The 242681-nt window shown below is 49.6% G+C and overlaps 15 protein-coding genes, 3 long non-coding RNA genes and 2 other non-coding genes across 43 annotated transcripts; 9 read left to right on the top strand and 11 right to left on the bottom strand.

The window, feature by feature from the left end:
• Nucleotides 1-6045: 6045 nt before the first annotated feature.
• On the bottom strand, nt 6046-10527 carry LOC101923715 (granzyme E-like). The gene is made up of 5 exons (XM_005240819.4): nt 9426-10527; nt 9164-9311; nt 7736-7877; nt 7378-7614; nt 6046-6855 (listed from the first exon to the last, which is right to left on the bottom strand). The coding sequence occupies exons 1-5, from the start codon at nt 9607-9609 to the stop codon at nt 6718-6720; spliced, it is 849 nt and encodes a 282-aa protein (XP_005240876.2). The 5' UTR covers nt 9610-10527; the 3' UTR covers nt 6046-6717.
• Nucleotides 10528-12493: 1966 nt separating this feature from the next.
• LOC101923544 (mast cell protease 1A-like) lies at nt 12494-14545 on the bottom strand. Its single transcript, XM_005240818.4, has 5 exons — nt 14432-14545; nt 14197-14341; nt 13891-14026; nt 13314-13565; nt 12494-12972 (listed from the first exon to the last, which is right to left on the bottom strand). Exons 1-5 carry the CDS (start codon nt 14514-14516, stop codon nt 12838-12840), a joined length of 753 nt encoding a protein of 250 aa, XP_005240875.2. The 5' UTR covers nt 14517-14545; the 3' UTR covers nt 12494-12837.
• Nucleotides 14546-18793: 4248 nt separating this feature from the next.
• Nucleotides 18794-20869, bottom strand: LOC129784506 (uncharacterized). Its single transcript, XR_008747334.1, has 2 exons — nt 20775-20869; nt 18794-19988 (listed from the first exon to the last, which is right to left on the bottom strand). It is a non-coding gene; the product is annotated as an uncharacterized LOC129784506 (long non-coding RNA).
• Nucleotides 20870-21288: 419 nt separating this feature from the next.
• On the top strand, nt 21289-26540 carry S1PR4 (sphingosine-1-phosphate receptor 4). The gene is made up of 3 exons (XM_005240871.4): nt 21289-21472; nt 21582-21717; nt 22822-26540. Exon 3 carries the CDS (start codon nt 22979-22981, stop codon nt 24197-24199), a length of 1221 nt encoding a protein of 406 aa, XP_005240928.1. The 5' UTR covers nt 21289-21472; nt 21582-21717; nt 22822-22978; the 3' UTR covers nt 24200-26540.
• A 465-nt stretch (nt 26541-27005) lies between these two features.
• On the top strand, nt 27006-41262 carry NCLN (nicalin). Of its 4 annotated transcripts, none has more exons than XM_055804745.1 (16): nt 27007-27258; nt 30143-30333; nt 30543-30687; nt 31266-31360; nt 31630-31710; nt 31913-32016; nt 32455-32543; nt 32718-32857; nt 33287-33465; nt 33678-33765; nt 33866-33904; nt 34021-34184; nt 34846-34899; nt 34990-35068; nt 36445-36544; nt 41091-41262. In XM_055804745.1, the coding sequence occupies exons 1-15, from the start codon at nt 27078-27080 to the stop codon at nt 36502-36504; spliced, it is 1689 nt and encodes a 562-aa protein (XP_055660720.1). In that variant the 5' UTR covers nt 27007-27077; the 3' UTR covers nt 36505-36544; nt 41091-41262. The 4 variants fall into 4 exon arrangements, with proteins under 4 accessions (XP_055660721.1, XP_055660720.1, XP_055660719.1 ...); XM_055804744.1 differs by lacking the exon at nt 41091-41262 and adding an exon at nt 38544-40861; XM_055804746.1 differs by lacking the exon at nt 41091-41262 and having other exon boundaries at nt 27006-27258; nt 34024-34184; nt 36445-40861.
• Nucleotides 41263-42135: 873 nt separating this feature from the next.
• On the top strand, nt 42136-45503 carry LOC101918409 (activated RNA polymerase II transcriptional coactivator p15-like). The gene is made up of 5 exons (XM_055806235.1): nt 42136-42183; nt 42271-42337; nt 42513-42629; nt 42881-42989; nt 44838-45503. The coding sequence occupies exons 2-5, from the start codon at nt 42272-42274 to the stop codon at nt 44915-44917; spliced, it is 372 nt and encodes a 123-aa protein (XP_055662210.1). The 5' UTR covers nt 42136-42183; nt 42271; the 3' UTR covers nt 44918-45503.
• Nucleotides 45504-50581: 5078 nt separating this feature from the next.
• Nucleotides 50582-93398, top strand: CELF5 (CUGBP Elav-like family member 5). 6 transcript variants are annotated; one of them, XR_008747497.1, is made up of 14 exons: nt 50582-50929; nt 59114-59196; nt 72665-72716; nt 80224-80352; nt 80946-81025; nt 82007-82153; nt 87389-87533; nt 88186-88332; nt 88547-88609; nt 88699-88782; nt 89849-89992; nt 90105-90269; nt 91296-91622; nt 91748-93398. XR_008747497.1 is itself a non-coding variant. In XM_055806232.1 (13 exons), the coding sequence occupies exons 1-12, from the start codon at nt 50662-50664 to the stop codon at nt 90230-90232; spliced, it is 1467 nt and encodes a 488-aa protein (XP_055662207.1). In that variant the 5' UTR covers nt 50582-50661; the 3' UTR covers nt 90233-90269; nt 91296-93398. The 6 variants fall into 6 exon arrangements, 5 of the variants coding, with proteins under 5 accessions (XP_055662207.1, XP_055662206.1, XP_055662205.1 ...); XM_055806232.1 differs by having other exon boundaries at nt 72665-72713; nt 91296-93398; XM_055806231.1 differs by having other exon boundaries at nt 91478-93398.
• Nucleotides 93399-95058: 1660 nt separating this feature from the next.
• On the bottom strand, nt 95059-106704 carry HSD11B1L (hydroxysteroid 11-beta dehydrogenase 1 like). 2 transcript variants are annotated; one of them, XM_005240814.3, is made up of 9 exons: nt 106089-106704; nt 104677-104724; nt 103844-104020; nt 102478-102608; nt 100988-101099; nt 98712-98803; nt 97568-97661; nt 96552-96717; nt 95059-96251 (listed from the first exon to the last, which is right to left on the bottom strand). In XM_005240814.3, the coding sequence occupies exons 3-9, from the start codon at nt 103926-103928 to the stop codon at nt 96071-96073; spliced, it is 861 nt and encodes a 286-aa protein (XP_005240871.1). In that variant the 5' UTR covers nt 103929-104020; nt 104677-104724; nt 106089-106704; the 3' UTR covers nt 95059-96070. The 2 variants fall into 2 exon arrangements, with proteins under 2 accessions (XP_005240871.1, XP_027647385.1); XM_027791584.2 differs by lacking the exon at nt 106089-106704 and adding an exon at nt 105223-105399.
• On the top strand, nt 105434-128257 carry MICOS13 (mitochondrial contact site and cristae organizing system subunit 13). 4 transcript variants are annotated; one of them, XM_055805702.1, is made up of 5 exons: nt 105434-105580; nt 106711-106867; nt 115520-115583; nt 119392-119467; nt 127921-128257. In XM_055805702.1, exons 1-5 carry the CDS (start codon nt 105552-105554, stop codon nt 127979-127981), a joined length of 387 nt encoding a protein of 128 aa, XP_055661677.1. In that variant the 5' UTR covers nt 105434-105551; the 3' UTR covers nt 127982-128257. The 4 variants fall into 4 exon arrangements, with proteins under 4 accessions (XP_055661677.1, XP_055661680.1, XP_055661681.1 ...); XM_055805705.1 differs by lacking the exons at nt 119392-119467; nt 127921-128257 and adding an exon at nt 118842-118970; XM_055805706.1 differs by lacking the exons at nt 119392-119467; nt 127921-128257 and adding an exon at nt 107657-107708 and having other exon boundaries at nt 115520-115903.
• LOC101922733 (scaffold attachment factor B1) lies at nt 118066-138431 on the bottom strand. The gene is made up of 21 exons (XM_055805700.1): nt 137732-138431; nt 136186-136273; nt 134933-134997; nt 134637-134843; nt 133256-133318; nt 132688-132715; nt 131288-131786; nt 130808-130857; nt 127703-127803; nt 125783-125932; nt 125611-125687; nt 124538-124677; nt 124131-124222; nt 123637-123743; nt 122167-122460; nt 121749-121886; nt 121211-121253; nt 119715-119836; nt 118875-118987; nt 118699-118750; nt 118066-118439 (listed from the first exon to the last, which is right to left on the bottom strand). The coding sequence occupies exons 1-21, from the start codon at nt 138404-138406 to the stop codon at nt 118310-118312; spliced, it is 3234 nt and encodes a 1077-aa protein (XP_055661675.1). The 5' UTR covers nt 138407-138431; the 3' UTR covers nt 118066-118309.
• Nucleotides 138319-156779, top strand: SAFB (scaffold attachment factor B). 6 transcript variants are annotated; one of them, XM_027791511.2, is made up of 22 exons: nt 138539-138677; nt 138954-139059; nt 139565-139652; nt 141389-141453; nt 141542-141820; nt 142979-143041; nt 143854-143881; nt 144889-145387; nt 145818-145867; nt 146646-146746; nt 148199-148348; nt 148447-148547; nt 149500-149645; nt 150438-150526; nt 151066-151202; nt 151705-151998; nt 152526-152663; nt 153447-153486; nt 154902-155014; nt 155791-155903; nt 156109-156175; nt 156393-156779. In XM_027791511.2, exons 2-22 carry the CDS (start codon nt 139009-139011, stop codon nt 156517-156519), a joined length of 2739 nt encoding a protein of 912 aa, XP_027647312.2. In that variant the 5' UTR covers nt 138539-138677; nt 138954-139008; the 3' UTR covers nt 156520-156779. The 6 variants fall into 6 exon arrangements, 5 of the variants coding, with proteins under 5 accessions (XP_027647311.2, XP_005240870.3, XP_027647314.2 ...); XM_055805701.1 differs by having other exon boundaries at nt 138954-139158; XM_027791510.2 differs by lacking the exon at nt 138954-139059 and having other exon boundaries at nt 138319-138677; nt 153450-153486.
• Nucleotides 156762-161208, bottom strand: LOC129784554 (uncharacterized). The gene is made up of 2 exons (XR_008747421.1): nt 161073-161208; nt 156762-160539 (listed from the first exon to the last, which is right to left on the bottom strand). It is a non-coding gene; the product is annotated as an uncharacterized LOC129784554 (long non-coding RNA).
• A 3580-nt stretch (nt 161209-164788) lies between these two features.
• On the bottom strand, nt 164789-191497 carry DAZAP1 (DAZ associated protein 1). 4 transcript variants are annotated; one of them, XM_055805984.1, is made up of 12 exons: nt 191365-191497; nt 185222-185262; nt 184590-184756; nt 184217-184282; nt 183476-183586; nt 181328-181376; nt 176655-176737; nt 173157-173310; nt 171668-171697; nt 171101-171241; nt 170036-170218; nt 164789-165799 (listed from the first exon to the last, which is right to left on the bottom strand). In XM_055805984.1, exons 1-12 carry the CDS (start codon nt 191394-191396, stop codon nt 165627-165629), a joined length of 1230 nt encoding a protein of 409 aa, XP_055661959.1. In that variant the 5' UTR covers nt 191397-191497; the 3' UTR covers nt 164789-165626. The 4 variants fall into 4 exon arrangements, with proteins under 4 accessions (XP_055661959.1, XP_055661960.1, XP_027647438.1 ...); XM_055805985.1 differs by having other exon boundaries at nt 183476-183583; XM_027791637.2 differs by lacking the exons at nt 176655-176737; nt 184217-184282; nt 184590-184756; nt 185222-185262; nt 191365-191497 and having other exon boundaries at nt 183476-183589.
• On the top strand, nt 191352-196461 carry GAMT (guanidinoacetate N-methyltransferase). The gene is made up of 7 exons (XM_055805987.1): nt 191352-191468; nt 193224-193420; nt 194014-194159; nt 194240-194303; nt 194701-194768; nt 195201-195311; nt 195656-196461. The coding sequence occupies exons 1-7, from the start codon at nt 191395-191397 to the stop codon at nt 195794-195796; spliced, it is 801 nt and encodes a 266-aa protein (XP_055661962.1). The 5' UTR covers nt 191352-191394; the 3' UTR covers nt 195797-196461.
• Nucleotides 196462-196922: 461 nt separating this feature from the next.
• On the bottom strand, nt 196923-201249 carry NDUFS7 (NADH:ubiquinone oxidoreductase core subunit S7). The gene is made up of 8 exons (XM_055805988.1): nt 201148-201249; nt 200588-200624; nt 200193-200261; nt 199681-199798; nt 198777-198956; nt 198646-198692; nt 197724-197812; nt 196923-197223 (listed from the first exon to the last, which is right to left on the bottom strand). The coding sequence occupies exons 1-8, from the start codon at nt 201161-201163 to the stop codon at nt 197126-197128; spliced, it is 654 nt and encodes a 217-aa protein (XP_055661963.1). The 5' UTR covers nt 201164-201249; the 3' UTR covers nt 196923-197125.
• Nucleotides 201250-201396: 147 nt separating this feature from the next.
• TRNAN-GUU (transfer RNA asparagine (anticodon GUU)) lies at nt 201397-201470 on the bottom strand. Its single transcript has one exon. It is a non-coding gene; the product is annotated as a tRNA-Asn (tRNA).
• A 197-nt stretch (nt 201471-201667) lies between these two features.
• On the top strand, nt 201668-201740 carry TRNAF-GAA (transfer RNA phenylalanine (anticodon GAA)). Its single transcript has one exon. It is a non-coding gene; the product is annotated as a tRNA-Phe (tRNA).
• A 42-nt stretch (nt 201741-201782) lies between these two features.
• PWWP3A (PWWP domain containing 3A, DNA repair factor) lies at nt 201783-212108 on the bottom strand. 4 transcript variants are annotated; one of them, XM_013301925.3, is made up of 15 exons: nt 212041-212108; nt 211575-211623; nt 211003-211098; nt 210650-210738; nt 210197-210267; nt 208787-209785; nt 208112-208231; nt 207595-207665; nt 207031-207107; nt 206470-206530; nt 205843-205918; nt 205665-205715; nt 204825-205255; nt 203846-203934; nt 201783-203600 (listed from the first exon to the last, which is right to left on the bottom strand). In XM_013301925.3, exons 3-15 carry the CDS (start codon nt 211057-211059, stop codon nt 203522-203524), a joined length of 2271 nt encoding a protein of 756 aa, XP_013157379.2. In that variant the 5' UTR covers nt 211060-211098; nt 211575-211623; nt 212041-212108; the 3' UTR covers nt 201783-203521. The 4 variants fall into 4 exon arrangements, with proteins under 4 accessions (XP_013157379.2, XP_027647432.2, XP_027647430.2 ...); XM_027791631.2 differs by having other exon boundaries at nt 208871-209785; XM_027791629.2 differs by having other exon boundaries at nt 212052-212092.
• A 114-nt stretch (nt 212109-212222) lies between these two features.
• LOC114013066 (uncharacterized) lies at nt 212223-213925 on the top strand. Its single transcript, XR_003555909.2, has 2 exons — nt 212223-212645; nt 213192-213925. It is a non-coding gene; the product is annotated as an uncharacterized LOC114013066 (long non-coding RNA).
• Nucleotides 213926-214073: 148 nt separating this feature from the next.
• LOC101917352 (calcium/calmodulin-dependent protein kinase type IV-like) lies at nt 214074-226050 on the bottom strand. The gene is made up of 12 exons (XM_005240865.3): nt 225235-226050; nt 224610-224737; nt 220871-220949; nt 220470-220532; nt 217968-218050; nt 217712-217784; nt 216890-216980; nt 216715-216789; nt 216428-216503; nt 216146-216272; nt 215877-216029; nt 214074-215492 (listed from the first exon to the last, which is right to left on the bottom strand). The coding sequence occupies exons 1-12, from the start codon at nt 225235-225237 to the stop codon at nt 215268-215270; spliced, it is 1176 nt and encodes a 391-aa protein (XP_005240922.2). The 5' UTR covers nt 225238-226050; the 3' UTR covers nt 214074-215267.
• Between the last annotated feature and the right edge of the window lie 16631 nt (nt 226051-242681).

Here is a 242681-nt window from a genome sequence, read left to right as displayed (position 1 = left end):
CTGGCAGTGTTTGTGTCATTGCTGGTTTCTAATCAGGGGGGAACGTGCGTTGCTTTTCTCGGCAGCTCTGTGTTCTCGCCAGCTGCAAAGCATGAAATAATAGCTGAAAGAGGGGTGTGTTGAGGTTGTTTCCTCCGTGTGGGTCATGTGTTGTGCTGTTCTTTGCAAGGAGGGTATAATATGTTTAAATAAAGCAAAAGTGACAGATTCAGACTCCAAGGAAGACAGTGAAGTCTTCAAACCAGTGCCCCACGTTCCCAGCTGACTGCAAGGGCTTTGTGTTCCTTGTGTCCCGGACTCCAGCAGCTTCTGCCGTGGTACGTGTGCAGGTTGCCCGGGTTGCCCAGCTTGCCACGGGCACGCGGTGCCGGTGCTGTCAGAAGCACCGCAGCTTATTCGGGCGCTCGAGTCCCTGCCTGCCTTGGAGCAGCCCAGGGAAAGAGGCAGCTGGGAGCAGCAGCCGATCTAGTGATCCACTCAGCTTGCTCGCAGTTGCCGTCTTTCCCAAGGGCTCCTCAAACACAAACGGAGTCGGAGTCGACTGTTCCCACCAAGGCGGTGTGCTCCGCTTGGCAGCTGGGGCTGAGTCCTCATCCCGTGCCGGAGGCACCCCATCCCCCAGGAGAAGGCTTGGAACGCCGGAGGGACGGTGGCGTGGAGCAGCCTTGTTGCTGCCTGGACAATCCAGTCCCTTCCACCTGCAGCCGGCTCCCGAGGGAGCCGTGGGGAAGGAGGGCAGTCCCAGCTGGGCTGTGGGCTGGGGTTTCCCAGTTGGATGTGCTGGCACAGGGACTGGGATTCTCTTAGTGCCGCAAGTCACTTCCAGCCTGGCCGTTGAGACGTCACTGCCAGCACAGAACAGGTCCTTGGGATTGTGCACGTAGCTGGACCCAGACGTTAAGGAAATACATTTCCATCTTTTTCATATTAAAAAATCCCATGCAGGCTAAGAGGGTAAAGAAGAATTTGGGATTTGCCTTGTCCTTGGACAGCCGTTGTCCTCATAGCAGGAGAAAGCTCTTCTCTTTGAGCATCACGCTTGTTCCCTTGGGAAAGCTAGGGAAGCACCTGCCTAGCGTGAGAAGGATAAAATGTTGTATGAAACTTGTAAAGCAGGAATAGAACGCCTCCCTCCTTTTACTTCAGCGTTTTGTCCCACGTCTAACCTGACCCCAGGTTTCGCAGGACCCTCCAGGTGGGTCGCAGGCACGGCACCAGCTTGGCCATGGGAATGGCAGCCCTCGGTGCAACGTCACTGTCACCAGGAGTGACTGCCTGCACCCCAGGCTTGGCAAGGGGCATCCATCTAGCGCTTGGGGCTTCTAATTTCTATTTTTGTTTCCCTGTGCAGCACATCTGTCCTCTGAAGGCTGCCGGGTCCTGCCTGCCGTCCCATCGCCTCCTCTCACTGCACCGAGCGGTCGCTGCCGTAAGCGCCGGAGAGCTCAAGGGTGGAACATGGGAATTGTGGGTCCCTCCATTGCAGAAGCCACTTTCTTCTGGCATGAAGGCACCTGAAAAAATGCTGTGATTCCCAGTTTTTGAAGGTAGCGCTGTGGAATGCAGGCAGTGAGGAAGATTTATTTATTTATTTTTAATAATACAGCATGTCCGTGTCCCTGCCAAACAAAAGCAATAAGAAGTGATGGGAAATAATCAGGATGGAAATGAAGGTTTCCAGAAACTACCTTGGACAAAATCTTCTTTCATCTTTCTCTCTGGTTTATTTAACCAGATTATTTATTTATTTAATGGTTTATTTATTTATTTGAAAATAAATTGTACATGTGGACTCCTGTCCGTGATATCTCGGTAGCTTCCCAGTGAGCTGTCGGCTGCGTACTCTTCCCAGGTATAGTTGTCTTTGAGCCGTTTTATCTTCTGGGATGCAGTCTGACCAGGAATTCAAACCTCTCCAAGCAATTTTTGTAACATCTGGATCACCTTGGGTTGAGAACTCGCGGCTTCTGAAGAGGCTTTGTGGTTCCCATGCTGGACCGTGTGACGAGGCTCAGCGCTGGGGCTGTGCAGACGTGCTGGGATGCGGCTCCGCAGGGGCTGCAGCTGCAGCCTTGGGGGGGGCTGTTCTGCGTGCCCCATCGGGTGCTATGACCTGTTGTCACCTGCCGCTCCTCTGCGTGCTCCCAGTATTGCTCCTGGCATCATCTCAGGTGTGGATCCGTAGCTCCTGGCCATGGAAATAGGTGGTGGTTGGTGTGAAGCATCCAAAAAGTCTCCCCCGCTGTGCTGGTTGGCATGCAGGGCTCGGTTTCTAATACTGCAAACAGCTGACAGCTTCGGTGAGGCTCTTTGCAAAGTAGGGGTGAGGTGGGATGAGAACATCCTTGGAATTATTCTGGAAAGTACTCAGCAAGGCTGACACTTTGCAACTTCGGAGCAGATTAAATGTTGCAAAGAACCCTAGGGGAAGGAGGTGCCTTTCTCAGCTTAGCCACGAATTTACTGCCGAATTGCAACCTTACACTCTGTCAAAAAAGGGGTTTTTTAGAGGTAAGTTTTCGGGATGAATTTGGAAGTTGTTCAGACAAAACCTTGAAGAACGGGTGCTGTTGCTAACCCAAAGAGGGCACTGTGTGCATGTAAAACCCACAGCACAAATGCACGCTCTGTGCAACATCATTATCCGCAGCAAAAATCACCAATAACTTTGTTCAGTTAGAGCTTTTCTTCGTCACGTGAATGACCTGGGGGGCTTTTGTGGAAAAAAACCCACTTCACTCTTGTTTTCCAGTATAACCAGGCACAAAAATCTCTTGCATCTTTGAGTACGGTTTCTTTCTGGACACACTGATCTTGGGGTTGAGTCTGTGGGGTTTGTGCCTCAATGACACGGTGGTTGGATGTTCTCACAAGCTACGGGGTCCTGTGGGAAGAGATGGCGTGGTTAAAGCATGGGGACAGGGGTAGCATCCCAGTTCTGTTTCCTTTATTGCTACTTTGACTTCACCCTTTTACGGACCGGCAGAGATCTGAGATAAAACGGCGTGTAGCAGTGGTGCCTTCCAGCCTGGCCACGGTCTGGGCTGTTGTCACCTTTCTTTCTTACAGCGAGGGTCAGTGTTCTGGCTGCCCACATGGTCTGTGGCTTGGACCAGGGCCAAAGCCTTTGCTTCTAAGCCAGTTGGTGCAGCTGACTTGTGTCCGAGCTCCTGGTGGATATCGCCTTCTGGAACGGACTGGTTGCATCCACGTGCACACCAACGGCTCTAGATCTCTTTGGCACCCCATGTCACCCGCGGTCAGAAAACACACAGGGCTTTGACTTCAGCAATATTTTTTTCTTCTTCTGTTGAAATCTGCAAGGAAGAAGGAAACGTGGTGTCGTAGCCCTTAGTTACACTGTGACATCCAGTGTATGCCTGCTTTGGGAGGTGGTGTAAAGATGCACGCGAAGGGGGGCAGCTTAATGCACGAATAATAAATAACATTTATTTTTAAAATAATAAATTTATTTTAAATAATTTTAAAATAATTTATATAATTTACATTATATAAATATAAGAAATATATTCTATAAATACAGTAATAAAAATGAATATAATAATAAAAATAAAATTTAAAAAGTATTTATTTTTAAAAAATAGAAAATAAATAGAAAATAAAAGCATGATGCTTGCCAGACAGCTCCAACACTGGCTACAGGCAGAGAAAGTCAAGTTTGGCGCTACCTTCCTCCACGCTGTCCATCCGGGAATGCACTTGCCTCGCTGGAGGAACCTGGCTGGCTGACTCAGCAGAGAACTGAAGATGAGCTAGCATGCGTGCTGTGGAGGATGAGTGGAACGTGGCTTGAGAAGGAGCCAAACACGATGCAGACACGTGGCACAGCCCTGCGGGCAAAGGGACAGGCTGCTGCTTTGCACCGGGGCTCCCCGAGGTTTTCGGTCCGATCCAGAGTTGGCAGCTGAGGGCTCTTACATTGCCAGTGCTCAGGATGTGCTGCAGAGCCCGATGCCTACAGGTGACAAGGAACACCGCTTCTCAGTGCCGAATGGGGCAGTGGGGTGAAGCTCCCATAAAGCTTTGAGCCCTTGGAGCACGGCAAGCGCGTGGGATTCCCCTTCTCCCAAACAAACAACCGTCCCGCACCCCGCACCCTGCCTCTCCCTTCCGCACCGAGCCCTTGGGGGCTCTTGGCTGCCCCTTGGAAATAGGGCAGCACCCACCATAGCATCCTCTGCTTCTGCTTGGGCTGGGAGCTGCTGCGGTTATCAGAAGCAGGCCCTTTGCCCTCTGTGCCTTCTGTGACTCGAGTGCTGCCTGCATCTTGAATTTCAGGTAGCTGAGCTCCAGCTGGCTCTGGTATTCCCTCTTCTTGTGCGCTGCCCCAGGGCCGGCTTCTGCTCCTGTGCTCTTGGCAGGTGGGGTGCATTCGAGATGGCGTTTAGTAGTTCGCTTGCTAGCTGGTAACCTGTTGAGATGTGGCAGCACAGCCCTGGGGGGCTCTGCATCCACGATCCCTGCCTGAGCCGTGGTCCCAGGCACTGCCTGCCCGAAGGGACGGACACCACGTCCCTGCCTCTGGCCGACCCTCCGTCCCAGCAGCATCACGGACATGGGTGGGCATCGGTCGGAGCAGAGCAAATAGATCTGCTGCTCTGAGAGCGTGATTGCTCTCATCTCTCTGCCCCCCGCAGTGGCCGTGACCGCTGCCTGGAAGCCAACAGTGAGGAGGTCCCAGCCTGTGCCAGGAGGTGCTGGTGAAGGGGCTCGTCTGCCGGTTGGGGCAGGTGGGTGAGTGCCAGCGAGGAGCGCGGGCCATGCCTGCCATCAGCGCTCTGCCGCAGGGCTGGGAGCCTGGCAGAGCACTCTCGGAGGATGGAGAGCTGGGTGGCTGCCCGGGGGGGACAGCAGCCTCTGCATGTGCCCTGCTCTGGCTCTGGAGGACTTCAGGGACCCCCTTTCTGAGCAAACCAAACCTCCTGGAGGACACGATCGCTGCCTGAGACACAGCCCAGCGCTTCTCCTGTGGTAACGCTCTCCTCCGGGCAGCAGCGGGGCCGGAGCAGCCAAAGGTCTGAGCCATCGGCACGAGGTGCTGCTCCCCGGGGTGCCTGGCAGCCCGAGCCAGATGGGCACAGCCTGGTGACAACCTTGTGGCACACACAGCCTGGTGGCACAGCCTGGTGAAAGCCTGCTGACAGCCTGGTGGCACAGCCTGGTGAAAGCCTGCTGACAGCCTGGTGGCACAGCCTGGTGGCACACACAGCCTGGTGGCACAGCCTGGTGACAGCCTGGTGGCACAACCTGGTGAAAGCCTGGTCACAGCCTGGTGACAAAACCTGGTGACAGCCTGATGGTACAGCCTAGTGGCACAGCCTGGTGACACACACAGCCTGGTGGCACAGCCTAGTGGCGGTCTGGTGGCACAGCCTGGTGACACAGCCTGGTGAAAGCCTGCTGACAGCCTGGTGGCACAGCCTGGTGACAGCCTGGTGGCAGCCTGGTGATACATACAGCCTGGTGATGCACACAGCCTGGTGGCAGCCTGGTGACACACACAGCCTGGTGGCACAGCCTGGTGACACACACAGCCTGGTGGCACAGCCTGTCTCCTGGAGCACTCGGGCATCACTGGTCTGTGCCACACCAGCATGTGCCCTGCTTCACCGCGCGCTGTGGCCAGGCTGCCCCTCGGTGGGGTGGCTCATTCTGCCCCGTGCAACACCAGCGGGCACACCTAGCCCTGGGGACCTCTGTGCTCAGTGCCCCCTCCCCTCTGTACTTTTATTTTCCTGCCTGATGACACTGCGGCGTGCCGGGGGGAGATGATTTCCTACCAGACAACTGAAGACCACCATCTGCAGTTCCACCTGAGCATTCCACGCTGGGGAGAGGAGGCCAGGAGGCTTCCCCTGCCCTGAGAACCAGGCTTGGCACCTCTTCTGGGGGTTGAGGTGGGACCTACCACTGCTTGGGGTAGAAACTTCCAGGCTGGGATTCGGCTGTTTGAGCAGTGACTTTCTTCTGAGCGGTTCAGGACTGCGACCGAGAGAAATCCAAATCGCAGAAGGAAAAAGGCTGTCCAGTGCGGATGCGATTTATTGGGTTTAGGTATTCGTACAACACCGGAGCTACAGCAAGAGGAAAGGAGGCAGCAGGTTTCAGAGGTAGGGGACAGCAGCAGCAGTAGTGAAGCAGGAGCTGAAAGGATCCTCCTTGGAGCTGGGGCAACCCTCTAACCCTGGGGCTTGGGCAAAGGACAGCAGGCATCTGACGCCACAAACCCAAGGGGCAAGGAGAAGCTGCTCTTTGGTTGCCCCCACCTGATCGTGTTGCCTTCCCCAGCGGGCAGCACACATCCCAACAGCTACCGTCACCTCCCGCAGGGCTGTCCTGCTGCTCCTCTCTGCAGCTGTAGCCACAAGCAGCTTGACGAAGGGGGTAAAATCAGAGCAGCAAAGTCTGGCGGCACGCACAGTGCAAAAGGCACACACGGTGCAAACGGCACACACGGTGCGAACGGCACGCACTGTGCAAACGGCACTCCGCGGCTGGCCTAGGGAGCAAACGCAGTCAAGATGCGACCTCTGCGCTGAGCCCCGCGCCGCTGTTTGGCTTTGCCACAGAGAAGTCCTTGCCATGTCCGTGAGCATCAGTGGAAGACGTTTCCCAGGGAGAAAGGAAGAAAAAGCAAGTGGGCAGGGGGCCCTGAAGCATGAGCTTTGCAGGGCAGCAGCTGCGGGGAGGGGCGGGTCACGCTGACTTCATGACGCTGTTGACCCAGGGAAGGAAAGGAGCGATGTGCGTGTAGAAACCCGGCCAATTGTCATGCCTATAGGAGAAGATGCCGTAGGCTTTGTTGTTGCAGACGAGTGGATCCCCAGCATCGCCCTGTAAAATGGAGGAGGAGAATGGGTCAGTGCTGGTTTCTCTGGTGTCCCCAGGAAAAAGGTGTGTTTGCAAAGAGCAGGGAGGCTGCAAAAATCAGCCCGGGGGCTGCCCTGGGAGAAGTTTGGCCTCGCAGTGGATGGGGATGGCTCTGGCTCCAAAATGGGCAGTTTTGCCTGGGATAGCACAAGGTCCAGCACAACTACATCGGGAAAAATGCTGAAGCTGAAGGTACCGCTTCATTTCTGCCCTTCTGCTGGCTGCAGGGCACTGCAAAGTGCACCCAGACCAGCTACCAGATTTAGGGCAACCCCCTCTGGCCAAGCTGTTCAAGCAAGAGGGAGGGATGCTGGTGAGGAAGCGTGGACTGGGGGTGGGGTAGGGGGGAAGAGAGGAGAGTGAGGGGACAACAAGAAGCAATTTTAGTCCCTTTTCAGCAAAGTTTTTTAGCCCAGATCAGGTTTGTGCCCAGCACCTGTCTGCAACCTCCCCCACTGCCTTCTAATCCCAAAGTCGGAGACTGACCTTCTCAGGTGCCCCAGCAGATCCACTGCTGTGGCCACAAATCAAGTTTTCAGCAAGCCCAGGGTAGCGGTTGAGGCAGTCCCTTTGTTTGATGATGGTGACAGTGGCTTCGCGTAACGTGGCAGCGGGCGTTTTGTAGCCCCAGCCGGCTATGCTGCACGCAGTCCCACCGCGGACTCTGGATTTTTCAAAGGGAATGGTCCTGACGTAGCTGTTGCTGGTGGCATTACCTTTCAGCTGGGCAAGGGGACAGAAAACACAAAAAGTGATGCTTGGTCTGTAAATGCTCTGTGACGAAGGGTGTCCCCTCCCGCTCCAGGGCTGCAGCCCAGCAGGACCACGTAGATGCTCTGGTTACCTTCAGGAGGAGGATGTCGTTTCCTTTCTTCGGGCTCATGAAGTCGGGGTGACAGTGATACTCTTGGACTTCGAATGTTTGCCAGCTTTCTTCTCGCTTCTGGATGGTGTGGGCTCCAAGGATCACAGTCAGGGGTTTGTGTCTGGTAAAATGAAGCACAGCGAGTGTCATCAGCTTTCTCCTATCTTCTCTGGGGCACATCTCCCGGAGGCACGGCTGGGATTTAAAGAGGAACGGTGGGAGCAAGGAGCTCCACCGGTGAATCTACCCAGTAGAGCAAATTCCCATCTGGCAGACCAGAGTGCTGCAAGGGTTACGTTACCTCTGGATCCCAAGCCCAGCAGATTCAGGCTGCTGCTGCTGTGTACCATGGTATGTGGACTGGTCTGGGCTTCACAGACACATGGAGATCCATGGCACCAGGGAGGGGGTCCTACAACAAGACCCTGCTCCAGGCCAATGTACCTTTACTGGCCTCTGCATCATCTGCAGAAGGGGCTGCCTTAGGGAAACTGGGAGGGACCCTGGCTGTGGGTGGGAGTCCCTCTCCATCTAGCAGGTGGGACCTGGGCATCCAGGCTCCTGGGTGCTGCTGACCCTCCTTTCTGCTGCTCCGGTGTGGGGCTGGCCCTTAGCCGGGGTTACTGGCACCAGGGCAGAGCCACCAGCCCCAAGGAGTGGAGTAGCTACACCCAGTTGTATGTATCTAAAACGCCCTCTTGCCTGTCCATGCCCCAGTTTCTCCAGCTGCAGGGGTGGAAGAGACCTGGGCAAGAAGAGATCATCAATTCTGATAACAGTCTTAGAGGTCTTTAGTGGTGGCAGAAAGGGCAAAAACTGACACCAACGGTCCCTGCTATGCCAGCAGGTCAGTGACAGCAAGGGAAGAAGCCGGTCTGATTTCTTGGTGTTGACATCCAGGAAGAATAAAAAGAGGCATGGAGGGGGAATAAAAAAATAAAGAGAAGTATCTGAACATGGGCTGGGGCGGAGATGGGGAAGGATGGCTCACGGGAGCCATCAGACGCAGCCTGGCTCCTCCAGTGCTGTCCCCACAGCCCTGCCCTGTCCCAGCCTGCGCTCCCTGCTAGGGAAAGACTTTGGCCACAGCCATGAAGGAGTTGACTCAAACCTGTCAGTCCTCCCATCTAGAAGATGTCACCTGGATCCTCCCATCTAGGAGATGTTACCGGGATCCTCCCATCTAGGAGATGTCACCTGGATCCTCATCCCATCTAGGAGACGTTACCCGGATCCTCACATCTAGGAGATGTTGCCCAGATCCTCCTCCCATCTAGGAGATGTCACATGGATCCTCCCATCTAGGAGATGTTACCCGGATCCTCCCATCTAGGAGATGTCACCTCGATCACAGCAGTGTGACAATCTTGTTGCGCCAGGTGCTGTACAAACATAGCGAAAACTTACTCGAAGCACTGAGCCGCTGTCATCACCCAGTTTGGGGCCACTAGGAAGCCTCCACAGAAACGGTTGTTGGTTCCTTGCAGATAGGCCATGTAGGGGGTGGAGTGAGCCTTGGCTTCACCTCCTCCCTCCATCCGATTCCAGGAATTACCTGCAATGGATGGGATTGAGGATGAGGGGATCAGAGGACACGGGGCACAGGACGTGCTGGCTGGGATTTCTTCCTTCCCCAGCCCTATCTGCGCCTCCCGGCAGCTCGACTTACTGGTTTTAGCTGGGGGACACGCCATCAGCAGGAGGGAGAGCAGGAGTTTCTGCTGGTGCTTCATCGTGTTCTCTGCCTCAGTGGATCCCTTAGAGGTGAGGCTGCAGCTGGGGTCTCTTCCTGCTCCCAGCAAGGTTTTATAGCCCGAGACTGAACTCCAGGAAACCGCAGCAGCCAGACTCATCTGATTATCTATTTGCAAATTGCACGCCTCAGCGATCTGAGAGGGGAATTCAGTCAGCCTGAGCCTCCAGCATCAACCCACCTTCAGTTTGGGCCTGATCTGGGGTATCTGATGTCATTCGAGACCCAGAGGCAATTTTAACCCCTCGCCTTCCAGCCGGGAGCTGCAGGGAGCGAAGTGACCCACCTTCACCGCTTTGCCCTCGGAGCTCGGATTTGTTGTGCACTTGCAGGCTCTCTCGCTTTTTATCCCCAGCCCTGCAAGACCCCCCTTTCTCACTCAATATACAAGTTCCCAAGACCATGTGGTGGCAGCTGAGGACCTTCCTCTCCTCCTCAGGAGGGGTGGTGCTGGCTAATAGAGCAAAATCGGTGTGATTTATCACGTCACACCGGTCACGGCTGTGAGAGGGCAAGAAGGCGGCAGGGCACTAAGCCTGCGGCCACAGGGTCTCTGTTCTGCACCAGCTGCTGCCTCGGGGCTCTGCTTTGTACAGCAAACTGTATTTTAAATGTTTCTTTCCAGATGTCATCGCTCGCTGGTAAATTGTGGAGTTCGCTGTTCCCTCGCCAGCCGGTGTGAGGGGGGACAGGAGGATGCTCCCCTGGCCCTGGGCTGGGGGCTCGTGTTCCCTCTGGTGTGTTGAGGGTGGATGGACACGGGGATGCAAGCGTGGGTCTCTGCCCCTCCACTGGCGAGAGCTAACCCGATGAGACGTCTCCCTGCAGCTGGTCTTGTTCCTCCGGGACGGGTCCCATCCCAGCGTGTCCCAGCCAGCCGCCCCCCTGGCCAGCAGGGATTTTTCTGCAGCGGACGGCTGGCGGGGATCTGTCTTCCTTGGACCAAGCCCTGTGGCAGCTGCACCTCCTTCTCCTCCAGCCCACGGTGAGAGGGACTGCGCTGGAGGAAAGGCTGGTGGCAAACCAGTGAACCCGCTCCCCCCACCCCCAGGATGTCCCCTTGGCCCCCCCAGTGGCACCAGTGCACAGGCTCCAGCAAAAGGTGGGAGACGGGCAGGTCCGCGCGCTCGGCCCAGCAGCAGTTCCTTCCTTTGGCTGCGATGAAATGGGGTCGACGCGTCCTCGCTGCCCCCACCGACTGCCTGCCCGTAAACCTGCTTTCCTGCCTGCCCCCAGTTTTGCTGGGCAAACCCCATGATGAAGTGAGAAGCCGCCATTCTCGTGCAAAGCCTGCAGCAGCTGGAGCTTCAAGGAAAACCCTGACGTGACAAAGATTTGTGCGACGCCGATAAGCAGCTGCAGCCTTCCCGCTTGCAGATCTCCTCGCTGATAGCAGCTGTGAGCAGAAGCCCAAACCATGGAGCCTTCTCAGTTTCCCCAGGGTGGCGTGGGGGGTGTAGGCAAAAGTGGCAGAGTTTCCTATTCCTTCTTCATCCCGAGGAAGAACACGGAGTGAGGGCAGACACCCAGGGCCAGACTGGAGGCTGCCTCCTCCCTCTGATGGTGGTGGGAGCCTTGGTAAGACCATGAGAACATGGAGAACATCCCTTTCCCTTAAATTGCACATGGTTTCTGAATGTTTAAAATTCCCCCCTGGGTTTCCCCCATTACAAAGCTTTCTGGTTTCTTGAACTTGCACAGTTGTCTGCCAGCCTGCCCCAGGGAGTTCTGCAGCTCGGTTATTTACTGATGCACCATCTCTTCCCCTTGTCATTGCCTCCAGGAAGGTGCCTAGTGGCTCTCCTGTCTGTATACCATCAGAAACGAGCTGGAACAAGGGAGACCAGGGCTCAGAGTGTTAGGCAAGTCGCTTTACACCCAGTGTAGGTTGTGGAAGGAGGGGCTGGTGCAATTTACTCAGAGTCTAGTGCAGGGGCTGTCTGAAAATGGTGCTAGAGCATCCTTCGTGGGGAGGAGAAGCTCACCTCTGAGCATCACCCGGCTGCGGGAAGCATCACAAGCTCTTTTGGTTTTGTGCTACTGCCAGAACAGTGTGCTGGTGATGCACCGCTGGGGCTGGGCTTGCCTTCCGGAGAGGGACAGAGACGTGCCACCAAGCTCCAAGGCAGAGAGCCCCCAGCTACAGCTCTCCCTTGCCTTCTCCAGGGGAAGAGTTGGGCTCTCCCGCGACGGCTGGCATGGGAGGAAAGGAGGAGGTGGCATGGGGCCAGGCGCTTTTGGGGCCCCAGGTCCCTTGTCAAGCCTTTCAGTACAGCCCTTTCAGAGACTGCACCAATGTCTCTACCCAGGACACCACGTGGCTGTTCGGGAGATGGAGGATTGTAGCTGCTGGGGGATGGCAGAGGCAAAGACACAGAGCACCGGTGTGGAACAGCTTTGAGTATGTCTCCTCTCTGGGATCCCAAAGCCCTGCCCCTGGCATCTCAGCTGCCACCCAACCTGTGCCCAAGGCGGGACAGAAACAGCACGGTCCACCAAAAGTCCAGCTCCCTTCACCTGCTGGAGACTCTTACAGATGGAAAGATTAGCCTTGGTTCCCCCCGTGACCCAGCCTGTTGTCTTGGCTGCCAGATGTCCTAGGGTGCAACATCACCCAGGCACGAGGTCCCTGCAGAGGGGACAGTCACTGCTTTACAGGGGATGGCAGCTTTTGACCCTGGTACCTGCTGACACACGCATCCCAGCTGACAGCTGTTCCCAGGCGGATGGTGACATCGCTGAATGCCGTGTGTGAGCATCACTTTTCCCAGCCCGTTTCTAGCTGGGCTGTTTCCCTCCCTGCCGCACACTCACCCCCCCTGACCCCCCCAAGGGTGACTGTAGCTCTCGTCTTTCAAGTCTGCCAGCAACGCAGTGGCCGCAGAGCTACGACCGTGTCCCAACAGGCTGGGCACCCACTTCCACCAGCCCGACCCTCCCTCCCTTCTCCCCGGGGGCAAGGCAGGAGGAAGGAGACAAGCTGGGAAATGCAGCTCTGGGTTTACTGTGGGTGGGGGAACGTGCAGCAAGGTTCAAGCAGGGACAGGGCTGTTTCTGAAGGCAGCAGGGTCTGTTGTAGCACAGGCTCTTTCTGGGGCCGGCTGGGATGATCTCTGCTTCTGCCAGAGAGATTGGACATGGCCCTGACCTGCTGCCTGCAGCAGGCAGGGAATGGGACAGCCGGCAGCCTTGGAACGGAAAGAACGGGACCCCTGTGCCCCCGATCGGGACCCTCGGGTTCCCAAGGAGAGAGAAGGGGGTCAGGCCTTCAGTAGGGGCAGGAAGGAAACCAGCGCAGTCTCCAGTGCTGGAGCGAGTGCTGCTGCTGCTACTTCTTCAGGGTTCTTCTGATCCAGGGCAGGTAGCTGGAGATGTGGGTGTAGACCCCAGGCGGGCTGTTGTACCCGAAGGAAACGATGCCTTGTGCCATGTTCTTGCACACCAGGGGCCCCCCAGAATCTCCCTGAGGACAGGGGAGAGGTTGGGTTTAGAGACCTCTTCCCTGCGGGAACAGGTTTCACCTTGGTCCCCCCCTGCCCAGGCACTGCTAGCAGGGCTGTGGTTCTGCCCCTGCCCCACGGCTCTGCCCCTGCCCCCCGCCCAGCTGGAGGAGCCATCCAGAGCAGGTGAGCTGGGGCTCTGCCCCCAGGACTGTGCATGGACCGTGGTGTCAGGGCATCCAGAAGAGCTAGTCCACATGGGAGCTACAAATCGAACACTTGTCACCTCTCCTGGGGACCAGCCGAGCCTGTGCCAGCAGCAGCCCCTGCCACCAGAGACCCCCAGGCTGCCAGCAGCCCCTACCTGGCTGGAATCGCTGAGCTGGTGGAAGCTGCCGGCACAGACCATGCCTCTGTTGAGATGTGGATAGAAGCGGATGCATTTCCTGCGGCTGTAGATGGAGACTTTGGTTTCAAAGAGCTTGTTGGTCACCTGGTCATCATCGATCAGCCCCCAGCCAGCTATGCTGCACTTGGTGCCCGTGGGGAGGTCGCTGCTGGTCTTGGGCAGTGGAATGGTCTTGACGTAGTCATTGAGAGTGGCCTTCGCTGTCAGCTGGGAGAAGGCAAGGGGTTTGGAGAAGGCTGGGAGTGGAGTAGCCAAAGGACACCGTGCGCAGAGGTAGGGGAGGTCTAGCAGGACATAACAGCACCGCAAGCTCTGGTGAGCTGATGTGAATGGGGCATGTGGCTCCAAGCTCTGCTCACGGTTCCCTCCCGAGTGCTTCCCGTTCCTGCCTGCCTCCGGCACTCCTGGGCAGAACCAGCTGACAGTTCGCAGAAGGAGCCAACAGCAAAAAGCCACCGTGCCCAGGACTTGCTAGACCCACAGCCCCACGCTACCCTCTGCCCCCCCACCCGCAGCTGCAGGACTGCCTTGCCTTGAGCAGCATGATGTCGTTAGACACGGTCTTAGGGTCATATTCTGGGTGCCGGTGGTATCTGAGAACTCCCCGGGTCTGCTGGGTCCTTTCGGGTTCGTGGATGTTGTGAGCCCCCAGGATGACCGTGGCGTTTCTGGCCATGGCAAGAGAGGGGAGAAGAGGGAAAAACAGGTTGGGTCTGACCCATGTCCCTCCCCAGCTGCTCAGCACAGGAGGAAGAACCTACTCCAAAACCGCTCCAGGGATGGACCTCGCAGGTTAGGGGAGGAAGAAGGGGATAAAGCCCCTGGGTGAGGTACTCACCCCTTGCAGTGCGCGGCCGTCATCACCCAGTCGGGGGCCACCAGGAAGCCTCCGCAGGCTGACATCCCTAGCTTCAGGTATGCCATGTAAGGGTGGGAGTGGGGCTGAGCCTCGTGGCCCCCCACGATCTCACCCCGTAGAGCACCTAAAAGACACCCCACCGCAAGATGAGCCGCTGGCTGCTGAGGTCAGAGCCCACACCAGCCGCCTTGCTCACGGCATCCTCCCAGCTTACTGGTGTTGGCCCACGGGCAGGAAAGCAGGAGCAGCAGGGCCAGCAGTGCCAGCAGTGCCAGGGGTTGGGGCTGGAGCTGGCACATCTCTTCCCACAGCTGGACACTCCTTCCAAGACGTGTGGGAGTCTGTCTCCTAGTGCCCAAGGGCTGGTTTTATACCCTGGGACCAGCTGTACCCAGCAGCCAGGAAACCATGTGTGATGGCCTGATTGTGCTAATCTGGGCCAGCGCAGCATCCCTGCAAATCTATCTGCATCTCTGCTGCCCAGGCCTGCTCACACACCCCACGTGCCCTGAGGCTGTGATTGAGGAATGATAGAGGGGGACAGAAGGGCCAGGGCAGAGGGACTGTGCCGCTGATGATGGCTGCTTCAAAGTGTGGTGTCTTCAAGGTCCAGCAATCAGGCTGCCTCATGCCGTACCTTCAGGAGCTCGTGCCGCTTGCTCCTGGGGGCAGTCGGGTCACTTCACACTTTCTTGGCAAGCATGATGACTGCAGATGCTCCTTTCCCTCGAGGGTTTGCCCTCTGCAGCTGGTCTGGCCACTGATACATCTGTTCAAACGACACCAGGGGAAGTCTTCTGGCTTCCCTGAGCCTACCCATCACCGAGCCTACCCATCACCGAGCCTACCCATCACTGAGGGTACCCATCACCGAGCCTACCCATCACCGAGCCTACCCATCACCGAGCCTACCCATCACTGAACGTACCCATCACCGAGCCTACCCTGCTCTGGATTCTCTGCTCTCTCTCCCTTCCCTGACCTGAAACTGCCTGCAAACCACCCCACAATTGCTGTCTTCACCTTGCCCCTAGCAAAGTGGGATTTGCTTAAATGCTAAACTGAGCACCCATCCTGCTGCATTTGTCCCTTCCTGGCCTTGTGGTGACCCTGTTTCAAAGAGATGACCAAATCTTTGTGGCAAGGGCATGCACCTGGGGCTTAGGACCCTATTCCTGGCTCTCACGCTGCCTTAGCTGGTGGCTGTCCCCACTTCCCTTCCAGCTTTGGGTCTCCGATTGCCTCGGTAGGTCCTGCACCGGCAGCCGAGACCGTCCTTGGTGTGAAAAGCCACCCGACTCTCAGGCTGCAAGCTCAGAGGGAGCTGTGCCGTACAGCCCTGTGTTGTTCAAAGTTGTTTTTCCTGCTTGCACTTCCCAGCCCTTACCCACCTTCCTTTTCCCCACTGCCAGGCTGTCCCAGTTTGCTCCCTGGGGCTTGTCTGGGCAGTTGGGCGCCCACAGCAAAGCATCCATCTGTCAGGGTTAATGCTGTGCCAAGTGGCTCTGCTCTGCTCAGAAGGGCTTGCACGCTGCAGACGGGAAGGACATCTTTTCCACACTCACGGGCTTTCAACAGCTTTTAACTCTGCTCCAGCGCAAGAGCACCCCAGGGGCTGGGGACAGCAGAGAGGGGACACAGGTGAGGTGGCAGGGTGCCATGCCGGAGCCATGAGCCTCTCTGCTGCCCAAAGGACAAAAGCTGCCACGCCAGCACAGCCGGGTTCTGCGCTCCTCCTGCACCCAGCCTCATCCTTCCTTCTGTGAGCGTTGGTCAGGATGAAACCTTCCCTCAGATGCTTTCCAGAAGTTTCCTCTGAGCCTCAAGTCCAGCCCTTTCCCTTGCTTTGCCACATCAGCACCAAAGTCTGGCCGAGGGGCAAACCAGCAGCACTGCCTGGCCACAGCCACTGCTCATCCCCAGAGGTTGTGCTTGTGTGACAAGAGGGACAGAGCCCGAAAGCCTGGAAGCGCCACTGGCTTGTGCGAGCAGCAGGTCCCTGGCCAGCATGCCAGTTGCTAAAGCTGGGGCAGTCAGCAGAGCTCTCCTCTCCTCTCCTGCCCCATGAAGCTGTGGGCAAAGCAGCTACCCCAAACCATCTTCCTTTACTGTGAACAATTTGCTGGTGAAAGGATGGGGAGAGGTGGGGAGGGAAGGGTTGATGCCGCCTTTTAAGCCCTGCAGTACTTTGAGTCTGGTTCCCCTGGGCAGGAATCCTCCCAGAAGCTCCGGCTGAGGTCACTGCAGCTTCTCTGCAGGCATTTTGTTTAAATAAGCTAACTGGGGCTTGTAACTGTGGCCAGGATGGTGAGAAAAAACCGCAGACAAAAGCAATAGAGCAATTAGTACTCTGAGGCTTCAACGCTGTTCCCTTCCTCACCCGCTCCCCTCAAATCCCTGAATCCTTGGTCCTGCTTTGGGAGATTTTTCGAACCAAAGACCCTGTCTGCGTGCCCGTTCCCTGGGACACTTTTCTGCCAAAACTCTTTGGGGGCCTGCACAGCACTTGAAGAAAATGAAGCTTGCTTTAATCCGAAATCGCCGCCTCTGGAGCAGTCTTTGCTTCCCAGCCCTGGTGCAGCTCTGTGGGAAGTTTACACTCAGTGTAAAAAGGGGATCAGGAGGAAAACCTGTCCTAAACCACCCTTTGGTACCAGTGATGGTCCTGCTTGGTGGCAGATGTGCTCTGCTGCCGCTGCCTCTGCCCGCAGTGTGCCCGGCAAGCTGGTCCTGGGTTGATTTTGCCATCTCGGGGAAGTCACCCACTGGCACCCTGCTCACAGGTCAGGGTGGCACCTTCCTCCCCTGTTTGCTGGGGGCAGCTCTCGTTGTTTCCAGCCAGGGCTTGAAGCTAGGAAAGTCTGGGCAAGCTGGGGGCACATGGGCAAGTAGCCCAGGAGGGCACTGGGGAGACAGCGGGGCTGATCTGCCAGTCAGCTGGGAGGAGGGTGTTTGAGGGCGAGCTGTAGTATGAGAATGGAAAAGCCCCAGAACAGTTCCTGGAAATAAAATCAGAGTATGTGTGTAGGTAAAAACAAACAAACAGATAAATATCATTCTCTCGCTGCCCAGAGCGGTCTCCAGCGCATCAGCAGAGCCACTGGGCTGCACTAAATCAGGCAGGGAGGTCTGGGACCATGGGCTGTCCTGCATCCTAGTCCTTGGGCATCAGGGCTTTTGTTTGATTAAAAACTTACTCAAATACAGGGTTGCCACTGTGCTCTGATCCCTGGTTTCTCTCTGTGAGCAGCAGCTCTCTCCGTGAGTCTGTACCCTGCAGTAACCTGGTGCAAAGGTGTTGCTTTCTCCTTGATCCTGGGTGGTGCTGAGCTGAAGCCCCGAGCTCGGATGCCCAGGGTTTTTGGGTTTTTGGGTTTACCTGCTGCTCCGTGACGTGGCTCAGCAGTACCAGGGGTGGGTCGGGTCGTGCTGCTGACAATAGAAACCAGACAGCAGTTCTCTGCCCCAAACTGCTTCGTATTCTTATGTATAAGGGGAAAACAAACCCAGCAGGTGGAGGAGGTGATGCACAGGATGGTAAGCAGCCCAGTTTGAGATAAATTTATGCTCTCCAGACACGATGGTAGCACTAGTCCTGCTGCCAGTAAACACATCGCCCCTACCCCAGCCAGGCAGCACTAACCACAGGAGGATGCTCGTCGTTCCTCTGCAGGGCTCAGGCTGGGTTTCAAACCAGCCCGATTTCCTCTGTGTGGTGCTGGCACCACCACACCCCTGCCAGCTCCCCCGTCTGCCTGCACCCCCCGCCGCCGCGTCTGCTGAGCCCTCCCTGGCCCGTGCCCTGGAGGAGGACTGGTTCCCCCCTGCCATCCCCACCAGAACTTGGGAAGAAAGAGCTCTCAGCTGTGAGGCTGTGGGGACGAGTCTGGCATGGAGCTGGGTCCAGCCCCAGATGGTGCAAAGCCGCATCAATGAGCTCACATAGGGGGTGTTATGGGTCCTGCACAGGGGACCCCAGGCCAGAGGCTCCAGCCAGCTCTCTGGAGCAGCATCACGGCCCTGGTGATGCCACGCTGACCATGGCTGCCCATGCCATGCTGAGTGGGGGTGGCAGGGGTATCGTGCAGCTCCTTCCCTGCTGGGGACAGGTCTGCTCACCAGAGACATGGTCCCAAGGCAGAAGATGCTAGGGGAAAGCTGAGCTTGTCCCAGGCACCAGTGCTGGGCATGGCGTGTGGAGACCAGGGACTGAACTGGTCCAGCTTTACCAGCCCCGCGGAGCTACCCAGGCCAAACTCCAGACAGAGGGAAGGAGGGATCCTTCCTTGGCAATTGCCGGTGGCTCTTAGGAGCCGCACAAAACGCCACGCTCGAAAGACGAAGCAAGACTCAAGAGTTTGCATTTGTGGCGTGCTCACTCCGGAGGGGTGCTGAGGGAGGAACGCCTCCAGAGCTCCTGTCCTACAGGTGCTGAGCGCGGGCAGTGCCCGGTGCCTTTCGCTGCACATCAGCCTAAAGGTCAAAATCTCAAACTTGTCGCAAAGGAGGGAAAGGTGTGACACCATGGGAGACAGGGTCTGGGCTGGCCCACTGGTGATGTGTTTGATATTATCTGTGGGGCTTTTTTGGGGGGGACACAAGGCATTTTATAAAGCTGTTTGCTTTCTGTTTAATGTTTTTGCATTGAGGAAATGCGAGTTTCCAAAGAAAAGCCACTTGAAGAAAAAAAAATAACAAAACATTGCCATTTAAGGTCATTAATGTGGTCTAAAGGAGACGATAGTGAGACTCTCTTCTTGTTTTTCTTCAAATCCAGAGATGCACTGCCAACTTCCTAGAGACCCACCACCACCACCGCTCCATTTCAATGAACTGACTACCCAGGCACACCAACTGTGCCTGGGACAATCCTCTGAGCACTGCGAAAGGCCAGGTCCCCAGGCTCTGGTGTCAGCCAGCGGGGTTTTGCTGGCTCTTCCCAGCTCCTCTGGCGCCAGAAGCATCCTACCACGCTGGGGATCAGGATGTCCCACTGGACAGATGCCTGCTTGCTGCTCCGCAGTGGGAGAGACCAAAGCTAGCAAATGCAACCAAGGAACGACCAGGAGCGATCAGTCATTTTTAAACCAGCACAACTCCACCCTTCCTGGAGCAGAAAAACACCTGTGGGCGAAAGGATGCTTTGGCTGATGCTGGGGCCACACAGCTGGGGCAGGATGGGTGGGTGCAGGGGTGGGGAAGGAGTCTTGCGGGGCAGAGATGGGGATGCCAGCTGCCCAGGAGCCAGCCTGCGGGTTGCCTGGCCAGGCTCACCAGAGCTCTCCACAGAGCTTCACCCAGGGACTTTTTTTTAATCAGAATGTCTGAAAATATAAGTATTAATCAGGACTGTGCAGCAGCACAGCAGGAAAACCTCAACAGAAAGCATTGATATTTTATCTCGCATTTGTAGCTTGCTGTCTTTCCCCTGCAGCTGCTTGTGGCCCCCCACCGTCTGGAGCTGGGTGCTCCGCCAGGAGCGGGTAGTCCCGAGGCAGGAGTGACTGGCCGTGCCAGCGGCTGCCTCTGCCCTGCTCCTCTCTGGGCACCCCCTGCTGCAGCCGAACCCTTCCCCCTGGGGCCAAGGTGCTTTTGCCTTCCTGGAGGAGGGTTCCAGGGCTTCTGCTGCTAAGGCGCCTCATCCCAGCACCTGAGGACACCTGCGATGGGCACAGCTCTGGCAGAGGGTTCAGGGGGTGCAGCTCCCCTGGTCCACCCAAGCCCAGCAGCCATCAGTGATGATGCAGCTTCAAGCAGATTGTGGTCTTGATCTGAAGGAAAGAGATGAGAAACGTTGCAGGATGGGGTGTCCCTCCCCTACCCCCCTTCATTTCAAAGAAAGTACATCTGAACTGAAATGACAGCAAAGGAGAAGTACCAAGATAAAGCTCAGCCTGAGTTTGAGCAGATAGCAATGGGGAGCTGCTGCAGAACAACAGGAACTTCTCGTGTGGGCTGAGGGGGAGCCCTGCTTGCCCCCCGCCACCGAGCTGGGGACCCCCTGCCTGGGCTCTGGGGTGACACGGGGCTGCCAGCCAGAGTCCCCCTGGCTGCGGGCACAGCCGTGAGATGGGAGCAGGGTTTGAGGTGTACGGTTGCCACGTGGCGGGGAGCTCAGCAGGGTGCTGGGGGCAGAGGGGAGAGGGTGCTGGAAGGGCAGCAGCATGGCTTGGGACACAGACACAGCTCAGGCAGCTTCCCAGAGCCGAGCCCCCCCCTGCAATGTCCTGCAGCGGGCCTCAGAGGTACCCCCCAAGTCCTCTCCGCTATGGAAAGGCCAAACACGCAGGGTGCTAGGACAGAGCAAGGAACAAGGTTTTGTCTCACTGGAGCAGCTCTTGGTGAAATAATCAGGCCTGCCTTTCAGGTAGCACCTGATGTGCTTGTGGAACGGGCTTTAGGAAGAGCCTCTGATATTTTACTGGTCCCCCATGGGTGAGCGTGTTGAGCTGGCCCAGTTGCTCATCGGCCTCAAGCCCTCCTGCCGCGCAGCCTCTGCAGATCTCCCTGACAAAGAGCTCGTCCCTCTCACCTCTGTCTTTCCTGACACTACTCACATGCTGCCAGCTATTGGAGAAATCACTTAGGGCCCCTGACAAGGCAAGTTTCTTCAACCTCTGATCTTTTCGGGACACCCCACCAGCTCTGAGTAGACACATCAGCTGGAGGCTCATCCCAAAGCAAGGATAACACAGGGGTGATGTGCAAGAATCGCGTTGACTTTTGATTCCAGTGCTCTGCCAGGAGCATCTGCCCAGCCCACTTGGGTGTGCGCTCTCTGTGCTGAATGTGCAGCCTTGCACTCATCTCCAGGCTGAGCTGCACTCACGGCCCAGCCTTCCTGCTGATTTCTACTCCTTCAGTCTTGGGGTCATCTGCTGACTTTATCAGCATGAGCGTCTTTCCACTCTGCTGATAGAAAAGCTCAAACCGCCACCCGAAAAGGGGTGAATGGGGAGGATGGAGCCCTCAGCTTGTGATGAGAACCACTCTGGCTTGCACGTGGCTTCCTGCAGCTGGAACTTCCTTGGCATTTTTCACTTGCCTGTGCTGCCATCCAGCCTGGGATCTCTCCACTCATCAAGCAGGGGATGGACTCCCAGCACAGCTCCCTGCTTGCCGCGCTGATAGAAGGAATCACAGCTCTTTGCTCTCAACCTGGTGACTTCTCCATGCCTTTGTGCCAGCCTGGAGCGAGCACACAGGTGAAAGCAGAAAGCAGGGCACAGCTTCTGCTCTGATCCTGAGTTAAAAGGTGCTCTGTCTTTCTTCTCTCTGGGCCTCTTTGCAAGCTGTTTTGGGTGGGGTCCATCCTGCATAGAAATGTGGTTGATGTTGTAACTTCCCTTTTTCCACGTTGGTAGGTAGAAGTCTCACTTGTTTTGCACAAGGAGCCCTCCCCACTACCTACTGTGTGCTTGGCCACAGACGAGCAGTGGGAGAGCACTGGTGGCTGCCAAACGCCCTCCAGCAGCAGGAGCCTCGGACCACTCGTGACAGGTGAGTCAGAAACCAAATTCCACAGTGGTGGGTGGGAATGGCACCTTGCAAGACTTTCTCCCCAGTCGTTTTGCAGACACAGGGTATTCCCCTGTCAATGACAGATGTGAACATTGCAATTGCATTAGGATTCCCAGTGTCTGGCCCCGGTGCAGCCCCTTGCGCTTTCTGCAATGCCAGGCAAGAGGCAGAAGCTTCGTTCCTCTGTTTCCCTGTCTGTGACCTAGACGCTGGGAAGGTCCTGAGCGGTCCCTGGCAGGGGCGGGGAGAGCTGTAGGTGGAGGGGCACGTGCAGGGCTCTGACCAGCTGGTTTCCTTCAAACTGGGTAGAGCTGAGCCCCAGATTCCAGTGCTTGCTGCCTTCACCTGTGCGCTCGCTCCAGGCTGGCACAAAGGCATGGAGAGGTTGCCAGGTTGAGAGCAAAGAGCTGTGATTTCTTCTGTCAGCGCGGCAAGCAGGGAGCTGTGCTGGGAGTCCATCCCCTGCATGATGAGTGGAGAGATCCCAGGCTGGATGGCAGCACAGGCAAGTGAAAAATGCCAAGGAAGATCCAGCCCCCAGGGTGCCTGGACGTGCTGCATGGACAGGGCAGGGCTTGAATGGATGTGTCCTGAAAGCCTGGCAGGAGCTGGGCCCAGAGGGGTGACAGCATGGAATTTCCTCCTGGAGAAGGATGTATTTGGGCACAGGTAGTGCGCAGGGCAGCTGATGAAGAGGCAGTTGCTCTCTGCCAGGCCCAGGGGTGAATTTCACGCCACAAAAGGCCAAGCACTTCAGTGGCTCAGGCTGTCTGGGTGCTCCTGACTAGCGCTTGGCTTTGTCCAGCCCAACAAACCCTACCCATCAAGGTGGGAGATGTTACCCCATTCGACTCAGGCTGCCCTGACTCAAAGGGGGGCCTGACATTATTTCATTCATGTCCCACCTTCACAACCACAAGAAAGTTGAGAATAGCCAAGCCCCTTACTGAGAAATGCTGACAGCTGCTAGAAACGATGTCAATGCTCTAGCTCACAACAGGAAACTTTAGTAAACAACAGGAAGCCCATGCTCATATGTGGACTTACAAAACGCCTCACCCTCCTCTACCCTTGCTCTTTCAGTGCCGTAGGGCTGGCAGACACGGCTCTAACTCTCATCTCCACACTGGGTGGAGCTGCTCCAGTGGAGCACACACACAGCTGCTCCAGCCCTCAAACAGAGGGTCTGCTCTGCTCCAACCCCCACCTCAACCCTTGGCTGCTGACCTAGGCTCAGAAGATGGATGGTCCAGACCTGAGCTGGCTGGTGAATCGCTCCCTTCCACTGGGCTCTGCTCAATACCCTGAGCTCAGACTCGACCTGCTCGACAGGAAACTTTCCTGCCTGCAGCTGGCTGCCATGAGGAATACGAACATCATCCTGCAGCACTACAACTTCACAGGCAAGCTGACCAACCGGCAGTCTGGGGATGAAGGCATGGGTCTTATCCGCACAACCTTTGCCATCATCAGCTGCGTCATCATCCTGGAGAACCTGCTTGTGCTGCTGGCCATCTTGCGGTGTCTGCGAGCCCGCCGCTGGGTCTACTCCTGCATTGCCAGCATCACTGTGAGCGACCTGCTCGCAGGAATTGCCTACCTTTCTAATCTCTGCCTCTCGGGCAAGAAGACCTTCCAGCTTTCACCTCAGCTCTGGTTCCTGCGGGAAGGCATCCTCTTTATTGCACTGGCTGCCTCCACCTTCAGCTTGCTTGTGACTGCCATCGAGCGCTACAGTGCCATGGTAAGGCCGATTGCTGAGAATGAAGCCAGCAAGACGCTGCGCTTGCGCAGCTTGATCGTCTCCTGTTGGCTGCTGGCCTTCGTCATTGGACTGCTTCCACTGCTGGGCTGGAACTGCTTGTGTGACTTCAATGCCTGCTCTGTCCTCCTTCCTCTCTACTCCAAGAACTACATCCTCTTCTCTGTAGTCATGTTCAGCATCATCCTCCTGGGGATCATCGGCCTCTACATCTCCATCTTCCAGCTGGTCCAGGCCAGTTCTAAGCAAACCACATCTCGGCACAGCCGCAAACGGTCCCTGCGCTTGCTCAAGACTGTGTTGATGATCCTGGGTGCCTTCATCATCTGCTGGAGCCCCCTCTTTGTCCTGTTGCTCTTTGATGTCTTCTGTGAGACTCAGACCTGCAAGCACCTCCACAGCTTGGACTGGACCTTGGCTCTGGCCATGGTTAACTCAGGTGTTAACCCCATCATTTACTCCCTCCGGAGCGTGGAGGTGCGCCGTGCCGTGGGAAGCCTGCTGTGCTGCTGCTGTGTCAGGGTCGGGCTTTGCAAGCCTGGGAACTGCTTGGTCATCACAGACATCAACTCCGGCTCATCCACCGAGAGCTCACTGCACTACCGGGAGAGCTTCCGCAGCTCTGCAGTGCTGAACAGCCGGCCCAGAGCACCACTCTCCAGCAACTCCAGCATGATGAGCAATCTCCCCAGCTTCTGAGAGGCCATGGGGAGAGCAAGAGATGCCAGACAGACCACCAGGACCTCATGCTGCTGGTCCTGGCCTGGCAAAACTGTAGCCCACATGCAGCTCAAGCTGACCAGGCGCAGTCCCACCCTAGTTGTCAACCGTGGCCAGGCTCTCCAGTCCCTTCAGACTGGGATGTTGCTTCAGCACAGGGACAGACATTGCTCCTAGGGTGGGAGTGAAGGATACGAGCACACGATGGGACTGATGCTCTGCTGAGACAACTGCTGTGCCTGGGTTATATGTGGTCCCTGCTCTGTGTGTGCATGTATATAGATGCTGTACCTGCCTAGATGAGGGTATTGTGTCCCAGGGCACAGTGACAAACAGGGTAGGTATCCCCAGCCAGACCGCCCCTCAAACCCTTGGAATCAGGCTGGGCTGGCAGTGCTGCCACTGCATGTCATGCAGGGCTAGAGGCTGTCCTTGAGTCTTCTCCTGCAGCTGCAGCCTTCTGGAACTGCTGCGATGGGCACAGCTGGTGGGAAAAGATGCAGGCTTGATGTCTTGCCAGGGAGTCAAGAACAACTGGGTTTGCAAGTACAAGTGTGTGCAGCTGTGGGGCAGCTCAGAGGCCCCTGGCCAGGAACTGAGTGCCCCCCTTAGTGCAGCACAAACCAGCCGCAGGAAGGCAGAAGGCTGCAGCAATAGCCCAACCCCTCACTGGAGCACAGAAGCTGGGCACCGTGCCTGGGCAAATGCTGTGACAGTGCTTACAGCCTGGCAGCAAGAAGTAAGAGCACTGCTGTGCTTCAGGGCATGGGGCTGCACCTGCAGTGACAGCCCTAGCACCACCACGGGCAGAAGGAGGGACCCACAGTGACCGCAGAGGCTGGTGCCACCCTGCACGGCAGAGCTACCTGCTCCCATCTGGCTGAACCCCGCAGGTAACGTGCCTGTACAGCAGAGGGTTCACAGCGCTGGGGCCTGTCAGAGAGGTGGGTCACGCTCCAGCAAATCTGCCCTGTTCTAAGGTCCCCACACAGGGGGTGACACCCAATGTGGTGGGCACTGAAAGGCTGAGCAGCAGCCTGTAGATGGCTTTGCATTCTATTGTCTCTGGTGGGGTTTGGCTCACACCTGAACAGATGCAGCAGAAATTTTTTGTTTCCTCTTCCTCTTTGGGACAAAAAGGGTGAATCCTTCCAGAAACCTTCCCCAAAACACTGTTTGCAACAGAACAGATTTGCAAGAATCACTTAAATGGTCTGGAACAGTCAGCACCTGGAGGCAGGAGCAGGGTGGAGCCTGCCCCAAGCCCTTCTGAAGTTCAGCACAGCTGAGGAACAGGAGCAGAATGGAGGTCTGATCCTAAGGTCTGAAAGAAAGGTCTGGTCCTAGCATATGCTCTAAGTGCTACCACATCTGAAGAAGAGGGTTGCCCGTGCTCAGCCAGGGAAATGTTCTGAGGGTCTCCACCTCCCTGTGAGCTGCACAGCATCAACAGCCCAGAAGGTACCCGAGGACCCCCGGAGCCCTGGGCTCACAGCACTCATACAGATTCTCTCTGCTGCCCCAGGGCTGAGCACTGCTGCCCTGACCTCTCCAAATGCCATCATGCCTTCTTTCCCCTGAGCTTGCAGGCCAGTAACTGCCTGGCTGCAGCCTCTGGCCCTGTTAGTTTGCTGTCTGTTTTCTGTGAAGTAGTGGAGAGATCCCAAGTTGCTGCAACTTCACAGGCAGGAAGCTTAAGAGGCTGCCAAGTTGTGCTTGGATGCAGCTGGCAGCAGAAATGGATGTTTCTATGGGCAGGCAGATAGATGTGCTGCCTGAGGTTGGTGGGGGGACCCCCCCCGGGGCAAGGCTGGCTGGGGACAGTGAGGGCTTTTGCAGGGCTTGGAGACCTTTGCACCAGGGCCGGGGCCATGACAGAGGCCAGGCTGCACCAGCAGCTCCCAAGGACCCAACAGAAAATGCAGGATGCCTGCTGGCACAGGGAAGGGGAGGCGGGGGGCACGGTGACACCCACATGCCAGGCCTGCAGGCTGCAGAAGCTCATCAGGGCCAGGCTTCAGCCCTGCTACCGAGAGGACTGTTCTGTCCTCACCACAGCCCCATTGCTGCCTGGCTCTGAGACCCAGTGGGGCTCACGGGGCACGGCCAGCTCGGGCCTCAGAGTCCTGCTCTTCCATTGCCCAACCACGGGAAAAATCGCAGCAGCACCCGAGTGCCTCCTCTCACCACCCAAGGAGGCCAAAGCCACCGTGGCAGCGGGGAGAAGCTCCCACTGACAGAACCTGCTGGTGCGGCCGCTCCGCCGGAGGCGCTGAGCTCCTGGCCCATTTGTTTTGCAATAAACCCAGGCGATACGGGAGCCGCCGGCTCATGTGGTACGATTTGATCTTCTTGGCTGGTGGGTCCCACGCTCTGCTGCCACCCAGGGACAGGCCGCCCGGGTCCTGGCCACTGCCTGCCCCCTACCCGGGTGGCCTGCACACACTCCCTGCAAGCCCAGGGCAGCGGGAGCCCCACGCTCCGCCTCGGCCCGGGGAGGTGCTGTGCTCTGCCTTGCACACGCACCGGCACCAGGCATCTCCGCCGCCTGGGCCACATGTGTGAGGTGGCTCCGCCGGGCCCCATCCGCAGTGCCCGGGCACAGGAAGGCCGCCGGCTCGACGGGTGCGGCACAGGCCCGGCCCGGCAGCAGCAGCCGGGCGGCGCAGCGCCCCCAGCAGGCCAGGCCGCGACTACAGCTCCCAGCGCCCCTTGCGGCGGCGTCCGCACTACAGCTCCCAGCGCCCCTTGCGGCGGCGTCCGCACTACAGCTCCCGGCGGCCCGCGGGCGGTGCGCGCCGCGCGTGCCGTGCGTGCCGGTGGAGCAGGCCGCAGCGGCGGGGCCGGGGCCGCGGCGATGCTGGAGGAGGCGGGCGAGGTGTTGGAGTCGGTGCTGAAGGCCTCATGCCTGCCGCTCAGCTTCCTGCTCTTCGTGCCCGCCGTGCTGCTGCTCCTGGGCCCGCCGCCCGCCGCCGAGGCCGCTCACGAGTTCACGGTCTACCGCATGCAGCAGTACGAGCTGGGCGGGCAGCCCTACGGTGAGAGACTGCGCGGCCCGGCCGGGCTCGGCTCGGCCACCGGCCTGCACCAGGCCTCGGCCCTCCGGGAGGGCGAACCCCTTCGGAGGGGTGGTGGGGGCCTGGGGAGAGCCCCGGCTCCGGGCGGGAGCCCCGGGTAGGCCGCAAAGCTGCGGGCTGCCCGGGAAGGGCGAGCCGGTCCAGGGGAGGCTGCGGCAGGGCCCGGGGAGGCTGCAGCCGGGCCCAGACCTAAGGGAGGCCGCGGACGGGCCCCCTCCGCTGGCTGTTACTGCCCAGCCTCGGCACGAGCAGGAGGGTGCCGAGGGCTCCCCCGTGCTGACTTAGAGGTGGCCAAGGACCCTACTGTGTCCTTGCAAGCTCCTGTCAGTGGGCTGAGCTCCCAGTGGCTCAAGGAGTCTGGCTGCAGCTCTCTTGTGTACAGGGGAACTTGGTCGTGAGCTCAGTTTTGTTCTTCTGCCTTTGACTCCTCTGTTGACAGGTTGATTCTTCTTCGCTCTTCAGCATCGTTGGTTTCAGTTACAGTGGCTGTTGCTCCAGTGTCTCCATTTGGGAGTCCTTTCTGTTATGTTACGACTGACCTCCTGTTCCTCTCTTCTGTTCTTCCAGGCTGCTGATTGTGCAACACCTTTCTTTGAGTCAGAAAAACAACCTGTTCTGCAAATCATTGAAGTGTTGTAAACCTTAGCCTCCGCCACCCCCCTGTACTCGCTAACGCAAAATCAAGAGCTGTTTCAGAGCCCTCCATGAATACGTTATTGCAGATCAGGGCATGTGTTCTGTCCGCAAGTGACTCTTGCTGCTGTTTTGTGGCCTGAGTTTCAGGCTTATATGAACAGTCTGGCATTACAGCCCCACACTGATGCAGTACTGTCCATAAGACTCCATCTCTAGATCTTTCAGATCTTCATAAGACCAAGCATCACTAGAAGTTATGAAATGCCAGCTATGCCAGCACGCTTTGTAAATACTATGGGTGCTACTGGTGGCTTCTGAATATCTGAGGTTATTTCTGGGTTCCTTCCATTACAGTTTCTCAAAATGTGTCTGCAGCTTGAGACCTCTGTGTTGAGAACCTGACTAGGTCCGAGGTGGGCTATCTTATGGGGGTATTAAGCTCTCTCTTTTCTCATGTAGTGATAAATCTCTGTTGGCAGGCTTAACGGGGGCAGCAGGCATGTATTTCAGCTGGCTTTGACTTTGATTGCCTGAGTGTTCTCTCTAGCCAAGTGCTCGCAACATATTTTGGAGTATTCTGCGAACTCTGGAAAACCACACATTGTTTTTTAAGATGCTTGCAATTAACTTTTCATGCTGTTTCTTTTTCTGGAGCCTTTTAGTATGGTGGATTGTGTGTTTTCTTTGTTCCTTGCCCAGCCCCTTTGGGTAGCTGATGTTCCTGTTCCATATGTGTTCTGAGACCAGATGTCCTTCAAGATAAAAGCTGTTTGTTGTTCCAGTTTCTCATATTCTTTCCCAAAAAGACCAAATAGCAATTGCTGCTGAGCCTTTTCTGGCCATGGGTTGAAGAGTTTTTTTGTCAACCTCAGTCACAGAGCAATTTAAGAATAAATTTGGACTTCCTCCAATATTGTTAGAATAGAGTTCTTTAGATTGTAAATGAATGATTATTAAACAGTTTTCTGTAGAGAAACTACAGAAAATCAACTTGTCTTGCTGTGCTGTCAGAGAAGGGTCTGATCTGCTTAGATGTCAGAGGGCTGTGCTGGGAGCAGAATTTTGAATCCACGTTGTGCTATGTTTACACATAATTGTTTTGGGAATAGTGGAGAGATTATCCTCCTTATGGATTGTTCTCAGATTGGGGGGCGGCCTGCTGTTAATATTATTTTGTTACACAGTGTAGGAGCTTTACGTGGATAATTTAGGTCATGCCTTAACTCCATGGATGAGTGTATGACCATCGCTTACACTATGTAGTGGAAGTTTTCTTTAGGTGATTTGACCTTTGGCGAGACCAGACTGATGTCAGAGTTAAGCCAGGTTTAAATCTGACCTTTAGCAACACTCCTATCTGGCATAGGCTGAGATGCCTTCTGGAGCACCGTGCTCCTTCCCTGGCTGCATGGGGACCCAGTGTGACGAGCTCTTCAATGTAGGTGCCACAGTTACAGAAGAAGAAATTGGATTTGGAGCATTGCAAATTGCAAGGTGGATTTGAATGTCTCTGTTTATAAAAGATGTCCTTGTGGTCCTCTCTTAGAGAATGCTGAAGCTGCTGGCAAGTCTCCAGACTGCTGTTCTCCCAAAGAATTGCATTTTCATGTGGGGGATTTAATATGCAGCAACTGAGAGCAGGAGAGAGCAGCAGTTAGAAGCAGCCTGCTCATTTGTAATTTTCTCAGCCACAGAAATATCCCAGTGGGTGAGCTAGAACAGACCTTTGGATGGACATGGGGTTGCCTTGTGTCCTTTCACAAAGTGGTTCTGCACAGCTTGCATCTTCTGCTTGTGGACATGCTCCTGCAGCTGGAGGCTGCGGTAGGCTGCACAGCAAGGGGCCCCACTTTCTCCAGATGTATTTCTGTCTGCAGGTGCTGGTGCAGGTGAGCAAACAGGTAGCCTGTGTGGTTGTGGTGGGGAGGAAGACGGGAAGATGGTCAAAGCTGTGTAGTGCTGGAGTAAGAGGACTCTGGCAGGACATGACTGCACAGATGTTGCTCTGATGGATGCAAAGAAAAACGACAGACCTCTCTTCCTTGTTGGATGAGGGAGAAGAGATGAACTTAGCTTTCTGCAGGTCCTGGCTGCTCTGAAGTTCCTCAGACTGTCACCAAGACTGTTCTGAGAAGGAGCTAAGCTCAAACAAAGGGGATACGATGAAATCACTTACAAAAAAAACCCTCTTGCTGCTCTCTCCTCACAGGCACCAGGAGCGCAGTGCTTAACACAGAAGCCCGCACTGTAGAAGCAGATGTCCTGAGCCGCCGCTGCGTCATGATGCGGCTGGTGGATTTCTCCTATGAGCAGTACCAGAAGGCTCTCCGCCAGTCAGCTGGTGCTGTGGTCATCATCTTGCCGCGGTCTATCTCTTCTGTCCCACAGGATGTTGTAAGGGTAAAGAAAAAGTTCCCTTTCTCTTCTGATGGGAGATGTAATTGAGAGGGAGAGAGGAGCTGCAGGACTGAAAGCTCCTGTCATAATGCACAATAAATCAGATTCTATTTTTAAAACTTACCTTTTTATCTCTGCTTTGATTGTTAATTTTTGTCTACACGCTTGCATGTTTAACAGAGGCTAAGTTTGTCTCTCACTTAAATCCTCAGCAATTTATGGAGATAGAGCCAGAAATGCTTGCTATGGAAACCATTGTGCCAGTCTACTTTGCAGTGGAAGATGAAGAGCTGCTGTCTATCTATGAACAAACAAGGGCTGCTTCTGCATCACAGGGTTCTGCCTCAGCTGCAGAAGGTGAGTTCTAACAAGTTGAGGAAAGGTTTAGAGGAAGACAGGCCCTGTCCTCCATCTGTGAGCAGTCTGCTGTGTCTCAGGCATCACTTTGTTAAAGTGGTTTGAGATTTAATGGAAGAAAAACACAATATAAAAGAGAGTATTACTTGACTATATTTGGAAATACAGTTGCATGGAGTTGAGTTCTCAGCTTCACACTGTTGCAAGTAAGATAGAAAGCAAAATTCAGGTTAAAAACAACACTGAAGATGTTAAGTGACTACACTGTGTTGGTAGAAGCTGAAGCTTTCTGTCTAACTCCAAGTCTGTCCAGTGCTTCCATGTATTCCCCTGTAAATAACTTTACTATCTGACTGAGCTGGCTGTTGGAGAAAAGCTTCTGGTTTAGCCAGCTCAAAATACTGGGATTTTAGGATAGAAAGAAAATGCATGGTCACCAGGATTCCATGTCAATGCATAAACACAAGTGACAAGTGAGAGGGCTTAATTGGTTTAAAGCTGGTCTCTCCAAGCTCAGTTAGCAAGGGAAATACAGGGATAAAGCTTTCCCAGGTATACTTATTCTTTTCCGATTCTAGTTCTGCTGCACACGGCAACTGCCAACGGCTTCCAGATGGTGACCAGTGGGGCTCAAAGCAAAGCTATCAATGACTGGCTCATACCCAGCGTGGAGGTGAGTTGTATATGGATTCAAACTGGTGAGTTGTATGTGGAATCAAACTGGCAGCACTGATGGGATGCTTTCTTTAATTGGGACCTCATCAGACATTTGGACTGATAGGGTAAGTTGAGGGAGGCCCAGCTAGGTAAGTATCTAAGTCCTCAGAGCTGAGAGCACTGCAGGCTCAGTTGGCATGTAGAAGTCAGGCTGCCTTTGCACAGGCACACAAGAGGCCATGCAGAGTGACACTGATTTCTTTTTTTTTTTTTTTTTCTCTGCAGGGAAGGCTAACAGGGCTGGGTGGAGAAGACCTGCCCACTGTTGTGATAGTTGCCCACTATGATTCTTTTGGAGTGGCTCCAGTGAGTATTCTGGCTTCCTGCAGCTCTCTATTCCTGTCTTTTTCTCCCATGTGGCCTCTGCTCCAATGGGTTTTTTTGGCCTTAAAGACGTGGGACAGTCATAAGCGGAGGAGCATGGTGGTGTGCCGTCTTGAAGGCTGTTCTGGTATGTGAGAGTAAGTGTAGGGCTGTCATCTTGTCTCTGTCCCACTTCATTCCACAGTGGCTGTCGCACGGTGCTGACTCCAATGGCAGTGGTATCTCAGTGCTACTGGAACTAGCTAGGCTGTTCTCCCGCCTCTACACCTACAGACGTACCCATGCCGGGTAAGAAACTGCCCTGTTCTTGGTTGAATGTGTGTAGCTGAGATCAGATAAGAAGGACTTTTGCTCCAGACCTGTAGAATGTTACAAGCAGCCCTTTACATTTTTTGCTCTGTTTGTTTCCCTCCAAGTACAGCTGCTGTTAATGGCCAAGCTCCTTTCTTTGGTTTCTTTGCCAGAGCTCTGCTCAAGCTTGGGGACAAGTGAAGGGAATGATGTGGAAAGTAGATTCCATCCTCAAGCACTGGGAACTCCCCCTTTTACTCTGTCCTCCCATCACCTTAGTTTGTGGCACATAAAAAGTGTTTGTTGATGGACAGTTTGCCTTGAACGTCAGGTGCTAGCTGTTGTGATTCCACCGCACCTCCACCGCTGAGTAACGGAGTTCTGTAGCCATGGGTTGCAGCATGCTAACACTTCTCTGTCTTCTTTGATGGGCAGGTATAACTTGCTGTTCTTTGCATCTGGAGGTGGCAAGTTTAATTATCAAGGAACCAAGCGGTGGCTGGAAGACAATTTGGACCACACTGGTGAGTAAGGGGCTGCCGTTCTAGCATGTTCTGTGGCAAAGCCTCTGTTAAATACAAGAGACACTTAACTGTATCAGCCCTCCTGTGAGAATCTCCTTGTGTGGGCCTTGCTTTTCTGGCATGGAAATACCAGCGCAAAACATAGCAATATAGGTTTGGATTTTTCTCTTTCAGATTCCAGCCTGCTTCAGGACAATGTAGCGTTTGTTCTCTGCCTTGATACCCTGGGCCGAGGCAATAGCCTTCATCTCCATGTCTCAAAGCCTCCCAAGGAGGGGACCTTGCAGCACGCGTTTCTGAGGGAACTGGAAATGGTAATGAAAAGTGGTTTAGGTGGAAGGGAACTTGGGACTTAGTATGGGGGAGCTGCAGCTCTCCAAGAGAGGAAGGAAGGAAGATGTGAAGAAAGGGTGTGTCATTGAAATACTTAATGTGGTGTTTATGGTCACTTGATTTGCAGTGCAGGCAAATCCTCGTGCTGCAGTCCCAAATGAAGCAGACTAGATCTGTTGCATTTTCCACTGCACTTCCTTATGGCTTATTGCTTGCAACAGCTGTCCTGTAGTGATGTTAAAACATCTCTTTTTGACATTAAAACAGCTTTTTAATGGCAGAAACTTCACCTTACAGGTGGAAGTATATTTACTTTCTGGAACACAAAAAAATTGGGTCTAGGTGGACTGGGTAGGTGGGTCTATGCAGTGGGCAGCATGACACCCTGGATGGCTTGTCCTTTCCCTCAGGTTGTTGCCAGCCAGTTCCCAGAGGTGAAGTTTTCCATGGTGCACAAGAAGATAAACTTGGCTGAGGACATGCTGGCATGGGAGCACGAGCGTTTTGCAATCCGACGCTTGCCAGCCTTCACAATCTCACACCTGGAGAGCCACCGGGACAGCCTACGCAACAGCATCATGGATAGGAGGTTAGAGGCCTTAGGCTGCAGCTGAAATCCAGCCCGTAAACACAAATTGGCCTCATGACTGGTTATGCTATTCTGATGGTCAGAGGATGAATGAAGAGATGCTGGGAGCTGGGCTCTGGATTCAGGCTTATGCTGGCTGCAATGAAAAAGGGTGGTTTCTGGAGGAAGCTGATATTCCATTGACAAGTCCATAATCCTCTCTTTTGCTTTAGGGCACGAATAGACACTAAGGCACTAACCAGGAATACTAGGATCATTGCTGAGGCTTTGACGAGGGTCATCTACAACCTAACAGACAAGGTAAGAGCTGCCTGTTACGCAGTGCTAGCCAGATTTGTCCTGCCCATCCAAGCTTGCTCTCACTAGTAGCCTGGGTTGTTTGTTTTTTTTTCCCTTGCAGGGAGCACCTGCAGATCTGCAGATCTTCACGGATCAGATGGTGAGCACAGTGCATTTTTGTAACTTGTGGGAAGAAGGAATCAAGAGCCTGGGAGAGAGGTCTGGTCTCAGCATATGTGTGGTTGACTCCTTTGCTTTGGTGATATTTTTCTGCAGCAGATCCAGCAGGAGCAACTAGAATCAGTGATGGATTGGCTGAGCAGTCAGCCCAGGGCTGCCCAGCTGATTGATAAAGACAGCACCTTCCTCAACACCTTAGAATATTATATGGGTCGCTACCTGAAGGATGTCAAACAGCATCACGTAAAGGCAGACAAACGGTAAGAAGAGAGATGCAGAAACCAGCCAGGGCATGCAAACTGGCGCTCCCCCCTCCGATGGCTTTTGTCTCTGAGCTGCAGCTTTTCTGGCTTCTTGGCGTGTAGCTGGAAGTGATTGCTCTTTTTTTCTTTTTTTTTTTTTTTTTTTTCCTCTCCTGTTAGTTTTGGTTCATGCTCTCTGTTCTCCCAGAGAAAGCTCTTTATCATTCCTCACAGCACAGTAACAAGTCTCAACGGCTCCCTCTGTCTGAAGAGCTTCTTTTTTCACTGTTTTGATTCCACCCTTCCCACTCCAAGTGCTGCTTCTCTCTGAAATGCAGGAAAAAACCACAGTCTCCTAGAAAGCTTTCATTAATTGCAAAAAGGCAGTTCCGTCCCATCTAACCTGCTTCTGTTGAGGCAGTTTAATGAACCCAGTGACTTGTCTTTCATCTGCCTCCTCTGAGACCACTGAGCAGCATGTGTTCTGAATTGTATCCTTAAGCTCCTGAATGTAGGAAAAGACAGACTTGACAGTTAAATCTGTTCAAAACCTGTATGCGAGATGGCCATGCTTACCTGTCTCTGGCTGGATGAACTCTTTGGGAGTAGAGGTCTGGGCTGTCCTTTACTGCAGTGTCAAGAAGTGTAATACAACCTGAAGAATTTCTTTTTTTCACAGGGACCCCGAGTTTGTTTTCTATGACCAGCTGAAACAGGTGATGAATGCGTACAGGTATGGAATTCCCTTGGACGTGTTGGGCTATTGTCTCACCCTGTAGCACTATCTGCTGTAGCAATTTCATGTGCTCTTTCTTTATGGCAGGGTCAAGCCAGCGATCTTTGACCTGCTTCTGGCTGTCTGTATCGCAGCCTACCTTGGTGTTGCCTATGTTGCAGTGCAGGTAAGAGTAGAGAAGCAGGAGTCGTATCGTTTCCCTCAGAAATCACGTTAGCTTGCAGTAACTGGTAGTCACACAGTCCCAGCGCCAAAGCTGGAATGATAATGCCACCCCGCTCTAAAAGTAGTAATCCAAAATTTTGGCCGTTTTGATGTGTATGTTTTGGAGTATCTCACTTGGCTGTGCTGAAGGCACTCTCTCGCCATTCTAGTGCAAAACTATTTTACAGAGCTCCTTCTCTTTGTCAAGGACTCGTGCAACTCACTTTTTAAACTATTTTGGCGCTGTAACAGCTTCAGACTGAAATTTCTCAAGGTGACTAAAATCTGCCATAATGTTAAAGCTTTGCAGCTTGTTAGGAGTGTTAGGAGATCCTTCCAGTGTCTGAACCTGGGATGCAGCTTAGAAATGCATCTTCAGGGGTTTGGTTTGATTTTATTTTTTTTTTTTTTCTTTTTCCACAAACCATAAATTCCACCCTGTGTCCATGCTCCTGGAAATGGGATACTCCATGCCTTGGCCAGCCAGCTTAAATTTAGTGGGTTTGTTTAAATGCTAACAAAGCCACTGCAAGCTAGGCTTCTAATCCTGGCGGGGTTCTCCGAAGAACATGAATGAAAGGGGAAGTGTTTTAGGTAAATCTGGATTTTGATCTTTTAATGTTATTTGTATTTATTATTTGTTTGGTGAAACAAGCATTTAAAAATCCAATGTAGCAACGTAAACAGGAGGGAAAACATATTTTTTATTTCTGTCAGATACCTTCATTACGTTTGTTATTACAAATTATCTGAAGCCTGGATGTTGTTAGATCTGTCAAATATCTGAAGTTGCTGTTATCAAATCAAAATACTATTAATCAAAGCAGAATCAAGAGAGGAATTAAGTGAATTTCTAGGTCTCTGGTGAAACAGTAAAATAGAATTCCAGTGAAAGGATAGTGAACTACTGGGAATCTCTGTGTTTACCTGGTTAATTTTTACATTCCTGAAACTGCTAGCAAGAGTGTTTATGTAGTGACCAGTATCATGCAGGTGCTGAAATCTGAAGCTTTCTCTTCCCCTTCAGAAGAAACAGAATTGCATCAGAAAATGTAAAATCTTTAACAAGTGTTTGCATCTTCACAATGGGAGGCCTGCACAAACACTTTTGTAAGCCGTAACCTTCTGTACAACTTCAAGTGACTAGCTTCATTATGATAATTCCTCCTAATTCACCAAGTCCCACTCACTCTGTCTTCAGGATGAGAGTGTTAGTGGATGATCCAAACAAGGTATTGCATTTGCATGTTAGCATTGTTTTGAGCCTTCTAGTAAGTTTTCTCTCTGTGTAGAACACAGTCACGGACTTGTGGTTACTTATTTTCCTTCTGTTTCCAGCACTTTGGTCTGCTTTACAAGATGATACAGAGATTATCCCTTAAAAACAAGCAGCAGTGAAGCAGCGACTCGTCACCCACACAGCAGCACTGAGCCATCGGTGAGCCCATCAGGAACCTTCTGCCTTCCATTGAATCCTGCTGTTTCTCTTCCTCTGTCTCCCCTTTGATACTCTATAGAGGGGAAGAAGGCAGAAAGAAAATGAAATTTTAATTATTGTGCACCTTTTAAGTGTTTTTCTTCACCTTCTTCCCCTGACTTGCACCGTGTCTGCTTTCCTTTGCTTTTTGGTGAGGGAAAGGCTCAGAGACTTCAGTAGTTCCTGCAGGTTGTTTAAACACTGAACGGCTGATTCTGAGCAGCTTCTATGAGTGTAAAACCAAGTCCAGCACCTCCATGGACGTGTGCCATTCAGCCAACTTGGAAACTGAAACTACAAAAGTAGAACGTTGTGCTATCTCTACCCAGCAAACAAGGACTCAGAGCAGTTGTTTAAAAGAAACAAAAAAAAGTGCACATGCAAATTAAAGAGAATACTATTAGCATGTTTTCTTATGGCACCTCTTCCTTAAGTTCACTGCCTAGCTGTAGGAGGCTGTGTTGAGCAAGCAGTGTCTGCAGCAAGCATCTTGTGCATTTTGTTTATACTGTGCAATAACTCATTCCCTTTTAGGAGGTGCACTGTAAATGGGCTCAACTGTCCTTGACAGAATGAGGAAAGATTGATAAAACGGGTACTTTGCTAATTAGGGTTCTTGCCAGGTCAGGTTCTCTCCTGTCTCTATCAGGGGATTTGTTCTGCTGTGGACTTGATTTCTCTTTACGGTTTATGGTCCTTGGGACAGTTCACGGCTGCCACCACTCTGTGCTAAATTCTTGCTTGGTTTTTAAAGGGTGTTCTACAGCCCCAGCTGCTGCAGAATCGTGTTCTGTGCTGTTCCATGTTATTTAAATGAACTGGTTACATTAATAGCAAGAGCAGCCCAGCTCCTGCTAAGCTCTGGTCTGTAATCCCTTCCATCTTCATTCCTCAGTTTTCACTTCCAGATGGGTTCTGGATTTTGGGGTGTTTTCCCACGTTCACCTGCATCTCAGGGTCTCATTTCACATTTTTCAGCTCTGCTATATCTGAAACACTGTTCCTGGCCTGCACATATGAGAAATTCCCAAAGTGCTTGTTGCTGTCCTTTCATGCACTGCCCCCATTATGTATGAAGGGAGGCAGGTCATGTAGCCATTAAAAAGCAAAACAAAACAAAAAAATGAAGTTTTATGAATGTCATTTTAAACATGGCTGTTTCTAGAACTGTACCTAAGAGAGTGTATCTTGAAACACGTGCTCTTTGTTAGTTTTATCCTTGAGTAAGCCTTATTTTTAGTTTGCTGATGTTTCTGGCTGGAAAGAGCTGTGTATTTGCCCAGAATAGTTGCCAGTGTTGTGCAAACATTGGGAGGGCCAGGTAACCAGTTGCTCAAGTATCGTCCTCATCTTAAATCTTTCCTGAATTGCACCATCCGAGGTAAGCAGGATTACTTGTCACCACTTTCTGGTGAGAGCTGAGTGCCCATTCTGGGCCCGTTTGCCCTCAAGTTCTTCTGGAAAATACATCAAGATACTGACTACAAGTCCTAGGCTAGTTGTAGTTCTAGAAGATGTCCTGATTGAATACTACTGTCCTGCCACTCAACGATGTTAGAGTCCTTTCTGTAATTTGTTTGAAGCGCATGAGGTCTCTTCACAGGCCATGGTGACTACCTTTTTTTTTAAAATGACTACTTGTATTTGAAATAGCATCTTCTACAGAGGCTGAAAAGCTCCTGTGGATTTGAGTGAAAGCATCCCCCTTTTTCTGTAGGCAAAGAAAATTCAAGCTCTGCATCCTTGTCCTCGCCCCAGCTGGTGTGTGTGCACATGTTAAAAAAGGGATTGTGGCCAGTCGCGGTCCTTGTCCTTTGGATGGGGACCACAGCGCTGATTTCCATTCATCTTTCTTTGTTTCACTGTAGTCTCCTTCTTGGAGTACCCTTACCCCGTGATGTGTGCTTTCTGCTACTTTAAATGTGTAGCAACTTGTTCTTTGAAGGGTCTTATTTTCCAGGAAAGCATGCTGATGTCAGTGGATTGCTGTAATATCGGCAGGTGGCACAGTACCAAGCACTCCCGAAGTATCAGCCCTATAGGGAAACTTGCTGCCTTCTGATCTTTCCAGCGCTTCTTTAAAATACGTGTCTCTACATGCATTAAGTGTTTGTGACACTCCTCTGCCAAATGAATTTAGAATGAATTCAGAAATTGCCGGAGCGGCTGGAAGATGAGCCTTGGTTGTTTTCTACTGGCTTTTTATGCTCTGGCCTTCGAGGCTACGTGTGTTGTGCTGTGGGAAGGTGCACGCTCTGGATTTGTGGGTTCAGAACATGCACAGTACAGTGGCTCTCTGAAGAACTTCTCTGTAGGTTCTGGATACCTGGAGGTAGTTTCAGAGGACTCCAGCTGCATCATACATTTCTAGTGTGTTATACTTGGAGCAGGGGGGGTGTTCCCTCCCATCCAGCCGGTTACTTAACCAGTCTTAATGAAATTCCATTACTGAGCAAAATAGAAGAAACAAAATTATTAGTAATCTGCTGCAGCTTGACTTGATGCATATAAAAATCTACAAGTAGTGGGCAAGGGAGAACAGAACAGGCTCAGAGCGTTCTTCCTTGCAGTAGAGACTGTCAGCCTTTGGTCTTCCTGCTTGGAGTCAAAAACTTCCACCGAGGCCACCCAGTGTGGTTGCAGCTATGTCTCTGTCAAGGTTGTAGCATCAAAGCAAACACTTCAGCTCTTTGTGGTCTCAACAATAAGCTGTTAACGCTCCCTGAAGGAAGAAAGGTAGATTAGAGGTAAATGAGGAGAGTGCCTAAACCTGAAGAGCAGTTGGGATAGTACCTCCATCTCTCCCACACCAAGGTAATTTGTCTTATCTGATGAGATGCTTTTTGTGTTCCTTTAGCTGGCTGCCACAGAAAGTAGTTTTTACTACAGATCGGGGTTTATGCATTTGATCAAAGTGTATGTGCACTGAAACATCATCTATTCAAATCTGAGATAGTAAAATTCCAACTTTCTCATAGCTGGAGCAGAGTGCCCGTCCTGGGAGTGAACTTAGTTCCCACATTGCTGTTTTTGGGAAGCTGACAGAGAAGCTTGTAAATAGATCCTGCTATTCTGCTATTTTGAAAAAAACCCAAGAAAAATGGTGCTGATCCGTACTGCAGTGTATCTGAGCAATTCTGTCACCAATACAACACGCAAAAGCAGAAACCCAGCAGCTGTTCTGGTAAAATAAGTTCTCCACAACACTGCAGAAGAGTTCTGCAGAGCTCATTCTTGTTGCCCCTGTGGTTTTACCTGTCCTTTTTATCAGGAGTTTGCCTGACCTGGAAGGAAGATGCATGGAAAGCGTATGTCCGCATATACACAAATGGCTAGCAGCTGATGCTTCTGGCCATAAAACAATTTTCTTGGTTATCTGTCTGCCTTTATCTGTTGTCCTGGTTGCTGTTGAAGTCTGCAGCTCCCAAAAACCTGGTTTTCCAACAGGGTTTAAGCACTGAAGCTGTTCATTCCTTCTGTCCACTCCCACCCACACAGGCACTAATGGGGATTGTATGTGAGGAGTGTGGACTGTTGTAGGTGATCTCCCAAAGAAGAGAAAATTACATTATAAAATAGGTTACAAAATCAGTACTACTGTGCAATATGAACTCCACCCTGGTGTACTCAGCGCTAAGAGGAAAGACCCTGAAGCCAAAATGGAACTAGGTACCCCACTGTCTGTGGCTGGAGGAGGCACCACAATCTATTCCGATGCTTAAAACCACAGGTGCCCAGAATTGTGGGGCTTGGTTTTGGGCTGTTTGTTTGAAATCATGTGGCTTTCTTGTTCATAGCACAAGACAAAATGCCGGGCTTCTGCGCCCTGTGGCTAAGCTGGGTTTTGCATTTAAGAATCGTGATTTACTGCTCTGAAATGATGAGGATGCTACTGTATCTCTCAGTAAATTGGGCCTCTGGGTACTCAAGCGTAGGCTCCTGCTCGCTCACTTCGATCTGTTTAGTTTCCATTTGTAGTTATTGGACAGCAACTTCAAAGTTATAATCTGGAATGTTTGCAGCTCAGGAAAAAAAAAAAAGAGTTGATTTATCTAGTGATGTTAACTCAATTATTTATCTGTTGTGTGTCCTAAAGAACAAATGTATATTGAGGTGAATATTTAAAAGCTAATAGAAAATTCAATGCAGTTGATTTACATATTTTTCTGACTATAAATGTAATAATATTTAAGTATTTTAACATTTTTCATTTCATTATTTGTTTATCCCTTTTTCCCTTGGAAAAAATAAACCGAGTGAGTAGGTTTGATGAACAGATTTGTTGGAAAACTGTTTGCTGCTGGAAGCTCAAACCCCCTTGGAATCCTCTTACATTATTTGAAGGAATAGACACACACACACACAAAAAGGGAGAAAATGCAGGTGTTGAAGAGCTTACATCATCCCTTCCATAGAATCAAAAGTAAAATAGTATGACAGAAAACAGTGACAGGCCCTGAGCAAGATTCCAGCACCTCGAGGTGAGCAAATTCCCATTTATTTGCAGGCTTTGTGCCGATTTGAAGCAATTAAAAGTTTCTATGCAAGGCATCTTCATTCCTGTGAAAAACCAGCTGCCGGAGAAGCCAGCCTGGTGTATGCTGGTGGTAGATCGTTGTGCCTCTGTCGTGACCAAATGACTTTTCGAACACTCATAAACTATTTATTCAAATCGTAAACATTGCGAGAGGTCTGTGCCCCGAGCATGAGGCGAGGCGGGAACTGGGGTGGGTGCGGAGCGGGGATGGACGCGGGGCTTCCCCGCTGCCCGGTGGGGAGCGGTTCGGTGGGGTGGGCAGGGCGAGCCCGGGTCCGGCAGGGCCAAGCGGAGGCCAGGCCTGGTGGGGAGCCCCCCCGGGACCCCGGTGCCCCCCCCCCCTCCCCCCTCGGAACCGTAGTGCTGCCGCCCGGCCGGGGAGCGCTACCGGGCTCGGGGCGGGGCGGCTGGAGCGGGCTCTGGTGCTGCCTCCCGTGCTCCAGCCCGGGTGCCCTCCCCCGGCTCGGTGCGGGCTCCGGCTGCGGGTCCCTCCCCCCCGGCTCGGTGCGGACTGGGGCAGCGGGTCGTTCCCCCCGGCTCGGGGCGGGTTCCAGCTGCGGGTCTCCCCCCCCGGGCTCAGTGCGGGCTCCGGCAGCGGGTCCCTCTCCCCCGGCTCGGGGCGGGCACCGACTGCGGGTCCCGCCCCCTGGGCTCGGTGCGGACTCTGGTTGCGGGTCTCCCCGGTTCGGTGCGGGCTCCAGCAGCGGGTCCCTCTCCCCCGGCTCGGGGCGGGCACCGACTGCGGATCGCCCCCCCCGGGCTCCGTGCGGGCTCTGGCTGCGGGTCTCCCCGGCTCGGTGCGGACATGGGATGCGGGTCCCCCCGGTTCGGTGCCGGCTCCGGCAGCGGGTCCCTCCCCCCGGGCTCGGTGCGGGCTGGGGCAGCGCGTGCCCCCCCCGGGCCGCACGAGGCGGAGAGCGCCGCAGCCATTGGCCGGCTGGCGGGGGCGCTGCCGCTGCGAGGAGCGCAGAGAGCCGCGTGATTGGCTGGAGCGCGGGGCGGGGGCGGGGCTTGGCTCTTTGAGCGGGACCGCGGGCCGGTGGTGGGCGCTGCGCTCGGTCAGGTACGGGCGGCCCCGGCTCCGGCCCCTCCGCTCCCCGTCCGCTCCCGGGCCGGGCTGAGCGGTGGTGACGCGCGGCTCTTCCCGTAGGATGCCCAAGGCCGGGGAGCTGGCGGAAGCGAGCGGTTCGGAGAGCGGCCTGGAGGAGGACGAGAAGGTACTGCCGCCCTGCGGGGAGGGGGGAGCGGCGGCAGAGCCCCCTGGGCTCGGGGGCAGGGAACAGGCCGGGCCTGCCTGCAGCGCGGGGCGGGGGTGCCACGGGGCCCCGGCCCACCCCAGGAGAAGGGTTGCGGCTCCTCAAACCAGGCTGTTAAACCTGGCGATCTCTCCAGAAAAGAAAGAATGAAGAGTCTTCCAAGTCAGAGAAAAGGCTGAAAACTGAGGCCAAACCTTCAAGGGTGATAGAAAAACCTGTGGGACAAGGCAGTGAAGAGGAGGGCATGTTCCAGGTACGGCGGGCAGGGACCTGCTCCAGGCGCCTACTGTCTTCCTCCCCTTTGTACAGGCCTCCCCTCCACTCCTCTCCTTGCAGTTGGGTGGCTGAGCCACCTACCTGGGGTGCTAGCTGCTCCCCACCAGCCCTGGGGCACACTGACTGCCCCTCCAGGCCCCACAAGGCACCTCTGGCCCCACAAGGCCCCTCAGGCCCGAGGCGACTTGCCGCAGGGCCGGGTTTAACGCAGGCTCCGTGTTGCCCTAGATCGGGAAGATGCGTTATGTCCGAGTGTCCTGCTTCAGGGGGAAGGCCCTCGTGGACATCAGGGAGTTCTACACTGACAAGGACGGCAGCATGAAACCGGGGAGGAAAGGTACAGCCATGCTCGCAAGCCAGGGCCTGTGGCCTCCCCACCATGGCACCAGGACCCGGGTGCCACACTGAGGGACTGGGCAGTGCGGCAAAGCACACAGCGGGGTTTAGCGCTTTCTCAGCCTGGGTGGCAATGACTAAGAAGAGCACAAAGGGTTGAGGGAGCGTGAGCCTCTAGTGAGGCGTGAGGCTCGGCAGGACCGCTAAGAGCAGTGCAGGAGGCTGCTGTGCAGGGCTCTGGTTCCACCTCTGGTCACCAGCCCTTTCTCTAGCTGTAGGAGGGGAGGCTGAAAACCCTGGCTCCAGTGTTGCTGTCTTGTATCCTGCTGCTAGCTGATAAACTACTGTTTGGGTGCTGGTGATGGCTAGGGCAAAAAAACCCATGTTTTGTGTGTTTGCCCCTAATCTGTAATGGTGGAGTTGTACTTGGCAGGGGGAGCCTCCCAGAAGTAAATCCACCCTTCCCTATCTAGGTGGGGACAGGAAGGTTAAGGCCTTTCTGGATCCCTACCAAGACACTCTAATGCTGCTGTGTTAGGTGTTCCTTATTCTTTTGGCAAGGTGTCTGATGATGTGATACGATGGCACAACTTGGGCAGCCCATTGCGGCAGCACTACCTGAGCAGGTGATGCAAGCAAAGGCAGCTAGAGATAGCAAGACACATTTTTCTCCAGAGTTCCTCGACCAATGCGTCAATGCTCAGCTTAGGCCTTTTTTTTTTTTGCATTTGGACTTTGACAGTGACTTGCTAGCTTGCCTCGTAGTTCACAGGCCCTGGACTCTTTTCACCATCCCTGTGTGTTGTGCCCAGCAAATATTTGGTTAATGGGGGGTTTCTTGAGGAACCTTTTGGTCCTTGCTATAGATTTTTGCGTCAGGGCATACAAATTTGTTTCAGCTTGGTTTGCTTCATAACCACTAAGCATAGTTTTCCTTCCAGAAATTAATTTTCTTCAGGGAAGTTACAAGTCTAAATTACTCACTTGGAGGGAACTGTGTACCCTGTAGTGAACACGGGAAGCAAAGCCCTCAAGCTTTTCTGTGCCATTGGGAGCAGAGAGGGAAAGGAGCATTGTGGACTCCTTCCAGGCTGGAAAAAGCACACCCACAATGTTAAGACAGAAGATCTGTCAGTTAAAGCAGAGATCATGAAGAAATGTTTTTTTCATTTAAATACTGCCTCTGCTGTTTTTCTCAGGAGTTCTTGGCCCCTGATCTTTATCTAGAGAATTTAATAAAGCTTGGGCCCTAGTTCTTTAATGTGATTCTTGTCAACTTGTTCCTTTTGGCTTTGTTAACATCTGGCTGGAATCCACGCAGCAATTCCACTACCATGTTTGTTTTCTAAGGGAGAAGGACAGGACACCAAGACCTTATCTCTGCTGGATCTAAAAAGAAGCCAGTTCTTTTCCAGTGTTTAAGCCACACTAGTGATTTCTTGTTAGCAGCATTTAATAGAGCTACAGTTCGCATTATTTCCTTTGGGCAGTTAAAAGGATGCTGTCCTAACTGCTGTGTGGAGTAAGGTTCTCCTAGAATTTCTTTCCAGCTCATGTGGGTGGGAATTTGTACTAGGGAATGGGCTATAAGGGGCTGTGGGACTCTTGAAAGGCAATTTGAGCTTATATTCTCATATGGTGCTTCTGTGATAGCATTGAGCACTTCTTGATATGGATGCTGAAGTGCTGCCACAACTGTCGTGCTTAGTAGGCTGCTTCTGTTTCTGGTTTGAGCCTCTGCCTCAGATTCAGCTTCCCCTTCTGTAGCTAGTCTGAAGGAGCCAATCTGGTGTGCTACTTGATGCTTACCCCTTGCCTCCTCCGAAACCTCTCCTTCTGCTGTTTCTAGGGATTGCCCTGTCTGCAGAACAGTGGAACCAGCTGAAGGAGATCGTTCCCGAGATTGATGATGCAGTCAAGAAATTATAAGATGAAGAATCTTGGACACCTTCAGTCTGTTTCCTTTCCCTTAAGTGCATTGACAACTATAAGGCCAGTGATTCTTGTCTGGAGCCTTCCCCTCACCTTGCTGGGGTTTCCTCACTGAGGTGGTGGTCACGCTGAAGAAACCAGAGACCCTTCTATTTTCAGGAAGTAGCTTGTAATGAGCAGCTGGAACTAGAGCCAGCACTGTGAAGCAAGACCTCAGCATCTGTGGTCTCAAGCACTTCTGAGGTCTGTGCTGGTGAGGGACATCACCTCAACCTGTCTTTCTAGGGGTGGATGGCTTTGGTCTACCTTGTGGAGTGCTTTAACTGCTCTGCATGGGTTACTGTCATCCACTTAGTTGACAGTTGAGTAAGATGGTTTGCATACCTCATGTTGGCACCCACTGTGTTTCCTCCACATGTCCATTCCGGCTCTTTCAAGTCCTTTCTGTGTTGGTGAGGGTTGTTTGGTGGTTTTGGGGTGGCTGTTTTTCTGAGTGAAGAAAGGGATTATTTTACTTTAGCAACTGGTTTGTCTGTAAAGGGTGAATATGCACAATAAAGGTGTTTGCATTATAAAAAGCAGAGGCATAGTGTTCCACAGGCTGGCACCTCGACTCTTTGTTTCAGGCACCCTTCCTTGTAGGTTGCTGTTGGATTTCCCTTTCAGAAGGAGAGTGCTCTGTAGTGTTTATTCTCGTGATAGGTTCCCAATAATCCTGCTCCACAGAAGCAGTCAGGCAGCACTCTGCTCCAGGTCATGGGAAGGGCAAGCTAGAATGTGAATCATTCAAAGGAACTGGTAATTAGGAGGCCTAATAAATAGAGAGAAAATTAAAGGCCTAAGGAGGATAAAGAATATTCCTTTCCCTGTGGCAGAGAAAAATGACAAGCTCTGGAAAGAGCGGAGAGGGGATGTTTTATGCTTGAGCTCTAAACGGATCCCACTCTGGGATCAGCTGCAGCAAGCACAGCCTTCCCCAGCAAGACTTTTCCAGACTTTCAACAGCTTGTGTCTTCCATCTATTTTTGGTTTTTCTCTTGCCCTGGTTTCCATAGTATCTGAATGCTTCAAGCTCTTAAATGTATCTGACACTTGCAACACCTTGGTGAAGTAGGAGGTACTAAGGCCCTTGCTCTGTAGAGGTGCTGGGGCTGTTGGAGCTCAGGGTTGTGTGGAAGATGTGGGGTGGAGCACTGAATTGAAACTAGGCTCTCCTAAATGCTAAATTTTAAAACTGCTGGATTAGCCTTTCACTAGGGGTAGCAGGAGGGGCGGGAGGAAATATCTATCTTCATAAAACTGTCCCTTAAAATTTTTTGAAGGGTCTAGTGCTGTAGCTGCGTGGAGCAGGGGCAGAGATAGGTAGCCTTGATGACTGAGGTTTTCTTTTCTCATCCTGTGTTCAGCTAATTCTCTAGTCAAGTGCCACATTTCTTTCTCTCAAGTAAGTGAGAGAGAGCATGAGGACACTAGACAGTGTCCCAAAGCCAGGTTGCTCTCCCTGTCAGCTCATTCCCATGGAATATTTATATCATAATGTCTTAATACAGTGTTCCGAGACTAAAGGTGATGGCTAGATAAAGAAGTTACAAAAAAAAGAAAGAAGCTGATGGTGTAGGTATGAGCCCAAGATGTTAGGGATGCTCAGTCCTTTCATTTTGTCCCAGCCCTGGGGTAGGGAGACTAGAGCATGTGACAGAACCAACCATCTCTGTGCATAGTGCCTGCTCCAGGAGTGTTTGGGCGGCAGAGGGAGAAGCCAGATCAAATCAGCAGAGTGTAATATCTTTGCTGATTAAAACCAGGTCCAAGCTGAACTTGATCAGCTCAATTGAATATTGCATGGTTCTAGAGCTGATGAGTGGCCTCCCCCTAACTGGGGAAGGAGGGCCATGTTCCATTGTTTTCTGACTACTTTTCTTTCAAGCTTTGGAACAAACAGTTTGCAAACAACACAAACTATTTGTGTAACAGGCAACAAGGTGCTTTTTTTTCCTTCTTTTTTTTAAAATGCTCAAAGAATAGCTGCTCTTGATCAGAAAGATAATTTGGAATCTTTGATGTTAATTTCCAATCTACCCCCTGTTAGGGACAACTTCCAGTCATAAAATCCACAAGCCTTAAAAATTAGTTAATTTTTTGCTTTGTTGCAAAGTTAAAATATAAAAAACCCCTAATCTTAAAATGGTTGGGATAACAGATATCCCAAAAGTATGAAAGGTAAACAGTAAGGTCTCGGTAAACAAGAGGATGAAAGCTTATGGCAAGTTGTACCCTTTTACACAGGGAGGGTGTTTTTCTCTTGAGCTGTTGATCTGGCTGCCTTGGAGCAGTTTTCTCTGCAGAACCTTTTGCTCCAGACCAGAAACAATCATGTTACAGGAATGAACTCTTATCTTTTTGAGATACCGTATTGTTGCTTGGGTATTTTCTGCCAGCACCCTCTTGACTAGTCCTTCGGCTTTCCTGCCTAGGGAGCAAATAGGTAAGGGAAGGCAGATTGTTTTGAAGGATATCTTTTTTTTTTTCTTTTTTTTTTCTCTTTCCTCCCCCTCTCTTTTCTGGGCTGTTGTGAGGATTTCCTGCCTCAAGTGCTGTCTCCTAGGTGATGTGGAAATTCAGAGCTGGAGCTTGTATTTTCTCCATTCCTCCATGCCTTGAAAAGCTGGAAGGAAAGGGCAGGCACTCCTAATGCAAAGTATATCTTGCTGTTCCTGCATCTTTTGAGCCCTTCTCAAATTTGGCCCACTGGACTGGACCTCTTTACCTTTTATCTTAAGCTAAAATCCAGACACTCATATGCCACAAGAAGCCAGGAAAGTATAGATGTGTTTAAAGAAAACACATTACGTTTTTTCACTAGCAAATGTCTCTGCAGAAGACAAACTTCCTGGGCACACAATGTAGTTTTCTTGTAATGGTTCTTTTTTGAAGCGGTGTCTCACATTTGGGCAGAATCTGTTCCTTCATCCTCTGGGAATCATGCACCTGAGCTCTGCTGTGCCCCTGCTAGCTCTCCCTTGCAGCCTCCTCAGTGATAAATGCAACATGTTTCTTCCTCATTGGTGAAGGTGACCTGTCATTTCCCTTTTTCACTCTCTCTTGGTGCTATCGCTATCTTTTATCTACCCCTTAATCCTGTTACTGTGATATATAATTCTCTGTGTGGCTCTGTAAACCCTTTCCAGGTGCTGATTGACAGCTGTTCTATTTTTCATTTACCAGCAGTATTTTCATGTCTGTTCTTCTCTTTACTGCAGTTGGGGTGATTATAATATGTCCATTCATGGACTCCAAAAGATACTGGATATCTCTTTCCTTCTAAACAGATATTTTCTACCTGAGGCACTGGGTCCCTCGAGCTGTAACGTAAGCCTACAGCAGCTTGTGCTACAGCAGCTGGCATGGAAAAGCAGGCTAGGCATGGAAAGGTGCTTGAAAACATTACTTACTTAGGCATGATTCATCCAAGGTGAGGTTTGCTGCTGTTGGGATACAGGTTTCTTGTTTTTAAGATGGCCCTGTTTGCAGCTGTTAACAGGGAGAACAGCTTGACTTGTCATAGGCTTCCCAGCTGATGGATCTGTGGCTTCCAAATAGATGGCAGAACCCTGGCAGTCTCTGCAAGAGATGTAAACAGAATGTTTGACCGCTGTGGGGAGTTCTGGGGTTTTAGGGTGAATTTTAGGAATGGTACCACCCTCAAACACAAGGCAGCTCTACAGGAGACTTGAGACACCTTGCAATGGCCCCTGGGCTCAGGCCACACTACAAAAAGCTGAGGGCCTTTGTGAGGCCGCTTCAGTGAAAAGCCTGGATGCAAATTCCAGGTTCTTGCACCTGCTGGCCCTGCGTAAGTGTTCTGGCAGCTCCCCATGCAGGTGGGGGCAATAGCTGTGGCTGGAGAAAGAAGGGTGCAGAACTGGGGCTTGGGGAAAGGTTGAGATTTTCAGCTGGGCACAAGGGAGGAGAGGAATGAAGCCACAGTGCTTTCCTGCTGAGGGCCAGCACGTGAGAGGCATTGCTGTGACTTTAGCCTGGGAGTCAGGTGGGTGCACACACACGAGCAGTACTCTTAGTTCCTCCCCTAGGATTGGGACCCTTCTTCTTCCCCTGATAAACACCTCCCCCCCCCCCCCCCCCCCCCTTTTTCCTAACCTTTCCCGCACAGATACGAGCACTGAACTTGCTGCAAATATCTCCTGTTGCAGGGCTTGGCGTCAGCCCTCTCCCTTCTCGGGTAAAACCAAGCGCCACGGATCTGGGTGCTGTTTGAGCCGGTGCTCTTGGGGGGGTGAGCTGTGTGTACCGGTACTGGGGCACCGTGGGGAGAGGGCAGTGAGGAGGATGGGGCTGGCGGAGGCAGGCAGGAGGGCAGCCTGCTGGACCGGGCTGCGTGGGAGCGTGGGGCTGTTGTCGCGCTGGGGCTGTGCATGCTGGATAGCAGGGTCCCCTCCTCCGCTCACTGCCGCTTCCATCTGCAGGATCCAGGGCAGGAGTAGCAGGAGATGGCAGAAAGCTCCTAGCCAAGAGGCTAAGGAAGGGGAAGAGAGGCAGGGTCGTGCCTGCACCACAGTCCTTTGTAAAGGCTCAGGCCTGGTGTGCTCAGCAGAGCTGAGCACCTGGCTCAGCCAAAGCTATCGCTGCAAACAACCCAGCAACCCCCCCTCCCTCCTCCCAGCACGAGGGCGCAGGAGTCCATTCATCTTCAGGGACACTGGGGCAGGATGACAGGCGAAAATGTATGGTGTGACGCCAAGAGCTGTGCATGCTGCAGAGGAGATGCCCGGTGGGATACGCAGGCGGTGTGTGCTGCGGGCGGCGGGGCTGGGCTGCATCCCCGCTCCCCATCCCTGGGCGAAGGGAGATGAGGGGGTCTGGGCCACCCGGGCTGTGCTGCTCGGGGCGCTGACATCCCCGCTCGCCTGCCAGGACTGGGGAGGCTGGGGGGGAGCAACCCACGGCCTCACACCAGGGTCGGGGCTGACCCTGGCAGCAGTGATGGCTGCTCCGGTGGGGATGTGTGACCAGCTTTCCACCATCCAGCACAGCCCGAGCAGGACCTAGCTGGGAACGCCGCAGTTCAGGGGGGAGCTGAGCCTCTCCAAAGACTGGGGGGCTTTGCACACCAGGGCCTGGGACAGGGAGACCCGGCCGGGGCTGGGGCCACCTTTGCTTCCCATTGCAGCTGAGCCGCCCCTCGCTCCTGCTGGCAGCTCCCTGGCCTCGGGGGGAGGCTGTGCTGGAACACTTGCTGCTTTAAATCATTTCTTTTCCTCCACCCCCTGGTGCCGAGACAGCGACAACAAGGGGCTAAACGCCGCTCCCTGCCCCGGGTGGTGGCGGGGGGGGTGGCGGGGGGGGGGGGCGGGGGGTGGTGCGGAGAGCGAGTGCTGATTCTGGAAGAAGCGCTAATGCCCGATCCCTGACGGGGGACGGGCTGCTACCAGCTGCGACAAACACCGGGTCCAAGCGTACAGGGTTTGGCTGGGGGGGACCCCTGAGCTGCGACTCCCCCCTCCAAGCACCGGCGTGGCGGGGCTGCTCGGCCCTGGGGGCGCGGGCGCAGCTGCCCCCTGCCCCTGGTGGGGCCCCTCCCGCGGCGCCGCCCGCGGCCGGCAGGGGGCGCTGCGGCGCGGCCCTTTGTGGCGCGGCGGCGGCGGCGCTGGCGGCGGGGCCGATCCAGCCGCGCTGCCGCCCCCGCCCGCCCGCCCGCCCGCCCGCACCGCCGGGCGCGGGGCATGGCCAGGCTCAGCGAGGGCCAGGCGAGGCAGCCGCCGCTCCCGCCAGCGCCGCAGCCGCCGCGCCGAGCCTCCCCCATGAGCAGCAGCGGCGGCGCGGAGCCCCCCGCGCAGCCCGACAGCATGAAGGACCTGGACGCCATCAAGCTCTTCGTGGGGCAGATCCCGCGCAACCTGGAGGAGAAGGACCTCAAGCCGCTCTTCGAGCAGTTCGGCAAGATCTACGAGCTCACCGTGCTCAAGGACCGCTACACCGGCATGCACAAGGGTGAGCGCGGCCCCGCACGCACGGCCCGCTCCCCGGGGGCGCGCACAAAGGGCGCCGGGGCCCCCCACCCCCACCGCGCCCCCCCCCGGGGCGGTCCACGCGTGACCCACCGCGATGCGCTGCCGCCGCTCCCCCCACCCCGGTGTCGCGACCCCGTTTCCCCCCACCCGGGAAAGGCTCTGCCCCCCACCCCTGCCCTGCCCACGGGTGGGGTCCGGTGTCCCCGCGGAGCCTTCCCGGGGGCTGGACGGGAGCCCCTCGGGGGGGCAGCCCCCCTCCCCCCCGACCTCGGACCCCCGCCCGGGTGCCCACATGCTGCTACCGTCACCAGATCCGCCTAACAAAGGCGATTGGCCCCAAATCTGCGCTGCCAGCGGCGTTCGGGATAGCAGGGGGGCCTTGGTGGGAGACGGGGGCAACTGGAGGGTCTTCCCTGGCGGAAAGACCTTGAGTGGATGCTAAAAAGTTTGAGGCAGCTTGGGTTTAGCTGCGCTTATTGTTGTATTTTTAAGCGGTGCTTTGAAAAGCCGTGGGGTTCGGGATGTTGGCGGCTCCAGCCCATCCCAGCAGGTGTTTGGGATCTTGTGATCACCACGGCTCCAGCCATGAGTGGGAACTCGGGAGCCCGTTTGCTGGGAGATCGAGAGCGGGATCACAGCACCGCTGCCGGGCACGTGTAGAGCAAACCTGCAGGGAACCCACCGTAAGGACCTTGAAAGCTGCCAGTGCTCAGCCCGGGCCTCAGCACCCTAAAGCGCTGGGTGATGCGGTCAGTGTTGGGGCGTACCAGAGGGACCATGAGATGCGTTTGGCCCTGATGCCTCTGGTTTCAGATTTAGGAGGAAAGGTAAGAAAAACTGTGAGTGCTGCGGTGACTCGAACCGTTCTAGACTGCACGAAGGAAAGGGACAACAGAAAAATAAGTTTCTCTTCAAACAAAAGACCAAATCGAACCCAAAGGCAGAAGGAAGATGCTTCCCCGGTGAAGCTTGTGGGAGCTGGGCTGGCTCGAGGTTCGCTGGAGAAGCGTGTCTGGTTGGGACTTCAAAACCAAAATGCCACGTGCTTGTGTGTCTGTGTGTGCGAGGGGCTGAGTCCAAACCTGCCACCATCTGACAGCGTGTGGCCAGGTTTCAAACCCAGTGAGGGAGAGAATGGGAGTGAGGCAAGACACAATTGCACATTGCATTTCCGTTGACATATTAAATATAGACTGCGTGGTCTGAGGTCAGGTTCCAGGCAGGAGACAGATTCTAGGGATCTGCCACTTAGACATGCAAATTAGAGGGGGCAGCACTGGTATTAGCCAGATGTGTGATATTAACTTGCCGCTAAATGCAGGATTCCTGCAGCAAAATAAATATATCCCTTTGGTTTTGACGTTTTTCAGCAGATGCAGGTGTTGGGCAGGGGTTGCCGGTGCTGTGTTCTGTCCAGAAAAGCCCACTGGGATGTGTGTGTTCTGCTGGTGGCAATCATTCCCGCGCGCCTGCAGCTCCCTCTGCCCCCTGCCCTCTTTGCACAAAGCGAAAGGTTGGGATTCCTTTCCCAGTGGCGTGGGTTTACACGTAGACCTGGGTTGGGAATAGGCAATATACCTCTCCAAAGAAGTCATTCCTCTGTAAGGATGTTGGGGGGGGGGGGGGGGCTTAGCAAAGAAATTAGACCCACAGCCCAGCCAACCCTGACCCTCACCATCCCATCCCACCTTCCCAGGTCTGGCTGCCTTGGCTTAGGCTCCATGCGTGGTGGCCGACCCGGTGAGCAGCCGCTGCTCCCATTGGCATTGGGGACAGGCTTTGGCAAATCTGGCTAACTACGTGCTCATTCCTGCGCCGTGCAGAAGCCATAATCTTTCTGGGGCAGTTGTAACAGCAGATTCCATTTTTTCTCCCCCTGTTCCCTGATCTGCAGCACGATCCAATTGACAGCTCACACGCGGCTTCCATCTGCTTTTTTCCTTTTCTTTCCCTTAAACGGGGAGAAGCGGTCGTGTGAGAAGCCCAGCAGCTCCTCTTGCGATCCCTCGCAGCTTGACGTGGAGCTGAGCAGCTGCCTCTGCCCGCAGGGAGGAAGGAAAAGGGGGAAAGGTCCGCTGGGGCTGCGGATCCAGGAGCCCAGGAGCTGGCTCGAATTGTCCTGTAGAGGTGCTGAGGACTGATGAAGTCACTGGAGGCAGAGGAGGATCTTAAGCCCTGCTAGAAACATGAGCATCGTTACGAAATGGTTTTGTTCGTGCCTGACGCTATTCATGTCTCAGCAACCTGACTCCTGGTAGTCGATAGCGTTCCAGCTTCCTAATATTATTCATGAGGCAGTTTTTCTATTTATGTTAATCACAGATACATTTGCATCTTAATGGCAGTGTTTGTCTTAAAGCTAATATTTTCCTGGGAAGAGCAGGGAGGCATTTGAACAGGCTTTTGGAATGGGCCAGAGGAGGGAGAATCAAGTGGACATTTTTGGATTTGTGTGCCAGAATTGGGCAGAAGGTAGATCCTCTGCGAGGGTCAACCGTGTTCTCCTGGCTGGGTTTCCTAGCGGTGCCTGCAGTGGGGAAAGCGGGGAGGTTCTGGGGTGTGGGGTATGGGGAGGTTCTGGGGTGTGGGGTACCGAATGGAGCTGGAGCAGAGCAGCAGGGATGGGAGCAGCCCTCGCAGGGCACAGTGTGTGGACAGACAAGCGGCTCTTCCAAAGGGCACGGGGGAAAATAACAACCTCAGCCCAACTTGCCTCCCTGAGTTTTGACTCAGCTTCTGCAGGCTTGTAGATAAGCTCCTCGCTGACTCCATGCTTCCCCTGCTGAAGTATTTGGTGTCATTTTGGATGCTAAGCTGAACCTGGAGCCCCCTCTCCTCTGCAAACTGACAGCCTTTTCTTGCTCAAGGCTTTAGGCTGCTGATGTCTGGAGTAATGTTTAGGATCTGAAGGGACTGTAAAGCCCAGAGTCCGTGCGGTTCGTAGGGAGGATCAGGCACAGAATATCTGGGGTTTTGCTGCAGTCTCTTGCAAGTGGAACTAGGCTGAGTTCTGCTTACAGGGAGCTGGAAACCCTCCTGGAGCCATTGGGAGCAGGGTGGTGGATGCACGGGTTCTTTCAGGGATCCTTGGCAGAACGATGATGGTGCTACATCATAGTTACGCTTAAAGCTTTATTTTCTTAACAGAATTTTACGGTTAGTATAGCAGAGAATGGATGATGAGAATAGCACAGGATTTCTACAAGCAGAATCACAACAGTATGATCTATAAGTAGCATAATACTGAATTTATAACTTAATTTACCTGGACCCCCTGCAGATCAGGTCAGATTTGAATACATGGGTTGCTGTATCAATATAACAAATACAGTCTAGGCTTAGAAAAGAAGACAAGTGAGTGCTGGGCGGAGCGGATGACGGATGACAATGGTGTCCCTGGCTACCGGGGCTTGTGGCTTTTGCTGTCCAGCAGCAGCTCCAGTCCTGTTTTCCTCATTTAGGACTCGTACCAGCTTGATTATAGATAGTGCTCAGGGCGCTGTTACGCTTCCCTGTTCCGTGATGGGGTGTCAGTACCACCCGGGTGGCCTGGCACCTTCAAGGCTGGCACTTTCTAACACCCTGAGTGCTTTTTAACACAGTGTCCCATGTCTCAGCAGGTGTAACTGACGTGGTGGCAGAGGTGCCCGAAGAGGCATAAGGCTGTTGACCTGAGTTTGCTGTTAACTAAAGCAGGAGATGTGGAAGTGAGAAAACCTAGTGAGAGTGATGGGCCCATTTGCACCTCTGTGGATGTCTCCTCCCTGTTGGGTGGATCTCTGGGTGACTCTGTCAGGCTCAGAGTTCTAGGATCTTGAACCTGTGAAAGATGCAGTAAGCAGGGTCCTGTCACAGCATGGAAACCCTTCCTAGCTGGGAAAATGTGGCTTTCCTTGAGCTTCTGGTGCTTCTGCAAGCTTTAGACACCTGGGTGAAGGCAGGGGGTAAGGGGATGCTGTGGAAAATGCCTGGTGAAGCATCCTAAGAAGCAGCTGAAGCGTTTGTTTGCAAGAGATAGTGTCTCTTCAAGAGGGAAGATTCTTTTCCCCAAATATTTGTTTACACAATTAGGCTTGGACTGTAGTGTTTCTGCAAACCCCCTTTCTGTATTTTTTACCAGGACTTTGCAGCGACACAATTCTAGACTCCTGCATCCTACCTCCAAAACGTTCGGCTGCACAGGACAGTCGTCATGTTTTCCAGAGGACACAGCTGACCTCTTTAGCTCCCTCCTTTCCATGGCCAGTACAGCTCCCAGATCCTTGCCACTTTGGAAGCAGGAATGAGATTAAACGAATGAACTGAATGTCTGGAAATCTTGGCGACACGGAGCGCTCAGGGATGGAGCGGTAGACAGGGCTGTCCTGTGCCCACAGGCTTGCTTGTCCCAGTGCAGCCCAGGCGCAGCTGGGATTCTCCTGAGACAAGGATGGTGTCTTCATTGCATGTGGACGTGGTACCCCCATCATTAGGGGTTGTTCAAGTGCCGTTTCATGCCCGAGTGAAGGGCAGGAGTACAACCTGGCTCCTGTTGAGCAAAAATATCACGCCTTTGAGAAGCAGAGTAGCAGCAAGGGTTGCCCTAGGAATGAAGTGGGAGGTTCGAGTGAGGCATCTTTGGGCTCCGTAGGTGCAGAATGCTTCTCTCTCCAGAGGCTGCTGCCTCTTGGTACAGATACCTGAGCACCTAAAAGACGAACGGTATTTTGGGCTGCCTTTGTTGTAGGGAAGAGAAGGACTGGAGGGCTCTGGGGAGGGGATTCATGGCGCTTTTTTTGGGCTGGTGCTGGTGGATGTAGGTCTTCCTGGGCTTTGCAAATCTCTGATCTGAGATGATGACAGTACCTTGCAAAACAGCTACCCCTGTGTGAGTAGTGTCCCTCCTGTGTCCCCACTAAGTGGTGTGCCTTTGTCCAATCCTTATTTTATCCTCATCCTCCCGTGGGCTGAGGTTTTTGGGCCTGCCAGTGTGTATTACCTCAGTTTTGATGTTGCTGAGCACTGGAATTGGGACTCAGGTACTGGGTTTGAGTGCTTAACTCTGCAGGTAGCTTCATGTAGACTTATTCCTCTCCTATCCTTCATTTTCTTAGGTTTGATGGCTAATTCTCCTGAGACAAGGATGGTGTCTTCATTGCATGTGGACATGGTACCAATGCATTGAAGCTTTCAGTGGAACAAATTGCTTATTCCCAGCTCCTGACTTCGGAGTTTTGTGTGCTAAACTGACCCAAATTCTCTTAGAATGGGTCTCATGTAACTTGCAAAGTAGCAGACTGGAGCAGCAGGTGGAAATGGGCAAGTATCTGTGGTTGGGACTTTGGTCACCAGGCCTTCTAATCTGTTAGAATCATTAGGTTGGAAAAGACCTTTGAGATCATCAAGTCCAACTGTTAACCCAGCAGTGCCAAGCCCATCACTAAACCTCATCCCTGAGCACCGCATCTACATGTTTTTTAAATATCCCCAGGGATGGTGATTCCACCACCTCCCTGGGCAGCCTGTGCCAATGCTTGACCACCCTTCCCATGAAGAAATTTTTCCTAATATCCAGTCTAAAACTCCTCTGGCACAACCTGAGGCTGTTTCCTCTTGTCCTGTTGCTGGTTATTTGGGAGAAGAGACTGGCACCCCCCTCCCTACAGCCCCCTGCCAGGCAGCTGCAGAGAGTGAGAAGGTCCCCCCTGAGCCCCCTCTTCCCCAGGCTGAGCACCCCCCAGTCCCTCAGCTGGTCCCCCTCAGACTTGTGCCCCAGCCCCTTCCCCAGCTCCGTTGCCCAGCTCTGGACATGCTCCAGCACCTCAAAGTCTTCCTTGCAGAACTGAGCACAGGATTTGTGATGCGACCCCACCAGTGCCGAGGACAGGGGGACGATCACTGCCCTGGCCCTGCTGGCCACGCTGTTTCAGACACAAGCCAGGATTCCCTTGGCTTTCTTGGCCACCTGGGCTCCTGGCCACCTGGATGAGTTGCTGGCTCATCTCCAGCCGGCTGTCGACCAGCACCCCCAGTCCCCTTCCCACCGGGCAGCTTCCCAAGCCCGCAGCGCTGCGTGGGGCTGGTGTGACCCCAGTGCAGGACCTGGCACGGAGCCGTGTTGAACCTCATCCAGTGGCCTCAGCCCAGACCCCCCTGCAGAGCCCCCTGCCCCCCAGATCAGCACCCCCCACAGCTTGCTGTCATCTGCAAACTGAGTGAGGGGGCACTCGACCCCCTCGCCCAGATCACTGATCTGGAGACCCCCTCTAGCCCAGCCCTGGGAGCACCCTGTGTGCCCAGCACCAGCAGGATGTGACTCCATCCACCACCATGCCTTGGGCTCAGCCATCCAGCTGGCTTTTTACTCAGCACAGAGCGCATCCAGGGTTTAGGGTTTGGGCTCTCTGGTTATACTGGTGCTTTTGAGGCTTTTCCTGATGCTTGAGAGCACAGCAGTCTCTGAGGGTAGAGTGATAGCAAAGGGGTGCTTTGCCCCCCACCCCACCATAGAGCTAGCTGCGTTTGTCGTGAGAAGTGAAGGTTACCTGCATGCTTATTGCCTTACTGCATTTGTTAAACTATCTGGTGATCCCACGTCTGGCCTTGATGCGGCATCCTTGGTTTAAAACCTAGGCGATAAGGAGCTGTATTTGCCTATTGAAGGTATCTAATACCCGTATGCTGTTTGTGGAGGGGTTTTTTCTCCTAGCAAGAGCTGTGAGAACAGATGTGATTTGTTTAGCTGCAGCAATTTATCGGAATTGGGATGGAAGAACAGCCTACTCCTGTTGCCATGGGTTGGGGTTGTCCTGAGCAGCTGGCTTCCGTGGGGGCTAGAAGTGTCGTGTACCACAGAGACACTCTGGGGCGGAGGGGAGAGATCCAGGAGGTCCCTGTCCTGCATCCATGGAGAGCTGAAGCGGGAGTCCCCCAAGCCAGGCACAAAAAAGTGGGGGCAAAAGACCCATCCTCTCTCTTTGGGCCATAACAATGCCATCTGCAGCCCCAGCACAACAATACAGATGTGGACATTTAGCAACAAGCTGCAGGGCTGTGTCCTGCCTTTGCTTGGGATGTGAAATGCCACTGCGAATAGCAGGGGGTTGAGTGAGGGGGTCAGAGGCACGCTAGCATTTGAGTCTATTCTCCAGTGCTTTGCCCATCCTCATCTGAGACAACTCAAGTGACGGAGCTCCAGGCACTTCCCTGGGGAGATTGTTCCACAGACTAATAAATCTCTCTCTGCTAGGAAATGTTTCTTGATAACCAGCCAAATTTTGCTTTTGCTTAGTTTCATTTGATTATTCTTAGCATCAGAGCACCCAAAGATGATCCCTCCTCTTCCTGGAGGGGCTACAATTCCTCCCCTCCTCCCTTGGCTCCACTATTAGGCTCAGATGTTGAGTCAGATCTTGACAAAGAATGTCAGGATGTGGCCTTTGCCGTGTGCTTTTCATCTTGCTTCTTAAGCTGCCCCTTGCAGAAAGCGTTATGCTCTGCTGCTCTCTGTGTTTCCCTTGTCATGCATGTGTGTATTTGGGGGGTGTGTGTGTGTGCACGTTGTGCGTACGGCACAGAACGCCAGGCTTCTCCTTCTGTAGCTTTCCATGATTCTGTGAATCTGGATCATGGAGCTTTCATGAGAGTCTAAAATCCCAGATGCTTTTCCTCTTTCCTTGCTGCTTTTTTTTTTGTTTTATTTTTTTGTATCAGTCATCATTCCGGTCCTTGCATCTCCTCTGATCCTTGTGCTCAGGGCTGTTCCTCCCACAGGCAGTGTTACCCCGTGTGTTGCTCTCCAGTCGTTTCTCACCTTGTTCACCGCCTGTTTCAAACCTGGTTGATTTACTGGGACCCTTTTCCATCACTTCAACAGACCTTGGATGGGGCCCACAAACCTTTTAATATCGTTTCTTTGTCTTTTTCCCTACAGTCTTTGACGCATCCACATTAAGTAACATTTGCACCTTTAATTAGCAAACCTCCCGCTCTGCCCCTGCTTCCCCTTCGCTGGGAAAGGAGTGGATTCTGGCGCAGGGGCCATCCTCTGTACTGCTGGGATGGAGGATGGGAACAGGGCAGCGTCTGCAGTTCTTGGGTCACCCGCTGTTAGCAAAGAGGAGCGTCGTCTCGACGCGCGTCTGCAATTGCATGTCTAACTTGACACGTGCTGTGTTCACTGCAGGTTGCGCGTTCCTCACGTACTGTGCCAGAGACTCTGCCATCAAAGCCCAGACGGCGTTGCATGAACAGAAGACTTTGCCAGGGGTAAGTCCCGGTGAATCGTGCCTGGAGCTCATGCCACGGGCAGGCGAACGGGGGATTGTCAGGGGAGCGAGGGAGGGTGAGAAGCGGTTTAGATTCATTTTCCTCCTTGTGAAAGAGGAGCGTGGTTCGGGGGTTGGAACGCGGATGTGGGAGCCAAAGCACAGTGACGCGCTTTGCAGAGCTGCTGCTCTCTTCTCCACCTTGCCAGGGCTGCCCCACGTAGCTCCAGCCAAGCCTGACTGTGCTGCTCTGAGGTGTGATGTGACATCTTCAGCGACCTGTCCCCATCCCTAGGGAGCTGTGGGCTTTGGGGTGGAGTGCTGCCCTGTGGTGTGATGTGACATCTTCAGTGACCTGTCCCCATCCCTAGGGAGATGTGGGCTTTGGGGTGGAGTGCTGCCCTGTGGTGTGATGTGACATCTTCAGTGACCTGTCCCCATCCCTAGGGAGATGTGGGCTTTGGGGTGGAGTGCTGCCCTGTGGTGTGATGTGACATCTTCAGCAACCTGTCCCCATCCCTAGGGAGCTGTGGGCTTTGGGGTGGAGTGCTGCCCTGTGGTGTGATGTGACATCTTCAACGACCTGTCCGCATCCCTAGGGAACTGTGGGCTTTGGGGTGAAGTGCATGGGTCCACCCTGCACGATGGGCATGCTGGAAGGCTGAGGGGAGACAAGACAAGGTACCAGACCCTTCTCTTCCAGGTGTGCAGAACTTGTGGTGCATCTGCTCCTAGTCTGCTGTTGCCCTGCGGGTGGCTGGACGATTTGTGCTCTGTGCAGGATCCAAAACGACTCGTAGTGCAGTGGCTGAGTTGGATCAGCTTCTCAGAAGGAAAAAAAAATAATAATACACTTGCCACATCCCATTGTTTGGAAGAGAAATGGGTTACGTAGGTGAGACCCAGGCTGCTGAACTAGTGTGTCTGTCCTGGATGCTGGGAGCAAAGGGCAGGAGGGATCGCAGGGAGCAGGTGGAACGGGTCCATCCTTGCAGGGATGTCTTCTGCCTCCCTGGCTCCCACTGGGAAGCTGAAAGGAGTCCTGAATGGTTGCCATTCCCAGTTTGGTAGGATGTGAGCGCTTTGCCTGGGCACTGCGCTGGCTGAGCTGAGGGGGTTGATCAAGCACGTTGGAAGGATTCCTTCGGAGGTGAGTAGGCGGAGGAGTTGGGTACTTATAGACAGAAGCTCACAGGAGGCCCTGAGCGCTCAAGGCAACAGAATAATTAATGTAAACCAGGGGTCTCTGGAGAGGGGTTAGGAATTCTTAACCATAATGTTTCCTCTTTAACCCGTATGGGTCCAAATAGCTTCCCCCACCTCTCCCAGCTCCCCATAAGACTTCCACACACACGCATCCTTTTCCATGTTTCTTTACCCGTGCTCCCTTTTTGCACGGCTCTGTATTGTTGTTTGAGGGCTGGGAAAATCCACGTAACTTATTTACCACGTAGCAGGGTCTTCAGTGCTTCAGGTTGCGTCAGGGCAGCGAGGGGGGAGAGTGCAGCTAACCAGGTGCCCAAATACTGTTTTGAGTTCGTTTGGATGAGGGGAAAACTTCCAGGCTAAGGCAGCGTGAGCCGTGTGCGTCGGTCCAGGGCAGGACTGACGGCGGCTGTAACGACGATGAGCTGAAGGATGGAGGAGCAGGAGGAGCAGCGGTGATGAGTCACAGTACGGCGCTGCTAACACAGCGCAGGAGGCAGCCACGTCTCCAGCTCGTACCTGTAGAGGGACTGGGAAAGGTTTTTGTGTGAGGCTCGGTGGAGTCAAGGCGGTCTCGGTTTTGCTGCACCAGGAATCTGTTCCGTGTTTTGCTGTGTTCTGTACCGTTTGTGCGCTCAGTGGCTATAGTGTGCTGCGTGGAGCAGTATTTAAAGCAGCAATCTGTCTGTGATGTGGTCTTCTGAAGGCTTTTTACGTTAAGGGAGGTGTAAGAAACTGCTTGGGAACAGTAAGAAGTCTGTGCTAGCCGAGTACTTTCAAACATGTTTGTCTGGAGACAGTTAATGAGCAATGTGGTGTCATTAAGATGAAGATGAGCTGTGCTGCATTTGGAGCTATTTTCAGGCTGGCAATACACCGCTTCATTACATTTCGTTTGTCTTTTGGTATGTCCCTCAGTGACCAGGAAGGCAGGATTCTCTTCAGGCATTTTAGTGGTCATTTAGGGATGGTTGCTACCAGAATGGACCAGATCTCCGTCCTGATGTGCGTAGAGTCAGTCTTGGTGTGGGCTGGGTGACCTGAGGAAGCTTTCAGCCCTGTTTTCTTAGCCTGGTTTGCTTGTGCCTGTGTAGCATCACCCTTCCCTCTGACCCAGGTGGTCACAGAGGATGCTCTGGAAGTGAATCACAGGCAGGAGTGCTGGGTAACGGATTGTTTCCCTCTTTTGGGAACGTGGCTGTGAAATTTCATCTCTACGTTCACATCAGGATCACCTTCTGATGAACTCTGTGGCAAAGCCTCTGACGAGAAATACAGTGAGGACCATAGCATAGGACAGAGAACAGAATGTACCGGACCACGCCGCTGGGGTTTCAGCAAATGGGCCGTAGTCTGGTAAATGAGTGATTTCTTGTTCATTTTACCCATTTACCATCTCCTTATTGCACGCAGCAGTAGCAGGAAAAAAGTTTAAGAGTGTGTGACATCACTGTAGGGTGCCACAAACTGTCATCTGAACACACGACTAAGCATCAGCATGTTTAGGGACCGCAAGGGATCAGACTGGCACAGAAGGGATCTTGCGGGTGATCCTACGCTTGGCATTGAATGGCAGAGCCACCACAGAGCCACCAGTACCCACGTACCTTCCTTTGCTGGTCTCCAGGCAGAGACCGGTGGTTGATCTCAGCAGCTGGTGAAGCTGAATGGAGACAAAATGCTTAGTCTAGCCCGGGGATTTGGTAAGGACAGACTTAGGGAAATTTGATGTGGTTTCTGCTGAGTCCTTAGGCTGTGATGAGGCAGCTGGAGCAGGTCTTCTGGGTTCTCTTCCAGCTCTGTCACTGGGTGGACCTGTGCCCACGGAGGTATTGCTTAGACCTTCCAGGTCTGATGCTAGCCATGTCAGCCCATCTAAGGGTGCTGCCACATTGTTCCTGCAGTGTAGTTTTTCCGAGGTTTTATATTTATACTAAGTTTTCCACATAAGTCAGTCGGAATCACCATGGTCTCTATTTGCTTTTATGGCATTTCTGGCAAGTTCTCCTTTTGGGAGATCAAAATTATTGTTTATTTTTCAGTTGAAGGCTGCTGGATGTATGGTAGCTAGACAGAATTTTAACTCAAAAAAGCTTTATTTTTTGACAGTAAGGCTTAGCGCCTTTTTCCAAAGGTAGACAGAGTTTTGGCTTTCACCCCCTTTTGTAAGGGCTAGTGTGCTCAGCGTGTAAAGCAAGATGACTGTCAGCTGTATATTGTGTTATCTGAAACACCTGTGTTGCCTTCAGAGTTGGCGAATTGCTATCGCTGCTGTCTGGAAGTAACAAATGCACAAATCTCCCTTTGGGAAAGGAAGAATGGAGCTTCCTAGAACAGAGAGGTGAAGTGCATCCTCGGTGAATTAGCAGAAGTGTCTGATCACCCAGGCTTGCTAAGCAGCTTAAAGGGAGGCCAAGTATCCCTGCCCTTGCTGTCAGCGGGGGTAAGCAGGAAGAATGCCCTGCCTTGGGGCTGTGTGGGCAAGGAATCCGTTTCCCTACGCTGTGGTGGTGGGCAGCAGCCCGTGAACCTGGGCGCAGCCAAAGGGCTGGCACACAGCGAGGTGGGCTTGCCCATCACCTGGGCCAGCACACGCGATGAGTGGGGAAGCGCATCACACCTTGCTGGCAGTGACTGGGGCCAGCGCCAGCGTTGGGGCTGTTCTCTGCCCAGCATCACTGACACACTCCTCCTCCCTGCCCTTCGCCGCGCTTTCAGCATCCTGCACATGCCGAGATCCTGTTTCGTGTTCCTCGGTTTCGCTCCCTGAGGACAGGCTGGGCAACTGCACAATTAAGTCTGACTCAGCCCCAATAATGCAGTTTGATGGGCTCCAAAGGCTCAACAGGGATGGGGATGGATCTGCCTGAGGAACAAAATAGAAACCAGCTCCCTTTGTGGCCTGAGTCCACAGGGCTTGGGGAAAGACATGCAACCCATGGAGGCTGAACAGAGGGAAAATCTTTGGATCTGAAAAGCACAGAGAGGGAATCCAGCCCTTACGCTTCTTCCTAAATCTCGTGTCCTCTTCATCTGCCCGCCAGCCCAGCGGTGCGACATTTCACCTTCTTCCCACTCCCTGGCACACTCCTTCTTGGCTTGGTGAAACGATACTATATCTCAATAACCCATGCGTTTGATTCGTGATTGTGCCTTCACTTTGCTGAGTTCTGAAAGGAATTGGAGAGGTTATTAGTGACATGCAGTGATCACACACCAAGTTAAAGCCTCTCGCTAAGTGAAATTTGAGGGAAAAGCAGCCAGCTTTTCAATATTTCACAGAAACGCTTTGTGTCTCTTTTCATTTGCAGCCAGACAGTTGCAAATTACATAAAATTGCTCCTGAAGAAGAAGGGGAAGAATAGAGGGAGGATGTGGAAGGGGGGAGGTTTAAAAAAGTAATTCTTCTAGCTAGGTACAGTTAGTTTTATTTCTATGCAGAACAAAGAAGGGCTTGCTGAAAGGTAGGCAAGTAAGTGGCAGAAATTGGTATCGATCCAAGCTGGGAATATGGGCAGTTTAAGAGCGGTGTTGGGGGTACCAAAATGTGGCTACATCAGGGGGAGAACTCATGGATGCAGTGGCGGCTTGGGAGCGCAGGGACACAGGAATGGAAAATTACAGAGAGCAGCAGCATTAGAGCAGAGAGAGACTCTGGGAATGCACCAGGGGTTGAGATGCTGCAGCACAAACTCAGATGGCTGGGCATCAGGATTAATGCAGAGACCCAGCGGAGCCCGAGCGGCGCACATCCCTGTGGGCAGGCTGTCTCCTGTGCCGTCGGGAGCAAGGGCTCACCGTGGGCCATCTGTCAGGATCCACAGGCCATGATGATGTAAGGGGCCGCAGGGGACTGGAGGGGTTTGGTAGAGAGGTCAAAGCATCTCCTCCTTCCCTTCGCTCTCTTTTGTACAAGTCGGGGGGTGAAGCCAGCCTGGACCAGTATTTCTGAAAGTTTCTTCATGTGAAGACTCCAAGATATTGCTGCTGGCAAAACCGGGAGACGTGCCAAGGAGTGGAGCTGGGGGCTGAAGCTGGACTCCAGTTGTTAATCATTGAGATGGCCTCTGCGGTTCGAACCTTTGTGCAGGGCAGGGTAGAGATGTTTTTCTCGAGTCCATCCCACGGGTTTGGTGGACAACAGCAACACATTCATGAGAGCCGCGTGACGTTCCCAGTAGAAGGCAGCGATCCAGAGAGCGCGTCAAGGAGGTCTCGTTGAAATGGCAGCACCAGGTTGAAATGGCAGCACCAGGACATGAAGGTATGGGGCTAAAGCGGCCCCTGGGCGAGGAGCAGCAGAAGCTCCTGTTCACTGCAGAAAGAACTGCAAATGTTTGTGCGGCTGGGGGTTTGGCTTGAAGGCGCTGAGAGCCAGCAGTGAGGCAAGGCAGCGGCCCTACGAAGTGTGTACCCTGAAGAGATGGGGGGAGAAAGCTGCCAAGGCAAACGTTGGCTCCTGCTGCCTTACAGAGTTGGAAGGATGATGAAATTAAAGATCATCACCCGTTCCCGCATGCTGCCCAAATGCACACGTGCAGGCTTGGTCCTGTGCACACGAGGTCTCCCCTTCTCCCTAGAAATCGCTGCCCTTTGCACAACCAGGCACTCTCATCTCCTTGTAGCACAGAGCTTGGACTTCTGTCTTCCAGGGCTGGCCTGTTCTTTGGTGAGCTCACCTCTGCTCGTGAACACACATGCACGCGTGCACCTGCGCAGTAGCCCACACAGACCTTCAGCTTTGCAAAGGCGCCCACGTCCTGAGCGTGGCTCTGCACCCCTGTCTCCTCGAGGTCATTTGGGGTGTGTGCATGTGGTTGCATGCAGGTGGTTGTGGACCTGGCCATAGAATCCAGAATAATTTATGCTGGAAGAGACCTCTGGGATCTTTGGTCAAACCCCACCCAAAGCACAGCTACCACAGATGGCTGAGGACCTTCTCCAGCTGAGTTTTGAGTATCCCCAATGAGATCCCGTGGCTGCCCTGGGCCTCTCTTCCAGGCTGTGAGCATCCCTGAAGTGAAGAGCTGATCTAATACCAGCCATAGCTTTTGATGTTCAGACAAGACAAGAAATGGCTCAGGGGGTGGTGGTGGTGTTACGGTGGCGCTGGTGCTTGCAGGAAAATCCACCAAAAATGGGTGTGTTAACCCTCCAGCACATCACCAGGGGGCCGTGGACCTGGCTGTGTCTGTCACCTAGTCCTGGAGGAACTGGTGTTCTTACCGGCCAAGGATATTGTCCACGTGTGGATGACAGGTTCGAGATCCAGCAGAAAAGGATAAACTGAACGGAGAGGGCAGCGGAAGAGTGGGAAAGACAAAACGAGTTCTCTTCCTTGTGGTGGAGTCGGTTGACTTCATGGCTACCAACCCTGACTAGGTTAAACGAATTATTTGTAACAGTTATAGCCACGGTTGTTACATGTCTTTTTTGCTGGATGGTGATCCAACGTCTACCTTTAATCATGTCCTGTTATACCCAATCGTGTGTACCTACCTTGTGCATCCAGCGCTGTAGATGAAGAGGACGCTTGCTTCTTCATGCTGCACTGGCGGTCGGAGGTTTACTCCTGATTTTGGCTTCCCGTGCCCCTCGCTCTGCCCTTTCCCAGTTTGCTGAGGTCCCTGGAAGCTCCCGCTGATGCACGAAGCATCCGAGCGTGTTCACTGGGGCAGGGTGCCGTGGGTGGTGGGCGCTGGATGTCTTCTCCAAGCAGCCTGAAGGGTCAAAGCCAGGTGAGTGTGGCGGTGCCCCCAGCTTTCCCTCCTGCAGCTCGCTTTCTCTTGCTCAGAGCAGCTTGGTGACCCATCTCGTAGCATCTTAGTCCTGCTTTTTTTGTGGGCCTCCTAAGCACTTTCCACCTTCCTTTGAGCTGGGGGTGGCTCCCGTGAGTGTGACCTCCTTAGGCAGCCTGGGACGGCGAGACCCTGTCTCTGCCAAGGCAGGACCCTGCAGTTGACACAGGACTGTGGGCCTGAGCACCAGCTTGTGCCTGGGTCCTCAGGCTGGTGGCTTTCTGGTGGCCAGAGTTCAACCTTTTGGGGTCTTGATGAAGTTGCTAGAGGAGCTTTTGGGGTTTTGAGTTCCTTTAGCCTTGTCTTGCAAGAGTGGGGAGGAGCAGGAGGAAGCTTGTGGCCGAATTTGCACTGCTGAAAGGTCCACTTGAAAGTAGAAAGGTACTGAATTTGGCCCAGGATTTGTCTTCTTGATGACTCTGGGGGAAACTTGTCCTAGCACCTGTAGAAAAGGATCTGAGAAAGTTGGCACTTCCCTATTCTCACCTAAAAGCTCCTTTGACCTTCAGTGGCACCAATCACAAGTGATGAGATCAGGGCAACGGAGAAGATCATCTAATGTCCTCCTTGATGCAGTGTCCTGGAACATCAAGGCAGGAGCCCCACGAGGACAGACTGACCACAGAGCCCCGAGAGACGGCACTTAAACGTGTCTGCCGAGCGGTGACGTACATGATAGGGGCTGTAATTGCTGGGCTGGTCTCCCTGCTGCTTCTCTGATGTTAATTCACGGTAACGGTGCTGTCGCTTCCATAGAGATACCAGGGAGATCCAAAGCCTTTCTGAGTCACAGCGATAAGTTGCTTGCCTTCTTCCCAGAGCACCACTAGCTACAGTGGGGACAGGGATGTCTGACTGCGTTAAGGGAGAAGGAACACGGCGCAGCAGAGAGTCCAAGAGACAGAGCAGCCAGTCCGTGCGTCTTGCAGCTGACGTGCTGCTCAGGTGGCTGCTTGCTGATGCCTGCACGTGCTCAGGTTTTTTTTTTGGGGGGGGGGGGGAGGGAGGGAATGGGGGATGACCTCCCTGCTTTGCACCCTGTGCTAGGGGTAGGGAAAATACCTCCAAGGAAATCTGTGAGAGGAGTTGGAGTTGGTGAGTTCTCAGGGACAGCAGAGCAGTTGGGTGAAGTCCTCCAACAATTTTCCTTGCTCGTGCAAAAAGAGACAGCCTTAGCTTGTGAAGGCAGGAGCTGTGTGGTTTGGACTCCGGACTTTGCATCCTGCTTCTGCCACAGGCTTCCCACATGACCTTCATCATCACGTGCCTTGATCCCTCCGCCTGGAACGCAGTACTCATAATTATCCTCATCTCCTTCATAATGGGATTGGATGGGACAAATTCATAAGCAGCCTTTAGAGCCGGAGTGGTGCTTGGTGCTAACGTTGCTCGTGTTTCTGTGCGAGACGACTCCCCTTTCTCAGGGACGGATGGGGCTGAGGTACACTGCGACATCGGTGGAAAGATGTAAGCAGGAGACTCGAGGGCTGAGAATGTCACTGATCCATCATTGCTTGCATTCCCGACCAGAAACAGAATCTAAATGAGCAAATCGGCGTTTAGATTTATGTGCTCTGCACAGCCAGAAGTGGTTGTGATCATTCAGGCAGGGCATTTTTAACTGGCCAGAAGAGGACCGGCCCCCAGTTTGCAAAGCCTAAGAGCCCAGGACCAATTCTGCCAATGGCCTTGGATGCCTTTTGGTTCCTTGAGGTCCCAGAGGACCCAGCCTGCATTGTGTGTTTCATGCTCTCTGCCTCTGATCCTCTTATCGCTATGAGGTTCCCCTGCATTGCACCTGAGGGGCTATTTTACATCACTTACTCCTAATTAATAGAGGGGGTTGCCCTGCTGTCCCAGGGGGCTTTCTCCCTCCATCTATCTTCTGCAGTTTGAAAGCTGAGGAAGCGAGAGATGGGGGGTCACTGCTGCTCCTTGGAGAACAGGTTGTGGAGGTGACAGCTCACACTGGGCATCAGTGTAAATGTAGGGAGCCAGTTCATCTCCAGAATGATTTTTTTGGGGGTGTGGTGAGAAAATGGTGCATTTTGGTCTTGGTGAAACCAGTAGCAAAGCTTCCTCTGACTTGAGCAGGGCCAGGAATTTTCCTCAGATCCTTGATCCCAGCAGGGTTGGGGAGCATCTCCTTGAAAGCCAACAGGGCATGGTTCCCTGTTTTTCTGGGCTCACCAGACCGGCCAGTTGCTTCCCACCAGTAACCCCAAAGCACGCAAGCTGATGAAGGATGGTTGCTTGCGAGGAGGGGAGCGGTGCAGGCAGAGAAATACCATCTGGGAGAGCTGTGGAGGGTGAACATGGCTCTGTTGGGAAAGGGAAAGTGTCCAGCCAGGAGGGCAAATGAGGGGAAAGCTGAAGGGGGGCAGTGGGAGCTTTGCCCCCCACCATGCGCTGCCCACCTGGTGTCCATTGCTGTCTGTGGTTCCAGAAGGTTTCTCGAGTCTGGTGGGTGATGGAGCTGGCAGCTCTTCGGCTGTCATTAGCAGCAGGTTGGAAGGACCACGAAGTGCAGGGGCTGGGGACGTGGGGAGGGGGCTCTTGGCCCATGGTGGTCCCATGACAGCATGTGCTAAATGCTAACGTGCTGCTCCTCTTCAGAAATGAAGAAGAATCATGCTCAACTGAATAATTTAATGAGGAAAGGAAAGCTTAGCTAGTGAGGCAGGCACAAGGCTCAGAAACCATTTGCTTGAGTTCCTGCCATGTGTGTGTTCATGTATGTTTTGTGCTCTTGTGTGATAAAGGCATGGATAGACTGCATGCACGTGTGCCTGCTTGGCACTGGGAATTTACTGTTGGACACTGGGCCCAGCTGGGCACGCACGGAGGCGGCTTTCTTGGACTCAGGTGTGTTCTCCAAGTCCTGTGAAGCTCGAGGGGACGACTGGAGGCCAGAAGAATTTGTGCTTCCAGGCTTTGCGGTGCCAGCCAGCAGCGTGTCCTCCCTGCCCTCCTGTGCCCCTTCTCCCCGGGTGGAGGGGGTGAAGCCTGACCACCCTTGCTGTGCGCTGAGTCCCTGTGGGGGATGGAGCTCTTCTGAGACCTGTATGCCACGTTGGGGACCTCACGGGGACGGTTTCCGAGGCATTGCCACCTCTGTTAGCGAGTGAAAGCAGCAGCGCGTCCTCCTTGCATTTGTGCGCTCACACCTCTGCTCGAGAGGCCTTTGGTATTTTGTTCTCTGTAGCACCACGGGACTTTGGAGACTTAAAAGTGTTGGTGGAAGCTTCTGGATGGCCAGGTCTCTGCAAGGAGGACGATGGCTGCCTCTGCCTGGGCTGGGAGAGCTCCTGTGTTAGGAAGCAGCAGGCAGAGAATCCCGCTGCTCTTCTCCAAGCCTTGGCATCTGGACTAATTTCTGGTTATCGTGTTTTTCTCCTCTTTCCCCACATCTCGCAGAGCAGACGAAGCCCAGCCCTCGGTGTTGCTGGTGGCTCTCAGAGCCACTGGAGCTGGCTGGAAATGGGCAGCCCTTGACCTGAGGGCTCGGTCTGATGTTGGCAGAGGGTGAGGCTGCCCACCTCCTGCCCAGACACCACGTCAGGTGGGTGAGAGAGAAGCTGCGGCCCCAGCCGTGGGGTGCAGAGCAGCCCACACGCCTCCTCTCGTGCCAGGCAGCCCTTCTTGTCACCCCAGCCAGACGCTGCTTCTAGACTTGCACCAGCGCTGCCCCCGCGTCGCTCCGCTGCTGTTGGCACCGCCGCCTCTACTGCCGTCTCGCAGGCCTTGTGCCATGGCCCTGCTGTGGCCGCGTCACCTGGCTGTGGGGCTGTGACCCTGTGGGGTGCTCCCCCACGGCGAGCAGGTTCAGGAGGGCCGGCCAGGGGCAGGTCCTGCAGCGCATCCTTGGCTGCATGGCGGTCCCTGGGATGGGGGGAAGGAGAGGGGTGGACAGATGGGTAGAGGGGGCCCCCTCCCCAGAGATCATATCAAAATGTCTCTTTTGTGCAAAGCAGAGGGAATGCCCCCAAGAGCTGGTTTCCATGGCAACCACAAATGTCAGGTTCCATGTGGTGAATAACCGTTTCCATGACAACACCTCCTTTATCCTAGGAGTGACAGCCCTGTTGGGGGAGGGGACAGGGAGATGTCCTCAGGTACTTCACCCCCCTCCCTCACCTCCCCACATCCTTCCCGACTCCTTGCCCCAAGCCCTCAGCCCCAGCATCCCCCAGTGGGGCTGTGCTCACGTGGGGGTGTGATGCTCTCCGTTTCCACGGCATCCCTTCCTCCCTCCCTTCCCCCAGATGGATTTGCTCCTCCTAGAAGCTGAGATCTGAGTCTGTCCCTCCATCTCCCTCCCCATCTGTTTAGCTTAATCCTGGTTTTGCATCCTTGGTAGAAACAAAGCTATTTCTCAGCGCCGTGGGAGCAGTGGGGAGCGAGGTGGCCAGCTGCCCCTCTTGGCTCCACACCGAGCCCTCTCTTCGTCGCACACATCTGGACCACCTGCCCTCTCCCACCCACCCTGCTGCCAAAACACCCCCAGCCTTGGCTTGCACAGGCATATTGCCAGAGGCTGTGAGCGGTAAGGGGAGCCACTGCCTCTCAGAGAGGAATTCTGAGGCTTTCTGGAACAATATCTGACCGCATCCTTCTGAACCCCTGTCCCACATCCCATTCGGCTCATGGGCTGAGAGAGATGCTTGGTCCTCAGCCAGCTCCTGGGGGGAGCAGCAGCCCAGAGGCTGGCGAGTGGCAGTGCTGCACATGCTGGGGCCACATGGCAGCACAGCGGGCTGGTTGGAGCTCTGCAAATCCCTGCAGCTGGTTGAGGGTAGGAAAGGGGCCCTCAGCCTTTCTCTCTCCCCCCGATGACACAGCAAGTCCTGGGAGATGGCGGTGGCACTCCTGCCTACCAAGGTGCAGCACGGCAGCAGCTTGTCCTTCCTTTGGGAAGCTGCCAGCCCGTCTCTGGCTCTGCCAAGCAGCCCCGTATCACTCCTTGAGGCAGGGATGCTATCACTTGGGGCTGGTCCCAGCATCCTGTCCGAGATCCACCAGCCCGTGGAAGCCAGCTGACAGCCTCCAGCTGCCATGAGCACATGCCCAGTGGTCAGGCTTTGGCAGGGGTGTGTTGTGCCACGGCAGCCTGACACGTTCTGGTTGGCACCTCTGCCCTGCAAGCTGCAAAGTTACTTCACGGGTTTCCTCCAGCTGCGGTGAACGTGGGGCTCTGCCTCTGGTTTCTGGCTCAGCCACTCCTTGGAGGCTGACAGCAGTCTGCATTGTGCATGCTGGCTTCTAAACACGTTCCAGCTGGTGACTTCCATGGCTTGATTTCATTTTCTGTTTTGTTGTTGCTGCTGCTTTTCCTGAGGGTGTTTCCTAAGAGAGGGGACAGCTTATGCCTGGACCTACAACTTGGGTGCGGGTCTTACCTGTAATATTGAAATCGGGGTTTATTGCGAATGTCACCGATTCAAGTCACTGGCAGCCTCTGAGCGATGCTGAGAGACATGGAGGGAGAAGTGCTGTGGATGTGGAAATCTGCCTTGTTCACCATTCCTCAGAGGAGATCCTGGCTCTGATGGATCCTGCTGGTCTGGGAAGGAGGCTCCAGCTTGTCGGTTGCCTTTTGGGCAGCGTAGGACACCCCCACCCCCCCTTCCAGCAGATGAGAGTTTTGCCCTGCTTTGCAAATCAGACTGTGTAGAAGCTGCAGGTTGCTTAATGTAGCTACTCTAGGGTGAAAGCGTTCTTCTGTCTTACCTGGAGAGACCCTGTATCGTGTGAGCCAGGTTGTATTATCGCTGACGCCACTCATGGCTGCAAGAGAGGTAAACCACTTGCCCCCACAGCCAAGCAAAAGGAATTTTGTCACTTCCAACTGGAGCATTCCCATGGGGACAGGAGACACGGCTGGAGAGCATTGCTGCCTGTCCTTAGAGCTGCTGTGGCTGCAGGAGGGCTGGGGAAGGGGAAACATGACATGCCTGCTTGCTGTACTGCTCCTAGCGAAGCTCAGGGGCAGTCTTCCTCCCTCCTGCAAGCAGAGTAGCTCAGTTAGGTGAGGTGACCATGCCTGCGCTGAGTCAGGGCAGGCACGGGAAGAGCTTCCAGGCATAGTCTCCCCTTAGGCCACCTTGACCACTGCTCTGGCTCCAGTCTCGTGGTGATGAGTTGCTTCCTTGGAGTCCTGTCTTTGCCACTTACTGTGTCTGAGGAGGCGGAGGTTTATGCACGCTGGGCATTTCCAGGAGAGCTGTTCCCTGCAGGCAAGCAGCTGAGCAGGGAAAAGCACCAGTTTTCCTTCTGAGAAGCCTGAAATCCATGTGGTCCCCTCTCTGAGGGTTCTGGTTGCCATCATGATGTCTTGGTTCCCTTCTGCCACTCTCCTGCTCTGCACAGCAGGCAGAAAGGGGCACCCTGGTGCCACTGCCGGCAGCACCGTGTGCCAGGCAGATGGGCCAAGCTCTAACCCTCTGCATTTTTCTTTCATTGCAGATGGCGCGCCCGATTCAAGTGAAACCCGCAGACAGCGAGAGCCGTGGAGGTAGTTGTCATCTCTCCTTGTTTCTCCTTTGGCGGCTTCGGGCTTGTGAGGGGGAACCAAGCTAAGAGACAGGGTCCTGACCTGGCCTTCCTCTCCCTGCAGTCTGTCTGGAGGGATGTGTGTGTCTGACAGGGATTTGGGGGAGGCGGGAGGAGAGTCTAGCTTTGATAGGGAGCCTGCAGCTTGGCACAGCGGGCAGCTGAGAGTCCCAGGGGTCATAACGTGGCTGCCCACTCCCCTCTTTGCCAGCCTCCTGAGGGTGCTGTTAGCCCGATGCCTGCCCCAGGAGGTTACTGAAGCAGGCGTGCACGTTGGTGGCTGGCACCAGGGGTCCTGCAGGGTGTAAGCAGTTGGGAAGAGGTTTTTTTTCGTTCTTACACCTTATCAGCCCGATACAAGCCAGCTCTGTGCAGCAGCAGGGGCTTTTTAACCTGGTCAGCTTGCTGCTCCTGTCTGCAGCTCACTCCTCTGCCTCCCCATCACTGTCCCAGTTGCTCCGCTCTGGTCCTGCAGCAGCCCCCAGTGCTGTTGCCTGTGATGGGGAAATAGTGGCTAAAGGGCTCCGAGCTGAGACGGAGGTGCTGTCACCTACGGGGGACCAGCTTGGTTAGAGCAGCATGTACTGAGTAGTTCAGAGCTGGAAAACTGGGAATAGAAGAGTGTGTTAATTTAACGGGGAGCTCACAGCAGCTCCAATGCCTCCTCCGGGGGGAGAAGGTTTGCAACGCCAGCCCTTTCCAAATTCATGAACTCCTTTTGCTGCTTTTCCTTGTCTTACCGATACGTTTGTTTTCCTCTTCTCTCCATTCCCACATCTGCCTCTCCATGCCTTGTGCTGTTGGTGCTGCCTCTGAAACCAGTTTAGTACTGGGGAGGGGAGAATGTGTGCCTGTGTGTCCTGAGGGCAGCGGATCCCACATGCTGTGTTTCAGTTTGGGAGGCTTTTGTTTTAAATGTTAAGGGGTCACTTCCAAGCAGTTTGTAGTGACTTTCAATGATTGCGCTGGCAGGAACATGAGATATATTTAATATTTTATAGGAATGAATGTATTTATGGTTGTGTGAGCCTCCTTTTTTTTTAAAAAAAAAAAGTTTTATCTGTTTAAGTCAGATCATTTTCCCAAATAGAATCTGTGACAGTTCATTTTTTACTTAAGGGGTAAGACACCCGACTTTTACTGAAGTCTGGGCATTTTTATTCCATCGGGCTATACTGAGAATCCCAGACATGCCCCTTTTGAAAAGAACCATGGCTTAAACCTCCAAAGAAACTAGTATGCCTAAATGATGTAGGACTGGATTAATCTCACCATGGGTCCAGGGTTGCATTTAAGGTCCTTGTCCGTGCTACAGACAGGAAAAAGAGACCAGTGCCTTCAGGGTGATTCACTGTCTCATTAACACCAATTAATGGAGTGGATGAGCTGCCTTTTAGAGGTGTCTGCAGTGGGGACAGAGGAAGCTGACTGCTCACTGACACCTCCTATTGCCACTGGATACAGCCGTTAGGGGGTCATCCTTTCCCCACCACGATGATTTTAAAGATTTGCACCCCAGATTTCTAATTGGGTAATTGTATCTGAGGTTATTCCTAATGAGTCTGGGGAAAAAAAAAAAAAAAAAAAAAAAAGCATCATAGGAGACGAGAAGAGCCTTTGCCAGTTGTACCAACAACTCAACATCACAAACCATTACATGTACAGCCCGGCACACCCCGTACACTCGCGGGCTGTAAGACGTGACACAGGCAGATGTACCTACGGACGGCTACAGTGTGTGTGCTGCTTTGCAAATACATACATGTGCCCACTTGACACACATGTTCATGCGTGCATTTACCGTCAGCGGTGCCACCCATGCCCAGCTGGTGCCCCTGCCATAAGCCCTCGCAGCACAGCAGTACCAGCAGGCCAGGCAGACCCTTCAGGCTGTGAACAGACCAAGTGCTGCAGCTTCGTTTTCTTAACACTTTGTGTCTCTGATGAGAGCAACTCTGGAACCTCTGGTGCCTAAATCTAAGTTGAGGTCGTTTCTGCAGTCTTGCTTTTGCTGGTGGGGCACTAACAGGGACTGTCTTCTCTGCACAGGCACTTAGTATCACAAAATGTGTTGGGAATTAACATCTTTGATGCCTCAGCTCCTCTGTCAAATTGAGCTGAAATAGCCCAACAGGTTCAAACCCAGGATGTTGATTTAGGGGCAAGCTTTCGGTCAAGGCACTGGACTCGGAGATCTCTAAGCTTATGAAAAGTGCTATAATATCTAACGAATGCAAACATCAGGGCATCGACTCTGCTTCCCATGGAGAAGGTCATAGAGAAAAGCAGCCTTTGGAGTGTGAACACCTGCCCCCCTCCAGCCCATGTGCCTTCCAGCTCCAGTGCAGAGCTCAGGAACAAGTAGCTCTCACAGGATCCATGACAAACTGGAATTTTTCCTGAGGCAGAAGCAGCGTCAAGACAGCACCCTGTATTTGTCTGAATCAGGTTGCTCTTTCCAAAGGTTTCTGTCGTGGCGCTTCACTTGTCAGAGGAGTGGATGAGCAAGTCTGCAGATGCGGGAAGAGCCATTCCATACAGCAACAACCCCACACTGGCAGGAGGTAAAAGAAAGATTTGGGGCAGGGCAGAACTGCTTGGACTAGGAATTTATCAAGGGAACAGCTGCATGCATCAGCGAGGCTCTGCTCTGCATTATCCTTGAAAGGGAACCTCCTTTATCCTCTCCAGGGACTGACAGCTCTCAAATTAAGCACCCTGCATTAAGTACATGAAGTTAGAGCACCAGAATTTGTCTCCTGGTCTGAGATGCTGATTTTTGTGCCAAAGGCACAAGTTCTGGCCAAGCCCTGCAGGGGCTCTATGGGGATATCTGGATGCTCGGTGTTGCTGCACGCCGCAGAAGGAATTCACTAGTAAAAAGATGATGCCTGCATTAGTTCTGAGGGGGACCTGTGGTTCTGGCGAGGGCTTTGTCAGCTCTTCCCTCTTTTCCCTCACGCCTCTGATGTGAGCCTGGGAGTGCCAGGAGGAGATGGAGTGAGGGGGCAGAGGAGCTTGTCTGTGCTTCTTGCGAGACCTGGAGCGCGCTGCTGCACTGATGCGATACGACAGCTAGCCCAAGCCCATTAGCACTGCCTGAGAGACGAGGAAGCTCGCTGCCTACCCAAGGAGATCTGCCGCGTCCCATCCACAGCCAACTGCTGGAGTGGGCGTCCTCCCTCTCCCTGATCCTCCCTGCTGACAGCTGCTGGCCAGATGACCTAAATCCACTGGGTTTAAAGAGGAGCAGCATACAGTGCTTGTGGGCTCTGCTCTCTCTTGTGGCCAGAGCATTCAGCTTTAACCCCTCAGTTGTTCCTGTGGTATCTTCATCAGCGACCTGCTCTGCTGCCCTCCTCCTGCTGCCTGGCTGGCTGACTGTGCCCAGAGCATGTTTCCATGGGAACTCAACAGTCAGAGACCAGAGACAAATTTTCCTGGTTGCTGGACAGCATGGGAAATTGCCAATCAGAGGGTGAAAAACAAGAGCTGGAGAGAAAGCGATGGAAGAATGGCAGGAGGGGGTGTGTGCTGTTGCAAGTCGAGGAGAGATGATCTTCCAGCACTGCAGAAGTCCCTGCTGGGGAGCCGAAGGAGCCAGTGACCCCCAACAGTGGCCTGAGGATGCCAGCTGATTTGGGGTTGATGCTTTAAGAGCGGTGACAGCAGACATCAGGTGAACGAGCTTGCAGAATTTGGTTGTGGAGAGATGAGGCAGCTTGGTTATTGGGAGGGGAATGCCCCTATTCAGAAGCTGCCTGAAGCGAGAGGGCACTAGATCATGGATTGGGCTCCAACACATGGATCAGGCTCCAACACATGGAGAGGGAGAGGTCAGCAGCAGAGGAGCCCTCTCACAGGTCCCGTCTTGCTGCAGAGGCATCCTAGGGGAACAAGCCTGGATCCTTTTCCTACATGCAGCCTTGGGAACTGGGCTCTATGAAATGAAAATAACAATGAAAAAATCTTTCTCTTATGTTGTCAGTAACTCTACCGCCTTGTAATATTGCCATTCTGGGCATTCAGAAAAGATCCAAAACCAATAGGTGTGTTTCTTTCTATCTGCCTTTAGAGCTCGTGTCCCTAAGCTATCACAATTTTAACTTGTTCTGCATAGCCAGGAAGGGTGGCATTTTTGTCTTCCAAATTCAGAAGAGAAAAGCTGAGATTCCCACGTGAACACAGGACTTCCAAGATGTTCTGTTGGTGAGCCTTGTCAGACGACAGAAGACCTGCAGTAAAACTGCAGGAATGGAGATGAGCATCCACTGTTTCCATGGACCTGTCCCAAAGTGCAGCATAAAGGAAAATGCTTTTGATCCATCAGAAATTCTATGGGGATGAAACCACAAGAATTATCCAGGAAATTTCAGGGCCTTCTGGAGGAGAAAACAACTAGTAACTCAGAGTTTAATGTCGATTTGATTGCAAGTTGACATGGTTCCTTTTTGTTTAGTGCCTGCGTTGCAAAGTTGTGGCCTCTTGCATCCTTTAGCTTGTTGCTTGGCAGAGATTTAAGCTTCAAATTAACCATCAGGTCTTTGCACTGAATCAGTCATCAACCAAAACTGGAACCACTTATCCCACGCTCCGCTGGTTACCCACTATTCTTCCACAAAAACCTCGCTTTATGCAGAACCAGATCCAGAAGCAAAAGACCAGGGTCACAAATATAGCATTATGTCGGTGTAGCTCTATGTTCCCCCCTACCTAGAGTTCCAGCTTTGTAAATTTCTGATATAACTGACTTTCCCAGTTGTCTTGACACCCCCCTGCCATCCTGAGCCAGCCAGCCTGCTGGGGTTCCTAAAGAGCAAAGACCATCAAGTGCATTTCTGGCTGTTAAGTCTTAGTCTGCAATTATTTGCTTGTTAATAAAAGAACGGAGGATTATTTTACAGCATCTAAAGTCAGTACAAATATTTCCCAGTGTGTTTCTCCCCTTTGTGGATGTGTTTTTTGAGGAACTCCTGCTGTGCTTGCAATCTAAAGGCGGCAGCGTGGTGCACATGCAGTATAGAGTCAGGGCAGAGGGAGGGGGGAACACTGCAGAGCTCCATTGTCCCCTCCCATAGCCAAACTGGGATAACATATGGCACCAGGTGATGATAATGGGAGCACAGAGCCACTGCTCCTTGAGTTTCCATTTTCTTCTCCACCTCCCAGTACAGATGTTCCTGACCAGTCCCATTTTTTTTTCTACTCCCAGTCAGATTTTTCTGTGTGCTGGTTTTTGGCTGGTTTGCCCACCAGCATTTCTGAGCTGGCCATCGGGACGGGGGCAGATGCTGTCTTCCTGCTAAGAAGGCAGCTGTACAGCACCTGGTTTATTAGGTCCTGTGCCTTGGCCAGGGATTGTTGGGCATTGCCAGAGTGCTAAATTTTGGATGAACTCATTCAGCTGCAGTAGTGTCTCCAAACTGCCACCATTGTCATGCAGGTGCCGGGAGAAATGTAGAAAGAATCGCAAGGGAAATGGAAGGGGATGAAATTTCCCCAGTTTAGTTACGCTGGGAATCATGAAAATGGGGAAGCTGGGAAATTTGGCCTTCAAAAAATACACGAGGCCATCTATTTCAGCTGCTTCCAGTGATAGAAATCAGGAGCATCCGTTTGGGGCTGGCTAAGAGCCTTAGGGGCAGCAGCTTTAATGCTTTATCTGCGGTGGATGAAAGTGGCATCTGTGTTGCATGTCCACCTAGTGCCTGCATGAGCTTGGATTTGGGCTTTGGGGTGGGGGGTGGGGGGGTGTGGAGCCACAGAAAGTGGCTCCATGTGGTGCCTGCATGCTGGAAGGGTGCATCTACCTGCACATCCCTCTTGTTCACTGGGCAAATGTGTTTCTGAAGGCGCCTCGCTGGGGCTGGACCCATGTGCAAGCATCTTCCCATGCATGCCTGAGCTTCTGTGCTTGACCATTAACACTGTGTGTGCGCATCTGCTTTTCTGCAAGGCACCAGTGGCACGTATCGATATTTCTGCGTATGTTCCCCAAATCCTGTGTTGTCTGCATGTGGCAGAGCAGCCGGGGTGGGGGGGAGAGGCAGCTTGACCTGGGTGGGAGCCATCCTCTGAGCCAAGGGGAGCGAGGAAGGGGCTGGGGGGGGGGGGGGGGGGGGGCTTTGCCAGCAGTGTGAATGTGTAACGTGTCATCCATTCCTGCCATACTCTCACACCCCACCACCCCTGCAGCCTGCTCTGCTGCTGTAGCTCCAAGACCTGTTGTTTTTCAGGTCACTGCACTCTCAAACAGATAGCAGCTTCCTTGCTATTTTCCCTGACATGCATCACATTACATTGGTTTTATTGGAAGCCAGCTCCTCTGATCCTGTCGCTAACAATAAGGAATCCTTTCTCACTGCTCCTCCCAAGCCACATCCTGACACGCTCCTATGGGTCACGTCTCCCCATGCATGTTTGGGGCAGCAGGGGAGGGTTAACTCTGTAGCTGGCACAGCTGTCTCCTTGCAGAAAGGGAGACAGGGCTGGCACGTGGGGTTTTAATGTGCTTTTTTCATAGCTGTTCACAGCAACCTGTGGACAACCTTGCCCCAGCCACTGCTGTGTTTGTGCTTGACTGAATGGCATCAGGCTGTGTGATGGGCCCCTGTGTGTACTGGTGGGGGTGGAGAGGGGGAGAAGGCACCGTGCATCTTTGTTCCCACCTCCACACTCAGCCATCCCAACAAAACTGTAATCCTCGCTTCTCCCTTCTGATGGAGAAACCCAGAAGGACCCCCAGTCAAAGTCCTGGATGTGTTGGCCAGCTTTCCAGCCCCCCACCAGTGTGACATGGATACAAAATGCCCTGGGAGATGGGGGGAGTGGGGACCATGGAGCTGTTTGTTGCCCCTCACCCAACTGTCTTGCATGTCAGTGATCCTGTGGTGAGGCACACGAGGACCCAGGATCCCAGGCTTTATTCCAGGCCTTGGAGGACGGTTCAGCAGACATACTAGTCAGACTGGGGTAGGGAAGGGCAGGTTGAAACCAAAGTGCTTGGTTATGTAGCAGCTGTGGAAACAGTGTTCTCAGAGAGAAGGAAAAGGAAGCAGAGCCAAGAGTCCTGGAATTTATTCACCCTGCCTGAATATACCTGCTGTATTTCCGAAGGTATCTCTTGGACTTCACATAATTGTTCAACAAGGGTATAATTGCCCAGGCAGTTTTTCTTACTGCCAGTCGTGTTGGATCATTCAAAGGAAAGGGCTAATGAATAGAAAGAAATTCTTAATCTTCTGTTTTCCTTTGGGGAGGGTAGGACAGGGGAAGCCACAAAAACCTTTGCAGGTGTGAGGAGCTTGGGAGGACCCTGCATACTCCCCCCTGGAAGCATTGCAGCCAACAGCAAATCATTTCCATGCCAGGCACGTTTTCAACACTAGGTTGTTTTGTGCTTAAGTGTCCCTGTCCTCCTGCTTTGGACTGTAAACCTCATAGAAGGTTGATGTTTCTGTGTTTGCCCCTAGGGGACAGGAAGCTCTTTGTGGGCATGTTAAATAAGCAGCAATCTGAGGATGACGTGCTCCGGCTCTTTGAACCATTTGGGGTCATTGATGAATGTACGGTGCTCCGTGGACCGGATGGTAACAGCAAAGGTGTGAACCCTTCTGCGTGTCATGCCCTTTCTCCCTGCTCTTCAGGTAGCACTCACCTGCCTCACCACCTCTGCCTCCTTTCCATGGGGGCACTTCTTCCCCCCCCCCCCCCATCTTTATGGGACCCCGGATCACAGCCAGGCATAGGGAGCAGGGCAGGAAGGGTCAGTTGTCTGGGGAAGATAGGCAGAGACTGAGATGAAAGGAGGGGAGACGGAGCGTGCCGAGTAGCTGTTATCAGGGTTACTACTAGTGAGCCTCTCGGCTCAGTCTGGGTCTGCGATTTGAAGTGTTAGTACCCACAATTAGGAGTACATAGACAATCTGGGGAAGGAAGAGGTCACCAGGGCCAAGGGTGGAGATGGTGACATCATCTATAGAGTATATCGTGGAAGTAACAGTTTGAGACCCTTCCTGTTTTTTCCAGGACAGAGGACTTGGGATGGTCGTCTTTTTTGTTCTGTGCTTTCTTGGGGTGGCTTTCCTTTGCCCTGCCTGAGTTTCAGATGCTGTCTTTTGCGTGATGACGCAAGGGGCACTTCCACAGCAGTCCTGTCACTGCAATCTCCTGTGCTCTTTCTGTCCCTCTCCAGGCTGTGCTTTTGTAAAGTTCTCATCTCACACAGAGGCTCAGGCAGCAATCCACGCACTCCATGGCAGCCAGACAATGCCCGTGAGTATAAGGCCAGGGTACCTGCCCTCTTCCTCATCCTCTTCCCATCACCCTGTTGCAGGGACCTCCCCTCGCTGTCCAAAACCATGACAGGTTCGGATGCAGTTTCCAGCTCGTGGGGGTGCGTGGGGTGTGTGTGTGTGCACATCTGTGCTCTTCGTCTTTGGGAACCATCCTGTCTCCTGGGGCTCGTGTTGTATCTGTGTCTGTCCAGGCTGGTAGTGACAGCACTTTCAGCTGTACAGGCTAAATGAAAGAGAGCCAAGAACCTGTGCTCGAGACAGCTACCTGTAGTAGTTCAAAACTGAGCAGGAGGCAAGCCAACAATTCAGCAACGTGAGCCGTCAGGACTCCCTCCCGTGTCTGAGCACACTGCCCACCTTCCCTTACGTAGGCAGTAGAGGTCTCTGGGGCAGGCGGGGTGTGGGTGGGAATGCTTTGTGCATTGCGGTGGGTTGCGTGGCTGCAGCTGTGCTGCCTTGTGCAAGCGGAGCTGCAGTCGTGATCTCGTCTCTCACCATCTCGAACCTGGGTCAGGGCAGCTTGTGGGCAGGACGGTGGCGGCAGCAGGGGTATTTCCAGCTGCCGGGAACCGCGCTGCCTGTGCAGCCAAGCTCAGGGTGAAGGAAAGATGGTGCTCATGGCTGACAACGTCCTGGCTGTTCCTGGCTGCACCATTACCTGGTGAACGCAGCTAGGGATGTGTGCACGCACTTGTGCAGCGGTACAAGGCCCCGGGGTGTGAGGGGAAGGGTGGGAGAGGGAAGGGGCAGATAGACAGATGGATGGGGAAGGGCACAGCCCAGGTTCCAGGCAGCTCCCGAGCACTTTCACGCCAATATTTGCTCTTCTGCTCCTCTTCCCACTCCTCTCTGCTGCCTGTTCCACCCCATCCCACCTTGCCTGACTGCTGCCTCTCTGGCTGTCCCACGGCCTCTTCTCCCCCTGCCTCCTCTCTCTGTCTCCTCTCTCTGTGCCTAGGGCGCCTCTTCCAGTCTAGTGGTGAAGTTTGCTGACACAGATAAGGAGAGGACCCTCCGTCGTATGCAGCAAATGGTGGGGCAGCTGGGGATATTCACTCCATCTCTCACCTTGCCGTTCAGCCCATACAGCGCCTATGCGCAGGCTGTGAGTATCGCGCGTGTGGGTGTGGGGAGAGGCTGCCTGCCCTCTTGGCTGTGGGGCAACACCGGACCTGGGCCGGGAGACCTCAAACGAGTCTCTCTAAGAGTGCGTGGAAGCTTCCTGGCACCTGGGAGTTGCTCCCGGCTTTGGTTTCTCCAGTCAGCAGCCTAGGCTTGGTGCACGTCTCTCCTTGGAAGGGGTGACAGGAGAGAGCTGGATTTCTCTGATGTGGTGTAGACTGGCAGAGGCGTCTGGGAACAGGTCAAGCATGACCTGGTAGCTTTCGGTCTTGTTTTGAGGACAGCTCAGAGCCCTGATTCTTGGGTGATGTCTGCCAGACGTGGCAGTCTGCCAACTTGTGAACTCTTCCGCTGGGTCTGTGGCACAAATGTGTGTCTCTGGTTCTGGAGCACCATGAGAGCCCTGGGACCAGCTTCATGTGTTTTATTTCTCTGCTGAAATTCTCAGGAGGGCCCTGATCCCCCCAGTGCTGTCCTTGGCTCCCAGGGTTTTCTTTCTTGGCTAGCATGACCGTGGGGTTTGCAGGATGCTGGAAAAGGAGCAGTGGGTAGCAGAGGGTCAGAGGTGTTTCAGCAGTCTGACCTCCTCTGGTTAATGCTCTGGATTTTAGTGAGAGAACCTCGTTGCCTTGGAGCGATGGTGATGCTTGCCATTGATATTTCAGGTAGGTCCCAAACTCAACAAGTCCCTGCTCAGCTGTGGTGGAGCATGTTTTGGGTCTTCTTGGTGACTGTCACTTTCAGGTTTCTGCCACCAAGTATAAAGCCCATGGGAGGAAGCTCAGAAATTGCTCAAGGCATGAGAGATGCTTGTGTCAAACAACTCAAAAGTTAAGTTACTGACAGTAATATTTTGGGGGAGCGGGGTGCAGATAAACCTGTTGTTCTCATGCATGTGGACACCTTTTTCACCTCTGGCTTCAGCAGCTACTTAGTGTGTCTCCCAGGTACATGACAGAGAAGGAACTGTTTCTCAGTTGTTGGTCATTTCCTCCCAAAGAATCCCGAGAAACTGCCAAATGCCATTTAAGTGTGTGGCGAGAGCATGGAGTAGCAAAAGAAAAGAGGCAATACGTATTGGGCTCCGTACCGCTGGGGAATTTGGGGAACCAGATGCAGAATTTGTCCAACGCAGATTATTTGATTCTTCTTATGTCGTGAGGCTGAGAATAGCTATACCGTGCCAAGCGCCAAGGCTTCCAGCAGAAGCACTGTTTAGAGGGAGAACCCTTTCTGACCAAACACCAGTATCTCTTGCCAGGACCAATCTTCTCTGTCCAGCCCTGTGATCCACGAGCCAGCTGTACCTGAGGTCTGAGGCTGTAGCGTAGCTTAGCTGTGAGTCACCTATGAGATGATCATTCTGGTGTATCTTCTGTCATGGAGGTGGTGCTAACCTGGGCATGGTGTGATGGTGAAGGAGTCAGGAATGGACCACAGTGAGGTAACGATGGCAGAAAGTACTTCATTAGCTTATTGTCCAGGATGTGTAAGGCAGGAGAGCAGCGCAACCTCCTAGATGCAGTCTTTTAAGTGCTCTTCAGAAACTCCTGCTGGTGACAAGAAGCCACTCAAGCCTAGCCTGTGATCCTTGCTTATCTGCACCTTCCTTCTCCCCAGCTGTGTCTGTAAATTTGTTGTTTTGTCTCTGATTCTTCACTGGCCTTCCTGCTCTGTGACTTGATTTTGGCTTTCCCCCTGACTCAAGACTCGGCCTGTCTCCCACTCTTTCAGGTTTTTTTCCTCCTTTTCCTTTCTGCTGGTTTTGGTTCTCTCTCTTTCCTTCTGAGGCACTGACCTCAGACTTGATTGTTTCTTCTCTTGTGTCATCCCAATCTTTGGTCTCCCTTCTCCTGGAGGAGCAATCCTAGCCAGTTCTCATATGTGTCCCCATCAGAGGGAGAGGGTATCAGCCCTCTGAAATGCCATCCAGCATCTCTGGAAGTGGGGACAGAAGGGAGGGATTTCCTCGCTGAATCTCCTTACAGCCCCTCCAGAACTCCTGCCATGGGCAGCTCTTGGGAGCTGGGACCTCTGGTAAAGCAGGGCTGAAGGGAACCCCGACATAGTTCATGCTTGCAGGGTGCAGGGCTTGGAGCAATAGATACAGCCCCAGGAGATGCAGCCCACCCTTAGGTATGTGGCTGAATCAGACTGAGAGGAGCGAGTGCTACTGGGACGAACTGGTGCATCATAGACATTGATTCTTACATTTATATTTAATACGCCAACAACCTTCTCTCCCTCTCCCGGTGGGATGTGCTGCGTAACCAAGCCAAAGCAGTCCTCAGAGTCCCCTGCCTAGGAAGAAGCAATTTGGAGCCCGAGTTGTTTGGGTTTTGGTTGGTTGGTTGGGGTTTTTTTCCTTTCAGTTGGATGTTTTAAATTTATATTAATTGCATTTTCCTTTAAAAACTATCTCAAATTAAACATGAAATAACCACAAACCATATGAGGTCTAAAGTTACTCTGATCTATTCAAATATGCAAAATAAGATATTAAAAATAGTCAAAACAGTACATGTTAGGTGATACAGTTTGTAAGAAAAAATCTCATACTTATCTGGGAAATATGACTGGAGAAGCATCTGGAAGCAGTTTATTTAAGTGTTTAAACCAGGTTTTGATCCCAGGTGCCTCTTTGGCAAGTGAAAAATGAGTATTTCCTTCAGTTTATTCCACAAGTTGAATTTCAGTGATTAGTTCAGATGGAATCAGGGAACTGATCTGGAGCTGAAAAAATAATTATCAATACAGAAGAGGCCTGAAGACTTGAAAAAGCAGCCAGTGTAATTTACTAACTGCTTATAATGCTTGAATATTTCTTGTATTTCCTAAATCAGTTCTAAACACAAAACAGTTTGTTCACTCATTCCCCCCTCCCACCCCTTTATTTCTGCTCTTATGGTTCATTATGGTAATTTTAAGTAACGACAACAATTTCAGAATGCTGCTTTGGTGCATGTGCAGTCAGATGCAGGTCTTGTTCCAGCCGGAGCCTGGCACAGAACAGGCATTAATGAGAAAAAAAGAAAATCAATATTCATCTAGTAAATAAGAAATGCATTGATTCCTGCATCCTTAAACGGGGACGGTGTGAAGACAGGACTAGGGCTGTGTGCAGACTGCTTGCCATCGGGACACCTTCTCCTTAGCAGGTTTTGTGCCCTCAGGAGGACCACGTTTTGCTGAAATCCAGGCTCGGGGTGCACGGTTCCCTGGAACGCGTGAGTCCTGCTTCAGGGGAATCACTCCAAAGGCAACGTGGCAAATAGATGAGATGATTTCAGGGCATTTGCTTTCCGGAGTCAAGCGGGTAGCGAAACCCCTTTGCTGTCAGTCCCGCCTGCCTGCGGAGACCCCACGTCGTGGTGGTGTGTCACCCCTCTGCCCCCAAAGGGCTCTCCGGCAGAGTCACTTCTACCTGCGATGCCATGAAATTAGGCAATTCCTTTTCTTCTTACACAAGAGCGATAACCAGCTGCTGTGTGGAGGGAATTAAAAAGATTTAACTAGCCATGAACTTATCAGGGTTACCAGATTCTCCAGCTGAGACCTGGGCCAAACTGACGACCTGGCTCACTGGTTTGTGGATGAGGCAGGTCACTGAAGCGGCGTGTATTTATGCTTCAACACAGACACTGAGGTCCGGCTGTAGTTAATATAAGGAGGATCGGTGGTTTTCTTGGATTTTGCCATGTGCCACCCCCAGCTCCTCCTGAGGAACCGTACGGTTTCCAGAGAGCCGTGCCTGTGCCTCCGCTGCTCTTCTTGCTTGATGGTGAAGCTCATAAAGGTGCTAGGTAATTCTACATCCAGAACTGGGCTTTGTTGCCACCGCACTCTGAGTGCAGTCTGATTGAATCTTATGCTCCAAAGCACCAGCAGGATTTTTCTTCTTCTTCTTCTTCCTCCTAACCCTGCTCCTGACCTGGCATCCCACCCCTCCTCTCCCTGTCTTTGTGCGCTGGGTTGGGGGTGTTATGGGAGGCGAGGAGCCACCGTCCCCTGGCCTGGGGACAGCAGGGGCCAGGGGACAGCAGGGGCCAGGGCACAGGCCGTGGGGACAGCAAGGAGCCACTGCCCCCCGGCCACAGTACAGGCTGTGGGGGACAGCAAGGAGCTGCCTGCCCTGGCCAGGGGGCACAGGCTGTGGGGACAGCAGGAGACAGGGGACAGCAGGGGCCAGGGCCCAGGCCATGGGGACAGCAAGGAGCTGCCTGCCCTGGCCAGGGGGCACAGGCTGTGGGGGCAGCAGGAGACAGGGGACAGCAGGGGCCAGGGCCCAGGCCATGGGGACAGCAAGGAGCTGCCTGCCCTGGCCCGGGGGCACTGGCCATGGGGACAGCAGGGGCCACAGCCCCCCAGCCGGGGCACAGGCCGTGGGGACAGCAAGGAGGCGGCGCCCCCCGGCCGGGGCACAGGCCGCTGCCCAGGAGGGGCCGAGCCGGGCGGCCGCGGCGCAGCGCTGGGCGAGGGGAGCCCCTGGAGCCGGGCGGGCTGCGGGCTGCGCCCCGTGTGCCGGCCGGCAGCGCGGTGTCCTTGCTGAGGCCGGGCAGAAGCAGAGGGATGTGGGCTCCGTTCCTTCGGGCACGGCTGTTATTTACCTGGCGCCGTCCCGGGAGAAGCGGCGGGAGGGGCCGCGCCGGGAGGACACGGCGCGCTGTGCCCGCCTGTGGCGGGGGGTGCCGAGCGCGGGGGCCGCGGCCCTTCACCTGCGCCCCCCCGGGGCTCTCTGGGGGGGAGCGGCCCGGCCATGGGCGGGGAGCGGGGACCCCCGGGCCTGCGGCGCTGGGTGCCGGGGTGAGCGGGGACCCCCCGAAGGCGGCGGGGCTGCCGAGAGGGGGAGGGCGGCCGGGGGCGCCCGGCCGCGGCCCTGCCTTGGCGGAGGAGCCGCGTCCCCCCGCCGGCGGGGCGGGCAGCTCTGCCGAGCCCCGGGCGGCTGCGGCGCACGGCGGGGCCCGGCCCGGCCGCCTGGGCAGGGGCAGCACCCGGGGCGGGTGCAGGCGGCTCCGGGGCGGGAGCGCGGCGGCCCCCAGCGGCGGCTGAGGGAGATGGCGGGGAAAGGCGGGGACCGGGCCGGCCGGTGCGGCCTTCCCCGCGCTCCCCCCGCCGCTGGGGGCCCCGGCAGCGCCCGGCCCGGGGGCGCGGAGGAGCCGCTGGGCCCTGCGAGACCCTGGGCAGCGCGGGGCCCTGACCGCCCGGTCCTGCCTTGCAGCTGATGCAGCAGCAGACAACGGTTCTCTCCACCTCCCACGGCAGCTACCTGAGCCCGGGCGTCACCTTTTCCCCTTGCCACATCCAGCAGATCGGTGCCGTCAGTCTCAACGGGCTGCCAGCCGCTCCGGTGGCGCCGGCATCAGGTGAGGGCCCGGTGTGCGCCGGGGCACGGCCAGCCCGGCAGGCCAGCCACCTCCTGGCACCGCGCTGCTCGTACGGGTAAAACACTTCACGCATCCCTCCGGGCTCAGCATCAGGATTAGGCCGCTCTTTGTTAACAGTGCAGCCCCCCAGGACAGCAGTCCCCGGTTCTGCGCAGATTTCTGCCGTCTCCCCGACACCCTCCCGTCTGACTCGCGTTCCCTTGCCCTGCTGCCATTCCCCTGGTGCAGTTTTCCCCTTTTGATACAGTAAAGAAGGACCACGTTCCCAGGGTGGCACCTGAGTACCATTACCCTCATCCCACAGTAATTGTATCGGCAATAATGCCTATCGGGTTTGAATGCCCGTCAAGAACAGGGCTGTATCCTGCTAGGTGCTGTACAAACCTGGCTTCAAAATGGTCCGTCCCAGAGCTCTGATGGCAGCCAGGACTAGCAGTGCTGCGCACCATCTTCCACCAGTGGTACTTCTAATTTTGAGAAAGCTCCAGCACTAGTCTGTCACCTCCGTGTGCCAACTAGAAGAGATAATAGCTTCAAACGCAGCAGTCTGACCAGGCAGATGGAAAGAGGGAGCACGGGCTTTGCGGGACCTTGGCTCTTATGGGATGTCCTCTCTCTCCTTGCTCTACAGGGCTACATTCGCCGCCTCTCCTGGGAACAGCAGCCATGCCGGGGCTGGTGGCACCCATTTCAAACGGATTCACTGGAGTGGTGCCATTCCCAAATGGGCATCCAACCTTGGAAACAGTTTACACCAATGGCCTTGTGCCATACTCAGGTACAGAGGGCAGGAAAAAAGAAACATCCAGACACCTCAGGAACTGCACTTAGCTCCTCTTTTCTGGATTCCCCACAGAGAACACTTTTTCTAGCTCCCTATCTGCCAGGCACTGAAACTCACTGGGCAGAGGGGTAGGGGTGAGGGGGGAGAGACAGAATGCAATGCATAGTAGTTCCTTTTTCTGTGCTTCTGATTATGTTCTTCCCTGCAGCCCAGAGCCCGTCAGTAGCAGAGACTTTGCACCCAGCCTTCACGGGAGTTCAGCAGTATGCAGGTACCAGCTTAACCCTTGTCTCCCTCAGGCCCTTGTGTGGCTGACCAGATCCTTAGGTAAACAGTTTGTTCTGTCTCCTTGGACTACAGCTGTGTATCCAACCACCACCATCACCCCCATTGCTCAGAGCATCCCTCAGCCCCCTCCCATCCTGCAGCAGCAGCAACGAGAAGGTGAGAGTCAGGGTGAGAGCGTGTGTCTGGGGAGGGTGGGGGGGCGGTGGGATTTGTGTAGCTCATCTGCTGCAGCCCAGAATCAATGGAGAGGAGATAGCACTGATCTTTGTCCACTCTAATTGTTAATATTGAAGCTGGGTTACAGAGCCAACCATGGCTCTGCAGTGAGTGGACTGGAAGTGTTCAGAGGATGCTTGTCATGTAAACTGAGTGCATCCCTGGCCAGATGCTGCCAAAGGTGACAGCAAGCACTAGAACACCAAGCTTTGACACCAGAGGGTACAGAGCCAGCACCTTCCCTACTCAGGCAGAGGAAAAGAGCACTTCCTCCCCATCTTTACTGATGCCAGAACCACACTGTCCTCGCTCTTCAGCCTTCCTAGCCTCATGATTTTATTTTTCAGCTTATTTCAAAATTGGTCTGGACAGAATTTGGAGGCAAAGGCATTCTCTTGTCTGCTCCTGCTTCATACAGCAGGTGTCAGAGAGGGAACAGCAACTTGTGCTCATCAGGCTTGCAGGAATGAAGGGAAGGAGTGGGCAGGACCAGGTCAGCCCACAAATCAGATGTGTGGCAATCCAGGACATTTCTTAGGACATTTCTTACTGGGGCTGTGGGTTACAGGCTGAAGGCAACCACTGCATAGCTGTGGGCAGGGAACACTAAAGCCGCAGCTTTCACATCGCAGTGTCTGCTGCTCTCCTAGGCCTGGGAGAGTGAACAGGGAGCTGTCACCTCAGCTAATTTTCTTCCAGCAAAACAGCACCCAGACACAGAGAGAGTTGTTGCGTCCACCTCCCCACATGGGAACTGGGCAAGCTGTGAAAATGAATCTGCTCTCCAGAAACTCTTAACTCTGCATATTGCCTCCCAGCTGCTTAGAGAGCCCTCAGAACCCTTTGTGGGCCAGTGACTGAGAGAGACAAGCAAGGGGAGGTCGAGACAGAAGGAGGCAGTGCTGGGGTTCTTCTCCAGTGCTGTGCTCTGAGTTGAGCCCATTTCTCTTCCCCTTCCCTTTGGGGGCTCTTTGTTTCATCCCTCCCCATTCCCCTATGCCTGCAGGTCCTGAAGGCTGCAATCTCTTCATCTACCATCTCCCTCAGGAGTTTGGAGACAATGAGTTGATGCAGATGTTCCTGCCCTTTGGCAATATAATTTCCTCCAAGGTATTCATGGATCGTGCCACCAACCAGAGCAAGTGTTTTGGTGAGTGCTGACGCTAGCGGGCAGGGGAAGCGTGATGGATACAAGGACATGCATGCACTGGGCATGGCACCAACAGTGCCATTATTATCCATGCCTGTGTCCTGTCCTTCAGGTTTTGTAAGCTTTGACAACCCATCCAGTGCACAGACTGCTATCCAGGCCATGAATGGCTTCCAGATCGGCATGAAACGTTTGAAGGTCCAGTTAAAACGACCCAAGGATGCTAACCATCCCTACTGACAGCAGTGAGCAAGCAGGAATCGCTTCTGCAGTACAGGTAAAGCTGGCACTGTCGCAGCACAGTTCCCACACCGTGCTGGCCAGTGTCGGGGGGCAGCAAGGTCTGGCTGCTCCCTGCGGGGTGGGAAGGCAGGAGCTGGATGCAGTAACACAGGCAGCTGGATAGCGGCCTCGCCTGCCAGGGTCCGGCCCCAGCACCTGAGCGAGGTGACCAAGGCAGGTCTGGAGGTGATGGCCAGGGTCAACCCAAGAGTCTGGATCATCGGGCAAGTTTGTGGCAGTAAGGCCAGGCCAGGTCAAGATTAGGATTGGGTCAGGTCAAGCTAAACAGGGGCAGACGTAGTCCAGTGATTGCCAGGCAGGTTTATAGTGAGAATAATAAACTGATCTGATGTCAGAGTGGGAAGACAATCCAAGGGTTGAAGTCTAGATCGTGAGATCCATGAAGAGGACAGATCCATGGACAGGTGTAGACCGGCACTTCTGCGATGTAGGTCAGACAAAGCCTGGAGGAGCAGGTTGGAGCTGACTCCTGGGCTGATGGGCAGTGCGGGGGTAGAAGCTGCAGGTGAGGCTGGTCAAGGCCATTAAGGCCCATTAGCGCACTCAGGGCCCTGACAGGCATATGACTTCAAATGACCTGCCTGTGATCTAAGCAAAATTTCAGTCTATTTTCTGACCGCTCCCCAAAAGCATTCATTGTCCTAGAAAGTTTTAAAAACCCAGTAGTTCTGTTTTCAGTTGTTACATGTGCCCTGAAATTAGTCTGCAGAGAATGCTTCCCAGGGTAAGAGGGGACAATCCCGTGATTCGCAAGGATCGCAGAAAAGCAGCGAAAAGGTGAGACCCTGAAGGGCCACAGAAGAGCTGCCTGACACGAGACCTGGCTGTGGAGGAGCTCGCTCCTACCAGCCAGCAGACAGGGAGCGAGGGAGGGCTGATCTTGGTCCCATCTCATTGGGGTCACCTTCCTCCACATTTAAGCAACAGCAGCTCGAAGCCTGAGGTTTGCATAGATGTCCTCCTAATCTCCCAATTCCCTCCCTCCTCCCTTTCTATTCAGGTGAAGGGAAAGTCCAGAGGAAGAATTTCTGCTTCAGGTTGATTTACAGAGAGGCCAGTAAATTTATCAACTCTTTTGAAACCACCCCTTTCCTTCCTCTGCTCCCCACCTGCCCACCCCATCCTCCTCCTGCCCTCCTCCCCAAAACAAGCAATTAAAGAGAAGGCTCAATATCTGCCCAGCAGGAAGATTCTTGCCACGATGGACTCGTATGTTTGCTGCTAATGTGGTGCATAGCAAAGGGACCAGAAAACCAGCAGCCCCTGGGGACCCGAAGCGCTTTGTCTTGGGGTATGCCTGGAGTACATGGACCAAGAAAACCCACTGGTGTGTCTCTAGGTTACTGCAGTGATGTACGGCAACTTAGCTCCGTCCCTCCCTCCCTCCTGCCCTGTCTCCTGGCCCTTTCATAGATAAATATATATATATACAGTCTCTATTTTTTTTTAAAGTGGCTCATGGGACCAAACTTTTCCATTCAGAGACTGACTCCTTGCAAGAGGGATTGGAAGTTAAGGGTTTACCTTTGCAACAGTGTCTTCTCAGCAAGCACTGCAGATAGGCCTGAACATTTTGAGAGGATGTTTGGATGGACAGAGAGCAAGAGAGAGCAAGCGAGCACATCTCTCTGCTCAACATTAGCAAGAAGCAAGGAGAAAGAGAACTACATACCTCCAGGATTAGGGCACAACCAGCTGCTCAGCTCGAGTCACTCATCCACTGACCTTAGCGCCAGCCTGGGTAAGGATCTCAAGAGCTCTCAGTCTTAACCTTTCCAAAGGCTTCTGCAGACAAAGCTCCTGGAATTTGGTGCCAAAGCCTATCCTGAGCACTCCTCGGTCAGGCTGGAAGCACAGGAAACCAATCCCTTTACCTACAGGAACCGTACTGCCTCCTCATACCGTGGCACAGATCCGGGTTTCATAGCTCTCCATGGTAACGGAGCATTTTCTTGATCAAGGCAGTCTCCAAAAGAGTGACAGAAGCCTCCTGGGACTACACACTGCCTCCCCGTGTCAGAAATCATGCTGGTTAAGGGGCAGTTCTGATTCCCAGACGTAACGGGACATTTTCTCCAACTGAATTTAGCAAGAGGACTCGCCTCCTGCACTCTCTGCAAAGCTTCCCAAGCAGACGTAAGGATAGTGTGATGGAAGAGGGTTGCCATTCCGGTTTTTTCCCCACTACCCCCCCCCAACAAGGGACAGATTATGCAGCATCTATAGATACAGCTATATACACATACACTTAAGCACAGAACATAGTTCAGAGCTCGATTTAATAAAGATCTCCTGGGGGTGTGGGGTGTGTCATACTGACCAGGCATATCCCTTTAACAGCTTCCAACAGTCTCTTTCAGTTTCTACCAAAATAAGGAAAGAAAAACAAAAGCAACCAACCAACCCCACAAACCTGAATGATTAGTTTCAATATTCCAGAATTTGATAAGGTACCAAGAACATTCGCACGTGTGTGTGTGTGTGTGCGTGTGCGTGCGCGCGTGTGTCTCCGTGCAAACATGAACAGAGGTGGAGAAAGGTTCATGCTATTGATACGGAAGCAAGATAAGGGGATTTCAGAGAACCTCAGCCATTTCTCCTCCTCCAGTTTCCCTTTGTTCAGATGTCTGTGGCACAGTTCTTTAAGTACCTTCACATCTCCTCAAACACCCCTCTGTATCTGATACTGAGAACTGGTGAGAGGTGGATGAACCTGTGCGAGTCTTGTGTGTTTCTATAGTCCATGTTTACTTACTGTAAATACCATTTTTATACTTAACATCTATTATGTATGTGATTTGTATAATGTACTTTATTTCTGCTACAAGTAATTTCATGAAGTTTAAACTTAATCTAATTTTGAACAAAACAAAAAAACAAACAAAAAAAAAAAGACCAAGAAATGCAAAAATAGGAAAAAAGGGACTTTGGAAATTCTAGGTCAAGCTGGTTTAAAACAAGCATTTACAGTTTCTTCCATCAGTTACTGATGTGACTGTACAATGTTACAGGTGCGATACAAGCTTCATCAATGTCAAATTCCTCACTCTGGTGAAAAATAAAATCTTAAATTTATTTAATAAAAGGTTTACTTGCTAAGTAACTGGGGTTTTACTTCATGTGCTAGTTGTTGCACCTGCGTTGAGGTAATGCTCACGCTTGAAGACACCCACCAAAGGCCTGGGGTGAGGAAAGTCTGTTTCCATTCAGCAAATCATCTGGGCACGCAGATAAAAAGTATTTCTCAAGGGCACGAATGACAGAGCCCGAGTCCTGCAGAATACAACCTTACTCTGAACGCCACACAGTGTCCCTGTGTCTCTAAGAAGGCTGCCTGTGGGGTTTTATTCCAGTCTCCAGTGTACGATCCCCCAAATGCAAATTTGCTACGTTGGCCCCATTTACAACGCATGAGTTGAGCAGCCAAGCTCCAGCGGAGCTAAACGCAAACCAGTCGTGGCTCGTGTGTGCAGATACCAGACATCTTTTAGGAACTCCTGTGTGCTCTGCTCACACCTGAGGGAACAAAACCGGTTTTCTCAACAGCACTTTGATGGAAATCAATGAATCAATCGAGAGCCAGAGCCTAGCCCCATCTGGTGCTATGTACAGAACCAGGAAAAGGGAAAGCAAACGCACAGACTCCTCGTCTCTGCCCTGAAGGTGAGGAACATGCTTGGGGTTGGTAGAGAACCAAATCCATTTGCCGAGCCCGTGGTTCAGCCCCTTCTAGAAGAGTTTCCCTGGGATTTTCTTCTGCTTTGAAACCCTATTTGATGCTGCTGGAGGGCAGACTATAAGCAGAGAATGCAGTCTAGGACTACCTCCATTTTTGATGCCTCCTTGCCCCCACACCAACACAATTCTGCAGCGACGGAGCACAGGTGTATACTACAAACTGTCAGGAAAAGCAAGCAGGTGTGTAATCTAGAAGGGGCAAGTTCAAACTCCAGAGTCTAGGAATTGTGGTGAGTTCTTATATCCACATAGCTCTACAGAAAGCTTTGTCATGTCAAAATCCAGTCAATGGCAGAGAGGAAGGAAAACACTCAGCTGGCATCTGTTCCTAGGATGTGAATAAAATGTACTTGCAACTAGAAGTTCCACACACCATTTCCAGAAACAAGAATAAGAACTCAGGCTGCGGTGATGTCACTTGCAGGCACCCAAGTTTTATATTTAGCTCAGAACAAGAGTGCACTTCGTCTAGCACCCTGCTGTCCACAGAGCAAAGGAGGAGGGGGACACGCGGTGACCTCAGGAAGCCACCTCTCACTGCCTAGACTGTACCCCTCAACCTGTTGGGTTTTTTTCTCCTTGGAGAAGCCCAGCTATGAGGGAAGAAAGTTTGCGGTTGGCAAGGCTCTGCACACCCCATTTTAGTTCTGTATCCCCTAGACCAGCCTGTTTTTTAGCAATACCTGGCTGTTCCAGTAAACACCAAAGCCGTTAACCAGCTTCTACAAAACAGTCAGCTTTCAAAGCTACTAAATACTGCTTCAGGATTCGTGCACTGCAGACAGGAACGCTCCACGCAATAACCAGCCTCTCAGACACCAAGGAGCCCACGCAGGATATTTTATCCATCCACAGCCCGGCAGGATTTAAGCAGAGACTGCTTTTTCTTAGCTGCTAGAACTTACAACCCACGACACATATCCAGAGCAATGCGTGTGGTGCCCACCAAACTGCTCTATCACTCCCTTCCTCAGCAGAAGGTTGGGGGGGAGAAAATAAGATAGAAAAAAAAAAACCCTTGTGGGTCAAGATAAAGGCACTTTAATGAAGCAATAGCAAAAGTTGTACATGTGGAAGTGAAGGAAAACAAAAGATGTTCTCTACTTCCCATCGGCGGGCGATGTCTGGCCACTTCCCAGGAAGCAGGGCCGCAGCGCAGAGTGGTTACTCCAAAAGACAAACATGGTAAATAAGGAACATCCCCGCTTCCTCCTCCTTCCTGTTAGCTTTTATATCTGAGCAGACGCCACGTGGTGTGGAATACCCTGTTGGTCACTTTGGGTCACCTGTCCTGACTATGTCCCCTCCCAAGATCTTGTCCACCCCAGCCTCCTGGTGATGGGGGGGAGGTTGGAGAGACAGCCCTGGGGGCTCAGCCAGACCCAATACAAGGTGTCAGGGAAGAATTCCCTCCACATTCTTTCTCTTGCTCAGTGCAGGAATTATCAACCCGTCTTGGCATTTACAGCAAGGAAGAGCTGATTTAACGGGTCCTGTGCAGTCAGCAAACACACACCAACAGGCCTGTGCTCACAGAGGTCAGGTCACCAGCCTTCCTTCACAGAGGAAGCATCGACAAGTAACACCAACACATTAAAAAAAATAGTTTTAATTAAAACGGAGATTAAAATTCTACTCATAGGAAGCAAGAAGGATCACATAGCCTACAAAACAATGAAGCAGTGGAGCAGGGTGTCCCAGGAATGTACAGATATTCCAGGACATCCCATACAGACCAAGGTTAAAGCTGGAGCTGGGAGAACACTGGAGGCAGTGCAAGCAGGTCGGTGAGGCTGAAGGAGGGAAGATGGGTGGAGGGCTAAGGCAGAGGGGACCGTGGGAAAGGTCTCTGATGGACGGGCAAAAAGATCAGAACTGCGGCTGAAGCGGGATGAGAGGGAGACCAAGAACAGTCTTCTGAAAAGAGCTAAGGTTACTTGGCCACCACTGCTGCCCTGCTCAGGCACGACACCACTGCTTGAGTGGGACGAGGGTGATAACAAAGGATGCAGGATGGGAGAGGAGACTGGGCATCCCTCAAGGGCTGCTGTAGTTATAGTAACTCTGTAAAATCTGGTTATTGGGGAACAAAACCCAGAGGCAGCACACGTGCTGCAGCCACCATGGGTAGAAAACCTCCTGTACCCGCATGGCACCCCCCCGGATGATGGCGAGTGCAGCTTCAGGAGCAGGAGAAGCAGTCAGGTGCACTTTGCCCCTGGAAGGAAACAGTCAGAGGATCACTCAAAGCCAGCCAACCCTTGGTGTGTTTTTAACTGTGCAGACTGCCTGCCTACAGAGTTCTGCATGCTCCTCTTATATGCTTGGGTGGACGTGCACAACCCCCATGATGTTCCCAAGGTGACACACTCTTCCCATTAGTTTTCTTGCACACCCAAACAGATGCACACGCTATCTTAAACATAGTTATGGTGCATTTTTGCATGCTTTCAAGAAGAGACATGTTCCTGCAGACACACTCCCTCCCAGACTCCTACGTCATCCTCCAAATACACACCTGATATTCTCTAATGCTGTATCAGTATCAATCAGGCCCAGGATGCACAGTGTGATAGAGATGTTTCTCTTCTGCATGATGAGTTCGTGACGCAGTGAGCTGAAGAATCCGTCCAGTGCAAACTTGGTGGCAGAATAAGAAGTGGTGAAGGGAGTGGGTATTTTCCCTGGAAAGGGAGAGAATGGAAAACACCAGGAAAGTGGCTGTAAGGAGGATGGTGCCATGGAGAGGAAACCTCAGCGAAGACAGAGGCTTTGCCACGTCGCATCAACCCATGTTCTGTTCAGGTGAGTTTCCCTCTATTTCTAGTCACACACACTTAGAAAATTATGCCGCTTCGTGTGAGCACACTCCAGCACAACAGCCACCACGTACGTGGATAAGGGAAGGAAATTTCTTTTAACTTACACAGTAACCAGGTCATATGCTGGGCTAAAAAGCCCAGTGTGCTGCTCTACCCGCAGCTCCCCTCCCCCATCACATGCAAACACATGGATAGGGTCACATGCTGGTGCATCTGGCCATGACATTTTGCTGGCACCAAAGCACCTGATGTCACAAGGCAGGGATAAGCCATACTCTATAAACTTGTATATAGTGATGCAGCTCCCTTGAGCACACACCGAAGACTTTCTCCTGCCTTTCCACCCTGTAGAGTAGGTGTAGCTACTCAGCAGCCTGCTAATTCAGGCTGGCCAAAGCCAGAGGGCCTTGAAGTGGCAGGATGGTCTTAATGCTGTGTCAGAAATGCAGGAGAGATGGGCCTGGCTGTGAGGGACAGGAGCCAAAGCAGCAGATCTGGCCACATGATGAACAAAGTTCCAAGGGAATGCAAAATGCTGCAACACAGAAAGCTCTTCCAGAAAACAAGAAGGCCAGCCAGCACCATCCTGCTTGCTACTGTAAAAGGCACAGCTTGAAAACGTGTTGAAGGGTCGAAGGACACAGAGAAACACGATGTGCTGGGAATCCTTGTTTTCACAAGGCCAGCACTTACACCAGTCTAAGACACTAACCTGTGAGGGAAGAAACTACCACCAGAGAGCCTTCATTTTTCTCCAGGGTGGGAAGAGCTGCTGTTGCAAGTGCTGCGTAACTGAAGAAATTCACCTGGAATGATAAAAGTAGACATGGAAGAAGCAAGAAGGTTTGGAGGGAAGGCCAGCATGAGGCAAAAAAGCCAATACAGTGGTCACATAGAAAGGAGCGTGGCTTGAATTTGCGTTTTCAAGCATCAAGTGAAAAGAATCATCTCTATGAAGATGGAGACAAACATTGCATCCATGAGTCTTTCAGATTCCAGAAAAAGCAATGGAGAAAAGTCAGAGCAAAGGTTATTCCTGGGCTTTAACATACAGATTTCTTGAGAAGAAACAGTTAGCTGTCCCTGATTTCTCTATATGCTATTCTTGACTCTGCAATCCCTATCCAGCAACAAGGACACCAGTAGCATCTCAATTTGCTCTCCTTTTGAGTTTCTCTTGACTGAGCTCAGACGATGACAAAGCATAATATTCAGCATCTCTTCTGAGCTTGACTGCTCTCTAACTTGTAAGAAATCTCTCACCTGTGATCCCAAGCTCCCTTCTCTCCAGCAAACAGGCTCCTTCCAACATGAAACAGAATGAATATGACTCACCTGACCTAAGAAGACTGAATCAAGAAAACAGCTCTTCATGGTTCCAAAATCTGGTACCAAAGTGATTCTATAAGAAAACTCTGAATCTGAGAGCAGACTCAAACAGCAAACACCATTTCAAACAGCCTTATTGTGTTCTGCAATGACACGTGCACTTGCTATAGACTCGTAGGAAGTGCTTGCTCCCCACCTGTTGGCCCTCATAAGCTAGACATACCTTGCAGAGCTGCCCCTAGCTATCCATCAATCCCTAACAGTCCTGCTTTAAGGGGAGATAACAAGGACAGAAGGAAGAAGTGAAGTTCTTCCCAGACATTCCTCTGCGCACATACACAACTGAGCAAAACACCTGTCTAGCAACAAAGCTTCCAAACCGTTTGGCTTGGAACACCAGTGAAGTAAAACATTTGTTCTTACCCATTGACATAGACTTGAACGTGCCTCTGAGCTTCCCAAAGCTGTCCCAGGAGAAGCCAGACTCACCCCATCCCAGCTGAGCTCTTCCTGCTGGGAAACCTCACCTGCATGAGCCAGCGGGTGTATTCCACATCTCCAGCCCACATTTGGAAACGGGTCACGCCAATGTGGTTCAATACCAGGTAATCCAGTCCCCCTGCGGGACAGGAGAAAAAGCAGTGAAACAAGGGGCCATCCCCGACCCAGGAACCAAGGAACCCAGCAGAAATGCCAGCAGGAGGGCTGAACGAACCAGCTGTTCCCTCAGGCAGCTAGAAAGCACTTATCCATGAAGATACACAAAATGTGTCCACCTGGGAGCAGCTTTGCCTTCTTCTCGAGGGTAGAATTGGAAGGAAAGATGTTCTTCTTTGACAGCAGCTCTCTGAAACGATGTTTCAGGGTAATGCAGACTTGGAACATACTTCTGGTGGTAAACTATTTTCAAAGTTATAAGTATACAAATTTGTAACAGAAAAATTACAATTAGTATGGGAATGTATCAGCAGAAACAGCAGAAGATTTAAAAGAAAAGTTATTAATTGATAGCCCCTGGACTGGCAGGTCATCCAGACCACAGCATATTTACACACAATTTCTTAAGACACCCACATCAGTAAAACCAAGAGCATAATGAAGTAATTGAGACACTCAAAAAAAATGGACAAAAGGGTAGTGAATATAACAGAAAATGCTGCCTAATGACAGTCTGACCCAAATGAGACAAGATAGAGAGGCAAAGCATCATAATCACTCAACTCCTACAGGGCACAAAAGATAATTGTCCTGGTTTCAGCTGGGATGGAGTTCATTACCTTCTTGGGAGCTAGTACGGTGCTATGTCTTGGCTTTGAGGCGAGAACAATGTTTATAACGCACTGATGTTTTTAGTTGCTGCTAAGTAATTGTAGAGGAATGAAGCTGAGTTAATTAGCATTGATAAATATACAACTGTGGGCTGGCTTCAGGGGCGGTGGGTTGGCTGATGTAGATAAGGTGCAGCTGTGGCTGGTTCTGTTAAGAGGTTAGGCAGCCAAGGAAGAGAGGGTAGGAAGAATCAAAGAGAAGAGAGAGTGAGCATGTGTGCCCTGGGTGAGGAGAGACTAGGAGAAGGCAGCAGAGGGACTGGCATGAAGAGTGTGTTGGTATGAGATGGTAAAAGACCTTGTTGTAGCTGGCTAGTTTGGGGAGTGCTGTGACAAGTAATGTTTACACTAAGCCAAGGACTTTTCAGTTTCTCAGGCCTCGCTAGTGAAAAGGCTGGAGGGACACAAGGAATTGGGAAGGGACACAGCCAGGCCAGCTGATCCCAACTAGACAAAGAGGTATTCCATACCATGGGATGTCATGCCTGGTGTATCTACCTGGGGGGTTGGTGGGACAGGCAGATTGTTGCCTGGGGACTAGCTGGGCATCGGTCAGTGGGTGGTGAGCAATCACATTGTGCACCACATGTTTCTTTCTTCCCTTCCCTCTGGATTTTATTCTGTCCCTCTCCCTTTTAATTATAACTGTTACATTGTTATTATTGTTCTTTCATTTTTATTCTATTTCAATTATTACATTGTTCTTATCTCAACCCTCAAGTTTTACAATCCTTTCCAACTCTCCTCCCCATCCCTCTGGGTGAGGGGGGGATTGAGTGAGGGGCTGCATGCTACTTAATTACCAGCTAGGCTTAAACCACAACAATAATCAAAAAGCAGCACATGGTTGCCAATCAAGAACCTGGAAAACACGATGAGGACCCGACAGTGGGCATCCCTTGTCCTTTGTACCACCACAGGTAAGCTTGGCCAGGGTACTGGGTCATAAACATCGTGTTGCTTGCGTGAATGAGTGAATGCAAAAGCATGAGAGTGGGAGTAGTGTGAATCAGTCCTGGTTTAAATTGGACTACCTTCCCCTTCCATACAGTCTCAGACTGAGCTTTGCTCCAGAGGCAGGTCACTGCTTTCAGACCTCCCAGTTTCTGCCTGTCTCAACACAAGGCGCTGTGTTCAGGGTCGGGGGTGTGCAGGGGTCCCCACTCACATACGACAAATGTGTGTATATGTGGTACCCTGTGACAGGTGAGGTACTGCAGCCGTTGCAGTGTGGTTTTAGTGAAGTGCTGTGAGCAAGTGCTCCCTGCATACTTTTCTCCTCTAGCAAAAGACATGCCCTCCCCATGAAAGGCAGCTAAAAAGATGACCACATCCAGACTGGTATTTGCAAACCCCACACCCTTCTGTCCTAAACATCCTCCTCGGTAAGGATCTTGGAGAAGATCTAGGAGCTTCCTGCTGGAATGAGAACTGTCTATACACCTGAAAGCCAAAAAGATGCCCAAGATGCTTACCCAGCTTTTGGACAGCAAACTGAACCACCCTTTCAGGCTCTGAAGGGGAAGACATATCTGCAGGAATATAAAATACTTTCTTTGCTCCAAGCATCAGGCATTTCTCCACCACCTTTAAAAAAGAACACACACACACGAAAACTAAACAATATGGATTGGGGGGGAAAAGAATAGAAATAAGGGCACTGTAAGGCACTTTTTCCCCCACACTACAGTCAGTGACAGGCAATTCTGGACAGAGACACTTTAATTTTAGATCTACTGCTATTCAGCCCACAGAGAGCTTACTTTGCGTCTAGACTCAGTTTAACCAGACAGTTACATAGAGGTAACTCTCAGCAAGATGCAGATTCAATCTACCTTGGAAAAGGGTCAAGATTGACCTGACAGTCTTCTTCAGGAGAACTCTTCCAGAATAAGTGTGATACTTAAGTAGCTGGTAAGGCTCTAGCAGTATTCATCTTTCATAGCTCCTTTGCTATGTTGAGTATGTGAAGGTGCTCAGCGATGATACGCAGTTTAGCTATTTGCTGAAATAATGCCTTCCAGGCATTAAGAACTATTTTTAAGCTCACTGTCCCCAGCTCTCCTTTTGCACCACTGCACAGTGAGGAACTTCCCTTGCAAGTCACCTGTCCCCACAGTTTACAAGATACCTTCTCTAAATATTGTCCCATGTTATAAACTACAAATGAAGGAGTCTCATCTATTCAAGCTGGTAAATAATTATTTAACTTACAAAAAGGTTTGAGTCTTTAAACAGAACTGTTTGGATTCTGAAAAGCTGCAAAATATCACACAGGAATTGTAGTTCATACAATCACAGAATATCTCATGTTGGAAGGAACCCATAAGGAACACTGAGTCCCACTCTCTGCTCCTTGCAGGACTACCTAAAACTAAACCATATGACTAAGAGCATCATCCAGATGCTCCTTGAACTCTGACAGGCTTGGTGCTGTGACCGCTGCTCCTTGGGGAGCCTGTTCCAATGTCTGACCACCCTCTCAGTGAAGAATCTTTTCCTAACATCCAATCTGAACTTCCACAGACACAGCTTTGTACCCTTTCCTCGCGTAAACGTTCAGGCAGTAAAAAGTTCAGGCCATGTATATGCATCTTCCTGTACAGGCCAACCTCCCTTCTGGGTTACACCTCCCAGTATGCAGTGTTACTGCCTTCTGGCAAGAAAAAACTGGCACATTGCAGCAGGCACTGGTCTGTGGCAACACAAAGCAGTCCATCCAGGAGATCAGTTACAGAGAAGAATGGCACAGGACACTGCCAGCAAATCAGGTTCAAAACACATCACTGGCATGTTCCATCTTTCTGCATAAGTGGAAAGAATTTCGAAAATAACTAAGCTGGTTTTGCTTAACAACAGTTCTGAAAGAAAATTTATCATGCTGACAATTAATTTGTTGTTGCAGTTGCTTTTTTGGTAAAAGTCCAAATCTCTTATGTCTTCCCTGATACAAGGAGCTTCTTACCTTCTGCAGCACAGCTTCCCTCCTAGCAGTCAAAACAATTTCAGCACCAAATCTGGCATAATGATATGCCATCTGCTCTCCAATCCCAGCACTGGCTCCAGTCAGCAGAACACGGGCACCAGATAAGCTCTCTTATTTATGGGAAAGAGAAGAAAAGATATATAAGAATGTGAAGGAAGTAGCAGAGGAGCTGCCCTTAACTATTGACAGAGCTCTAAAGCAGAAACGTGTGTGCAGGTACTCAGAAGTCCTGATGCTTCTTCAAAACTAGAAGAGGCAGGACCAACCTGAAGAAGCCATGAGATTAACAATACCTTCCAATTCTTGCTAGACTGAAAATAATAAAAAATCACCTAATCTTCGAACGATGAGCGACTTTTCTGTTCTGACAGGTGCCTACAACAAAAGTTTGTCATCAGCCACCTTGCGTCAAGTTGCCAGCCACACTGATCTGGTTTGGCCTGGGTCACAGTGAAGCTTGGCTAGCTCAACAAGCTCCAGCACGTAGCACGCAGGTCGGCCTAGCTCCGCTAACATGCAACAGACAGTTCCCTCCTCCATCCTGACAGCCCCCAGGTCCATACTTCTGTCATGGAGCAGGAGGCTCAGCCTGACCCACTTCACTCAGCAGCTGGTAGGTGAGAAACCGAACAGGCAAGCCTGGCTTCACCATTGCCATCCCTCCTCCCCAGCTCAGCATTCTTCCATGGAGTTGGATAATGGATAAAAATGGGCAGCCAGCATGGCTCAGTTGCCATGGAACAATCCCCAGGCCCAACTGCCCAAGAGGTGTGTTTTATTACTGTGTTTGTTGAGGACATTATGCCTAGGCTATCACTGATAGGGAATAACGATAAAATTATGCAAGCTACCTGTGTCACGTGCCCTTTGCCTGGGTTACCAGACCAATACGTTTCATGGATGAAGTCAGTTTTCACATTATAAAAAAACGTACAACATAAACCAGGCTCTGGGCCTCCTGCCTTCTGCATATCATTTATTCTTTGCCATCAGTCTGGAGACATGTCAGCCCTCTTCTGCCAGGCACTGCACATCTATAGACATGGTTCTGAACCCCAAGGAGTTTGCAATCAAAACAAGAAAAAAGAAAGGCAATGGCAAAGGTCCATGTCATTTTTTTCCCCACATAAGACAGCAGGATCCCTTGTAAGTGCTGTTAGACCATTTTGTCCTCCTCTTTGTTTCAAGCTTCTCTTTGTTGCTGGGAATGAAGCATTGCTTTGGGGGCACCATCTCTGGTAAGACCATAGGCAGGAATGAGACCACCAGTCAGAGCTTGGAAATTCAACCTCTTCTCTTATGCAACTTAAATTCTAGTTTGGAATGAACGCCCTGGTAAACCTACCTGCGTTAAAAGGGTCTTTCCAGAAGAAAGCTAGAAGCCCAGCTACAATCCCTGTAGCACAAAGCACTTTCCCGACTGGCTTCATATCCCTCCAAGTTGTGAAGAATAAAGCGAAGTCTTGAAGCTGAGCACTCCAGCCAAAATACCGTGATCCTTCCTCTGATCCTGGAAGCCAACCTGCAAGAGGCATGTAAAGTCCTCTTCTGTCCTGTGTATGAGAGGTGCTGTGTAGAACTGAGACTCCACCTGAGAAATCTCTCCACTGGGAGCCGGTCACTTTTGTCAAGAATGAAAGATAGCGAGGACACGGACAATCAACACTTTGGTAAGAAGCTGCAAAGAAGTTACTCCTTCCCTGTTGAAGGGAGGGAACACCACAGCCCTGGGACTGGTTTGCACTTGCCCAAGAAATGCTGTGCCAAGCAGGAGAAGTAACCTTGGCAGGATGAAAAACAGAAAGCTGCAGGCCTGAAGACAATGAAACCCGCTCTCATACAAGAGGAAGGGATCCAAAGAGGACAGCAAACAGGTCTGGAGAAAGCTCGAGAAACTGTCTGTCTTCCTGCCTTGCTCAATTACAGTTTTCTTGGCCTTTCATTTGCCCCAGGACAACCAGTCTGGCATTCAGTCTTAAACAAAGTGGACTGGGGGAATACTTTTTAAAATGTCTGTCCCCAATGAGCATTCCATAGGAACTTGTGGAGTCAGCACTCATTCCTCACTCCTAAAATGTTTAACAGTACCTTTTTTTTTTTTTTTGGGGGGGGGGGGGGGGGGATGGCTTATCAGGGTATGGCTAACGCTTAGTGAGATAATGAAATCAACAGTCTTACCCAGGGCACAGAGATGGTCACTGACAGGGGTCTTCGCAGGACTGGGGCCTGGAGAAGATAAAAGGGAAAATGGGAACATGTATCAACTCCAGTAGCTGGAAGGTTCTGAGAGAGTATTGTGGATATTTTTGAAGCTGAGAAGTCCGCGGGGAGATTTGGAAGTCAAGGGGTTTAAGTTAAAAGCCTAATGTGATTTGCCAACACAGCACGTGTTTACTATTTTTATTTCTATTTCTATTCATTGCATCTAATTCTACTCCCCTACTACAAACAAGGGATCCCGGTCACCAGAGTATCGGCAATTCAGGCCATGTAATATTTGCTTAAAGGTAAGTAAGACAGCAAACACATTCTGGTTTGAACCTGTCTGGGGTTTTTATTAGCATCAAGAAAAAAATACGGAGAGGTGTATGCTGGCACGGAGAGCTGCGGTGCTTCCCAAACGCAAGAGGCAGCCTTGCCTCGGCCAAATTTCACATAAGCCCGTCGAGCAAAAGGTTGGGAGCTCTATTAATTAAAAATTAAAGAGAGAGAGACAAAACGGACCAAGCGAATACAGCTGCGCCGAAGCAAAGGAGCTTCCCGCGGCAGGGCGGGAGGCCCCGCTCGGGCCAGGCCGCGGCGCGGGGTAGCCGGCACCTCCCTCGCAGGGGCCCGGGGCGCCGCCTGGTCACGAACAACGGGCCCGAAGCCCCGGGCCCGCTGCCGTACGGACGCCGCGTCGAGACACAGCAGGACAGGCCGGTGCAGGGCAGCGAGGGGCGCGCCCGGAAGGGGTTGCCGTGGCAACCGCGGAGGCGGGGCCGTCCGACCACGTGACCAGTTCCCGAAGGACCCCGCGGGGCGGGGAGGCGCGCGCTGCCCCCGCCGCAGTTATGGCCGCCAGGCTCGTGCCCGCCGTCAAGTGAGTCCCCGCGCCCGCGCTGCCCGGCCCGGGGAGCCCGCCCGGCGCCCTGCCCGCCCCCCTCCATCCCCCGCGGGGGGCGCCGGCCCCATCGGGCCTCCCGCAGGCCCCGGCCGGCCCGGCTCCGCCGCGTCCTTGGCCTCGCCCGCCCAGGATCGACGGCTGCCCCCGGGGCCTGGCCGGTTTCTCGGGGCCAGGGCGAATCGGTGCAGTGAGGCGGGGGTCTCCGGGCCGGGGGTGCCGGCCGGGGGCTGCGGGCGGGGGGCGGCAGCCGGCAGGGAGGCGCTGCCAGGGCCCGAGGTACCCGCAAGCCGGGGGCTGCGGCCGCGATCGCTCCTCTGGCTGCCCTGGGCGGTTGCTGCTCCCGGGCGAGCCCTTGTCTGGGTGGGTGGGTGGGTGGGTTTCCTCAAGGTGTGCAATAGCTTTTTAGTTTTTGTTTTCTTTTCCCAAGGGGAAACAGTTCCCCACCCTGTGAATTTGAAAAAGTCGGTCTCCCCAGATCTCTTACCTATAATGAAAACGTAAATGAAGGTCAAATATTATCTTCCTGCCTTCTGTTTTTGCAGGTTGCTACTACAGTTGTAAAACTAGTGTTTGCACACTGTGCAGTCTACTGAGAAACTTTAAAAGCCCAGGCAGTGCAGGAACAGGCATGGCCAGGTGTTAACCAGACTCTAAGGAGCTTAACAAGATATTGGTGTCTGTCAGATTAATCAGATTACTTATTAACAAGATGGCAAGAACTGCATAATGAGCATGGATGTCTGACCCATTGCAATATCCTTAGTTCCTTTTATCCCAGGTATATGCCAGTGATTCTCAGATTTAATAAGTGGCGCATACGCTGAGGTATTTGACACCCTCTCATTTTTTCTTGAAAACTACTGCTGATAAAATGTGGATGGGTGTTGTTTCAGGGGGCTGACAGGGAATATTTGGCCTAGGAAGAAAAGGAAGGTAGCTAGATACTTTTCTGCTGTTTTTTGTCTGGGGTAAGACATGACAGTGGCGTATTTGTGACCCTCACGTTGCTTTATTGATACCCTCCCTTTGATGGGCACAACCTACCGAGAGAGACACACTGAGAGTCATAACCTGGACTGAACTGTTGTTGCTTTTGATTCTTTCAGGTTTGTCATCAAAGGAGGCCTGGCTGGAGCTGCAGTTTATGTGGCGTATGATCAGGGGCTTCTGGGCAGTAGCACACAAGGTGCTGAAGCCCTCAAAAAGGCTCAAGCAGCGCTGCCTCCAGCTATCCAAGAGTGGACAAGTTACATAGGCTGGGAGGTAAGGACTGTGCATATGAACACAGTCGGCAAAACAAATGCATTCTCTGAATGAGAAGAAACCATTGGGGTGATATTCTGGTTCCAGTGATGCTGACAGGAGTTCTGCTGTTGAAGCTGGATTTCGTATTGAGAATAGTTTGGAGAGCGCTGAAATGGAAGGAGGGTAAAATTTTAAATTTAGGGGAGAGATACTGATCACAGATGTTACTTCAAAGGAGAAGGGGTAACTAGCCCATGCAGGGTCAAGGAGGGGATTGCAGGCATGCTCTGGGAGACATTTCACTATGTAGTGAAATGAATTCCTAAGCTACTTCTGAAGGTTCCGACGTTTTTGAAAAAATTAATGAAAAGATTCTCCTGCCAATTTCTCAAGCTGCTAACAGTTCATCAAGTTGAATTTAAATTGCCTGAAGAGGCTCTTCTCTTCAAGCGATTTGTAGTTTTTAAAATCCTCAGACCAGGAGAAGCCTTTGCTGAAAGTCTGAAAAACATTTTTCATGTTAGAGACTATTCTAAACTAACAGATTAACTGTAAGGAGATAGCTATGGAGGTAATTTTTAGGAGCATCCAAATGATAAGTGCTACCTTCTGCCCTGACTTTATACTGGGGGAAAGAGCAAAGTCCAGACTTTAAGCTTCACTTCTGATCCCTTTTGAGATTTATGGAGAGTAGGCATCTTAAGTAGCTTTAAGATCTGAGGTCAAAAGGCTTCTCCAAGGTGATATGAATCCTGTTACAAGTAAAACCCCTCAAAGCGCTGATTTTTGGTCTCTTTCTCTTTCTAGCTCCCACCCACTCCAAAATTTGACTTTTCCCCCTCTGATTCCTGGAATAAAGGTAAAATAACTTCTCACCAAATAGTGAAAGGAGCAAAGGGCCAAGAGTGATGTAGCTTGTACCAATCTGGTTTCGGTACTGTCCTCCTAAATTGCATGGTGGACAAGGAGGCAGTAGATGTTACAGTTTGGTGGAAGGAGCATTGGGAGTGGGACTATGGAAGCGTATTCTGCTCCAGGTTTTACCACTAGCACACTGAGTGACTTTGGACTTAATTTCTTGTTGTTCCAAGTCTGAAATAAGGAGGATGTGTGCCCATCAACCTGTCTGCCTTTTCTAACCAGAGGAGCTGGTGTTTCTTTTACCTAGAAAGCTTGCTGCCCTGCTGCGCCCCAAGACAGGCATGCCTATGCCACCCTAGAATCTAAGATTGAATGTTTCAGTGAAGTGTTTGGGGAGGCCTGTGGCCCCCACAATAAATAGATAGAGTTTATGCACCGGTGAGTTCATCAGCACTGGTAGTGACCAGGGGAACTAGAACATAAAACTAAATGAGGACTTATTCTTAAGGAAGGTTTACCTTTCTTAAGATTGGTTCAAGATTGAAGAGTTTTATAAACTCTTCAGATGCTACTATGTCTGAATTCAGCTTCTGAATTTTCAGAAGGAATGAGCATTCCCATTATTATTAGAATTTTAGAGATCTTGTTTGAAGGCCAAAACATACTATAAATACCTAGTGGGTTAATTTATGGGTTTTATGGTGTAGCAAAACGTCTTCGTGTAATTGTGGGGAAACATGGTCCACAAATACTGTGATAGGTCCAACATCACCCATGGAGTCTGTGACAAGGCCAGAAGTAAAATGCAACTTAAGTCAATTCTTTGTTTCAGTTTTGCAATTGTTTATCCCTTAAATTGATCCTGAAGTTGGAATTTTTGTCACAAACGCTACCGAGACAGTAAAGCTGTACTTGAACCAAGGATCATTCATGCCTCAGTGTGTTTGAAAGCTGCTGAGATGGAGCTAGATTTTTCTCTCTGTGTTTAGAGAGATCTGCAATGCTAGAATAACATTAGGAAATTTGGCTTGAATAATGCTCTTCTTGGGATAATTCTTCTCTGCTTTCCTTGCAGGAGTGCAGACAGTCATGTCTGCCTTGTCTGTAGCTCCCACCAGGGCCTCTGAATACACTGTGGAAGGCTGGAAATATGTGAAGGATCTTATCAAATGAACACGTTCTTCAGGGTTCATCATTCTCTCCATCCTGCGTTGTCTTTGGGATGGTGCACAGGCCATCCCTCTCGAGGGCAGCTCAGCCATGCAAGGGCTGCAATAAAAGACTTTGGAACTTCCAGTTGTATTTGGGTTGGTTTTAGCACACAGGCTGGAATAATTGCTATCTGTCTTACCGGTGATCAGAGGCTTCAGCAGAGATCGTGGATGAGTTGTAATGAAGTGATGGCCACACGCTGAGGTATAGCCCCTGTTCTAAAGCTGCCAAGCTTGCTAACGAAACAGATTATTCTGAAGTTGAATTAGTCTTGAAGGTGAATGGCATCTAAAAACAAGCCAACGGTAGTTAAAAAAAATATATATAAAAAACATATCTAAGGTAACAGTAAAAGATGTCATTCCAAAGACAAAGGACTTGTCTTCAAGCTGGCTGAGGAAGGAGTGCGTCTGTTGGACAGGGAGCACGTTGCGCCGTGAAAGCTGCTCCAGGTGGTCTGTGGCTTGTCACACAAGTGGGAGTAGCTGACACTAGTCACAATACTTGTTGTTGGTGACATGGTGCAATAGAAGGGGAGTTTATAAGTGCCTTATACAAAAGTCTAGCAAGTCATAGGAAGCTTGCAACATCCTCCTCCAGGCTATTTGGCCTGTGGGCATTGCTATACCTAGTACCTGAGCTTGAGCAGCAAAATCACGTGGTTGTTTAACTGTAAATTTTCCAGCTGACCCAAATGCGCCCTCAGATGCATAGTCAGTGACCTGTAGTGCGGTCAGATTTACACCTGGTTCTGAATTCTCAGCTCCACAGCATAGGTTATTTGGAGGCAAGGGTTTAGATTTCAGATTTTACCAGCAGTTGGCTAAAATTAAGTGGATTCAGTTTGTCTCTTGGCTTGAAAAAGTGTTCTGTCTGCTGGCTGCTTTAAATGCCTGTAAAATGGGGCTGGAATTACCTTTAAGATCCTGGCACCTCTGAGTAAAGCTTTTGGGCAATTGAGCAAGAGAGAAAATGGGAACAGGAAGGGTCTCCAGTCACAGCGGAGGTCCCCATGGAAGGGAGAATGAGGCTGAGGGCTTTCCTACTTTATTTAAAACTAGTGCCCACGTGAAGAATTGAGCAGAGGTGACTGAGGAACAGAGCCCATCGACTGCAACTGTGTCTTTGTGTATTGTCAGGTCTTTGCAAAGCGACAGTGCTGGTCTGCAGCTGAGCTGTGAGCGCATACATGAACGTGAGCTAAACTCAAAACTAGCCATTGAATAACTAGATGGATGTTTTTTTCCTTTCCTTATTATTTTTTTTATGCCTAGAGACTCCAAGCTTTGTTTTCCTACCGGACTTACTTCTAGTTTTTGCATGAATAAAACCAGAAATTAGTTTGTTTTTTATTTTTTAACCAGAAACCTTGTTTGCTGATAAGAAGCAATACAAAATGGGAGATGGGAAAGGAGCTTCCTGGAAAGCGAGAGAACTCTTGCTTTCCATCTCTTCTTCCATAGGAGACTGATAGCTCCTCTGAAGGGGAGGAGGAACAAAGATTACAGTGCTCTTCTTGGTTCCCTGCCAAAATGTAAGTAGCTGTGGAAGAAGCTGAAAGTAACAACTAGCTGTTAAATCACCACAAGAAACAGGGTGAATTTCACTCTGGCAAGAACTGTCGTGAACATGGAACTGTGTATCGGGGACATACAGAGAAGAACCCGTTAGCCACAAGAAAATCATTTGCTGGTGGTAGATATCTGTGGAACAGGCAGTCAATGCTGCTTTTTTTTTTTTTTTTTTTTTTTTTTTTTTTTTTTTTTTGTTGAAATGTGAAATGTACAGTTAAATTAAGGCCTGGGCAGAAAGTGGGTTCCTGGCAACTCATTCCTGCTGTCAGTTTTGTGAGGATTTTTTTTTTTTCACGTAAGCAAAATGAATGTCCGTATCGTGATGGGTTAGGTACGAACATTTTGTTCTCACGGTGGCAATGCTAGTAGGCAATCCCAGGAGGCAATCCCAGGGATGAAGGTTGCTGTAAAAGCTAAAGAGATGTTTTATCGCAGTGGTGTTTCTAGGGATGGAGGACAAGAATGTAGCATGGTAGATTTAGAAGTCACAGTAGCTCATTAGCAGGACATCTACAGTAATTCATTCCAAAATCCTTTTGATGCATGCATTCAGTCTTGCCACCCATTCCCCCTCAAGGCATTAACGAAGTAGCTGGGAAGTGATTTCCACGGCTCCTGCGACGTTTTCTGCATTGCGAGCTGTTCGCTTTCCCTAGAACAGGCCATAAAACTGCATCTGCACTAACAGCATGTCACTTTTTAACCCCTCCAGCTACGTCCAGGACACAAAAAGGCAGGAATCGGAAGCGGCTCATACGTTACCTGCAGTTGTCTCTTGCCTTTGCTAGGAAGGGTTCTTGCAAAAGGAAGATGGTACCGGTTGCTGCAAAGTAAAGACTCTCAAGTGCAACCCACCAACAGTTCTGGAGGACAAAAAAACCTAAAAAGGCCAAAACTAAAGGTCAGTTCTCTGCAGGCTGGACTCCAGAGGGAGTTCAGGGGTCACCTAGCTTGGACCTTACAGGTCTTGAAGGTCCCTTTCAAATGCTGCGTACTTTGTCATAGACATTTGAAGCTGCCCTCCTGTAGATACCCGCTGCTGATGGAACATCTCTGGGTGATTAGATACCTAATAAGATTTTTCCTGAATCAAAGTTGAAGCAAGGGGAACTAGACCAGGAGGTGGTTTGCCAGACTCCTACAGTTCAGCAGCAGCAGCACTGTAGCCAAGCTGTGAATCTGCACCCCCACCATGCTTCAGTTTCTCCTTCCTACTGGCACTTCAGAAGCTGGTCTGAGGTGGAGAAGCAAAACCCTTCACTGATGCTCCCCTTCAAACTGGGAGCGTCTTCCAGCTCGATATGATCTAAACTGGAGTCGCTCATTCTTGCTTTGGGTCTGTCTTCATCCACATGCTGGCAGATGTGAAACATTTCACGTTTGGCCACCAGACTGTGCCGAGGGAAGCTGGTGTCTGCAGGAAGTGTGTGGCATTGCAGTAACGTGCTAGTAGAGGAACGGGTGGATGGGCTGGCACACGTGCTTGCCTGAGAGGGTTATACAAGTACAGGGAAAGTACTTGAGCCAAGTGTATCGGCGTGAAACGTTTTGCTAGGTCGCAGTATGCTTCAGTTTGTGGATCTTGCGTGTTTTAGTGTTAATGCTGATGAAAACTTCCCAGAGGTTAGTTTTCAGTCACAGCCGAGGCATCTCTAAAGAGCACTGGAGGGCTTTTGTAAGGTGGAGTTACAGATTTATTCTGTGTTTTTAACCCTTGGCAATGGGATTGTGGCATGAGGTTGCAGAAGCTGTTACGACGTGGTGTAGCATCAGTATGAATCTGTTCCCTTTTCACAGGAGGAAGCATCCGTGCGTATATCAGATGGGCTGTTGTCACTACACAGCTTGTAACCTCTGTGTCCTTGGGTCTCTGTCCCAGAGCTGCTGCTCATGCTTCCAAAACTAGGGACAGAGGTTGTCCTCGCTGCTGGAAGCAGGGGCAGCGTTTCTGTCACACAGGTGTGCTAACGCAGTCACACTGGTTCAGTCTGCTAGTTACAGAACGAGCCGGGACCCAGCTAGGGGTAGGCAGGGAGAATTGGCTGAGTGCTTACTCAGCTTAGGAAGCAGATTGAAAACACAAAAAGGAAGAAGGATTTGCCGGGGTTTTACTTCCTTTTTTAACAAATAGTTATTATCTATGATGAAACTTACTGTCAAGAGATTTCAGAGGATTTGGCTAAGGTATAAATAGCTTTAAAAAGCGCTTAAGTTAATTCCTGGAGAATGGGTCCATCAGTGGCTCTTAAGCCTAATGAAGCAGCTGGAAACTGCAGCTCATTAAACCCTGGAGTGCCAGACGTGGGGATTTTTTATCACCTGACGAACAGTTGCTCAATGTCCACCTTGTTCTGACATACTTTTCTTTATGCACCTGCCTCTAAAAGTGAAAGAATAGTGAGTGGGAAGGACTTTCTCATCTGACCCAGTACATCTGCTCTCCTCTTATTACATCTCGATGGCAATGTCTACATTCAGTAAGGGACTGATCCTCTCATACAGTTGCTGGATTTAAGTCAAATGCTTTGCCAAGTTTAGTTTGTGGCCCACACAAATAATTGTAGGTAAGATAGGGTGCTAATCAGATTCCTTTGCTGAGCAAAGTGGCTCTGTAAAAACTGACTTGTTAATAATGAGAGTACCTGTGCTGCAACTCACAGAATTATATATAATATAATATAGAATAACTGGACCAGGTTAACGAGGACTCTTGCACACTCCACAGCATCTCTGGATGACCTATACCACTGTTTGACTGCCCTCACAGCAAAAAAAAAAGTGTTTTCTTTTGTTCAGCTCACCAGAATCTTTTTCTGAACATGGTGACACTGGATGCTGCCAGAGTGGCCTGGTGGCACTATATGAGACAGTTCTGGAATACCTTCCTCACAAAAGAGTTGGCACTAGCAGGTGGGTCTAAAAACTCCCCAGTGCATTTTGTAGTTGTGCGTAAACATCCAGCACTGCTTTCCAGTGTTCAGCTTTTTGCCTCACAGGTATTTTGTAATAATGACTTTCACAGTCATTATTTTTCATTCTACCTTTTTCTGTCACCGGTTATCAAGCACTCTGGCTGTCCCTGGTGAACCTGTCCTGCAAAAGGATAAAAAGTTTACATCTGGCAGCACTGTGGCATGAAGCAGGATTATTATGGGATGCTCCCCCTGGTATCTTTTTACTCCCTTGTTTGCAGTGCTTCTAGAGGAGGCTTTGCTTGTTCAATCAGTTCTTGAAACTGATTATTTGAAGGTTCATCATTTTAAGGTTCAGTCAGAGAACAACCCCTCCTGTTTCTGGAACACGGGACAGTGTCAAAGTCTCTAGGCTTAATTTTTCACAAAAAGACATTGCAATATTTGGCTGTGTAAGGCAGAACAGGGCATAAGGCTCATCCTTCGGGCAGTAGCAGCAGGGAATTGGGTCCTCTAGATTCTACTCCCAGATTCTGGTAGAGAATAAAATGCAAGGCAAGACGGGTCACTGTTTTGTGCCCATCTTTTGGTCATTTACTTCTCTTTTGCCAAGTTCCCCCAAGGTGAAACTGTACATTGTAATAAACAACGGCAAGAGTCCTAGTTGAAGCTTTCAAAGTTATAATGGCTTGAGGGCAGTGGATAAACAGCATGCCTGAATCACAAAAGAAGAGAGGAACGAGCCTTCCTTCAGTGCAAAGTATTGTTTTCTTTCAGCCAGATAATTTCAACACAGTGGCAGAGAACCAGAGATTTACCTGTGTCACTTTCATGGTGGAAAAAAAAAAAAAAAGTAACTGGGAGAATTAACTGTCCTTGCTACTGAATCCTCCATCCTACCATCCTTAGTGCCATTAAATCCTTCAAAAGAATCACTTGTAATGGAGCTGTGGCAGGATGGTCTAGGCTCATCTGATTGTGGAGGACGTGTAAGGGGAAAAAAAAATAATTTGCAGTGGATACAAGAGGGGGAAACAAACGCACACTGCCTTTGCCAGCAGTGGATGTAGTGTTGAATGATACAATTCAGCTTCTGTCTGCGCTAGGTAGGATGGGCAAGCACATCAGAATCATGGGGTACGATGCAAATAGCAAGAGTAAGGTGTGACAACAGCGGTGGGGAGCTCCCAGCCTCGTGACATGGAACTGCATCCCACGTAGTGCTTGCTTCACCGGTGAGGGGACGGAGGGAGGGAAAGGCACAGGGGGAGAAGAAGGGGGATTAGGTCCTAGTTAGCTTACACTCCACTGCAATAACATTTTGCCTCCATCACTTCCAGTGCCACAGGCTTCCCGTGGCTGTATAGGCACATCACACATTGACTTGGGAATTCGGTCAGTATCCTCTTGCAAGGGATGAGAAATCATTTGTTTCCTTCTTGGTTGTGAGCTCTTCCCTACAGACCTACGAGAAGTCTCATTTTAGCTTTAGCCCTTTCTTTAGCAGCACCCCCTCCGACTCTTCTGCCTGTTGCGCAGGTGCCAGATGCTTTTCTTCATGCTAGAACCTCGATAATCTCTATCAATGCCCCCAGTTCTTCCTTGGATTCCCACTGGCAGCTGCCCTTGAAGCAGCACGGCTTTTCCCGCGGGAGTTTCTGTCGCAGTTCCCCACGCACACGCCAGATCCCGGAGCTGCGAGGTTTTTGTGCAGGGCTGCTGCTCGGCAGGCTGGCTCCTGGGCATGCTGGCAATTAACAGTACGTAATGAAATTAACTCCATCTGCAAGACAGGAGCTGTCTGCCATTTTCCAGGCCTTGTGTAACAAGCTTGCTGTAGCTTAGGCAGCTGACTTTGAAAGCAGCACATCTCACGGAAGGAACAGCTGAGCTAGGATGCACTAGGAACATGGATTTACTGGGTTCCCTTCTCTCCCGCTGGAATAAGGGTCGGTCTGCATGGGAAGCTCAGCCTACCGTTGGGCTACACCTTTACTACTCCTTTGTAAAACGGAGGACTTAATTTTCCAGAGCAGTGTTTAATGTTTATTAAAATCATATTTTTAATCATCATCATCATAAGTAATAAAATAATTCTCTTCTATCTCCAGGATGGCTTCTGTGCTTATTTGCAAGCCTTTTCTGAAAACACCTTCAGCTTGAATGTCCCAGGAGGTAAGGGGAGAGGCAGAGTGAGGTTTAGGACTCGGTGAATGGTTCCATGTCTACTCCCCCATCCCACCAGGCCAAACCTCCCACTAAGAAAGTTCTGGCACTGTCATCAAGAGAATCTTCATCTCTTTAGCTTCTGCTACAAACAAAATGTAATCACTAAGAACAAACCATGGTCTTGGTTCACGTACACATGCTACGTACAAATAGGTGGACTACTGTGCCCCTGGTGTGCTTGGAAGTTCTCTGTGCTTTTTGTTATCTTCTGTACCACTGTTTTGGCCTTGAATGATTGCTTTCTAAAGGTTCTTCATTGTAATAAGCTTTCTCGATGGTATTTTATGATTGATCTTAAGTAATTCTAAAAACAAGAGGAACGTATGTACAAGTGAATACAGTTCTCTTGCAAGTGAGCACTTTAAGCATCCTAGTTGGGCTTGCACAGATGCTTCGGTTGCCTTCTCAGGGCAGGAGGGTTGGCCTGAGGTCACCTTCTCAACCTCACACCTCCCACAGTTACTCTAATTGTTATTAGCACAGTTCCCAGGAAGCACAGACGACACCCTGCACCGCCTGCCTCTTCAGTATGGTTATCAATTAAACAGGAATTGTGGAGGATTTATGCCATTTACCTGTGGCAGCAGATTTAATTACAGACTTCCCAAGTCGGTGAAAGGCTCTGAAACAGGCACAACGCCTCTCCGCTGATCAAGGAAGGCTGGGCTTCGACTTTGAAGAGCTGGGTGCTGCGAGCGTTCCTCCACGCTGAGGATCACTCCTGAGTTATGCACCACCAGGTCAACCTTGAAATTTGCAGGTTTTGGGGGTGTTTTTCCCTCTTTGGCCCAGAGCTACTGGGGGACTGAATCAGCCACCCCCAGTGGAGCCTGTGTGTCTTTGCAAAACAAGCAGCAGCTGAGATAGCAAGAGCTCCGCTTCACATCGCTATAGCTTTCCGAGATCAGACAAACATAAGCAAAAACTTTACCTGAACTAACATCAGAGATCAGACAAACATAAGCAAAAACTTTCTTACCTGATCTAACAACTTGGGAGGCCATGACAACAACACTGAAAAACCACAAAACCAAAATGCTGGGGGACAAACGCAGCAGGGCAAGCAGCTCGCTCTGCTGCACTGTGGAAACCAGATCTTTCCTTGGGGGCGTTGTTAAATAGGAACGAGGCAGATGCTCAGGATCCTTCTTGCACGCTCGTTAGCATCATTCTCCATCTGCAGGCCAGGTAACAGGTTTTGTGTGTGAGCTTGAAATTGCTGGGAGATTACCATTAGCTGTAGTGCCTTGAATGCTAAAACACACCTTGCTTTTCCTTCTCCGTAGGATTGTTCCTTTGAATGCAGTTACTTTTCTCATCACAAAGGTCACATGCTTCACTTGGTTTCATTTTAAGGACCAGAAGGGTTGGGACTGCTCTGGAAGTTGTCCTTCCGTTGCTGACACTCCCAACAGGTTTGCAGAGTCAGTAAGGTTAATGAGTAAGGCAGTATTAAAATAACTTTTTGGTTTGGTTGGTTTTGATTCATTTAACAGACATTTTTTTTTTTTTTAAACACTTGAATGATCTTTTTAATGTTCATTACAACTACCTTCAGGTCTCCAGCCTGCAAAAGCTCAATAACTGAGGATTTTTTAAAATCGGGGAACCCACATGTGGTGTTTGAAAAAAAATGCCCTATGCAAACCCGATTTCTGTCCTATGCAAACCTAAATTAACCAGTATATTTATGTTTTACTGTGTGCTTTGCTTTTTACAGCAGTAATTAACCACTAGACACACTCTGCTTGCACCAGTAGCGGACATTCTGAGGTTCTGCTAAAGTTGGGTCACGTTTCCTCTATCCTGAGTTTATCTGGAAGTGGGGAATAGAAGGCAGCTCTTTAGCTTTGTCTCCACCTTCACTATGTGGATTATTTTTTTATTTTTTTTTATAGCCCAATAGAAATCTTTGTACCAGGCAAAAACCAGACCAAACTGAACCAAAAAAACTCACAACCCCAAAACCAGAGTTTACCCGATTGTTTCTGTGCACTGGATTTAACAGACTGGACAGCTGCCAGTCAGGGACTGGCTGTCAAGGTCTGTGTGGGTGCTGGGCTGTCATGCCGGGAACGTGAAGGTGGTCTGTGTGGCCACTTGGTGGAATTGGGAGAGAAATGCAGTTCAGCTAAACACCTGGTGGGAAATAAAAGCCTTCATCCTAAAGTATGATTTTTTAGATGCAATAACCATCACCATGAGATAGTAAAAGCCTTCAGTTCAATTGGTTGGTGCTTTTTTTCCCCCTCCCATGGTGGTCAAAAATGTCCTTTTCTTAGAATAATTGTCTCCTCAGGCGATAAAATACTATTCTTTCAGTGTCACTCTGTGTAGGTTGTTGATGCAATGGTCTGGATCATAAGCGTGACTTACGATCACAAGTGACCCCACGTTCCCAGTTCCAGGGACTGCTGAAACAAAACGATTAACTGTAAACTGGCTTTTATTTATGGAAAATGGAATGCTTCATTAACAAACATTTTAAACGGGATATGAACAACACATTACAAAACAAATGAGTTCACATTGGATTGAGTGATATAATATGGCAGCAGCTTAAAAAAAAAAAAAAAAATTACACTTACAGTAGCCCATAAGTTACAATTAATGGTAACCCTGGGTAACAGATTCAATTCGGTTGCCACCTTGCATTAAAAATTAAAACACATTCAGTAGCGACGGTTGAAACGAGGATCATTAGGTCTGTTTGTTCTCTCCTGGCCAGCAAATCCTTCTCCTTGCATTCCTCCTCCATGCATCATCTGACTTTGGTTGCCCCCTTGCATGAAACCTCCACGCCTAGAAAGCGATCAAGACATTTTGATTTTCTCTTGTGACTCTGGGAGACTGGCTGATATAATGGGTGTTCTGGGGCGATTTTTTTTCACTTTTCAAGAAGATGCACTACATAAAACCCATGGGAATGTTTTGTTATTCCTTGACATTTAAATAAGGAACCAGATAACTTATACTCCCATAAAATGCTTCTTTCACAAATTTGAAAAGAAGAGATACCCCTTAAGAGGGAAACAAAGTTAACGCTTTTTAAAGTTCTTACCCTGACATGCCTCCACGATGCATCACATGACCAGGTCTGCCTCTACCTCCACCTAAAAAGTTCAAATGCTTCCTTTACATTCACAGTAATAATTTTACTTCATCTCCAAGGATTATAATGCTTGTATTTTCTGCTTTACATAGCACAACTAATGAGCTGTTGTGCAAGAAGCATACCTTGCCATCTCTCATGATCCCGTCCTATCATTCCTCCATCCACGCTGCTCTGCCATGAACGATCTTGATGTCCTTCAAACTTTCGACCATGATCTCCCCAGTCACGTCCATCCCTGCAAAAGGGTGAAATTCGTACCTTCTCACACGAGCCAGAGCACACGAAATAGATTAAAGTAAAACAACTACTCAAATGCTTTACCAAGGTACATACAAATCTTGTATTTATATTGCTATCTGTTAAGTCAAATCTCAGTAATAAGCCTTCTGTCCAATGCAACTAATATGACAAATAACAAGATTTTCTTAATCTGGTTGATGCTATACTGATGTACCAGGTTGCTCTGAAAATCCATCCTAGCTTGTTGTTTTGACCAGTCAATTTATTTTTGGTGTTTTTCTGTAGGCTGGCTTACTCATAGGCCTTATTAAAAAATAAAAACCACGACACAAAACCTCAAAACACACCCCACAGAACCCCAATCTGTAAGCATTTTTTTGACTTGCTTTCCTCTCAAAGGGCTGGTGCTTCCAACAACTACAAACTGGGGAAGAACTGCTATCCTGAAAATGCCAAGCTTTGGAAGTAATGTTAGGTAAGTTTAATTGAAAACAGAAAGACTTTCAGTGTGAAAGGAAATAAAAATCATGCCAAGATGCATGTTTTGACGCACAAAGCAAGCTGAAAAAAGCTACTCATCTGTACTCTATCCAACAGAGAACAGACTCCCAGGTGAAAGTTGGCAAAAAAGAATCTTACTTCTAAAAACTGCATCCCACTTTCACAAAAGAAAATATTCCTTAGGTGCACAAGAAAAAAAATTTTCAGTTAAATACACTAACCGTGACTGCGGGGGCATCCCTCTACTTTCACTCATTCTTCTGTCAGATCCATAGCTACCCCAACTTTCCCGAGAGTCTCGTGAATGACGGTCTGGTCCTCCATGGCGCTCATCTGGATAATGCTAAAAGGCAAAGAATATTTACAGGACTGCCCAAAACGGACTCTTATTTAATTGTTAAAGTTGCTCAACTGTAACTACTCAATCTCAGAATCATTTAGGATGGAAGGGACGTCCTGAGATCATCTAGTCCAACCACCCTACTCAAGCAGGGTCAGCCAGGGCAGGCTGTCCAGAACAGTCTCCCATCAGGTTTTGAGTATCTTCACAGCTGGAGAGTTCACAACTTCCCCATGGAACGTGTTCCAGTGTTTGACTAGCTTCAGGGTTTTTTTAAACAAAACAAAACAGGAAAAAAAAAAAAGTGATTTGTTTTGTCTCCAGATGTGTTCCAGTGTGTCTGCTCATTGACTCTTGTGCTGTTGGTGGGCACTACTGAACAAGACCTGGCTTCATGTTCTCTGTACCCTCCCTCCCATGAGCTATTAACACATGTTGATAAAATAACCCCTGAGCTTTCTCTTCTCCAAGCTGAATGGTCCTAACTCTCTTGCCCTCTCCTCGTGCAAAAGATGTTCCAGGCCCTTAATCATCTTTATGGCTCTGGGCTGCACTTCTTCCAGTAAGCTCTTAGCTTGTACTGGGGAAATCCAGCACTGGACACAGTACACCAGACGGGTGCAGAGTAAAGAGCAAGGATCACCTCCCCTGACCTGGCACCAATGCTCTTCCTCATGCAGCCGAGGCCATTACTGACCTTTCCCAGGAGGGTGCAATGCTGACTCATGGTCAGCTTGTTGTCCAGCACGACTCCAAGATCCTTCTCTGCAGAAGTCCTTGTCACCTGGTTGGTCCCAGGCACATACTGCTGCACAGGGTTATTCCTCCCCAGGGGCAGGACTCTGCCTTTCCCATTCTTGAATAAATAATATTCCCTCTGCCCAATTCTCCAGCCTATCCGGGTCCCTCTCAGTCTCACAGCTTAACCGTCAGTAAAGGGCACTCGAGGATTCCTTGACTCCACAAAATTAGTCTCTCATTGCTTGAACGTGCCCTGAAGGTCTTTTCCCCGGCCTTCAAAAACGTACAAACATCTCTACTAGTTTTGCTGTTATTTCCATGCAACCTCAGAAGAGGGAATTTTAGGCGTACTTTGTAAATTTGCCTTTTCTACACCATCTTTTGGAATACTCTACCTTTTTGACACAATTCACTGGTTTTGTTTGATTTCTATCAGAATAACTGTATCTAACTTTTATGATAAACAAGCCTGAACTAAATTGCATGTTACTGAGGAAAAGACAACAATCTAGTCATTGATACATATTCTGGGATAAGGAATTTAACTCTTAACTACTGAAATTTAATCTGACACACAGTATAGAAAACCAGAGATTGTAAGAAGTTAAGATTCTCTAGCTTTATAAAGCAACTCACTTGTCCATCCCGATCTCCCATAATTGTCCTCGATCCATCTCTCCTACAAACAGACAATTAAAATCAGATTGTGGTAGTAAAACATACAGCAGTCTATAAAAATCCATCTCCATAACGATGTGGATGAAAAATCCTGCTTCCATGGAGTGCCAACATTATAAAGGGCACACAGCTGGAACATATGGAAACCATGACACATTCTAGATTCCTGGAAAACTCAAGTTAGTCCTAAGGTATAAACCAGAATATTCTTGTTAAGATGCTAGGAGCCTACAATATTATTTAGAATTTTTTCTGAATCCTACAAATGTATGAAACAGCATTGCAAGCAGAACACTGAACAAGGCCTGGCAGAAGGCTGAACTCATGGCACAGTGCAGATCTCTTCACGGTTATGTAAGAAAAAGTCCACAGCCACTAAGCCACACTTAAAAAAAACAAAATGCAAAGCAAACACACCGCAGAGGCAGCAAAACGTGACATTAAATACAGGCCTGTCTTTTGATTTCAGGCAACACACTGGAGGTATGACACCAACCTGTCTATTGAATGGTCTTGGTAACGGCCACGATCCCTGTGATCAAAATCATGGAAGCGATCCTGGCGACTGAAATCTGAATGGTACCGATCATTCATTGCCATTCGTTTTGCCTCTGGCCAGTACGGATCATCTCTCCTGAAAGAACGAACATACTCATTTCAGTCAAGATAATGACTTTTGATATTGTTCCTTCCTTCCAAACCAGAAGAAAGGTAATTAAGTTCAGAAGGGAGCTGAAAAACCTTAGAGAGGATAGTTTGACTGGGGGTATTAAACATGATCATCTCAATGCAATCAACAGCTGCTGATTAAATGAAGCTGAGAACACACGGATAGATTTTTATAGCACAGGCTGGTGAGACAGAACCTGGCAGCAATGTTTTCCATTTGCATCATTGGTATTTGCTGTATTTACCTGCCATCTATGTCATATGGTCTTCTCATGGCAGACCGACGTTCTTGTTCATAGCGCAGCTGCTCATGCTGGCGTCGCAGCTCTTCTCTTTCTCGCTGAATGCGATCTTGTTCTCTTCTCCTTTCGTGCTCTATGTGCATTCGTTCTCTTTCCAGTCTTTCTCTTTCCATCCGTTCTCGTTCAAGACGCTGCCTTTCAATTTCTAGTCTCTCACGAGCAATCTCAAGTCTCTCCCTTTCTTCTCGTTCCCGGATAGTCTGCAGGTGCTGCTGCCTCTCCCGACGCTCACGTGTGCTATTTTAACAGAAACAGAAGGTTACACATCTAATACCTCAACAAATAAAGGAAGGTAAAAAGGAAAAAAAAAAAAAGAAAAAAAGAAAAAAAGAGGAAGAAGTATTAAAAATTAAAGCCACAGTGACTGCAAATTTGTGGCATCTCCTTGAAATTATACCTGAGGATGGAGTGGCAGGGAGGGCACGGAGGGAAGACACTCAGCATACATATGAACTGCTTGGGAGACTGATCATATTACTCTCACAAAACCCACCTGTGGGGGCAGATAATCCTGTATGGTCAGGAGAATTTGAATCCAAATGCCCCAGGCTCATTCCTTCTACTCAAATAAAATATCCAACTCTGAAGCAGCCAGAATGGTATACTGCATAATGTAACTCCACTAAGGCTCAGAAATCTACCTGTGAGGGAGGAACTTTCTTCCTCTCCAGTAAGACTCGTGAAAACATTTCCCCCCTGTCCAATTCAACTTACTTTAAGCAAGTAATGAAGTTTTGTAATGTGTGGAAATTGTTTTAATGTGGAATTCAGGTCAGAGTTTTAGCAAGGAATCTGAAGCATGGCTACTACCACATTTATCCTGTATTAAACATCATGAAAACAGAAATAAACCCCTACCCAATACCTGAATTAGGTTCTTAAAAGATACAGTGTGGAAACTTTGCTGGGTTGCTGGAAAATCCCCTTCTCTACAGACACATTGTATTTACATACAGAAATAATCATCTTGTTTTATTTCAAACAATATGGTGACTTTGAATGCTATGACAAGACAAGATCTCATTCTGAGAAAGAAACTTTTCTCCTGATCTTTCCCTGTATATTTGTGTGTGGCAAGTTTAGAATCATCATTTCACCTCTACGGTAATACTTAGCTAAGGAAAGCAGCACACTTCAATCAATCTAAACCATAAAATCTACAAAATGGAACAAGAACAAAAACCAAACTGCAACATTTTCCCCCCCAAACACAATTTCAAGCTTAGTTCTAGAAGTCAGTAATTGGAGCTTTCCCCATTCAAAAGATATGTGACCCACAAATGTGTAACAAATTACAAGTACAAAGACAAATTAACCCCCCTTTTATTTCTATATTGATTTTAATAAAGTTATATTCATTCTAGAAAATTTATTATTATTTTTTTCCCAAAAAAAATTCACTGTTGCTCTTACCGGCGCTGCTCTGCCTCCCTCATTTTTCGCTGGGCTTTAATTTTGTCAAATGGCACAATGCCTTGTCTCTCTCTGCTCTCCGATTTGCGATCCTGGCTCTTAATGCTCTGTATTTAATATTGAAGTAGAGAAACTTAATGGAGCACATTTATAAAACAAGAACTATCACAAACAATACTCAAAGCAACATTTCCATTCATACACATTATGTCTCAAAGCTTGGTCCCTGAATTTTTCAAAAATACTCTTCTTTTTTAACATTACAGATACACCATGTATTAACACGGTAATACTTAGCGTCCTGCATTTGTTTGGCAGGATTTAATTGCTGAATATGGTATCAGTCATATGAAAGGCATTTTAATAATTTAGATCTACATCCACATTATAGAAACTCTAACTGGACCGACTGGTGGGCTACATATAGCTTGGCAGAATCCCCTATTTGTTTCTAAGGACAACTGACATGCCTCCCATGCAGAAACATTACTTACTCTGTCTTTCGACGTAGTTGATGTTTTCACACTAATAACAGGTTCTCCTTTGGATTTATCCATTACTACTGTTCTTTCTGTTCCTTTACTTCCTAAATAAATCACAGATTGAGGGGAAAGAGAGATGGAAAAAAAACAATCAAACTACATAACCGACACCATGCATCACCATGCCACAACTTACGTTTCTAAAATGTGAATATGGGCATTTAACCCTCTCTTCAAAAAATCTTATTTTCACTAAACCTATTCCAGGTGCTTCTGTTAAGGATGACACAACATCACTCTCCCTCCCACCTCTTTATACTTTCTGGATTTCCAGCTAAGAACTGGAAATAATTCTAGAACGCTGTAATTAATTATTCATACTTCATATCTTTAACTGAAAAAAAGAATAGCCAAATTACCTGACTTTATAGTTTTAGGTTGATCTGATGAACCAGACTTCAGTTCATCTTTATCTTTTTTTTCCTTTTCATCTTTGTCTTCTGTCTTTTTAGGATCATCTTTTTGGTCAGATTTCTCATCTCTTTTAACACTGCCAGGTCTATATATAGATAATGACATAGATTAGACTAATACAGAGTAAGAGAAAAGAAAACTAAAGGAGACTGCTAGCAACACAGTAACGAAGTAGAATTCTGATGTGGTAAGACAGTCATAAATAGATTTCGTAAGATTTTCTTCTACAACTTCCTATGCCATAACATGGCAATCAGTCCATGCCGTGCAGTTGTCATAAAAACTTGGCCATGATTCAGATATCTGAACTTGAGGCGAAAGAAAAAATTCACCCCCCCATGCGCTCAACATCGACAAAGTTTCTTACACAACATGACAATTATGAAGTGCCAATGTGAACCACTCTTCTCGCTCAACTAGGTGAAATAAAGGCAAAAAACTTCTCAGCAAATAGCATTTAATAGGAGTTCTGGCTCAAGAAGATAATTAAAGCAAAGGACATACTGTCTTATTCATACTCCTAGTGTCTTTTCCAGGTACTTTTAGTAATGCTAGAGTGAAAAAGTATAGCGCTGAAGAGGAACATGTTCTAGAAACAGGATCTTGGACAACTGATCTTTAACTGTCCATGACCACCAGCACCTGAGAAAGCCCTATTCCAATGAGAGAAAAATTTAATGGAGAAACAGTGACATACTGATCAAAATTCTTAAAATGGCCTTTCCTATAGATTTATGACATGAAAGCACTGGAATCTTTACTAAACCTCAAAAATAGCTAAGTTAAAAGGTATGCTTGAAAATGCAGCTTTCCAGTGCCTGCCTTGGAGCTAATAACAGAAATGAGTTAAGTTACACACTGAATATCAATAGATCTTGTAGTAAAAGATGGAAAAATGCATGTCACTCTTTTTGAATATCTGTCACAGAAATTCTTACTGTTACTTTGTTTTTCCTGACAAATCAGCATAGAGCGAAGAGCAAAACACCTTTGGATAAGAGATTTTTTAGAACCGTACCTCTCACTGACTGTTTCTTTCTTGGCTTCATTCTCTTTTTTATCACTTGGCTTCTTCCCAGCTGGTTCATTTTTTGCCTGAAATTTATTTTGCACATCATCAGCTGAGAATGTGGTCTCGATCATTTGTACAATCTGATGGTAACGGGGTATCTTTGTGGATGACTACTCACTTTTTCTACAGAAATTATTTTTCCATGTAACTCTGTTTTGTGGAGGTGAGTAATACACTTTGTCGCTTCCTCGGCTGTAGACATTGTAACAAAGCCGTAACAGCGAGCACCAGGACTGCGAGCATTGGTGACCACTTTTGCACCTACCACCTGTCCAAAATAAAGTCCAAAATAAAGAGGTATTACACTCGGTGTAACGACTGCCTGCGACTTAACAGGAAGAAGTATAAGCTCCATTTCTGCTCTGTTTTATTCCTGTCCATCATCATTCAGGAAACTTCTGTTTTTAAGAGATTAACAAATACGGAAGGAACATTGCTTGGAGCTAATGATACTTCTATTGCCAAGCAATGCTGCAAAAGCTGAATCAATAGATGGGAGCCAAAGACTGAATTCTGTTCTGAAGAAAGCCCTTAAAATAAAATAAAGAAACAACAACAAAAAAAGAAAGGCTAACTTCACATCATTTTGCTTAATTATAAAGGAGCAAAAACCTAATAAAAATTTGTAAGCCAATTTCCACCCATGCTAATGCTCCACTAAGTCACATCACCCCTCAAAAAATATTTTCATGTCACTGCCAAGAGGCAGACCCACAACATTATCTACAATCCTGTTTAAGAAGCAGGAAGTTTCCCCAAAAAGTGTAATTCGAAAAGACCACATAAACCACCCGTTTTCATAAATGGTGCTTACTTATGCTCTCACGTATTCAATACAGCTCCCTTTGTATTACAGAAATCAATGCTATTTCACAGAGTTGTCATATCATAAAGTACAGCTGAACAAAGAACATATATTTGAGCATTTGATTTATTGCAGATGTACATCTACTTCTAGGAAGCTTTACACCTGCTAATACTTTAAATAAAATTACTGTTATTTTCTTTGAACAACTAAACATTACTATGGCATCTAAATAGAAGCAAATACTAGGTTGGCTGTCACACAGTTTTTAATTACGTTTAAAATTTTGCAGTACATCTCTGTGATCTATATTCCAGGTTACTAGATGGATTCTGAACAAATAAATGGAAGGAAAGTACTGCATTTCTATTGTTACAAGGAATGTTAAAAAGATTTTACTAGTCTCATGACTCTCAAACAAACTCAGAGCTGTACTATGCTTAATCCATTTTTGTACCTATTTGTATAGTCACATTTAAATTCTGGAATATTTTCATTAGTTAAACATTCAATAGCAGATTGCTGGCACATACAGTTTTCTTTTACTACAATCTGCTGACAGTCATCTTTAAATAGGCTTCAAAAGTTTAACAAAAATCCTTACTGATGTCTCTGACATCAGTCTTCTATTAAACTAGCTCTTTCAATTTCCCAACTGACAGGGAGATTTAACTTGCCATTTTATCTATCGTTAAAAACAAGTGCAGGACACACCACCCACCTCCCACCCCCTGCAAACCAAACCAAACAAAAACCCACCCAAAACTACCCGAACAAGTGCTTTTTAAAGCAACTGCTAACTCTAGACAAAAACAAAACTTCAGGTACCATGGCAATTCTCAAGATATTCCCCAATAATTATGTTTCAACATACAACCTATGTTTTACTTAGTCCTAAAGAAATATTTAACAAACAACACTAAATTCACTGTTGACTGTGAATTCCCAGTGGGTGAAAATACTGTACTACAGCCCAGGAGACAGAAGTATATGTAAACAGTCACTGACTGTTTCAAATAAAGGACAGTCAATGGAATTTTATACCTGTTTGGAAGTGAGCAACAGAATAAAAAAAGCAGCTGTTCAGTGTTTGGCAATTTTCTCCTTGATATCCCACAATATTTTTGATAATTTGATTCCTTTCACTAGTATTTTCTGTGACAGGAGCTTAAGAAGTCTTATTAAGACAATTTCAAATTAAACCAAACCAAAATAAAATTTAAAACCCCTTACCTTCCCATATTTGCTAAACAGATTCTTCAAATCTGTAGCTCTGGTAGTGGAAGCCAGTCCACTCACCCAAAAGTTTCTACCAGAACCGCTAGCAGTGCGACCTAATAAGGAAAACAAACAAAACTAAAACATACCCAAAATCCTCATTATTTTAGCAACTACTTCTGCATTAAAAAAGGAGCAGTTCCACAAGTCTTTTATTTCTTTTTAAATCACAGAGCAAGTGAAATGCAACGCATAACATTCTCCCCCATGATTCACATTCCGGAAGGCAAGTAGTATTACAAGTCCAAAAACTTTAAATTTCAAGCTTTGATACATGCAACTGAAGTATATTATGTCATTCTTCAAGACACTGGACTAGAGCATCTCTAAAGTAACTGGTTCCTTAGAATGTGCCTGGATAGATCCCAGTAACTCTGCACTTACAGGAAAAGACAAGACCTGCCGGAGTTGTGGGAATGGCGTTAGTACCCACGTACGCTCATGCCTTGCCCTCCTTACCCCCTTGACTCCAAAGGAATGATGATGGGATGCAGATTCCCTGTGCCTCTCAAGGAAAGACACGCACCATAAAGAAAGCAAGAAAACTTCTCTTTCTGCCTACAGACATTCCACAGTTGGGGTATGAAGCCTGTGACTTCAAGTTACAGGAGTCAGAGAAGACCTAGCTTGCTTTAACTATGCAAGAACTACAGAACACCATCCAATCTGGCATCTAAACTAGAAAGGTAATTTTAGAAATGGCTATGTACTTGTAATGTCTGAAAACCCAATGTCTAGTGATTAAAAAGTGTTTGAACTGAACTCCAGGTTTTAGTGTCTGCATTTCAGCAGGAAGCACTTGGGGAAGGATACTGTTTCCAATCTCCTCTGAAATGCCTTTTCTGTCCTTTTATCAGACTTGGTAGTGTTCAGTTCCACAGCTTCAGTGAATGGAGTGAAGCAGGTTTCAGTCCAGCTACCTGATTGCAAATCATCTGCCTTTTTTTTTTTTTTTTTTTTTGTGATATACAGAATTTCTCAGAACTGCTGTCACTGAGGGCAGACGTTTCTTCCGGAACCTTTCTAAAATGCTTTTATTTGGGTGTCTTTCCATCTCTTACTTCCTGATAATTTTTGTCCTTGTCTCAACCGTGACCTTAGCACTGAGAACACTGTTGTTAATATTTATACAAGTTCCCTAGGAAAGTATGCAATCATCTGTGTCAATCTCTTTAAAAAACAAAACAAAACCAAAAAAAAAGAGGCCTTTTGTATAAAGGAGACTAATTCTACACCTGCCATCTTCCAGCCTCAAGAACTGCATGGACAGAGGTGTGCAAACACATGGGAGATACGTTCTCTTGTTGTTTCAAAAAGCTGAGCTGTACACTTTGATGCTTCTACTCCACAGGCTTCCTGTAGCATTTTAAAACTGCCACCTGCAGTTATGCTGCCATCCTGGAGAAAGAGAAAAATGAGCACTTTCTTCTTACTGATGATTTTTTAGTACCTTAATGTCCTTTGTAAACAAACTTCAACTAGTCTTAACATACCCAGGTTTTGCCTTCCCATAAGACTTAAAGAGGTGTTCCTGCAATGGCACTGCACTTCCAAGACAGACAGGAACTGTAAAATCTTCTCTAACTTAGAAACTAGAACGATGTGGATATTGGGAGCCAACCCTCACCACTGAAGACATCTTTCAGATATGTGTAAATCTACTGACAAGTCCACCAGACTTATGAGCTCATAAATTTCTTTTTCTACACTCTTATTAAATACAGGTCTCATAATGAACGCATGGAAAATAGAAAACTCGTCCTAAATAAAATCCTTTCATACTGGTGTGGAAATAGCAATATATGAGTCAGAACTGACTTGTACATAGTTCTGTACCTTTCTTCCAGCTCAACTGCTTTGCTCTGCATGCAGAGTTACACGATCAAGTAGCTACCTCTCCCCAGTGCTGTTTTCTAAGCCAGAAAATGATATAAACAAATGTTACGGAACACAGCACATCCTTTGGAGAAAGGTATGCAGGGGCAAGGTAGTTTGCAGACACCCAAGTCCCTGAAGGCTGTTTTAAATGCATACCTCAAGAAGAGTTTTCCCAGTTCACAAAAAAACACATGCTGAAGTCCTTGGCTAAATGACAGCATCCACAAAGCACTAAATATTCCGAAGTAAGAGAACACGAGATTACAGACTGTGAGCAAGAGGTAAATCCTAATGGAGCTGACTGTGAGGTCCAGTAGCTTGCACAAACAGGTATAACCTCAGATCTTGGAAAAAGTAGCTGACAACAAACTCAGTCTGTGTTGTAAAACCCAATTAACACCAAACAAATTCTTCCTGTTCAGTCAGTAGACAGATGTCATCATGAGTTACATGCCTATTATAGGAACTGCTGGAACTTGCATGCTTAAGAGTGCTGAACTACCTGCCTGCAGTATATATGTTAAAATTCAGTTTGAAAATCTGCGCTGGTCAGACAGGAGAGAACAGAGAGGTGGGGTGAGCTGCAAAGACTCAGCAGCTTGATGTATAAAAAGGAAGAACTGGATGAGAAGAAGGAGCAGGCACTTGACACTGTTGAACAACAAATTTTCATCTTGCTTATGACACATTTGCACTGTAAATACGATCTGCACGGACAAAGATTTAATAACATCAATCTAACTTGAAGACAACGTTATGCTGTAAGTTTTGGGTGGCATTTAAATACATGAATACTAGATTCCAAATTATTTCCGAACAGAAGACAGTATGAAGACCCATAAGCGTCTAGTAAAGCAAACACAATTGCGACAGGCTCTCGACTCCCTAACAGCTGTTGGTAAGCATCTTCAGCACAATGAAGGACATATTTGCCATGAATTAATGTCTACCTTTGAAGATCAAGATACAAACAAAAGGGTACGACACAGATAACCTATAGAAAAATGCATAAAAAGAAAATAGTTTTTGGCCTAGATTAAAAAAAAAATATCCAGAAAGAGGTGAATAATTTACGGTATTTGACAACCGCACACATTCCAACCCTTCTCTACTGAAATTCCCCATCCAATACAAAACCAGTTTCTCCAAGCAATCATTATTTTTTTTTTATAAGAAACATACCTTTCTCATCCTTTGAGATTATCTTTGTATCTCTGTCCTCCTCAACAGGGCTAAAGACAAAACACCACATTATTCAAGTCAGAAATAAAAGTGACTAACTATAAATTATGAAAAATGCTAAAATTAAATACCTACCAGAAAATATGTTGCAAATGAAAACATACCTTTGTATACTTGATTTAAGAAATCTGACAAGAAATAATGCAGTCAGATCCTTAAACAGACATATTAGGAAGACGTTTACAAATAAGAGCAATTTAAGGAAACAACCTTTGAAGGTTGAGGAAGGAAAGAAATCAAACCCTCTGTGTTTAAAAAAAAAAAAAAATACCTGCACATGGAGAAACAAAACAGACTCTTTAGGAACAGGCTACAATTTCATCAGTCTCGGTGGCCAATTGAAGGAAACAGCTTATGCGCATCACTTAACGACCAATGAAAAAAAGATAGCATCTGGTCTATAACGGAGAAAAAACAAACCTCTTTTTCTGATCACCGCCCTCACTGGTTGAGGACTCTTTAGTGGCAGGGGATTCCTCAGAATTAGCTTTCTCTTCTGTTTTCTTGGCATCTTCTTTGCTATCTTTGGCTTCGGGACCTGGGCCTTTTTCCGCTGTTTCCCCACTAGAGGCTTCCAGGCCTTGGGAGCGTTTGCTACTCTGATCGCTTAGGGTCTCTACTACTAAACATTCAGAGTCCGCGTTCTCTTCCTCTATTGTCTGTTCACTTGTCTCCCCTTTTGCTACAACTAAACGCTTTGCTTCCTTCCTTGCCATAGCTTGTGCCGATTTGCTGTCCAAATCTAAAGCATCTTCCTCCAACTGAGTGGCAGCAAGAGCGTCCTCTTCCTCTGCTAGCCTCTTGCCTGGCACCACGTTACTTGCTTCCTGTGCATGTGGCCGCTCCGCTTCGGAAGTTTCTTCGTTAAGGAGCTCAGATTTACAAGTTTCCCCCAAAATGTCGAGTATTTTCTCATTTTCTACGGATTTAACAGGAATAGAATGGCACAAGATTTAATCACCAGGGAAATACAGCAATCACAAATGTGGAACTGGCATGGCTGCCACACTAACACCAAGAGAACTTCTAAGCTACACAGAGATTGGAAAACCCTAGTGTACACAGTGTTAAAAGTACTACGCTAACTGCTCTCTGACAAACTACCACATCAGCCCTAAAGTGTTAACAGGGAAGAAAAATGCCCCCACAGATTTAACAAAAACCTTCTGGCTGATCCTTGATATTCTTCACGAAATCATTCAGCTCTGTTTCTTCTCTAGTTAGCTTCCAGAGTCCGAGATGCTTAACTGAACGTATCAAGGCACTGAGGGTTCAATTTTTAAATTTCTGTGAAATTCTTTTAGCAGACAGTCCAACATGAGAACTGGGCATCTTCTGATGGTGCATGAGTGTGTTTGCAGTCCAGAAAGTGAAAAGTATCTGTATGAAATTCCCATGAAGAAACTCTCTTCTTTCTTCTGTATCCAGTAACTAATCTTTACATTATAATGCCCTACAATATCTTTTTACTGCTTTTACTGCTCTCTACTTAGTAAGAGTTAAGGTATGTGCGATATCACAAGATCTGTTTACAAGTAGAATCTTTAGCTTTTAAACTGTGATTAACTTCTCTAAATCCATTTATGTAGCTTAACAGGTTTTTAAACCATTTCATTTCACTGAAAATATTTCAAAGATGACAAGCATCACTTCACAGATCTGGGGATATGATTGGGTTTCCAATCTCTATGACCCTGCATGATCTGGATTGTCCATCATAAAAATAATGCAAATTATGTTTGTTTGCTTCTTTTTTTAATAGTTAATGGTTTAAAAAGTATTAGTTGAAAAGACAGGAATATGTTTTTCTTTAACAGTACCTGGCTCCAAGTGCAGCTTCTCCATTTTCTGTTTGGGAAAATAAACACAGAATGAGGATTTTATAAAATGTATTTCATAACACAGAACAGCAGCCCCCCGCCCAATCCCAAGACTGAAAACCACACAAATTCACCTACTACGTTAAACACTTTTTTTCACCAGCCACTGGAACTCAGTATTTTATACCGGGTAACTTTTCTAGCACATTAAAGCCAAATCAAAGTATCAGCCGCAACTGCATTCTCATACCTAACTTGGAATGTTAAAGAGACCAATAAAGTATCTTTGTGAACTGCATCAATGGCAGAGTGTAAAAAACACCCAGCTACTACTTGATATAATCAGCAAGAGAAATTTGCCACAAAATTGGAAGTCTTGATAGCTGACTGAAAAGTAGGGAAAAACCACAGGACGTTCTCATTTGACAGACTGTATTCCAAGCAAGATCACGTCTGTCTTGGATTCTGTTACAATTTCACATTACTATCACATTTTCTTTTTTGTAGCATGAGCATAGAGTGAAAACTGATAATAACGATCTGAAATACAGCTACATTTTCAATTTACCTTCATTTCAATTAAATCTGAAGAAGAGGCATCTAAACTGTTTTCAATTTCATCATAATCTCCCTAAAAGAGTAAAAAAGGAATTATAGCATTTCTTACAAAAAGTAACATTAGCTTACGGAGAAGTACAACTGTATTCCATTTTCCCTAGCAATAATATGAGAAGTATTTTTTTATTTGACACATTTCAATTGATTGTGACCCAAGAATGAGGAGCAACATTAGAATATTCTTGATAATTAAATACCTTTCTCCAGTTACCTTTCATTTTAATTTCAACACAACATTGTCTATTTCAAAGCTACTCTTATTTAGAGAGGAAATGTATTTCACATTTCTGTGGTTACTGTACATAACACGTTTTTCCATTTCTTTACTACTTTAGTTTCTAACTGAAAAAAGAAATTAGAAAGGCAACTGACTTAGGTTTCTACCCTTCCAAAAACAAAACATGTCCCCAAAATCTTCCTTCCTCAAGAGCTGATGGTAAGACTCAACCAAAGATCACTGGTTACATGATTCACAACAGCACTAATTTACAGAGCACCACAAAATCGTGTTTCAGGTTAACTGGATGTTGTTGCAATGACCCTCTTTTCAGAAGGTAAATGATAAAAAAGTTCAGACAGACAACACAGGCCTAAAATAAACAAACAAACAAACAAAAAACCATAAGGAGGCATGGAAGGACAGTATGTTCCATTTTCGGAGTGAACAGCCTAAAATGAAAAAAAAAACCCACAAGGATCCAAGGAAGTGTAATATTTGGGCAGTGAATGTAACATATAGAATATATACTGTTCATTCAGCAGCAGGAGACTGTGCTGTCTGTAAAAGACATTGCAAGCTGCTCTCAAAACGAAGTAAAAAACCTGGCAATGTCAGAACAGGGCAATACAAAATACATTAAGATCTTCTTATTTTATTAATCTTTTGAGAAAACTGTACAAGAGAAATTCTTTAAACCAGAGCATTATTTCTGCAGAAAAGATTTCCAAATTATCCGTGAGCTGAAAACGTATTTCTCTCTCTCTCCATATATATATAAATACCTAGACGGCTGGGTGTATGCATATATACACTTAAACACATTAAAGGTAAGAGGGAACACCAAAACTAATGAATTACTTTCAATTCCAAGTTTCTTCCACTACAAGCAAAGATGTAACTGCAAGGTAAAGAAGGCAGTCTACTGTGAATATTTCAAGCCTCTGCTAGGTCCAAGAATATTCAACACTTAAGAGAGCAGGACATGAGAGCTGTTAATGTGAAATAGAACCCATATCACCTTCATGTCCCTATATTCTATTACACTGAAATAACTTGTGCATGTTCTGCTTACTAATACCTTCTGAAAATTCAGAGACCTTTACTCACTTACCTCGTTTTCTGTTAGCTGATCTGGAAGTTCTTTCATTTCTGCTTCAACATTATCTTTATTATCAGACAGAGAATCAAGAATATTATCAGGACTATAGTCTTCTCCACAGTCTACAGCACTGCCGTTATCTATTTCAGCTTCATCTAACACACTAATATCCATCATGTCAATATCTTGCAAGGTATCCAGACTTGCTTCGATATCCTCCTACAGAAAGACAAAGGGTAGACGTGCATTTATTGTGGGTTAAGTGATGCATATTCTCAGTAATTATCAGCAATCATGATTTCACTTACCTGCCCATCCCTAGAGTTTTCTTCTAGTCCGTTGTCTTCAACACCTTCTTCTTCTGGTTTTCTTCCTAACAACAGTATAACTTAAGTAAGATATAGCACTAAATTTCATAACGTATAGTCTTTGCTGAATTATCTATTCAACATTGAGTCCGTTTCAACAAATAATCATGGAGACCCTGGATTCAGAAGTCCAGGTCTGTCTGGGTATAATGAAGGATGACTTCCCACTCCATACAAGCGAACAGTGTGAGCATGAACTAGTAGTAGCACAGCTACATTTTTCAGCAGCTACAGTCCTCTCATTCTACAACACTTCAATACCTAGAAAGACAACACTGTCCAGGAAGGTGTTCCAGTTAAAAGAAATACCCTATCACTGTTACAAAAAGCCTCCCTTCTACCATTTAAATAATTAAACTGATTTAGAATCAGTCTTCAGTTTGAAGATCTTGGACATGCTTAGGCACACCTGTCACCATCAAACTTGTATCACTACCCAAAAACAACTGCTCTTTCTGTTTCTACCCTATTATCTTAAAGGAAACAGCTTAAAAATGTAAGTTTCAGACAGTATCTTTAAAGAATTGGTTATGAGCAATTCAAATAAACCACACATACCATGTCCTGCACAGTATTTAAAGTTTTTGAAGCAAAATATACTTAAATCACTAACGAGCTATTTTGGAACAGTTTATTTTAAAAACAACGTGGTTACAGACTGAAATATGACAGTAACAAAAGTAATATGCATTTGTTATTTGTGCAACAATAGCTCTAATTATTCCCACTGTAATTTCTCACATGTAAAAACATATCCCAATGGTGATGGAGGTTCAAGGGCTTCTATGAAAAAAGGAAAACATATATAGTTATGGCAAGGAAATTACAACCCAGGGTGTTGTGGAGACACCTTAATATACCTTAGCAGAGCTTTCCACAGGAGCTTATGCTGCAGCTGCTTGCTTTGTACCTGACACAATTCTACTCACAGTCACAAGTACAGAAACACCTGCAACTTATGGTCTCATCAACAGATTTCAAGATTTGCTGCTAACAGAAGCATTGGTAGGCATCATATTATCATTTAAAACCTGTCATTGCTCACTAATGCAACAGAGTTTTACTGTTTTCCATAAGGGAGAAAGAGAAAGCATTTCCCCCCAAGTTAAACTAATGAAACAAAGAAATCAACATTGTATGTGCACTTCTAGCTACACTGAAACAGAGATACTGTAATTGTTCAGGTTCCATACCTTTGCTAGTTCTTTTTGGCATTCTCTTGTTGGTCAGTTCTGAAGCCACAGGGATTTCATCAGGATCTCCTCCTTCGTCCTCAATGGCCTATCGGAGACAGCAGTATGACACCTCTTGTATTGCTCATTCATGTGCATTTGTACTTGCTTTGGATGAGATATAAATTTCTTCACAGTAGCTTGTATGGAGTTATGTTTTGGATTTGTTCAGAGAACTGTTGATAACACATGGATGCGCCAGTTACTGCTGACCAGTGCTTGCACAGCATCAAGGCCTTTTCTCCTTCTCACGCTGCCCTGCCAGCGAGCAGGCTAGGTGTGTACAACAAGCTGGGAGGGTACACAGCTGGGACAGCTGACCCCAACTGACCGAAGGGATATTCCATACCATATAATGTTGTGCTCACCAATAAAACCAGTGTGGGTGTTTAGTGAGACTGCCATTACTTGGGGAATGGCTCAGAATTGGTGAGCGTTTTCTTTTATATCACTTGCTTTTCCTCTTTCTCCTCTGGGTTGGTTTTTTTTTTTCCTTCCATTTTTTAAAATTATTAAACTGTCTTTATCACAATCGATGAGTTTTCTCTCACTTCTACCCTTCAAATTCTCCTCCCCATCCTGCTGGGGAACGAGTGAGCAGCCATGTAGTGCATAGCCGCCTACTAGGGTTAAACCACGACAGTATTTTTAAGGATTTGTTAGATGGAAACATCAGTGTCTCACCCTAGCTCAGGTCATACAGCCAGGCAGCCGTATCAGCCCTTAGAAAGGCTGAACATTAAGGTGGTGTAACACAACCCACAGCCAAATCAAGCTATGGTTGAGGAGCAAAGTCGCCCTCATCTGTAAACAAGGCTCCCTGTTGGCAGATAAGCACTTCAATGGTATAAAGCGGAGTGACTGCTACAGGAACTCCAGCACATCTGACAGGATTTTTTTTCTCAAAGTGCAAGTTTATTAGAACCCATAAAAGGGCCAGGATCGACTATGCTGTTCTGGCCTTGTACAAGTCTGTGAAAATAAATTCCGGAGAGAGGGAGTCAGGTGGCGCATGTGAAGAGAAAGCAAGAGAAAGCGGGGGATAGGGAGCGCGGGTGCGCTGGGGGAATGGGAGAGGGGAGCGGGGAAGGCCGCGTGCGGCAGGGCCGAGGAGCGAGGGAAGGGCCGGGCCCCGCGGAGCGGAGCGGGCCGGAGGCAGGCCGAGGGGCGGGCGGGGCCCGCAGGCCGCAGCCGGTCCACGCTGGGTCTTCGGAGCGCTAGCAAGAAGCGGCACAGCGGCGGGGCTGCCGGCGGCCCCCGCAAGGGCAACGGCTCGACAGCGGGCCCAGGAGAGGGGTACGGTGGCGTTACAGGTCACCCCGCGGCTGCTCGGGGCCGGCACCGCCGCCCGCCACCCCCGCTCCCCTCAGGGCCCCTCGGCGCGGCAGCCCGGGGCGCCGGGCCAGGCCCCGAGCGCGCATGCGCCGGGCGCCCCAGGCCGGGGACAAAGGACCCGGATGACACCTCCCCCTCCGCCGCCCCCTCTCCCGCCGGGTTCGCACCTCACCTTCCTCAGCCGCTCCATCAGCACGCTCTTGTTGCCGCTGCTGTCGAGGTTACGGCGTTTGAGCTCGGCGCGCAGGTCGATGACTCGCAGCTCGCTCAGCCGCCGCGTTTCGGGTTCCGAGCCGAGAGCCGCGGCCCCACCAAGGGATGTGAAGTCCCCCAGCCCGGCCGCTGACTGACTCTCCGCCATCAAGGCTCCTTCGGTATTCCGCCTCGAGCCCGAACGCACGGAAGAATATGGCACAATCAAGCAGCTAACCTTGCGATCACGGCACAAAATGGTGGGGAGGCCAGGACGCGCCGAGGGGAGGGGGAGGGAGCGCGCTCCGCGCAGGCTCGGAGCGAAGGGCGCCGGCCGGCCGGGGGCGGGGGGGGGCGTGGCCTGGCGGAACGCGACGGCGGCGGCTTGTGCGCAGGCGCAGGCGGCGGCGACTCGGCCGAAGGGCGGCCCGCGCGCCCCGGCGCATGCGGCCCCGGAGCGCGGCTGCGCACTGCGGCGCTGGGGGCGGGGCCGGCGCTGCTGCGCGCGCGCGCCTGTCACCGCCTGCGCCAGAGCGGCGGCAGCTCCCTCCGCGCACGCGCGCGGTCCGCCGGCTCCTGTCAGCCGCGCGTGCGGGCTGCGGTCCCTTCCCTCCCCTCCCCCTTTCTCTTCAGCGCGTCTCGGTTTTGCCACCATTTTGTGCCGCAACTGTGGCTTTTCGCCGTTGTTTTGATCCCGCCTTGCTCCCTGCGTGCGAGTCGAAACGACGGCCCCCATGGCGGAGAGTCAGTCAGCGGCCGGGCACGGAGAACCCGCGTCCCTGGGCGGCTCTGGAGTCTCCGGTGCCGAGTCCGAGAGTCGGCGGCGGCTGAGCGAGCTGCGCGTAATCGACCTGCGGGCTGAACTGAAGCGCCGCAATTTGGACAGCGGCGGCAACAAGAGCGTTCTGACGGAGCGCCTGAGGAAGGTGAGCGGGGGGACGCGCCGGGGCGGGGTGGGAGTCGCAGGCGCCTGCGCGGCCCCAGCCCGCCGGGCGCCGCTGAGGAAAATGGCGCCAAACGGCCTCGGAGCGGAGGGAGCGGGGCGGCGGGGAGCCTGCGGGGCCCTGTGTGCGCCGGGAGTGTGGCCCCTGCCGGGCTGTCCCAGATGAGACCACCGGTCTCATGTGGTAGCGGGGGGGGGGGGTACGCGCCCGTCTGGCGTTGCCCTCCCCTCAGCGAGCCCCCCCCCTCCGGTTCCCCAGCGCCGCAGAGCACAGCGAGGTAGCCGTGGCGCTCGGCCCCAGTGTTTCTGGCCTCATGCATCGCTGGGTTTTCCGCCCTGCATTGAGCTCCTGGATTTACAGTTCTGTACGCTGTCTACCAGGTTTTTCCCTGCCTACTCTTCCCCACCCCCACCTCGGCTTTCTAGCTCGCAGCCTGTACAGCGTAGCCTCATCAGAATGTTTGGTATGTTAGTCTAGCATGTGGACCGCCTTCACTGAACTGATGCTTGCTGTCTCCTGGAGCCAAATTTGTTGTTGCAATATTTGTTGTTGCAAAGACTCTGTTGCAATGCCTCCGGGTATCTCTGCACTGCTGCAAACGCTGCAGGACTGACTTATTTTGTTTATAGGTTATACCGCTGACAGCTTTCCAGAAACTTTACACCAACATGTTACTGATTCCTGTGTACTTCTTGCTTTGATCTGATGGTCTTTGGTTTGCATATCCAAGCTGCTGCTAATTCAAAGCGCTGGATTCTTGTTTGGGTATTTTTCTGCCTCTGGTGTCCAGCTTTTGAACTCAGCAGAAATGCACAAATGGAATTTTTACGTCTGTCGTGATATCTGTCTTTGTCTTTTCCCCTTAATAGGCTATTGAGGAGGAAGGGGGGAATCCTGATGAAATTCCAGTGGTTTCAGAAAATGTCATGAAGAAAACTCCAAAAAGAAGCAGCAAAGGTACAGGGCAGTTAGGGAGGATCTCCACCCCATCCCCCTTGAGTTTTCTAGCAACTTTTACTCATGAAATGGAACCTTGCTAATCTGTTTTCTGAAGTCTGGTTTTCCTTTTGGGGAAGGGCTTGGCTTAATTTTGGCACTGTCGCTGAATGTTTTGCAATCACAAAACTACAGCTAACATTACTTGCTTGAGCCAGGTTTTGGTAATACTGGTTTTCTGCAGGAAATTAAGAACAATTGAGTCTTCTGTTCCTTGATTCTGTCCTTTAATGACATAAGTTACTGGTATTCTTCTCTATATTTGTGCTCAGGTTTCCAGGGATGGATGGTATGGTATTAAACGTAATTTATTCACAGGACTTCATGTAGTTTATTAGGGAAGGATTTGGTCCACTCAAAGGGTCTGTTGGCTTGTTCTCAGAGTTCCCTGAAATTTGTAGCAGGAGTTACTGAGTAATACTGAAGCAGTGTCAGTGTTTTTAAAATAGATAATTGGTGGTTTTATGTGACCGTACCTTCACTTTTGAGAAATGTAAGGGGGTTTTTTGAGTTAGAAATGCAGTTTCTAGCAATTTCAATATTCAAAAAAGTTCTATGTAGTGTGTTATGCTTATGTTTCATAGATAATAACAGTCTCATTTTTCTCCCCAGAAGACTAGTTTTTAATCAAAATCTGAAATTGGATATGTTTTTAAGGCTTCTTCTATGCATGATTTTTCTGGTGGTGAGACATAGTCTTACATAATCCTTATTTTAAAAAATAATTGCTGTTTTTCTAAAACTAGTCAGTTAGCAGTTTGATCTTACTTTGTAACCAGATAATGTTGAAACTTAACTTTTTGTGTTAGAGCTGAGCAGAATAACTAGTTTAGAGGAAGAATTTTAATCAAATTACTGATGCTGATGTAAATGTGAATTTGTGAGATGAAGCTTTGATTGTTTTGCCAACTGATTTGTTTGACCTGGATTTTTGTTGCGTCCAATTTGGAGTAATGACATTTGTTTGCAAACTAAAATGTGAAATTTTAAATGGATGGAGAACAAATGTCACAACTGTATGTAAAAGCAGAGACATCTTTGGTACTCATGATCATTGTCAGGTCTGAGAAAAATACTTAATGTACATTATAGCACTTAATGTTGGGATGGAAATAGATGAGATGTTCCTCTTAGCTCTAAAACCCCTTTCCCCCTTTTTTTTTTTATTGTAATGTGCTTACAGTTTTTTGAGGAAAATAACATTCATGAAAGATGAAACTGCTCTGAATTTGAGGAGTTCCTATTTGGTGCTGTTGAAACTAGCCGACTGTTTTCAGTAACATTAGTTCTGATGTTATGTGTCCAGCTGGTGAACAGAGCACTGCAGTAATGCTTACGCATAGGGGGGGGGGGGGGGTTCATTGTTTTGTGTTGGGTTCTTTGTTTGGTTGCTTTTTTCTTTTTTTTCTTCTAGTAAATGTCTGTCAAGACACGTTAAGATAAATTACTGCGGTCTCAGCTGAGCCAAATGTTCTGAGGGTAGTGCACAGTGGTGCTTCTTGAACTCGTGATAGACCTTGGACTGTAGCATGTTTGTCAGTTACTGAACTGGGATGGTATAGGAACACTCAGTTGTGGAAAATAAGGAAAAAGTAGACAGCTAAACTGGATGGAATACCAACTCTGATGAAAAAAACAAAACTTGAAGGATGCATGTTGTTACCTTCTTTTTATTCTAACGATCGTAATATTGTTAGGACGTAGACCAGATGAAGAGGGAGTAGAAGATAATGGCCTGGAAGAGGATTCGGGAGATGGACAGGTATGTGAGGCTCTGTTTGAAGCAAAGTAATGATAGCATCACTTTCAAATTACAATGACTACTATATATACTTTTTTTCTTTTTACAGGAGGATATTGAAGCAAGTTTGGATAACTTGCAGGATATTGACATGATGGATATTAGTGTGTTAGATGAAGCTGAAATAGATAATGGCAATGCAGTAGATTGCGGAGAGGATTACAGTGCTGATAATATTCTTGACTCACTGTCTGATAGTAAAGAAAATGCTGATGCAGAAGTGAAAGAACTTCCAGATCAGCCTACAGAATATACTGTAGGTAACTTGGAGGCATCCCCACAATTTTCAGAAATTAAAGAAGAATCAAGAGAAATACCAGTAGTGATGGTATGCATCTCTCATGTGTGTGGAATCAGATTCTTTTTTTCCTTTTTTTTTTTTTTAATTTTTTTTTCTTTTGAATTGAACAGTAAAACAGTAGCTAAAGAGTATTTGAAACCATCTGGGGCTCTACCAGTTCTCATGGTCATTGCTTTTTCTTTTACGTTTTTGTGGAAATAGCATTTTTAATTTTAAAATGCTTAGATTTTGTTTGTACACATATGACTGTACGAATCGGTAGTAATCCAAAAAGCATTTGTTTTAATCATGCTTTGAACTCTGTACTTCACCTTATGTTTATGTTCCCATTTTCATATCTTTGCTTCATTTAGGAGGACCTGGGTGGCATACAAATACTGTAGCCTTATTCACTTCAGCTGAACAGCAACATTCTGGGAACTATATTCTAGATATTTTTTTTTGTTGAGATAGCTGTTGAAATTATTTTTACATTGGCTTTCTGTGTTTGGCTGTTGCACTGCTTATATGGCATTGTCCATCCTAGCTAGAAGATAATGTTTTTCCCCAAAGTCAAGTGTTTATCTCCTGAAGTGTACAACAAAACATTTTGAAGAAAAGTCATTTCTGTCCCATCTAATAGGGAAGTATTGCTCTTTGTTGTGTGTGCACATTGTGTCATCTGAGATCCTAAAGTTGGGTTGTTCCTTGCCCCCCAAATTTGAAAGTTGCAGAAATAAGCTTAACCCCCTATTCCCAAGCATATCCCTGCCTCACACAAGTCATATAGAAATACCCAGAAAGTAGGTTTATTCAGGGACTAAACTGCCAGACTCCAGGTCAGCTCCTGCGGTTGTCTTTTATCAGTGAAGAAAACAGTTATTGAGTCCAGTAGACTTTTTTGGCTCTATGTTGTCGCTGTAAATAAGAAAAAAAGTCTAAGAGAAAGCTTGCTGTTGATATCTCCGTCCTTAAAGGATTTTTGTGAGACAACCAACATATTTGAGAGGTAATGAGAAGGCTTATTCAGTTGGTGGGGATTGGGAAGAGGTATGGGGGTCACTGGTCAGTTTTTACCCTTGGATCCTAGATAGATTTGCTTAATCAGTTGTTAGTGGAAATAAAATCTTCAATTTCTCATTCAGGTTTCATTCACAATACCATTCCTTTATAGATAACAAAATGTCTTCTGTTTACATTTTAAAGGTAGAGGTTGAAGATGTTGGGAACAGTTTAGATGCTGCTTCAGCTGATTTAACCGTAATAAAGGTAAATGGTAACTGATTTTTCTTTACAAGCAAAAAGGCATAATACATGCCATATAAACTGTATGCTGAAACAGTACACGTACAGGTAGTACACAGTGAGTGCATTCTTATTCTGCAAAGAATAGGACCTCTAGGAATGAGAAATACCTTTCTAATTTAATCATGTGGACGAAGATACATGTATGTATCTTATCAGGTCATAAATATATGATGTATATATTATACTGAGTTTGGGTAGTAGACTGGATTCTTTTTATCTGTTGTATAAACTGACTCGGTGCCTTGTGTTATGTCTAAGTTCCATTTAAAATGTATGTATCCCACATTGACAAGAAAGCTGACACTGATCTGTTCGTGAAATACTGGCCTTGTTTCCAGATCACTTGTGGTAGGTTAAGGACACTTGTAGCTCCAGGTGAAGCTGGTGTTTCTATGAATCCTGTTTTCAGAAAGCAGAATCCATACAGTGGACTCTAGAGAAGGATAACACAAAGATAGCTTTGCTTTATGCTGCTTACATTTGTTGATTTATTTACCCATGTGAATGTGTACTATGTGTTCAATGGGTGTCTGAATTTGAGAAATACAGATATTTTCACACATTTCATAAAACTGGAAGATGTAAAAAAGTAATGTTAAACCTTGTGGAGAATTTAATTAAAGTTAAACATTTTCAAAGCTGAAATAGGCTAAATTTTAGTAAGCTCACCAAATTGTCTCCTTTCTTGGAGGGGTGAGAGGTGTCATTCAGAGTAACATCTGGACTTCTTATGAATAGTGATATTTCTCCTTTTTTAATCTCTTTCACTACAGGAACTTGAAGAGTTACCTTTGGAGCCAGGTACTGGTTTTTGTTTTCTTGTATGGTTTTGTTTTTTGTTTAGTTTTTTGTTTTGTTTAAATTAAAAAAAAAAAAGTTCTGGGCATTGAAACAGTTTCATTCTTCATTAATTCTTTTTATGTCCCTGGTTGTTTGTTTTTTTTCTTTTTTTTTTTTTTCCTTGTTTTTTTCTTTTTTTTTTTTGGTTTGGTTTTTAAATGCATTACTGTAGTGTACGTTATTATGGTGGACAATCCAGGTCATACAGGGTCATAGAGATTGGAAACCCAGTCATATCACCAGATCTGTGAATAACCACTTTTTGAAAATATGTATTTAATGTGATGAAACGGTTCCACAGAACTGTTAACTACAGTGGAGTTAAGGAATGAGCCTTAAATATGCAAAGGTTCTAAAAACAGATCTTGTGATATCACATTGTACTGCAGTTCTTTGAATATAAATACAGGAGTGTAGGTAATTCAGAGCTTTGGTACAGAACAGAAATTAAAGAATGACTGGACTTCAGAAGAAGGAATACACTGTCATCACAGGAATTTTCTACAGATCCTATTCGATTTCTGGACTGCAAACACACTCATGCACCATCAGAAGATGCCCAGTTCTCATGTTGGACTGTCTGCTAAAAGAATTTCACGGAAATTTGGAAATTGAACTCTCAGTACCTTGATACGTTCAGTTAAGCATCTCGGACTCTGGAAGCTAACTAGAGAAGAAACAGAGCTGAATGATTTCGTGAAGAATATCAAGGATCAGCCAGAAGGTTTTTGTTAAATCTGTGGGGGCATTTTTCTTCCCTGTTAACACTTTAGGGCTGATGTGGTAGTTTGTCAGAGAGCAGTTAGCGTAGTACTTTTAACACTGTGTACACTAGGGTTTTCCAATCTCTGTGTAGCTTAGAAGTTCTCTTGGTGTTAGTGTGGCAGCCATGCCAGTTCCACATTTGTGATTGCTGTATTTCCCTGGTGATTAAATCTTGTGCCATTCTATTCCTGTTAAATCCGTAGAAAATGAGAAAATACTCGACATTTTGGGGGAAACTTGTAAATCTGAGCTCCTTAACGAAGAAACTTCCGAAGCGGAGCGGCCACATGCACAGGAAGCAAGTAACGTGGTGCCAGGCAAGAGGCTAGCAGAGGAAGAGGACGCTCTTGCTGCCACTCAGTTGGAGGAAGATGCTTTAGATTTGGACAGCAAATCGGCACAAGCTATGGCAAGGAAGGAAGCAAAGCGTTTAGTTGTAGCAAAAGGGGAGACAAGTGAACAGACAATAGAGGAAGAGAACGCGGACTCTGAATGTTTAGTAGTAGAGACCCTAAGCGATCAGAGTAGCAAACGCTCCCAAGGCCTGGAAGCCTCTAGTGGGGAAACAGCGGAAAAAGGCCCAGGTCCCGAAGCCAAAGATAGCAAAGAAGATGCCAAGAAAACAGAAGAGAAAGCTAATTCTGAGGAATCCCCTGCCACTAAAGAGTCCTCAACCAGTGAGGGCGGTGATCAGAAAAAGAGGTTTGTTTTTTCTCCGTTATAGACCAGATGCTATCTTTTTTTCATTGGTCGTTAAGTGATGCGCATAAGCTGTTTCCTTCAATTGGCCACCGAGACTGATGAAATTGTAGCCTGTTCCTAAAGAGTCTGTTTTGTTTCTCCATGTGCAGGTATTTTTTTTTTTTTTTTTAAACACAGAGGGTTTGATTTCTTTCCTTCCTCAACCTTCAAAGGTTGTTTCCTTAAATTGCTCTTATTTCTGTCATCTGCAAAGCAGAATTGTCCGTTTAAGGATATGAATTCGTATTTCCTGTCACTCTTGTATAAATTTGCAGAGATAGTTTTAATTTCAGAACTAATTTTCTGGTAGGTATCCAGTTTTAGTGCACAATCTAGAATTAACTTCCTTTTTGCATATGAACAGTTGAATAACACGGTGTTTTGTCTTTAGCCCTGTTGAGGAGGACAAAGAATCAAAGATAATCTCAAAGGACGAGAAAGGTATGTTTTGGTTGTTTGTTTTTTTCGTTGTTTTGTGGCGGTTTTTTAAGTACAGATGGCTTGAAAAAAAATGTTATGGGGTCACATCTAACCATTATTTGTGAAGTAAACAAAGGAGTGAATGGAGTAATAGTTCTGCTTGCTTTTTGACTTGCCTTTTTTGCATTGCTTATTTTTTGTGTTTTGTTAATTCCCTAAGCGTGTGTATATCTTGACTGTAATAGCTATATTGGAGTTCCGCTAGCTGTGTGAATGGTGGTATATACCAACAAAACCAGGATTTGTCTTGGAAAATCTCAACAGATGACTAAATTGATAGTGTTATACACTCTGTGTAGCGATTCTGGTGAGGACTGGTGTTAATTTGGTGAACCCTCAATGCAGTTGTAACATGGGCTTTCAAAGCATGAATTGTAAATTTCAGTTTATGTAATTTCTGTGAACTTACAAACTGACGAAATTTTAATAAAAGTGTCTTGTGAATTGACATTTAGTAATTGGTAATTCTCGGGAAAGTGATTGAAGTGTAGAAAGACAATATGTAGATGAAACCTCATTAAGACTATTCAAATGCACATCAAGTCTGGAGTTAGAAGTTCATTGTTGCAGGCTGCAGTGTGTCTATTGATTTTAAGATTGGTTGGAAGAGCTAGAAGCAAAATTGCATTTGAAGAGGTTTATGGACAAAAAAATGGGAATTTGTAGGGCAGTTACTGTTTCGCTGTTGTGTTCTTGCGCTACATGTTCTTCTATGTTTGGCTTTTTTTATTTACTTTAGGCCGTGTGGGTACTGGTTCTGGCAGAAATTTGTGGGTTAGTGGACTTTCATCATCTACTAGAGCTACAGACTTGAAGAATCTTTTCAGCAAGTATGGAAAGGTATGTAGTAGATAGGTAAATTAACAAGCCATTGTATCATTTTAAAAGGATGACCTGAAATTTAGTTTTTACTTAGCTTTCTTGTGTTCTTTTGAAACTCTGTATCAGAAAGTAGCATACTTCATAAAGAAGTTTGTCTGAAATGGGGGGGAGGCAGCCAGAAATCCAGGTTTCAAAGAACCTCTATGCAGATAACCTGTAAAAAGGAGGCAGTTCTTGACAGGAGACATTAGTGGGTCATCATCTAGGGTGCTTTATAGTCTAATTATACTTCTTGCATGTCCAGCAATAGTTAATACTGCTTTAAACTGTTGCATTTCAAGGGCCACTCCTTTGAGACATCTAGTCGCAAGGGCAGGCTTCCATTTGTTATTCAGTGCCAGCTGGGATACGAGAGAAGTTGTGAAAGGGAATTCTTTCCCTGACTATCTCCACTTCCTCCTAATACATTTCTGAATGTGATGTTAAATGTTTGTTTCACCTAAGCACGTGCCTCTGCGCTGTCAGAGATTGTCATCTGTTTAAAGAAGCTAGCAGAGGTGTTCTGTAAGAAAATACAAAATGGTCATAGGTTGCTTTTTTATTATTTTTATTATTGCATCCCTACTCTCACCTACGTATATGTATATATGTCTTCCTTAAGTTACTGACCTGCTCAGCAACTTGAAGATTAATTTTCTGAGCTGATTATTATGGCGGTCTCTTTTTCTGCAGAGCTGTATGAACAATTTATTCTGCAGTCAGATTTATCTGTTTCGTAGAATTTTGTGTTTGTTTTATACTTTTTTCAGAACAGATGTGGAATAATCTGAAGTTTGAACCTTTTCAGCTGTACTTGTTTTGCTGTTGCCATGGGTGTAAACGCTGTTCACATATTCTGTGAAGTAGTCTTTAGTGAGGCACTTCTAGAAGATGGTTGGCCCGACTGTATAGAGATCGACTGAAAACGATAACTTTGCTGTCTGTCAAACAAACCTAGCAACGTTGTAGTCTGAGAATGCTGATGGAATGTTGGGTGCTGAGCGGATTTCCTCCCTGTTGAAAGTGGATAGTGCTATAAGGTTTGGAGCTGGCAGACAGCTGCTGAAAGATGGGGACAGCCATTTCAGTAGGGCCTGTAGCAATAGGACAATGATTTTAAAGTAGAAGAGGATACAGACTAGATACAAGAAAAAAATGTTTGTGGTGATGAGGGTGGTGAAACACTGGAACAGGTTGCTCAGGGAAATTGTAGATGCCCCATCCCGGCAAACATTCAAGGTCAGGTGTGATGGGGCTCTGGGCAACATGGTATAGTTGAAGATGTCCCTGCATATGGCAGGGGGGGTGGTCTAGATGACCTTTAAAGGTCCCTTCCAACGCAAACTGGTTTATGATTCCACAAAATGGTGATTAAGTTAGAATTTATTTGGAGACAGATCTGCAAACACAAAATAATTTTTTTTCCCAAAGGTGGTGGGTGCGAAAGTAGTAACAAATGCTCGCAGTCCTGGTGCTCGCTGTTACGGCTTTGTTACAATGTCAACATCTGAAGAAGCCACTAAGTGCATTAATCATCTCCACAGAACAGAGCTGCATGGAAAAATGATTTCTGTGGAAAGGGTAAGTGGTAGCTATTCCATGACAGCGTAATGAAGATAAAGGTGTCCAAGTTCAATATCTGTCTGCTAATATAAAAATATTTCTGGCTAAAATTCTAGGCAAAAAATGAACCAGCTGGGAAAAAGCCTTCAGACAAAAAGGAAGGTGAAACAAGGAAGGAGAAGGACAGGCACCATTCTGCAGAGTCCAAATCTGAGAAGTAAAGTGTTTTTTGGTATTTTTCTGTGTTTAAAGGCCACTCATTTGAAATGCAGCCACATGACCGAAGTGAAGAGTAGGTGTAATAAATCTTGATTTGCTGCTTCGTACTGCATCTGAAATAGGAGGAATACTTGAAAAATTGAAATTGGTGTTCTGCAGCAGTAAGCACGTCTTAATTGGCCCTCAGATCAGAAATACGGTGCTCTTCAGGGTTTAGTGTCAAGACGTGTCAGTTATATCAGGAGATACTCAACCAACTTGTTTATAGATAAACCCTTATTTTTATTAGAATCATTCATCCTCTGATCTGACTCTAGCTTGGTCTGCTCTTCTAACTGACAAATATTTCCAGGATTTAGTCTGTCTTTTTTGATAGATTGTTCACATGGTTAGCAAGTGGTACTTCAATATTTGTTTTTCATGTGATCTGTTGCTTTTGAAAGGGGCATTTTGCTTTACTACTTTTTGTTCTCTCGTTACATTTTAAAAGATTTGGCAAAGGATATGTTTTGGCAGGCTGGTCTGCTTGTATCGGGTGTTTAAGGTATTTGTTGACAAAAGCTCTTCTGGTGGAGCTTGGCCTCTTCCTGGGTGGACCCTCTTCCCCTTACACTAAACATGAACTTTACTTATAGGCAGAACATAAGACTTGTAGCACTCAAGGTCTCCAAATATTCAGGATTATCCCTTGTTTCTCACTTTTAGTCGGCTTTAGCTTAGTATTGGTTGCTGCTCTTAATCATGCATACAAGTATCCATTGGTTTCAGCACATGGAAGGTATTTGGAGTGGGCTTTTTGGGAGGGGTTTTGTGTTGAGCTTTTTTTGGGTTGGGTGTGGGATTTTTGGGGCGTTTGGGGTTTGGGGTTTTTTTTGACATCTCTGGCTTGATTGGATTGGTTATATTGCACTTTTTGTTAGGTTCTCTATTAAAGCAAAGTTTACCTATAGGTCCATTGGTATTAAGAAGGAGGAGAAGACAGACAAAAAAGATGATGTGAAGAAATCAGAGAAAGATGGAAAAGACGAAAAAGAAGGAAAAGAGAAAGATGACCAAAAGGCTGGATCCTCTGATAGATCTAGGGCAAGCAAATCGGGTAATTCTATCTGCCTTTCAGAAATTTTTTCAAGGATACTTGTTTTAAAAAAACTAATTAAAAAAACTGGTACAAAGAATATAAGCGACTGTGACAGAGCTTCTGCTTTGCATCCAAAATAAAATTTCCTGCATCAGCTAAGAAGGAAATGGAAGAACAAGCATAAGCATTTAGAATTGTGGCTGATTAGAAGACTTCATCTTCTGCAGACCTCAGTGTTCTTGTTAGATGTGATTCATAATTCAGTAAAAAAGCCATAAAGTGTACTTAGTAATACTGAAGTTTTGCTGGTGAACAAAAACCACCAGAAAATACCTTGAAATGTTTTTTTTACTTTTTTTTTTTTTTTTGCTAGTAACTTAGCAACTAAATTTTCATAATTACTGGGCTTTATAAATAGTCAAAGTAGCAAGCCATGAATTTTATGGACTATTACTGGGTTTAGATCTGACACAGTTTGTGGTTCTGTGTGCTTTTTTTATTTTATTTTTTTTTAAACTATGGCAAAGGGATGTATTTTGCAGACAGAAGAATTAAACTAAATTTGCTTTCTCTTAACTGTCATCCCTACCAGAAAAGACTACTGTAATTTTGTGATAGCTTTACTACCCCCATCCCCAACTCGGCCAAATCTTGGTCAGCTATTTAAATCATAAACATGTTCTTCTGTATGTTATTTAAAACCTCAATAAAATAACATTTTACTGTTTAGTGTCTGTATGGTTTTAAATCTCACAGGAATTTTTGCATGTCTTGCATATTATTTAGTCTCAGATGTATTTTGTTTTCTAGCAAGTCGAGGAACTGAAAGGACAGTGGTAATGGATAAATCTAAAGGAGAACCAGTTATTAGTGTGAAAACTTCAACATCAAAAGAGAGGGTAAGTACAACTTCCAGAGAAGCCTTTGTGTAAAAGTAGGTGTCATACAGCTTTACGTGCATATAATTGAAGGGTTTTTTTGCCTTGCACCTTGGGAACATGTCGCTTGTCTAAACAGCATTAGGGTGTTAATGGTGCTGCAAAGGTAAATGCTTAAGCTTCACCTTCTTTGTAGTTTTTGTCACTGTTGGCCTAGTTGAAGAAGTAGAGTTGCAATATGAAAATGGTGTTAAGATCATGTGTTTTCCAAGTGTGGAGTGTGGTGGCAGGTGACCTTTAAAGCAGTGTATTGTTTGCTACCGATGCAAGTCAGATCATGTGCTCATAGTATTAATATATATCAAAACTTCTTAGAAGTTCTAGCCAAATTTGGGGTACTTCTCCCCAGCCTACTTTTCCATGAAATTCTAACATTATTTACCTCTGGGATGGCATGATAGTCTGTTATGTTCAGATTGGCATAAAGTAGGCCTTTTGCCTGGAAATTTTACCTCAAAATGCACTGTGTTCAGCTAGTGTATTGTTTTGATCTAATTCAGAGTACCAAAAGCCAGGATCGCAAATCAGAGAGCAAAGAAAAGCAAGATATTTTATCGTTTGATAAAATCAAAGAACAGCGAGAACGTGAACGTCAGAGACAGAGGGAGCGAGAAATCAGGGAAACGGAAAGACGCCGGTGAGTTTTGCCATTCAAAGTTTAGAGCTAAACTGGTATTTGTTTTTACTTCCCTTATCTGTATTTTGAACTGGCTGCAAAATAGTGTCCTGCTGGCCCTCCATCACTAGTATCACAGATTGATTTGATGCTAATCTGTTGATAGAACAGACGTAATGCCAGGTTATAAAGGATTTTACTACTGAAAGTGATCTTCTCTATGTCTTTCAGAAGACTCTTGTTGAGTAACAACTTTGGTAGGTGCTTTCAGGTCTTGCATTCACCATTATCACGTTTGAATTTCCATGCTTGGTTTTTCCTTGGAAGTTTGTAAATACTTTCTGTTTGTCAGACTTTTGTCTTGGACACGCTGTGCTCTATGAAAGCTTTTTCAGAGCTGACTTAGAGTAGATGCTGTGTTACTCATGCAGAATGCTTAACCTTGCTTCTTTCGTTCATATGGACTTAAAAACTTGGACTTAAAGATTCTCAATTCAAAACAAAATATATCTCTGTTGATTAGAGAGAGGGAGAGGCGAGAACGAGAACAACGTCTTCAAGCTATTCATGAGCGGGATGAAAGACAGAGGCTCCAGAGAGAGCGAGAACGACTTGAATTTCAAAGGCAGCGTCTTGACAGAGAGCGCTTGGAGAGGGAGAGACTGGAGAGAGAAAGAATGCACATAGAGCAGGAGAGGAGGCGAGAACAGGAACGAATCCAGAGAGAGAGAGAAGAGCTGCGACGTCAGCAGGAACAGCTACGCTACGAACAAGAACGGCGATCTGCCATGAGAAGGCCTTACGATCCTGACGGCAGGTAGTAACTGCAGTGAGAATCCAGACTTTTCGACCACAGCCAGTTACAGATAGAACGTTCTAGAGCCTGTGTAAATTGTGATTACTCTTGCTAAACCAGTCATGGGAGCTCACAACTGAAAGACCATTTAGAAGTTTTATCTTCAGAAAGAGAAAATGTCATACTTGTATATCTGTAAGCACAATTTTATTACAGCAGGTTTTAAATTCTTAATTCCCGAAGAGAAGTGACAGAGAATAGAAACTGTGTGTATTGACTGTGTAGCAGTCTGTGTAGTAGACTGTGTGTAGCTAGTGGAACAGATGCTCATTCTCTTCTCATGTCAGCATAACCTGAGATGAAGCTTTTTGTATGGTGTCGGTACACCTAGCTTCCTCTGAAACCAAAATGTGATGCCAGCTTAACACACAAAGGGTTTTGATGACAAAATAATTGTTTGGGTAATTGGATTGAATGAGGTTTGTTATCAAGAGAACAAGAAAGGAAGATTGTTTGGAGATTACTATTAATTGTGACCACCTTTGCAGGCGAGATGACCCATACTGGCCAGAAGCAAAGCGAATGGCAATGGATGATCGGTATCATTCTGAATTTAGTCGTCAAGACCGCTTCCACGACTTTGACCACAGGGATCGTGGCCGATACCAAGATCATTGTTTGGACAGGTTGGCAAGGCAGTGTCTTTTCTTCTTACAGCTTTATGGAAATTGGGTGTCTTGTTGTGGCTTACTGATGGTTTGGAGGGAGCCAAAAGAGCAAAACAAATGACCCTTGTGCATTTCTCATGTCTAATTTTATACGTGTTGCAATCCTATGTTTCCATCAGTCATGGACATACTGGAAAGAGGCTGCATAAAGATTATAAACTAAGTCCTAATGTAGTGTGCTACGATGCTGAGGGAGATCTTGTAGTTCCTCTGGAGACATATGGAAACCTGGTTTAGTAATCCCCGTTCATTAGTCGAAGGTTTAGCCGTTTGCTTTTGCTTTAAAACTTCCCCTACTTTCATCTCTGCAGCCTGACACAGATTTTTAGTTCCACAAAATGCTACAATACTTTCTGCACAGGGCTGTTGAGACTTCTGTTTTGCTCTCCAAGGACCTTTGGCAAAAACCGTACTGCTTTGCTTTTGCTCGTAACTGATTTCTGATACTGGTGGGTTGACTCAGTATTCTCCCTTGGTGCCGCCAAGTACCTGACTGGTGCTCAGTAATGCGTTGCTTACCCGTACTACAGTAGTAGGTGTTACTTTGATCTCTTTCTGTGTGATGAAACGAGAACCCATTTGAGTATCTTGCCACTAAACAAACACTGGTGTTCAGCTTTACAGCTTAAAGACAAATTTTCCCATGCTATTTCATACAGATGTTGAAATTAATGATGACTGTGTTAATTGAACTGGAACTTCTTTTTTTTCTTTTTTTTTTTTTTTTTTTTTGTGTTCCAGAAGAGATGGTTCGAGAGGAATACCAGATCGAGATGGGCAGGTAGGTTATACCCAAAAAAACACTTCAGTTAAACAGCCAAAAAGATGACCCCAAAACTGAAAGAACACAGTGTGCGTGCTGTCTGCTGCTTAAACACAACCACTGCTGGGTTTAAACTGAGCGGATGTCAAGCAGCAAATGGTTTTTTTGCACACTAATGTGCAGAACGCAAGTTATCTGCTTGGTAGGGCAGTAGCCACAGGTTGGGGCAGGGGCGAACCTTGAAGTGATGGGAGCTACTGTACGGCATCTTTCCAGGCTGGTATGTTGCGATATAACTTTTCTGGTTAACGATCTTAGGTGTCTGTATTGCATTAAAATGGAGTTACTGTAGTGTCTTATCCTTAGCTGGCGAGGGGCCCTTTCTCTGACGTTTATCTAAATGGTTTATAGAAAATAACTGGTGTCATAATGGAAGAAGGCAGATGACTGTAAAAGGACAGGTGCGAAAACCACACCGGTATACAAAACTTTTCATTTCTGAAGATGTCTCACAAACAGAGGCTGTTACCCAGTGCGCAGCACCAATTCACACACCAGGTCGAGGTTATTTGTTTATTGCATGTCTGCGCAGAGATGGGTGCTAGGTGGTAAATCCACAAAGCTAGCCCGCCTCTTAACACACCGTCAAACACTTTATACGCTTGGAACAATTGTTTACAGTTACATTTAGTCACACTTCATTCTCAGTGGTTCTTCCAAGCCATGTCTCCATTTAAAGGTCCAGCTTTCTTTTTTTTTTTTTCACTGCACATGTTCTGTGGAGGGGGCTTTGTTAGTAGGGGGCTTCCTTTGCTCAGGGTGGATCTTTTAGTATGCCAATTAAGATAGTTCACACATAATTAAGTAATTTATGTTCAGTCTCATTAACCATTTTGTTTTCTTTGCGCTTATCTTATTATACCCCAGCTTGATTTATTTATGGTGTCTATCCCTTATCCCAAGGCCATGCCCCACCAACTGTCTGTAACGTCCTCTGTTTTTCAAACTCTCTCCTGTTCTTCCCTATAGATATTCACATACTTTATCTAAATTTCAAGTTAAATGATGGACTGGCCTTCTATTAGTCATGGCCCTGCGAGCTGGTCAACTACAAAGAGAGGCAGGAAGAAGGTAGATAATCTGTGTAAAAATTAAAAATCTGGAGCTGGAATATAAGCCTTAAAAAAAACCCACCCTGCCAAACAAAAAGCCTTCTCCCACCAGTGAGCAGAGCGGAATCTGTGCCATGAAACAAAATAAACACCTAGAGTGAACTGCACATGGTAGCAACAATGGAACCAGTAAAAACTGAGACAGCTGCTGGTTTCTTTTCTGACTATAGAAAGGCTATCTCTGAGGAGCTGGATTTTTGCAGTCCTAAAAGGAAACCTGGATTGAGTCTTAAGCGTAACTCTGTACCGTTTGCCTTCCAGCATTACCCAGATGAACGCCACGGAGGGCCTGACCGTCACTCCCGGGATAGTTGGGGTGGCTATGGGTCCGACAGAAGAATGAGTGAAGGGAGAGGGATACCTCCACAAACCCGGTTAGTGCATATGAAACAAAGGGAGTATATTCTGTTGTTTTCTTTAAATCTTAACACTCGGTGAACCTTTGAAGGGGGACAGCAGAAGCAATCTGACAAGTGTGAGTCCTCTCTCCAGATGGTTTCTTCAAGCATCTGGAGAAGCAAGGAATTTACACATGTAGCTCCCCCGTGCATCAAGAGGATGGAGTGTGGCAGTGAGTAAAGAAGTGCTGCTCAGTGCATAACGATATTTTGCTTGTAAATAACTTTCTTTTCTACAGGTGAATGTCAGTCCTGTACCAGATGCTCCAGTAACGCCTACAAAAGTCTCGTTTGTGGCTAGTGGTCAGGTTTTAAGGAAATCGAGTCAGAATCTCTGCAGTGGTGGGAGTGGGGAACTGAGACTCAATCTGGAATCATAGCGGTTTCTCTTTAAAGCAGCTAATCAAACTAGGCATATTCCAGCTGCATAGTGCAGTTCTACATCAATATACCAGACAGAGGAATGGCAGTCGATTACTTGTTCCATATTTAAGTATCTTAGTACATTGTGATACTAATTATGTCTCTGCAGATTAAAAAAAGATGAGCTTTGCTGTGCGAAGGGCGCTGTTCAGGAAGTTTCTTGTCATTTCTCTTTGACCAGTTTTTATTGCGATGATTTGGGTGGCTATAGATACAAGCTTAATTAACAATTTAATACACTTCTTGTATGGGGTACAGTGTTTGGCTTTACCCTATGCTGCTAAATGGATAAGGGACACATCTAGAAGATGTTCTTTTATTTTTTTAAGAGATGGACGTGACTGGGGAGATCATGGTCGAAAGTTAGAGGGGCATCAAGATCGTTCATGGCAGGGAAATGTGGATGGAGGAATGATGGGACGGGATCATGAGAGATGGCAAGGTACACTTGCTGCTTACCAGTGTGATCGTGGTTTTTTCTATTAATTACTGCCGCTGAAATTCTAGCGATAGTTAAAATTCCTATGGAGCTTTAACAGCATTACCGAGAAAGCAAATAAAATTCTGGGAACGAGGTGGCTTTTTTATTGTGAAAACACAAAAGTCTGTCTTTTATTTTCTTCTCTTTTTTTTCTTTTTTAAATTAGGTGGTGATAGAAGCATGCCTGGTCAGTCAGGACCAGGCCATGTGATGAATCGAGGAGGGATGTCGGGGTAAGAAGCTTTGTTAGAGTGCTTATAATATTTTTATAATTACTTAACTGATCTGTATAAAAGAAGAAATTCCTGTGTCATTTGTGAAAAGTAGTACTTCCAGCTTCTACTTTACTATGGACTGGCAAGCAGAAAAAAAATAAGCAAACATCTTCTCTGAGTCACAGCAGTATTAACTTTTCTGGCTGATTTTAGATTTGTCTGGTCTCGCTTTCAGGCGCGGAGGCTTCACGCAAGTTGGAAATCAGAGCCAGATGATGCAGAGTAGTGGAATACAAGGAGTGTTTGCAGGCCAGGAGCGGACAAACAGACTGACCGAACCCCGTTTTACCCGTCGCTACTGAAAGCACTATATTATATACATATATTTTTGTTTTGTTTTTTAATGCCAGATGACAGTGGTGGTGAATTTTATTAACCAGGGTCACCTTGACTTTGTGATTACAAAAAGCAAGACTGCTGATGCATTGTAGCCAAATATGTCAACTTGTCGGTTTGGTTTTTCTTTTTTGTAATAAACGTGTTCTTGGTCAAACTTCACTTAAAAGTTTCTGTTAGTGAAACATTCCATTTTTCAAAAATAAAATCAGTTTATGGCTACTAATTTATTGCTTCTAGAGTCTGTTAAAAGGCAGTAAGCGAAAGAGGCAATCCACTGTCAAGGCTGAGATTCTAAGGGATGCAACAACTCTGGGAGGGGGTGGATGTCTGTTCTTCGCTGCTTTTGGGAGAGGGGGAAGGGGTCAGTGGCTTTTCTGATTTTTCTTCTGATATTTCTTCCCCAGTTGTTATGCCATAAATGAGGATGAGTAGGAAGTACCACCAGCTAAAGCCAGAGGTGCTGGCACAAGGCCTTACACCATCGTTAAGTTCCCGTTTAACCACGTAGGTGTCCTGTGTTCATCTGTGAAGCTCAGTCTAGATGCTTCTCTGTCTTCTTGCCGCTCCCTCTCTGCTGCTCTCCATCACTTTTTCAGTCCTCTTGCTCCTTCTTTCTCTTCCCATCCTCCTGAGCAGCCCCCTGTGTCTTCACATGCTGCCGATCCCTCTTTGTCCTGCAAGGCCTGGGGCAGTGGTACCCCCTGTGCCCCTGCAAGGCCTGGGAGGACCCTCACGCCTCTTTCGTCTCTGTCCCTCCCACCCCACCCCAGACCCTTCTGTTCCCATCATTTCTCCTCAAGCCTTTCTTGTGCCCCAGAGCTTTTTTTCACGGTGGGTTTGGTTTGGGTTTTTTTGTCCTTTATGCCATCTCAGGTCCTCTGGTCAGGCTCTGGTCCCCTTGAGGACATCTGTACTCTGCTCACGTCCCCTCCCAAGTTCCTCACCATACCCCCAAGCCTTTTGTCACTCTGCCTGAGAACTGCTCTGCTCCTTGTCCCGATTATCATGGGGCCACCCAGGTTCCCCTCGGGACACTTGATGTTCTCCAGCACGTTTTGGACCCATTTTGCTCCTTCAGAACCTCCTACAGGCAGCTTCGTGCCCAAGGAACATGCTTTTTTTCCCCCCCTCTGTGCCATCTGGGATGCCTCTGTTCAGGCCCCTGCTCGGGTCACCTCCTGGGGCTCTCCCGTGCCCTCTCCACCCCTCTCCTCCCACCGATGCCTCCCTGGAGCTCCTCTGTGCCCTGCAGGTCCCCGTTAACTCTGCGATGCCCCTCAGCCCTTGTGCCCCCCAACACCACCCCTGCGGTGCTCCCCAGGCTCCTGACGGGACCGGCCAAAGAGCCGCTCGCTGCTGCTGCCTGCTACCCACCACATTCCTTTTCTCCTTGATCCATCTCTTGGTCCTCTCACTCTCTCTAATGTTTCTGTCTCCATCTCTGCTCTGCTCCCTGTCCCCCATCCTCCCCCCCTAACTTTTTGTCTGTACCTCTGTCCTGCTGCCTGGCTCATGGTTTCTCGTTGTGTCCCCCGGCTCAGCTCACTGTCCCGGGCCAAAACGCCCCACAGAACCACGCCGGCACAGCTCCCCTGGAGAAGGTGCCAGGAAGGAATTCATTTGGTTTTCCTCACACTACGCTGGTGGCCACCGGAGTGACATCTCCAAAGCACAGCTACCTCCTTTCCGTGGTGAGAAGCTTAAGTGCTCGCTTTTGCACTCACACAGACTCAAATGCTCCATGGACCATCCAGCCACAGGTCCCCAGGAGAAGGTGCCATGAAGAACTTCTCTTGGTGGGTCTCACCCTGCCCTGGTAGCCACGTGAAGCACACCACAAAAGTTCTGCTACCTGCTTGCCATGCTGTAGAAAAGTAACCGCTCACTCAAAACACTCCATGGCACCACCCATGCACAGCTCCACCAGAGAAGGTGCCAGGAAGGACTTCTGTTGGTGGCTCTCACTTTGCTCACGATACTCATTCACATGCTCTGGCAGCCATGTGAAGGACACCACAAAAGTTCTGCTCCCTGCTTTCTGGGGTGAGAAAAGGAACTGCTCGCTTTTCAGAAGCACCTACACACCACAAGGATATACCTGGATTGCAACAGGAGTGCCGGGGCTTCCTTCTGCCTTCGAGCCACTCCTCAGTTGTGATGAGAAAACTAGAACCAAATGCAAATACCAAAATCCCGGCAGCTGTGCTCGGCTGTTGGCTGAAATGGGAGCAACAGTGCTGAGAGGCTCATTGGTACCAGAGGTGGTTTCATCAGAGATCACCCTGTTCCTCTTTCGCCGCTGCTGTAGGGCAGGAGTGTCCCTGCCAGAGCCTGCAGCACGCAGAGCTCGTACAAGGGACATTACAGATGTCCCCCTGAAAGGGGCAAGGATGCCTGGGGGGCCTCCACAAGAACCAAGGTCAGTTTTCCTCGGGGAACTCTGCCTTAACTTCTCCCTGCCTTTTCTTCCTTCGACAGGTCCCCGTGCCCAGAGGCAGCAGATGTCCAACGGCAGCTCCATCACCCAGTTCCTCCTCCTGGCATCTGCAGATGCAGCTTTTGCACTTCTGGCTCTTCCTGGGCATCTACGTGGCTGCCCTCACGGGCAACAGCACCATCAGCACCGCCTTAGCCTGGGCCACCACCTCCACACCCCCAGGTACTTCTTCCTCCTCAGCCTGTCCCTTCTTGACCTGGGCTCCATCTCCACCACGCTCCCCAAAGCCATGGCCAATTCCCGGTGGGACACCAGGGCCATCTCCTGTGCTGGACATGCTGCACAGCTCTTTCTATTGATCTTTTTCATCATAGCAGAGTATTGTATTCTCACCCTCGTGGCCTACGACTGCTTTGTTGCCATGTGCAAAGCCCCGCACTACAGCACGTGGTCCACATGGCAGCAGCTGCCTGGGGCAGTGGGTTTCTCTACTCCGTGCTTCACGCAGCCAACACATTTTCTGTACCACTGCAAGGGCAATGCCATGGACCAGTTCTTCCCTGAACTTCCCCAGCTGCTCAAGCTCTCCTGCTCACACGCCTGCCTCAGGGAATTCCAACTTCTCATCTTCAGTGCTTTCATCTTTTTGGGGTGTTTTATCGTGCTGTCCTATGTGCAGATCTTCAGGGCTGTGCTGAGGATCCCCTCTGAGCAGGGACACCACAAAGCCTTTTCCACGTCCGTCCCTCCCTCCCTCCCCTGGCCGTGCTCTCCCCGTTTGTCACCACGGCCACGTTTGCCTACCTGAAGCCCATCCCTGGACCTGGCGGTGTCGGTTCTGTACTCGGTGGTGCCTCCAGCACTGAACCCCCTCATCTACAGCAGGAGGAACCAGCTCAGTGGTGCATGTTGAGGAATGAAGGCAGGTTAATTAACGTTGATAATATACAGCGGTGGGCTGGCTGGTGGGGATAATGTGCAGCTGTGGCTGGTTCCTGCTGAGTAGTTAGGACTGTGTGAAGAGGAGCACTGGATGGAGGAGAGATACCGGGAGAAGAAGGGAGCCCAGATGAGGAGAGGCCGGCTGGCAGGGGAGCCGGGAGAAGGAAGAATCCAGACGCAGCAGAGGCGAGAAGCAGGGTGGGCTGGCCTGAAGGGGATGGAGAAACAGCGCGGGCAGGAGGTGAACCTTTGAAACCTCGTGGGGGCTGGTGGCCGTGCAAGGGGTAGGAGCTACTTACTGGAGTTAACCAGGCATGGGGGGGAAAAGCCTTGTTGCAGCCGGTGAGTTGGGACAGTGCTGCGACACATGCACTGTGGAAGCTGATAACCATTTTCCAGGTACTATAGCGTGTCCGTCTTTGTCAACGTGTGACTCCTACCGTAACTCGTTAGTGGCGCAGCATTTCTTAATTAGATTTTGTGGTCATCATTCTTGCTCGTTTGGTTTTTCCTTTTCTTGCTTTCTTTCCTTGTGACAATGGTGCCCACAATGTAAGATGAGCGCTCTGCTTCTGGTTCGTTCTTTGCCTCGCTAAGGGCAACTCTGTAAGGAAGGAGCGATACTCATTCTCTAATTAACCAAAATAAACATCCTCCCATTGACCTGCCCGGCTGGGACCCGTGGGAGTAGAAGCAAAACAAATGATTTTCCTTGTTGGTTCCCCACCAGGTTAGAGGGGAAAAGAAGGACCTAAAACCTCCCTTGGAGAAAGGCCAAGGGGGGGGATGCTGCAGCGGGGGGCTCGGGGGGCTCTGGGGAGGTGGCCGGTGCCTGGGGGGTGGTCTCCTTCCCCCCCCGGCACTCCCTCCCTGGCCCCTCTCCTCAGCCCCCGGCTCCCGGGCGGCTGAAGCTTCCCGTGCCGCCCCCTCCCCCCAAGCCCCCGGTGGGCAGGACCACCCCCGCCGCAGGGGCTCGCTCGCCTCCCCCGCGCTCCCGGCACCACCGTCCGTCCCCCCCCGCCCCCGGCGCGCCGCCATGCTGCTCCTGCAGCGCTGCCCGCGAAGGCCGGGCTGCGGTTCTGCGGGCCGAGCGCCCGTCGGCGCCGCGCTCGGGGGGCGGCAGCGGCGGCTCCTTACCGGGAGGCAGCAGCGAGCGCCGCGCGGGACCGCGGTGCCGGTAACGGCGGCCGGCAGCACGCGGTGGAGGGGGGGCGTGGCTTACGACCCATGCGCGAAGCGTGTCGCCGCTGAGAGGCGGGGTTTGCCGCCTCGTAGGGGCGGGGCTTGGGACGCATGCGCGGAGAGTGTCGCCGTGGATGGGGCGGGGCTTACAACCCAGGCGTGGAGCGTGCCGCTGCGGAGGGGCGGGGCTTAGCAGGGCCGGCAGCGCCGCGCATGTGCGACCCCCTGGCCGCAAGCAACAGCCGTTATTCGCCAGTTGCCAGCGGTGGGGGGGGGGGGGGGACGGCGGTCAGCCACGACAGTAGAGGTACAGACAAGGCAGCAGATACAGGCTTTTGGTTTCAAACCCTTTTCTCTTTGTAGAAAAGAGTCTTTTTCAATAGATACAAAACCGAGAGGGGGGTTTTCTTATTTAACCCACGCCACCACTATTGGCAGCTTTTCGTCTGCTTTAAAACCCTTCCCAATCCACCGTCAGGCACTCGGGACACAGAGAAGGAGACGGGAAAAGCAGCTCTGGGCTGCAGGCCGGGGACGGGACACAGGGGAACGGCAGAGCGAGCCAGGCACGGGACCAAAGGGAGAAAGGGTGGGAGAGGCAGCAACGCAGGGAGCCGCAGGCTCCAAGTTAGGGGGGGCTGGAGAACAAAGAGAATAAGAGAGAGGGAGCAGAGCAGCGATCGAGGGATGGATCAGGGAGAGGAGGAGAGTGACAGGACAGAGGCAGAGTAATGGAGAAAGAAAGAAAAAAACCCCAGCCCTGGGTAGCAAGGCCAGAGGGACACGGAAAGACAAAGCAATGTAGAGGAACGGGGAGCTGGAACATGGGATGCTGCAAAAGAAAGAGGGACAGGGTGCAGGACACTGGGAGAGAGCGAAGGAGAGCAACAGAGAGATGGAGCATGGGAGAAAAGTGGGACAGAGCCGGAGCAACAAATACCAGGGACAAGGAGCAACAAATACCAGGGACAAGGAGCAGCAGAAGGTCAGGGATGAACAGGAAGGGGAACGGGGATAATAAGATACAGAACGGAGAAAAAGCAGTGACAGGGAGCAAGGCAAAGGGCTGGAGAAAGTAAATAAGGAAGGGGAGAGAGATGAAGGCAGGGACACAAAGTGACATGTACAGGTGCAGGGAGAAAAAGACCACCAGGGACACCAGGCCAGAGAAACTGGGGGCAAGAAAGAAAAAAAAAAAAAAAAAAAAAAAGAGAGAGACAGGTACAGATCAGGACAGAGATGTAAAGGGGAAAAGAGCAATGGGCCACAGGACAGAGATGGAGGATGAAGAGAAGGTGGCAGAGGGAGCAGGACAAAAGCAGAGAGAGTAAAAGCAAAGGGAGCAGCAGAACGAGATGTAACAGGGAGACTGGAAGAGGGAGCAGGACAGAACAGAGGAGAGGTACAGGGAAGCAAAATGTGTCGGGTTTGCGTGGCAAGGTTTTGGTAGCTGGGCAGCTACAGGAGTGGCTTCTGTGAGAAGCTTCTAGCAGCTTCTCCCACGTCCAACAGAGCCAATTCCAGCCAGCTCCAAAACAGCTGGCCAAAGCTGAGCCCGTTACTGACAGTGGCAGCGCATCTGTGGTCACGTATTTAAGAAGGGGGAAAAGTTACTGCACAATGTCAATTGCAGCTGGACAGAGGAGAGATCATACATAAGACAAACAGCCCGGCAGACACCAAGGTCAGTGAAGAAGAGGGAGGAGGTGCTCCGGGAGCAGAGTCCCCTGCAGCCCGTGGTGAAGCCCACGGTGACAGGCTGTCCATCCCCCATGGAGGTTAGCGGTGGAACAGACACACGTACGCCTGCAGTTCAGGAACCCCACGCCAGAGCAGGTGGGTGCCCCGAGCCTATAGATATATGTCCCTTAGACACCAACTGAACAATCCCTTCTGGCTTTTCAGGGTCCAGATCAGTGTATCTCTGGGCAGTGACTTTTAACTGCGCTGCGAAGGCAGACTGGGATTCATCTTGTTCCTGTTTAACCCCGTATCATTTGGGCCAACCAACTTTAGGGATGGAGCGGCAGCAACTGGAAGGAATTTAGGGACAGACCGGCAGGGTCAAGGGGAAGGCTTTGAGGCACCGAGCTATGGGGGAGGGGGAAGGATTTAGGGATGTCACCCAGCCCTGCTTGGCAGCAGCCTTCATCTTTCCACAACGGATCTTCACACCTGCTGCTGCCTTCCCACACGAGCCAGGCAGCTTTTCCACCTGGGGCTGTCAGCAGAGGTTTGAAGCGAGGACAGATGTTCCAAGGACAGATGTTACGTGGCCGGGCAGCAGAACAATGACCAAGCCAGCACACAGCTGTCGGACAAGGTGTCTCCTCCCTGCTGCCACCACAGCGCTGCTCTCCATCAGCCCCCGACCCCATCCTGCTCGGCGGGCGCTGAGCTGAGGTGTGACAGACCAGTGGCAGCTCATCTCACACCAGAGGTCGGTGAGGAGTTTCAAGCAGGTGTTAACAGCCTACACTAACCTGGAAGAGCCAATTCTGTGCAGGTCTCTTGTCTCCAAGACAAGCTTGAAAGGTGGCACAGCAGCAAGGTCTCCTTCCGTCTTTGAAGTGCCACGGCTTTGCATCGTACCATTTTCCACAGAGTGATAAATGACAAAGCAAACCTCAACGAGGAAGTCAAAGCGGTCACACCCCGTGGAAGGCAGAGCATGGAAGTTACACCTGGGTGCACGCAACACAGAAGGAGCAGCTCCCATCTGTGCTCATGGAAGAAACTGCGTGAGGAGCAGAGCCAAGCCAAGAGGACTCGCCGCAAGCAGAACCGGTACGATCCAGACAAGTCACCAAAAAACAACCAACGCTGAACTGAACAAAGTCCTTCTGAGAGCAACCTGGTGACCTCTAGCACCATGGATACAGCCCAACACAGCCTGAATTTCAAATCCAGCCAACGTCACATCTGCTCTTGCAAAAAAGTCTTTTAAACTTGCAGCAGTGCGCTAGCCACTCCTGAAGAGTTAAGCCCTATTAATAGCGATTAACAAGAGCAGAGACGAGGACCCAGCAGTACACAGCCCCTGGGAGAAGGTTCCTTGGAGAAGATTTGGGTTTGACACAGCAGCTCGATGTGTCATTGGGCTTAACCCCACATTTAAATGAGACAAACACTGAAGCAGTGTAGAAGACTCAGATGAAATAGTTACGGACACTAACTACACACTTTTTGCCTTTTTTTTTTTTTTCCTCTACAATGCCTTGAAGCCTCAAGGTCAGATGAAAAGCAGCATTCAAAGCCACCGCCATCAACGTGCAAATGACCCAGCACACAGACCCACCTGCAGCTCTGGCAACAAGCACACCAGCAGGTTTAGGTCACGCCAGCAGGTTTAGGACACTTGGTGCAAGAGCCCTTCACCAGGTCAGAGCCAACAACGGCTGTGACAGCTCCCCAGCCTCTTACCCAGCAAATCCAGCCCGGACCCCTCCCCAGCACAGTGGCTTCTGTTAGGAAGAGGGCAAGAGTTGAATAGGCATGGAGAACTGCTGACTTAATTCCACTGCTAGTAGTGTAACAGCCCATTGAGGCACAGCGTAAGCCTGTATGCTGATGTTAAGAGATGATTTTCAAGGCTGCCAATTGATTTCTCATGAAAAGACAAATTCACAAGAAACTTTTTTGTCAAAAGAAAAAGAAAAATGGAGACAGGCTTGTGTTTCTAATCCAAATGTACTTCTCTTTATTCAAACCAGGGGTAATCACTGGTTAGTGCAAAATGCACCTAAACCTTTTGCCTGAGGGAAATCTACATCTTAACAAGGCCTCCGTTAACCCCTAATGAAATCCACAGAGGATTTGAAAGCATTTGAAGCGCAGCTCTAACACCATGCTTCATAAGTGACTCTGTGCGTCAACAAGTCTGCACCTGCCTTGTTACCAGTTCTATACCATCAGGTAACAAAAGCAAAATACACTCAGTAGATTTCTTTTAACTCCCAGAGTTTCTGAACCATCCACCCCACCACTAATGTCAGGAGTAAGGGGTCACAGCTTACCCTCACTTCCAACAGTGCTAACGGAAACCCTGTTTTAAATTAAAAAATAAGCCAGCATACATAGTAGAAAATTTCTCTTAAAAATTTCACAATCTGTAAATGTATATATTTTTTTTCTTTTAAACATAAAAGTTTACAATATATGGTAAAACAAAGGCTCAGGAAAAATAATTTCAAAAAAAAGAAACCTGAAGTTTTGAATTAAAGCTGAAGACATTTTTAAAACCCTGTAGTTTGAACCAGTGACATTTTCTTTATTTGTGCTGATGGGTAAGAGAAAGGAAAATATTTAAAAACTGCAGTCCAAACACCCACAGCTTTGCCTTCAGAAGCCATCTTCCCCCACCCCACCCCCAAAAAAAAAAAAAAAATGTTGTTAGGTTTTTCTTCCATCAAGTATGTGATTGTCACAAGTTCAGAAGTCTGGGATTCCTGGGTTCGGCTGGTACCAGACATCCCTGTGTGGACAGAATTCCCTGATTGCCAGCCCACGTTAGCGCCTGTAAGGGTGAAATCCTTGCACATTATGGTTCTGTCCTCGTCCAAACCCACTTCCTCCTGCAGGTGGGCCACTTGATGGTTGCACCGAGGGGCCTCCATAGGGAGGGGGTTGCTGGCTGGGATCAGAGAAACCTTGTCCAAAACCACTCAAGTCTTGTCCATACCCTGGGGAGAAAGGGAAAAAGGCAGCAGAGTCAGCTTCCAGATCACCCACACGCACAACAGAGGCGAAAATTCAAAACCTGGTGCTGCTCCCCTCCCTCCATGCCCAGCCTCAGGAACACACATGTTACGATGAGCAGCAGCTTCCAGTTCTCGCAACTGACCTTACAAATCACCTTCTCTACACAGAACTGAACAGGTAAGCAGGAACAGCATGAATTTTGCCTTCTGAGATAACCCTACCCAGACTGGCAGCGACACTATCACATTACGGCTGTTCAGAAGCTTGAAGTGGCTTGCAGGTTTGCTGTCAGCTCATTCCAAATATTATTTTTCATTTCTTTGGGTTGGGTTATTAGCTAAAAACTAGCACTGTCAGGCTCAGCAGAGATGCAGTAGCAAGGAATTTTTTCCTGAGACCTCACAGCTATTACACTGCAGCACCTCAGGCTGACTGCACAGAGTTACTGGACTGGCACTGCACAGTCAGCTTCACCGTCTTCCCTGGACAGTCAAAAAGCTTCCTTCGCTGAAAAGACACACTGGAGAAGACAATCTTAAATTCCCTTTCAAAAAACCCAGAGTACTTCTGTCCAAACATTTTATTAACTAATCAGCCTTTTTTTCCAAGGAACACTCAATTCAAAAAACAAATTGAAACACGAGGGGGCAAAGTTGGCAAAGCAGAATCCAAAAGGCTGAAACTACTGCACCCGTCATATAGTTTAGAGCAGAGTCCTTGGCCCAAAGCTGCCCCTGGGAAGACCCAACATCTTCCCCCAAAACTCACTGCACAGACAGGCCGAAACGTATTTGTTGCAAGTTCAAAAAACGAACGCTCCGTTTCAAAAGCTGACACCCTGTTGCTACCGCAGATGGTGGCCCACACTCCCAAACCAGCTACAGAGAAGCAGCAGTCAGTAAGCAACCGTAAAGCCCTTCTCCTACGTCCCCTATGACACCAACTGCATCCCAGCCCAGTTAATTTTAAGCCTGAAGAGGTACCGCACCTCAACTGAAGTTTTTATGCTAATGCATGCTGCAAGTTAACATTTATCTTGTTCTTTCTCAATCTGAGGAACTAAATGCTCCTTGTCTCCTGCCATGTTGTCCTTCTGCCTACTCAGCAAAGCTGCAGCCACCGCTCTGCAACGTAATCCGTGCCAAAGACCGGATTCGGAATAGGTTTAGAGTAAGGAGAATTTGGTGATGGGGAGAAAGGCTGAAGGACTGAAGACTTGCTGGAATTCTTGCTGCCAACACAAAAAGACAACTAGATGTAAATTAAGAACACTGAGAAATTTAATGAAAGTTCCCATAATTAAATACAACTCTTAATCATAATAGTGGCATCGGTGCAAGCCTCTGCTAAGAAAGATGGTATTAAGAATCCTAATTACTAAGCACATTTCCGCAGTTCTGCTTCTCTCTATGCAGGCTTAAAGCAGGTTTAACTCTCTTAATCCAAAACAAAGTCTCTTAGCATGTCTCCAGTATTTCAATTTCAAGCTCTGCCTGTCTCTCAGGACTTGCTACCACTAATGAGCATTAAAACGCATCTATCACAGGCGTCTATTAGCTTAAAATGCTAATCCAGTTATTTTTTCAGACAGAGATAAGCAGGCAACCAAAAATACAATTTAATTGTTTGCCAAGGGGTGGAGCTCAGAGCAGGAAAAAAACCCCAAGTTATTCTCACCCTACGCTGCAGTGTTACAACATTAAGTGGTGGAAACAACAGCTCTCAATTTGTTTATCACAAATGAAACCTACAACATAAACCTGAACGGCCAGACATTTAAGTACATACTGTCTTTGCCCTGCTTTCTTAATTACTGCTGCAGCTCTCAGCTTGCACCAGCGCCTCTGTTCTCTAAGCGAGCCGTGCCAACCATTAGGGTTTTACTCTCCTCGCTTAAAACCTGAGCTCAGTTCAATTACACACGGGAAAAAGCCTCACCAACGCAGCAGCTTGGGAAGCGAAGAGCAGCGTCATTCGTACCTCAGCTGTGAGTTTTCACTTCAGCCAGCTAATGAACAGAAAGAACTGTATTGCCCTTAACTCACGAAAGTAAACATTTGAGTCACGTCGCTTCCCCCACCACCACCCTCTTAACAGAGACCCTGCAAGAAACACAAGTTAATTTCCCAAACGCAGATACATCAAGAGCATTGGTTGTAAAGAGGCACCACCTACCTAGGCTTCTCACTGCTCAGCCTGACCATAAGAGTGTAAACAAAGTATTGGCGCGTAGCCTGAAGGGTCTTGAGAATAGGAACCCAGCCCTAGTAAGAAATGAGGAGACCAGGGTGACGAACCCCAAGAGAGCCCTGTACAGAGATAATTTTTCAGGGTGAGGGAGACACACCCATGTTAGTATTTCATTTACTTGTGTTTACATTCACCCTAGCTGCAAACATAGCAGCATTTAAGATGCTGTCAAGCCAGGACAAATCTTAAAATGCCATAATGATTAGATAACTCGGTGCCTCTTTAAAGCCCCTAAGCTTTATACATTTATGTAAAGACATGCAGGTCACCCAGACTGCCTATCGTACAGCAACGCTGCTAACAAATTTGCAATCACATGAAGTGCAGAAGCTCCTTTAAAAAGTTTAAAAGATTTTACACATAGCTTTATGAACAGGTGAATGATTCCTTGGTACTGTGGCATATTAAATACCTCCACCCCTGTCAGCACTTGTAACAGCTTTCTACACACTGAGGTGGGAGACTAACTACAGTTGTGGTGTAAACAACTAACCTTCTTAGCCTTCTTCCTCAAAATGCAGAACTACACACCTCTTCCTCCCCCCTACCCAGCACTCTTAAGAGACTAAGAATACCTGAAGTATTTCACTGGCAAAGAGGTTTCCTGGAATATACAAGAGGCAAGTGGTTCCATCCACACCAAATACTGGGACGCCCCCTCCCCAGTTTTTCACAATGTTGGATGGCAGATTCTTCCTAAACTTCCAACACATCACAAATATCTCCCCACAGAATATAAATGATTTTACATGGACCTATACTTTATTTAGTAGGGTCAACCCCTCTTCAAAAAAGAGTCTGCAATGAGACAAGTTTTGGCAAGATGAGAGAAACTTCCTCTTGAGTCACAAGGGCAAAGCTCGCTATGAAAGCAACTCTGTTTATAACAAACAAATCTAAAAACATTTCAAATTCATCAACATGAGATCATATGCTTGCTTTATAAAGACATCTAAAAGACTGATCTTCCTTCCGAGTCTGTTTTACATTTTTGGAACTTTGAAGAGTATCTATTTAAATAACTTTATGAAGTGTTCATTTTGAAAGAGTTTCTGTAGGCTTCAGAATGAAGACTTCAAATGAAGCAGGCAGGCACTAACACACATGGAGAATGTGTTCAGGTAGGAACAGTCTTAGTCCACGGGCCTACTGCATGCAAAAGTGACACTTCAGAAGTAAAAAATGACCAATTACAATCCCTGAAAAAAAGGCAGTATGCCACAGAGAGCTCTTTGGAGAACACTGGTCAAAAACAGGGCCGAGGGGAAGAACAAGATGAGAATTCCCTCGCAGGTTCCACAGGGAGGAACAGACATTTTACACAGGAGCAAAAGCACCTGTCTTAGCAACTTTAGGGTTGGGTTGGGGTTTTTTTGGTAGTGCTGCCTGCCTGCCTTGAAAATTTTACATCAATGTATTCTATTGGCTATCTGAAACAGTTATCTATATAGCATAATTAAGTTTTACACGCTTCTGACAGAACTGTAACTTGAAATAGACAGGAAAGGAATGGGGGGAAGGGAGGAAAAGGCATGCAGCTTGGATTCTTGTACCCTGTACTGCTTGTCTCTCGATGCTCTTCTTTCTCTTGAAGTCTATTCTCTAACCTGATCAAAGTCAGTTACACAAAGTTGACTACAAGCTCTGTGAAGCTTTTGGAGAAAAAAAAAAGTTTTAACTACAGATTCAGGAAGAGCACAAATCAGTAACTTATCCTACCAGCGCACAAATCTCTGAAGACTATTTCACAGCATATGAGCAATGGTTTAGAGTTAAGAAAATACCCTCTGGCTAGAACACTGCATGACTTAAGGATCGCTTGAAAGCTGGTGGTTGGCATTCCCATCCTGGAGAAAGTGCCTTCAGCATTAGCAAACTGCTTCTGAACACCGACTTTCTACCCCAGTATGAAAAAAAAGCAAGAAGGGGAGAAAGATCAAGCTGAGTTTATTTTATATGTTACTTACCAAACTGACTATAAGGGAATTCTGGCTGAGCAGTTGGGGGTTTGCTCATGTCCTGAGTTGCCTGAGATGGTGGTGGTGGTGGTGGAAAAGCTAGTGGTGCTGCCCCTGGAGTGGCAGGTGGAGGGGGTACTCCAGGTGGGGCAAACTGGTCAGGTGGAGGAGGTGGAGCACCATAACCAAAACCTGAAACAAGGAAAACACAAAACATGTGAAAAGGCACAGGTAAACACCACCCTGACTTCCTGCTTGACTTTTGAGTACAATACAATTTTTTAGACACTTACAAGTCTATTAAAACAAAAGTGTTTGTTATCTACAGCTGACCATACGTTTACTCTCACACTCTGGCAACCACTGTGCCTAAAAGACCCCATTAACACACCTTCTGACGTGAAAAATCTCACCCCATAGGAAGAGTGCAGCCACATGAGCAGCCAGCAAAGCGAAAGTGATAAAGTAGAAGTAGGGACCAAACTATGTGCTCACAGACATGAGGAGGAAGCCGTATTATTCAACATCTTAGGAGGAAAAAAAAAGATATCCCAAACAGTTTCTTTGTAGCAGAACAAGTAGCTCTAGATAACTGGGTGCTATTTTCTGCCTTCTCTTTTAAGCCAGGTTTGTGACCAGACTTTTCAAAAGGCAGCCTGACGGAGTAGGTGCTAAAATCCTGCTTACATTTCCAGTGCCAGTGGTGACCTTAAGTCCTTAAGCTTCTCTGAAAATCCCAGCCTGTCTCTAGCCCAGGTCATCATGCAGTAGTCTCTAACTTCTCTCTCAGATGCCATAAAAGGGGTTTACAATAAATGTAGATTTGTTTAGCAACACAGATTTGAACTAGAGAGTGTAAAGCATTACCACACCCAAGACAAAAAATAACCCAACTCACTGACAAAAATACTTACATAGTTTATTATAGCCCAGAATATAGGTTCTAGGCAAAACCTCTAAAGATAGATAAAATGGGGAGGACGGACATGGAAAATCCACATCCACAGAAAGATGAGCAAAAGCTGAAAACTGGATTTGGTGAAGGACTATACTCAAATCCTGTAGGTCACTTACTAAATGGTGGAGGGGTGCCATAGCCCTGTGGAAATCCTTGTGGAGGTGGGAATCCTCCTGGAGGTGTAGAGACTATGTATGAGGTAAAAGGTGGTGGTGGTGGAGGGGCTCCTCTTCCTGGAGGAGGTGGTCCATATCCACCTAGAAAATGAAAAGAAACCAAGAACCAAAGCGCCTTTAATAACAAGAAGTTGCTGCTTAAGTCAGCATCCTCTAGATGGGGTAAAGCTGTTTTGACAGATTTCAGACGCAGTCTCAGCTTTCTATGAATTCTTACTTTGAGAAATACTACTCCTCCAAGTATCCCTACTGTAAATAATTGCAGTTTAGAATGTAATTCCTTGATAACAAATTAGTGTGGCTGGCAACAGCAGGATGTATGTCAGCTTTCATTACTGATTTGTTAAGAATACACTACCTTTTGTTCTTTCAGGACAAATTCAATCAAGCTTTTAAATGTAAGTTCAATACCACAGAAATGCACAAATCACTGTGAATTCTTAAAGAAACCACACCCTCTCTCAGTAGGATTTTTCTTTTAAAATCGGTCCCATATAATGTACTTACCAATTGCCTGTCCAGCTGGCACCCACATCCCTAAAACAGAACAAAAAAGCGACTTATACAGGCATTAAAGCTTTATGCTATGAAACAGGAATGATTTAAAGGAAGGTTGATCTTGCTCTGGGCTCTGGAATAGGCTGGATATCCACCCAGTGTCTCTTAAGAGATTTATTTTTATAGTCCAAGGAATAGTCTTGGTCTATTTCTGAATATGCACTTCTTGAAAGACTCCGAATCATTCAGCAAATAACGCATAGAAGAGACAGAGGTCCCCAAACTCCAATCAGATGGAGCGTTTAAGAGTTGCAAGCATACCAAGTACAAAAACTCTAGTATAAAGAGTAAAAACACAGCACACTACATATCCAAAGCATTTTTGATATACTACCTGGTTTATCCTAGTTACTTTTGAAGTTTTTAAACCATAACATCATTATAATCTCAATCTTAATGCTACAATGAATGCAAAGATAAATGCATTTATGTTTTACATTAATCTTTCCAGTAGATCAGGTATCATTTTCTCTACAAATAATCACATTGAAAATCATCTAGTTTCTCAATGTGCACAGACGCAGATTAGCACATCTATGCAGTGTGTCAAAACCTCAGCTGCAGCCTTCAAGTTAATAAGCACCACAGGGAAACAAACAATCCTTCCACTGAGGTATCGTCAGCAGTAGCAACAGATGAAGCAGTGACACTCCTTTTAGCCCCCCAAGGTGAAAATTTCTCATATCAGAACAAGTAAGTTCTGTTATGTCAAACACAACTCATATACCACCATACTTCTCTGTAAGTTATCAAAACTGTCTTCGGAGGAACTCAGCGCATTTATCCCATCTCCAAAACCTTGTGTGAATTAGAGCCACCAAACCAAAACATGCGGCTGCTTCTTTCAGCCCTGAAGGGTTCAAGCTAAATCAAGAAAATTATACGCAGTAAGTGCTCCCCTGCACCACTGCTACCCCATAGCCACTTGTTATCTTTCCAGGCTACATTAAGCAATAAAATCCAAAGAGAAGACCATCTGTTTTCCTCTCATCCCTTTTAAATGTTACTTAGAACTTCCTCTGAAACTGCCTCATCCTTGAAAACCTGTATTCCGACAAAAATTTTCATTAGGGTCTCATGCAAGCCACAATCCCGCAGTTGGAGCCATAACTTGAGCCGTTGAGCTTGCTCAACACCTTCTCCACGTTACCAAAAAATGTGCCAGAACCAAACCAAACGGGTAAAGCACCACCTGGGACACATGCCAGATTCGGCACAACCCACTGACTTGTGCCCTGTGAAACCAGGTTTTTTGGGAAAAGAAGTGAAGGAACAATCTCAGCAGACTTGGGAAGGTCTGACACGTGGAATTTTAGTTCTGCTCTCAGGAATCCAGCAGGGCAACAGCATTGATAAGCCTGGGAATACCATCATTTGCCAGAAAGCCAAATTACCAGTAAGCTGCAAAGGAGACACCGTGAGACAACTGAAGCTGTACCTTGCGGGCCGTATCCTTGTTGCCAGGTCGGAGGGGGCTGCCCTGCCCAACCGTTGGCAGCACTTGGCATGATCCTGCTTCCCCACTGACTGGCACCAGGCGGCCCTGGAGTTTGGCTTTTACTATCCCGAGGTTCTGCACGTTTCACCTCCACCTAAACAAACAGAGTCACCATTTAGGAGAGATGGTGTGGGTTAATATACCCCCCTTCCCTTCACACACACCCTTAATTACACTTAAGACTACACTTAGCATCTTATGACTTATGTCTAAATACTTAAATAATTATTAAACTTAAGGCCAGTAATTTAAAATGTTTCTCAGGTACAATATACTTGACGGTAAGATGTTACAAGTCCTACTATTGAGGTATTTCAAGAAAAACATATCCTACAAATCACTTCTGTTTCATCATAGTACAGTTTTCATTGGCTTTAATCTTAAAACAGCAGTACCCTCTTACAACGGCTCTTCACTTAAAACAAGGATAATCTTTTAAATTACTTATATACTAATTTAACACTTAAGGCAGGAGGTACAAAGATGACGTTTGCCATTAAAAAAGAACTTTGAGTAAAGAGTACGCTCTGAAAAAGGGTACTAATGCTTTAACCATACAAACATGTTTGGGGTTCATTTGAAAGTTACAGTTTAAACCCACCCCATCTAACTGCAATTTCAGCTCTGCTCATACCTGAGAAACACACATTTGTTTGGTTGATTTTTTTTTTGTTTGTTTGTTTTTAAACTTAAGATTTTATTTAAATGTCTAATGGAAGATAAAGACTTACCTTCCCCAGGCTAACGCTTAAAGAATCTCAATTAACTCAAACAATGTCAGAGGGAATGGATGTGATAAGAGAATCTTACATTACATCTAACAAAAAAGTAAACAAACATGCAAGTAATAAAAATGGACAGTTGAGTCAATAAGAAGCAAATCTTCATACTGTGTTAAGTCAGTGACAAAAGCCCTCCTGGTTTTAAAATTAGTAAGCCACAGTGCTTAACTTATTTTATTCAAAGATAAAATGTCCTAGTGTTCCAAGCCATCAAATAAGTGCATTTGACCTACTTAAAATAAGCTGCACATTCAATAAATCTCTCTCTCAAAAAAAAATCCAGATTCTGATTTAATGAAACACTCTCAGCACTCATGCATGCTGAATTAAAGTCTTTTTTATTTTATGATTAATTTTAATGGGTGCCAGAGTACAAAGAAAATAAATCTCAATCATCGATGGGCCTGAGTAGTATGGAAAATAAAGTACTCAGAATTCTTCCTGCCATGTCTTAAAAACCATTCATGTCAGAGAACAAACAGGAAACAGGCACAAGGCAAGGACAAAGCCCCCCACCCCCACCCCACTGCAGATGCCCCAAGGACATTAGACATGACAGTAACCAAATCTCTGTCAGCTGAAGGCCCTTCCAGAGAGGAATCAAGGGAATTTTTCAAAGGACTCAAATTAATGAGTCTTAACACATTTGCCTTGAGGGAATTCAGTTATTGCTAACAAAAGCAGAGTCCTTCTTGCAATTTTAATTTTTTTCCCCTTTCAACAACATATGGATTCATTTCAGCAATACCTTTTTAACTGCAAAAAAAAAAAAAAAAAAAAAAGAGATACCATTTTTTAAAGTAGGCATTATTAGTCAATGAAAGAAAGCGGAGTATCTGGAGTTCATTAAGCTATGTGGAAGAATTCCCATTAATTTTTCAGTGCACATTTAGAAGCTGTGAAATGCCAAACTGAGGACTGAAAAATCCCTCTGCAATATTCTTAGTGCTGAGGTTAAAATTCTACACCTGTCTGAAGCCCAGCTTACACCAAGAAATGAGGCATCTCTGTTGCTCCTAGCTAATAAAACACTGCGTATTTCTGCTTTTTATGTCATTGAAAGGAAAAAAAAAAACGGCAAAAATAGATTATTTCATTTTGGAACTGAGATTGTTTGGGAAACAACAAAGAACTCTGAATTAGCACTACCATATTCTGAAAGCAGACAGTAAGAGGTGACATTTCCAAGGCTCACACACAGCTCTTCACACTTTTCCAGCACCGTCCTTTGTTCCTATTTATATCTAGCATGCTGCTTTGTGATACGACCTCTCATTTCAGTGGTTCGCCTAAGTACAAGGCAATTCCAAGGAAAGAGCCCAGGATGTATGTAGGATATAGGTAATTCATACACATACCAATGTAAATTTACTGCTGTCAGTACACCTGCTCAGAAATGGGAATGCTCAGCAGCTCACAAGAGGAAAATACTAGTAATCAAGAACATATGCTAATGTTCTTGATTACACAAGCACGTTTCTTCATTTCCATCATTAGGAAGTCAGCCCACCCCTCAACCCCAAAACAAGTTCACAGAAATAAAAAGCATTATATTCTGCATAATTAACCAAAATTCCACTAACATGCAAGAATGTATCCCCTGCTAGCTAAATAAATGCTTGTGAAGTATCAGTACATAGAGACTTCAAAATATAATGCAAAATTATACAGCACAATAATTTAAGGAAAGTGACTGTTCTCACGTTGCCTTAAAATCTATTCACTCTAAGGTCAGCAGTTTTAATGCTTATTTTAAAAACTGTGGATATACTGGAAAGCTGCTAGGACTTTAGATTTACCAGAACTTCCTCTGGTTAATTTTTCTTTAAGAAGTTATTATTCTCTCTGTATAAGACTTGGGTGTCCTGCAACAATTTACTTTGCTTTTAGTGTTTTTCCACAGGTAGAAGCAGGTTCCTTACCCAGTAACATCAAAGCTAGCCTAAAAAATGCCTCCCTATCAAACATCCATTTGCTGACAACACAGTATGAAGATGAAACAACCAGAGGTCACTTAACTGCATTGTGGTTAAATACTATATAGAGTACGTGGGTTTGTATCAAAGTTTCACAGTAAGTGACCCAATTTTTTAAAAAAACCAATCCTTCATGATGTTTTTTTTTTTTCTTTTCAAGTTTAAGATTACATAAAGGAGATCGTCTCACACCACCTCAAAATTTGAGTATCAAATACACATCTGAAGGAGTGGTATCTTAAACCAAGCCTTGAACAACTCTGATTTCATTGGGATTCTGATTTTCAAACAGCTCCGAACAACTAACTTCCATCCTTGCAAAACAAAAAAAAGTGCTCAAAACAAAGGCAATCACCATCAATTCACTGGTAAGCTACACTCAGGCAGAGCAACCCCCCAGGTCTGTAAGCACAAGGCCTTACCCAAAACAAAACAGCCCACAGCCTAAGTTCTCAGGCTTTCAAGATCTCTCTCCTCTACGGGCTACAACACAAGCTAACTGCCTCCCTCACCCACTTAAGCAAACTCAGAAGACTTTCCCCACCTTCATGGATAAAGCCTCGAATTTGGACTTACGTGCTCTCCAGCCTATAAATTTTGAAGTTTTATTCACCAGTGAAATTGCTAGTTGCCCAAGACTTGGTTCTTTCTTAAGGTAAAATAAAACTACAACTACACACTTTTTTGCCCATGATGTCGTGAAAATGCATGTTGACAGCCTGGTCCACTGATTGTTCGTCCTCGAAAGTAATAAATCCAAAACCTAGCCAACGACGAAGAGTGAATCAAGGTAGCAGGGTGTTGTGACACAAAACAGGATGATGAACAGTATTAGGGGCGGACCAAGGGTTCAAGCAGGGGTTTCAGATAACCGAGGCTTGTGTTAAATTTTCAAAGAAAGTCAATCTGAGAAAATTGCAATTTACTTCGTGTAATTAGGCAATTAATGCCCCATCTTGGTTTCACACATGCAACTTTACAAACTCAGCTTGTTAACTATCTTTTAATTTGATTTTATTCCTAACCTACCTACCAGGAAATGGGGAAAAAAAAAGTACTCAGTTATAAATCTAACTGTGCCACAATTAAAAACAAAATACTTGTGGGACAGTGGATTAAAGTCAAGTTGCTGCTCCTATCTTTGATTCAGACTAGGTTCCCAAGGAAAACCTATTATGTCCCTGTTCCCCAAAGCTGCAAAGCAACTTCCTCCCATCCCTTCTCCCACCTTCCAATTAGGGAATATTTCCCATGGAAAATAAGAACGTCGTCTTTGAAATGTAGCTGTTAAAAGCATGAAAAATTTTACCACTCCATGGATGAATGAGAAGCTTCAGAAACTAACAACCTAGATCAGAGGTTCTCAAGTTTTCCACACCTTAGAAAAAGCACAACAGACATTACTCCTTCCACACACAACAGCCCCTGCCAACTAAAGAAGTGTTGCTTATACAGAATGCAGTTAACTTGCCATCAAATCCCTTAATCTGTTTTATTTCTTATATTTCCTGCTGGTTTTCTCTTGGAAAATCTATGCAACACTTTTGAGTCCCTCTTTTTGCCCAAGACATTGCTACTAACTGCTCCAGATCCCCAAGGGTGGCTCATTCCCTTCTATCTGACCACAGCCCTCAGTGGTGGTGGCTCAGCTGAATCCAGCAGCTTTTTAAAAGGTTGCAGGGGAGTGTCTGATACCTGTAGAAGACACTGGAATAAAAAGGAGAAAGAAAAAAAAAAAAAAAAAAAAGAGGAAAAAAAAAAAGAGGCAAAGCCCCAGGACTAAATCACTTTCTGAGGTTATACTTTGAGAACCCCTGCACTTAGGTTGTAGCTGCTGATACTGCCGAGAGAGTGGCAAAATAGTGGTTAATTTCACAGAACGCAGAGGCTGGTTCATGCCATCAACCACTCACTGCTGGTGTTACAACCAAATCCCAGGAAAGGTAAGAACACATGCAGTACATAAATTGTGCCATTCTTTATATTAGCTAACGGTAGAGCAATAAAAATTAGAAAGAAAAAACGAGGTGCGGCATCAAAAGCATATGGAACATGGATGCATTTCTGCTTTTCTGAAACCCAAGATTTCCCCCTTGGTTTGCATTTTGCTTTGCAGCTAGTGCTGACAGCAGCCATATATTGCTCTAAAGCGTTAAACAGAAATACAGTATCTATAACAGTTAATGTCTCTCTAAGCTTATCCAACTCGGTTGGGTAAGCCCAAAGAGGCCTATTGTAGAGAAAGTTTATATATAAAAAAATACACAAAGATACAGGCCAAAATAGATTGCAGCAGGTCAAATTCTGCTGTCAGCAACAAGAGCAAAAGACATCACTAAAATAAACTTAAAATAAAAAGGAAAAAACTTAGCATTTCCCACACACAAGAGACTGGCAGTATAAACGAAGTTTTGTTGACCTGTGATGAAAGCAGCCTCAAAACTGAGAGCAGCATTTCATCACAATATATTTGTCTGACGTTAACTAGAAATCTAAGTATTAGAGCCAAAAGAAAGGTATTTGTATTTAAATCACACATTTAGTATTACAGCCTTTATCTAAAAAGACATGGGGAAGAAAAACAACTGATTCCATCTACATAGGAAGGTTGCTCGTTTAACTCAATTCCAAGAAGAATGAAGGAGAGGAATAGATTGTGGTAAGGGGATGGGGGTTGGAGGGGGAGAAGGAAGGAGGATAAGAGGTCATTGAGGAAGCCAGTAAAGGGAAAATAAATAAAAAAAGGGGGGGGGGGGGGCAGTTTAAAAGGGTCAAACACCACAAGATAAGGAACAGTGAAGAAATCAGAGTACAATACAAAGCAAAATTCCCAACAACATGAAATTTTAAATACAGTAGAAGTGATGAAGTCTATCATCCAGTAGCTTTATTTTTTGGAGGACACGACTTTACTGAAGACTAGAGAAACTAATTGCATTTAGCAGGAATCCAAGTGGACTACTAAACACAACAATGACGCTGGTTTGCAGCCAAGGGGGAGAGGAGAACAAACACAGCAAGAACCTGTAAATTACTTCACAGTTGTTGGTTTAGCCAAGAATAGAACGCATGAGAAGCAGAGGCTCCACAGCCACTTTTTCTTTTAAGATGTAACAAGGTTGGCTGCATTTATACTTGGGACTGTGAGAAGAATTCTGATGAAAGCACTGCTTGCAGGAGAGCTAACAAAAGTAGGTAGGGACTTTGCGAGTAAGCAAAGACAACTCGGGTACTCGAAGACACAGAGCCAGCTCCTCAAGGGCATCGCTGTAGATCTGACACTAACCGATAATCTGGTTCCCAGCGTTCTTGTGAGAAGCTGAAGGTAGACGAAGGCTGCAGGGATTAGTAACAGGTATAGTTTTTCCCTCCTCCTACCAGCAAGCTAGTAAAATGACATGCGGTTCAAAAATGCAAGGATGGTAACGTTAACGGAAGAATGCAAAATTCAGAACAGTGTGAGTAGAGGATGGCAGTGAACTGGCCTTTTAAATTTTATAAATATACAGTCATTTAGGTATCATGTTAGAAGGGCAAGTGTATAGATTGAGTAGCACTCTCTGCAACAGAATACAGAGCAGAAAGAGAAAGCAAGAGAAAATGTGTTCTGGGATGCATGACCAGGAGTACCAAATCCAAACTACGAGGAATTTTTCCTAGCACACCCCCAGGGACTAGGCAAGGCCATTTTTGGAGATGACTGTTAGTTACCACGCTACATGAAAGAATGTAACAGAACAAAAATGAAAGCCAGAGCATCAGGATTCAAGAACCCTGTTTAGGAAGTCAGATGAATTAAGGGAGAAAGTATTCTGCAGGACATCTGCACACAGGATGGAGACAGATACAGCTTTTCAAACCTGTTGCACATCTGTCACTTCTGCTGTAAGCTACCAGCTATTAAGTGGACCCAAAGCCCTCTTTATTAACTTTTTTTTTTTTTAATAGCTTTAAGCAGAGAAGCCATTAATTGTGACTAGGATTAACCCAAACCAGGCATGATGGTTTTAGTACCTTTTGTTCAGAGGCTGTAAGGCTGGGATATTACAAAGATCTAGATGATACAATAATTACTGAAATACTTCAGAACTTCGGCCACAAATTATATTCCGTTATCTTTGTCTCCACTGCCTCCTCTAGTTAAAAATCAGATGCTCTAGAGCATTTCAACAGATGAATTTAAGTTCTGCTTAAATAAAAGGTGTCTACTGAAAGACAGTTAAGATAGCTCAAGCAAGAAAACAAAAAAACAAATATATTGAAACTTCGTTTACACTCCAATATAAGACAAAGCCCGTCCCTCCTCTGACTGTGGAACTGGCCTGTACCTCTGTGATAAATTATCACCTAGAGAGAAGAAATCTAAAGAGATATCGTTAATCACAGTCAAACAATTCACAGAGAGAAAATTAAAAAAAAAAAAAAAGAACTTACTTAACATTACCATACTTTACTATGAAACACTTAAATATGTCACTAAATGTATGTCTAAATTAAAAATAAAACTAAGACTTAACAGCTTAATAAATATGAAATGAAGAATATATTTCTTAATAATGAGTGAGAAGAGAAATGAAAGTTCAGATGGCAAACTATTCTCTAGCATGTAGAACATGCTACAAGGTGGTCAGTGCAACTAAGCTTCACGTATTTAAAATATTGCCTCTTAATTGTCAAACAGATGACAGATGCAATGGAAGGTGGATGACATGAAACTTGCTTCATATTTTGACCAAAGGTTACCAACTTGATTAAATAGTCTAGTGAAACTCCCAGTTCTTTTTTTTTTTTCCTCCCCTTTTAGAAAGTAGCCTAGCATACAGGGATTATATGTCCCAATCAAAAAATATATACATATATTTCAGAATTATTTTATGTAGTTTTTATTTAATTTTAAGTGAAGCCATTTAAACAAAACAAAAAGCATATAGTGGATGGATTCTGCTCTAGTCTCATGTTCAGAAGTCCTCTGGAGTATCCCCCCCATGCAATTACAGACATCAACATACCTTTCATGTGGAATAGGAGGGAAGTCTGCTCATTTTTTTTCCCCTCCTTAAGCACCTTAAGCCACAGGAGCGGCTTGAGAATCAAATTTCATTCAACTAAAAAAACTAGGAAAAAAACCCATAAATGAACATGAAACATCTGATGTTTAAATGCACAGATATCAACTAAAGCTGTAGGTGAAGAGTCTAGAGCTGAAGTGATATTTGCCCAGTGAACTATTCTTTTTCCTGAGGCAACGTAGAAAAAAAAAAAAGTCTACCTTTTCTGATGGTGTGAAATAGTTTGCCATCTGACTATAGGAGAGCATGAAGAAATTTCAAGGACAAACTAGATCAGCCTTTACCTCGGGGCCTCTGTTTCTCTGCGTCATAGATCATTACAACTTCAGTGACCTGGAAGAGAGAAGGGAAATTCTACTAACTGTGCTACCAGGGGAGTGTTATAAACAGTTACTACAGGCTGGTTTCCCGCACTCTATCCACAAAGCACAATTAAATGCTCAATGTAGCCATTAATATCAGACTGTCCTAGCACAGTGTAAACAAATTGGGAATATTGATCTTTACAGGAGTTTTAAGAAAAGCCCGAGTTCATCTGTTCTGAAAAGTTGCTACACTGTGGCTTTTTAAGGTCTCATCACACTTAAATTTTTAAATGTAGCATTAAGGTCACTACACTGTTTATACCCACACTATAGCCTACAAAAAAAAAAGTTTTCTGTTTTTCAACATACTATTCATCAGTGTAGCTTCTTAAAAAATTACTTTTTCCATTTTTAAACATTTTCACTATCATGAAAAGCAGCTTTAACCCCAAACACATTTAAGAATTTGCACAGCTTCTCTGAATTACTTACTTGAATATCACTGTGGCACAGAGTACAAGTTATAAATTCATGCTTTATGTAGCATTACAAAAAATATTGTAAGTTATGGATAACCAGTATCACTGTGATTCTAACTTAAAAAAAAAAAAACACACACACACAAAAAAACACAACAGAAAAGGCACTGTTTGAGGGCTTCAAGATTTTTTTCAGAATAAGCACCAGTTTGAGCTACAATTTAAACAAAACCAGAGACGTAACATTTATGTCAAAGGCAATATTAAAACAGTCGAAAGAACTACCTTTAAATGTCTTGGTGCAGAAAAGTGGTCACAAAATGTGTATGACCTCATGGCATCACATCTTCACCTTCAAGTCAATCTTCAGATATTTTTTACTAGAATCTCCTGAATTAGCTTAAAATCTGACACAAATTCGCCTTTTACTTACAGCTAGAAAACGTAATATAGACTCTCCAATCTCTATACTATTGTTAAAGTTCTACTACTTACTTTTAAAGGCACCTCACTTAATGGCTGCTGCCTTCTACACTTGGTGGAACATAACCCTGTATCTCTCCAGCCATCCAGAGGTCAGAATTGGAAAGCCAAAAGTCTGTGAGGAAGAGCCTTTAGAAATTATGCTCCACAGCTGTGGAACATGCTCCCTCATTTTTATTTACAAATCTACCACAGCCTTTCAAACTAATGAAACAGTTGTTAGCCACTGCCTTTTATATTTTAAAAAAATTATCTGAATCCAAATTTAAATACAGTACTGTTATAAACTTAGCCACTGGAGAAAGAATCAGCAAATCCTTTACTGCCACTAAGAAGATATTTTAGAGAAAGGTGATTAAAAAAAAGTATCAGAATAACACACTAAATGCCACTCAAAGATGGCATGTTCACATCCACTGGCACAGTCTTGAAGCTTCTCACAGTTACTCACAGCTGAATTCACTAATTTAGTTCAATAGTTTACCATCTTAAAGAGGCAATGATAGTTGTGATAAATGGGTATTAAAATTAAACCGAAAAAAAATCAGAAAATATAGTCATTTCAGTCTAAGGTTACAAACTGAATTAAAAACAGGTGCATAACATGAGTAGTAGTTTGTCTCTAGAACAGAGGTTCTAGGGACAAAAGAACTCATTTGATTCCAGATGATGACTCAAAAGCAACTACTGTTACCAAAATAATGGCAAGAGACTGCAGAAATTAACCTATCTGTACAGGTAGTCAAAGACTAGGATCTTGGAACATACTCGCTGTTCCCAAAAGATAAAAATTCAACAACAATTTTTTAATCACCAAGCTGTAAGTTATCAATTGAAAAAGAGAAAAAATTATTCTTAAGCCAACTCAGCTCAGGTGTTTTTGCAAGATGGGACAGAATAATGCATCAGGTAGACTTAAACAAGAGGAGACAGAAGCAGCAAAGTCAGTTATGTATCGAAGCAACAGGTTTTTGACAAACGCAAGATACATTTCGAGATGATGAATGTTTACTACACTTTATCACAAAATGCTTCAGTATGTCCTTACAGCAGTTTGTCTAAATTAATCCAAAATTTGAAAGCTTGACAAAATCTGAGAAAAGGCAGCGGGGAAGGAAAGCATCTTGCAACCAACTGATAACTGCCATCATGCTGAATGACTCACCACTCCGAATTTCTTGAAGTATTCCCTGAGCTCTGTCTCACCACAGTTATGAGGAATCCCACCAACAAAAATTTTATTTGATTTATTGTTATCACTCCTGGATCCTTTCTGCTAAATCAAGGAGGAAAAAAATTCAGTCAGAAGGACAATAAAGTTGACTACTTCTATCATTTAACACTTAAACATCAACAATAGTCTCTTGCAAGTTGAGGGGGAGCCATGTCCAGGCTCGAAGTCTCCCAGTCATTAAAACGAACCAACTGCATGTTGAGAGCTCAGAAATCTAGTGTTTGCAGTTTTAACCCCGTCTCAGTTTCCTGATCTTCTGGAGAACAATGGGCTGTGTTCTGATGTCATTTACTGATTTAATAATGAAATCATATTAACCTGCAGGGTGTGAAGTAGGCTGGAAGAAAGCATCAGTCCTGCGAGTGTACTTCCACTTGTTTCAAGATCTGAGGAACTCAACTAAAAACACTGCTAAGAGCTTAAGAAAATACCACACCCACAAACCAAGTCTGACACAAACACAAAATGTTTGTTAACACTGTATTGTACATGGAGTCTTACCATGGAAATCTAAGTAAAAGACAATTTTCAGAAATAAAATTTACACTCGAGGCCTGCATACCAACTCCTGATCTTAAAGCATGGATATAATCCAAGGGAGTTCAATTAAGCTGCTAGGAGGTAAGCCGAAACTTGGAAAACAGGCAGGATACACCAAGTATCTTTCCTTACCCATCCTTCCTTCGGTCGTGTCCTTTCTGGTTGCATCCCCCTAGGTGTACATGGCTTTGGATCAATCTGGAAGAAGTTCCAGTTTGGTCAGATCTCAGTGTGCAGAATATGGTTCTAAAACAATGGCAGCTGACACAGCACTGCTGAAATCCAGCTCCTCAGATCAAAGCTACTGTCAATATATCACTTCTACAACGTGACACAAATAATTGAGTTAAAGCTGTCTTACAATAAATAATTAAAACAAACAACCACGTAACTTGTACACTATCCAGTCTGCAAATAAGCAGCCAGAATTTAAAACAGATCTCTAAAGCAGTCTGGAGCAGAAAGTTCTGAAGCAGAAAAAATAAAAACCACAAAAGCAACTTACATTTCGGCCATCTAACGTATGAGGTCTACTGGCCAGTACTGTTCCCACACAGTTGGGATCTTTAAATTTGACAAATCCAAATCCTCGAGACTGGTTTGTTGTTTTGTCTTTCATTATTACACAGTCTACAACTTCTCCATATTGGGAGAAGTAGCTACGAAGAGTTTCTGTTAAAAAACAAAAAGCATGTATTAAACAGAACCAGATAAGAACTTTAGGCTGTGTTTGCAATTATGAGGCAAAAGATAAGCCAACAGCTAAACAAATTCAAACTCATCTTCTGAAAACTATTACATTTTACTTCCTCTAAACAAATGGTATATAATGGTTTATTTCTACCCATGCAGAAGGAAAGCAGTATCGTAGGCAAAGCAACGATCAAAAATTGTCATCTTCCGAGGATTGACAAAAACTTCAGTACCAAACACTGATTGAAAATATAAACCCAAAAGTGATGAACACATATTTGAACTCTCTCCACAGAAAATATTATGCATTAATAGAAGAAGGCGGCAGTACAACCTCATGCAAACCTTCCTACCACAGTACTGTCTGTTGAAAAGCTATGTGTCTGTACATTGTTTTGCTGCTCACAAAGGCCTGGCTCAACGACTGTAGAATACATAGCTTACCTTGCGTCGTACTCCAGTCCAAGCCACCCACAAACAGTTTTCTGCAAATGAAGCATACAGCAGTTTTAGGATGCTACACAACAGATGCTTCCATCTTATTTAAGACAGATGTCAGCTAATTCTGAAGAGGTCTGGCAGTACTGAGGCCTCCAAAAGATACTACAAAGTCCGTTCCTCACCAGTATCCACTATTCTTTGTGACAGCTACTTTCCGTTTCACGAAGATTCACATAAAACTGAAGCATCTGTTCTGTGTCCCACAAGCATGAACAGAGATTGTAAGCTTACTACAGGAACACATTTTATTATTTTATGCAAAGAGAGGACAAAAATATCAGAAAAGCCCAGGTTCCTCCAAACTTCTTATCTCCAGATACTTGAGAAGGGAGCATTGCTTTGAGAAATCATTACAATGGCCAGAAGGCAAAAAACCAACACAGAACATAACAGTAAGTACATTTACCTGCTCTTTTGGGGCAGAAAGGAGTTCTAGCATGGAACACCTCATAGTTCAGGAAAGTATTTGGAATTTGAAAAGTTATCCAAGAACACAGTTATAAAGTCATTCTACCTGGTTAACCCCCACCCTCGAAGTTAAAAGGGGATGTTTGGACTCCTGTCAAGGACTGGATCATCAGCTCTATGTTACTTACAGAACTCTGAGAACCAGAAGAAAACAGCTGCAGGGTCCGTGTAGTTCCAATTTAAGGATGAAAACAAAATCCAAAACTTCTGAGATAAAGCAAACTGACAGAAAGCCAGACATCCTAGTTTAAATACCCAAGCCTGTTCCATCAACTGCTCTAATCCCAGACCAAGGATCAAGAGATGTATATAGTCTTGCATTAGGCCTCCAAAACCAAGACAGAAGAACAGCTGGGCTCTCCTACATCCATTTGCTACCTAACACTGAATGTTACCAGAAAGATAACTGACATTCAAAATTAGTTTAAAAAGTTTTCTACAAAAATACATTCGCAACACAGCTGCTGCAGCTCTTTCTAACACATACTGTAGCAAAAGTAACACCAGACTGAAGTTTGCACACTTCATGTTACTATCCCCTACATCAACAGATACTACCAAATGAAAAAGAATGCCAGCAGTTCAAGTTATTTAATACTGACTTACAAATAAGCAGCAACATAAGTGCGCCTGTCCTGGGATGATGTGGCTAACTTTCACATGCCAGAAAGTCAAAGCCCAATGGGAATCGCAGCTAAAAGAAACAGACTCCACGGGAGGGAACATTGAACTACATGCAATGGTCGGATTCAGGCATCACTTGAAATTTCTGTACTTGTTCTCTAGCTGCATAATTGGGTAAAACAGAAAGCGGATCAAAAAAGCTTAAGTCGGCCCTCAGGGTTCCTTGTGTTCTCAAAGTACTGTCCTGGTAAAGAAAAGTCCTTAAACTGCTGATTAAAACAAACATAAAACCTTCATCCATTCCTTTTATGTGCTACTCCCTTGCTCACCTAGAAAGATGAGTCAGAATCGCTTTTGTCTACCATTATCTTCTAGTTCAGTGAAAGCAAAAGTAGAACTACCAGGTTCAAGTCTAAGATAGAAGGCAAACTCATAGGGCAAGAACTAAATAACAGAGAAGCACTAATTCAGCAATTAGTTGTGAAATCATTTTACAATCTAGTTTAGAGATATCTCCAAATAGATGAGAAAGTCATGGCTAAAACCCAAACTAAACTCCATGCTTAAAACCGAAGACAAGTCCGAATCAACTCATCTTCTAGAAGAGCATCCAAATCCGTACCATTTCGTGTTAGAGCACACCGAAGTAGCTGGGTAAGTGCACAAAGAGGAGCAGGAAGATGAGACAGACTGCCTGCTTTGCAACTCTTTATCAATGTTATTGTGTTACAAAACTTCCATGCAAAGTAATTTACTCTGTAATTAAAGGTTAGTTCAAAGCCACCTCAACATTTGGCCCTTTTCAGCAAGAAGCACCAACTCAAAAGGTCTTCTGTTAATAGTTTTATGGGTCTGCACAGACAAGTGCTGGGAATAGTGTAGCTTTGGAGGATGCCCTCTGTTTCTCTTATCAGTCCCTGAAGAGAGGAACCATACTCTGTTTTGTCTTCTACTCGCCCTCAGACATATCCTAATACAGCTGAGCTGAGGCTGGGAATTGGTGCACCTTCACTTCAACGGGGAAAGTTGAAATTCTCCTTAAAAAAAAATAAACTAAAACTTCCTTTCACCCGCTTTTTTCAGGAGCAGCTAACTGCAGTAAGAAAACCGCCCCATCACCACTACCACCTCCCCAGTCAGTAAGCTGTGCTAGCACACAGGGAGCATCAGTGAAAGGAAAGCCTCGCAACAAGAAGGTCCTGCACAGCAGGACAGCTTGCAGATGCAACCAGCAGTCCCCTCCCGATTCATTTCTCTGTGATATGGCACCATGTCCTGTCCCTTATACAACAGCCAACAGTGACTAAACCAATCCCAAGAGTGCAGGTGTACTACATGTGAAAACAAGGGGTGACTAAATTCAGTATTACACAGCACCTACAAGTCTTGTTCCATCCAGGCAAATTTTATTCCTAAATCACTAGTTGAGAGGTGATATAAGCTTTGACTTTAAGAAAAAAGACCAACTGTTAAGCACAGATCAAAGCATCTTCTTCAGCAGGCTAGAAAATAACTGAACTGGTAATAGGCAAAGAAAGTACAGCCCTCACAGTACTGCAGAAGACAGCAGTTGCATCTGTTCTTGCATTATGATAATGCATCTGATAATAGCACAAGCAGGACATTACATCCATTATCAAACCTCTCTGAAAGCAGGCCTGTTTTCTACTTGCATGTTTCATGATGATGAAGTTTTTCTCAAGGGTAGGAAAACCCCCACCTCCCTCCGCTGGCCAAGAGCTCACTCCCAGCAGCAGTTCAAGGAGCTTATTCAACACCAGCCAGTTTTTAGCAACAGGTCATTTTCCAGTAACAGCCAAATTTCACCCAACAGTTGTCAGCACACTCAGACTCCCTGGTAGCTTCCACAACTGTTGCTTTACATTGCGCCTCCACACGAATCTGTGTGCTCTTACTTTTCCTAAAAATAACAGCACAAGAAAGTTCTGTAAGGAAGTGACTTTATTTCCTAATAGCAAAGAAAAAAATAACTGATCTAATGTTATATTCCAATTAAAAGTTTTGATGTAGCCCGTGACTGTGTGTTAGCTACATTTTCTAGGCCAACCACATTTGGGATTGTTTTATTTTATTTTTTAACTAAATTTGATAGAGTGGTATGTAAGATCAATCTATGTAAGATCAATCTAAAATACTAGCTGCATTCTGACAAAACATCAAGTTGTCTGCAGGGACAGAGGACTCCCCACAGTTAAGGTCATTGAAACCTTCCAGTGCCATCATTAATTATTTGTAGTCACCCTACATACATTTAAACCAAAAAAAAGTTGGGTTGCCTAAGGTCAACTACAGCAGCTGTATGTAAATACATGGCTCCTATTTATATGCACACTATAGAATGCCAAAAGCCAGGACTACCCTGCCTTTAACTCCTCCAGGGACTGGTTTGAACACACTGAGCAAATGCAAGAATTAACTATTCCCTACCTAACACAAAAATCTAGATGCAGCATTGTACTGGACGAGCAGCTGTCAGATGCAAAACAGCTGTATGAGGTAACACGAGGTGAGTGTTCATTTCCCTGAATGAACAACTTGCATCATCAGCCCGCTGGTAAGGTCTTACATATGCTGCCTCCCAGAAGTTTTTGTTCCAACAGTTTATGGGCTGGTGGTTATTAAAATCATGCTATCAGTTTCAGCCTGCTGAGATCACTGTCCTCATACCTATTTGCACCACCCTCAAAAATGCACACCTCAAAAGCGCTAGGTATTTATAGACCATAGTGTTAGAAGGATGCTGTAGTCCACACCCAACAGAATGTAAAGCAATTCCCCAGCACAAGCCTGGTGAAAACACAAAACACTAGCCCGTTTCTTTCGGCAAGTCTGTCTTTCCACCGCGAGCTGTGCAACGGTGTGCACAGTACACCAGCCTGTGAAAGGCATCAGCAGACAGAGCACACCTGAGGCAGCAGCAGCAGTATTCCTCACAGCGCTTGGATCAGGAGCAGGAAGCAGAATAATGACTCTTCAGAAGCTGCAGTACGTATAAGTTTTAACCAAGTTTCACGAAGCCACATGTTCCACTTCAGCTATTTCCTGACGAAATTTCACTTGCTAATTTACTCTTTTCTCCCATAAATGTTATCCATCACTGAAGCAGATAATCCCAGAATTAGTAAAAAAAGCATGCACAGGTATTTTAAAAGTGCTGAAACTCAACAAAAGCACAAACTCTTTGCCTACATAAAATAATCCGGCAGTTTGATTAGCATCTATCATTTCTCTTAGTGCAGTCCCAGTCATCTACATGCTGCTGGACAGAAGGATCTCAAGCTCAGCACCTCTCCTTCACCCAAAATAGTCCCAAGTCCTAATTACAGCAAATAACACTCGCAAAGCCCTACCTACTCATACCAACATGACTGCAAGGCCTATGGCCTTTGTATTTTTTCTTCACTTAAAATCTGTCTAGAAAAGCGGTTAAATTTGTAACTTCCTATTAACACTTGCATCTCACAACAGCTTTCAAAACAGAACTTCCTTCACCCAACCATAGGCGGCTGCTGACCAAAACAGAGTTCATTCTGTGCTTTCACCTTTCCATTCGAGCACTTTTGGAGGAGGAAAAAAAAGCAAATTACTGTTTCTGATTAAAATCCAAGCCTTTCAGATCCAGTTAAACCTCAGAAGGATCAGTCTGCAACTGGGACAGTGCCCTGTGACAGCCAGTCCTGTTCAGCATGAAAGCTGACAATATTTCCCTAAGTCACTTGCAGCCTGCAAGAACAGCAGCACACAGAAGTCTGCTCATCAGGTCTTTCCTAAGGCACTAGACAGTGACTAAGGCCCAGGACCAAATAAAAACACTTTCAGAGCAAATCCCACATATTTAAACATGCCTTGTGCAATATGTGTGTTCATAGCAGCATGTCCTGTTCAAAACAGTTACCCTGCCTCTCCTATTTTTAAGACTGTACAAATTAAGAATGCGCACAGTCAATAAGCGGCTTACTACACGCTGGAGACAGGACAAGAACGATGACTGGTTCACATCTGCTCTAGTTTCCAAAAAGGTGATCAGTTATGACGTGCATATTCGATGCCAAAACTTGTAGCGGAAGCGGAGCAGACAACCTTTTTATTTTATTTTTGCCGTTTTCAGGTCTAACGTGCCAAGCCTGCAGTCTCCTAATTGAAATGCCACTGGGCACTGAAGTATTATGTACTTCAGTGCCCAGTAGATAATGTGCAGAAGAAATCTGTAATACTGAACACATCTCCGAAGGATTAGAGCCATCAGTTTGAAGAAGCCAAAAAAAAAAAAAAAAAAATCTCTGGAGAGGCTCTGGAAAACCCGACTGAAGCGCAGCTTGCAGCTAGCGGGTGGCATCCGCCAGCAGAGGAGAAGTTTGGAGGGCAGCTACCCGCAGCGCAAGGGCTCCCCTGCAGCACGGGGGAGGGAGGCGAGGGGTGAGCGGTGGCCCCCGGCTGCCGCCTTTGTCCTGCCGCCCCCCCGCCCATCCGTCTCCCCCCCCCCCCCCCCACCTCGCCAGGAACCCCGGCCCCACCGGGGACACGCGGGGCAGCACCGATGAGCCCCCGGTACAAAGTCCCCGGGGGTTCACCACCCCTTCCCGTCGTTAGCCAGGGGAGAAGGGGCGGGGGGGGGGGGGGGGGGGCCTGTGCACCCCCCCGGCGCGGGGCGGCGGGCTCCCGGGAGCGCGCGGGAAGCGCCGCGGGTGACCTTGGGCCGTGCGCACCTGCCGCCGCAGCCCGGCGCGGGCCGGTCACGTGACGGGGGGGGCAGCCTCCCGGCCCGCAGGGGCCCAGCATGGCGGACGGGCCCGGCGGCGGACACCGGCCAGGACGGGACTTCCCCCCCACACACACACACACCCCACCACCTCTCCCCGCACGGCGGGAGCCCCGGCGCGACCCGCGCCTCAGGGTGCAGGGAAGGGGGGGAGGGGCCGGACCCCCGCCGCTCCCCCGGCCCGGCGCCTCCTCAGGCGGCCGCCCCCCCTTACCCGATCTCGTCGGCGCCTCCCACGCTGTTCATGGCGGCGGCTCCTCGGCGGTATCCGGGGCCGCGCCCGGCTCCTCTCTCCGGCGGCGGCGGCACCAGCGGCAGGTCGTGAGGCTGCGGGCGGACTCTCCTCGCCGGTCCGACAGTCCCCCGTTCCCCCCCCCCCCCCCACGCTCCCGAGCTGCGCAACGGCCGCCCCCGGCCCGGCCCCCCCGCCGCGCGCTCGCGCTCCCTCAGCGCCGCCAACCGCCGCTGCGCGCGCACCTGCCCTCGCTACGGGGTCTCCGGGGCCGCGCCCAGGGAGGGGCGGGGGCGGGGCGGCGCGCGGGGGCCGACGGGAAGGGCAGTCCTCCCGCAGCACGTGCGGCCGCCGTGCCTGGCGCCGCGCGGGTGGGGGGCGGGGCCCACGGGCACGGCACGGCCCCCCCGGCACGGATCGGTGCCTGGCCCAGCGCCCCGGCAGCCCCCCGGTGCCCGCCCTGCCCCCCCGCAGCGCAGCCCCGTGCGCGGGGGGGAAGGATGGAGCACGGCGCTGTGCGTGGCCTGGTGCGTGGCGCAGCGCGGAGCTTGGCGCTGTGCGGAGCCCGGAGTGGGGCACAGCACCCCGAGCAGCCCTGCAGCACGGCACGGCGTGGGGCACAGCACCGGGCGCGGCCCTAGTGCATGGCACGGCGTGGGGCACAGCACGGCGTGAGGCACAGCACAGTGCATGGCCTTAGTGCATGGCATGGTGTGGGCACAGCACCATGCACGGCCCTAGTGCACAGCACAGCATGGGCCAGAGCCCTGTGCATGGCCCTGGAGCGCAGCCAGCCCCAGTGTGCATGGCCCTGGAGCGCAGCACGGCCCCAGTGTGCATGGCCCTGGAGCGCAGCACAGCCCCAGTGTGCATGGCCCTGGAGCGCAGCACGGCCCCAGTGTGCATGGCCCTGGAGCGCAGCACGGCCCCGATGTGCATGGCCCTGGAGCGCAGCACGGCCCCAATGTGCATGGCCCTGGAGCGCAGCACGGCCCCAGTGTGCATGGCCCTGGAGCGCAGCACGGCCCCAGTGCACGGCCCTGGAGTGCAGCACAGCCACAGTGCATGGCCCTGGAGCACAGCACGGCCCCAGTGTGCATGGCTCTGGTGTGCAGCACAGCACAAGTGCATGGCCCTGGCATGCAGCATGGCCCCGTTGCGTGGCCCAGGAGCGCAGCACAGCCACAGTGTATGTCCCTGGAGCACAGCACAGCCACAGTGCATGGCCCTGGAGCACAGCACAGCCACAGTGCATGGCCCTGGAGCACAGCACAGCCACAGTGTATGTCCCTGGAGCACAGCACAGCCACAGTGCATGGCCCTGGAGCGCAGCATGGCCCCAGTGCACAGCACTGCGACAGTGCATGGCTCTGGAGCACAGCACCAGTTGGGGCACAGCACAGTGCGTAGCCCTCAGGGCAAAGCCCTTGACCAGTGTCGCACTGATCCAGCCCAGCTCCACCATGCAATGCTGCTCATTCCTGCCCCGAGCACGCGCAGCACGGCACACGGTGCCACCAGGAGCGGGGCTTTTACCTCCCCCCACCCCACACACACACCCCCGCCCCCCCAGTTTAGCCCCATCGCATCGTGGGGCACCAGCCACTCCTGCCTGGCCATGCCTACAGAGACAGCTGTGCTGGTGGCTGCGAAGGCCTGGCAGCCCCTACCCCACCCCCCCTGCTCCTGCTAAGGGATCCCCTCCCCACCAAGGGCCCCAGCCTGCCCTGCACACTCAGCACTTTCCCAGTCCTGGCTATTTAAAGCCAGCCAAGCCCCCAGTGCCCTTTCCCTCCCCCGGCACCGCTGAGCCCAAGGGTGGACTTTCCCCCCTGCAGCAGCAGTGGCATGGCCATGAGCACCCAGGCAGCAGCGGGACGGATCTTTGTGGAGGGCGAGGATTGCCGGGCAGCCTGGCGGGAGGCAGCAGCCACCTACGATGGGCCTGACACCCACCTGGAGATCCTGGGGAAGCCAGTGATGGAGCGCTGGGAGACCCCCTACATGCACTCGCTGGCAGCCGTGGCTGCGTCGAGGGGTAACGGGGACCCCGCGGGCTCAGGGCTGTGCCATGGGGTGTAACTGAGTTGTGGGGGGAGGGCAGCTTTCCCACCAGTGAACAAAGTCGGGGATAATGTTGCTGCCAGGGGACGCTGCTGCATGCACCCCACTCACCACCAGTGTTCCCCACGCAGTGATGGTGGCAGTGGGGCCGCAGTGGCACTTAGGCTTGTGTGTCGGGGTGACACGTTCCCCAGCTGCTGCTTTTCGGGCTCCATTTCCCGCATGCGGGCGAGGGAGGGTTTGCACGGCTGGGAGCAGTGGCTTGTTCCCGCTGCAGCTGTCCAGGGAGGGGGGCGGTGGTGGCAAAGGGCTGCTGCAGGGTGCACCAGGGAGGTGGTGGGTGATGGGGACACGGGGCTGCTCCCACCTTCTCACTGCGGTGTGGGCAGTGCCACGCTTTCCCATCCTGTGCTAAAAAAAAACCCAATTCATGGAAAGAGAGGGGTGGCATTTGGGGCTGAGGCACAGAAAAAACAGAGATCTGCATTTGCTGGGCTTGCACTGGCCGCCTGGCATCTCTGGGGAGGCACAGCCCCCCACCCCCCCCAGCTGCCTTCTTGTCCCCAGGTGGCCGTGTGCTGGAGGTGGGCTTCGGCATGGCCATCGCCGCCACCAAGGTGGAGGAGTTTGACATCGAGGAGCACTGGATCATTGAGTGCAATGAGGGAGTTTTCCAGCGGCTGGAGGAATGGGCCAAGACGCAGCCGCACAAGGTGCGGGGAGGGCTGTGCCGGTGCCCAGCGCCCGCGGGCACATGCCGCTGGGCCTCACCGCTCTGCCCTCCTGCCTGCAGGTCGTGCCCCTCAAGGGGCTGTGGGAGGAGGTGGTGCCAACGCTGCCGGACGGGCACTTCATGGGTGAGCTGAGCCCAGCGGGACTGGGACCGGGGCAGTGGGGTGGGAGCCCCCACAGCAGAGCTTGGGGTGCAGGCGCCCCAGGGAAGAAAGGTCCTGGCATGTCCCTGCACCGTGGGAGCTGGGGGGGATGCAACTCGGCCAGGGTGCAGGTGAGCACCCGGCCCAGCTCCCTCCCACAGCAGTGGGGATGTGGATGGGCTGCAGCTGGGGGCCCCCGGGAGCAGCATCTCGTCCTGGGGAGCAGCACATCGCTGCCTTCCGAGGTTCAGTGACATGGGGTGCAAACTGAAATAAGAAAAAAATAGTTACAGGCCATGAAGGGGCATGTCACCCCCGGCACGTGAGCCCCACTGGTGCCTCAGTGGTCGCTCGCAGCTAACGAATGGTTCCTGGGCAGGGATCCTGTATGACACTTACCCGCTGTCGGAGGAGACCTGGCACACGCATCAGTTCAACTTCATCAAGGTAGTATGCCGGGGTGCAGCACCCACACCTCCCCCTGCCCTTTGCAAGGGGTCACAGCCCCCACTCGGGTGGGTTTGGGGGCACACAGGGCAGGGAGGAGAATTTGGGACCTCAGGAGTCAAAAGCTGGAGCTGAGCGTTGCTCTGCAGCCCTCGCCGTCCCCAGCACCCTCCCTGCCACCCGGGATTTAGTGGCCTCTGGAACAACCCAATGTCCCCATTGATGTCCCCAGCGCAACAGTGGCATTGGCAGCACCTTTGGTCTGCGCGGTCACAGCCGTCTGGAGGGGAGCAGTGGGAGGGCACAGAGGGCTGGGGCAACATCCAGCTCTGCAGGGACAAGCGAGAGCTTGAAGGGGGGTGAGGCAGAGACTGGGTGCTGTGCGCAAGGGTGCTGGGTGCTGAGCCAGCTCCCCCTCAATTCCCATTGCAGGACCATGCCTTCCGCTTGCTGCAGCCCGGGGGGATCCTCACCTACTGCAACCTGACCTCCTGGGGGGAGCTGCTGAAGACCAAGTACACCGACATCGAGCAGATGTTTGAGGTGAGCGTCGTTCCCTGGGCTGGGGGACGGGGGCTGGCACCCCCAGCCCAAGCTGGAGTTCCCAGACTCACCACATCAGCCTGCACACATTCGTCCGACACCATGGCCACGGAGCAGCACGAGCCAGACGACTTTGTGGCTGTTTTAACTCCCCCGTCACGCTGGGGCTCAGCCTTTCAGGGAAGGTCAGAGGGTTTTTGCCCACAGCAGCCCAAGACGGGGGTCCCTGCAGCTGGCTGCTTGCACTGTCCTGTGTACCTGCAGGCTGGGGCTCCACAGTATCTCCACTCGCATCCAGGCAGCTCAAACTATTGCTGCTCCTTTCCCTCCCTCCTCTCTTATAGGAGACCCAGGTAGAGCACCTGGTGGAAGCCGGGTTCAAGAAGGAGAACATCAGCCTGAAGGTGATGGACCTGGTCTCCCCCAAGGACTGCAGGTACTACTCCTTCCACAAGATGGTCACCCCCATCATCGTGAAGCACTGAGGGTGCTGGCAGCCTGGCACCATCCCTTGGGGCTGCCCCAAAGCCACAGGAAGCAAACACTAAAGGAGGAGAGGCTAGTATGTGCACTGCAAGGAGGAGAAAAGCTCTCGTCTCCTTTGATGCTAATAAGAGAAGATTGGAGCTGATTTATCTGGAGGCAGGAGATGGCTGGAAGCTTGGGATGGAAGTGCTGGGTCTCCAGGGACCTCTGGACAAAAGGACTCCCTGCCCCACCTCGGATGTCAGCCACAGCTCCCCACCCTGGCGGGGTGTCTGCTGGGCTCTGTGGGGGAGGGTCCCACCCTGCGTCTGTCCCCGAGGCCAAGTTTCCACTCAAGACTTGCCCTCGTCTCCAAATACCTCAATTAAGCTGCAATTCCAGAGCATGGCTCAGAGCCTTTAGCCAAAGGGGTTCGAGGACGGAGACCTTTCCTCTAAACACTGGATCATGTTTAGAAATCATGGGGTGGCTTTCCACACACATGCCAAATAATCTAAACCAGCATTTCGGCTGCTCCTGCAGCAACTCCCCTGTGAAGTTTCCCAACGCTTTTGGCTAGTTCTGATCCCAATAACCTCCTTGCAGTTCAACAGCACATAAATGACATTTCTTCTGTCTACCCTGAGCAGATAAAATCCATTAAAAAAAAGAATGAAATACACAACTTCTGTTTCAGAGCGCTTCATTTGTCTTTCAAAAGTGCATGTGTGATTCTGCCATGACTGTTCCTCGTCCCAGCTGCTGGGAGAACACCACACCAGGCTCCTGGGACACATTCAGCACCAAAACGCGCTGCTTTACACCTACTGCATTAAGGAGTTCTGCAGCGTTCCTTTTTATTAGTTGTATTTTGATTTTGGGCATTAATATTTTACTTACAGAACTATAACTAATTTCTGGCTGCTGTGCACATAGATAGAAAGGACTTATTAGATCCTTTGCAGGAATTATAAGCAAAATGCAGGGAGGCCTCGGGGCTCACCTGGATGTGTGTCGGTCTCAAAACTTCCTAACAAAGCCAAAGAGCAAGTCCCAGGTTTCTAGCAAGGCATTTATGTCACGATAGGTAACTTCAAATATTCTCCTTCCCTTGCGGGCTATTGAGACCAGAAACCACACTGAACATTATCAAATTCAACTTGTCCTTTTTAATTCAGCTTTTAAACGAGTTAAAACATTTCAGGTACGAGGGATATTTTAAAGACAGAAGAGGATCTTAACCAGGTAGAGGTTTTTTGGAGGGCTTGTGAGAACACAGATTTATTGTGCGTATGAGTGCAAGCAGATGCCCCAGGCAGGCAATAAGTGGGTAGGTCATAAATAAGAGGCTATTTCCTGTACCAGATCTGAATCTTCTTCTCTCGTTTGATTTTCTTCTGAAGCTGCAGGATTCCGTACAGCAAAGCTTCAGCAGTAGGTGGGCAACCTGAGAGAGAGAAAAAGGAAGCCCATGGGGCTGCTAGCTGCACTGAAACGTAGCTGACAAAGAGAACAGACAAGCCACAGGCTTTATGCTGAAGCAGGTGTGATTTCACTCTGGCTTTGTACGTGTCACAGGCTGTAGGGTTCTTAAAAGCAAGAGGCCTTCTTTAGTTTAAAGAAACAAAAGCGGTGGTGTTTGACAAAAAGGTCTTTATAAAATGCTTTGCTTTTAAGCAAGGTGGTATCTCACAGCAGAGCATGTGGTTGACTGAATTACAGCCCACACTTTACACAACAGTTACTGGTGAGTAACATCACCAGAACTAAACTCGCTTACTGAAAGCCCCAGGCAGATCTTGCTGAAGCATCTGCAGCTTTAACAATACAGTTCGAAACAAGAAGATCTTTAAAAATGACACCAAGCGCTGTCCGAATGTACAAAGTTAACTTCACTCCCATCCTGCTCTGAGTTAGCACCGTGGCCCACAGAGCTGTCTTTCCTACCTGGCACATAGATGTCCACCGGCACAATGCGGTCACAGCCCCTCACCACAGAGTAGGAGTAGTGGTAGTAACCCCCGCCGTTGGCACAGCTGTAAGAGGAATGAAATATATTCAGGAGTCAGGCAGGTTTCAGCGCTTTCTTAAAGACGGTTCAGCAGCCCACAGGGGAAGATAAGCAGGAGACAAAGGAGAAGGTGAGCCTGGCACCCAAGTGCTGCGAGGCAAGGAGCCACCCGACAGCATTTACAGTAAGGGATGGAGTGGATGCCAAGGTTTACGCTGTGGTCATTCAGCCTCGTCACCAGCCCTGGCTGGAAGGCAGAGGCTACACCTGCAAGCTGTTACGTTTCAAGCCGAATCAAACCAAACCAAGCGGTTTCCATTACTCTTACAAAGTACAAAATACTCAGGCAGTCCTTCCTCTCTACTGCGAAACTTTTTATTTTGCCACACCAGCACAAAGCATTTCTAGAACTCTTTCTGTCCCCTCCAGGCCCTGGTGAAGCGGCTGCCTTTGGCCCCAGCAGCTCCGGGTGACAAACAAGTTGTCAGTTCCGCCATGCCAGAGCTCCACGGAGCTCAGATTTCATGCTACACAGCAGAAGCATTTTGAAACCTTTTGCCTAAATGCAAACTCTGAGATTCTGGACATACACAAGTCCCTGGACACTGACAGCTGCAAAAACGCCACAATCTTTCACTGAGAAGACTTTGCAGTTCACACTGACTTGACAGACATCATTCTCCTCACCCTCAAAGGGAGTCTTTATGTTTTGTTTGTAACAAGGCCTCTTTATATAATTTAAGGGGTTGGAAATACAAACAAGAAATGGGTTCTCCTTCCTTCAACTCCCCTCTGTCGAGCAGAGACAGCAGATTTCTCCCACAGAGTATAAGGCGGTAAGGATGTCCCAGCACTTACCTCCCCATGGAGACCACGTAGCGAGGCTCTGGCATCTGGTCATAGACCTGCAGAACACAGACATTTCAGACCACTTTCTGCTCGCGTACAGCACACGCAGCCGTGCATGAGGCATCCACCACAGGCTGTACCTTTCGAAGAGCTGGAGCCATTTTGTTTGTCAGGGTGCCAGCCACAATCATGACATCAGCTTGCCGGGGACTAGCCCGAAACACCACCCCAAAGCGGTCCATGTCATAGCGAGGAGCAGCCATGTGCATCATCTCCACGGCACAGCACGCCAGGCCAAACGTCATTGGCCATAAGGAGCTCTGCAGCAGGAGAAACACGGGTTATGGGTAAGAACACTGAAAGCAGGAGCTGAGACCCTGTGTGGGTTGCTCACAGAACACGAGTTGATCAGGCAGAAAGAGAAATAAAACTAGAAAAGTTGCCACGTCTGTTTAGTCAGCGCATCATAAATGAAAACAGTGTTTGCCATTATGCAGGAGAGCAAAACCCACGGCTCCGGGGAAACAGATGTGTAGAGATCTATGCGTTTGCAGCCTCAGGGATGCTAAACGTGCTCAAAGGTGCAGACGTTCCTCTTTGCATCTCACACTGCTAAAGCAGCCACCTCAGAAGCCCTGCAGAGGGGCAGCAGTGACCAGAGAAGGCAAAACTCAGCTAAGCCAGAGCACACTGGATACAGGGCAGTGTCACTTGTGCAGCCTTCTCCATGGCACAGAGCAGCTGCTCATTACAAGGACTGCATAAAATCAGAAAACGGCTTTTGTTTGTTAACGACAGACCGCTTTGTTTAGACAGGCAGCCTGTGCCGCTTTGCGCCACCCTCATATCAAGCATCTCTCTTCCGCTCTGACACAGTGCCCCGAATGTCAACCTCTGGCCAAGAAACGCGGCTATTTCCCTGCAGAGAATTCTGAATCTGGTTTTATCCTGAGGAGGGGATGGCTCAAATCCATTTCCCACCAGCACCTCAAAGCATTTGATACCATTTCTCCCTGAGCGAGCATGACACTTTTAGCGACTCACCCTTCGTGCCCAGTTGATCAGGTCATCGAGTTTGGTGACAATATATTCGCCCCTGCTAGCAGGGACATAGGATTTTTTCTGGACAACAGCTGAACTCTTTTGCTGGACTTGAAGAGAGCTGAAGACAAACGGTGCGGTAGTGTCAGTTTCCAATTATTTAGTGTAACTGTAGAATATAACCATTAGCCTCAAGGAGCTGCGATCCCATACAGAACCCAAGGCACATTGCTCATGGACAACCTCACACCCTCCGCTACTGCTGGAGACTGTGTTTATAGCAAGGGGGGTTTCCCCTGACTGTGGGGAGATCTGTGGAGTTTGTTGCTGAGCCAGAGCCCTTCTATTTGCTGTACCCCAATTACAGAGGGTGCCTGGCAGGCTCTTCTTCAGGGCTCACAGCAGCCTGCCAGACAGAGCGAACAGAAGGTTTCTTTCGCTGTACCACTTGGGACCCTCCCACCCGTGGAAGGAAGGACACAGCTGAGGAACCTGCCCTGCAGTGCCGCCGTTACCTGTCAGCACGGTCAGCCGCTGGCGTCTGATGGAGCAGCCGAGTGTGAACAGATGACACAGGACCAGGCCTGGGAAAAATAAAAACCATTGCACCTCCATGTGACACGGTGGCACAGCCCCACGCTGTCCAGCCTCGGCCCTGCAGGAGCACGCACTGGCACCGGTGCTCTCCCCACGGGGAGCAGAACGGCCCAGAAATGAGAAAAGCAAGTGCTCCGATCAAACCCCGCTGCCAAACACCCAACCCTTCCCACCCCCCCGACCCAGCTCACTTGGGGCTCCCTGGCACAGGGGCAGCCGCTGGCAGCCGCGGGGCTCAGGGGAGCCATTGCCCCCGCTCCCCCTGCACCAGCGCTCGCAGGGACACCCAGCACCCTCCAGCCCCGGCTCTCACCACCAGCCCAGCACGCCGCGCCGAGGGAAGCGAAGACCTGCAAGGAGAGCACAGGAGAGCTCAGCTCTGGCCATTGACCGTCACCGTGGGGAAAAGCCCGAACCCGGGAGAGAGCAAAACGTGGGACTCCCGCCCCGGGGCCGCGCCCAGGGCTGCCCCGGAGGGACAGGGACACCCTGCGAACCCTGTCCGCTCCCGGGGCCCTCAGCCCCAAGGACGAGAATCACCCCCGGGGACAGCAGCAGGCCCTGCCTCGGCCCGGAGCCCCCAGCGGGGCCCGGTGTCCCCTCTCAGGGCCCCGCAGTCCCCGGCCCGGTGTCCCCCCCAGAGCCCCGCAGCCCCCGGCCCGGTGACCCCCTCAGGGCCCCGCAGCCCCCGGCCCGGTGACCCCTCTCAGAGCCCCGCAGCCCGGTGACCCCCTCAGGGCCCCGCAGCCCCCGGCCCGGTGACCCCCTTAGAGCCCCGCAGCCCCCGGCCCGCTGACCCCCTCAGGCCTCCGTCCCGTCCCAGTCCCTCCGCAGAGGGCCGAGGCCTGGTCCCAGCCCCCCAGCCCCGCTCACAGCCCAGCGCCGCCATCTCGGCCGCAGCCCTTCAGACAACCTCTGGGCGCGGTGCACTCGCTAAGCGGCCCGGCGCGGACCCGGTGCGCCGCCTTAGCGCGCCGGCGGGGAACGCGGGGCGGCGCGGGGGGTTCCGCTGGCCCTCGCCGGGCCCTGCCCCGGCCCGCGGCAAAACGCGGAGAGAAAGCGGCAGGCGCGCCCCGGTGCCGCGGAGCCCCGGAGAGACAGCCGCGCAGGAAAACAGAGGCCCGTCCCTGGGTGGGCTCGAACCACCAACCTTTCGGTTAACAGCCGAACGCGCTAACCGATTGCGCCACAGAGACTTCGCTGCCGCCGCCGCCGCCGCGCCCGCTGCTGTGGGGAGAAGGAGCGCGCCGCTGCTCCCCGCCCCGTGTCCCCTGTGTGTCCCCGGACACAGCCGCGCGCTCCCGCCCCCAGCCCGGAGCTGGGCGCCCACCGCCGCCGGGCCCGACCCGAGCGAGAGGGCGTCACCGGCCGGCCGGGGGAGTGCTCCCGCGCCGCCGAAATAGCTCAGTTGGGAGAGCGTTAGACTGAAGATCTAAAGGTCCCTGGTTCGATCCCGGGTTTCGGCAGTTCCCTTTTTTCAGAAAGTAACGACAACAAGCCTTTGACCGTGTGTTTCACCCGACTTTTAATTAAGACCACATAATTCCAGACATCGCAAGATTGAGTTTGGTCTCGAGGTACAAACAGCGCTGCAAAGTAACCTTGAACACCTGGTTCAGAAGTCAAAAGCAGTTTTTAAAGATTTTAAATTGTAAAGAGTCCTTCTTTAAAGTACTTCCTTAGGCAGAGGAACACAGTTGGATTTTTCAAGTGACAACATGCTGAATCAAACTACGACAGGATTAGCCAAAAGATATGAAGAGGAAGGACTGAGACAAAGGGCAGGTGTTCTGGGAGTTCTGCTTCTGGGCAGTGGTTTGAAGGACGAGCTTATCAGTACTTCAGTGGAGAAGCACACCCATGATTCATGTTTTAAAGGAGGGGGAACCCGAGGATACCTGAATGTCCCCATCACTGCCAGGTTTATAGGGCAGGAAGGTTCTGCCTTCCAAATCTGCACGCAAACCCTGGCCCCTCTCCATTTGTAAGCACTGCTCACAGCTCCAGAGTCAACACTCTCAACTTGTCATCAGATTTATACTGTCACAGAAAATGCATTATCCCTTCTCACGACTGTTAGTGAAAAATAACCAACAATCCAGTTAAATACCTCTTGCATTTCTATAATTTACGTACTTGTGAATGTCCCTTTAATAACATGAATAAGGGTGCCAAACACATCTGAAACTCATTATAATTAAAAGCATAATTAAAATACATTCAGATAATTATTATAGCCAGAACATACAACTGTATCCCAATTAACATTTAAAACTTCTTCATTATTTTCAAATCATCTTGGTTTCTATTGGACAAGCAAGTAGATCATATTTACATTAAAATACTGAAAAATATTAATCATTGGGGTTTTATCATTAATAGTTGTAACACCACAAGTCTGTCAAAGGCCGTTTGCAATATGCTACACTTGTAGCAAAAGCTTGGCAGGAAACTACATGATTCAATCTGGTACTTAAATCAGACAAAAACAATTAAAAGCGTTCCTAAGGTCACAGCCTTAAAACCGAATAAAACAGCATTCAAAATGGTTTCACTTGTAAGAGGAAAAGTGACTGGGTTTTTGTTTAAGCAAACACTTGATTCCTTTCCCACTGAATTTTACAGCTGTCCCATCAACAAAACCCTAGCCCTTGTTATTCGGATTGCATCGCTAGGTACCAATTTTATTTCCCACAGTTTGAGAGAAACGTAAAGCAAGAACAGTCACCACTGGAAATGTTTCCAGGTGGGAAACCTGCACACAGTCAGTAGCAGTGAAGTCATCAGGCAATATCTGGCTACATCATTTACCAGTACGCGCGCTTCTGAGGACAAAGCCCTTCCTTTGTCAGGTAGTTGGCCAAAATAATTCATATAAAACTTAGTATTATATCAAGGAGGTCTGCAAAGCACTTAACGTAGAACTTTCAAAGGCTCCAAGTACACTGAATGGATGAGGACCGAGGCGGCCGTGCACCCACGGCACTCCTCCACTGTTTGCGGTGGCTTTTACGGGCAGGTCAACACAGCAAAACCAGAGGAAGCATCGTGGAGCTCCCATCCGTGGAATCGAGAGCAAGAACTGAAGACACAACTGTATCTGACTTGACAGTAGTATCTCATTAGAATGGTTACATTTTTTTTGAAGATATGCACATAGATGCTAAAAATTACACATTTTATATAAATAACCACTTTGTTATATATAGTCAGTGCCAGTGTGACTTGGGAAAGTTTGTACCACCGTTCAGGTGCTGCCTGCAGATGCTGGTTTGGTCTTCCGCTTTTTTCTTCCTATAATTTCTTCATCAAATATTTCTCTCTCCCTGAAAAGAAACACGTTGAAGTTCTGTAGTAAAAATAATCTTAACATATTAAACAGTTCACAGCATGTTACAGTAACTTGGCAAGAATGCTTCCCACCTTTAATAATTTTGATACTTAGACAGTGAGAAAGCTTGCCATAACGGAGGGAGGATACTGAACTCTCCTGCCCTTATGCACAACACTTTTCTGTATAAACAGTAAACTAGTAAGAAAAATTCAGAGAATACTAAAAATAAAAAGATACCTCTTGCTCACAGATGGTCCTTTTATGTACTTCTCCTCTGCCTTCTTGTAATCAATGTCATCCACAACAGAAATTGCATAAATGATGGCCTATAAAAGTATTTATTTAAATTATACTTGTGAAACAAAAGATAAATTACAACCAGTGAATTGAAACTGTCTCAGCAGATGAGCACATTTTCAGAATAAGGTTCCTCAACCACTTAGAAAACTTGAAGTTACTTGTTTACCTGAAGGTCTTAAATAAATAATAAAAATTGTCCTTTAGCATTCCCAGAGGAGTATTTTTATAACCAGATTAAACTATTCTTCATACTAATTTTGTTTCTACAGAAGTTACTAATGCTCTCCCAGGTGAGCTCCTAGGAAGAACAATAAGTATCTAAAAGCACAACTGTTAAAACAAACAACCCACCCACCCCCCAACAAAGAACCCAAGAAAACCCAGAGATAACTTGCCAGATTAAAAAAAAAACAGCCAAACAAACCACAACACAAAGCTTTGAAGCATTTTGGAAGTAATCAAAATACAGCACAAAGCAATCATTCTGCCTTTAAAAATATCACACTACCTAAAGACTCTCCATTCTGTGCTAACACACAGCATTTTGAATGACACTAGTTCACATCTCAGCCAAAACCCTGTCAGCCTACTAACATCCAAAGCACCCACAGGAAGTACGTAGCTATTAACCCTGGGGCTTTAGTTAGTTATTTACTCCAAGATGTAATGTAAACGTATTTGTTCTCCGATTACTAGCCAATGAACGTGGCTTAAGAGCTTCCTGTCCCAAGTTTAGTATTCTTCACCCAAGATACACACAGATCAGCACAGCTCCGTGGCCCTGGAGCAGAATGGACCATGACCCAAGTTGGTGGGCAGACCGGGGAACAGTCCGCAAGTCATTCACCTCAAATCACCCAAATCTAGTGTTATTTACTTAAACATGTACTTTTCTCAGTGTTTCGTGTTTACTTACTTCAGGCAAAAGGACGTCTGAAATAAATTTGATTCCATCTCCATTTATTTGATGCAGATTTTTACTGTGTGTTTCATGATATACTTCCTTCAAGTAGTTCACTACAAGGTCTAATTGTTCTTCATCCTCTAAATAAGTTTCAATGCAGGTCACATACTGACTTGAATTCAGGAATTCCTTGAGCCAGCGGGATTGTTTTCTGCTTTTCAAAATAGCCAAAAGATGCTCTTCAGCCCCCTTCATCTTCACTATAAACTCCACTATCTTTTTATTCGCTTTATCTCTAGCGGCTCTTGTTCTGTCAGGAAGAAGTTTCTTGGAGGGTTTCCGAGGTGAAGTTTCTTCAACATACTCCTCAATATGTTCATCTGCTATGTTTGGAAAGGTCATTTGGACTAAACCTTGATAACCTTCCTTTCTGACTGGGTAGCCTGAAAGAAAAGCCACAATCATTCTTACTTAAATACACAAAACAAGAAGCTCTCTTACATGTGTATTTACATACACAACTACAAAAAGGGATTTTCTTGATAAAGGAGTTGGTTTTCTTCCTCCCCTACCCCACCAAATATTAATTTTGTCTTAAAAGACTAGGGAGTTGAAACTCTGACAGGAGTTCTGAAATTAACTCTCTACAACACAAAGTCACCAGTTACCTGACTGCCTTTAACAATCAACGTTTAACTGCTATTGTGGGACTGAAAAACCTTAGGGCGCAATAACTAGTAATTTTAACTGTACCCCCTCACTGGGTCCAATGCCTACCTCAAAACACACGTAAACATGAATGCTAAATTTAGTAGGTAAGAGGAGAATACAAAAGATCATATATTCACTTACTGATATCAGCAGCAAAATATTCCAAGAAGGATCCCGTAAAAGAGTGACAACCTAAAAAGCCCAAACCAGGGTTATTTATCAGTTCAATTAAGCCTATGAAACAAAGCTGACAGTTTTGGCATTATCTTTTTTCTGATGTACATCAGGACACCTGACATTATCCAACTCATCTACTTACCTACTCTAATGCGATAATCAGAAATCAATCGAATACACCACTCAATTTCTTGGCGATAATCTTCCTTGGCTTGTTCCTACAAAAAAAAAACCCAACCAAAAAAAACCCAAACACAAAATAGCGCCATTTACAGTCCTAAAAAACCAAAACCAAAGTAGCCCATTGCACCTTTTAAGTCTAGGACACTAACCAGGCAACAGCTAACGATAATCAATCAAAGTTTACTTGTCATCTTCTGTATTCTCCTGAAATTCAACTTCTGCCATCACTTTGTCATGCAGCATGAGAGCTGCTTAGAAAACTCACAAGTGAGAACACAGCAAGAGTCCTCAGCAACGCCTGCCTCCCACATACAGCCGTATTCTGAGCAGCAGCCTCACCAAGGCAGAGAAAGGTGTCAGGGGATCCCCCTCCCATATTATTCTCCACCTTGTGCAGCATGAATTAACGTTTTTTTGGTTGTTTTTTTTTTTTACTTTGTTGAATAGAGGGAGCGAGAACAGACAACTGTGGAAACACCCAGACCAGCCCACTGCACCACACTCCCTCCCCCCATCCGTTATACATTGTATATACAACTTGATTTTCCCAACACATGTATAACTTATAGTTACATGTAGTACTTACTATGAGGTGTTGCTTTTCTTTACAATCAAAGTGCTTCAGATTCTTAAGAGGTACCAAGAAACTTGATGAAACAAAGGAACATGTTTAGGGAAAAGAGGCAGTTCAGTTGCACCTCTCTATTTACTGCAATTCTACATCTCCCTGAAAACCAGATTTCATAAGGAATTCAGGAACACTGGTTTTACTAGTTTCAGTTTTCATAATAAGCTAAAGTTATGGAATCTTTTAACAAATGAGAAGTACCTGTTTTTTAAAAGAAAACTCACGGCAAGCCTTGAGTGTTTCCAGAAAGTTTAGGTACCGCATGTAAAACTCACTAGCTGGGTCCCCAGCCCTTTTTTTTCTTCCTGACATAAATGTCAGCTGTTCACAAAAATGCCAGCCTGTCCCAACTGGCAGCATTAAGCATACCTGCAAATCCCTACCTTACTTGGTCCCTCCTTCTGAGATCAACCTCAGTTTTCACTGACAGTGTAATTGCCCTGTACCAGGAAGAGAGTACAGGACACCACGTAAAAGAAACTGAATGTTCGGGACGTGATTAGAATCCACAGCACTTACCCTTTTGTCTTGTCATTTGTATTTCCTTCTATTAAGAGCACACATGCCTTTCTGTATTTCCGCTTCACATATTTAACCTTTTGAAAGGATAGCCTCATTAGCAACCCAGAATCCTAATACTCTTACAAAGCAGAAGCATTTTGCATAGATATTATACAATACACCCCATACTTAATTTTTCATATTTGTTTAACTTCCTTCAAGTTTGAAGTGGCAAGAATAGCAAGTTACCCAAATGAAGCATTTTTTGTTAGTGCACAAGGGCCCATCCTCCTCTGTTTGCTGGGTGCAACAACCCTACTTCACGATACAAGACACAAAAGCTCAGTAGTAGTCCTCTGCTCCAATATAAATACATGTGAACTAACCACTTTTCATTTTTTACATGCTTTTGTCACATGCAAATTTATTTTTATTACCTTTGGAACACTTCTACTGGAAGATCTTTAACATTACCAGCTCTACACAAGTCAAGAAGGGCAAAAGATACTCAAGCACTCGGTAAGCTGCTCCTTATCAGACCCCTTGCAATATCACCCTAAGAAGGCAGTGAGCTGTTCTTACCACTGCTGGCCAATAAGGATACCTTCGCAATTTGCACCAGACCAAAATCCCTTCTTCAATTGATTGTGGTTCTATGATGAAAAAATAAAGTAATTCTTAAAAAACCCCAAAAAACAAACCAGCCAAGACAGTTGGCTCACCTTCTCTTGTCAGCCTCCTTCTAGGAGTTTCACTTCAATACTTTTACAGGTTTCAAGTAAGGTGACAGAACGCCCACCTCCACACCCCCCAAAACACAGCACAGGTAGCTCTGAACAATGGAACTCAGAAATGTCAACCCTAGGGCCTTGCCCAGTTTCACAACAATGTGCATTCCATTCTGTTTCAAAAAGCCTTTTTGGGGCATCCAGGAAATGCATTTTATTCCAAGCCTGAACAAAGTTGGATTCACTTTCTAGAAAGGTCAGGACTCATTACCATAGCTCATTGGCAAACTAGAAGCACACACCCCCCTGAAAGAGCACACCAATCTTGGGTAAAGAAGTCTCACATAAGTACACAGATGTGTAAATCTCACCTTGATGTGATAAAACACTAGGAAGTTCCTCATCCTCCTCCTCTTCATCTACCAGAGCCGAGAGACAAAACAGACTCTCTGAGGGAAGTGCCTCTGAGGGCAGGTCAGACGATTCCATCCCTGTGAACAGCAACAAGCACCAGCGTTCGTAAGGGTGGGATAGTAAGTATCAGCTTCAGACCAGGCGAAACACACAACTGTGGAAGTGATTCCACAGCAGCATGAGTCACTGTAACGCAAGGATCAGTCACACCATACACACTCTCAATTCTTTGCCTAGGTAAAAGCTTAATTATCTGAATTAAAAAGGGAAAGGAACAAGAACGGGCTTGTTTCAGAACTCTGTACCAGCCTGTTCCTTTACATAACATCATTTCATCTCAACACTAACCAGACAGCAGCACAGAAAAAAACCTAAGTGTGAAATTAGCAGGTCCTCTAGCAAAGGGTAACGATTACTGTTAATTACAGTTTTTCAATGCAAAACCCTGAACAACTCTGGACAACCTAAAAGCCACACTAACCTTTAGCCAGGACTAAAGCGATTGCATTTTTAAGTTCTCCAAAACCTAAACCAAAAGGAAATATTCACAAAAGCAATGCAACAGTCCAAGATGAGCAAGAGTGCTCGACTATCAGATGGGATGTTTTCCCTTCCCCCAGTGATCTGCCCACCTTCATCTTCCTCAAAGTCAGGCAGCTGAAACTGCTTCACTTTATTCATAACCATGTATAAAGTTTTCTTTTCCTCCTCCTTACACAGAGAGGGGAAGCTCTCAGAACACATCCCATGGCTCGAAGACCCAGGGCAATTCGTTTTTCTGTACGAGGACACAGTTGCACTGATCTGCTGATCTCCATCATTCCATTTTAAACTCACTGGCTTTTCACTTCTATTTAATGGCTTTGCTAGACTTTCACTGTCGTTATTGATGCTTTTTTCATAATCATCCAAGGCACTTTTACAAGAGGAATCCAGTAATGTCCTCCTAGGGTCCCCTCTGCTGTTTGCCCTGCGGACAGGTACCACCGTGCCAGATGTGCAGGGGACAGACAGCAGAGACCCTTCCTCAGCAAGCAGCTGTCCTTGATCCTCGAGGAAATCATTCCTACACGATATGGGTGATCCTGCACCTCTTTGTCCTTTTCTTCCTTGCTTACTTTTTTCCTCCTTTGGCACAAGGGAGACTTCATTACTTGTTTTGGACTTTTTCAGTGAGCTGGGTTTGGTTTTTTTCTGTCCTGGTAGTGATTCTGATATTTTGCAATTTTGACTATGTGACTTTGATGTATTGTTCAAGTCCCCAGCACCACATCTGGAAGGGTCTGTTCCACTTTCATGTGCTTTAGCGTTCTCCAAAATGACAGAACCTTTCTGGGTTTGTTCTTTTGTATCAGTCTTCAGGCTGGGGTTATTTTCTTGTTCCCTTTTCGTCATTCCAGAAGCCTTAGGCTTTGGCTTGTCTTTGGAGTGAAAAAGCGATCGACAGCTACGTAAGTGGGTAGATGAGAGAAATTCTACATTGTTCTCCTGGGATAACTGAGTATTCGGTCCTTCTTCTGAAGGTGGTACTTGTTTGGCTGAGTCATTTTGATTCAAAATATCCAGGGCAATTTTAAGAGAACGGCGATATGTCAGTTCTTTGACAGCATCACTTGAATTATTGTTTTGATCTGATGAAGAAGAACATGCAATAAATGCAATGACCTTTACTTGTATATAAGAAAGAAATAAGTGCATCTTTTATTTAAGATGCAACTTAACACTTCAATCATCCATGATTCTTAGGCAAAATATATAGGGACACACAAAGCACAACCTTCCAATGCCCTGTTTTGATGGAAATACAAGTTTCTCCATTCCTTCCAACACATTACATAAAGGAAGAGCAAAAGTAGCTGTGATCCCATTTAGTCTATTTTCAAACTTTATGAACTGAATGGCAAGAGGGGAAAAGAAATGCAAAAAACACCCCCTTCATAAATATGTAAGTGCAATATATAACTACTGCCCACCAGGCTAACTACTTGTGTGTATTTTACACAGAGAATATAAACAAGGCAGCAAATGGTTTGACATCTCACTTAAGTTAGAGGCGATGTTTTCTATACATTCTTTCTTCAGCGGTACAGCATCTGCACAGTTCACACTAATCCTGAAAATACAAGAACACGGACTGAAAACATCACACTATTAAACCCCACCAACAGCACGACACTGCCTTCATGTGGCAAGAAATTTGCAGTACTTTTCCCCCCCCCCCCCCACAAAACCTGTATTTGTTAACAGAAGAAAAAGAAAAAAAACCCACCCACATGAAGAATGCCTGAGCATTCCAAGATAAGCATGTTATTTATAGATGTTCCACAAGACAGTTCTATGACCAGCTCTAAAGAAGCAATGGGTTGTGGGTTAGCTACCTGATGCTTCTGTAAATCAATGATTTCATTTCACAGGTATCTTTGGATAAACAGATTACTTTTTCTTTTTTAAATGTCTAAGAGTGCAAACATACACCAGTAACAAGGATACTTAACTGTTCTGCCAAGCCAACTATTTCAACTTTAAAAGTCTCCTTTGCATTAGTAACAGATGTTTTCCCAGCAACTCCAGTTTTGCACAAAACCTACATTCAAGGGAAAAATATGCATTTAAAATCCTTGAACAAATCTCTTAGAATATAGGACAGGTCTGAGATAAAAATATTTTTAGTATGAGCAGCACAGAACAGACTGATATTCCATGGCATCTGAGTGCAGCATTAGGATCTCTACAGAGTAGCTCTTTTTAAAACTAAATATGTGTTTACTGGGAACACTTACTTACTACGCTGTTGACCCAGTATTAATTTATATCCAGAAACCTTTCCTCATTTGAAGATCTACTTTACCTTTGCTGGCCATAAATGCTCCTTCCACATGCAAAGAACATACTCTTGATCTGTCATGACTGTGTTTCAAGTAGAAAAGGAAAATTCCAGTGTGCTCTAAAGAAGAAGGGAAGAGTTACCCAACATTTAGTCCATTTTTGTCTCGCTTTTTTAAAAAGAAATGTAGAACTTGAACTGAAGACATTATTATCGTTATATATTGCTTTACCTTTGAGATCACTGGACTAATAGTCTGCACACATTCTCCAATATTTAAGTTCTAATAGAGTATCTTTCTATAGCCGTGCAACATAAGGTGGCTTTACGGAATACGTAAGTGTAGAAAACACTGTCACAAACAAACAAAATACACTGCTGTGGGCTTGCACGTTCTGCAGCTCCCTGCTACCAAATCCTGCCAATAGACACCACTTGTCATATCCTACAAATGACACCATCCTGTGCCCATTGATACATGTAGTTTACAATCGTAAACCGAGTGAAACAGCTCCAGAACCCGTGCATGTTTCTTTAAGACATGAAAGGCTTTAAGAAAGGACCCATTAAGGAGAAGCAAATCTTCCCGTACTTACAAAGCCGATGGTTTAAGCTTGCCCGGCACACCGGAACGTGGTCCTGCCACTGAAACACAGGGAGAAGCAGATGTTACTACAGTGCTGAAGGCCAAGTCCCACGGGCTCGGGTAGGGACTAAACCCATGGCTGAGCGGCTCCGGGAAACCACGACGCTCCTGCAGCTCCACCTCGGCCTGCTCCCCCTGCCCGGGCCGCCCCTGCCCCGGCCTCCCCGCGCTCAGCGCCGGGCCCAGCTCTGAGCGGCGCGGGCCGCGCCACCGGGCCCCACCACCAGAGAAGGGCCGAAGCGTAGGGGAAGCGGGCCCGGCGCCCCCAGCCTGGGGGCTCCCACAGCGCTGAGGGGACGGGCCGCCCGCCCTCGCGTTTCGTCAGCCCCACTGCGAGGCGGCGAGGCGCCAAGCCGCCGCCGCCGCGCCCCCCCCCCCCCCCCCCCTGCCGGTGCGAGGCCCCAGGCGGCCATTACCGTGCCCGAACCTAGCTCTGCGATGCCGCCCCTCCCACACCAGGCCACCGCCCTGGCCGGCTGTGCGCATGCGCCGTCCTCCCCGCCAAAGGCGACAGCCAATCAATGACCCCCATTCGCGCTCAGAACGCTTCCTTCCCGCCGCCAACCACACACGCTCCTACCAATCAAGACGTCCGCTCCTCCGATGGCTCCACCCCCTACTTCTACTATTGGAGGGTCGGGCCACACCCCGCCCCTCGGAGAGGCGGTCTTGCTCCTGGCGCCACTTCCTCTTCGTGACGCTGTGACGTCACGGCTCGCCTCGTTTGCGAGTCCTGGGCGGCTGGGGGGTGGAGGTGACGTAGTACGGCCCGCGCCGTGACGTCAGAGCGCGGCACGGAGCTCCCCCGGCCCAGGCCTCCCACCCCGGCAGCCCCCGAGAGGCCCGGGAGGCCCCGCGGCCTGGGAGGCCTCGGGCCGGAGCTGCTGAGGGGGGCGCGGTTCCTTTTCCCGCCTCCCCGGGTGGGAGCCAGCACCCCCCCCGCCTGTCCCTGGTGTGCTGCGTGCCCCGGGAACGGGCCCTGCAGCCGCCGTGCTCATCCCAGCACTTCCCTCGGTTAAAGGTCAGTTAAAGGCGCTTTTGTGGTTCGAGGTTCAATTACTTTGTAGGCCCCAGTGCCCCCAGTAGCATTGTCACTGCTCCTGGTGTGTATTTACAACCAGATCTGTCAGCCCCACCATGCTCAGACAAACGGCTGTAGATTTAGTCACCCAGAGCCTGAAAATAAATTGTATGAAAAGGGGTTAAAAAAAATCAGGGGAAAAAAAAACAGCCTTCAGCAAGCTGCTATTTGGCCCTGTCAGTATTTAACTCTTGTATTCCAAGAATTAACTGAAAACAGAGCCCACATTATGATGTTTGATATTTTATTAGTTGTCTATACTTCTTTATAAATACCTGCAATATCAGAAATGTCACCACTATACTGAAGTAGGAAGTTATTAAAACACATTCTGAAAACAGCGTACAGACCAAAATGGCATCTCCTATTAGTTTTACTCCCAGGAGTACATTTTTTTTTCCTACCTTTAAGTACCGATATTTGTGGAATAGTGCTTTGTTGATATAAGAAGCAAACTCCTTTTTTTTTTCTTTTTTTTTCCTACAGTTTTCCCTCCAGTGCCTTCCATTGCTGACGACACTTTGTTACTCGCTGTTACCTCATTGATCCCGTATTTCCCATTATTCTGCAGAATTGGGAGTGGTCTGCAGGCAGGGCAACATTACTCAGCATTTCCCAGCATCAGTCCCTCCCTCAAGGGCTCTGAGTGTCCTCAGAACTCCGGCCTGGTCCTGCAAAGCGTTTAAGTAAGTATTTCATGTCAGAGGGTATAAAATAGTCTTTTAAGACCCAGGTTAGTAAACAACATGGTTAAAGATGTTCTGGCCCCACTGGAGAAAATGGGGACACATCATGGAGTGTGAAGGACAGGGTGTCACCGATAAAGACTGGCATTCAGCACACTGCAAGGTTCAGCCCTCTATATTAAAAAAAGGAGAGAAAACAACTGCCCCTCCTGCAAAATGCAAAGAAAACCAGATAATTTTCCCATCGCTGAAGCATTCTCCCATGTTACCAGTGCCTGCTTTCTCCAAAGCGGTATCTTGCTGTGCACCTGTTTCCCCACTGAAGGTATGACCACTAGTTAAAAAAAAGCAGTGCATTTCTGGTTGAAACATTTTTCCAATTAAAAAACCCTCTTGAACGTCCAGTCTCTCCTTTGCATTCAGCTTCACAAGCACCCTAAACATAAATGAGCTTCATACAGTATGGATCAGCCCTTATACATAGTCTTTATGATTTCTGCTTGTGCTGTAAATAAATATGAAAGTTGTGTTACATTTGCCTTCCTGCCACTCTGATTACAGCTCTGACCTGGTGACCCATGCTCTGTGCCAAGCTGGGTGTCTGTAATTGCAGCTTTCAGCTTCATCAAAATTTCGGTTTTTATTTGCCATCCCTCCTTGATCAACTGCTTGGTTCTGTGTCCCCGTCCTGGAAAAATGAACCTCGTGTACAAATTTCATTCTTCTCCAGTTGAGATTTTTTGCCCAAACGCACTGTTATAAGTGTCACGCCCAAACCGTGAGGGTTGTGGGTCATGGCCATTGCCCCAGGATAGCAAACCTCATGCTATCACCAGATCACACCAGCTGTGACTGCAGAGCAGCCGCCCGGCTTTCTGTAACCCTCCATGTGTAATATGGCTTTTCCTGTCTGATTACTTGTTCTGTATTAAAATCTGCAGATGCTTTTCCTGTGGCTTGGTAAATAACTGCCTAAAAAATTTCATTAGTCTTAAAAAACCGAAATATGTATAAACTCATTGTCCTCACTCAGGAAACAACAGCACCATTACAAAGGCTCACAATGTGCCGTAGAAAGAGTTGCATTGTTCTTCATCAAAACTCATGTAAATCCTAACCTGGAGTGCCGACACAGAGGCCAGATGAGCCAGCATTCCTGGTTCGTGACAATTCTACCACCATCACATACCCACAGCAAGACCAAACATGGGCACAAATGAAATGGGAGTGGAGCAAAAGCATAAATCAAAGGTTGTCTACCATCAAGTGATACTAAAGGAACCACCGGCAAACACTTTTTCTCCGATAGGATCAAACAGCTGGATTCAAAGGCTCCTCCAAACTTTGTCTAATACAGCAGCAAACCTACAGCTGGCTCTGGTAACAGCGGCTGTAGTTGTAATGTCGATGGTCAGTGATAATCCAGACGCACCCTCTCCCCTAAGCAAATAAACCCTTGAGGACTATTTACAGGAACTTACAAAACTCCATCAGAAAGACAACTTACTGCCTTTGTAGGGAAGGTGAAAGAAATCCTTTTTCTGCTGTTTGCTCCTCGTTTTTTAAGCCACTTGGGACCTTTTCAAGCCACAGTGGCCCAAACTGTTAATTTGTTGGAAGACAGAGTCACCAGCCTTGTTTCCTCAGTTGAGTCCGTACAGACACACACTCACAGCAACCAGGTACGACTGTACTGGCAACAGGACACTAAACAAGGATGCTCCACATGACAGACCACAGGCTCCTGATGCACACCTACACTCGGGGCACTTCTGTGCCCCCCATCTTCCTCCACTTCTACCCCATGCCAGTGTCCAAGGGTCAACAGGGTATTGCTTGTTGAAGCCGTGGCAAGCCGGCAGCAGCGCCGAGCGCTTTAGCTCTCACAGCCGGCGCCATTCACAGAAACCTTGGACACGGCAGGGCAGTCACTCTGGAAGGCATCGAGGTCCTCGGTAGCAGTGGCTTCAGGGCTGGTGGTCCCTGTTCCCTGGGGTAGACAGGTGCCCTGGGGACCTCCCTGGCTGCGCCCGCTGCGAGAGCAATCATGGTGCCCGTGGTTGCCCAAGCGGCTGGAAGCCACCACAGCTTTCATGGCAGCCTGTTGCAAAGGCATAGCAGCATTAGCAGTTATTGGTGTGTTTAGCATGCTTCTCTGCTTCGATGATGTTCCCAAGGCGCTTGAGCCCCCAGAGTGTGCAGAAGGGGAGATGGAGCCTGCTCCTTCAGCCACATTGAGCTGGGAAGGCCAGCCCTTCACCTTGGGCCAGGCTTTTTCCCAGCTGCTGCTCCCTGGGGACACAGCTGCACAAGACACTGCTCCATCATCCTTCAGCCCCCTCCCTGAGCTGCCACACATCACTGAATGTTTATTTGCTTGGGGCAGGGGATCATTAAAACCTAGCTCTTGGTGGCCCCAGCTGTTCGTATGAGGGGATGCAAACACAAGCCACCCTGGGGGTCACCAGGACTTTTTTCACCTTACCTTCAGTTTCCGCCTGGCATTAAATTCCTGCAGTTTCTTCTGCGTGCTGTCCATGTGAGCAAATTTAGCGGCTTTCCCGGTGACCCAGGGATGCTCCAGAGCCTGGTAGACAGTCAGTCTCTTCTGGGGGTCCAAGACAATCAATTTTCTGACCTGTAACCAAGAAAAGTCTCCGTTCATCAAAAGCCTCTGGGTTTGTTATTTCACAAGCATTGATCTGAAGCCTTCACACTTGGCAGCCATGAGAGCCCCAGTGCTGGCTCACTCACCAAGTCCTTGGCGTTGAGGGAAACCTCATCCCACCATGGGGATACAAACTCGTAGTCGCAGGTGAGGATGCGGCTGTACATATACTGGTCCCCTCGCGGGTCAAAAAAGGGCTCGAAGCCACAGAGCCTGCAAGCACAGGAGAGAGGAGCTACAAGCTGCCACCTGGGCCCTGCGGCGCAGCCGTGCCAGTGCTTCCCGGCTGCTCACGGTGAGCTACGGTGGAGCAAACCATTTCGCCATTGCGGTTTCACCACCCACAAGGCCCCAGCAGCATTACTCACAGGATGTAGGTGATAACGCCCACGGACCACATATCCACTTCAGGGCCGTACGGGCACCCATGGAGGATTTCAGGGGCTGCAAGCAGAGTTTGGGGTTCAAATGCACGGGTGTGGGGAGCTCCTGGCAGCACAGCCACGGTGGGAACCTCACAGTTGAGGAAAGACCTCCTGGGCACCAGCAGTGTCTCCTGAGCCCAGCACAGCCATCTGCCATTCCTGCACTGAGCTGTGCATGGCCTCAAGCAGGGAGTCTCCCTCCCACCCTCCAGCTCTTCCCTCCTGCTCACCGCAGTACCCCGGTGTCCCGCAAATGGTTTTCATGGTGTCCTGTTCATCCACGATCTTGGAGAGCCCAAAGTCACCTTAGAGGGACACAGAGGGGAGCAGCGCTGCCGTCAGGGAGAGCCATCATTAACCCACCTCGTGCCACAACCCCCTGGCCAGGGCCCGCAGCAAACCCACCAATTTTAAGGGGTGCATCGGGGGACAGGTCTGCATAGAGCAGGTTCTCTGGCTTCAGGTCACGGTGGACGACTCCATTTTTGTGCAGATACTACAGAGAAAAAAAAGCAGGGATGCGGGAAGGAAGGGAAGGGGCAGGGGAAGGCTTGTCTGCCTCCAGCAGAATTCAGGAGGAGGCAGCAGCAACTGGGGACCCAGCACAGATACGGGACCAACTCACACCACTAGTCCTTTGGAAACACCCAACACTTGCAGTGCCAGAGCTGCTGGCGTGGCTGCGGGGGCACAGTAAGGACATTTCCCCTGATGAGCTCCCATTTTTAAACCCTCCCATTGCTATAGAAACCCCATCTCCAGCAGACCTGTGATGCAGAGCAGCGTTGACCTTCCTCCCTCCTCTCCTTCATCCCACTCCAAATGTGGATTGGAAGAGGCGTCTCCATCAGTGATGCCTTTGGAGGCCCAAGGGCAAGTGGGCAAATGCCTCTCCCCAGGGGTACCTGGGGTGGCTGCAGCTCTGGGTGCCTCTCCCCAGGGGTACCTGGGGTGGGTGCAGCTCTGGGCCCCTCTCCCCAGGGGTACCCGGGGTGGGTGCAGCTCTGGGCCCCTCTCCCCAGGGGTACCCGGGGTGGGTGCAGCTCTGGGCCCCTCTCCCCAGGGGTACCCGGGGTGGGTGCAGCTCTGGGCCCCTCTCCCCAGGGGTACCCGGGGTGGGTGCAACCCCTCCAGTGACAGCCCTGAACCACACATAGGACCTCCTTGCTGGACCACCCCGAGGGGCTGCTAGAGGGGGGGGGAGGAAGCACACTGGGGACATGTTACCGAAACAGCTTCCAGGATCTGCTTGACCACGTGGGCTGCATCCCGCTCGCTGTAGAAACCCCTCTCCACGATCCTGCAGTCACACAGGGTCAGCACCCTGCCCCATATGGCCCTCCCTCCCCCTCCCTCCCCCAACCATGGTGTGCATCAACCCTCTCCATCCTCATCTTCCCCCCCCCCGCCCCGCCCAGCCATTAGGGTGGGATACATCCCCCCTCGTTAGGAGCCAGTATGGGGATTGCAGGACCAGTTGTACCTGTCAAAGAGCTCTCCTCCCGTCACCAGCTCCAGGACGAGTGCGATCTCAGAGGGCGTCTCAAAAATCTCCTTCAGCTTGATCTGAAAGGGGCAACAGGAGGGATGCAGAGGCTGGGGGAAGCGTGTGGCCACCGGGCTGTCAGGGGTTTGTTGGGGCAGCCCCGTACCACAGCGTATTTCCCTTCTTGCCTTTGGATTTGTTTGAATGTGATCTTTTCTAACTGTTTGCAGCAGTCCATGATGCATTAAAGATGGTGCTGGGAACAAGAAGAGACAGGCACACGGTGCCTTTATCCTCTTCAAGCCTTCAAGCATGTTAGCCGGAGGAGGAACTCACCAAAAGCTTTTTAATTTTGCGGCTTCATCGGCTGTGCTAGCACCTCAGGTACATCCATCTAGCCCTGCGGTGTGGGAGCGACCCCCAAAAGCCCTGCCTTCATCCCTCCTGGGATGGATCCTGCTCATCTGCACTTGCAGGGATGCGGGAGAGATGCACAGAGCCCCAAGGGACTGGGACTGGGGCCCTCGGACCCCAACAGGTACTTTTGGGAATGTCCCTTTGACCATTTTGCAGCAAAGAGAAGTGTTTTTTTCCTGTTTTTTAGCTCCCACATGAGGTGAGGTTGTTTGCATGAGACCTTTGTGCCACTGCAGCAAATCTGGAATTAACAGGTCTCTCTTAAAACTATGTCAAAATGCAAATTTTTTTTTATTATTTTTTTAATGGAAAACTGAGAATTTCATGCTTCTTAAGACTTTTGTGACACTGCAAATTTCATGGGGCTTTAATCATTACCTTCATAGGCTGGGTGACAAGCCGTGATACCCCGCAGGGTGAGAGACACTATGTGGCAGCTTATTGCATTATAATAATACACGGAAGCACTATAATTTTCCTATTAACTTCAAAAGTTTACAATCCTATTATCATCTGCTGTTGAGGTTAGTGCTGAACGATAGCGAGCGCATAGACAGCACCAGCGTAAATAATGAAACAGAGCATCTCTTCTTCAAAAATAACTTGAACTTGGGAGTGAGCGGAACCCTACAGAAAACTCGGTGATTTAAATATTAAAACTGTCCAGCTGGTTCCTCCCCCGCGTCTCTGTGGTGCTGCTGCCTGGAGAGCAAAGGAGGAGGGAGGGCAGAAATTGAATTTTCTGTTGCATTTCTGATAACACATCAGAGAGGAGCCTCTCTCCATCCATGGTTGACAACATCTGAGCATCCTCCTGGGCTGCTCCAATCCCCATGCTGGCTGTTGTCCCTGCATCTGCCTAAATGTCCTGGGATAGGGAAAGCATCTTTGAGAAAAAGGCTGGAGCACCCAAGGCAGGTCCATGCTGAGCTGGCCAAGCAGCTTAGGGACAGCCCGGCTGTCATTGTCCCTGTTTTGAAGATGTTTTGGACTTCTCTTGCTTTCATCGCTTTGCATCAAGGCTTTTGACAGTGGCAGGTGGGCAGGACATTGCATCCACGGCGAGCAAAGCCCTGGTGCTCCAAGGCCAGTCGATGTGCACTGGGGTGGAAGCAGCCATGCCCAGGGTTTTGAGTGATGCTGGGGGTGGGGGTGGGCGGGTGGGGGGAAAAGGCAGCTTGGGCAGCAAGCAGCCAGCGGCGAGGTGATGTCCCAGTGATGTCCTGGCCGCAAAATCAATTGGAACGGGATCTGTCGCACCCCCGCAGAGCCAGCACTCAGCACCACAGCAGCAGCAGCTGCCAGGTGGCTTTTTGCGTTATTTCTTTAACTCAGGTTGTCTTCAAGATGCTTTTGCAATTTGCTGGCGGAATTAAGCAGCCAGGACTATAAGCCTTTTTGGCAGGTGGAGGGATGGGGGGCGCAGAGCCCCCGAGCTCCCTGCCACTGCAGCGGGTTTGACACGGCAGCCCCAGCTCTGCTGACACCAGTGGTGATTAGATCCGCTCCTGGGCGTTGCAAATCGTTCCAGCCGAGCTGCCGTTATCCCCCAAGCGCTGAGCAAGAGAAATGGTGGCTGGCCACACCAGGATGCTGCACCCAACACCCGTGGCCCCATCCTCCCCTTTTATCTCCCCTTGCAGGATTCATTACAGATGGGCAATTTTCTATGGTATTCATTTGATCTCCTTGTTGGAAATTGCTTACCAAATGGAAATCTCAAGCCAGGGGATGGGGGGAGTGGGCCTGGCCCTCGATATCAGAGCTGGGAAGCTCAAAGGCACTGCAAGATCCGGGAGTTTCGTGCGGCAGCAAGCGGGGAGTCACCATGCCATGGCACGGACTGGGCATCTGGAGCCTGTCTGCGAGGCAGGGAGGGGATGTGGGATGCAGGGAGGGTTTCCCATGGGGTGGTGAGTTCATCCCACACCGAGACAGGACGAGGACAAGAACATCCCAGCCTTTCCCTTGGCAAAGTCAGGCTCCCCGGCTGCCCATAGGCAGAGTGAAGGGGAGAGCCACCCCCAGCAGCCACACCAACCCGACCCGAGCCGCGAGCTGCACCGTGAGGTTCCTACTTACGATATTGGGGTGCGAAAGCCGCAGCAAGACCCCAATCTCTGTCCTCACGATCTTTTTGTCGATCTAGAAAGCAAAGGCCACACAGAAGTGATGTTACCTGTGCTGCCAGGTCTGGGTCTTCCCACCCCTGCCATGCAGAGACCCCCCTGCCATCGCTCCCTGCAGGTTCCCGTGTCTGTCCCAGGGCCCATTTCCCCAGCAGCAGCAAAATACACCAAGAACCACCCCCCACTGCTGCACCCCCAGCCCAAACCCCAGCACTTTCATCCATCTGGGACCCTCGGACCACAGGAGCGATGCCTGGCTGACAGCGCCATGTCCATCCGAGTGCCAAGGTGCTTTGATGGTGGAGGAGACCCCCACCCCTAACCCTGCAGCCCCCCTGCCCTGCCAACACTCACCGTTTTTTTCAGTATCTTGGCAGCGTAGGGGGTGCCCGTGCCCTTCTCCTCGCAGCTGTACACCACCGAGGTGGCTCCCCTGCGGGAGGGCAGAGGGTTCGTGAGCCTGCCTGGGTGCAGCCAGGACAGAGGTGGGGGTCCTGGATCACCCCACGCTCCCCACCATGACCTTTGCCACTGCCAGGCCCTGGGAGCTCAGCCTGCGTCCCCCTCCCCACATCACTTCCAGCTTTCCTGGGTAAAGCCATTTCAATTAAAACCAAGTCCTACAGGGGGGTTAAATCTTTAGGAGCCTCTCACCCAGAGGACAACCTCAGTGGGGTCTGCAGGGACACTGCCAGCATCCCCATCCTGACAAAGCCACAGCACATGGGGCGACCCCATGCCACTGGGAAACCTCCCAGGCAGGTTAAACCCCTCCAAGTTCCAAGAGGATCGTTCCCGTTAAACCCCCAGCAGTGCCCTCAGCTGCCGGGGATTTTTAGATCTAGTTAATAACGTTCTCTAACCACTGGACGGTGAAATCAACCCACGGCTTCAGGCCATTATGGGGCTTGTTTGCAATTTCCTCTTCACTGCCTGGCCCCTTGGAGCAGATTAATTTTTGCCCCCAAGTAATCGGCCACATTTTATTGCTCTTTGGCTTTGCTGTCTTCTGGGACTGAGTTCATACTCTGCCTTGAGGCATCCTCACCCGCTCGTGCCCTTGGCCCAGGCGAGCAGAGACACCAGAAGACCAGCCCCATGGCAGACACCATCTTCAGCACCAAAATCTCCCCCGAGACTGAGAGGGCTGCAAGCGACCTTTTGCTGCAGCCCCACACGCTGAATGCCCCAGCGCTGCTCGTGCTCCCCAGGGTGCACTTGTGAAAGAGGGATTTGCTTTCAAAATGAGAGCAGATTTTGCAACTCATCCAGCTGAACTTGGGAATCAGGTTCCCATGGCAACAGCAGAGCCAGCTACCAGGTACCATGGGGATGCGGCGGGGCCTGAGGATGCTGTGGAGTGAGTAAAACTGGGTAACGCTAGACTTTGGCCATTTTCAAAGCATTTTCTTCCTTTTGCTCAATGTTTTCTATGAAATTTTATTTTGCAAATGAAAAGCGATTTGGAAACAAACTGCTTAGGCTTGGAGGGGAGAGGTGGCCGTCACCTTCTTCTCCAGCTCAGAAAAATGGGCAGAAGGCTTCAATCTGAATCCAAAATGGCAACACTGCTGCTGTGACCGCAATGATAACGCACTTCCAGGGGGTGAAAAAGCCACAAGTGTCTCCCCTGGCTGCGGCAGCCTGCCCAGAGCCCTCCTGCAGCCAGGGCTCAGCCCACAGCAGGCACGGTTTAAACACGCTGGAAGGTTTAAAGCAGCAGCACCCTGCCCTGCCGCTGCCTTTCTGCACGCAGCGGATGCCTGGGTATCCTCCTAATTTTCCACCCAGCCTGGGTGTGGGTGCAAAGCCCCTCCTCGTCCCTCCACCCCCTTGTCACAGCTAAATCCCAGCCTGGACCTGGTGCCTCTCACCCTCCTGTAAGACTTTTCCACATGGACAATTTGCAGCCCGATTCCCGCTAACAGGATGGTTTGGAAGCCCCCAGCGTGGTGTTTCGGAGGTGCTGGGGTTGCTCCGTGGACATGGTGCAGCCTGCTGTGCCCACGGTGGGCTGCCAGCTGCCCCTCACACGTCCCCAGTTATGCCAGGGGCTGGATTCACACTGGCATTCGCTACACCCTGGTCCCTCACCCCACCACCCCCAGCAGCCACCGCTGGCTGCTGCTTAAGGCCTCAAATAAATATCTGCAATCAACCTTGACTGTGACAGGAGATAATTGCATTTGCTTTACAGATGAACTGGAAAATGTCAAACAATGGGATTTGCCAAGAGAGCCTGGACTGGTGGCAGGGGCACGTGCAGGCTGCCAAGCCTGTGGTGGGGAGGATGGTATGAACCTGCAGCGAGGCAGGTACGGACCTGGAGCTGGATGCTGCTGCCCACAGCCACGAGCAGCCCCCAGCCTGCTCCATGTCACCCCTGGGGCACGGCAGGCCGGGTCCTCCCTGCTGGCACGGCAGCGCTGCCACCTCACGCTCCCTCCATCTATCCCTCGCTCCCTTGTGTGATGTCGGAGCAGGGTCTGACCTTGTGGTCCCTCACGGTGGCTCGGGCAGCATCAGCGCATCGTGGCAGAGAGGCACTAAGCAAAAGCCACGCACAGCAAGCAGGCGCCCACCCACCCCGGATCACGTGTGCCCAGCGCACTGGGCGTGCAGCTGGCTCCGAGACCAAGCCCAGTTTGATTTAAACCTGCACGCTAAAACTGGGTGGATAGAAGGATGGTTGAAAGGGGGTCCAGGAACTCAGCGCCTGTCCCTCTGTCCTACACCCATCTGTGCAGGGCCACATGCTGCCAAGCCCTGCGGTGACACTGGGCACACCTCGGTAAGAAGCTGTTAATACCTCCCTTGACCAAAGCTGCTGGTTTTTATGCTCAGAGGCTCCCCTACAGATGGCTGAGCCCACCACCACCAAATCCATCTGCTTCGGAACCAGGGCTCGGCAGCGGCACTGCCTCCTCCCTGCCGGCACAGCCCAGGGTCCCCTTCAAACTGGGCTGTCAAACTTTCCTCACAGAGGTTCCCAGCACGCCCTGGCACCCCCAGTGCCCTGGGGGCATTGGGATGCTCACTGCCCCTTGTCACCTGCCCTCCGGTTGGGACCGCTCCAAGCACAGGAACTCCTCAATGCCAGCATTGCTGCTGGCCTGCGCAGGACACGGGAGCTGAGCCTGGGCATCTTTGGGATGCATTGTGGCCCCTGGGGCACTGGCAGCATCCCCACGGGCACTGGGCACCAGCCCTGGGCTCCCCCAGACGCTGCAGCCCGAGGGGGTGGGAGATAGCTGAGCTGCCATGGAAGACAGCAGCGCTTGGCACGGCATGTGCCAGTGGTGAAGGCAAACCCACCGAGGAAGCAGAGATGGGTGCTGCCTTCAGCAGGATTCAAACACATGTCTCCTGCCAGTCCCAGGGAATGACACACAGCACCTGGGGGACCTGGCACACCAGCCCCACTGTCCCCTGCCCATGAGGATTTACAACAGAGCCTCTAATAAATAAATGACAAGAGCCTCCACCAAGAAGCCATTGGCTGCTGGGGTGGCTCCCCTCTGAGCCACCACACACTGGGACACAGCGCAAACCCTCGGCAGGGCTTTCCAACCCAGGTGGGACAAAGCCAGATCTGGGAATAAATTCCCCCTGGGATTGTGTCCCTTTGCTGGGGCTTGCACTGCCTGTCCTTTGCAGGGGGCTGCTCTGGAGGGACCCACCATAGCTCCATGCCATGCCAGGTTCATCATCCACCTCCCCAAAGCCTTGGGCTGCTCGAAGTAAGACAGGTCTCACACAAGCCCACTCGCCACCACAGGGGTGAGAAACGTAGAGATCTATGCACACAGGGAACCTGGGCTCCATCCTACAAACCTTCAGTGAGTGCTGCCAAAACCACCGCTGCAGCATCGCAACACAACCCAAGCCCCAGCTGACACGTCAGGGAAGGGGGTCCCACAACCCACACCCTTGATCCATCACCCCCTGCATCCCTCCATCTGCCTTCATCCTTCCCTCCACAGCCCTCCATCCCTCCTTTCATCCCTCTCCCCACCAGGCCAGTCCCTGCCCGGATTAGGACACGTTCCCATGCAAGGGGGGGCTCCTGCCCGATGCTCCCAGCAGCCGGTACCGTCCCAGCTCAGGGCCCACGACGTAGAAATCTTCCAGGGCTGTCTTGCGGTGGGACCCATCGATCCAGTACTCACTGCTGGTCTTGGAAGAGGGCATGGTGGGCCGGGGGCGGTGAGCTCCCGCCAGCTGCTCGGAAAAGGAGACCCAGACATCGCCGCAGCCCCCCCCACCTCACTGCCCCCACGCATGCAAGCATCCAGATGGCCCAGCAAAAAGCAGCACTCGGGATTATCAAGCATGATGAAGTTGCAGCCACAAATCTCCTTCCCACCAAGCACGTATGCTGCCTTTTCAGCGATAATACCTCACGCCTATGTTGTGTGTCGTGCCCCCCCTCCCATCCCGCCCCAGCTTTTCACACCAGGCCTCCCATGGTACCCCCTTTTCCCACCCCATCCCCACCTTTAGGGGCTACCTCAGCTTTTCAGAGCCCAGCAGGCCAGACGCTGCGCCCAGGCTGTGCCCCATGGAGTGGGATGTTGGGGGATCTGCCCACTGATTCCTGCCATCATCCCCCAAAATCACCCCGACACCAAGCATGCCCCCTTCCATGGGGCCCCACCGCCCCTTGCTTTTTACATCCCCATGAATATTTGGGTTGGATTTGGGGAGCCGGCACGTACCATTAGCTGCGGTGTCGCTGTGCAGTGGAGCTGTGTCCCCCTCGGTGGTCCCTCATCCCCAGCGCGGGGCGGCGGTGCAGAGGGTGGGTGCTGGGTGCAGGGGCTGCTCAGCCCCCCCCACGCCTGGGTGCTGGCGCTGTGCCCGGCTGCAGCCCCCCCGGGCCCGTGCTGCCAACGGGCAGGCAGGGCCCCCCCTGCTGCTCCCCACAGCAGGGGGTGTTAGGGCGCCTGGGCGGTGCTCAGCAGCGTGGGGATGAAGGGATGCAGGGGTGGAGGAACGCAAGGATGAGAGGATGGAGGGATGGAAGGATGGAGGGATGGAAGGATGATGGAGGGATGGAAGGATGATGGAGGGATGCAGGGATGGAAGGACGCAGGGACGGAGGAATGCCGGGAAGCGGGGGCGCAGGGCTGCAGGGAGAGGGGAAGGAAGGTGGGGATGCGGGGACGGGAACCCTCCCAGGCAGCATCACCGTCTGGCGCCGGTTTCCCGGCCGGCTCGGCCGTGCCACCCCACGGCCCGGCGCCGCCACTGCACCGCGCCCCGCCAGCCCCCCGGGGCTCCAGGCTGGGCTCGGGGGGCGGCCCCACGCCCCCGCCCCTCGCTCAGCCGCTCCCCATCACTCGCAGCCCAGCGGCAGGATCGGGCCCACGGCGGGGCCAGGCAGCGGGGGCACCGCGCCGGATCCGGCCCCGAGCACCCCTCGGGGACCGAGGGACCGATCCTGCCTGCATCTCGGGCAGCACCCACAGCACCCACACCCGGGGAGGCTGGATCCTGCCCCGGCCCAGGGAGCACCCAGAGCCCGGCATCTGTCCCTGTCCTGGTCCCGGTCCCGGGGCGGACGCGGGCGCTGCCGGGCGCTGCCGCACGGTGACGCCGTCGCCCACCGGATGGGGGGGGTGGGGGGGGTGAAATAGGGGCGGGAGGGGGATGGGACTGTGGTGAGAGGGGGAAGGGGGCAGGGCGGAGCTGGCATTGGGGGGAAGGGGATGAGGGGGCAAGGCAGGGGGCGGGAGCTGGGGGATAGCGGCTGGGGGGTCGGGGTGAGATGGGGCCAGGGATGGGGTGGAACTGGGATTGGGGCTGGCCTTGGGATGGGGCCGGGAACAGGATAGAGATGGAGATGGGATTTGGGATGGGGACAGGGTGGCACCAGGGATGGGGTGGGAATGGGGCCATGCAGGGGTCAAGGCGAACGAGCAGGAGGTGTGTGGGTGTGCTCCGTCCCCCCATCCCCCTCCCCATCAGCCCTGGCCGGCAATGGGGGCTGCCCTCACCCCCGGGTGAGAGGGGCTCCTTCTCAGCCCTGCTCCCTGAAAAGCCAGGAGCAGATTTTTATGTTTTCCTGTTAAAAACTGGAAACAGGAGAAACATCCCATGGGGCAGCGACCCTCTGCGTGGGAGTGATGGTGGGGCCCCAGGGATGCTGCATGGCCCCCCCACCGCCGCAGCTCGGGTGGGAGACCCACAGAAAAGGCCCCACATGAAACGTTCTCCTTGTAATGGGCTTCCCAAGTATTTATTAGAATATTTTACCATATCTGAGGGAGGCAAAGTCAGCCCTGCTTGATCTAGCCTGGTTGCAACTCTTTTTTTGAAAGGGATGTTCCTAAAGGGAGTGACCTGCCAAGTGGATAAACGTGACCTGCCAAGTGGATAAACTGACCCTGGCTCCATTTCTCCCCATTACAGTAGGTTGTGGAGAAAAGGGTGGGCTGGAAGAGGCTAATTTGCATAACTGATATTTATCACTTCATCCAGAACAAGCACAGTCCCCCTGTTCGTTCCCAGCCCCCAAAGGGTTGGGGGGGGGGGGGGGCGGACGACTGCATTTGAAGAGGAGAGGCAGCCCCTTCCCTTCGGAAAGTTGGTCATTCACCTCTTTGCAAGGGGCTGCAATCCCACCGGCAGTGCCCACAGACACCCACTCTGTCACCCGTGGGTGGGCACTGGGTGGAGCGTGGGGCTGGATCCAGCCTGGGCAGTGGGAAGTGGGGATGGGGCTGTGACAGCAGCCAGGCAGCCCCAATCCCCTGCACATCCCACGAGCCAGCCCTGAGAGGAGGGGGCTGCCCTTTACAGCACCTTGTCCCCAGCTGGGGCACCTTCCTGGGGTGCAGACCTGACCCCCCAGCTTGCAGGAAAGGGCTGGGCTGCACCTCTGGGATCCGGCTGCCCATCCTCCCTTCGGCTCCCATCCTCCCTACGGCTCCGTGAGAGGATGGGGCTGGAGGAAAGCCTCTAGCCTTTTGTCTGCTGGAAAGGAATTAATTATTTTGTTCTCTCATTACACTGGAATAAAATCCATTCTAGAGTAGCATAAATTTAGATGCCTCAAGTTGCTTTTTTTAACATCCCGGGTAACATTTCTCTCCCTCTCTCACCTTTTTCCAAATCATTTCTGTCTCGTGCAACCATCAACGTTCGGGATGAAGTACAAGATGGAGGGGCATTAACCGAAGTACAGCGAAAGGCCTGCGTGGGGGTGTGGATCTTTCCCTGGGTGGAGGATGGGAAGGCAAGGCCAGAGCAGGGACCCCCGTGGTCTCCCTGGACCCCATAAGCCACCAGTGCTGGGCTGGGGGTCACCAGCAAACCACAGCCTGGGGCAGAGCGGTGCCTGGGAATGGTACCCATGCGAGGGGCCAGCCACTGCCTCCCACTGCTGAGCGATGCTCAATTGTTTGGAACATAAAATGGAAATTAATACATACGGTTAAACCCCACCAGCAGCAGCATCTCCCCCTCCTCCTCCCCAGCACTGCTTGCTTTGTTAATTGAATGGCACGAAGCAAATGAGGTCAGAGCTCACTTGAGCCAGACAAGGACACAGAAACACATTGCGCCGCCTGACAGCAAGGCAGGTCTGTCTACCTAGTGATGTTTAGCATTCCTGCCAGGAATCGCTCATTAAAAACCTAAAAGACAGCTTAAGCATCCCATTAGAGACTCTCGTGGTCTGTAGTTCCTTCCCTCGCAGATACAGTTGCGGTGAGAGGCTGGTGTGCACAGGTAGCGGGGATCAGAGCCAGGCGGTGGGAGGGGAGGAGGGATGATGGGGTTTGCATGCCCTCTGCAGGGTCACATCCTTCCCCGGCAGCAACAGCTACAGCCCGTGGAGGTGCTGGGCCCTTCGGAGCGTGCGTGGGTCCCTCGTGCCGCAGAGACAGAGGGTAGGAGAGGCAGAGAGAGATGCAGCTGGCTGGGGTGCTGCTGGAGCAGAGCAAGTGTGGTGCCTGGCACAGGCATCTGCTGCTGCTGGTGATGCCCCACCTGGCCCCATCGCTTCCTCGTGCTTTCCCTCTCTCCCAAGAGATCCTCCTGGCCAGGCTTGTGGGAGCATTTCCCACACCGTGCCGCAGCTCCAGTATGGCAGCCCACCCTTGCACGAGGTTGCTGAACGCCCCCATTTCCAGGATGTCCCCAGGGATGTTCCCAGCTCTGTCTCAGGCATTGACTCCTGCTTTTGGGGGTCCACGCGTGCCGCTCCAGCGCTGCCCCACCAACTGCAGATGACCTTGCCATGGCTCACCGAGACTCTGGGCAGAGGTGGCATGTGGTGAAGCTGCTGTCCCGTAAATCCCTGCAGCACCCAGACACTCCCGGGCTCTGCTCCTGCAAGGCTTCACCCCAGCAAACCCCAGGGGCTCCGTGCCAGGACTGCGGGCACCCACCCCCACAGGATGCACCATGCCGGTGGCTCTGGCTGCCATCACCACAGCAGGCTGCCCTCAGTGCTGCACACTGAGGTGTGGGGTGGGGTCCCCACTCCCCACATCTCCCCCAGTGGGATCCCAGTGCAGGTGGGTGGCGGCACTGGGAGCCACCCTGGGGCTGCTCGATGCCCCAGCCATGAGCAAACACCTTTCGAGGCCTGGCTCAGGCAGGAGCACGTTGTACCGCTGCCTCGAGGCTTTGGCTGCCCCGGCCACCTTGTCCTTTGTCCTTTCCCCAGTGAGTACCAGGAGCTGGGGCAGAGCCCACCCAGCATCTCCATTCTCCCAGAGGAGGCTCAGGCATCCAGCATTTCCCTCTTTGAACAAAGGCAGCATGTCCCTGCACTGCCACATATCCCCCTCCTGCTCCTCTGCTTCCTCTTTCTTTCCTTTCCTCCTCTCTTCCTTTTTTTTAAAAAAAAAAAACAAAAACAAAAAACAGAAAAAAAACCCAAGAAATGAGTTGTCTTCCCGCAGATGTGACTAAAAGCACTCTGGAAATGTCAGCCACTGCTGGAAAGGGACCCAGATAACATTTAGCTTTAGGTAAGAGAGTAGATTTTCTCTGCACTAATTCATATTTATAAGCTCTCCTGTTCCTGGGGAGAGCGCAGCACTGATAGCACTTGCTGATTGCTAGCGAGCAGAGCAGGGAATTGTTTTCATATCTGAGATTAAAGAGTGGTTTCTGCTCCCAGTGGCACCAGTGTATTTACACTGGTCATTCTCAATTCATTCTTATAAGATTAAGACTGGAAATGGGAAATGGTTATATAGTGGTGAGCCCAGGAGAGGCCAGGGGCTGCAAGGGGACAGGGTAGCACTGGCTTGGTGGTCCCAGTGCATGGAAGCTCAAGGCAGGGGTAGCAGAGCCTGGACCCTGTGCTGGGGAACAGCCCAGTCCTTTACTGGGGACTCAGCACCTCTGCGGGGGCTTCTGGTGGAAACGCTTTACCCAGATGGAAACTCCACGGCCAGATCCCGTGGGACGGTCCCACCGCATGGCCCCAGCGGGGATGGACGGGTGATGGATGGCCAGAGCAGAGCGGGCAGCGGAGTGGACCCAAGTGCATGATAGATTAGGTGAAAGATTTATTCCTATTATTATTTTTCAACACATCCCAGTATTTGTGTCAACTGATTAAAAGCAAACAAGTAAAGCCCTTCTTCTCAGTGGCAGATCAAGGATTTGGGAACTTTTAGAGCTTTATTTAGTTTTTCTCACTTTTTTTTTTAAATCATGTTTGCAAACTGGTTGAGCAGCTTCAGAGAGTCAGAACATAAACATGGGGGGAAAAGAAAAAAAATGGCTTGCATTAGGGATTGTAGGGTCTGGAATTAGGGGGAGGAAGGGGAAAAAAAAAGGGGGAGGTGGTGGCAGGGGGAGGCGGGAGCGGTTTGGGGTGGAAAGGGAAAAAGGCGAAAGGAGAAACAAGACAATGGCAGAAGGCACCCCGGGGACTTCCTGAGAGGTTTTAGAAATTCAAAATACGCCTTAGAGCCTCAAAGCTGTGTCAGTCACAGCCCTGGTGCAGGGATCACTAAGGCTGCGGCCAAACAATACCAGATTGTCTGAGGAAGGTGGGAAAATAGGGGGTCTCAGCGGCTCCCGCTCACACCAGCGGTTCCGCTCGTCAAGCACGCGTTCCACATGAATCAATTCTGGACAGAGTCTCGGCATAATCCCCGCCAGCCTTGCTATGACAACTTGAAGGAGAATTCGGCGTCTGAGTGACAGCAGACGGAGAACTGACAAGGCAGAAGACTGCAGGACTTTCCTTCACTTTTTTTTTTTTTTTTTTTACTTTTTTTCTTTTCCTTCCCCCCACCCCTCCTCGGCAACTTTTTTTTGCACCGCTCGTTTGGGCGCGCACGCGTCCGCACGTTTGTGCATCCACGCGTGTGTGCTCTGCGCACCGCTGGAGAGGGCAGAGGGGCTTTGCTCTCTCCTTGCAGCTGAAAAGACCCCTCAGATCTTGGCCCACTCCTGGGGACCCCCCAGCCCCTCCTGACAGTGGGGATACTGGGAGTCCGGCCACCTCTCCCACCCCATTGCTGCTGCCAGGCTGAGCTGACCATGCATTTTGGGGTGGGCATGGGGTGAACAGCAGCGAGTGCAAGCAGTGCCAGCAGTGGCTGTGCCAGGAGCCAGCAGAGGCAACAGCAGCAATCTGTGCAGGGCTTCGGTGAAGGATGCACCTTACCTGCACACTTCCCTGGAGCACCAGACAAGGCTCTCTTGGCTTTAGCACAGCATCTTGGGGGGGCACAGGGCAGCTGCTGGACCCCTCCAGAGCTGGGACCCCCACAAGGCTGTGGGGGTGAGGGTAGGGGGCTGGCAGGGGTTGGGTAGGGCACTGGCAGAACAGCAGAGCTCCCTGCAAACCAGCCATTAAGGCTTTAATAACCCTGGGCTCGTTAGCAGGGGTGTGTGATTTGCAGTGTGGCTCTTTCAATTAGTCCTTGGCTGGTATCACCCACATGTGTTTCCCACTTGCCTTCAAGGGGCTCCCAATGGATGCCTTGATCCCAGGAGGATGCTGCTGGGCCCCGGCAGGGATGAGGATGTGGCTGAGTGGGGCCAGGGAAGCGATTGACAGAGCAGGGTTGCGGGAGGAGGTGTTTGTGGGGAGGGGGCCAGGCAGTGAGGCACTGCCCTGAGATATTTAAAGATTACAGTGGTTAAAGATGCTCCTCCAGCCCTGCAGCTGAAAGATGCACTAATCACCTCCCTGCGCCTGTTGCTGCTTATCCCTGTCCTCCTATGCTCCTGCCTCGTTAGGTAAACGGCGTGTATTATTAATGATCATATCAAGAATAAAAACTGCTTTTGTCACCTCTGGATCCCACTCCTTTTCGGGCTCCCCTGTTCCAGTTCCACATGCCTGCTCGGGGAGGCAAGAGGTATAAAGGAAACTAATTAAAAATTGCCAGTGTCTTATGTTGGAGCATTTGGGTGCGTTCAGTAGTGAAAGACAAGCGTCTTGTTGCAAGAAAATCAATTTTACAGTTACAGGAGCAGAATAAATAGAGGTGGTGCATTAAAGCAAGAGGATGAGCAGGGACTTTGAGGGTGCCAGCTTGGTGCCTGCCACAAGGATGCAGGACAAGTCTTGGGGATGCTCCAGGTACTCCCATGTCCGCACCCCGAGCCTGCCCCAGGGCCGTGGGTGCTGCAGAGCCACGGCCGCTCACCCCCAGCAGCAGGTTTTGCTCAGACCATGGCTTTTTCACCCAAAGCAGCTCCGCAAATCAGGCGCTGCACCCTCAGCTGGCCAGCTCCACCGGGCAGCTTCCAGGAAAGCCAGAACTGGTCCCCAAAAAGCACCGTGAGGTGCATGTGGTGCCGGGGGTCACCCCATCCTGACCCCCAGGCAGCCCCAGCATGTCCCCGCTCATGCCGTGAACCCATTGCCCACCCCTGCTGCAAGAGTCCCTATCTGCATTTTATTTATATTGCCTCTCTCTCTGCAGGCATGTGGCTAAAATCTGTTGGTTTCGTGCGCAATTTCATTGTCTTTTTTGGGGTCAGGAAAATGGTAAACAAGGTAATTCTCTGTGGCGGAGGGAGTTAAACGCTGCTCGCCCTGCACAGCTCTCCCTCCGCAGCCGGTGGGTTTCCCTGATGATGCTCAGAGCAGTTACCAGCCCCCTGAAAATGAGGGAACAGCAGACAGGGGGCCTGAACCAAAATGACTTTGATGCTAAACTGGATGCACGGAGGCAGGGAATGGGTGGGGAGCATGGGAGGAGCATGGGGGTCTGCTCCAGGACACCCCTTTGCCAGCACTCTGCTGCTTCTGGAGCCGTCACTGCCGTGGTGACCCCTTCTGCTCTGCACCCCAGCTGGATGTGACATCCCCTTCCCAGCCCCAGCAGGAATTTCTTTTCCCTGCTTGTCACACCAGGACGGTGCCGATCCCTAATCCTCAGATCGTCCCTTGCCAGTGTTCCATACATCTCTAAGCTCCTCATAATAGATTAAAAAAAAAAAAATAAAGGAAGGAAATAAAAACCCCTCTGTGGGTGATTACAGGATATTTTTGTTTTAATTGAAAACTACTCTGAGCACAGAGAGCCAGATCCTCACCGGTGTAACCCAGTGCAGTCAGCACCACTTGGAGGGATGAGACCAATTTATACGGGTGCAGGATCTGGCCTGCCCAGCCAGAATCCACCCAGGCCTATGTCACCAGCATCCTTCAGCCCGACCAGGAGCTCAGCATCCCTGGGAAAGAGATTGAACCCAGACATGGAGCTCAGCATTCCTGGGAAAAGGATAGGGAACTGAGGGACTCCAGCAGGGCCAGCCTGGCAAGGGACCCCCCACCCCAGAAAAACACCCAAGGGGGGGTTGCAGCCTCGCACCCTCGTGGCATGGGAAAGGAGAGGTCAAGGATGCCCACACACGGAGGGGAGCATCCCCCTGCAAAGGCACCCCCCCCACCCTGGGCCCGCTCAGCCACCTGCCAAGGACAGTCATTAATTGCAGGGATGGGATGACTTTTTGGCCGAGCGGCGGCAAGAACCGGGCTGGCTTAGCTGGGATTGTCTCGTTTCTCTGCACCAGATTGAAAATCGATACGGAGGAAAATTGAAAAATACATATTTGGGGGGATAGGGAGAGGGACGGAGGGCACCAGGTAAAGCTGGGGTGGTTCTCACGGGCCTCACATCCCGGCAGGTGGATAAATCACTGCCTGGTCTGATCCCTGGAAAAGAGGAGCCAGGAGCAGCGAGAAGCCGGGTTTGATCGGCTGGTTGTGGAAGGTAGGACGGGTGCTAATGAGCTGCTTTCCCTTCTTTAGCATCCATGCCACTCCTTTCCCTAACAACCCACCGTGGAAGCTTTTAAGCACCAGCTGGGCTGAGGGCTCTGCTCTTTCCCTGGGCAGCTCCGCACTCCCGGGCTCTGCACTGGGGGCTCTGGGGAGGGTCTGGTGTCCCCAGGTGGGGAACCAAGGCAGGCAAGGGGGGACAAGGCTGTCACCTGCAGCGTTACAGAGCCAAAAGCTCTGTCAAACAGGGGCCATGGCTGTGCTGGTGCTGCCTAAAGCCTGTGCGGGGCATGGCAGCGAGCAGCACAGGGCGGCAGTTTGCCTTCCTGCTGCTTCGGTGCCTCGAGGACGGGCATCCGCAGGGGTGCTGCAGCAATGCCACTGTGCATGCATGTGGATGGGCATCCACAGAGGTGATGCAGCAACGCCACCGTGCATGCACGTGGACTGGCATCCACAGGGGTGCTGCAGCGACGCCACTGTGAATGCACGTGGACGGGCATCTGCAGGGGTGCTGCAGCAATGCCAGCGTGCATGCACGTACACGCATGCTGCAATGTGTGCATTTTTGCGTGTGTGTGTGTTCATCAACGTGTGTGCACATGCACCAGTGCATACCAGGCCCCTGCATGCGGGGGGATGCAGTCCTCTCCATGCCTGGCTGTTCACCTGCTGTAGGTCCCCACCACCCCTTTGCTGCTCCCCAGCCCCTGCAGGCAGCTCCTGCCCTGCACCCCACAAATGGTGTTTGCTGGGGCATCGCTGGTGCCAGGGCAGCCCGGCAGAGAGGAGCTGCTGCATGGCTAAACAAACTTAATTAAGTTGCTAAGATGATTTCTTGGACTTTCCTTGGCCAGGTTTGTTGGTGGTTTTTTTGGTTGGGTTTTTTTTTGAGAGAAGTTGCCTTGAAACCTCGGGTTCTCTGCGGTCTGGGGAGAGAGGAAGGTCTCCGGGTGAATTAGCATTTATATAGCTGTGCCTTGCATTTCAAAACCCCCTTTATCTCTATTAGCACCTAATAAAGACAGAGCTTTGCTCTAATTCATAATTATAGCACTGGATGGAAATATTTGTGTTTCTATTCCCTGGGAGTTTGCCTCCAAACCCCTCAGCCAATTTGGAGGGAAGGATGGCTGGTCTCCCCGCAGCCCTGCGCTGGGGATGCTCGGGTGCCTGCGTGTGGAGCAGAGCTGGGGTCACCCACACCCCAGGGACCACAACCACTTGATTGCACAAGGGCTGCTTGCACTACGCTTGCACAAGGGCTTGGCTGCCCGGAGCAGGGCCATCAGAGCCCCAGGACAGGCAGCGTGAGCAGCCACTTCATGCACATCCTGCACGTCTCCTGTCCAGCTGGATGCAAGGGGACACAGTTGTGACCCTGGTGCACACATGACCCTGCCCGGCATGGCCCTTTTTGGGGTCTGGAAGGCCCCTAGGCTCAAAGGGCCACCATAGCCCTGCTGGCTGCAGCTACCCAGGGCTGGATTTGGCCAGTAGCCGTGTGGGCAGCTGCCAGGCCGGTACCCACCGTGCTGCCCAGCCGCAGCTCTGGCTCAGCCGTGCAAGGAGCTCGTTGTGGATTCACGGCACTCCCCGGCACAAATGGGTTTAAACTACCTTAAGTGTTTCAGCAGGGAACTGGCGCTGGCGGTGTAACACTGTATTACCACAGCATTAGGAGTGAAGTATTGATCCTAATCCCCTGGTTCAAAAATAGGATTATCAGAAGAGGAGGGGAGGGAGGGGGTGCGGGTGGATGCCCTGGCCCCAGTCCCGGCCCCAGCCCCAGCAGACCTGGTCCCTTCGGTGGAGGAAGATGCTGGGGGACCACAGTGGTGGTATCTGGATGCCTCTCACCCCAGGGTGGCTGCAGCCCCCTCGCCCCACGTTGCCCCAGGGAGATTCGGCCACCTTGGGCACTGTGGGAAGGAGCCGAAGTGGCATTTGGGTGAGGGTGAGCTGTTTTCACAGGGTTTCTCCTCCCGCAGATCAGGTCGGCATCTCCTCTTAGCAGTCACCACGGTTCCATTTGACTGTCTCCAGATGCGTATTTCCATTACCCGGCCCCTGAAAAGCCATCTTCCCTGATCAATACCCATGCCTTTATTCCTGATTGATTGATTGACTGGTAGAGCAAACCACCACAGGCTCCACTCCAACTTTCCCAGGCCTTGGGGAGCTTTGCTGGATTTCTGCTACATTTTTCTCTTTCTGCTACATTTATTACTCTTTTCTTCAACCTTTGCTGCTGGGCAAGGGGGGTGCAAACGCTGCCACGTGGTGCTGGCTCCTGGTGGGCTTGGTGGGCATGTGCTGCATGAGGACGGGGCCGAGCAGGTCTGGGGAGGGCTGCAAAGCTTTTGAGAAATGGAGTTGCACCAGGAGAGGGTTGCACCAGGAGGCGGTTGCACTGAGGAGTAGGTTGCACTGAGGAGTGGGTTGCACCAGGAGCAGGTTGCACCGAGGCGTGGGCTGCACCAGGGAGCTGCGGCTGTGCCCTGGACCCCCTGTGGTACCCCCAGCCCCCCAGGAGCTGGGTTACTCAGCCATGCAGGGGGGCAATGGGTTCAGCCAACACCGGTGTGCGTCCCATCGCCGGGGCCACTGGGCTGGGTGGCTGCTTATGACCATAGATGAATGTGTATGATCGAGGGTAGGGATGGATTCGGGACTCTTCTGTGCAGGAAAAGAGGAGGGGGTCTCTGAAGCCCCCCGCCTCATCTCTCCCAGCCATGGGCCTTTCTCCCGCTGGCGTGGCCCCGGCGTGGGACCCGGCTGCTGGGCTGAGCCCCCACCCCACGCTCTCCCCTCCTCGGCTATTTGCTTCTCCCTGCCTGGCTGCCTCTGAATACAGTTCACATTTCACTCCTAATCTCCTCTCCTTAGTTTTTAATCCCCTCTCTCCTCCCGGGCTGCTTTTCCCTCTCCTCCCTCGCCTCCTCTCCTTTCCGCTCTCCCCCTCCCCGCAAGACAAATTACCCTTAATGATATGCTGAAGGCCATGACACCCATGTTGTCTCTTTGTCATCCTTCGTGGTGCAGCGTGAAAAGATAATACAAAATGCGGCACTTATCTACAATTGAGCGCCAAGACAACTTGCTAATCCCTTAATAACGCGGCGGCCAGGGCCCCATCGGCTGGTGGCTCCTGCCGCTGCATGCCAAATCGCTGCGCCGCTGCCAGAGCCCGCCTGTGCCCCTCGCCAGTGCGTGCTGTCTGCGGGGGATGCGGGTGTCCCCTCCCCCAGTTCTCCATGGGGAGGTGGTGGTGGCAGATGAGTCCGTGAGGGGACAAAAAAAACCCCAAAAACCCAACCCCCACCCCCCCAACCCTCAATAAATGGACTCCGAAGGATGCGGCGAGGGGATGGGGCAATGGAGCATCAAGTGGTGGCGTGAAAGGGGTGGATGCCAGCGCCAAGGTTAAAAGGGTCGTTTCCCTGTGGGCCCGATCCTGACTCCACTGACACCCAAGGGAAACCCATCCCTGATGGCTGCTCGCGGTCCAGCCCCGCTGTGGAGCGGTGCAGGGCATGGATGGCTTCGATGTGCACCAACACATCACAGCGCTGGGCACCCCTGCAGGGTTTCTGCCTTGCGCCTACTCCCAGGGTGCTGCCAGGGGACGAGCATCACTGCATCCAGAGCACGACCGCCCAGGACGGGGACATTGGGGTCCCCTGAGTCTGGTGTCCCCCCGCCCCGCGCTGGCCATGACAGACAGAAATTGCCACTTAATTTCCGGCTTCCTTTCCCCTTCCTACCCCCGCCGTGATTTACCTCTCCCCAGAGAAGCCCAAAAGCTGTAAACACACTTTTATTTGTCAGTTGTATCCCTGCAGCCAGCGAGGCTGTTGAAAAGGTAATATATGATTTCAGTCCTCTTTGCTTGATGATGTCGGGATTAGGAGCCCTACATATTTTATAGAAACCTCTACATGATCTTCCTTTATAAATCATTTAAATAGGAGTGTCTTTTCTTGGTGTGTGATATAAAATATTTACTGGAGTGGGTGAAGGCTATTCATCCGTGTTTACCCTCTCGCTTTCCAGCCCGGCTGCATTTACAAACAGCTCAGCCCGGCGCAGCCCCTCCACCAGCTGCCTGCGAGGAGGAGCCGGTTCAGTGGCAGCTCGGCCATGGCACAGGGACGGTGACAGCCAGGACAGCCCCCTGGGGATGGGAGCTCCCCCCAAGGGGAATTTAGGGGCTGACATGTTCCCCTAGCTGCGTTATGCTGCAAAAAAAGAAATTATTTTGGTAGAGCATCCTCCCGGTAGCACCCAGCAGCCCCGTGGCAAGGTGTGCTGACCGCAGCATGGCCAGCTCCAGTTTGCAAAACTAGGGTCCCCTGGCAGCTCCTGCATTCCCAGGGCTGAGTCCCACCCCCCCCATCCCTGCAAATCCCAGCCCTGGCTCCAGCCCTGGCAGCCTCTGCAGCATCCCACTCCTCACTCCATTAACATTCATTGCAATTCTTTTCATTTGTTACCTGGCAGGGGAATGAAAACACGTTGTTCCCCCCAGCAGGGTGTTTCCTACAGCGAGCCCCAACTTTTCAATCATTTCTTGGCACCACCGTGGCAGAGAGTAGCCCCCCCCACCCCCCGGGCAGGAGCCATTGCTATTAAAAGGCTCACCCAGGGGCATGTATTTTACATAAGACGCCGTGTACATGCTGTGCAACATTCAGGAGGATCATGCTGGAGCAATTGGTCCGAATATAATGCCGGTTACCTTGCGAGAGAGGAGCTTGCCGAGGGGAATGGATGCTTACTCCTTGCCTGGGGGAGAAATCGCTCCTTCCACCACCACCCCCTCCAGCAAAGCTCTTGGGGCTGGCAGAGGGCAGGGATGGGGATGCTTGGCACCGGCGTTGCTTCTCCCACAGCCAAGCTGGGCTAGGGAGGGGGAGGGGGCAAAGTGGCAGGAAAGGTGCAGGATGTACTGCCATCCCAAGATGCTCTCGCTCATCGCTTCCCGCAGATGCTCCTGCTCCCAAGGGGCTACAGCAGCCCCCAGCCTTCCCCTCTATCAACCTCCCTGCAAGGCCACCCTTATCCCCTCCTCTCCCCAGGGTGGGAGAATATAACAGCTGAAGAAAACTAAATGTCTAGTGGCCTGAAAAGTTTCATTTCCTGCAAGCAGGGCCCTGCCAAACAGCATGTAAAGGAGCCTGCCATCGCTGTGCGCAATTACACACCCGGCTGGGTTATTTCATGGAAATCAATGGCCGCAAAGGGACAGCACGGGGACTCCACGCACCTGCCTCCCCCCTGCGCCACCCGTTCCAGCTGCCCACCGGCACCAGGCACGGCCCTGCATCCTGATCAGATGGAAGCAAAGGTACCGGTGCGGCTCAGGGAGCGGCGATGGGAACTGGCATCCCTCAGCCCTGCTGCAGCTCAGCAAACTCCCCGCTCTCCTCTCTCTCTCTCTCTTTCATACATCATCCCCTCGATCTGGTATTCTCCTGGGTGCTCAGCAGCCGGCAGCTTGTTACATGAATGTTTCTGGTTGTATCGCTTGTACCTATCAGGAGATAAGGCTGGGGAGAGGGACGGCGAGAGGGGAGGCAGGGAGTGAAGTGCAGATGTGACAGCCAGGTAGCAGAAAACAAGCAGCAGGGACGGTGGGTCCCCCCCTGCTGCTTTATCAGCACGTTCCCCTGCCAGCCTGGCTGCTTCTGGTGGTGGTGGATGCAGGATTTTATCAGAACCGTTTCAAAACGGGGCAGGAGCCTGTGGCAGGAGATGCTGGAGAGAAGGGATGGAGCCTGGGAGGTGCCAGTGATCCCATGGTGAGCACAGAGTGCTGGTGTCCCCTGCCTGGGATGGGACCAGGGAACGGCAGGTATGGTGCAGCTGGGGCTGTGCTCTGCTCTGCATGGCTGCGGGGAACCGCAGGGGCAGAGGGAGCAGGATGGCACCTTGCAAACCTCAGTGGCTCCGTGTGAGCTGGTGCAGGCAGAAGCTTGAGCTCTGCAGCATCCCTAGCCAAAGGCACATCGCCACGGGGGATGCAGGGAGGCGAGGGGGCAGCCAGGCCTCTGGGAAGTCATTTAAATAGCACAAATTGCAGGCAGACGCTGGAGGAAGGGTTGTGGGGCAGCTTGCAGGGAGGGGAGCCCAGAACATGTGGCAGGGGGGGCAACATCTCAGTGTGGGGGCTGGCCGGAGCGGGGATCAGGGTGCCAGAAAGTTTGGGAAATTGAGCGGGTTTTATAGAAAGGATCATTTTTAGCACAGGGCGCTCCCAGCCCCCTTCTCTGCCTCAGGCAGCCCCAGGGAGAGCTCAATGCAGCCCATCCTCATGGTGAACATTTCCCTCAGCACACCGCGTCCAGTGTGGCATCCTGGACATGGAGGAACCCAGGTGGCATCCTGGCCCCAGCAGGCCCCAGCTGGCCCCTCTGTGGCACAAATCAGGCAAACCTCACTGCAGAGCACAGCAGGGACTGGACCTGCCCAGCTGAGCATCCTTCCTCTGGCTGGGTTCTGCCTGCAGGCTTCTGAGTCCAGAGCAAGAACAAGAGGATGGAAGCCAGAGAGGCACCAGGGGAACTGGTGAGGGGCTGGCCAAATCCTGAGCCTCACCAAGGTGTAAACCTGCACCATATCACCAGGGCTGGGGAGGCTACACTCTCCCGAGCAAGCTGCGGCTCAGGTTCCTGCACTGTCTGCAGCCCTAACTTTGCACCAGGCAGGATATTCCACGGGCCAGCGGAGCATGGTGCACCCGCTGCCTTCATGGGATTAAACAAAAAAACCCTATTAACGCTGTTGTTGAATGAAATGTTGGAACGGAGCACGGAGCAGCGTGCCGGTGGAGACACACAGATGCACACCAGGATCAGGTAGCTGCCACCGCGGGGGCGCAGGACCCCTGAGCCGTCCCAGTGCTGGCCCTGGTGCCTTTGCACTGGAGCAGATCGGGAGCACCAACGCAGGGTCACAGTCCCAGGGCTGTCACCTCCCAAAGGTGCCCTTGGAGGTGCAGCTGGGGTGACCCAACCGTGCCCGCTGGCACCGCACGCAGCCATGAGCTTCGTCCCCCCGGGATCGCAGGGGGCAGCTCCTGCCACCGCCTTGACGGCCAGACACACGATGGGAGAGAGATGGAGCCAAGAGCATCTCAGGCTGGGAGGAAGAGGAGGAGGAAGGTGCAGAGGGAGAGGGGGTGCTGGAGCGGAGGGCTGTGCCGGAGAGCTCCCCTTCGCTGCTCAGGGGAGGAATTCAGCTGGGAAAGCTGAGGCCCATGAGCTGCCCTTGTCCCACCTCCCCACCTGAGCTCCTGGAAGGGGGGCATGGCCCTGGCCCCCCGTGCTGAGCCCCGAGCTCCTGATGCATTGGTGCAGCCACATCCCAGTACAAACCAGTCCCTAGCCCAGCATGCGGGGGTGAAGCTGCATCCCCATCAGCCCTGAACCCCCAGCTGTGGCATAAGGGGGCTGTCAGCCCGGGGGCTGCCGGCACCTGCGTGGCTAGAAAGCCCTGGCAGTGGCAACATAAAATTGGCACTAGAGGAGACTCAAGCCCACAAAACCCCATTTCAGAACCCACCAGCCATACGTGACCCACCCCGCCCCCCCCCCCCCCCTGCCTACAGTGCTGGCTGTGCTGGGGGCATCACCCGGGCAGCTCTGCCCCCCCCCTCGCCCACCAGTGTGGGGGTCCTGGGGATGCCCCATTCCCTCCTGCTGCCCTGGCTCCCCTGCTCCAGCCGCTGCCCCGGGGATGCCCAGAGCCCAGCTCATCCCTGCCAGCAAAATCCTGCTTGCAGCTGGGAGTAAGGATGTTCAGGGAGTCGTGGGGCTGGGGGGACCTGCCATTGGTGGTCGGGGACCCCCCCCCCGGGGCTGGGTGCTGTTTCCTTCCCCTTCCTTTGCACACACCATCACATTTAAAGATGTAAGATGCATTTCATTTCCTCAGGTCAGCATGCAGCAGAATTCTTTGATTTCCAGCAGTGCCAGACACTTCAAAAAAGGAAAGAGATGGGAAACCCGTTCCACAACAGCCCCTCTGCTGGGGTGGGTTATCCCACCCAGCTCCCCCATACGGGAACACGGATGCTGCCAATGGGGTTTAGGATGCAGCAGGAGGGTGGCAAGAAATGGCAAAATGGAAAGAGCTCCACGGCATTGGGACCTTGAGCTTCCCTTGACCCAGGGCTCAACTCCACCGTGGCTGTTTCAGCCCCCAATTACCAGCTGCGTTAATGACCTGGCTCCAATCACGCACACGTCAACAGCACACGGGTCCCCGCAGCCCCTCTCCCCTTTGCACAAGGCTGGCGAGACCCCAGAGCCACGGGGACCCCCTTGCACAGGGCCAGCGGGTGATGCAGGGAGCCCAGCCATGCCCCCTGCCCCACATGCCCCCAGCCAGCCCTGGGGTAGATATAATAAAGAACTGAACGGGGGAGGGGGGGATACCTGGCGGTACCCAGAGCAGGGCTGGCCCCAGGGGGATGCAGCAGGAGGAGCCTCTCGGGCTGGACCAGCTCTCCATCACCACAAACCCTCACACCAAACCTCAGCGCTTCTGCAAAAGAGACGGGCTGCCTGATCTAAATGATCCCTTTCAGGCCTTAAAAATCCATGACTCAATTAATTAATTACTAACGATGATCTGTCTCAGCCTTGCGCCTGCCAGTTTGCTATTTTTAACTCCGGATTTCCAACCCCCGGTACTAAAAAAATCATGAGTCAGGCCTCAAAAAAACTTACGGAGTGGCTCTAAAAAATTGCCTTTTTTTTTTTTTTTTTGCCAAGTCCCTGCCAGTCTCTTTCCCCGGCATTTGTCACTGCCCCAGTCCATCACTGGCAGTGACTGGTATTCCTCCCCACTCCTGGCACACAGATGCCCCTTATTAAAAAAACAAATTAAGTGTTTCACCCTCTTGTGGCAAACTTCAGAGCCTCAGATCAGCTGTATGAGCCT

The sequence above is a fragment of the Falco peregrinus genome, chromosome 5 (assembly GCF_023634155.1).
Source record: "Falco peregrinus isolate bFalPer1 chromosome 5, bFalPer1.pri, whole genome shotgun sequence".
Lineage (NCBI taxonomy): Eukaryota > Metazoa > Chordata > Aves > Falconiformes > Falconidae > Falco > Falco peregrinus.
Note: the sequence above shows the minus strand (reverse complement) of the source record. Positions and strands in the feature narration are given on the sequence as shown.

Coding starts and splice junctions, on each gene's coding strand:
- MICOS13 (XM_055805702.1), top strand. CDS start 105,552: ATGGCCGCCAGGCTCGTGCCCGCCGTCAA. Junction 105,581..106,710: donor AGGCTCGTGCCCGCCGTCAA/GTGAGTCCCCGC, acceptor TGATTCTTTCAG/GTTTGTCATCAAAGGAGGCC. Junction 115,584..119,391: donor CAGCTTGAATGTCCCAGGAG/GTAAGGGGAGAG, acceptor TTCCTCTCAAAG/GGCTGGTGCTTCCAACAACT.
- HSD11B1L (XM_005240814.3), bottom strand. CDS start 103,928: ATGAAGCCAGTCGGGAAAGTGCTTTGTGCTACAGGGATTGTAGCTGGG. Junction 97,662..98,711: donor ACACCCGCTGGCTCATGCAG/GTGAGGTTTCCC, acceptor TTATCATTCCAG/GTGAATTTCTTCAGTTACGC. Junction 96,718..97,567: donor GGTAGTTTCTTCCCTCACAG/GTTAGTGTCTTA, acceptor CTCCCTTTCCAG/GGAAAATACCCACTCCCTTC.
- LOC101923715 (XM_005240819.4), bottom strand. CDS start 9,609: ATGAGTCTGGCTGCTGCGGTTTCCTGGAGTTCAGTCTCGGGCTATAAA. Junction 7,878..9,163: donor ACAGCGGCTCAGTGCTTCGA/GTAAGTTTTCGC, acceptor TCATTTTACCAG/ACACAAACCCCTGACTGTGA. Junction 7,615..7,735: donor ACGACATCCTCCTCCTGAAG/GTAACCAGAGCA, acceptor CCCCTTGCCCAG/CTGAAAGGTAATGCCACCAG.
- GAMT (XM_055805987.1), top strand. CDS start 191,395: ATGGCGGCGGCTCCTCGGCGGTATCCGGGGCCGCGCCCGGCTCCTCTC. Junction 194,160..194,239: donor CCAAGACGCAGCCGCACAAG/GTGCGGGGAGGG, acceptor TCCTGCCTGCAG/GTCGTGCCCCTCAAGGGGCT. Junction 194,304..194,700: donor GCCGGACGGGCACTTCATGG/GTGAGCTGAGCC, acceptor GTTCCTGGGCAG/GGATCCTGTATGACACTTAC.
- LOC101923544 (XM_005240818.4), bottom strand. CDS start 14,516: ATGTGCCAGCTCCAGCCCCAACCCCTGGCACTGCTGGCACTGCTGGCC. Junction 14,342..14,431: donor CTGCCCGTGGGCCAACACCA/GTAAGCTGGGAG, acceptor GGTGTCTTTTAG/GTGCTCTACGGGGTGAGATC. Junction 13,566..13,890: donor ACGACATCATGCTGCTCAAG/GCAAGGCAGTCC, acceptor GCCTTCTCCCAG/CTGACAGCGAAGGCCACTCT.
- PWWP3A (XM_013301925.3), bottom strand. CDS start 211,059: ATGACAGATCAAGAGTATGTTCTTTGCATGTGGAAGGAGCATTTATGG. Junction 209,786..210,196: donor AAACATCGCCTCTAACTTAA/GTGAGATGTCAA, acceptor CTTCTTCATCAG/ATCAAAACAATAATTCAAGT. Junction 207,108..207,594: donor ATCCTTATTGGCCAGCAGTG/GTAAGAACAGCT, acceptor TCCTTTCAAAAG/GTTAAATATGTGAAGCGGAA.
- CELF5 (XM_055806231.1), top strand. CDS start 50,662: ATGGCCAGGCTCAGCGAGGGCCAGGCGAGGCAGCCGCCGCTCCCGCCA. Junction 59,197..72,664: donor AACAGAAGACTTTGCCAGGG/GTAAGTCCCGGT, acceptor CTTTCATTGCAG/ATGGCGCGCCCGATTCAAGT. Junction 87,534..88,185: donor TCCGGTGGCGCCGGCATCAG/GTGAGGGCCCGG, acceptor CTTGCTCTACAG/GGCTACATTCGCCGCCTCTC.
- LOC101917352 (XM_005240865.3), bottom strand. Junction 220,950..224,609: donor GTGGGCCCTGAGCTGGGACG/GTACCGGCTGCT, acceptor GCCCTCCCGCAG/GGGAGCCACCTCGGTGGTGT. Junction 216,504..216,714: donor CGGGACACCGGGGTACTGCG/GTGAGCAGGAGG, acceptor CTCTGCTTGCAG/CCCCTGAAATCCTCCATGGG.
- SAFB (XM_005240813.4), top strand. CDS start 138,486: ATGGCGGAGAGTCAGTCAGCGGCCGGGCACGGAGAACCCGCGTCCCTG. Junction 143,882..144,888: donor AGAGTTACCTTTGGAGCCAG/GTACTGGTTTTT, acceptor TTAAATCCGTAG/AAAATGAGAAAATACTCGAC. Junction 148,349..148,446: donor AAATGATTTCTGTGGAAAGG/GTAAGTGGTAGC, acceptor CTAAAATTCTAG/GCAAAAAATGAACCAGCTGG.
- NDUFS7 (XM_055805988.1), bottom strand. Junction 200,262..200,587: donor CGCGGCGTGCTGGGCTGGTG/GTGAGAGCCGGG, acceptor TATTTTTCCCAG/GCCTGGTCCTGTGTCATCTG. Junction 197,813..198,645: donor TACGTGGTCTCCATGGGGAG/GTAAGTGCTGGG, acceptor TTCCTCTTACAG/CTGTGCCAACGGCGGGGGTT.
- LOC101922733 (XM_055805700.1), bottom strand. CDS start 138,406: ATGGTGGCAAAACCGAGACGCGCTGAAGAGAAAGGGGGAGGGGAGGGA. Junction 121,887..122,166: donor CCATATGACATAGATGGCAG/GTAAATACAGCA, acceptor TCGTTCTTTCAG/GAGAGATGATCCGTACTGGC. Junction 121,254..121,748: donor CAAGACCATTCAATAGACAG/GTTGGTGTCATA, acceptor GTCTGTTTGTAG/GAGAGATGGATCGAGGACAA.
- LOC101918409 (XM_055806235.1), top strand. CDS start 42,272: ATGCCCAAGGCCGGGGAGCTGGCGGAAGCGAGCGGTTCGGAGAGCGGC. Junction 42,338..42,512: donor GCCTGGAGGAGGACGAGAAG/GTACTGCCGCCC, acceptor CGATCTCTCCAG/AAAAGAAAGAATGAAGAGTC. Junction 42,630..42,880: donor AAGAGGAGGGCATGTTCCAG/GTACGGCGGGCA, acceptor GTGTTGCCCTAG/ATCGGGAAGATGCGTTATGT.
- NCLN (XM_055804745.1), top strand. CDS start 27,078: ATGCTGGAGGAGGCGGGCGAGGTGTTGGAGTCGGTGCTGAAGGCCTCA. Junction 32,858..33,286: donor TTCTGAGGGAACTGGAAATG/GTAATGAAAAGT, acceptor CCTTTCCCTCAG/GTTGTTGCCAGCCAGTTCCC. Junction 33,466..33,677: donor AACAGCATCATGGATAGGAG/GTTAGAGGCCTT, acceptor CTTTTGCTTTAG/GGCACGAATAGACACTAAGG.
- DAZAP1 (XM_055805984.1), bottom strand. CDS start 191,396: ATGAACAGCGTGGGAGGCGCCGACGAGATCGG. Junction 184,757..185,221: donor GGACTGGAGTACGACGCAAG/GTAAGCTATGTA, acceptor GTTTTTTAACAG/AAACTCTTCGTAGCTACTTC. Junction 184,283..184,589: donor ATACGTTAGATGGCCGAAAT/GTAAGTTGCTTT, acceptor AACTTCTTCCAG/ATTGATCCAAAGCCATGTAC.
- S1PR4 (XM_005240871.4), top strand. CDS start 22,979: ATGGATGGTCCAGACCTGAGCTGGCTGGTGAATCGCTCCCTTCCACTG.